Below are 288,358 nucleotides of genomic sequence, written 5' to 3'. Positions count from 1 at the left end.
TGGCTTCCATTTCTGCTGTTTTAAAGTAGAGATTTTGTGCTAATCGCTACGATGGAAAGGTTTTTCTGGGGTTGTAATCTTACCGTACCGTCTTATTTATTATTCATACATGTAACCTTTCATAGTTTAAACATTATATTTATTGTATATATAACATTTCTTTTCATACGGTGGTAGCATTTCGCCCCTGAAGAGGTCGTGGAGATGAAACTGCAGACACAAGCCGGCGCCGCATGTCGGGCGGAGTGGGTACGCCTGGTGCACCCCGCCTTCACCGGCTGCTCCACCTGAAATAGATTTCACAGTTCAGTATATTGGACATTCGTGCAATTGACTATTTACTTTATTGACTTAACTGAATACTTACCTGTGGATTGATTTTTTGCTTTGCTGCACCGTATGTATATTTATTGGATGTTACTGATTCTAGTTGAGTTTGGTTCTGATATATTCTAGAGTGATTTCATTGATTTATTACACATTGTTGATTTGTATTCTACCCGACTCGTGTGATTTCACCCTTGTATCCTATTGTATCTGAGTGGGTTCCTCTCATTTACTTGCTTAGTAGGATGAGTTGGGCCATTTATTTGGAAAACGGGTCTTTTTTTTAAAAAAAAAAAATCCCCTGCTAAATAAATAAATAAATAAAGGAGAGAGAAGCTGTCAACACTTGGCTCTTTTGAGTGGCCTTCTGAGCATCCCAGGGGAAAATGGCAGTAAACAGAGTGCAAGTACCAATTGGTGAGAGATGTCTATTTCAGAGTTACGATTCTGGATGTCAACAAGTTATTTTAGGTACAGATGAAATACAGGCGGTATGAAACATCAACTTCTACGAGAAGATGACATCTTAATTCTCTCTCTCAGATTCCTCTTGGAAAAAAAATCCCTGTCTTTCAGTCTAAAACTTAAAGCCCAAGTGAGTTGGACTTTTTTCCTTGTTCTTTTTAAACCTTGCTCTTTCTTTTGTTAGCTCAGATCACTCTTTCATCTAAAGATGTAGCTGCCATTCTGAGCTGCTCATTAACAGACTCTAGCCTTCCCTTTTCCGCATGCAGGTTAATGGAATATAATCGAATAATGGGAGTGGGGGATAGGATACACAAGTTGTACTCTTTAGAACACTTCTTTACCTAGCTCAAGTTGAAGGTGAACAGAGTTGCTCACAACCTCACCAGGTTGCATGAGGGTGGCCTATAGAGTTGCCAGGCAGTGCAACTGGCAGGAAGTAAAACCACAGAGTTTTTGGTGATTCCTAGAGTTACCCTATATCACGTTTGTTTTTAATGGAAGTGATGTGACACTGCATACTACACTGCAGATTCTTTTATTTTTCTTGGGGGTGGCAACAGGAGTGGGGGGCAAGGGATCTCCTGTCCCCACCTGAGGAATGGGACGCCAAATGGTCTGTGCTGTTACACTTTTGTGTTGCATTAGAAGGCTGCCCCACTACTACACACATGTTCTGTGAGATAGATCCAAATGGGTAGCTGTTTTAGTCTGTCTGTAGCAGTAGAAAAGAGCAAGAGTCCAGTAGCTCCTATAAGACTAACCAAATTTGTGGTACAGTATGAGCTTTCACGAGTCACAGCTAACTTCTTCAGAGTCACAGCTAACTTCTGTTCATTATAGCAGTGAGGACAGCCAAGATGAGGGAACCAAGGGATCAAATTCTGGTGGATGTGGTCACACGAGGGGGCCTTGGGGGCAAGCAAGTCCTATATGGAACCAGAATGCTGCACTTCCTCGCTAGTGCAGCACTTCCAAAAAGACAATGTAAAAAGCCAGGAAAAGCTGCCACGAAAGATGACCTGAAGAAAAAAAATTGCAGAATATTTTCAGGTTGCTGCTCATCAGAAATCTCTGGGGAATTTCAGAGCAAGAGTTTTGGGGAAGACAAATGCAGGAGGATCCCTCAAAGCCTTCATTAAACAAACAAACAAACAAACAAACAAACAAACAAACAAACAAACAAACAAACAAACAAACAAACAAACAAACAAACAAACAAACAAACAAACAAACAAACACAAGCATTTTGTTTATATACCACCCTTCTGGACAACTTAATGCCTACTCAGAGCAGTTTACAAAGTGTGTTATTATTCATTGCAATGTGCTCTGTGCCAGTTGGGTTCCATGAAACGATACACAGACACTTCCATTTGGTTGGAATGGACACAACTTTATTGATTACGGCCTTTGAAGCATTGGCAAGGCATAGCAACAGACGTCCACTGACGTTACACAGCTGCAGTCCCGAACTCCAGAGCTCAAGCGATCCGTCGGCCTCAGCCTCCCGTGCTCAGGCTGGGATTACAAGCGCGCGCCACCGTGCCCAGCTGGCAAGGCATAGGGCAGCGGATCCCTTGGCATCAAGAGGCCCATTGCTGTTCGATGCATTATTCCCCAGCCCCTTGCTGGCTGCTGCGGGATGGCAAGTGGTGGTCTGCTGCCAACACCTGCTGGGCAGCCCTTGCCTCCCTTTTACCACAGGAGTGAGCCACCCGATATGCCCTGCTCACCCCTTACTAGGGATCCGGCCCAATGCCTCAAAACCGCCTAACCCCTAAAGTTGTGACTGGCTCACTGGGCAGTGGATGGGCCAGGAAAGCATCCTCCTCCTGCCAAGATACTTTTTGGAATGGCGCCAACCATGTTGCAGCTCTTGTAAGAGGATCTCTTGGCTGGCTCCTCCACCTCAGCCTCGCCCTCAGTTGCAACCTTACCTGTGGTAAGTCTGTGAACTTCCTTTGTTGTAAAGCAGAGTGATAATAATAATAATATCATTTGATTTATATACTACCCTTCAGGACAACTTAATGCCCACTCAGAGCAGTTTACAAAGTATAACAACAACAATGTTCGATTTATATACCGCCCTTCAGGACAACTTAATGCCCACTCAGAGCAGTTTACAAAGTATGTCATTATTATCCCCACAACAAAACACCCTGGCCGTTTCCAGACGGCTTACCTTCTGCCGCTCCATGCCGCAACGTCGCAGCTTGTGCCGGAGAAAACGCGAAATAGCGTGTTTTCTTGTGTGAGTTTTGCACAACATCGCGCAAAACTCGCGCGAGAAAACGCAATATTTCACGTTCGCCACAGCATGAGTTGCGGCGTTGCGGCATGGAGCGGCAGAAGGTAAGCCATCTGGAAACGGCCCCTGTGAGGTGGGTGGGGCTGAGAGAGCTCCAGAGAACTGTGACTAGCCCAAGGTCACCCAGCTGGCTTCAAGTGGAGGAGTGGGGAATCAAACCTGGCTCTCCAGATTAGAGTCCTGCCACTCTTAACCGCTACACAAACCCGGTCCTCCAGGTTTCTGATGCACTCAACAAATTCCACGTCAATGAGACAAGAGTGTGCTTTGCAGAAGCCATGCTGAAATGTGAAGATGTTGGCCCATAATGCAAGGTTCTTTCTGCTGCGTATATGAGTGGGCAAGCAGTATTATATTTTGTAGGAAAGAAAAATCAGAGACGACAGTAAATTAAATATGTTGGCTTTGCTGATATACTTACTACTCTATAGCCCTGGAGTAAAATATAACTATGCTGGGGGGGGGGAGAGGATAAACAACCAGTGATAAGTGGCTAAGTAGTACCATAAATCACATTTTAGAAGACTGCCAATATGTTTACAGAATGGATTTCTCTGGACAAATGGAAGAAAAATGTAAAGTAAAGGAACACACTGTACTAACGGAGGCAGCCAAACAGTCTCAGCAAGTACACCTTGTAACTGAACTTTGAACAAATGACAATCTTTCGGACAGTGGCAATGTTCTATATATATGTACCATGCTACAGCATTTCTGACCATATTTCTAAAGTGGAAAATGAGTTGTTGGGCTGCATAAAGCAGAACTTGTTCATGCAATGCGCTTTACTTAATTTTTTGTTGTTCATTATCATTTTCTAGCACCATCAATGTGTCTGGCACACACCCGAGTAATTTACACCCACGGACCCATACATGCATCCACCTGTCTGTCCATCTGTCTGTCTGTCTGTCTTCTGGGGATATGGCTTGTGAATCTAGGACCCATGTGACCCCAGAGAGGTTTGTAACAACAACAACAACAACAACAACAACAACAACAACAACAACAACAACAACAACAACAACAACAACAACAACAACAACAACAACATTCAATTTATATACCACCCTTCAGGACAACTTAACACCCACTCAGAGCAGTTTACAAAGTATGTTATTATTATCCCCACAACAAGCACCCTGTGAGGTGGGTGGGGCTGAGAGAGCCCTGAGAGAGCTGTGACTGACCCAAGGTCACCCAGCTGGCTTCAAGCAGAGGAGTGGGGAATCAAACCTGCCTCTCCAGATTAGAGTCCCGCCGCTCTTAACCGCTACACCAAACTGGCTTTAGAGATTGTTTTTCCTTACTGTATAGGCAATAAGACCTGTTCACTCCATCAACATACTGGTCGGGTTTTGACAATCACTGTGAGCACAAGTGTGTGTTTGCGGGAGAACTTGACTCTCTATTCTTGAAGACAGGATGGCAAACCTGAGTCAAACCCCTTTGAATATATTGCAGGCATTTTCATAAACCCTTTCCATGCCATTGTTCTATTCTCAAGAAGAGTTTGCGGGATCGGGAAGGAAATTGTTGTGACTAAATATCTGCAAATAATGGCATTGAATCCTATTATGGACGAACTCACATGTGATGTTGCCTTATCATCAGTCACACAGTTGCTCAGTGAAGGTCAATATTGTCTCCTCTGACTCTCCAGGGGACTCAGGTCGAGGACTTTCACAACATCTTTTACCTAATTCTTTTATCTTGGGGGTGCTAGGGATTGAACCTGAGACCTTCTGCATGCAAAGCGGATGCTCTATCACTCAAGCACACCCATGTCTTAGGGCCAAGCTACATGTGACGAATGACACAGGTTGGACACTCGTCAGCTTCCCTCAAGTTTTGATGGGAAATGTAGGCCGCTTGGCGGAATGTTGGACAAGTGACAGTTGAAAAGTCCATTGGACAGCAGTCGGAGAGCCAAGCTGCAAGACCAGGATGCCTACATTTCCCATCAAAACTTGAGGGAAGCTGACAAGTGTCCAATCTGTGCCTTTTGTCACTTGGCCCTTAGAGAACATGACATTCCCGAAATCATTCTTCTTGACAGATCAGCCATGTGTTCTGGGAAACAAAGTAAGCCTTGGCCCCATTTTTAAAATGTATTTGCTTCATTCACTGCATTCACTTTTTCTGGGGCTGCCCTCGGCCATCTGCTATGCCCATATAAGGACTCCCAAATATTTATTTAAATAGCCTGCATCTGGACTATTTTAATGACTTTTAAAGATTATTATTGATTTTCTGGTTTTGATTGATTCACTGTGTTTTATGAAGGTTGTTAGCCGTCCTGAGCCCATTTGTGGGGAGGGCGGGGTATCAATCAATCAATCAATCAATCAATCAATCAATCAATCAATCAATCAATCAATCAATCAATCAATCAATCAATCAATCAATCAATCAATCAAACAAACAAACAAACAAACAAACAAACAAACAAACAAACAAACAAACAAACAAACAAACAAACAAACAAACAAACCCTTACCCATTTGTAAAATGTATTTCATAGCCCAGGGGAGCCTGATCTCGTCAAATCTTAGAAGCTAAGCAGGGTTGGCCTTGGTTAGTAATTGGATGGGAGACCTCCAATGAAGACCAAGTTTGCAGAGGCACGCAAAGGCAAACCACCTCTGTTTGTCTCTTGTCTTGAAAACCCTACCAAGGGTCGCCAGAAGTCAACTCTGACTTGAGGGTGCTGTCTACCACCACCACCACCACTTCATTTATACCCCACCTATCTCCCTTGTGTGACCCACAGCAGCTTACATCCTTCTCTTCTCATCCATTTTATCTGCACAACAGGCCTGCTAGGTAGGTCAGGTTGAAAGAGAGTGACTAGCCCAAGCTCACCCGGAAAGCTTCCATGGCAGAGCAGGGATTCGAACCTGGGTCTCCCAGATCGTACTCCGAAACTCTAACCACTGTATCACACTGGCTCTCTATTCAAAATGGATTCCGAAGGAACAATCAGGACAGCATTGTGTGGTGGTATGAAAGCCCACAATGGGTTCACAATCTACCATTCCACCGGCGTGATCTTTCTGGACTCTTTAATTGGTAGTTTTGGTCAGAAAAAATGTGGCATCTTTTCGTTAGAGCTGGCAATAAGAATCATCTGTGCGTTAGGAGCTGTGAATTGTAGGCTGTTGGATTATGGCTGACATTTTGATGATGGCAGCAATCAAACCGTGCCACTGACAACTAACAGCTTTCAATTTTTATAATCCTGAAGCTGGTTATTTTTTCTCTCTCGCCATAGATCTCCCGTAAAATTGGAACCATCCTTCTCGACTGCCCTCCGGCCTAGAACTCCCTCCCAGAACGCTTAGATGGGGCCATTTCTTTCTTTCTTTATTCAAAACCTACCTTGTCCACAAAGCTGTGAATGATTACTAACCAGAATCCTTTGCTAAAGCAAAAGGCAGTGTTTAAATTTGTGTTAACATTGTTTTTTATCATAAAGTCCTAAAGTTGGAAGGGGCATTATAGGCCCTCTTGTCCCACTCCCTGATTTGTTCACAAAATCCAAATCTATGAAATTCCTGAAAGTTCGTTGACCAGTCTTTTTTTTTATGTGTAGGGAGTTGGTTATTGCATGACCACCTGCAAGGGAGAGTTCCTGCCCCCCCATCATTGGTTCCATTAGTGGACACCCCATCTTTTATTTAGAGGGCAGTGCTGTAAGGAAATGTTTCAGAGAGATGTTTCGATAAAGGGGCAGGGACTGTAGACTGTACTACCGAGTACTGTCTGTTGATGTAGATATACTCCTACTGGGTAATTCCCGTGTCATTTAATATGTCATGTCAAAGTACATGAGCTTTGTTTCAGCAAGGACCATCTGTGTACTCCTGTATTTGAATTGATGCTTGTAATGATTCCAAGTAAATGTGTGCATGTATCTTTAAATGCTTGATGAGATAGGTGAAGAGTGGGGGGTGAAGGAGAGGGATGAGTGAGTGATATGATTGGTTGATGACTGAGAGGGTGGGCGGAGTGAATGCAGTTTGAGACTGAGAGTGGAGAGAAAAGTGGCAGTCAGAAGAAAGCAGGCTGGCTGTGCGCTGCCTGAATATGTTGAAGTGTTTATGAGAGAAATATAACCTGTGTGGAGCCTGAACTGAGCATGTTTGTGAAAGGACACTCAGTCAGGGAAAGGGAGGCCAGCTGTGTGAATGAGAGTAAATGAAGTAACTTTAAGAACCAAGAACTACTTTTATGAAACCAATACGCTTCTTGAAAAATAAACATTTGTTTTGTTATATCCCAGTGTAGCTGTCATTGCTATATCCCATTCATATCCTCAGGGCCACATAGAACCACGAAGGAGCCTGACGCTTAAACACGTTACCAAAGGGGAAATTTGAATAAAATATTTTGGAACAATATATTCCTGGTGGCAGCAAACTACCCAGAGGGTGTAAGGGGGAGATTAAAAGAAAAATCTACCCCAAAGAAAGTACAGGTCATAACAATGCTTTTCCAATTTCTGCAGTGCGTACCCTTGCATATTTTCAATGTCCAAGTTGTTAATCATATTGACTCACACTGTGTAATCCATCTTTAGTCGCAGTGAGAAAGGTGGACCATAAATACATAAATACATAAATAAATATCATTATCATATCTGCAAACCTTAAAGACTGCCTACTTCCATATGAACCTAACCTAGATGGAAGGCAACTCAAGAAAGGGCCTTCTCAGTCGTGGCACCAAAATTACGGAATTCCCTCCCATGGGAGATTCATCTGTGCCTCTCAATCATTGTCTTCATCCAGCAGGTGAAGATTTTTCTGTTTCATCTGGTGTTCCATTACTGATCCTCTTTCTTATTTGTTTTAAGTTGCTGACTATGCGCATGCACACGTGCGCATATGTGCGTGTACTTTCAGAAATAAGGTACTACTGGACTTTTTACTACTTTCAGAAAGTTGTTTTTTAATGCCTTTTTGTTATCCGCTACTTTGAGTCCCCTAAATAGGCAGAAAGATAGGATAGGAATGTTTTAAATAATAATAGTAATAAATAATAGCTCCATCTCATTTTTCTCCATGATACTTCTCTTGTCTACAACATCCTTTGTAAAACCTGAAGACTGGAACTAGACACAGTCCTGACTAGTGCATAGTAGAATGGAATTATGACATCTCACGACTTCCCTATAATGCTTCTGCCTTACTTAAGAGCATGCTTTCTTTGCCTTTAAAATAATTGAAAAGATGCCTCCCGACACCGGAATTAATTCCAACCATTTATATAGACAGGAAACTCTGTTTATTTCTCCCTATGCAGAGATGTTCTCTTTGAAATATCCCACACAGTTTTTCTGTGGCTTGTTGAAATCAGGAAGAACATTTGTGGATAGAAATATGGAAGAAGGAGAGTAAGAAACCTATTTTTCTGCAGCATTATGTATTTCCTTCCATCATCATAATCTCAAAAGCCAGGGTGCTTGTTGGCCCCTGGCTACCATTGACATGTACTTGCCTTTAATCGTTCTTACAATCAGCACCTGCGTGGAAATTAAATGCATAAATTCTGTTTATTAATTGTAGCATTCTTGGAGTCCTTGTGAAAGACCCACATATATAAGTTGCATGGCTGTATCTTTGCACGGCTGTAATCATTTCCATCAGAACCCTTCAGGAATTACAGTAACCCCTGATTCATTCATAATTCACAATGTCCATTATTTCCTCTCCACATTTAGTATGTGGTAAAATTTATAGCTTCATTTACATTGTGTTCTATGAATAATAGAAGGAATACATTGAAGACCATGGGAAACGATTGCGTCGGGGTGCAGATGTAAGCTGGGAATCTGCATGACAATATGGGATGTTTGCCTCCTTCGCGCGGCATGGGTTGACAAAGGATGCAGCTGCAAGAAAGCATTATTTCAAATCGTCTTGATGAAAGACAACGTCTTTCTTCTTGAACTTCAAAGTAGGACAAAGCAGGGACCTCAACGCCATTGATGTAGGTTAAAAAGAGACAGAGACACCGATACGATTATAGTTTATTTAGTCCACTGCGAGATGAACGATACATTCCATTAAGTGGACTCGGAGACCGGGACCCTCCCAAACAGCTTTTCTGAGTTAACGTTGGAGGCGCTCTTCATTCTTCAGATCCAAAAAGGTTTCCATAGGGATAGAAGTAGCGTCAATAGTCTACGGTGGTGCCCTTGTTTATAGAATGCTCCACCGATTGTAGCGAGCCACACCCACCATACTGTGCCATTTTTGAATTGCTGCTGGACCTTGCCCAGATCAAGATGGGTAGCTGCAGGGCTTTTTTTCAGCCGGAACGTGGGGGAACGGAGTTCCGGAACCTCTTGAAAATGGTCACATGGCTGGTGGCCCCGCCCCCTGATCTCCAGACAGAGGGGAGTTTAGATTGCCCTCCTTGGCGCAGAGGGCAATCTAAACTCCCCTCTGTCTGGAGATCAGGGGGCGGGGCCACCAGCCATATGACCATTTTCTTCGCGGGCAACCCACTGAGTTCCACCACCTCTTCCCCCCCCCAAAAAGCCCTGGGTAGCTGTGTTAGTCTGTCTGTAGCCGTAGAAAAGAGCAAGAGTCCAGTAGCACCTATAAGACTAACCAAATTTGTGGTAAGGTCTGAGCTTTCATGAGTCACAGCTGACTTCTTCAAATACAGGTAGAATGTGAGTCCATCTGTCCTTATATTCTGAGCATGTCAACCCTGCACTTACACTATCTGTAGCTAAATTTTTATCTGTTATATTGTCTTTGAAACATTCTTTTTTTGTGTATTAATGTGATAATTATGTATTGTATTAATGGAATAACTATGTATTTTATGAGATAATTATGTATTCCCTTCATTTGTTATTCTTTGCTTGTTACTGATGGATGATTTGTGATTTTATAATAAAAGAAAGGTACAAGCCAGATCTGTTGCCTCCTCCTTTGCTTCCCACACTGCTGGGAGCAAGAAAAGCCCCAGCAGTGACCTCTAAGGATACTTAAGCACTCACTAGTTTAGCTTACATTCTACTTGCTAAACGTGAGCACGGAACTGATTTATTTGAGTCAAGGAGATCAGCTTCTTTCTGAACGGTTGGAACCTCTTCCTCCTTGCCTGGAGTGATGTATTTATCTGATGACTATCCATGACCCTGAGCAAAGAATCGGTTTCACCCACTGCCCAGGTGCAAAAGTGGCAGTGAGCCAGAAAGAAACAATGCTCTACCGCCACAGATACTGTACAGACGCAAAGCTGTTTGACATGCTGGTTGAGTCAGATAGCGGTGAGCTAAAGTGATGCGAGGCTCAGCTTACAAGTGGTTGTGGCCATCAAAAATGGTATGTGTTGTATCTATCAGGGTACCCAGTAGACTCGGAGCTTGTGTTGCCCCAAGTGGGCGCATGTGCAGTGAACTGGTCCTATATAGAACAATTTGAAATGGGGAGAACGCACCAGTTTACCCGTCTGATCACAATTGGAAGACTCTTGAGGAGTCACAGTTCAACTTGGACCTTCTGGATAAAGTTACATTTTTATGAACTTGGATGAACCTATGTGAAGTATATTTCTATCAGCACTATTTTGATCTTGGTGAGAAGAGATTTATGTCAGAAATTTATTTTGTATTTTATTATTACATTTTTTATGTATAACGTGTAGTAGGACTACTTATTGCATACTCTCTTATAGTACGAATATGAGTACTCTTGAAGTACTAACAGGCGCCTACATTTTACTGAGTATTTATTAAGAACATAGAAAGACTGGATTTATTTATAATCTGTATATTTTGTGCAGAATTAGCAAGCATTTGCATTTTATGAATGAAAATTCTCTGATTGTACATTAGAACTGTAAACAAGCGGCTGGTTTTTGACTCCATTTGGAATTACTTCAGCCTGTCTTTTGTACAATATAGATATATGCATAAGATACATCATTAATATTGATTGTTAATAGCAATAAACATAGGTTTATATTTTTGAAATGAATGTTTTGTTCTATACTTAGGCTGTCTGAAGATGTATTTGAATTCTTGACATTATTAACAACTTTCGCTTAGTTTTCACGTTTTTTTTGTTTTCTCTAGTGATGCTACTGGCAGCCTCCTTAGGAATCTTCTTGATAAATAAATTGTATGTTGGCCCCAGAAACCTAATTAAAGGAATCCATGTTTGGGCTGTTAGCAGAGTTTATCGTTTAGCAGAGGAAGCGTGATTATAGGTGGCTGTGAGCTGGTTCTGCTGGCTCGTGTGTGTGCAGGGTAGAAAATAATAAAGCATACATTTGCTTATATTTAGAAAGGAAATAGGAGTACTTTATTGTAGGAACTCCATACTCTGATAGGAAAGGAGGAGGGATAGATCCTAACTACCTATCTAGTCTAAGGATGGGCATGGATGCTAGAACCAGTTCTGCATCCATGCTGTCAAGATGGAGGGAGGAGAAGGAGAGGGATGGTGCCTGGAACAAAGTCAGGAAGAGAAGAGTGAGAAGGAGGAAGTTAGGAGAAGGAAGTCCTGAGAGTAGCAATCTACATATCAAAGGATAGTCAGAGCAGTAAACAGAGAGCTCTGACCTCTCGATCTTTCTAACACTTTGGTTTGTCCCCCTCTGAAACTTGAGGAAAGGGACAGCGCTGAGTCCTCCTTTTCCGACACTTTTATTATTTAAGTCCTTTGTTTCTCATGGCCTGTGGAAATACTCAGCATTTTGGGAAATGCGAAATGCCCATTTTAAGGACCAGCAGGGCTTTTTTTCTGGGAAAAGAGGTGCTGGAACTCAGTGGTGGAACTCAGGACCGCACAATGACATTACTTTGGGGGGAGTTTTCTAAAGTTTAAATCACCCTTGGCAAAAATGGTCATATGGCTGGTGGCCCCGCCCCCTGATCTCCAGACAGAGGGGAGTTTAGATTGCCCTCCGTACCACGTGGTGGCACAGAGGGCAATCTCAACTCCCCTCTGTCTGGAGATCAGGGAGCGGGGCCACCGGCCATGTGACCATTTTAAAGAGGTGCCGGAACTCCGTTCCACCGCATTCCAGCTTTAAAAAAGTCCTGAGGACCAGACAAGATGACAGAGGCCATGTCTCAGAGGCAGGGCATTTGCTTGGCCTGGAGAAGCTCCCAGATTCAATTCCTGGCATCTCCAGTTAAAAAGGTTCAGGTAGCAGGTGATGAGAAAGACCTCCAACTAAGTTCCTGCAGAGGTGGTGCCAGTCTGAGTAGACAATACTCGCCTTGATGGACCAAGGGTCTGATTCTGTATAAAGCAGCTTCATGTGTCCCTGTCAGATGAGGAAGAATCAATAAGCATCTACCATTTATATGGAGACGTGTGATTTTGTGTGTGTGCTTTGCTGATATTTTGCAGTTAATGGCCTTGCTTTGGAGAAGTCAAGCTTTCCTTTTGTTCTGGGCTTAAAAGCATGTTTTGGAAACAAGAAATAAAAAAAAAGAAGCTGGTCCTTACGCTAAAAATCCTAACATAAAACACTCTTTTTAAACAACTTAATAGAATATTTTCTAAAAGGAATATGCAATAAAAAATACGTTAGGGAAGTTAAACTCGTCTTTGTTCTGTTTCCAAAGACTTTTTCTTTCTCTGCCTTTCCCCTCAACAAGTTCAGTTTTAAAGCCTGTTGGATATTTTCATTTGTGCTATTATTAACCTTGTACTTTTGTTAGCAAGCAGATAAAGATAAAGACTTCAGTGTCTCAGATATAAGATTCACTCATTTGTCAAAGTTCGCCTGTGGAATCACCATGCGGACTTGTTCTTTGTAATTGGAGGTGGCAGGCTTCAATCGGAGATGCAGAATCAAAATGAGTTGTTACTTTTTCCAATAGGTGTTTCAACTCATCTCCAGCCTTTCTGGTTTAAAATTGGGAAATGCTGATGTGTCAGTACCGAATAGCTTTCTTTGTGCATTCTATTTGCCTTTGGAACAGAATGTTTTTTTGGTAAGACATTCTGAGAGTCAGTATTGTATAGTGGTTAGAGCAAGGGTCTGGGTGCTTTTGGAATTTTGAAAAAAAGATAACAGGAACTTCTGCAATGGTTCCAAGCCTAGCGTCCTGCTATGATGGGGGCAGCTACTTCCAAACGGGCACTCCTTGCAGACCCCAAAGTCGGTCATCTGAACTGCCACCTGATCCAATAAAGTGGAAGATAGCCAGGACTGGATATTTGCTTAGGGGAAAAGTTGTTTTAGGGGAAGAAACAAGTGGGATCACGGAAACATGTGTGAGCATGCACAGAACAGAGTTCAGTTAGGATTGTGTTTAGACATGGGCACGAACAGAATAAAAAACGAACATGGTGTTCGTTGTTCATTGCCATCCACGAACAATGAAGAATGAACATTGACTAACATGATGCTGTTCACCAACATGTTCGTTGTTCGTTGTTCGTGGGGGCCAGCAGGCTCTCCTCCAGCCATCAAGATCCCTACTGCACCACTCCCAGAAACCCTACCTGAGCGGGCAGCAGGAAAGTTACCAATAATAAATAATAGCTTGGCCCCAGAGCCTGGCAGCAGCCCTGGAACCTGAAGGGGTAGATCCCTATCCCACCACTCACAAAGAAAATTCAAGCTCCAATGCACTCACGCTGTCTCTCTAACAGCAGCTGTCTCTCCCTGAAAGCCAGAGCTAGGAGCCCCCCTCCTCCCTGGTCTTTTCCTCTTGCAACAAATTTGGAGCTCCAGTCCACACTTGGAAGGAAGACCTGCCTATCAAGCTAAATTAGGCTTAGATTGGGGTTTCCAGGGCAACAGCAGGAGTTCAGACAGAGTTCAGACAATCCCTGCCTAAGTTGCCAAGGGAATTGATTGCAGGTGCCAGACTGTCTGGCTTGATGAACAGCAATGAACAGCAATGAACAAGGCTTGCAATGACCACCTGTTCATTTAGAATGGGGCCTCACGAACAGCTTGTTCGTGAACAGAAGATAGGGCTGTTCGTGGGTTTTTTTTAGTTCATATTGCTGTTCGTGCCTATCTCTAATTGTGTTCCACTGACGGTACATAGGATTCCAACCCAATATGTACTGTGAGAAGTCCCAGACAACTGGGAACATACTCTTCTACCAATCTTCCAACAAAGGTCATCAACCAAGGCAGTGAACCTAGCCAGGCTGAAACTAAGCCAATCTACCACAACACATCCTATCACCTTGTCCATGAATGGAACATTTGAGACTGGCTATTCCAGATAAAATTAATCCAATGCAGTTCCCCCCTCCCTCAAATAAAGACCAGAGCTTCTCTGTGTAGACAACCCGTGCATGTGTTGACTCACAACACAATGAGGGAGAACTGGCATGAGTACACTGGCCCCATCCCCCATCTCTGCACGATCACCAAATCACCCACATGGTGGAAATGTTTTGAGTGCCTGTATCCAGACCCCCTCCATGTGATCAGTGACATTGCTTTCTAAATGTTGCTGATCATGGAAGGAGCACTTCTGCTGAGCATTCTCTGAGCATTCTCACCATGCAGATGTCTCAACAATTGTGTGTAGGCAGAGGGCAGGGCTCCCTGCAAAGTGGGTCAGTACATAGAGAGGTTGTCTACACAGAGCTCACAAGCTTTCTTGCTGTAATGGTTAAGAGTGGCAGGACTGTAATCTGGAGAGCCAGGTTTGATTCCCCACTCCTCTGCTTGAAGCCAGTTGGGTGACCTTGGGGCAGTCACAGTTCCTCGGAGCTCTCTCAACCCCACCCACCTCACAAGGGGATTGTTTTGAGGATAATAATAACACACTTTGTAAACCGCTCTGAGTGGGCATTAAGTTGTCCCGAAGGGAAGTATATAAATCGAATGTTGTTATTATTAATATTATTATAAACAAAATTATAAAACTTTAAAAGATGGTCGCCTCTGTCTGATTTCTAGGGTAGATTGTTCAGGAACTAGCCGGATTATTATTGAGAATAGACATGAAGGATTCCAGGAAACAACCCAAAGAGGTTGAGGTTCCAATAACCATAAATTTTGTTGATCTTCATTTGGGTGCTTACTACATGGCTGGCTGGTACTACTGCATCAAGCACACCCATTCATTATTCCCATTACTGTCATTACAATGAGTGATAGATGCCAATGTCCCTCCTCAAGCACATGTTGAATTCCTGTTAAACTCAGCAGGGGTAAAGCACATAAATATCTGGTGGCAAGATGAATGACAAATGGTGTTGCCCATTAAAAGAAAGGGAGAGTTATGTCCCATTGTCCAGGTGTGAAGATCTATCTGGACTAGAAATTGCTCATTTTAGAACATTCAGGGTGACGGCAAACCAGTTGATTGCTTAACTTTATTTTTACCAGTTGGCTGTTGCTATGAATTGATCGGTAATGTAGATCATCCTTCTAAAAGTAATAACAATGGGATGAGTTTGAAAGTGGAAACCTTAATAGAGATGAACGGATTTTCCCAATTTAATTTTAAAAAATATCTCTTTTTTTAATCAATGGTTTTGTTGCCTTTTGCTGTTGGCTTTGCCAGTTTGCATGTATCGTGCATGCACGTTGTACAGTTTTGACACACATTCTGTGCGATATTTATACATACAGTGGATGACCTTTGAATAATTTACACGTAATACATAATGCTGATCGATGGATTCACAAATCATCTGCTTTACTACGGTGGGAAATAGGTTACTGAATGAGATGGGCCTTTGGGCTGATCCAGGAAGGCTTGTTCTTACATTCTTAGGCTCTTAAATTACATTGGAAAATTAAAATATTCGTGGGAGGAAAAGTTGGTCTGAGATGCAGAAAATGGTGTAAAACTACTCCTAGGTTCAAGTCATACAAAGGTAAAATAAAACTGAAAGGGCTGAGAAATTAGGAATCATCTGAAAAGATGATGAAACTTTTAAAAAAAGGATTGCCTTTCCATACAGGTGTATCAAACATTCTCAAAATAGTTACAATCGGGTGATCAAGCTTTAATATTCCCACTCAATTATCAAAATCGATGGATTTAAATTGATTCGATCGGATATCATTCTTTTGGGTGGATACTGATTTCTGGAGTCAATAAGACTTACTAAAAATAAGACAGGGGACAGAATATTCAGTACAGCCATGTAGCTGTTTTGTATGTGAAACTTGACATTAATTTCCACAAAGAAGCCAACCTTCTGGTGGAATGTGTAGAGACTCTCTCCACTGAAATGAAAAAAGCCCATCCCACCACAAAGATCCCAGTAGCTTCAGGTTCTGTTTACTGGCTTGCCCTCTCTGTGTCCTAGCCATGCCTGGGAGAGGACTTGATGGATAACATCTTTCCAATGGCCTCCAAAACTGTGAGGAAGGAATACTGAAACAGGAAGTTCTTGCTAGCTCACCCGTAGCGGTTACGATCATAAGGACAGTGATAGAAAATTTTGTTTACAAACAACTTCTCAGAGATTTTGTCAAAGATTAATAATTAATCCAGTAATCAAGCCTGGTGCACATTCCAACCTGTATGAGAAATGGTGCCCTTTAACAGAAAGCATGTCAAGTAAGCTCACTGGTATTGCAAGAGTCTCGAGGCTTATGAGTTTTTGGTATACTATTGAAAGTTAATCAGTTAATATTTTGTATGGTACAACTGAACATTTTGAACTATGTTAAACTGAACACCTCGTAATCATTTACAGTTTTATGAAGACTGTGAAGTTTGTCTATGTTGGCATTTGGTTATATCAGTTTTTGTATGTTTGTATGTTTTATTGGTTTAAATTTAAAAAAATTAAAAAGAAAAAAACCTACTTCTCCATTGATATATGCCTCTTTGATTGTATAATGTGTATTACATATCCCTGTTAAGTCTATCATGCTCTTGTGTGAGTTCTGAGAGGCATGGTCACTTTTTGAACAGGCACTTGGTATATTGTGGACTGAGATATATGTTGTTAGGATGTTTACAAGCATGTTGCACTTTGAAATTGATTTGTTACTTGTATAACATATGTAACATACTTTATAGTCGCCTGCTGTACTGTTAGACTTTGTTTGCGCTCAGAAAATTGCTTTTTTGTATGCCTCATGCTTATCGTATGTGCGCTGGAGTTAGCTTTATCTGTTTATGTATAAAAATTACTCAGACTGTACTTCAAAGGTTTTCTCTATTGCATAGTGATTACTTTGTTTAGTTAGTTGGTCATGACATGGTTACTTTGCTTCCGGATCTGTTACTCTGTGACTCTCTCGTTCTTTTGTTCTTAACCTCCAGATTGGACCTGGAGTTCTCCTGGAATGACAACTTGTCTTCAGATGACAGAGATCAGTTCCCCTGGAGCAAAAGGTTTGTAGGGTGGCATTATACTCCACTAAGGTCCCCCCCTCCCTAAGCCCTGGTCTCTCCAGGTTCTACCCCAGATCTCCAGGAATTTCCCAATCTAGAGTTGGCAACAGTAATATGGGCCATGGTAAGCTTAAAAGAAATGGCCCTGAGCTATGCTGCACCAGTTGTAACTATGTACATTGTAAATTCTAACATAATACTATACTAATAGTACATAATACTAGTATCATCTCCCCGCTTTGATAATTATGGAAATTCTGTACCATTAATATCAACCACATATGCTATTAAGAGCATAAACAGCATGCTGAGGGTTGGACCCAGCCCACTTTTTTCACTCCGTCTCTCCCAATTCTCTTCCTTACTACAGCTCTTGTTCCATGTTTCTTAACCTTTAAAACCCTTAGTAGACTAGGATCAGCAGATCTATGGGACTGCCTCTTGCCCTATGTTCCCCAGAGGACAATCTGTTTAACAGACAAACATCTCTTGGTGGTCTCTGGCCCCAAAGAGGTCCGCCTTGCCTCAACCAGGACCAGAGCCTTCTCAGCTGTGGCTCCCACCTGGTGGAACTCTGTCTCTGTGGAGACCTGGGCCAAGCAGGAGTTGTTCTTCTTCCGCCGGGCCTGTAAGACAGAGATGTTCTGCCAGGTATATGGTGGTTGAGGCATGTGGGCCATGACGTCAACCTCCTGCAACATGTGCGTGTGTGTGTATCTACCCCGTTCTCTTAACATCTAGTAGTTGACCATCCACCCCACAGATTACTGTTATTATGGGGTCGTCCAATATGTGTGCTGCAGTCTTTTAGAAATTGTATTGCTGTATTTATTGATGTTTTTATCTGGTTATAAACGAATATGTTCATGCTATTTATATGTGTTGTATTGCTTTTAGCCCATTCATGGGGTCAGTGGATTAGAAAGATGATGATGATGATGATGATGATGATGATGATGATGATGATGATGATGATGTGGCTTTTGCCCATGCAGCTGCCCCGATACCCAGAACACCCTTTTAGGTGGTCAAAAGAGAGCCCGTCTCCATTTTTCACCAGAAGGAAAGCTGGTTGGATCCAACCCTAAATTTAGAAGGCATTTCAATAGATCTGAAGATGTTTTAAATGTTAGCATGAGACAAATCATCTCTTTTTCTATTTTTTGGTTTAAAAATCCTGTTCTTCCCACTCCTCTATTTTTAAATAGTTCTCTTTTTTAAAAAAACAACAACAACAACCCTCAACAAGTGCTGGAAATAAAAAAAAAATCAAATCTCCCATTGTTGGTTCTCCCAATACTTTCTTTTGATCGTGGCCGTATCTCAAAGTAACACATCATCACGCTGACAGCTCGGCGGTGATTTAAAGCCCAGACAGATCATTAGAGCATTGCCAATGTAAGGATGTATTAGTGTAACACATCATCAGCATGTTAGCGCTCGGATGATATATCACTCTCAACTGGGGCGTTGGTGGAAAAGCAAGCACTGGGGGGGATCTGACTCCTTCGCGACTGAAACTCCAAAGGACTTTGAAAGAATAAATGCAATAGAATGGTGTACTTCGATGAACCTGAAAGCAACAGCCGTTTGAGCCACCAATGTTCAGAAAGCCGCTTTTAAGCATTTATTTCTAAAGTGTTGGATTCACCCTGAGCCTACAGAACAAATGGGGAGGAGGGGGGGGTCTGGGTTGCGGTTTAATTGATACGTTTCTGTACACTATAAAAAAGAGTCCAGTAGCACCTTTAAGACTAACCAATTTTATTGTAGCATGAGCTTTCGAGAATCACGTTCTCTTCGTCAGATGCATGGAGGGCAGAAGGAAACTGGTCAAATATAGAGGAGGAGAGGAGAGGGGAGTTGTTTACATCCCCCCTCTCCTCCTCCGAGAACGTGATTCTCGAAAGCTTATGCTACAATAAAATTGGTTAGTCTTAAAGGTGCTACTGGACTCTTTTTTATTTTGCTACTACAGACGAACACGGCTAACTCCTCTGGATTTCTGTACACTGCAACGGATGATGTGAGCAGGGAGAGAGCGATTGGAGAGAGTCATCAGCCACAAAAGATGGTGCTGCTATGAACGAATTCATACATTCATGAGTATCCAAGAGTTTGAAATAATGGGGTCTGGGAACAGGACACGGACTGATTACGCTACGTGCCACCGTGCTAGCTTGCCAGAGGTGAGAGAGGCTGCCCCGCGCACAGGACTGGTGTAAATATCTCAGCCAGTGCCATTCAGATGCTTTACTGACTGCAGATGTTGTGCTGTCAGGGTTTCCTCTCTGTTCTCCAGGTAAAACTGAACTGCTTCTGTGGTTCTTTGGCTTTTGAGAAATTTCTGCAATGCAGTGAAGTATGTGTTCCTGCCTCCTTTTCCTCTTGCTCAGCATTCCTTGCCACAATTTACACATTTCCTCTTTTCTTGGTCATTTTATTCAACTTCTTGTCCTCCCTCCCTCCCTCCCTCCCTCCCTCCCTCCCTCCCTCCCTCCCTCTTTCTTTCTTTCTTTCTTTCTTTCTTTCTTTCTTTCTTTCTTTCTTTCTTTCTTTCTTTCTTTCTTTCTTTCTTTCTTTCTTTCTTTCTTTCTTTCTTTCTTTCTTTCTTTCTTTGTTACCAGGGCTTTTTTTCAGCCGGAACGCAGTGGAACGGAGTTCTGGCACCTCTTAAAAATGGTCAGATGGCTGGTGGCCCTGCCCCCTGATCTCCAGACAGAGGGGCATTTAGACTGCCCTCCATGCCCAGCTGGGCATGGAGGGCAAGCTAAACTCCCCTCTGTCTGGAGGTCAGGGACAGGGCCACCGGCCATGTGACCATTTTCGCCAAAGGCAATTTAAACTTTAAAAACTCCCCCCTTGTTCCAGCTGCCCCAGAGTGATGTCATTGTGCAGGCCTGGGAGCATGCACACACTTTGCACGTGCGCATGTGGTACCAGGGGTACCACCTCCCACCAGGAGTTGCTCCCTGTGCTGGCAACCCACTGAATTCCACTACCTCTTTTCCCAGAAAAAAAGCCCTTTTTATTACTGCTGTTACTCTTCAATCTGCATGTTCTATCTACCCTTCAGATATAGTTCTAGGGGGAGTTGGCCTCTTTCAGTCTCACTGTGATATCTAGATAACTGACATACAATTTAAGAAAGGGCAGAAGTGGTGGCAAGTGTGCATAGATTTGTGTTGCAGATCTGCCATTTTTAAAACTTTTACATGTCCCCTTTCAACATAGCTTTGTCAGAGAGTGAGAACTGTGTGTCTTCAGGTTCTTGTAGCTGATCAAACTTGTCTAAAGATGCCTTGAAAGAAACACAAATGGACACAAATCTGACTTCAAAAATGGCAATATCCAGAAACCAGTAGGAGAACACTTCATTCTACCAGGACATTCCATCTAGGACTTAAAGGTCACTATAGTTCAACAGCTTTTGAGAACCACAGCTCTCTTAATCAGATGCATCTGACAAAGCGAGCTCTGGTTCTCGAAAGCTTATGCTACAATAAAGTTGGTTAGTCTTAAAGGTGTTACTGGACTCTTTACTATTTTGCAGCTACAGACTAACACGGCTAACTTCTCTGGATCTATGCCCATAATTCAACAGAAACATTTCAAAAACAAAATCCAACAGGAAGTTGAATTGGAATTCATATGTAAATTTGACTCAGTCAGACTTGGGTTGAATAGACTCTGGATGGTTATCTCATTACCAGAAGTAACTGCCTTCAGGCATTCCATTCAGAGTCAGCTATGGAGGGGAGGAGTCAAACTCAGCCTGGATTACGCACGTCACTTCTTTCATGACTTCTGCAACTGATTTGCATTTACATGGCCTTCACTCTCTGCACCCTCTTCCCCTTCTCCTCACCACCTATATATCTCTGGCCAGTTTCTTCATACCTGCCATGCATCTGATGAAGAGAGCTGTGGTTCTCGAAATGCTACAATAAAGTTGGTTAGTCTTAAAGGTGTTATTGGACTCTTTACTATTTTGCAACTACAGACTAATATGGCTAAATCCTATGGAACTATTGGAAAAAAATGATTCATTTTGGACAGTGAAAAGTGGCTTCTTCTTGTTTGGAGGAGCATGTGCAATAACATTCATGGTGTAGTAAATGCAGATGGAATGGGGCCGTTGCAATTCATAGGCATTTTCTCTCTCTTTCACTGTTTTCTCATATATATTGATAGTTACTTTGGGTTATATCTCATGACAATGCTATGACTGAAGTCAACATACCGGCCTGAAAGTGCAGGAAAGAGCAGAAAGTGGAAACTTAATATGTTTTCATTTCCGTTCTATTTCTATAAATCTAGCTCAGGATCAAGACCTTTTGGTGAGAATGAAGCTCATTTTTGCTGAATTCAACAGGACTGATGAGTCCCTGACAAAAAATTCCCTCTGGCCCCTTGTTCATGTCACCCAGATTCAACCCCAAATTGAAAGAAACCCCAGATTCTGAGGAAAGAAAGAGGTCTTGACATTTAAAATTGAAAAAAAAAACCCTAGGTGCAAGTGAGTTCTGTAATCAAGTTACAGAAGTCCTTGCATCTGCAAACTGCCCACCTTATGTGGTGAGATTTCCAGAGAAGGTTATCCCTAGATCTCTGACAAGCTCATATAGGACCAACCAGACCTTGAAGTGTCTTCAGGCACCAGTTCTTTAGATTCCATTCTTGTAAGAACAATGACCTGTTGCCTGTTTTGTAATAGATGAAAACATTTTAAACAATGACTGGAAACCAGTTAATAGACTCGGTGTCAAATTCTTGACTCTTTCATGACATGCTTGCTTCAGAGGAACATCCATATTCCAAATTTATTCTCTTCCCAACCCCTGCAGATTCTTCAAGAGGTTGACAATATCTCAGCTAGCAGACAAAGAGTGCCATAGTTCCCTTACAACAAGCCATTAATAGCATCCTCTCTTCCGAAGTGTTCCCATCTACCTGATTCTTGGATTCGGGTGTGTGCCTCTCCTTTGAAAATGGAGTCAAAGTTGGCCAGAGGCACGTGCTTCTCTCCACAAGCTTTTAGCAGCAGGCTTATCTTAGACGTGTGGCTGGCATCGGAATTAAGCTCAAGTCAATTTACTGAACATAAAACACACTTGACCTTGAATGGATTAATTTACTCTCCGGAGCCTCCTCCTGTATAACAAATAGGAAGCTCTCGAGCTACATGGCATTTCACAGATCTTCCAGCTCTATAGTGATCCCAATGCAAAGACTAGCATGTTGGGATATCATGAGTACTTGTAAAAATCCTTGGAGGGCTTTCTGGGAGGGGGAAAATTCCATTAGTGCATTAGTTTGAGTGATACTGCCTTTGTTTGTTGTAGGTACTTTAAACCTAACATATTTTCTGATTGATGCTTTGCATTGTGTTGTTTAGCTTTGGGGGAGCAGGGGGAAGAAGATTTTATTTAAACATAGACTTGGCCTTGAACAGCTCTTACTGGGCTTTCTACTGAGAGCATGCATTATGGATTTGACCTGTGGAGTAAAAGCCTAAATATTACGAAATCGCCAATGTTAAGCAATCAGTGTTTAGTATTCATCTTGGAAATCTGTTCTTGGCAAAACGGAGGGGAATGTTGTGGCTGGGTTTGTCCTTTGATCCATCAGTATAGAGGAAGTGTGCTTCGCATCGTTTCTAAATGCCAGGGTTATGCCAGAGGTATCACTAAATTTCTTGATGAAGCATAAAGGGCCTAATCCATTCTCTGCGTGCTACTTATGAGTGCTTTTCTGAGAAAGCAAAATGCTTTGCCAGGCCGCCACCGACATGGGACGTGTGCGAACAAAGACCATGAAAAGTGCTGCCCGGGTCAAAATTGAAAAGTATTTCACCTGCCTTGGGAATTACTTCCACAGCAACAAGCGAGTCTGCCAGGAGATCGCCATCATCCCTAGCAAAAAGCTTTGCAACAAGATTGGTGGGTTTGTCACCCATCTGACGAAGCACATCCAGAGAGGACCAGAGGCATCTCTATCAAACTGCAGGGAGAAGAAATAGAGAGAAGGGATAACTACGTCCTGGAGGTTTCTGCCCTGGATCAGGAGATCATTGAAGTAGATCCCAACACCAAGGAAATGTTGAAGCTACTGGACTTTGGCAGCCTGCCCAATTTGCAGGTCAAGCAGCCCACTGTAGGGATGAACTTCAAAACCCCAAGAGGTGCCATCTGAAACCATTACTTTTACAATAAATATATAGAGAAAGCAAAACACTCATAACCAGCCTGCAGCATAGTGAGCATATAGTTGGAAAATTAACCATGCACACAGAACTCACGGCCGAGTCACACCTGCATGTTTATCAACCAATGGACATAATGCTAGATAATAATATCCCCATAATGCTAGGCCTATAGGGCACCCAATGGCATGGGCAATAGGATCAGCAATAGTTCTTCCTCAACGAGTAACAAGCCGAGAAATCCTAAACAGAATTACTCTAGTCCAAGACCACTGAAATCAATGGGCTTAGACTGGAGTAACTCTGCTTAGGATTTCACTTTTAAGTTGTGGAAACCCTTCTACTTTGTTTCTATTGCATATTGATTGATTGATTGATTGATTGATTGATTGATTGCATATTTATGATTCCTAAGGTGACACTGGACTCAAATCCTGCTGTTCTACTGCAGACCAACACTTAAAACTATATTTATGATTGTATTACATTGTATTGGAAGACTCTTTGGAGCCCCATTGGAAAGATATAAATAATTCAATATAAATAAATACAATCCCCGGAGCATAATCTATGAGTGGTTCCACACAATGGTTCAGTTCAGATACCATGCAAACCTATGGGTTAATTAAACCAACTACAGTTAAGTGCGATTTTCAGAATGCTAACTATGGTTAATTAGGGTCCATCAAACCAGAATCTGAAGTTTGTTTTTAGCTTAATATGAAATACGGATGTGCATGATGTCTGAATAATAATAACATTCGATTTATATACTGCCCTTCAGGATAACTTAACACATCCTTGGAGCTTTTTATGAAGTGCGTTATTATTATTCTCATGACAATCACCCTGGGAGGTGGGTGGGGCTGAGAGAGCTCTGAGAGAGCTGTGACTGACCCAGGGTCACCCAGCTGGCTTCAAGCGGAGGAGTGGGGAATCAAACCTGGCTCTCCAGATTAGAGTCCTGCTGCTCTTAAGTGACTGACCCAAGGTCACCCAGCTGGCTTCAAGCGGAGGAGTGGGGAATCAAAACCCATTCTCCAGATTAGAGTCCTGCCACTCTTATCCACTACACCAAACTGGCTCTCTGAATAAACGTGTTCAGGCTTAATTCTGGCATAATTTTTGCTTGTTCAACAGGAATGTACTCCCACGCTACAAAAAAAAGGCAATAAAACTAGTATTTGGTGAGGCAAACAAGGTTTTTAGTGACTGAGTCCTGGTTTCACAAGCTGACCAGTTTCATGTGATGTCTGAACTCAGCCGGTATCAGAGTGCCTCAGTGCCTAACATATTCTTCCTGAACGAATCAGCCAATGGAGGAGAAGCTGTGACCCACGCAAGCTTGAATGTTTCCATGATTTCTTGATGGCAAGAAGTTGGGCTTCTAAGAGCCAAGCTACAAGTGACACCTGACACAGGTTGGACACTTGTCAGCTTCCCTCAAGTTTTGATGGGAAATGTAGGCATCCTGGTCTTGCTGCTGTAATGGAGAGCCAAGCTGTAAAACCAGGATGCCTACATTTCCCATCAAAACTTGAGGGAAGCTGACAAGTGTCCAACCTGTGTCAGGTGTCACTTGTAGCTTGGCTCTGACTTTGGAGGTGGCTGAGGAGGAGGGAGAGCAGAACAAAACAAAGCAAAAAAAAACCCTCAACACTTGCAAGCTTCGGAAGAGGGCAACATTGTGAAGCAACTGTGGATCCTCCCCAAATTTCCTTGGATGTGTTTCAGGGACTAGTAAGCAGGGAAAAGGCAACCATGCTCATAGAGGATGCTGCACCTTGATGAGAGCCGTTTTTCTACAATGGATGGATGTTTGTGTGGTATTGAGCATTTGTTTTGTTAGAGAAGATTGGCCTGAAGGCTAGGCCGGTGTTGTTCAATGTTAGACCTGTTTCTTGAGTTTGATCCTCCAAAAACTTGCAAAAGGTATGCCTCCCCTCCCAAATTGCTATTTCAACAATCCAATTACACTGTGATAAGCCTGTTTTGAACCTTTTGTGGTACTGTGCTGAGTTAAATGCCTTTTCATGAATCCTCTCAAGCGTTCCTGATTTTTCAAGTACTCCCCTGATTGTTCATTCAGAGTTATTTTCATCCACTTTTCATCTGTGGTTTGTCTCATTAAAAACGGGCACTTCAGAAATGATATAAAAGTTTAAAACACATTCAAGAAGTCCTCAAATATACCACTTTCTGAGCCTTTATTCCTCCGTTTCAAAAGACACCTCTAATTGTGGTCTTTTGTCCCTGCAAAAAAAAAAATTGGGTACAGTTTTTGCCTTCTAAAAAACCCCGAGCAATGCCCTCATGTTGCTATTATGAGGGGTTTCTATCACGCTGACATTATGTATGATCTCATGCTGGAATATGATATGTATAATGATCAATTGCAAAACCATTTTATGTCATTAAAACCCCTTTGAAAGTCCCCTCTTTCTTCTCCCCCACCCTTATGCATGACTTTTAAAATTAAAGGCAAGATGGAGTTAAAAGTAATTGGTATCCATTTATCTTTTGGGAGCATTGGAGAAACGGTTTTCAAAAATGGGTTTGATATAATACTTTCAAAAGGTCAGTCAGCATTAAAAATCTACAATAACCTATTTACACACAATTCTCCATCGAAATCCCGAGTATTCGGCCAATATTCGTATGGTTGTGAGTTGCATTAGCAGCAACTGGGGTATTCACAGACCTTGACAGATCAGACAGTTATTGAAGTTTGTTGCATATACAGCAACATGTTACAGAAATACACATGTGCTCTTAACAGCTGCAGCACCGCTCCTAATGTAAAATATCCCTTCCTTTTAGGCTTCTGCACACTTGTTTGTAACTGGTTGGCTCGCTGCATGTATAAGCAAATGTTGCACCCGTGCTTCCGAGGGCTGACCCAGCTATCAGGGCTGCATGATTGTAGCCCTTTAAAGAAAGCTAGAATCATACTGATCAGAGTTCGGGAGAAAGTGTAGTTGTGTGTCTATGGGGTTTTTTAGTCCCAAGGAAAAGGGAACTCAGTGTTGGCTGGCTTCACTGCTAGGCAAACCTAGGCGATCTCCTAGAGGGGTGTTAGAGGGGTGCTAAAATGCCTCGGCTGAATGGAGGGAGCGCTGTCATATACTGAATCAGACTATTGGCTTATCTAACCTAGGTCTGCCAACTACTTGGAGGGGAAAAACGCCCTGTCCCTTTAACTGAGGTTCTCACTTTTCTCTCTACTGAATCGGGGTGTGTGTGCCAATGGCACAGTTCATCTAGGGTACCAAAAAACCCTCAAGTTAGCACTGTCTGTATGGATATCCTGCCTTTCTTCCATCAGGAAAGAAAAGGATCTCAGAAAGTCTCCCATCTAGGCACTAACAAGACCAGAGGCAGGCGACCCCGAACATACGTGCCAACCTAGCACACCGGACCATTTTGCTTGGCCAGAGTCCTTGGCAGGATAACTTAGAGAAGGCAACAGGCACAGTTTATGGCCATTATTGCATCTTAGACTATCTTCACAGGTTGGCATTGTAGGGTATGGTATATCTTAGGAATGATCTCAAGTCTGATTAAGGAGTGAATGAAGATGGTTGTTGTGGGTTTTCCGGGCTGTATTGCTGTGGTCTTGGCATTGTAGTTCCTGACGTTTCGCCAGCAGCTGTGGCTGGCATCTTCAGAGGTGTAGCACCAAAAGACAGAGATCTCTCAGTGTCACAGTGTGGAAAAGATGTAGGTCATTTGTATCTACTCAGGAGGGGTGGGGTTGAGCTGAGTCATCCTGTAAGAGTTTCCCAGGGTGTGGAATGCTAATGGCGGGAGGCTTCACTGTATCCTGAGGAGGTTCTTTTGCATATGGATTGGTACTTGATGTGCTAATCTTCTCTGCAGGGCTATTGTCAGGGATAGAATGTTTTGTTAGCCTGGTGTTTTTCAGAACTGGAAACCATGCTCTGTTCATTCTTAAGGTTTCTTCTTTCCTGTTGAAGTTTTCCTGTTGAGTGAATGAAGAGTTTATTCAGGAATTCTGACAGAAAATTGAGAGAAACACAACAGATACTAACTACCTCACTGAACTGGGAGAGAGACTTCTGGGAAGAAGCAGGAAGCAGGAAGTAGCCTAAGAATACCAATCTGGAGACATGCAAGGAGGACAGAAGAGAGGAGGAAAGAAGGACCCCATCTTGCTATCTATCTAACTGTCAGACATGATGCCCCCTGCAAGTATTCTGTGTCTTCTGTCTTCTCTGTACACAAGACATTGTATTTCCAACAGGCATTGCATTTTTTTTTGCACTGGCACCCAAAATGTTGCCTACACGACCAGCTTAGCTTCAACACTGTTGCTACAACGCAGTCTAGGGTTACCAATCGCCAGGTGCTCCCTGGAGGTCTCCTGGGATGACACCTGATCTCCAGATTCCAGAGACTGGATCCCTGGAGAAAATGGCAGTTTCCGAGGTTAAACTGTATGGGATCGCATCCCTGCTGAGTTCTGGTCCTTCTCAAACTCTGCCTTCCCAAGACAAAGTTGGCAACCCTATCAGAGGGTCTCCTGTTCACAGACAGCAGCACCGAAGCACCTCCTTATAATTTCTTTCAGTTTTTGAACTTAAGGGATTAACATTTGGTAAAGACGCAGTTGTTGGACAGGGAACTGGAATGCAGGTGACAGATGCCAGAATGGGACTTGGTGTTATATTTTTGATAAATCCATGAAGCCTTTACACAGAGTTCACGTTCAGCTCCTGCTGCATGATGAAGGTTAACATGTAGAAAAGCCTTAATCATTCTTTTAACCCAAACTTGTTAGCCATTCTTGTACCCACACCCCAAATACAGAATAGTACCCGCAGTCCTCTTCAATACAAATACAGAATGGGATTTGATTCCCTTTCAGCTTTCTTTTGCTTGTTTCGTAAGATAAACAGGCCAGGCACCTTTGATCTCTGCTGATAAGGTGAGGTCTCTATCCATGTAGCAGGTTGCCTTTGGTAGGTTTTTGTTTTTTTGTAACTGTAAAGAGTTAACTCCAAATAGACTCTCTCATGTTTCCCCCCATTGTTCACCTTTGGGTTTTGGCAACAGCTGTACAAAGGATAAATTGAAGCAGTGATGAATAGAAGGCAGGAGATAATCAAGAACTGACAGGAGACAGTCCACTGAGCAAGCGGCCATTGTGCCTTTTGAAAAGTACTCGCTTTCTAAATTGGAGATGAAATTGAAGGCCTGGTGATAAATATAAGACAAAAGCCAATGACAGCGCAATGGAAATCTTACCTCCGTGCTCATAAAAAAAGAAGGAGAAATCCAAATCACATGGGGGGAAACAGAAGGTATAAAAATCTTGACCAAATCAACACTGCCCCCTTTCCCCCCAACACACACAGACTCAATTTCAAAATGTTTTCATGTAGAAAAACACGACATGGAAACATTTTGAAATTGAGTCTATGTGTAAGGAAACTCATTGCAAAAGCAACTTTGTGAGCGTGTAATTTCCTCTCTAGGATAGTGAATAAATTGAGTCCAAAAACACAACTATGCTGGTCGGGGGCAGGAACCATGTTTCTTGTTCTAGTACTTCTAGCGTCCATGGGTCCATGGGTCCAACCGGCAGCTGCCGACATTATTTCAAAGAAGAATCTGGACTTTTAAAAATACTGCACAAAGGGACCAGGAGATCTTGTTTCTCCTCCTGCATGCTTTTTCAAGTGCCAAAACAGCCTCCTCCCACAGCTGTTCTTGCACCTGAAAAGGTGTATGGGGAAAACGAGGGGAGCAGACATCAGAGCTATAGTTCCATCTGTGCCTACATGCAATCATCAGCTCATAAACGTGGAGTCTAAGCATGTAAAAATGGTAGGTCAATAATGAAAGGTCCTAAAATGCCATATACGCCAACTTGCTCAACCTCAGAGGCCTAAGGAAAGCAGATGGAGGCATGGAAGGCAATTAAAATGAGACATTCTGGTTTGATTCTCTCCCCATCTATCTGAGCGAGAGCTTGTGTTGTATAGCGGTTAGAGTGTCTCACTAGGATTGGAGAGACTTGAGTTCAAATTTTAATCCTACTATGCAACGCACTGGACACTGGATCCCCTTGGATTCATCACGCATTCTCGGACTAACCTGCCTCATAGGATTGTCATGAAGAAAAAATGGAGGAAGGAAGAACGGTCAGTCAGAGGAAGGAAGAACTGTGTATGCTGCCCCGAAGAAGGATAAAACTGTCATAGACTGGCTGATCTGATAGTGGTCATAGTAAGTTCACAGTCATAGTAAGGAACACAAACACACACAAATCTCTGAATAACCATTAAACTCCCTGGGAGAATATAAACACATGAAGCTGCTTTATCTTGAGTCAGATGATTCATCTGTCAGGGTCAGTATTGCCTTCTTTGATTAGGGTCCCAGGTAGAGATCTTTCATATCACCTTGTACTTGATTCCTTTTGGTTGGTGTGACAGATGGCATTTTTTTAAAGTTGAGAAGTTCTGAACAAACAGCTGGAGAAGTGTGAAGGGTTAATTGTTCACAGAAACAGAGCTTTGAGTGACAGGCTACTCCAAGGAACCTGATTGGGTAGCATGAGCTGAACAGAGAAAGACTTCTGAACTGGATGCTGGGAAAGGGGAGTCTGATTTCAGCCCTTGCTGAGAGGAGTTGAGTACTGACAGTTTCGAGATTCAGCCTGGACTGAGAGTAGCCTAATATAGACAAGAGAACTGGGGGAAAGTTGGCAAGGAAGTTTGGGAAGTAGGCACAGACTCCCATTTGGGTCAAAGAAAGGGGACAGGTCTTCTAGTGAGAGGAGAATTCCCCTACTTGGGGCCAAGCTACACATGACGAATGACACTTGAACGGCAAGTGGATTGAGTGGAGGGCAAGTGAACAGGGAGAAATACACTTGCTGTTCAAGTGTCATTCGTCATGTGTAGCTTGGCCCCCAGTCAAATAGGGAGTTAGCTCTGAAGAGCAAAGAGATCCCTGGTCTGGTGTGGTCAAAAGCTACCTTTGGAGATCTTAAGAGTCAGTTAAAAACTGAAGACAAGTACTGTGGTTTCAAGAGAAGGGGCTTGGGGACTGGAAAGAGGGTATCAGCCCTCTTAAAACCAAAAGAGAAAGAGGGCCAAGCTACAAGTGACGAATGACACTTGAACAGCAAGTGTATTTCTCCCTGTTCACTTGCCCTCCACTCAATCCACTTGCCGTTCAAGTGTCATTCGTCATGTGTAGCTTGGCCCCCAGTCAAATAGGGAGTTAGCTCTGAAGAGCAAAGAGATCCCTGGTCTGGTGTGGTCAAAAGCTACCTTTGGAGATCTTAAGAGTCAGTTAAAAACTGAAGACAAGTACTGTGGTTTCAAGAGAAGGGGCTTGGGGACTGGAAAGAGGGTATCAGCCCTCTTAAAACCAAAAGAGAAAGAGGGCCAAGCTACAAGTGACGAATGACACTTGAACAGCAAGTGTATTTCTCCCTGTTCACTTGCCCTCCACTCAATCCACTTGCCGTTCAAGTGTCATTCGTCACTTGTAGCTTGGCCCAGAGAAAACTCAGAAAAAGTGTACTAGAGTGATTGGGAAAACATTGGAACAAAAGCCTCTCAACATAAAGATTTAGGTAACTATGAAGAGCTTAAGAAACTCATTAGTCTGAAACATTAGACCTTAAGTCAGTGCATGTACTGATTTTACCTGAGGGCCAAGCTACACATGACGAATGACACTTGAACGACAAGTGGATTGAGTGGAGGGCAAGTGAACAGGGAGAAATACACTTGCTGTTCAAGTGTCATTCGTCATGTGTAGCTTGGCCCTCAGAGTCACCTATATTGAGTTACCTCCGAAATTTTCAACCCTGATTTCCCCTGACCTTTCCCCTTTATGTTAAATATCAGATTTTGTTATTTTTGAATTTAAAAACACCTCTAGTGCTGTTGTTTAAGTCCCAAAAAAGGAGGGGCATCATATTTGAATATGCTGATTGGACCTGGGACTTTCGGAAGTGCTTTGTCACTTGAGCCATGACCATTCCCAACACCTGTGACTGATCACTCTTTCTGCCTCACCCACCTTACGGAGTTGTTATGCGCAAGAAGAACTATGTACACTGCCCTGAGTTCCTTGGAGGGAGGGAGGGTGCGATACAAATGGGACAGACCAGTTGAATCGCATTTAGAGGACCGGAAAGATGCTTAGGCAGCTCTAGAGCACAGTTTAGACCCCCGTGGCCAGAACTGCTTTTCATGAAAATCAGCACAGATACATTTTCCTTCAGCTCCCCAGGCCTCGATGGCCTCTCAGTTCTGTCACCTGCACAGAATTCTCCTGAAGACACTCCCTGGGCCGACACGGCCGCTGTGCACAGAGAGTGTTTCAATCTGAAACGCCAATCTTTGAATCAGCAGACACCGCTTTCAGATTGTAAGCCCTTCTAGATTTATTAAAAAGCCTGAAGAGCGAATGCACCATTCCCCTCCCCAGTGTTTTCTTTTGTAGTTTGTGTGTTCATTATAGACACTCACCCATTTAAACCGAACACTTAAGAATGCAAATTTCCTTTTCAACATGGCACTTGAAATTCTAATGCTGAGCCAGCATATGAGTACAACCTGCCGCTCAGCTTTGTTATTAGATTGATGCATAAAAAGCAAAGGGACGGGCTTCATTCCATCTTTGTGAAATGTCTGAGGTATGCAGTCTTGGATACTGTTGTTAGGAGAAACCAACTCCTCCCTGCTCCAAAAATACACACACTCAGCCACACACACCCAGCTGCACGCACGCACGGACGCACGGAAAATTTAAGGCAACAAGGAACGATTCTGGTGCACAAGGTTTCATTCCGTTAGCCTGAATCGCACACGAGCACAGCTAAACATAGTTCCCGGAGAGCATCGATGCGTTCATTACGGGTGCGTATCCGGAAATTCCTTAACTGAAAACATACATGAAAATGGCTGCTTCATGTTGTTATCATGATTTCTAGAAAAGTAAACACAAATCTGAGATTCAGAGGCATTCGGATAATCACTCCCCCACGAGTTTTCTGTTTAGGTGCTGCATACCATTATCAATAGCAGCAGGCATCTTATTTTTCTTTGATTCTTCTGATTTCCTGAGCCACAGGATCCTTCCAACTGGATCCTTGTAAAGGATCTGGAGTGCTCCCGGCCAATCACTGTTGGAGACAAGCCCCAGAAAAGGAATTTTTAAGTCCTGCAACTGCTGCTCTGAACCGGATGATATTTTCAGAGGAATAAGTGACCCCACCCCATAAGAATAATAGTAGTAGTAAATAATTAAAGTACCTCTATAGTAGACACCCGGCTTGAAGACATGTGCCTCATAGCAATTGGAGCTGATCTACACATCAGAGCTGATCTACACATGCAACTCAATGATGTGGTAAAATGGGCTGGAGCACTTCAGAATGCAAGTGAGGGCTACCTTTTTTTTAAAAAAAAACCTTGCTGTAAATGTTTTTTAAAATCCCTGTAAGTAAAAAAAATACACCATGAGAAAGACTTGCACTCGCTGTGCTCCTTGTTGCACTAGATTTCTGCTTGCAAGGAGTTTTTAGGGCAGGGAGCATTCAAAAGAGCGGCTCTCCACTTTGATTCTGAAATGGTAAAGTCTATTCTGCCACCTGATTACCTCCCTCTCTCCTGCTGTCCTATTTCTGCTGTATATGTAACCTCTCCCTGATCAAATTTGTCTGGCACCTTTTAGTCGCAAGCTAAAATCCCTCCTGTTTACCTGAACTCTCGACCACATATAAATTATGTTTACCCTTCCTTTATCATCTGCTTTTTTCCCTGCTGCTCAGAGCTGTATACTCCAAAGGCAGCTTTCCAGGTTCTCAGGCAGAGAAATCTCTTTCCCTCTACCTGACATCATTTGCTTGTAGATGCTCACAACCGAACAGGAGACCATGGGAATGGTATGCTCCGTCACTGAGCTACATCTCTTCCCCGTATGCAAAAAACCCTGCATCAATTAGCCTAAATATATCATGACTTATATATTACAAAATGTTTCCCATCATAACTGAGGGATTTACGATCTTTCTATGAGCATGTATTAATCCGGAATGATGATTTTATGCATTACAGATTATTCTTGCTACCTTGTGGCACGCTGAGGAATTACAGAAAGCTCAGAGAGACTTTTGCTGAAGCACTAATTCAATCTATCTGCTTCTCAAACCCTCTGCCTGTGATTATACATTGTGGATACAAATCAGCCTTCCTTGTACTTTGGAATTAAATAATGGAAGGGGACAATGTTAACTAGAGAGAATGATAAGAAACTGCAGCTAGGACTCAGCACAGGTAGTTCTGTCTCATCCATGAAAAATGACCTGCTTCACTAGACAGAAGCTTTGGACAAAAAATCAATGTGTTCTTCTCACAAAGGCACATGTGCCCCCTCCCTCAATGGATGGGATTCTTTCCCCTTTTCCCCAAAAAGCCTGAAGAACAGAGTCGAGCAAAATCCATGTCGATTTTGGAAGAAGCAAGCGAGCCAATGAAAAAGAAAGGGAAGCCAGGTGAGTACAAAGACCGTAAGAAGCTTCAAAGCTCATTGCAGGAGACAGGGAACAGGGTGATGACATCATCTCTCTGCGACACCCATTCACTTGCTTTAAAGCAATCTGCCACCAAAGGAAAGTGCTTGAGAATATTGTTCCTTTGTTCTCAAACCTTGCTGAGCTGGTAACCACAATACCATCCTCTGACCATCTACTGTGGCATTGCTGCGGAGCACAGAGGATTTGAATAGCAGCTCCCTGATCTGGAAAGCTGGAAGCTGGATCTTGCAATAAGAGCAGCGGTACACAGTCTGTGGCTTGCAGAGAGCCAAATCCGCAACTATGGCTGATTCCACACGTGTTGGATAATGCATTTTCAATGCACTTTAGCAATAGTTTTGAAGTGGATTTTTTGTTTCACGCAAAATTCAGTTCCAAATGATCTCTACAGAGGGTTGGAAGTGCATTATCCAATGTGTGTGGAATCAACTATCACTAATCAAAAGAGCCACATTTACTTCCTTCCTTGGCTTGAGGCTTGCACTTCAGGGATGCTCGTAGCTTACCTGTTCCTCTGGTGGTGATTGTCTCATGGTAGAAACCGCCTGCTAACCAGAAGCTCCACTGGGGAAGAGTCTTGCCCACTTTCCTGAAACATGGGGATGGTGTCACATTGCAAAACAGTGCTCAGGAGAGCCACAGGGTGCTCCCAAGACACTGAATGAGTATCACTGTGTTAGAGTCCCTGGATCAGGAACTCTTGTGCGTTACATCTGGAGGGCAAGAAATGGGATCGAACGACCATGTATTCTCACCTTACAATTGTGTGGTTGTGATGGAGATAAACTGCACTTTGGTGGTAGAGAGAGTTCTCAAGTCAGAGTTGACTTATGGCGACCCCTGGTGGGGTTTTCATGGCAAGAGACTAACAGAGGTGGCTTGACATTGGCTGGTCTTCCTCGGAGGTCTCCCATCCAATTACTAACCAAGGCCAACCCTGCTTAGCTTCTGAGATCTGATGAGATGAGGCTCACCAGGTCAGGGCAAACTGGACTTTAGGAGGATTTAATGGATACATTTCTGTATTTTGCACTTCTAATAAGTACCTTCTGCTTTCTTATGGATCAAGGGCAAGGGGTCTTCCCTCTTTTATTCTGCTGCTACAAATTAATGCAATACTCTGGAATTATCTCCTCTAAAAGACCTTGTTTTGCAATTGGTGCTCATCTTCTCGCTTCTCAAACACTGGCTTAGTTGCCTGAACCTCAGTGGCAACCAGATCCATGGTGGGCTCTACTGAACTGCCCAACCCACTGCTACTGATAAACACTTTGACTGAGGCCAAGTGTTGCCCTCCATCTCCACTATGCAAAGGCAGTCTTAGCCAATGGGCAAAATGGGCAGGAGCTGCTCTGGGCCTTGAACGGTGGGATTGACCACACACAGCCCCACCCCCCTGCAGTGGTGGTGGAGAAGAAGAGAAGGTTCTGCTGCTGCTCCCCCCACCCCTTCTGGGACTGGGGTAGCTTCCTGTGGTGGCTCCTGTCCACCTTGCATGGGGTAAGGCGGGGGGTGGCAATTATTCTGGGGCCCCATCCTGGACTTTTGCCCAGCACACCCCAATCACTACCCTTTCCCCAATTACAACATGAGATTGCTGAAATTTCGTTCACAGATTCAGAACAACGGAGCCCCCAAGGCTGAATAAAGACATAGGATTCTTATCTCACTACAGATGCTAATTTCTGCTCCAGTCAGTCTGCTTTGTACCATTGCATTCGGACGCCCTTCTTTGCAATACCCCTCTCACCTAATTAAGCTGCATTGTACCTTCGGGTCCTGACACCCTTCTTTAAAACACCCCTCCCACCTTCTGGCTAGGATATAAAGGCTCAGGAATATCCCTTCCTGCTAGTATCTGGCGAAGGGAGCTTTTAATCTTGGAAAATTATACCCGGAAAATCTTGTGGGTCGTTAAGGTTCTCCTGGACTCGAATCTTGCGGTTCTACTGCAGACCAACATGGCTCTCCACCTGCCCCTGTGGCGATGTCTAATGCAGGCTGCTGTTTCGCTCCACATTCTTCAAGTACTTCCATGTCTATGTTATAGAATGCATGTTACGTACTCGGTTACTACCACTCCAGTTTAGATTCTTCTGATGTTTTGGGCACTCCACAAACTATTTGGATAAACAAAGCCATAGTCCATTCCCTGAATGCTATCAGGTGTGTGGGGGGTGGGTGGGTGGGTGGGAGGAGGGGAAATGACGGTCCTTTTCACTACCGTGGCTTGTAGTCTGTAAACAACACTTAATAATATTATTTAATCATTGAGGCAAACAACTCCATTGTTGATTTGCAGCTCCTTCCCCGCCTGTCATGTCAAGGTACTGTTTAGACGCCCCCACACAATGGTCTTGTGTTCTGATGTATAGAAGGATACAAAAGACCACCTCTCTGATTGCTAGGAATTGGTTTAGATTTCTACAAGACTGATCGAAGAGGTCTACCCTTATCAGCTAAACATAGCCGATGCTATAATTTGCATTTAAATATCTCTTATATGGGGTTTGAGTTTGAGTGGGAAATGTAGAGTTCTTCCACTTTGCCTTTATTCTATATGATCAGCCATGAAATGGCAATACCCCTGTAACATAAACCCACAACATCCTATCCACTATTTCTCATTTTTTTAATTGCCACAACCTAAAGAGTCCCATTATTCTCAAGAACATGCATGTATATAATAAACAACACGAATTGGGGAGAAATAGATTTCGTTTTGGCAAGGCAGTGATAGGGAGATCAAAAGAGCTAGCTGGCATTAAAATGATTTAGATACGTTTGTCATCGGCAGCTGTTATGTTAATCTCATTTATGCAACTGTCAGCTGATGAGCCAGCTTTGTGGGGGAAAAAATCATTATTAGATCCCCATTGTGATAAATGTTATTTATTACTGTCAAATGGTATTAATGTTTGATTCAAAGATGGGAAGTGGGCACGGTGGACATAGAGTTCATCCATTCACGGCCGACGGTAACAAAAGAGACTCAATGAATCCCAGCCAAACGAACTTCATTTCTGCAGTAAGAAAGAATAATGGATTTAATTTGCATATGTTTTAAAAGGGTAATGAAGTAATATGATGTTTATCTTGGTTGAAGAGTGGTAATTTTTGCTGGCAGGATTCCAGAGACATTCAAGCTATTGTGCAATGTTTACTGTTCACTTGGTTTGGAAGGGCTGCTATTTTTTTTCCCAAAGCAGCAGGTGCATAAATGGGGCCCAGATAATTTATTCATTAGGACAAAAAAAAACCCTACCAGCAAAGTAATCTGAGTATCTTCTTCTCTCTCACCCCAAATTCCTTTCTAGGAATTCTGGATATTTTTGCAACTGTATCTTTTCACATTTTTGTGTATGTTAGCTTCCCTCGCATTCCTGCTGTGGGCCTTGACAATTTAATGGCACACAAAAGCCAACCCAGCTCTTGAAAGTAACGTTAAAAAAAATACAATGTTTTTCATGTTACAATTTTGATTTTTGCTTTTACCCTTTCCTTGTTGAAATGCAGAAGTGAGCAGAGTGGTTTAACTGGCAGCCCTAGAGCTGTTTGCATATGGTTGCTAGGTGCTGAAAATAGTCATAGAATATTTTTTAGAATATTTTGGCAATTTGCCACTGGGTTTCTAAGTTATTGTGAAAAGCTCTCTGCATTAGTGAATTAGCTTTACAAGCCTCTAGATTTGGGGCTAGGTCAAGACATGGCAGTGGAATGCAGCAGAAATGAAGGAGAAATGGAATAGGCCACTGCAGAGCACAGGTGGAGCAAAGCAATTTTATATGTTCCCCCATACAGGAAGCTACAGCTGCCAAACTTAAGGAGACTGTTCCAAAACATGGTCTCCCCCTAGCTTTCTGAAGTAGTTCAGTCTATTCCACTGAATTTATAAGATGCACAACAATTTGTTGAAGCTAAGAAGGGCTGGGTCTAGTTAGCATCAGGATTGGAAACCTTTTGAGAAAGCTTCTGTGCTCCACGTTGAGTTCTGTGACACACAGCAGTCAAGATATGAATAGGGTTGCCAACCTCTAGGTGGAGTCTGGAGTTATCCCAGAATTACAAGAGATATCCAGACGCTTAAGGAGACTGTTCCAAAACATGATATCCTACTTGCATTCTAAAGTAGACCTGTCATTCTGCTGCATTTATTGACCAGGCCACATTTATGATCGGTCCAAAATTTCCTTCCTTCTTTCAATAGCCAGACAGGCCCAACCTTGTTAACCTTGAGCCAATTTGTTGGGTTGGCCGTGGGACAGTTTACGTCCTTTGTCCTCCCTCTCTTCTCCCTTGGAAGGATGAGAGAAACAGGTGCATAGTGCTTGATTTAAATCTGATATGTCTGTAATTTGTGCATACTTGGATACTAACACTCTTTCTTCTTAGGCCAAAACTTACATGAGGTTACCATTGAAAAGAGTAACATAGCATTAAGTTCCTCTCCCTATAACATTTATTCAGGCTTTTCCTGTGCCTTTTCCCTGTCTCGTACCACAGTACTAGTTGTTACTAGAGATGGGCATGAACCAAAATACGAACCAAAATTCATGACGAACCAAATTGGTTCGTGGTTTGCGAACCAGCAGTTCGTCAGATCCCATTTCTGATGAACCACCACGAACTTTAGACTGGTTAGTTTGGATCATTTTTTGGTTTGTCACTGCAGACAGCCTGGTGCCGATCAATCAGTTTCCTAGGCAACAGGGGATGGACTTCCTGCAAACCTTCTGCTGACTTGGAAATGACCTTTTGCTGGCCCAGAAGTGACCTTCTGCTGACCCAGAAGTGACAATTTTCTGACCTGGATGTGACATTTTCGCGAACCAAACAAACTGGTTCGCGAACTGGGGGCAGGTTCATGAAAGTTTGTGGTTCGTAAAATTTGATGAACCACAAACCACATGGTGTTTTTCCCCCCCGATTCGTGCTCATCTCTAGTTGTTACTGGTAGGGGAATGATGCAAATATTTCTGACTCAACATAATTGGAGGGAGGGAAGTCCTCAACTCAAGGCTACCATTTTCAATGGCAGACTTACATCATCTTCTGATTTTAAACATGTGTTTTCCCTATTCAGGCATAATTCCTGTTGAGAGAGGAAGGAAATGGAAGGAAATCAGTGCAGGGAGCTGAGCTAGATGTTCTCTTGAGCTTCCTCCCCAACCTATGCTTCAATAACTCTGACTCTGTCATGAACACTTCTTATTAGGATTCTTATTTCACTAATGGCATAGAACACAAAACCCTGAAAACAGTTTCCTTCTGCTCTCTCCATTTCTCCCTTCTGCCTCCCAGGTAGATTTGATAGGAGAATTCCCCCCCCCTTTTAAACCAACAGAAAATCATATGTATTTCCAGTCCATTTTCTTAGTTCCCCTGAGGCTAGCCTATCTTCTTCCTTATTAGAGGTAGTTTTGTCTCAATTTCTCTTTGAACTGAATTGTTCTCTGGGCTGGCTCCATTTGTTGTGATAGAAATCACTTTTGTACGTTAGATGAGATAAGAGCGGGTCTTTGAGTTTGAGGCTTGCTTGTCAAACAGTGTGATGTATTCCATGACTACTGTCTTCTGGGGAGAGTGGGATTGTTATGACATGTATAATATAGCAGACGATCCGCTTTGAAGCCTTTGAAATTTATCACTCTCAAATGTTGGCATATTGAGTCACCAGCTTATCAGAGACGATGAAGAGAGCTGAAATTGTCTCCAGCTTAGTCATAACTAGGTGACTAGTAAATTCTGATAACAAGGATTATCGCTGGAAAACGGGACTGAAAAGTCAATAACAACTATATATTCCTGTCCCTTCTCCTCAGCTGCAGAAAAACGGATCAGCTCCCTTTATGATTCTTCTTCAGAAGTTTGGTAGTCAGTGTTTCATTGTTCCGTCCAGGGTTCTCACACAAATATTCTTTGCATTTTTATTAGAGGGAAACAAATGTGTCTTTTTATATTGATTTATATTTTTCTTAACTGTTTGGGGGCTGCATTTTTCAATGTTGTTTTTTTAGATTCATTTCTGTGGTGGAGGCATACGGTACTTTTTTATACGCAATCCATAAGGTATTTCTCTGACAACTAATGCCATTTATGCCTACAATGTATGTATAATTCTGATTGATTGATGCACAAATAATATTGTACATTTTACAGGGGGCAAGAAGAAACAGAAAAGTGGGCAACAATAAATTATCATGACCTCAATTTGCCCAAGGGAGAAGTGAACTTTCATTTTGAAACAGCAAGCGGAAAAATTGGAAATCATCTCATATCCATGTGCCGTATTAATTAATTCTAGATGAACACCAGGTTAGATGGTTTACTGACCAATCCTAAGCAGGTTGACCTGAGGGTATGCTGCACTAAACTGAATCCAGAAGTGGAGTTCAACTGGTTTCGCTTCTACCACTTCCTTCTTTCTGCAGCCCCCTGTAGTGGTAGAGACTACCTTCAAGTCATAGCTGACTTATGGCTGCTCCTGGTGGGGTTTTCAAAGCAAGAGACTAACAGAGATGGTTTGCCATTGCCTGCCTCTGCAACCCTGGTCTTCACTGGAGGTCTCCCATCCAACCCTGGCTAACCCTGCTTAGCTTCTGAGATCTGATGAGATGGGTCCAAACCTGCTTCTGACATCTGATGAGATGGGTCCAAACCTGCTTAGCTTTTGACATCTGATGAAATGGGGCTTGTCTGGGCTATCTAGGTCAGGGCCTGCACCCCCCCTATGTCACTAAAAAGCTTCACCTGAAGGTCAGAGGACCCTCAAGAGTGGATGGGAATTCATGTGAACCACCCAGCTTGTATGAGCTGAAGTGTGTGGGAGAGGTTAAGTTCAACCTAACGCATTCAAGAGCTAGAACAACATAGTGGCTAAAGGACTGGCAACCCAATCCTACAAAGTCTAAACACATTAGTTTGAATGAGCTTAAACTAGAATAACTCTGCATAGCATCACATGGTAAGCTATGAATCAGAAAGTTTGTGATTCAAATGCCAATCGCAACTTCGCTAAGGGGTGTCAGGCACACCACACCTTCTTATGCCCCAACCACTTCCCCAGATATTTGGACTTAGAAGGACACCCCAATACAGACCAGGATGCCAGATGAGTCATTATAGAGATGGAGGAAAGATAAAATAAAACCGATAATGCTGTAGGAGAAAACCAGCCTTTATTCAAGTGAGCCATTGCTTGAGAGCTAAGTCCTGTTTCCTTAAATGAACTGTAGTTGAAATAAACCATAGTTTTGTTTTATGTTTGCACAGAACTCCTATGCTACTTCAAGGAATGTTTCAAGAGATAAATGTAGAAGCTGAATGCTGGGATTTGGTGTTAGGGTTCTGCAAAACTGCACATTTTCAAGTATATAAAATAGGCAGTGCAATCCTATGCTGAGTTACTCCAGTCTAAGGCCATTGATTTCTATGGGCTTCGGTTGGAATAACTCTGCATTTCTAGTATCAGTGTATTGGAATGTGGTCAAGATGGCATCCACACACAGCAAGTACCAGGGTACTCCCACTTAGGATGGATGCTGTAGGTTTCATTTTAAAAGAGATGTGGGATCTAACACGTTATAAGAAGTGAAAGGAACAGAGAATACTCAAGCAATAAGTGATAATGATGGCCAACTTTCTTGGAAAATTCCTCTTCCATTAATTTGTCTGATTTGCCTAATAAACCCATCGAAGCCAAGTGACCACCACCACCACATCTTGCGATGAACTCTACAAGTAGACGGTGCATTTTGCAAAACGAGCCAGTGCTGTTTATTTTTGCCTGATTTGGCCTCCTTTTATTATGTGTTTCTTCTAGACATGGGCACAAATCGAAACACAAATCAAATTTTGTGACGAATCAGGCCGATTCATGTATCGCGAAAACACATTTTGTGGGACCATGTTTGTCATGAAATCCACGACTTTTGAGACTGATTTGTTCGATTCGTGAATGCTTTGTGATGCCAGACAGGATGTCGCCAAACATTGATTCCCTAGGCAACATAGGCTCAGAATGTCTACTGACCTTTTGTTGCCATGGAAACCCCAATCTTAGCCCACATGACTTTGATAGGCAGCTCTCCCTGCCAACCTGAGATCTCCCATTCTGTTCTATGAGAACAACAAGGGAGGGTGGGGGGAGATGGGGCTTCTGTAGACATGAGAACACCAATCTCATCGTCCAAACCCTCTTAGGCAGGTCTGTCTGCCAACCAGAGAACTCCTGTTCTGCTCTATGTGAGCGTTTCTTATATAAGGCACAGCTCTGTGCTTCCTGCTTTCAGTTCTAGTAGACCGAGGGGGAGGGAGGAGCTGTTGCTGGGATTTGAAATGAGAGTGGATTTGGGACCTTTTGGCTGGATTTGTTGCAGCTTCAAAAGAGACTGAAAAGCCTCTTTCTTATTTTCTGCTCTTGTCCTTGCTGGGAAGATTGTTGGGTGAGGGTGCCTTTTTTCCTCCACCCCACCCCAGTCTCGGGGCATTGCCTGGCTTTGGGGCCTAGCTTGACTCCCTGTGAGTTTGGCATCTCTGGGTATGAAGGGGCACGTTGTAGGGCCCTGGGATCTGATGAATCACGAACCCAATGAATTGTTTTGCGAAACTTTCATGAGTTTGTGTTTCGTGGTTCATGGAATGCAACAAACCATGAAACTCAAGGTTCGTTTTTTCTCCATTCCGTGCCCATCTCTAGTTTCTTCACACCCCAGACATCCTCCTGGGATTTCTTCAGATTTTTTCCTAACATCCTTTCAATCTTTTCACATTTTTATAATGGTACCTCTGCATTCCTCATATCGCCAACCATCCCTTATGTAACATTACAGTGCCATATCCTGCATCTTCAATTGTTCTTTTTATCATTTCACTCCAAGCACTGAACCCAAGATCATGCTCTACTTCTAAACGCCTTTTTTTTGTAGTGTTGGCCAGGTATTTTCTTTTATTATCTCAGCTGATCTTGGTTTTTTCCATGGTTAATTTCAGATGCCAGTAAATTTTTGAGAGTATCAGCCTGGGATTGTAGTCTATTTGTCATTCACAATTTTATTGCTGCCCTCCTTTGGGTCTTCAGTGGCCCCGTTTGCCACTTTTGTTTCCTCAGCAGATTTCCTCCGCTTCATACATATTTCATGTGTCAAGCCGCTGGTACGAAGTGAATGGAAACGGGACCTGAAATCACTGCAGACAATGCCCTGTCCAAAGCTGTGATTCACTTGTAATTATGGGCCTACTCCTTCTACCTCAAAACAGAGACAGTATTTTTAGTGACAGACCTTTTTTTTGGTTTAAAAGAGTATATAAATTGAATTATTATTAATAGTAATCAGAAATGAGAAAACAACTCTTTTGGAAAAGCTGTTTTCTGAGACTTCTCTAGTGTTGCTTGTAATTTGCCCTCAGCCACCATCTCCAACCGCCCCATTAGGATATCAAATATCCTGGGGACTACATATCCCAGAGTTCATAGCACTTTGGATGTTAATGAAATTAGTTTGGTAGCTTAGGGAAGGGGATAAGGAAAGGAGACGGGATAAAGTCTCAGGCTGATTTGAACATGCAATTCAAGCTGGTGAAGACTGGGAGCTATAATGCTTGCTTTTGTACTGAAGGACATCTTGGTTTCTAGGATCTCAGGAAAAAAGCAGCATTGCTAATATATTTATTTATTCATTCACCTGATTTATATCCTGCTCTATCCCAATGGACTCAGAGCAGCTCACATCAGTCTGTCAAAATGCATTTCTGTCCCCAAAGGGCTCCCAATCTAAATAATATATGCTAATATATAATTTATAATAATTTAATATAATATAAAGCTGGGGACCAGAGATGAATCCTAGGTGTCTGGGATATGGCAAAATGGGCTGCACTGGAACCCCATTCTACAGAATTTCACCGTATAGGACATATCAACTGAAGCAGGTCCCAAGCTGCTAGGCCCAAAAGAGGAATTCACTTCTATGTCTTATTTCCAAATTCAATTTGTGTGTGTGTGTGTGTGTGTAGACAACATTTGCAGTACAATCCTAAACAGAGTTACATCCATCTAAGTCCATGGAGGTGAATGTGTTTATGAAAGTGTAACTCTTACAATGGGCTTAGGAGGGTGCTGCTGACAATGTGGCTCCTTCCCGGCAGCTGCGACATGACTTAAGCCGGGGGCTGTACTTTGCCTCCTCGGAAGGAGGAGGAGGCACTACCTTCTTTGTCATCCAGGAATTTGGCCTGGGGAGCGAAGATGGATGCCTTGTAAGGCAGTTCCGCCCCACCCAGGCAGCAGTCACTGCACACGATCCTGCCTCGTCCTGTTGCAGTGCAGGATTAGCCGGCTGCTGTTCCAGAGCCAAGTAGGAATTTTTTTCCTCTTTCCCCTAATTGGCTAAGGAGGAAGATAGGTTTTTCGCCTACCTTGTAGTGCCAGCAGAAGTTTGATGTAATTGGCTTGGGTGGTGCTGAGTATCAGGAGCAGGAGAGAGTTAGGGAATTGGGAGCGGGCCGGTGAGCACCTTCATTGGCAATCCCCCACTGGTGGGAGAAATCGGGACTGACAGGAGCAGAGAGGATGCTTTATGGATACCACCACCTGGCAGACCACCTTCAGGGAACCCCAGGTGCAAGTCCTACCCTCATGCTGTATGGCTGAGGCTTTAGGAGCTTGATAGGGGGGAACCCTTTGCCTGGATGGCTGGGTAGATGCCATTATGGAATGGCTCACAACCGGGGCAGTAGGGCTCACCCAGACAGGTCAAGGTGAGGGTCCAGGGCTGACCCCGTGGCTTGACCTGTACTGCCAGTTGGCCTTGGCCACAGTTAATAGTTCATGTTGTATTTAAGAAAGCATTCCTTAAATCCAACCCTTGTGTCTGTCTCCTTCTTCCAACTTGCGGGAGAGGGGAGCAATAGATATTATCAAGACAGAGGCTGTTTCCACACATCCTTAAAAGAATGGCTCACTCACCGAATGTTGCTGGCTTTTCTCCTTTACAAGGACCAGGGGATCAGCAGCAGTGTCCCCCAGAGGAGAGGGTCCTCCTTCAGAGAATTCACTGTGTCTCCATCCAGCTTTTCTTCTTTGGAGACTCTGATGAAATACTTACCTTGAAATACATTTTACTTGCCAGAAATGTATGGGAAAATACCTGCAAAGAGAAAACAGAAGTTTGTCTATTGTTTGATGGAACTTTTTCACTGCTTACAGAATGGCTATTGAAATTCTTTATTCATACTGTAAATATTTATGGAATGTCTAACTTATTGTCTATTGATCCAGAGGAGTTAGCCATGTTAGTCTGTAGTAGCAAAATCAAAAAGAGTCCAGTAGCACCTTTAAGACTAACCAATTTTATTGTAGCATAAGCTTTCGAGAATCACGTTCTCTTCCATGCATCTGACGAAGAGAACGTGATTCTCGAAAGCTTATGCTACAATAAAATTGGTTAGTCTTAAAGGTGCTACTGGACTCTTTTTGATTTTATTGTCTATTTATTGTATTCTATTAATGTGAACTTTCCAATGTGAAATAGGGCTTCTATTTATTTATATATGCACATAGTCACTTTACGCTTATGAGACTTCATTCTAATAGATCATATTTACTGCATTGAGTGACATCATTTTTCTTTAACCCAGGCTGTGAACTTTCCACTTTATTTCTGGCTTTTTCCAAAATTGAACAGCCACACTGTTTGTTTAACATCACAGTGGTTAAGTGGTTCGGCTGCAAATCAGCACTCTACTGGTTCAAATCCCACTACGGCCATGAGCTCAGGAGGTGGCCTTGGGTAAGGCACTCCTCTCAGCCCCAGCTCCCCAGCTGTATTGTGGGGATAATAAAAACACTATGCTCTGGGTGAGGCACTAATCTGTCTAGAAGAGCAGCATGTAAGCGCAGTTATTGTTGTTATTGTTGTCGTTGTCATTGTCATCGTCTATCCCACCCCCCAGCGTTGCAACTTAGCAACCTATTCTCAGCCATAGCTTGCAGACCGCCTTGTGAATTCTGGCTGGCTTTGAACCCTTCTGATTCCAAATACTGTTTAAACGCTCATCCCCGATTCCTTTGGCTGGTATCATCTCATCTGCCTTCGACGGCGTTCCCTTCTCCATCATCGGGGAACTGATGTCACGTCGTGGCATCTGCCTCCCATATTCCTTTGTGAACATTGATTTAAAGAATTCATTTAATATTTTCCGGCAAAGTGTATTTCTTCAGTCAATAAATTATACTTGTTATCCCTCAGAGGCCTGGCTGTCTCCTTCAGTGACCTCTTGTTTTTCACAAACTGTAATTGGAAAAATGTCCTATTCTTTATCTTCACCAGTTCCCGCAATCAGCTTTTCATTCTCCACCTCTGCTTCCCTTATATATTTTACTCTTCCTTAACTTCATTCTTGCTTTTTTGTGTGTGATATTTTTGTGTGTGTGTTTATATTTATACTACACAGATGCAACTTTCTTTTTTTCAGGCCTGCATCTTCTCCTTTACTCCTGGCTATTTTGATTCGGACTCTATTTATTGCTCGGAGAGATGCATTTTTTGGCATACATTAATCTCTCACAGAGCACTTTCCATTCTCCTTAATGCCCTTTTCCGTTGGTACTTCATTTGATTAGATTTCATCCAAACGCTGCTTGCATTCTTTCAAACTTGGCTAGGCTGAAATTCACTGCTTTGATTTCTGCCATCTCTGTCTCATTTCAGCCCAGCCTAATTCCATAGCGTAGCTCATTTGTTTTCCTAAATGTTACTGCTTGCCATCTCTTTGAATAATATTCGTCTTAAGCCACTGTGCTGTGTGGAAGCCAGGAGCTGACTTCTCCCTCGCCCCAATTATGTAATGAAGTAACTGCCTTTATATGCTCTCTAATACTGGACCGAAGCCAAAGTCATTAACCTCTGTCTGAGTTGCCTTATTGACTACAGTGATGTAGTGATTGCCCAGATTATTACCATTATCTGGTATTTCTCATCCAGAGCATGCAAGGAGTTCAAAACACGCACACACAAAGTTCCCCAATCACTTCAATGTCAGGAGATGCTATTGGTGAGTAATCCACATATGCTAACAACAATCCAGATCCATGATCGGTACTTGTCCAATGTTGCTGTGGTTTAGGGTTGCCATCTTTGACCTTGGAAATTCCTGGAGATCTGGAGGTGGTGCCTCTGGAAGGGGGAATTTGGGGAGGGATTTCTCCTAGAATCTGTAATATACTAGAATTCTAACCTCCAAAGCTGCCATTTTCTCCTGGAGAATTGATCAGCTGTAGTTCTGGGAGAATTTTAGGCTTTTGTAGCTAGTTAGGTGGGTAGTAGTGTTGGTGTGAAATAGAAGAGCAGGATTTGAGTCCAATGGCACCTTAGAGACCAGCAAGATTTTCAGGATAGTTTAGGTGGGCAGCCGTGTTGGTCTGCAGTCGAATAGCAGGACTTGAGTCCAGTGGCACCTTAGCAACCAACAAGATTTTCAGGATAGTTTAGGTGGGCAGCCGTGTTGGTCTGCAGGAGAACAGCAGGATTTTAGTCCAGAGGCACCTTAGAGACCATCAAGACTTCCAGGGTATGAACTTTAGAAAATTAGAACTCCGAAGAAAGGAGCTCTGACTCTTGAAAGCTTAAACACTGAAAATCTGGTTGGTCTGTCTCTAAGGTGCCACTGGACTCAAAACCTACTGTTCTGTTTGTAGCTACATGCCTTACATGAGGGAAGAAATCAAACCTACATCGTTGTGTCATGTGCATGGCATACATATAGATCCTTTTGGTTCAGAGAAGATGCTGCCCTAATCTACAACAACACAATGAAACAATTGAACTGGATGGATGACTTCTCACACAGTATGAGATTACACAGGATTACACAGTATGAGATTAGTACAATTAGTATCAGGTGCATTTCAATACAGTATCAAGGGCATTTCATAAACAATACCATAGGGTAAATAGATACAAGTTAAAAAGACATAGCATTAGCAAGAATCCAATACAGAGTAGAAAAAATACTGAAGCAGAGCATAATCAGTTCTAGGACTGACATTAGACAACATGAAGCACTGGTGGTACTTAGGAGTACATACTTAAAGCAGACTACAGAGATCAGTTCCCCTGGAGAAAATGGCTGCTTTGCAGGGTGGACTTTATGGCATTATAACCAGCTGAAGTATTTCTCCTCCTCAAACCCTGACCTCCACACACTCCACCCCCAAATCTCCAGGAATTTCCTAACCTGGAGTTGGCAACTCTACCAAGGACACCTTCTGAGGCTGTGGCAGAGTCAAGATTTTAAGTACATACCTTCAGAATCAAAGCTTATTCTTTTCACCTCTTTACATCTGAGGTATCCTGATGGGCTTTTGTTTTGAATAATGTCAAATTTCCTTACATACACAGTTTGAAAAGCACTGGTTTTGAAATGTTGAAGGGCTATTAAAACAGTTTTTTTAATCACATTTAAAAAAAAAATAAATTGTAATTTTAGCCCCTGAAAATGTGCCAGCAAGCCTTATTCCCTAGAAGTCGGCCCTGGGTAATGTACAACATAATTCATTTTAGGAGCAAGTGAGAGAAACAAGTTTATGTCTTGAGTTTATTAACATACAAAAACCTTCTTGTTTGTTTTCCTTCAACAAATCCTCTACAGGGAATAGTCACCTTTTGGGAAACAAACATAAACGGTGCTTTATGGGTTATTATTTAGGCTTCCGCGGTTGCAATCTGAGTGTATTTCAGGATGCTAGAGTTCATGCTGACACCAGAAAGCCATGGTTGGTTTTGTATCTTGGGGAGGGGGAAACACATCCACTTTGCATTCCACAAACTCAACGAACCTCTATCTTTTAAAGTACATGATGTATATAAAAATTTATACGATACGTCTCAGGCTGTGTAAAATAAAATCTATTCGGAGCATAAAGTGTAACCAGAACTTTTGGCTTTTCACTAGCATTCTGTACACTGAAAACATTTCCTTGCTTGCCAGTTTCTTTTAATGGGTTTCTGATGCAATTGCAAGTTAAAAAAAAAATCCTTCCTGCATTGCAAACACGCCTCCCCCCCATTGATTTGTGTATGACAAGAGAATATCGAATGTGTCAGCTGAAGGTCATGCTGAGAATTTCAGAAGCAGCGGGGATAATATCATGCTTATGGGACACTTTGCATTTATGTACCCCAGGCCTGAAATGAATGGTATCCCATTAATATTTCCTTGTTCATATCATAGGCTCCTCCCAGACTGTCCATCAATGTGATAATGGTTATGTTGGAAGAGGATTTAACACTGTCCCTTTCCTCAGGTTTCAGAGGGGGACAAACCAAAGAGTTAGAAAGACAGAGAAGTCAGGGTACTCTATTTACTGTTTACTGCTCTGTATGTCCTTTGCTATGTAGATTACTATTCTCAGTATTTCCTCCTCCTGACTTCCTCCATCTCACTGTTTCTCTTCTTGGCATTGATCCAGGCAACACCTCTCTCCTCCTCCCCACTCCATCTTGGCAGCATGGATGCAGGTCTTGTCCTGCCAACCATGTCCATCCTTAGGCTAGATAGGTAGTTAGGATCTGTCTCTCCTCCTTTCTTATCAGAGTATGGAGTTCCTGAAATAAAGAACTCTCATTTCTTTTCTAAATATAAAGCAAGTGTATGATTTATTATTTTTCTCTCCTGTACACAAACTAGCCAACAGAACCAGCTCACAACCACCTATAATCACGCTTCCTATGTAGACATGGGCACGAACAGAAAAAGAAAATGAACATGGTGTTTGTTGTTCATTGCCATCCACAAACAACAAACACTGATGAATATGATCCTGTCACGAACATGTTCGCTGTTCATGGGGGCCAGCAGGCTCTCCATCAAGATCCCTACTGCACCACTCCCAGAAACCCTACCTGAGCAGGCAGCGGGAAAGGTACCAATAATAAATAATAGCTTGGCCCCAGAGCCTGGCAGCAGCCCTGGAACCTGAAGGGGTAGATCCCTATCCCACCACACACAAAGAAAATTCAAGCTCCAATGAACTCACGCTGTCTCTCTAACAGCAGCTGTCTCTCCCTGAAAGCCAGAGCTGGGAGCCCCCCTCTCCCGGTCTTTTCCTCTTGAAACAAATTTGGAGCTCTAGTCCACACTTGGAAGGAAGACCTGCCTATCAAGCTAAATTGGGCTTAGATTGGGGTTTCCAGAGCAACAGCAGGAGTTCAGACAGAGTTCAGACAATCCCTGCCTGAGTTGCCATGGGAATTGATTGCAAGTGCCAGACTGTCTGGCTTGACGAACAGCAATGAATAGCAACGAAAGAGGCTTGCAACGACCACCTGTTCATTTAGAATGGGGCCTCACAAACAGCTTGTTCATGAACAGAAGATTGGGCTGTTCGTGGCTTTTTTTAAGTTCATATTGCTGTTCGTGCCCATCTCTGTTCCTATGCCAAACGATGGACTCTGCTAACAGCCCAAACATGGAATCTTTTAATTGGGTTTCTGGGGCCTACATAATGATTTATTTATCAGGTTAAGGCATTCTTCACAGTAGTGTCTGGCAGCCAAAGGCCCCGACCCAGTTATCAGTCAACCAACAGTCTGTCCAAGGAGTTGATTTGATATTCACTTGTAGCTGAATTATGAGACATCCAGAGGTCTAGGGTCAGTCAACGAACTTCACCATAACACAAGGAATGGTAAGGGACCCATCAGCCCAATGCTCCAAAGATCTGCAGTGGCTACGCATTAGCCAATGTTCTTCCAGTAACTCGTCCAGAATTTTCAGTCCTGAGCAGAGAACAAATATGTGGAGTTTGAAGACCACAAAATAACTTGGGGTTGGATCCAGCCTAAATTTGCCAGCAAAAGAATACTTTCTGGCTTCCTCCTGTCAGTGCAGATCATTGATCTCCACAAAATGCTCCTGGAAGGACCTGGAGGATTGGGTTTGGGGTGGGGTAGGGAGGATCCTCTGTAAGGGAAAAGGACTTGGTGGAAAATGTCAGTTTTTCTGGATCCATCCCTTGGGCCCTCAGCACTCAAAATTTGCTTAATTTTATCCAGATGTGTGCACCATCTCCACCAATGCATGTGTGAGTTAACGAAATTTCAGATTGTACCTCACTGCGTATCCTGTCCTGCCTTATTTGTGTTATGCACTCCATCACTTGATGCCACACCAAATGAACGGGGATCCTGCATACAGGACCTCTTGGATATAATCTTGCAAGAAGTGATTCATAATGATAAAATAGGGCAGTCACTTCTACACTGGAATACTAAATGTACACCATCATTATACATGTGGCAGAACAGACACGCGAGAACTCATCTCACGCATTGTCGTGAGCATTATTTTCTTGCATTGAAGTGATATCTGTGCAGAATATAATCAGGTGTGGATCCTTGTTTCTTACACTCCTATCTGTGCAGTCGAAGCCCATTGACTTCAATGGACATAGATCAGGGCCCTTGATGTAGTACCATAAGCAAAATGGTCAAGCTCCTATCCCAGATAGCACATAATGAAAATATAATGAAGGTTCATTTGGGTAAAGAATGAGAAAAAAGGAATTCAGCCAAACATATTTTTTTTTACAGTGGGTTTTGAAGTGGAATGTTAGGATGTTTTGGTAGAAAGTTCCAGGCAAAGGCGAATGGGAAGAGCTTGTTAGAGGAGCCAGAACTGAACATATCTAGCACTAAGATACCGGTTCACACTATTTTTGATTTATAGGCTGTGCACATTTATCCTGCTTGCTTACTACTTTGTTCTAGTAAAGGAGTTGATCTAACACTCGAAGGACAATTCATATTGCATACAGTTACTGTATTAAGCTGTGCTCTAGGCCCTACTGTTTTCATTTTCCATCTCTCCAAGGAGTTGCAACAGACCTAGATTCTCTAATAAACAGATCTTTTGAAATTTACTGGTGCTCTGTTTTTTTCCCCCCAATACAAGAACCTCCTATATTTTCAAGCACACAGAGGCACTCATTGTCTCACAGTTTGCTCTTCCTTGCTTTGTGATGATGCACACAATTTAGCACTTGCGAGGGGAAAACAAACAGCAATTTCGCCTGCCACCTAAAATGAGCTCAAAATAAAGTTCTATAAGGAATGCTTTTGGAGCAGGCCATGTGTGATGGAATGGGCATTCAATGGTAAGATTACCAAATGCTGCATCCAGAAAGAGGCAGGTAGTGGGTTAAAACAATGGCCTGAAGGGAGGAAGGTTGACATGCTGCTACTTCCTCTCTGTGATTGACCAGCAAGAAGGTAACAAATTGGAGCTGACAGGATTGTAGGGAGGAGAGTCCTTGAACTGACCAGGGAGGGTCAGACTAAGATTCCTCTGTGTAGGAAAAGGAAGAAAAAGTTGGTCCTAACCAGGACAGCTTATGGTTGATATAAAGCTTTGAAGAATTAAAGTGGGAAAGCCAGCACTAATTTCACTGAGGCAGGGTAGAACCGGGAGTGTGTGGTTGGCAGAGGAAGTGGGTAGTAAAAGAAGACTCCCCTTTAGCCAAAAGAACAGAGTTATGTCTTTAGCAGAAGAATCATTCCTGTCCAGTGTCTGGAAAGGGTTTTTTAGCTCTGTGGAGTACCCTGGGTCTGCAGTAAAAGGAAGAGTGCTGTGTGTAAAAGTCTGTATACCTAAGCTGTGAAGTAAAAGCACTGAAGGAAAAACAGGGTTTCTCACCTGTAACTGTTGATCGTCGAGTCTCTTCTGTGCAGACACACATTGGGACTGCGCAGGCGCAGGCCAGCCGCGGAGAAGATTCTTTTAGCTTCTAGAAATGTGACGGGGACGTTCGGGCCCACCGCGCATGCGCGCCGGTGTTCCCGCCAATTTTGAAGTACAAGTACCCGAACGTCCCCGGCATTCCCTCAGTTCACCTGAGCCGCCGGAGAAACAATGGAGTAAACCAAGCACTCACAGCGGGGCAGGCGGGAGGGAATGTGTGTCTGCACAGAAGAGACTCGACGATCAACAGTTACAGGTGAGAAACCCTGTTTATCGTCGTCGTCCTTCTGTGCAGCCCCACATTGGGAGAATAGCTAGCATCTCACCAATGGGGGCGGGTGTGAGTGTCTATGTGAACAAAGAATGCAGAACAGCCGTGCCAACAGCGGATTCACGGCGTGCATTCACGTCTACAGAATAATGTTTAATGAAAGTGTCAGCGGTAGACCACGTTGCAGCTTGGCAGACGTCCTGGAGTGGCACTCCTCGCAGGAAGGCAGCAGAGGCAGCTTGTGCTCGAGTAGAATGAGCAGTAATCAACAACGGGCACCGGACTCCAGCTTGCTGATAACAAAGTTTAATTGCAGACACAATCCAGCGAGAGATGGACTGGGCAGAAGCTGGCGAGCCCTTGCGAGGGCCAGAGTAACACAAGAACAGGGCAGGAGACTTCCTGAAACACTTGGTGCGATGTAAATAAAACAATAAAGCACGTTTCACATCCAATGTGTGTAGAGTACGTTCCTCTGGGGAAGAGGGTGTAGGAAAAAAGGAAGGAAGGACCACCTTTTGACGCAGGTGAAATTTGGAAACCACCTTGGGCAGGAACTGCATACTAGTGTGGAGCAGGACCGTACCGGGGAAGAACTGCAGGAAGGGGGGGTCACACCTTAGAGCAGACAACTCCCCAACCCGCCTGGAGGAAGTGACTGCAACCAAAAAGGCCACCTTCTGCGTGAGCAGAGGCAAGGGACAGGTAGACAGGGGCTCAAAAGGGGAGAGCATCAGACGGGAGAGCACCAGGGTCAGGCTCCACTGAGGAATAGGACGGGCCCTAGGAGGAAAGGACTTCAGTAGGCCCTTCAGGAACTGTTTGGACAGCCAATGTGCAAACACAGTCCTCCCATCAATCTGCTCATGGAAGGCAGAGATAGCAGCCATGTGCACCTTAACACTGGAGAACGCCAGGCCTTGGGAGCACAGGTCCAGGAGGTAGTCCAGAATGACAGGCAGCGGGCAAGTGAAAGGGGAAACCCCTTTGGGGGCTAACCACCTAGAGAAACGTGACCACTTCCTCTGGTAGGACAACCTGGTAGACGGTTTTCGGGCATTCAAGATCACGTTAAGCACCCTAGCAGAGAGGCCTAGTCTGGGGCGCAGAGGAGCCAGGCAGTCAGATTTAGCACTGCCACATCGTGATGCCACACCCCGTCCCTGAGTAGCAGGTCTGGGGCGTGTGGAAGCGGGAGACACCGCCCCTGTGACAGGGAGAGTAAAAGGGGGAACCAATCCTGGCGAGGCCACCGAGGGGCAATCAGGATACAATGGGTCCGGAAGGCTCTGATCCTGGACAGGACCTTGTGAAGGAGTGGGAAGGGCGGGAAGGCATAAAAGAGCCCTGGAGACCAGGGTATCTGGAAGGCATCCCCCAGAGAACGATGGCCAATCCCGGCACGGGAGCAGAACAGGGGAACCTGTGTGTTGTGGGCTGTGGCGAAGAGGTCGATGAGCGGGGTGCCCCACATGCGGAAAACCACATGGAGGTAAGCCCTGTTGAGGGACCACTCGTGTTGGGGCAAAAACACTCTGCTCAGCGCGTCTGCTGCTGTGTTGCTCTCCCCCGCAATATGAACGGCCTTGGGCAGGACGTTGTTGGTAATGGCCCAATTCCAGAGCGTAGTCGCTTCCCTGCAGAGCTTGAGCGAGACCGTTCCTCCCTGCTTGTTGAGATAGTAACAGGCTGTGGTATTGTCCGACAGGACCTGCACCCTCTTGTTCCGAATGACATCTGCAAAAGAAGCAAGGGAGTAACGGATCGCTCTAAGCTCTAAGAGGTTAATGTGCATGTTTACCTCAAGGGAGGACCAAACACCCTGAGCAGACAGGCGCCCACAACGCCCTCCCCAGCCTAGATTGGAAGCGTCCGTAAAGACGGTGACCTCCGGCAGGAAGGGACCAAAAGGACAACCCTTGGACAAATTCTCAGGGACAGTCCACCACACCAAGGACCGCTGTATCACCCTCGGGATGGAAAACCCACGTTGTTGACTCATAGCGAGAGGGTTGAAAACCCGAACAAACCAGTTTTGCAGAGGCCGCATGTGCAGGCGTGCAAAACACACCACCCCTGTGGAGGAGGCCATGAGGCCCAACAAGGTTTGAATCAGGAGGGCAGTTTGGAACCGGTTATGCACGAAGTGGCGGGCCAGGCAGGACAGCCTGCTCAAGCGGTCCGGGGGTAGATAAGCCCGGCCCAGCAGAGAGTCAAAGTGGACCCCGATGAACCTAATGCTCGTACCTGGGGACAACACAGACTTCCCCAAATTGACCACTAGCCCCAGGCCGTCTAGCACGGACAAGGTGAGGGCGATAGAGGCCCGGAGGGAATCAGAGGAGGGACCCACCAGGAGCCAATCATCCAAATATGGATAGACAAAACAGCCACTAGACCGTAAATGCGCCACCACGGTGGCCATACATTTAGTGAACACCCTGGGCGCCGAGGCCAGGCCAAAGGGCAAGGCTGTGTACTCATAGACAGCGCCTCCACAGGTAAAACGGAGATATTTTCTGTGGCCCTCAAAGATGGAAATGTGGAAGTAGGCGTCTTTGAGATCCAAAATGGCCATCCAGACGCCTGACTCCAAGAGTTCCAATACTCGTGACAGAGTAAGCATCCTAAACTTTTCCACCCTCAAGTAAGTATTAAGGGCCCGAAGGTCCAAAATGGGACGAGACCCCCCATCTTTCTTATCCACAAGAAAGTATCTTGAATAAAATCCCCAAGGGGAAGCAGAGACATCGACCACCCGGACAGCACCTTTGTTAACCAACTCCAAAACATTATTTTGTAACACAACATTACAACAAGAAGCACAACGAGGGGGGTGCGAAAGAGGGGGTGCAGTGGTAAACGATAACTTATAACCACGGGCCACAATAGAGAGGACCCAGTTATCAGTAGTAATGAGCCGCCAATGGGGCAAGAAAGGCCGTAGCCTGTCCAAGAACAAGACATTAACAGTCTCCTTGTAGGCCAACTGGGAAGCGTCCTGGTCTAGTCAGAAGACCGTGGGCTTTTGCGCCGAAGTCGAGGGCTTGGGCGAGGGAGGCTGCTGTCGTCCCTTGGACCGGCCGGAGCGTCTCGAAGAGTGGCGCTGCTGACCAGAGTAGGAACGGTGGCCATAGGATTGACCGGAGGAGAACCTTCCTTGGCGCTGTTGGAACTGCTGGTAGGGTGACTGATAGGACCGGAACCTGCCGTACCGATATCTCGGACCCGTCTGCGGAACCGAAGGCGCAACCCCGAGGGACTTGGCCGTCTGCTGGTTCTTCTTCATGAGGGAAAGGGACTCATCCGTTTTCTCTGAGAAGAGCTGGGGACCCTCAAACGGGAAATCCTCGACCTTGGCCTTCTTCTCGGGGGGCAGGCCCGTAGATCGAAGCCAGGCGTGCCGACGCAAGAGCACGGAGGATGCCATCGCACGTGCAGCAGAGTCGGCGGCGTCCTTGCCAGCTGTCATCTGTTGCTTTGACAACCGGAAAGCCTCAGCCTGGAGAGCCTTGACCAAGGCACGGCGATCGTCGGGAAGGTCAGAGAGGTAGGAGGATAGTCGCTTCCACAAGAAGAGATTGTAGGAGCCCATTATCACTTGGAAATTGGCGATACGGAACCCCAGGGAAGCCGAAGAATACACCTTCCGACCAATGCCATCTAGCTTTCTGCCCTCCCGATCCGACGGAGCCGAAGAGGAACCGCGTCGGAACCGAGCTTGACCCTCCTCGGCCACGATGGAAGAGGGTTTTGGATGGGTGAAGAGGTAAGGGCAATCTTCCTGCTTGAGCCGATAATATTTCTCAACCTTCTTGGCCGCAGGCGGAACGGAAGCAGGGGTCTGCCAGAGCGCGAGGGCATTGTCGACGAGATCCTCGACAGGGGGGAACGCCACCGAGGCAGGAGAGCCAGAGTACAGCGGCTCCAGCAGCTTGCTCTTGGGCTTTGAGGTGGAAGAGGCGACATCCAGCTCCAGTGCCGCAGCCATCCGGACCAGCTGCTCCGCGAACACTCTGTAGTCGTCATTAGGAGACGAAGAACGGAGCTCCCCCACAGCATCATCAGGGGAAGGGTCGGAAGCTGCGTCCGAGGAGTACTCAGATGGAGACGCCAGGCCCTCTTCATCCTCGGAGTCGGAGAAAACCGCCGGGGCTTGCGTCGGAACCGAAGGGCGCTCCGTCGGAGCCGAGGTACAAGGCTCGGGAGCCGAAAGATGGCGATGCGGCCGAGCAGCAGGCGGAGCAAGTGGCAGAGTCGACGGCGCCGGAACCGAGGTCAAGGGCGCCGATGGGCCAGGCAGGAAGGGGGCGGACTGCTGGATCCAAGCCACGAAATCTTGCCAGGAGGCCACGTTCCCAAAGCCCGGGACAGGCTGCCAAGGAGGTAGAGCAGCAGGCACTGGAACGGATCGGTGAAACGGCGCCGGAACCGACAAGACTGGCTGCGCCGGAACGGAGACCTCCGACGGGACCGGAGCAGATGGCAGGGAGCGTTCAAACTCCTGGAACGGTTCCGAAAAACAAGGGAACGATTCATAGTCGTCCGGAACCACCGGAGGAGGCGTACGTGGAGGTGAAGGGGTGTGCAGGAGACTCCTGACGTCCTCAGCAGGAGGGGCCGATCTGGGAGGCGAACCAGCCAACGACGTCGGGGCCGGCGATAAAGCACGGCTCTTGGCTTTCGACTTGGCCTTTGCCTTTTTTGGCGGGGGCTCCGAAGAAGCCGCAGTGGCCAAAGGCTTCGAAGAAGGCTTCGACGAAGCGCGTTTCTTCGCCTTCCGACTGGACGGAACACTCACGGAACCGGAGGCAGTCGAGCCCTCCGGAACGGGCGGCCCCGTCGGATCCGAGGGGAGCGGTTCCGGCGACTTACGCGGAGCCGGCGAGGGAGCGACAGAGCTGGGCTTGCTCCCGGACGATCCAGACGGTTTGGGCGGCAGAAGATTGGCGTCCCAAAGGAAGGCTCGGAGCCTGGCCTTGCGGTCGTTCCGCGCCTTCGGGGTGAAGGCCATGCAGAACTTACAGCGCTCCACGACGTGCCCCTCGCCCAAACAGATAAGGCACAGGTCATGACCGTCTGAGTGGGTCATCTTAGTGCCACATTGCTGGCATTTTTTAAATAGAGAGGAATGGGACATGGTGGAGGCGTGTCCCAGAAAAGAAGCGATAACTCACAAGCGACGAACAGTCCGAAGACACGAGCGACAGCTAAAGAACCTTTTCGAACGGCGGCGAAAAAGGAACTGAGGGAATGCCGGGGACGTTCGGGTACTTGTACTTCAAAATTGGCGGGAACACCGGCGCGCATGCGCGGTGGGCCCGAACGTCCCCGTCACATTTCTAGAAGCTAAAAGAATCTTCTCCGCGGCTGGCCTGCGCCTGCGCAGTCCCAATGTGGGGCTGCACAGAAGGACGACGACGATCTTTGCTTTAAGTAACTTAAGTCTGAAAATACCAACTTCTCACATCTAAGAACTGTAAATAATTGAAGTTAAGCCATAAGAAGACTATTGTGCCTCATGCTGGTGAAGTATTTTGATCAATAAACAAAATTTACCTCCGCTTTCCCTGCCTATCTTCATACCAACCCTGCCTGTTGAATAAATCTGCTGTTATCTTTTAAACTCTTCTAAGCCTCTTTTGCCATTTCATTTTAAAGGAGCATGGGCCTCTGCTTTTCCTCTACTTAACCTTAGGCTGGGTAATAATTCAACTATATATACGTACCGGAAGTATGGAATGACAGGAACTCTAATTTACACCCAAATACATGCCACCGAAAGCTTCCCAGCCTCAGTAGACAACCTCGTCGGTTTTGTAGGGAAAATCTACCTTCACTGTGGAGGAGTGAGCAAGGACAGCATACAGGCACCAGCTAGGCCTTTGTATGCTATGCCATGATATGTCACCCTTCCCCTGCAAATCAAACAGTCTTATCTGTCAAGACTGGTCGTTTAGAGAGAAGAGAAGAAAGTTTGTGTGGCCAGTAAGCTCAACATGTGCCTGAGAAACAAAATATTCAAACTGAGAAACCAGGCTGGAATCTACCAGTTTTCCATCTCTTGATACATTTGCAGTGAAATCCCAAACTCATGGGCTTAGACTGGAGTAACTGCTTAGGATTTCACTGTTGGTCCATTAGCTGCAGTACTACTCTCATCTATCTGTGGTGGCAGCACTGTAGGTCATCAGAGATTTGGGTGTCAGTTCCATCTGACCGCGCTGCCATGTTGGCACAGAGAGAATGGCCATTAGCGATGCCTCCGGTTTGAGAACCCTGGGTGGTGCCCTACAACACTCTCAGAGCCAAAATTCAGTGACTTGCTTAAGGTCATCTTCTGAGTTGGTTGCTTAGACAAGGTTTGAAACAGGGCCTTCCTAGAGCGCCGTTCAACCGCTGTAATTGTGTTAAAAGACACAGATGGCATTTGAATGCAATACCTGCGAGGCACCTTCTGCAGCTGCCAGTCTCATCAGAGGTCTATTCTTCTCTGTCTTGCTCAGAACTCTTTTGCTTCTTTTATCTTCGTTACAAACATAAGCGACGTGTTGCTTTTGTGCCACATCACAGTGCAGAGAAGGAAACAGGCCAACACCGTTTGTGGCTTAGTCTTTTCAGGAACTTGAAATACATACACACAGAGACACAAAACCTCTTGTCTCTTGACATTCAGATTCTCTCTTTCAATTTTAATTTAATCAGTTCTAACAAACACTTGAGAGAGAAAATAATGATGATGCTTACCCAAGAGATCAGAGTCCCTCTCTCTGCCCTTTTGTGCACTGGTTATTTCACACGGTCTGACTCTGTGTTAAGTTATTGGTGAATACCTGCTATCAGTATAAAAAAACTTTAAATATCCACCTTCCTTTCAAACGTAAATGTTAGAAATGAGATCTAGGTCTCGGTTCCTTATTTTAGGAATTATTCTGAATAAGCTTTATTCCTAGCAGGCAAGAGTGAAAGAGTGAGTATAAATAGACTGCGAGCTTTTTGCACTTTAAAAAAATCCATTTTTTTGCCAAGTCAGTCCTAGTTATGCACAGTGAAATACATAAATTAAGCAAATTAGTGTATCTTTTCTTTCCATTGCCAGTTCTACTTCTCATAGAAAGAACTATATAAAAGCACCTCTTGTACAAGCCATAGGGTTGCCAACTCCATACTGGGAAATTCCTGTAGATTTGGAGATGGAGGCTGAAGAGAGCAGGATTTGGGGAAGGGAGGGGATCTCAGAGTGGTACAATGTCATAAAAGTCACCCTCCAAATCAGCAGTTTTCTCCAGAGGAAATTATCTCTTATCATCTGGAGATCAGATGTAATTCAGGGTGATCTCCAGGACCTACCTGGAGATTGGCAACCCTACTCCCAGATCATAGTCTGACACTTTAACCACTACATCATGTTTTTAGACGAGCATGTTTTTAGACGAGAATGCTTTGGCCTTACTGTGCAATCCTAAGAAGAGTTAGGCCAGTCCAAGCCCATTGAAATCAATGGGCTTAGGCTGGAGTAACTCTTCTTAGGATTGAGTGTTAAGACTCTATTCTGCACCATCCCCATCGTATGAGCTGCCATCCTAATTCCTTCCAGTGTATCTGCCACACCAACTGCCTGCTTGTAGGACTAGGCCATTAGTTTAGCAATCCACTCTAGAGAGAAATGTTTTATAGTCTTTGCAGGTAGTTCAGGGGAAGGATAAATTACAATATAATAGACAGGTGGTTTAGGAATACAGAGACTGCTAGAAAAATTATAATAACATTTCATGGAGGGATAATGGTTTCCCCCATATTACTGTAATTTGAAGATACCTAGCGTAGCTTTATGGATGGTTGTACAAATTATATCACAGCTGATTAATTATTCTTTTTATAGCTCTCAAATTCAGTTTAAAGTTAAAATGTACCTTGTCAAATAGCTTCCTTTCTTTAGAAACCAGCACATACTCTGTCATCTCTTAAATATAATTTGAGCAGCTGTCGAGAGGGGAAAAGGCAGTCTATCAGATACCGACACGCTTAATGTTAAGATGGGAGGGGGGAGGAGGTGTCTCTTATTGTCTACAATAAATATTTGAGAAATCTAATTTCCCAAACTATTGGGAGATCAAAATAATACTTTAAGTCAAACTAGCTATCTTAATTTGCCGTCTCCTTGCTCTGCTTTCAGCAGAAATATGTTGGCTGTAATTTTTTTTTTACAGACCTTTCTTTTATTATGCAGATTGAATGAGGGTTACATATAAAGTCAATCCACTGTTGCGCATTTACATAATGATTTGCCTCTTTAAGATGGGCTGTTAAAGCTAAATAGTTTTTGAATTTCGCTTGTGAAATGGCCCTTTCTTTATTTAATGTTGAAAACTGAAAAGAGGTTGAGAGAGAGGAGGGAAGAGAGGTCGGGAGTGGATGTCTGTGTGTTTTTCCTTCTTTAAATAAAACATTCCCTTTCAACGCTACTGCCATAATTATCTGTCAAACGAGCCCCAATGAATTCACACTAAACATATCTTCTCACAACAAAATGAAGAGACATCTTATTAGACAACTTTAGAGATATCACAGAATATTCCCATTAATAATTACTTTTAAGACAAGCCAAGATTATTATTTTTTTTAAGTGATGGAAATTTTCCATCAATGACCTGTCTGTCTCAGACCTTGGAGTGGGGGAGAACAGAAAGCCTTGTGTGAACTTTTTCTTCTCTATGGGGAAAAATAATCCTCTCTCTGAATTTTTCTGAAGGAATTCTTTATAAAAGGATGTTTTGTACACCAAGTGACGGCAAATGCAAAACACAGAACGAACCACATAGTGGAGAAATGCGGGCAATAATATATAATGCATGATGCTTTAAATCTCATTTTAAAAGCCAGCACAGGGAACTTCCTAGCAACCATTCCTCATGAGCTTCTTTGGATAAAGGTTCTTCTTCAAAGGACTTAAATGAAGCACATAGAAGGGGGGGAAGTCTATCAGCAGGCCTGGTGTATGGGACTTCTCAGGATTCCCACTCGCCCTGTAAAAATCAATTTCCTAACTTGTATGATTAAGTTCATGTGGTGTTAATGTTGATGTTAAAATGACAATCAACAAGGACAAAATGCCAAATAAGAGAGGGAACCTCTCTTCCATCTCCAGCCCAGTATCCCAACAACTACACCACGTTGGATCTTCATAGGTTGCAGGCACACCAATAACTGTCTCTTTTTTTATCTTAATAGAGTCAGAAATGTTGTTGTTGTTGTTGTTGTTGTTGTTATCTACAAAATTTATACCCCGCCTTTCTGCCTCCAAGGCAGCTAACAAAAAAAAGCAAAATATTATGAAACACATCATAAAACCCATTAGAGCCTCAAATGAAACATGGATATAAAGAGATGAAGGGGGCATTTGTTACCTCCCTGTCTGCCGGGCATACCAGTCTCGCCTCTGATGCCAACAGCTATCCATACATTTGTATCATTCATTTTGCCACGGGTTGGTTCCACACCTACAATGGAAAGGCAAGTATTAAGCCTTGCATTCAGAGCTTATATGCCCCAAATCCAGGGCAGGTTCCTGCTACTGCCTCCCAGCCGTTGCCTCCTGCCCTTCTTCTAGGGCCAAGAAACGGAAGGCCATCACCCCATGTGAGGCGAGTTGGAGCTACTGCCTGAAATGGGCTGCTTGAGCTCTCAATGGGTTGGATCAGGGCTCATTTCAAGGGGGAATGCACAGGAACGCAGTTCTGGTAGTTCCCCAAAAAGGTCACATGACAGGTGGCCCCGCCCACCTGACTTTTGGCCATTTGGGGCCCGTTTCAGCCTGGATTGGGGCCGAAATGGCCCGGATCAGGTTTCTGACGGGTGGTGGATCACTCTCCTGCTCAGCAGCGGCCTGATCCTGACCATTTTGTGCCCCTTTTCGTCCATTTTCAGCCCCTTTTTGCCATTTTGGGCCCAATTTCAGCCAGGATCGGGTCCAAAACAGCCAGGATAGGTGATGTCAGGGGGTGTGGCATATGCAAATAGCTATGCTAATGACACATTTCCAGTGATGTCAAGGAGTGTGGTATATGCAAATGAGTTATGCTAATGAGTTCCTCCAGCTCTTTTTCTACGAAATGACCCCTGGGTTGGATAACAACAACAACAACAACAACAACAACAACAGTGCCATTATTGGAGCAGTGAACAAAATCTGTGTTGTTATTATCCCCCCCAATACAGATGGGGCCAAGAGGAGTGGCTTACCCATGGCCACCTACAGAGTGGGAGTCAAACAATAACTGTACTTATATGACACTCTTCTAGATAGATCAGCGTCCCACTCAAAGTGGTGAACAAAGTCAATGTTGTTATTATCCCCACAATTAGCTGGGGAGCCGGGGCTGAGAGGGGTGGCTTACCTGAGGCCACCTGCAGAGCTCACGGCAGTAGCGGGAGTTGAACCAGCAGAGTGCTGATTCGCAGCCGAGCCTCTTAATGACTACGCTACAGCTGCGATTGGCTGTAACTGCAAGCAAGCAGCCCACGTCATGGATAGGATGGGGGGAAATGGCAATAGTGGGAGCCTGCTCTCTTTCTTCTCTCCCGCCAGTCTGCTGGGGTTGGGGGCTGGGCTCTGGATAGTTGAGGACACCCCAGCACAAGACCCGGGGCAGCTGCCCCTATTACTCCTTGGCTAAGATTGTCCCTGCACAAACCTGACAATACTGGCATGGATCTATGCTAGCACTGGAGGTGGGGCTCATGGAATAGTTTGAACGAGGAGGTCAGAAATGCTCCCTTCTCCCTCCACAGCATGCATAAGGCAGTCATATTTTCCAAATCTGCCTCTAGAGACCCTGTTAATTTTGTCTGCTCCTTCTAGTGGCTGAAGGAGGCTGCGTCATGATCCAGAACACAGCTTCTTCACCACCCCACCTCAATATTTGCCTTTCTTCTCCAAGGAACATGTTTGTCACATTGAGCAGGATGTACGAGTGAAATGGTACAAATTGAATGTCTGTGAGGATGAAAAAATGGAAGAGGCAAATCTATAATTCTGGGAGGAGGAGGGCATGAAGAGCGTGGGAGCTTTGATGTTTGGACAGCATTAGGCCGGAGGCAATGAAATGCAGTACACAGACCTGGACACACCCAAAGAGAGCAGTCAAGCAAACTCTGCTGTTTCAACAAGGCTTGCATGGACTCCCCTCCCAGTCCTTGCAAATGAGACATTGACGTGAATGGAGAGTATGTGACTCGGTAAGGATCACTCCTTGTCCATCGAGCTTGCCTCTGTAGACCTTCAACCTGTTCATTTGAGCTGATGGCAAATGTGCCCATCTATAATTCACTTTGGCACAAATTAAAGCCATCGTTGCAGAAGCTCCGAAAATGTAAGCCAGGCAGATATTTACAAAATGAATCTCCCTTTGCCGCCGCACGACTCAACTCCCAGCCGCCACTCCTGTAAAATTGTAACATGGTTGTTTTGTCATAACTCTTTGAGACTGAATACAGGAGCTATTTCCTCAACAATGTGTACTTCGACGGTTATTTACAGGATATTAAAATGCCCTAATCAGCATTGGCAATGATTTCCCCCCATTTTCCAAGCTCCCATCTTGATCAGAGATTTTGGCAGGTCTTCATAAGCCTTCCCGTCACTCTTCCCAGATCCCTCTTTTAAATTTAGATGCGACTTCTAAATATTTTGCCATATAAGTGTTTGCACCGTGGCTTGTAATTGATCAAATTATACTACGCTCCTTTCTCTCTCTCTTTTTGCAGCTTTAACTAATAACTTAAAATAAATAAGATTGTAATTATCAGTATCCATTTACCCATTCATTAAATAACAAGCTTTGCACGGAGCAGTTGGGTTTGGTGTTATAATAAGGCAATCTCTCTGTGATGACAGATGGTGTTTCATTTTGCCGACGCTGAGCTAAAGCACTGTGAGTTGTGATGTGTTTGATTTTATTAGAGATCAGCTTTAACACATGCATGCTACATAACTGCGATAGCATTCCCATTTCTCATCTGTGGGAGAAAATGAAACTGTGATGAAATGTAATATACTCACCCTCAGGCAGAACTAGTTGGATTGGGAATTGCAACATAATAAATCTAATGGATATTGCACTACAGGACTCCAGAAATTTACTGTTATTATGTTCAGGGAAGGAACTTACTTTTGTAAAAGTCTTTCTATTTCTCTGGCATTGCTGCAATTTCACATTATTTAACTACCGGGTTCCAACTGTTGGCTGCTTTGAAAAGTAACCTAAACTCCAAGGAACACATCAGTCAAAAAACTCGGGAGAGAAATAATCATAAATGTCTGAACAATAAAGTAAGTGCAATTATAGTCATCTCCGACTAAAAGACCAAGGAGTTCCAAGGAATGTTCACTTATGCAGTGTGTTCTCTTAACTGGGACAACGAAGAATGACTCAGTGGCGATGGCTGATGCAAAATGTCCATGTAAGCCTATATTCAAGGAACGAAATTCAAGGCAAAATATTTGTGCCACCTGAATTTTTCTGAGAATTTGGCTGATTCTGCACCCGTTGGATAATGCACTTTCAATGCACTTTAGCTATCGTTTGGAAATGGATTTTTTGTTTCACACTCAAAAAATTCAGTTCCAAATGATCTCTAAAGAGGATTGGAAGTGCATTATCCAACGTGTTTGGAATCAGCCTTTGTCTTTCTCAGAGTGGGGGCTAGAAACAAGGAAATGGTTTGGGCAACAAGAGTTTTGACTCTTGAAAGTTTACACCCTGAAAATCTTGTTGGTCTCTAAGATGCCACTGGACTCAAATCCTGCAGTGCAGCCACTTAGCATATCTCAACAAGGAGTCAGTCTGACTAAGGAGCCACGCTAGCATCAGCAGTCTTACAAGGCCCGATAAGATTCTATTGACCGTTTGTACTTGTTGTATTATATATTGCAATGCCACCCTACCGCCATTTACAGTGGAGGCGCTATAGTGCAACAAAGACTGAGACAGCTGTTCCCTGCAAATTGTCACAGGGGAAAAGACGCCTAGTCTTCCGGGAGTCCCTAGTATGAGACCTCCCAATAATTTATGGACTACCTAATGCGTCGGGCATTGATAATCTTGCCGAACTTGAAACGAGTAACACTGTTGATTGAAGTTCCTGTTTTATGCACTTTGTTTCCTTTTAGGTTTTCTACTGCAATGCATTGTGGAGAGTTCAATGTCAAAGTGAATGATGGATATTCAGTATTCAGTAGAAGATTAGCTTTTGAGGTGGAGATCAATACATGATTGGTTGGTTATATTTTTGTCTTCAAAAGCTGCAAGTCGACTTCTGCCACCCCTTTATATTTTAAATATGTGTGCATGTGTGTGTATGCTAACCTATATATATATAAATATATAAACCAACCTCTCTCTCTCTCTATATATATATAAGCCAACCTATTCAGCATGGCTATGGATTGTTCTTTTTATTTAATTAAATTGTATTGTTGCATTCCACCCCCTCGTGTCATCCAATATTCTTCCCATTGAAAGGACTCCCTCCTTCTTCTGTTGGAAACTGTTCTGACTCGTCTTCAAATGCAAGAAAATAAAGGAATCCCCCCCCTCTCCTGTAATTTTCAATGTTTTTCTTTGCAAGACTCGGTGAATTGAGATTCACAGCAGTGACTGAAAACTAAGAAACCCAATAGGGCTTATTACCGCCTACACAGCACTGCGCTTTCTGGGGATTCTAGGGGACTGCCCTAACAATACAAAAGCATTGACACGTTACGTCTTTTGTGGGGTTTGTTCCGATTTAATCCACATAAAGGGGGAGACTTTGAATAGGTGTCCTATTTAGGGCAAAATGTACAGTTCAATTACAGAGATCTTACTCCTGCCCCTTCCCTTTATACTTTTTTTAAATTGAATATGAAGCAGATACATGGTAATTGACATCTGGTTATAGGGCAAGCTCGTTTATTGGACCAACCGCTGGAGACAAGTCAATGGACCGTTATCACCTTAACCGCTTTGTACATCTAAGATTGGATAGTCTTGCATTCATTTTTGATGCAGTAAAGAAAAAAAATCACTACATTGTGATGGTTTGATTAAAAAAAAATACTCAGGTTTTTGGAAGGTGGGGGAATCTAGCTTCTGAACAAACCCTTGTGAGGCAACAGCCAAGATTTACAGTGTGGTGCAGAACTTAGAAGTCTTAATAGATGCAAGGGTTATCTCACCATGCTGGTTCTCATGAAGAAGAAATATTCGCTCGCATGGACATAAAGATCACATTGATATATGGTTTTTGAATCATACAGTGAGGCGGGAGGGGAATGCTTTACCTTGCTGCCCTGATTCACGGCCCCACATTCTATGGCAACGGGCATCCCCATTACGGTATAACATCTACTCTAACCAAATCAAGTGCATGCAGGGTCCATAGCTGTAGCTGGAATCCTAGATCTGCAACGGAATCCTATAGAGTTACTCCAGAGGTACTCCACTTAAGGCTTAGAATAGAGTAACTCTGCATAGGATATCTGAGGAACTGAGCTGCGAGCCTGCGACTCACGAAAGTTCGTACCCTACCACAAATTTTGTTAGTCTTATAGGTGCTACTGGACTCTTGCTCCTTTTTACTGCTTCAGACAGACTAACATGGCTACCCATCTTAATCAGCATAGGATAGGACAATAAGTGTAGAATATCAGCCGTGGTATATGGAGTATATGCACCTTTGACCTCACTTTATTTATATAGGATATTTATATACCCTGTCTTTCTCCCAATATAGTTAGGACCCCTAGTGAGCAACTAGGGATACTTTGCACCCACCCTGCCGTCACCACCTACTCCTGATACAAAATTGCAGAGAAAAAGTGCCATTGCGGCAATGCCACAACATCACATCCAGTTTCATAACCAGAAGTAATGCCGCATGCTGATGCAGTTCACTAGTAATTTCCCCAAATCTCTATGGGTTTCCCTCCCACCCCCAGCTCCAACTCTAAAGGCTCCTGGTAGTTGTCAGCACTTGGCTGACAACTCTACAAGTAACAACAAAAATATCCATCTGTTAAAATAACACAACATTAAAATGTATAAGCGAGAGCCTGTGATACAATCTTCAGGCTTCCTCATAAACTTTCTTAAATAGCTGTTTTACAACCATGATTGAAGGCCCCCAAGGGCTTGACTTTTTCTGGGAGGCTGTTTCATAACTAGAAAAAGCCAGGCCAGGCCCATAACGGATTGTATTCTCCAGACTGAGAGCCGAACCACAAGAGTCGCATCACATGCGATGAGTAGGCGCAAGTTTACCTGGGAAGTGTAGGAGACTCCTTCCCCTCTCCGCCGCTGCTCGCCGCCTGCTGTCCTCTCTGAACGTGTGTATTTGTGTGTGTGGTGTGGGGGAGCCCCGAAGCATTTCCTTGCCTTTCTCCTGCCTGTCGCCTCACAAACTGGAAAGGAGCTAAGGAAAAGTGATAAGTTTCTTTTTGGGGACTAGAGTGGGAGTGGGACGGGATAATGACAGAAGAAAGCAAAGGGGAAGGGAAAGGAGAAAGCGGGAAGGACCTGGAGAAACAGCTGCGCCTCAGGGTGTGCGCTTTGAAGGAGCTGCTGAAGACGCAAATCCTTCACGTCGGCGACGCTCCAACTGCAGTGGCAGCAAAAGGATCTGGTGCTGCTGCTCTGATGTGCCCTCACTGTGGTTTTTGGCTCTGAGGCGCGGCACAAACACACACGTTCAGCAAGGACAGCGGGCGGCGAGCTGGGGCAGAGAGGGGAAGGAGACTCCTACATTTCCCAGGTAAACTTGCACAGCCCCACCATGTGTAATGCATCTCTTGTGGTTCGGCTCTGAGTGGACTGCTAGGAGACCCTGTTGTTAGGTGTGCAATTGCTTTGCAGATTCACAGCAGGAGAGGCATTATTTTACTACCATGTGTTGGCATGCTGACACCTGAGATGTGACCAGTGTGTGACAGATGAAAAGATAAGGCCCACTTCCGTACCTTTCTAGGGTTGCTATCTCTGGCTTGGGAAATTCCTAGGGACTTGCAAGTGGCACCAGGGAGGGTGGAGTTTGGGGAAGGGAGGGAGTTGAGCAAGGATATGATGCCATGGATTCTGCCCTTTGAAGCTGCCATTTCTTCCATGAGAACTGAAAACTGTAGTATGGATATCTGTTGCTATTCTGGGAAGCTTCCTGGTCCTACCTTGGAGTTGGTAATCCTACTCCTCCCTTCTGGGTAGCACTGTGTGTGGACAAGATCTTGGGATGCGAGTGGATGGGAAGCTAAATATGAGAGGGGTGTGTGTTGCTGCAGCAAAAAAGGCAAATGTAATCTTGAGGTGTATCAACAAAGGAGTAACATCCAAATCACAGGAAGTCATTGTCCCAGTATATACTGTGTTGGTCAGACCCCACCTGGAGTATTGAGCGCAGTTCTGGAGGCCTCATTCAAAAAGGATGTGGACAAATTGGAACGGGTACAGAGGAGAGCAACCAGGATGATCAGGGGCCTCTTTACCACACGTAGCACCAGCATATCATCTGAACAGGTTTGCTTTAAGTAGGGTCGCCAACCCATGGCTGGCAATCCTTGGGAGCATTGTGGTGGCTGTTGGAAGTTACTTCCTGTTTCAAAACAGGAATTGACAACATGACACTCCAGGAATGTCAAAATCTCCATGGTTAAACCATAGTAATTTTGAAATTCCTACAGCATCATGATATCACTTCCTGTTCTGAAGCAGGAAATGACTTCCATGTGTTCTTTTCCCCACCTTCCACCACCTGCTGCTCCACTGAGCAGGGGCAGGGGACAGAGAACATCTCTAGCAGGTCTCCCACCATTACTAGGTAAATGTCAACCCTATCTGTTTCTGACTTAAACAGTGAGTGTGGAGTTGGGCTCACTAAGACCAAAATTATAGTTTCCCTAAGAGGAAACATTTGTCCTTGGTTCAAACCCCAGCTCACCCATGCAGACCACAGGGTGATGTTGAGTCAGTCACTGGCCGTTTTTGCATGTCTTACCGGCTCCAGTACATCATGCAAAGCTCCCACAAGGACAGCATCTTCCTGGCGTGATTTCGTGTGAGAACCAGGAAATCGCGCCAGGAAGATGCTGTCCTTGCGGGAGCTTTACGCGATGTACCAGAGCTGGTAAGACGTGTGAAAACAGCCACTCTCTCTCTCTCAGCCTAACCTGTGTCACAAAACAAAATTGTGAGATGCCATTTGGAGCTCCTTGGAGAAAGGGAAGGCTGAAAATGTATATATGGATTAAGCAATTCAGGAACTGGTGGAAACCAAAAGTACCCTTTTTATAAAACAGACGTCAGTTATTTACTGAGGTTTTAATGCAGGAGAGATTAAAAGAACACTTCTACAAGTTACAGATGCTGTGGAGTTTAGCAGATGAACTTGATAACGGTTAGACAGTTTGCATCTTGTCTCTGCTGTTTCACATGCCATTATTGACTGTCTAATTGTTATCTTGTCTGTTTGTTTTCTTCATCAGCTGTCTCTAATAATAGCATTGAGTTGTTGTGGAAAAGGACTTCTCTCTTTCTGGAGAACTGCAGAGCTCTCCAGATAAGAGGCTGTTGTTCCTAAACTAGACGAACGTCCTATTTGTTTTCCCTTTCCCTAAATGATTGGTTTAAATTTTGAACTACCAAATGTTTCGGCTTTCTGTACAGGAGCTATATGGTATCCGTGGGTGTTTTGCAATTTTGGACAATTGAAAATATTGGCCAAATAATACGGGTAGGTTATATTTTATAAAAAGCTGTTAGGCAGAATATGAGATTTTTGCTGAAGCAGAAGGCTGTAGTAATTAATTTCTGCAAACAATATCTGATACAGCATTCTTACTTTTCGCCCAATTGACTTTTGGGAAATCCCTAGAGCATTATGATATCAGTCCACATCCCTTCCCCCCATAGCCCCTGGTAGTCATTTGAGCACTGGTGGGCACGGGGCACCATGGGTGAGAACCTGCCCAACAGAACTGGGCAAAGAGCAAGCCTAATTTTGTGTGAAATTGTACAAAATGTACCTTCAAAAAATCTGGGTTTCTGATTGTGCATGCTGAAATTAGAAACTAGGCATGTATTCACACAACATGGTGACTCTGGTTGGGTTGCCAAAATTGCGACGACTGAACGGGGCTGCTTTAGTTTACAAATGAGGGCCTGAGTGCCCCTCCATCGTACCCTTCGGATCCCTGCATACAGAAAATGGTCAAGTCAGGGAGAAGGGTGTTACGCTAGTCTTTCTCCTGTCATGTTCGTCTTCTACGTGCAGGGATTTTATTTATGTGTGGATTGGCTTTCGTTCATGTGAGTACTTCCTCCAATAACCTAAATTACACAATCCATTATAGTTTTACCATTAGACCCAGGAAATAACTAATACACCCAGTTCAGACACAGACATTGATACAGAACCATAAAATCTTCAGTCTTACAAAATTCGGAAGACAGTTTGCCTATAAATAAGCTTTCTAGGCTTAAGGTGAAATCAACACACATGAAGCCACCACTACATTGAACTTATGGGAACTCATGAGTATCAGCAATGCCTGTATTAACGCCTGTTAATCCTTCCTCTGGGTGGCTTTATTGTTTCCCTAACAAAAAAAAGAAAAGAAAAACTGCTGGCTCTTCCACAGAAGGGCTTCAATATTAGCATCTATTGAGCCCCAGAGGACCCTTCGTTCATGTAATAAACATCTATTAAAAGTCCCAGGCCCTAGGGAGGCCCGCCTGGTGTCGACCAGGGCCGGTGCCTTTTCGGTCCTGGCCCCAACCTGGTGGAACGCTCTGTCTCATGAGACCAGGGCCTGGAAAGACTTGTTAACATTTTGCTGAGCCTGTAAGATGGAGTTGTTCCGCCAGGCATATGGGTTGATGCTAGGTGGTGCCCCCCCCCAGGTGCGGGGGGTGGGGGTTAAACCATATGCCCTCCCATGCAATGTTGTTGTCCATCTTTTTATATTTTTGTTCTGGGAAGAACTGCTGTATGGAACGTCCAAATCAAATTATGTGCTGCCTTGTTTCTTTGCTCTCTCTCTCTCTCTCTCTCTCTCTCTCTCTCATATTTATATAAATGTAATTTTAATGATAAGATGTAGTATTTTTTATAATTTTAATGATACTTAAATATGTTTTAAATTGTGTTGTTATCCGCCCTGAGCCCGCTGATGTGGGGAGGGCAGAGTATAAATCCAATAAATTAAATTAAATTATTGCTGGCTAGGGTTCCTCTATTAGAGGGCGAGAAATGGCTGTTCATTCTGTTATACCTCTCTGTGCTCAACCTGGAGCGAAAGGGATTATATTTAGTTGCTGAGACTCATTTCCTTCTCCTAAAGGTCTATGTAGAACAACGGAGCTAGATTTAATAAATCAGATTCGAGTACAGTAGTTAAGAAGCTGTCTTACTGGCACACATTTCACTGCAGTGTTTGCCAATGACATGGTCAAAAATTGAATGGTGACATCAGCTTCATCAGTGTCATGCACTGCCATGTCCTGGTGGTGCATCTGCATTTTTATTTATTTATATGTACTTATTCAAACATCACACAACTCCTGACTAGAGATGGACACGAACTGGGAAAATTCCAAACTGTGCGGTTCGTGGTTCACGAACCATGAACCACGAACTTTCGTGAACTTGCCCTGGTTCATGAACTGGTTTGTTTGGTTCATGAAAGCATCACTTCTGGGTCAGCAGAAGGTCTGCAGAGAGCCCCCCCCCCATTGTGTAGGAAACTGATTGATTGGTGGCAGGTTGTTTGCAGTGATGAACCAAATAATGAACCAAATGAATCAGGCTAAAACAAGTCATAGTTCATGAGAAATGAGCTCCCACGAACTGCTGGTTCGCGAACCATGAACCGGCTTGGTTCGTGATGAACTTTGGCTTGTATTTTGGTTTGTGCCTGCCTCTACTCCTGACTGACATACAAGAACACAATCTTATGAAATAACACGCTCAAAAGTTGAACAATCACTTGTAGCCACATTGAGCACTGGTATCTACTAGTAGTTCCTGAGAATCATTTCCATGGGCTAAAGTTTCATGAACAACAATGGTACTAGATTTAATACATCAGATGAGAGACTGCTATTTAAGAAGATCTTTCAGATGGATGTTCACAAATAATATATTTGAAAATTGAATGCTGACATCACCGGCACCCGTGTCATGTGCTACTATCCACTAGTGGGCACTGGTACATCGGTATGAGTCAACCCATGCTAAACAAGTCCTGAAAGATGCAGAAAAACATGGTATGGGTTGTAGAATTAGAATATCAGGATCAGAGGAATTTAGACAAAGGATTTATGCTACTTTATATAGTTCTGCAGGAAAGTATCTTCTGTGCTGGTATTTAACATTCTTCTTACTTATGTGCCTCTAGATTTATACACTGGATAACCAGAAGAATGGAGCGTGCAGATATATCACGCTAAAATACCATCAACCTATAACTGTATCCAGGAGATCTCCTGACGGGTACTGTTAGCTTCAGTTCAGCTGAAAAATGCCCGGGAGACCGTCAAACAGAGATGAATCTTGCCTTTCCCAGAGGCATGTGAAGAAATGGAACTTAATAATCTTGCTAGGCAAATTTGTCATGGAAGTCACTTTAAAGAACAGTGAGAGATGTTTTTCCATCCCTGTTCTATATAAACTAAACTGGGTGTTATTCTGTGGCTTATGAAGCAGCTGCCAACATCAAAACGAGATCCATTCTATATGAAGATGCATCGTATGGGCTGCACACCGTGAATTCTGATCAGATCCATCTTGTTCTTTCTTGCTTTCCCGTTCTGGCTTACATTTTGCATGTTCCTGACAAAGTATCCAAGCAGATAGCAAGTCTGGGAGGGGGAGACTGAAATACCATCCCTTCAGGCTCATTTTGTAGACAATACCCTCAGCGTTGCAGTGTATCAAATGCAATGTTATATTATAGCCAGTTGCTCAGAGGATATTGTAGTATTAATTCAGCACGGATGAAACCAGTAACTTACTACTGTTGTCATGGCCCACATTGCCTCTGTTTGCTTGGTCTTTTGTACCTAATATTCTTAACATTAAGGTCAATTCAATTCATGTTGAGTCCTCTTTTCCCATTGCTATTTTACTAGACGCATACTGGGGAGAGAGAGAGGGAGAGAAGGAGAAGAGTAACTCATCTTAATATCTTGTGTTCACAATTCTATTTAGCATGAAATCAGTAACTGACATATTAATTATAATAATCTGTTAAATACACTTTACCTACATGTTAATTACGGTAGGCCATTCTCATCTATTTCTCTGGGTAGCCTATTAATTCCACCCAGATGGTTCAGCTTTGGAAGATTGTAACGTTGAGTGTTAACAGAATGAATCAGGTTGCCAAGATACAGCAGCACAAAAAAAAAATGATATCACATCTGAATAAGCTACAGGATGATACATCCAAGGAGGAAGCCTAGTTATTACTTGTACAAGCTGCTTAGTTAGTACCGAGATCAGTAAACCAGGTTTAGGGGTTTTTTTTAAAAAAAGAATTGTTATTGTTGGGTGACCCCTGAACAAATGTTGGGGGCATCTATGGTAGTGGCATTAATAATAAACGTATCATCATCGTGCATGGCATTATACAGAATGCAAGAAAGGAGGTCTTTGCCCCCAAAGAGCTTGCATACTAAAATATGAGGGGACCAATGGAGGGGAAAGGGGTGGAGATGCTGAGCTAAATGGGGTAGTAGTGGTTCTCGGTTCACATCTCCATTCCACCATGGATGAAGCTCTCTAGAAGACTGTCTGGATCAACCACACACACTCACACCCATCCTGCCGCACAGGAATTTTGAGTTTCTTGCAGGATCTGCAGAATGTGCACTAGACAGACAAAACTGGTTTAATTTTTGTGTGCACCCTTTTTAGGGAATCTTGGAAGCTATAGTTCTATGACATCTTTGGAAAAAGAGTATCTACTGAACAATACTCAACAACACCCTTTGCAAACTACAATTCCCAGGATACACAAGGGGGGTGATGGAATAGGTGACTCAGCATGCCTTGGATATTAGGGGGCGCTGCATGTCTCTCTGTGTGTATGTGTTACTCTCTTGATAAGTAAGCTGCTTCTCTTTGTCTATGACGGGAATGCCTCCTGACTCTCTCTATTTCCTTTAGGAAAATCTTCCTTCTTGCCTCATAACCTTCCAAGGGAAAGGATGTACTTTCCAGAGCTCTTGTCACAAAGACCTCATCCACATACTTGCCTGCAAATGTGACGTCGGTTTAGTTGTCCATGCCCAATAGGGAAAGTTGACTTTTAGACTAGGACTCTTTCTTTCTACTCCAAGATATTGCCATGAATGGAATCTACCTCAATAAACTATTAAGTTCTATCTTTTTCTACAATTTGATTGCCTGAGGATCAATTACTGCATGTTGAGGAAAACATTTCTGACTGAGTAACTCTACTACCACTCTGCTACCAAACAAAATATAACTATTTCTAATAGCAGAGAGCCATCACTGTCAAACCACTGTAAAAGTTGGTTTTGACCTATAAAGCCCTAAACGGACTGGGACTAGCATACCTAAGGGACCGCCTCTCCCAGTATGTGCCCCAGAGAGCACTTCATTCATCAGGAAAACATCTACTGGTGGTCCCTGGCCCTAGGGAGGCTCAGCTGGCCTCTACCAGGGCCAGGGCCTTTTCGGTCCTGGCCCCAACCGGTGTCCCTCTACAAGGGGTATGGAGAGTCCACACCCTCTGGTTGTCCTGAAAGGGGCACAGTATTTTATCTGTATTTTATCTGTTTTAATAATTGATTTTAAGCTGTATTTTAATCAATGTTGTACCTCGCCCTGAGCCCACTTGCGGGGAGGGCGGGTTAAAAATAAAATAAATAAGTAAATAAAATAAAGTTAGATTCATTCGGCAGGAACTCAATAGATCAATTTTAAAATAACGGCTTCCTTTCTGTTGATTTCTAGGCTCTTGCTGAACTGTCCTTTTTACCATTAGGTGATAGTAGGAGACCTTTAAGAAAGGAAAGCTATTGTGTAAGGGAGAAGATTACTGTTGGTACCAAAGCTTGCTTTTGGACTTAACACAAGTGGGATTGGGGTTGGACGATGGTGTTCCTTCATTACCAAAAACTCTAGTAACCATTTCAAACCCACAATGTTTTTTGGGCAATCTGCTTATGAGTTTTGTGTACCTCTGTATCCATGTGTCAGCTACATTCTCTTGATATTTCAACATTTTGCACCAAACCTCCTATATTCTTATGCTATTATTGGTGAATTACACCTGTATATTACCCTTCATCTACAGGATTCAATTGGTTCTTACATAGAGCTTCCCAGTTCTCCCTAAGCTTGCCATTTGCTTCCCTGAAGCAAGTAAACTCTTGCCCTTAACACCAATCTCCTGCCCTCAAGAAACTGAGGAGTCAGAGGAAAAAGTGGCTGGAAAACAGTCTCCCAAGTGACACTCTAGGAATTTCTCCATGTTTCTATGGCCTTTACCACAGAGATCAGGGGAAATTCTTCCAGTGTCACCCCAGAAGTGACCTCACATCCTCCCCAACTTCACCAACTTCTAAAAATCTCCTGAAATTTGCCAAGGCAGTGCTGGTGGCACCCTTAAGTTGTCTCTCATGATAAAACTAGCCTAGGAAAGTGGGCTGTGATAATCCAGTGAACATCTTGGCTCAGCAAAATGCTCCCTATACTGCAGTTCATGATAAATGCTAAGCAACACTGGATCTTTGAACGTTTCACAGGAGAAGAATAATGGACAGACTTAGTGGGGCAACAAGGAAAGGAGCCAGACATCCTTTTTCTTCAGCTCTCAAAGATAATATCAATGTTGTTCTTTCTTAGATTCTCATTCTTACATAGTAGGATTGAATGTTACACATACACAGGATTGGAGCCATACATCATCATATATTACTCTATTCACTTGGTGGTGGAGAGTTGCCCACACGTCATAGTTGACTTACGGCGACCCCTGGTGGAGTTTTCATGGCAAGAGACTAAAAAAGAGACTAGCAACCCCGGTCTTCATTGGAGGTCTTCCATTCAATTATTAACCAAGGCTTACCTTGCTTAGCTTCTGAGATCTGATGAGATCAGGCTCACCTGGGCTATTCTACTTACTTACCTCCTGGATTTTCCTATGCATACAGGAAGATCTACAAGCTGAACATGATTCAAATTCATTCTTATCCCCCCCTTCCCCCAAGAAACGCAGACCACCAAATATCATTCCCCTCTTTTTCACTGTATCCTCATAACAGCCTTGTGAATTAGGTTAGGCTGAGAGGCAGTAAGTGGCCCGTAATTACCCAGCAAGCTTCATGGTCTATCAAGCTTAGTTTTGTCTACTCTGACTGGCAGCAACTCTCCAGGGTCTCGGAGATAATTCTCGTCACCTACTACAAGGTCCTCTTAGTGGGAGATGCGAGGGATTGAACCTGGGACCCTCTGCACGCAAAGCCAACGCTGTATCACTGAGCCACAATCCCAGTCTACATTGGAACGTGATTACAGTAATGCAAGAAATAGGTAGGGCCAGGCGAGTGGGTGCAACCTAGCTTCTTTTTGTACCCTTGTACCTCGTTGCACGGGCAGGGCTGTGCTTTCTCAGCTTCAGAGAATAGTACTGGAGCATTATCCAGGAGGCAAACAAGCTGAAAAGGGTTACAGAGAATATTACTGCTAATAAATTTGCATCATGGAGCGTTTGAATTGCAACTCAGAAATGTTTCTCTACCAACTCCTAAGTAAGTGCTAGACAAACACTACATGGTTAAGAAGAGCCGTTGGCAGGGGAATATAAAAACTTAAATGGCACGAAGAGCGCCAGCCTGAGTTACCGTTTTCGGAATGACACAGATGTTAGGATAAGGAAGCATAAATGGAAATTAAAGAGAAACAAATTCAGAACAGATGTCAGCCAGTGCTGTTTCTTTTTTTTTTTAATCCGAGCCGAGAATCAGAAACGTGGGGAATGGCCTACCAGGCAAGATTGTTAAGTCGAAAGCACAGGGGATGCTGACGGAATGATCAGATGGCATCATAAGGGAATTGAGCAGTAAAAAAGGAAATGAGCGCACATGAGGCAAATGGCTTTAATTTAATCCCAAACCATGTCCGTCTCTGTACGTTATTACTGCTTACACACATACCTTGGGTAAACACACAGAATTCCACTCATTTTATATCGTCTTTGGTAAGGTTTACTTCTTCAAAATGTTGTCAACATTTTTTTTTGGAATGGGGGATAACAAAAGAAATAACCAGTCTGAAAGGAAAACCAAATTTTATTACATGCTGCTTAATTTTCCAGAATGCCCAATGCACACATTAAAATACATGCAACGAATAATGAGAAACACCAAACCAACCAGTTGTGTTGGTATTTGTTGGTCCTTTTAAACAATCTTTTAATGATGTGCAGTCTTTATGCCACAAACGGCTACCCTTTAAAGAATTTAGTTTCTCTGTGGTGATATTTTTAGTGACAAAGTGGGCTTTGGAGCTACATTTCTCAAACGTGGAGTTTCTCAAACGGTAGCCATTCCTTGATTTCGCAATTCTCATCCTTACAATTGTGATTTGAAAACCGTGCTTTGATTTCATTTCTCCCTTGTGCAAATTGAATCTCTGTTTTTAAAATTTTGCACTATTTTCTGTTCCCTTGCATCCAGTCTACACATTTTTTAATATTAACAGTGCATTGGTAAACCAGTATTATACATTATATGTATAATATACATCTAAGTGATGTATGTTGCATATACAGCATTCTCTATGAATTGCACATAAAAACCACAAATCATTTGTAAGCAGAAAAGTATCTTAAAAACCAATTGCAAAAAGGTGATGCCTGAAATTGTTGACAAAAATATTAGGGATTGTAAAAAGAAATGAAAATGGGTATCAATCACTGATTCCTATTTCTGATCCTATGAGATGTTGCTTTAGAAACTCGTAGGAATTTTGATAACAGCTTGTGATAGAGTGGAGGTGGATATAGTGTTCAAAAACTCGAAAATTCCACCATATAGGCACACACCATTTGAGTGCAGGGATGCTGTGAATATTGCCGCAAAAACATTCAGTTGTCGAACTTACCATGTTTAAAGGTGGTGATCAGATGTTAGCTGATCCCTCGGTCTGTTCGGGTCATGCCAAACAGTTGCAAATGCCTGCCAAACTGGTTTACATCAGGTTTCACTAAAGTGGCACATATGCAAAGATGCTGCTGATTGAACCTGATTGGTGTTCATTAGCATCACTTGGGACTTCATAGAAGAACACCAATGTGTAGGATTTTATTGCAACTGAGCACTTATTGATGATTGATATATATGGTTTAAGGGTGAACTAATCGTCTATTTAAACAATTGCCTTCTAAGGTGAACAGTTATGGAGGCAAGGATGGAGGGGGTGGTAGAACTCAATCGTGCTGTGTGTGAGCACGCATGTGTGAAAAGCCAATTGGGTGGTTAGCAAGGTCAGTGAAAAAACTCGAACACCCACAAGAAGATTAACAAACTATTGAACTGATGGTTGAAAAATCAAGTCACACATGAGGCTGCCTCATACTGAATTACATCATTGGTCCATCAGGGTCAGGATTGTCTACTCAGATCGGCAGCGGCTCTCCATGGTGTTAAGACTTTCCCATCATCTACTGCCTGGTACATTTAACTGGAGATGCCAGGAATTGAACCTGGAACCTTCTACATGCAAAGAAGAAGCTCTTCCACTGAGTCATGGCCCTTTCCCTAACCAGGTATCCAGGGCTCATTTTGAGGGGGAACATGCAGGAGTGCAGTTCCGGCAGTTTCCCAAAGAGGTCACATGTCAGGTGGCCCCGCCCACCTGACTCTCATCAATTTTGTCCCCTTTCGTCCTGGAATGGGGTCGAAACGGCCTGGATCAGGCCTCTGATGGGTGGTGGATCACTCTCCTATTCAGCAGTGGCCTGATCCTGACCATTTTGGGCCCAATTTCAGCCCTCAATGGGCAGGATTGGGTCCAAAGCAGCCAGGGTAGGTGATGCCAGGGGGTGTGGCATATGCAAATCAGTTATGCTAATGACACATTTCCAGTGATGTCAAGGGGCGTGGCATATGCTAATGAGTTATGCTCATGAGTTATGCTAATGAGTTCCTCCAGCTCTTTTTCTGCGAAATGACCCCTGCAGGTATCTATCTGCAACTGGTGAACAGGTCGGCAGCTGACCTGTAGATTTCCAGCTGCTAACTGCAGTCATTTGGTTGGACCTAGACAACCTTTTCACTTGATCTCACGAAATTCCCCTACAGTGCCCATCCCACAAGGCTTTTCTCCATGCAGATCCAATGATTGTCCTCATACCCTTCTTGCCTTTTTCATTAGCAGAAAAACTAGTTGGCTTCAATCCATGCTGTATCATTATACAACACATTTCTGCAAGTACGGGATCGAGATTCTTGATGACTCTAAATAGGAGATGCACTGCAGCATTCAGTTACCAAAAATCTGTGTTGAGAACTCTGTTCAGAAGATTCCATCTAGCTTCTACCATGAACTTGGCCCTGATTCCACCTATTGGCCAATTGTGTCATTGGCTGCATTTTAACTTACATTGTAGATTGATAGATATGCATACATGGTTTCTGTTGGATGGAGAATTTATCCTTCCTGTTCATGCTGTCACTGAACTTGCTTCCATAAATGAATTAATTTGACATTTTTTTATATGCAATTTTCACCTTAAGCTGTTCTTAAGTGTTGTTTGATCAGCATGAACTTAAGAAAAATCTGATGGTTTGAATAAATCATCTCCGCCACCAAGTAAAAAAACTGGACAATGTAGTGTAACATATCCGTTGTAGGCAGAAAAAAAATGCTGCTTGTCTTATCAACTTAAATATTCTTTTTGACACATAAAAACCAGTTCACTAAATCACATCGTGAGAAATTCAATAGCAGAATGGGTTTAGAGATTTGGTAAAATCATATGTAAATCTCATAGGCATGCATTGAGCATAGATTAGCAACTCTAGAAGGAAAAAGTGTGTGTGTGTTTGTGAGAAAGAGATAGAGATAGAGAGAGAATGGGGAAAAACGGAGTGTTCATTCCAAGAGTTACTTTTGTGGGTCTGAGATTTTTAATCATTACATTATATGCACACTTTCATTGCTAAATAGCAGAGCTGATGCTTAATTTTGGGTTCTCGTTATGAGAAAATGAACCTTTCCACAATTCCCTTTTTTTTAAAAAAATGGCAGCATATGCAGTAGAGGTAGATTAGTCCCTAATGGAACCATATGCTTAATTTACACTGAAAAATCGGAGGGAAATAGCTACCAGACTCCGAAGATTTTTGTGGGAATTGAAACCCTTCAAATCTTACTGCATCCCTTCATGTATGGGATTGAGATCCAGGAAGCCCAGAAATAATGATCTTTAACCTGAAAGGCACCTTAAATTCCAGATATGCAGAAGTGGTAGTGAACATATGCCTTATCCAGATACATGGATCAAGGTACAGCTAGTGAACAGGGAGGAATACACGTGAGTCTGTTCACTTGCCGTTCAAGTGTCAGTCATCACTTGTAGCTTGGCCCTGTGCCCCTGAGTCTGCCATAGGGATGCAGTGTCATTTTAGAGCTTGTTTGCATTTATAATTGCCGAATGTGCCCAATCAGCACAAGGTATGTGTGTGGGGGGAGGAATGATCCAAAATGGCTGCATAACAGAGCTCCTCATTCTCCCCTCATGGCAGTCCCTGGCAGAATTGGGGCCCCCTACAGCAATTTTAAAAGTAAAAAGGCCCTAAAAAGGCATATGTCTCTATGGCAGACTCGGGGATGAGGTATCGTCTAGTTTAGCTCTCGGTGATTCTTCCCCAAGTGATTCGGAAAGGTAGATATTACTCTGGGTTGTTTCCACTTGTGAGGTGAACGGGTTTGTGTTTGATATTAGTTCAGTGTAAAAAAAATGACCCAGCTCCTAAGGACTGGGTATATCATGAGTTATTTCCCTGAGAAGTTCTTCTCCAAATCGCAATGAGAAATGAAAATTCATAAATGAGCATTCAGCAGATGAGGCACTCAAGGCAAGATACCTCGTTTTCACATGCATAAAACTTAGAAGCTAGATCCCCTGTTCTAGAAGCCAGATGCCTGTAAAACGGCAGGTGAGTTTTGAATCATGATCTGACATTCAAGGGCTGTGGCTCAGTGGAGATACCTCTGGTTTGCATGCAGTAGGTCCCAGGTTCAATCCCCAGCAACTCCAGTTAAAAAGGACTTTGTGGTTGGCAATGTAAAAGACCTCTCTACCTGAGAGCTGGGAGAACTACTGCCGGTCTGATTAGAAAACACTGACCTTGATGGGCTGAGATGCTGATTCAGTAGAGGGCAGCTTCAGGTGTATCCGTGAAGCCCATAGAAGTGCCTGGTCAGCCATAAAGCTCTCTGGTGATCTTGGGAAGTAACAATGGGGAAAAAATGTTTAAAGACCTGTTCCCCCTCAAATCACTGTGCTCAAATCACTATTAAGTCACAGAGACTTTGCACCATTCACTTCACCACATTTCCCATAAAATGCTAAGCCACTGAGAGTTTGCCCCACTTGCTTTCCTTAACTAAACTTTATCAGATGTAGAGTGGAGAAGCAGGACTGTAAAGGCCGTGCAAGACTGTAAAGGCCATGCATTTCAAGTGATGTGCCCTTTGATTTTCAGCCTGCCCTACCTTGCAGGGCTGTTGTGAGGATAAAATGGAACCGCTCCCATCTGCTTGGGGGAAAAAAGAGGGGATAATCTATAATGACATGTCAAACAAATAGTATAGCTTTACACGACTCCTTCAGACTGCTTTTGCACTATGTTCCAAAACGGACCTAGCTGCTGTGAATGCTGAATACTGCATTCTAAAAAAATTAGAAGTAATGTACCAAAGCTCTTATTTTTTTTAGTCAAAAATGGCAGGCTTGTTGTTGAGAGCCAGTTTCCCTGTCCAAATAGTGACCCCAACAAAAATACGGCCCTGGATCCAGACGTCCTTGTTTTGAAGTTTTTGCACCTGGGCTGTTTAGTTTCCAACCTGACCTCCTCTCCTGCCACAACGGCTGCCTCCCCCTTCCCTGCCAAAAGAGGAAGAGGCTTAAGTGGATCCATATGGCTCCCAACAATTGGCAGCAAAGCCCCCCCCCCACCGCCAGCTTGGTATTGCAACACCAGTTGTATTTCAATGTGCCGCGGAATTGGTTTGCTATTCGCAGAAGTGCAAAGTCCTGCCAAGTGCAGCTTAATCTATGAATTTATCTAATTATGTCCTGAAAGCATTGGAGGACTGCAGTGTAATTTCAGATGTTGGGGAGACCAAGCCAAAATCAATTTCACCCAAACTGGGGCACACGGTGACAAGCATCCAGCAGGAATCGAACATTGCCTGCCTTTTGGTGCACCAAACATGTCATTGATAGAGGATGAAATAGATCTTATGTTTTCTTAGATGGCAGAAATCTTATATAAAAGTGAGACCTTGAACAGTTTTTTAAAACTGTCCCTGATTTTTTAATATAGTTTATTTTGAAGCCATGGTCAACCGCAAAAAGGAGCTCAAGGCCCTTTGCAATAATTGCCGTGATGCTTGAAAACCAGATGATGTCACTGTAAAATCCATGTAACGGTCCAGGCAATAACTTGGCACTTATTGGAGTTCTACAGCTCAGTTTGTTCTGCAGTTGTTTCATTATGTATTTTTATTGGCTATTTTCCCCTCCTTTTATCCCCTGTTGATAGAGGGTACTTAGCTATTTATGAGTCTCTCGGAGGGTGAGGTGTCCTATTTCCTGCTTGGAATTCTAAGTGAAGGGCTGTTAATGATGGGGCTGTAGCTAGGTATCTGGTGTAAATGTGATATCTGCAGCTAAACCTTGCAAGAGGAAAGCATGCGTGCTCGCTTGATTGGTTTTCTCTGAAAAAACATGGCTCACAGTTTGTGCAAAGGGGCACACCCAATGTGGCATACCCTTCCTGACTGGGTGGAAATGGGTCTTTAAGTAATTATGTAGTTCATCCCAATAGAGGACTTCCTGTCATGTGACCTCAGTAGCAGAGCTTCCACATGGTAAGGTGAAGGATGGTTTCATATTTCTCATTCCTCACACTTTGAACTGAAAATGCCCACTTCAATTTTGTTTCCCCATTCTGCCAATCAATAACAACAACAATATTCGATTTATATACTGCCCTTCAGGATAACTTAATGCCCACTCAGAGCAGTTTACAAAGTATGCCATTATTATCCCCACAACAAAACACCCTGTGAGGTGGGTGGGGCTGAGAGAGCTCCAGAGAACTGTGACTAGCCCAAGGTCACCCAGCTGGCTTCAAGTGGAGGAGTGGGGAATCTAACCCGGTTCTCCAGATAAGAGTCCCACGCTCTTAACCACTACACCAATCAAACCTCTGATTCTTTCCCGTTATGCCACATTTTGTTGTTTTCACCAAATTTTCTCCATAAAATATTCATCTTTATCAACATTATTTGATGGGTCAAAAAATCAGCATTAAACATTGTAAGCATATGATGCGTATTAATGACCTATGTGGTATGTGCCAATGCAGCATCAACCGCGTAGAAAAAACATACAATGTGCATACACAAAGAAGCTAATGTAGAAAACCAAAAGCAGAGAATGGAAACTCTGTGTGTGTGTGTGTGGGGGGGAATTAATGGATAGAAAAATTAATAAAACAGGAGACGTGTGGTCTACCTTAGGTGAGATCACTAACGGGTGTATACCGTATGCTGAAATCATGTATGTAAGCCTGGAATCTGTCCTACCCGGTCCCTGCTCTTAGCTCAGTCAGAAAGGGGGGATGTGAGTATACCGATTGTTGTGGGATGTGATCATTAAGAAGAAACCTAGGAAGAACCTGTAAGTACACTTCTCCATGGTTGCATGAATGTACTGGATGGAAAAACAGAGATAAAACTAGTCAGTGCAAATGGAATTGAGTCTGTGCCACACATTCATTGCTTGTATGCAATACATCATGCTTAAAAATCCACCAGGTTCTTCCTGAAGGGTAATGTGAAAACTTATACTTAAAATTAGTATCTTCTTCCCTAATCCTCTCTTTGGACTCCAAAGTAAATGACAGCAGGAATCAAGTAGCACCACATGAAACAATTGCAACACTTAAAGCTCTACAGAAATTATATATAGATATAGATATAGATATAGATATAGATATAGATATAGATATAGATATAGATATAGATATAGATATAGATATAGATATAGATATAGGACTTAAGGAAGCCTGTCTTGGGAGAGTTCCAAAGCTGAAAATAGGGTAGTAGAAGATCAAAACTTGGCTCTTTTTAGATTTAATCTCCAGGCCAGCTGATTTATGGTGCAAGGCAATGCTACCTGGTCTTAAAATGTCTGGAGTAGGGTTCTCAGGCTGCGGGAGCATTGGGGGCAGGGATATAGTGGGGCCGGCGGGGGCGGGGGGGCAGCAGCATATCACTTTCAGGGAAAACCCAGAAGCAAAGGTGGTAGATCTAAGAATTGTCTGGTAATTCCATAGAATTTATAGTGATTCCTAGAACTATCACCAGAGCTTTCTTTTCTGGGAAAAGAGGTGGTGGAACCCAGTGATGGAACTCAGGACTGCACAATGATGTCACTTTGGGTCAGCTGGAACAAGGGGGAAGTTTTTTTAAAGTTTAAATCGCCCTTGAGGAAAATGGTCACATGGCTGGTGGCCCCGCCCCCTGATCTCCCGCTGCGTGGAGGGCAATCTAAACTCCCCTCTGTCTGGAGATCAGGGGGCAGGGCCACCAGCCATGTGACCATTTTCAAGAGGTGCCGGAACGCCGTTCCACCATGTTCCTGCTGAAAAAAAGCCCTGGCTACCACTATTGCTTCCAGGCTTGCCCCAGAAGTGACATCATCATGCATTGGATGCTGGAGAGGGAGCTTGGAAGTTCTAGTCTGGAGGGTCATAAAGGTCAATCACTTGTCCATGGGAGAGGGAGGGAGATAACCATATTGGGAAGGAAGAGCCTAATTTTCATATATGGCTAGCCGTTTACCTTGGATTTCTTTTGGACTCCAAATGATGTGGTGACCAAACAGGATCTTATCCAAATATTTTCACTGTGTTCAGTAGCATTGACCGTAGCAATGGTTTGGAAGTGGCAGACACACGAAACCCTCACATCAAGAAAATGAAGTTAGTGCAAAAAGATAGATCTGGGTCCAAACAAATTAAAATGTAATTGCACTCTCAAAATTAGGTGGGGAAAAAGACTCTAATCATGTCAAGCTGGATTTGCTGCTAATTAGCATCTCTTCAAAAGTAAGATTAAAATGCGCCCATGAATAAAGATGTACCATATATAAATAAAACATTCAAAGCATGTAAAAGATATGTATGCTCTCATGTGACATAGACAACCCCTCAACAAGTTAGATTCTTAAGCAATAAGTCAAGTGACAAGATGCTTGAAATAAGGCCCTCTGCCGAAAGTCAAGTTCTGATCTGAAAAGGAAGCATAAATATCCATTTGATAACAATGGGTCTTTCAGTTTGATGGTTACTTTTGATTGGATTTTATTGCTTGTATTTCAGGGTTTCATAATTGCATCTGTTGGTGACCTTGAGAGGGTCCCTCTCCATTTCCCTTTCAATTAGGGGGAAATTAGGGGCAGGTGAGGGAGGAGGCAAGGACAGTGAGAACAATGTCATGCCAGTGGTGTGATGTCACTTCCTACATATACCCAGAAGTGACATCACCAGACTGTGTATGGTTTTAATACAGCAACTTTGAATTGGGTCTGGAAAGAGATGGGGCACAATGCAGGTCAGTAAAGTTTGGGTGTGGAGACTTTTTGTACATGAGGTGAACCCAATAGCCATAAAATGATAGCAAAAAGAATCGGCATGTCGGTGTTTTCTTTCATCTCTTGGTATAGTAACTATAGTAACTATATTTTGTCTGTAGGTTTGTTTACCAACTGCTCGTAAATAATTGCTAGAAGGAGGAAACTTTCATGCAAACAGGAGAGAAAATGGAAAAAGCTAGACGAGATCATGCTCTATATCTCAACATTATTAGGGTTCGCATTATACATTTGCCTCTGTTCTTCCCACCGAGTCACGATGCACAGCCTCCCTTTTGTAAAGTGGTTATAATCTATTGTTCGTTATCCCAAAACAAGCATTGTGATGGCTTAGTAGAGGAGGAGGTGAAAAGGAGGAGTGAGCCAAACGGACAATAGGAGCATTCATTTTGTAGCAGCTCTTCACCGAGGTGTAAATACTTAGATATATGTCTACCAATTGAGAGGCGAGTTACAATCCAAAATCAGACCAGTCTTAGATCTTTGCTTTGGTTCTCCTGGGAAGAATTTCGTCAGAATAACCAGCTCCATCTTGATGCAAACCTAGGCTTGATGCAATAATTTGGAGTCATGTCAAGTTGCTGTTTATTTCTATTTAATATTGCACTGAATCAAGCCTTCCTTCCACGTAACTCTTAGTAGCCACTATTTTAACATAGAGTAGGGTGGCAGGAAACTAGAATTGACAGACCTTCACTATAGCAGAAAGTCTCCTGCCAATCACTGCTATTACCAGTCTCTACTACGAATGGCAGTGGGAGAAAAATAAAAATGCGGTTGGTCTCTGTGTAGGTATGTCACCTCTGACAATGGGTAGCTCTTCTACAAGCTCTTGTGCTACTCCTAGCACTTTCCTCTTTTTATATTATTAGCAGCCAGAAATGTAGGTGCACGAGATCTTGCACAAGCGGAAAAATGAGTGAGGATACAAGCAAACAGCTATTGGGATCGTCTTCTTGGGTTTCTGCTTGCACAAGGGCTCTAGTGCAAGTGGAAATTTTGCACTGGATCCAACCCATTATTGTAGTAATGGTAATTAAAGATGGGCACAAACTGAAATATGAACCAAAATTAAGCACAAACCAGGCCAGTTCGTGGTTTGTGAACCGTGGTTCAGCAGATCCCATTTCTGATGAACTGCCACAAACTTTAGGCTGGTTCGTTTGGTTCATTTTTTTGGTTCGTGACTGCAGACAGCCTGGTGCCAATCAATCAGTTTCCTTGGCAACAGGGGATGGACTTCCTGCAGACCTTCTGCTGACCCGGAAGTGATCTTCTGCTGACCCAAAAGTGATGATTTTCTGACCCGGAGGTGATGTTTTCACGAACCAAATGAACTGGAACCAGGGGCAGGGTCGTGAAAGTTCATGGTTCGTGAAATTTGCTGAACCACGAACTGCATGGTTCAAGTTTTTTCCGGTTCGTGCCCATCTCTAATCGTAATGACATCCCTGTAAGGTAGGCTGGTATTCATTTTGTATTTGGGGGCCACAGTTCTGGTTGGGGGGAAAGGCAGGCTTTAAATATTTGAAGAAAAGAAATAATGAGCCTGAGCCCAGGACATGATTCTAGGGACCACCCATGCCACTGATTGCTGGGATCCACTGGACCCTTGCAGTGTACTAGCGGAACCATCACAGCACCCTTGTGCTGCTTGAAACAGATACTTGGGTGGCTTAGCTTAAGAACCGGCCCTGCACTGCAAGTTCTGGGGACTCTGCACTCATAGCTACTTTGTTTGGTAAAACTCATGGTTTATCATTTGCCTTTCAGACAAACTTTTTCCATCCATTTCCCACCATATGGAAAGTGCCAAATTTAATATCCTTCAGGGAAAAAAAAGTCGCTCTGATTCCATCCACTGTTGATCTTGTGGCCACCAAGATCTGGCAGAGAAGCATCCATCTACCTGGTTTTGGCTTCTGGGCTGGTTTGCAATGTGATTGACCCCGATGTAGAACTGGCAGCATTGCCATTATGTCTCTCACAACAATGGGCCATAAATAAATTTTAAAATCAAGACTCTGGTTAACATAACTAGGGTTGCCAGCTCAGTGCTGACAACTGGCTGCAGGGGTGGAGATGTACTCATACCTTGGGAGGGATGCCAGGAAGTCATTTCTGTTGGGGAAAATTGGGTTAAAAATAATTAAATTCAGAGTTGCAATGGATCTTGAACAATAGAGAGTCAGGTGCTTGTTTGTTTGCAAGAAACATTTACTTTAAAGGAAAAAGGTACAAAGGATTCCTAGAAAACAAACTCTATTCCCTACATCTTGACTCTACAAATAACACAAGAGCAATATGGAGAATCTTCTTCTTCTTGACCCTTAGAGAGGAAGTCACCTGACCTATTAACCAATAGGTCAGGTGACTTTCAAATAGATAAGGCTATTGGCTTTCTGCCAGGTTTCCTTCCAGGTCAATACAAACAGGGAGTAAGCTGGGTAAACACATTAAACCCTATAATGACTGATGACAGACCTCACAACCTATATTCCAACAATTTCTAGCTGCGTAACCAGGGCCGTTTCCACACGGCTTACCTTGTTCTTGAAAACAGCGAAATCTCGCACAAAATGGCACGAGAAGATGCTGTTATTGCACAGAATCGCGTGAGAAGATGCTGTTATTGAACAAGAAGATGCGATAACGGCGTCTTCTCGCGAGATTTTGCATGAGATTTCGCTGTTTTCTGGAACAAGGTAAGCCGTGTGGAAATGGCCCAGGACTGATGTCACCTTGCCATACGATGTTCTAAGACTTCCCTAAAACTCTATGATGAAAACCACAGAGATTGGGAAAATTCTCAGTGTTGAGTGACACAGTGACATTACTGCTGGATTCCTAGCCAGAAGTGATGCCACAACATCGCACTATGCCATTTTCCATGCCATTTGTGCCCCTGCCTCTTTTATGGAGCACCAGTGGGAGATCCATCTCTCTAAGAGCCAAGCTACAAGTGACGCCTGACACAGGTTGGACACTTGTCAGCTTCCCCCAAGTTTTGATGGGAAATGTAGGCATCCTGGTCTTGCAGCTTGGCTCTCCGACTGCTGTCCAATGGACTTTTCAAGTGTCACTTGTCCAACATTCCGCCAAGCTGCCTACATTTCCCATCAAAACTTGAGGGAAGCTGGCAAGTGTTCAACTAGTGTCAGGCATCACTTGTAGCTTGGCTCTTAGTTGCCTCTTGTAGCCCTAAAAACAACTCAAAGAGTTGCAGCAGCCTCGATGTTGAGCAACACAGCTGTCTTTATCAAGGAATACTTCTCTTAACGCTGTGAATGTAGCATCTGAATTTGCAGATTCCTACCATGTTTTATTCAACATGCAAAAATAAAAAAGAACTTGATCAATACTACGCATGTGTATATTGTGTTGAACACAAAGCATGTAATGAGCCCCCCCCCCCTCAAACAAACCAACACTAGACAAGAAATTTCTGATTTGGGGAATTTCCTTTTTTTGTTGTTGTTGTTTAGCTTCATAGCAGAATCTTTTGGCGCAACTATTACTTTCCATCGCCATGGCTACCAAGATTCATTTACTGTTGTTATATAACTGAGCAGATGTGCTCATTTTTTAATATGAAAACCAGCACTCTTTCATCTTTGTTTCATAGTTACTGAACTAATAACATGTCCCTTAAAAAAAACACCCTCAAAATTGATTCTGTTCTGTGCCTGTTCATGAAAGTATTATTGATTAGAATTTGACTACAGCATTCATAATAAAAGTCTACATTAAATCTTCCTTGTTCCGGAACGGGAAAAATAGGAAGATGATCATTACTGTATGCTGATGTATATGCATATATATATATATATATATAATATATAGGTATGTATGTGCTTGCAAACCTATATTCAGATTGCATTTATTCACATGCAAGCAAGAGTTCGGCTTATGTATAATTGAAATTACACCATTGCTCCATGAGCAGAGAGCTTTTCTTACGATGCATCTTTGCTGAGAAGACGGAAATATATAGAATATATGATCATAAAAATGAATCAGTTGCAGAGCTTATACCTATCATGCTAAGTATGTTAAAATGCATTTAGAGATATCTGTCAGAGAATTGCTAGACAGGCGCAATTATGAGTTCTCGAATCTGAAAGCGAGTTGGATCCAACTCTGTCTTTATATATGTCTTCTACCTGGTATCCATTTCCTCCCACAGCATTGCACCTAGGTCTATAGGAAACACAGCTCCATTCTCAACTCACCTTTTAGCTTGAGTGCAGGGAAAACCTGACTTGGTTCCTCCCCTGCAACTGACGCGCAAGATGATGGCGTGACCATTATACTTCACGCAGAAACATCTGCTGTTCATTAAAACAATGGGCAGAATGGTATTCTATAAAATGTAAACTGGGACATCAAGAGTCTTTTCTTTCAGTGGACTTCAACATTTCCAGACCCAGGATCAACCAAGCATATGACAGAGAGCCAAGCTACAAGTGACGCCTGACACAGGTTGGACACTTGTCGGCTTCCCTCAAGTTTTGATGGGAAATGTAGGCATCCTGGTCTTGCAGCTGTAATGGAGAGCCAAGCTGTAAAATCAGGGCGCCTACATTTCCCAGCTGGGTGACTTTGGGTCAGTCACTTAAGAGCGGCAGGACTCTAGTCTGGAGAGCCAGGTTTGATTCCCCACTCCTCCGCTTGAAGCCGGCTGGGTGACCTTGGGTTAGTCACAGATTCTCGGAGCTCTCTCATCCCCACCCACTGCACAGGGTGATTGTTGTGAGGATAATAATAACACACTTTGTAAACCTCTCTGAGTGGGTGTTAAATTGTCCTGAGGGGCGGTATATAAATCTAATGTTATTGTTGTTATTATATTGCCAAATGGGCCTGGAAACTGTTGTATATCCAGCCAAAGTGTCATTTGTAATGAGTTTGTAACATTTTTGTATACCTTTCCTCAGACTGCTCAGACACAGGCAAGATAAAAAAAGATATGATCATGAATCTCAACATTCAGATATTTTCTGTTTTACCCGAATGTATAAGAAGTGAAAGGAATTCAAAGACTCAACATATAATTGAAACTATATTTACACTTAAATAAACTGATTGCTTTGCAATTGCCTGAGAAAAAGGTCACCTCAAAATACACAAACATGCAAATATATTCAGTCATTAATAACACACAATTATATATAGATTACAAATTATGCACTTGCTATGGCAACAAGACAGTTATCTGCACAACAAGTAAAAATTGCCCTCAGCCCCGTCACTGGTCTTTTCTTTCACTTGAATTTAAGGTGTGGAATAAAATTTCCAAAAATTAAGCAAACAAAGTTTGTTGCAATGAAATAATAATTTTGCACAATACCTGATGGCCATTAAGAACATCTGGCTTTGTTGTGCAAAGACTCCTTTAAAGCATGGAGAGAGTTAGTGGCTCTGTGGTAGAACATATGTTTTGTACGGAGGAGGTCCCTCCTAGATTCAAATCATCTTGAATCTCCCGGGATGGCCCGGGCTAGTGTGATTTTATCAGATCTTGGAAGCTAAGCAGGATCAGGTCTAGTTAGTATGTGGAGGTCAGACTACTAAGGAAGTGCAGAGTTGCCATGCAGAGGCAGGCAATGGCAAACCACCTCTGTTCATCTCTTGCCTTGAAAATCCTTTCCTTTCCTTTCCGTTCCTTTCCTTTCCTGGTACAGTTCTTTTGGCCATAGCCTTGAGCAGGGCTTTTTTTTCTGGGAAAAGAAGTGGTGGAACTCAGTGGGTTGCCCTTGGAGAAAATGGTCACATGGCTGGTGGCCCCGCCCCCTGGTCTCCAGACAGAGGGGAGTTTAGTTAGGCCCCTCTGTCTGGAGATCAGGGGGCGGGGCCACCAGCCATGTGACCATTTTCAAGAGGTTCCGGAACTCCATCCCACCGCATTCCAGCTGAAAAAAAGCCCTGGCCTTGAGCCTGATCCCACATTAACAGACAAAAACCAAAATACTACTACTACTATTACCAATAATAAAAGAAGAATCTCATTCCAATCAATATTTTAATTTTAGACTGGATTGCGAAAAGGTAGGATGCCAGTGACATTTCCACACTATTCACCTTCATCCGGAATGGGGCACAATGCTGCGAAAAAATCGTGGAAGATAGCGTCTTCACGTGCGAGTTTTGTGCGACATCGCACAAAACTCACATGAGAAGATGCGATCTTCCGCATTTTTTTCGCAACATTGCGCCCTGTTCCAGGTGAAGGTGAGTAGTGTGGAAACGGCCCTGGTAATGTATCTCGTAAAAGAAAAGAAAGCTCTGATTAGTATTGGTGAGCTCATTCTTCTCAAGTATCGGAGTCATCCATCTTTGTCTCTCCTCACTGAAATTTGGACATTCAATAACTAGATGAACCTTGAAAACCCTACGGGTTGCCATATGTCGATTGCAACTGGATGGCACTTGCCACCCCCACTAGGTGCTGAGGAAGGCCTTCTCTACCTGAGAGTCTGAAGACCCACTGCCAGCCAGAATACTGAGCTAGATGGACCAATGGTCTGACTCAATGTAAAGCAACTGGATATTTAATATGGCAGGGATGGCCCTAGGAAAACTATGACTTTAGGGCTCCTCAACAATGGAGTGAAATGTAAGAAAGCTAGGATGAATGTTTTACTCACTGGGCCTTCAAAAGAAACAATGTAAAGTTCTTCAGAAACACTCTGTTGTCCATCATGATAGTGATAGAAGACCAGAGGATCATGGAAGCCAGTTAACACCAAGCTTTCTTTCAAGTCAGTAGATAAGACTCCTCTATCAGTGCTTAGTTCTTGTGGCTCCTTCTTACATGCCCAGGGTAATGCCGATTGCCACTTTGGGGTCAGGAAGCAATGTTTTGCCATCTTCTGGGCATGGAGGAGGGGTCACTGGGGCTGGGGGGGGGAGGTAGTTGTGAATTTCCTGCATTGTGCAGGGGGTTGGACTAGATGACCCTGGAGGTCCCTTCCAACACTATGATTCTTTGACTCCACTCTATTACTCTATTCTCCTAGCAGTTTGCCTGATGGTTTTCCTAGTGGTTGAGCTGCCCTGGCATCTGTTTTGGCTTGGTTACTAATCATAATTTCTAGCTAATTGGAAAATAGACTCTTACACCTGCTGGATATAGAGGTGGTGTGGTGGAACCAATGAAGCTACATCTGGTGACTAAGAGGAAACCTAAAACATCTTCTGAAGGCAGAAGACACTAACAGTGCAATCTTAAGTAGAGCCTCACCTTTCTAAGTTCATTGGGTTTGGGGCTGCACTCTCTGTCATCACACCATACAGGCACATCGCTGCAGAACAGTTAACCACACCGGACACGTGGCAAAGTCAGCATCACCCATGCCAGGTGCTCAATCCCATTCAGATACTGGGGTTGCAGCTCACTGGTAAAGCATCTGATTTTTGTGAAGGAGGTACCAGGTTCAATGTCCGGCACCTCCAGTTAAAAAGTGAGAGCGGCTGACAGCCAGAGACTAAATGTGATAGACAAAAGGTCTGATTTGGTAAAAGGCAGCTTTGTATGTTGATGTGGTTCAAAAGAGAGGGGCCAAAGCTTGCTTTTCATGAGCAAGATGCCAGGTTCAGTCCCCAGCATCTAAAACCTAAATCTGAGACCGCTGCCTGTCAGAGCAGGCAATACAGAACATGATAGACCCATGATCTGATTGGGTAAAATGCAGCTTCCGATGCTCATGTGGCTCAAAGAGGAAGGGCCAAGGCTCAGTGACAGAGTGCCTGCTTTCCATGTACGAGGCCTCATGTTCAATCCCCAGCATCTAAAAATCAGGTTGTGGACTACGTCAAAGTATATAATATGGACCTGGATAGCTCAGGTGAGCCCGCTCTCATCAGCTCTCAGAAGCTAAGCAGGGTCGGCCTTGGTTAGTAATTGGATGGGAGACCTCCAGCAAAGACCATGGTTGCAGAGGCAGGCAATGGCAAACCACCTCTGTTAGTCTCTTGTCAAGAAAACCCCACCAGGGGTCGCCATAGGTCAGCTATGACTTGAGAGTACTCTCCAGTCTCCACCTGACCAGGGGTCTGGCTCAATAGAAGGCAACTTTGTGTTTTAAGCAGCATGTCTGTATGGTGTTCCTTCAACCCTTCAGGACAGAAGCAACTATTGGTGGTCCCTGGCTCCAAGGAGGCCCACCTGTCCTCAACCAGAGCCAGGGCCTTCTCGGTCCTGGCTCCAGCCCGGTGGAACTCTCTGTCTTTTGAGACCAGGGCCTGGCAGGATTTGTTATTGTTCCATCGGGCCTGTAAGACAGAGATGTTCTTCCAGGCATATGGTTGAGGTGGGGGTTGCCCTCCTCTGGCTGATAAGAGGGGAATAAATGGAAGATCTGAACCCTCCCTATTAGGATTGTCCATCATCCTTCTTCTAATTAGTGTTTATCAAGTTGCTAAATAGAAAAAAGTCCAGTAGCACCTTTAAGACTAACCAACTTTACTGTAGCATAAGCTTTCGAGAACCACAGCTCTCTTCGTCAGATGCATCTGCTGTCATGCATCTGACAAAGAGAACTGTGGTTTTCCAAAACTTATGCTACAGTAAAGTTGGTTAGTCTTAAAGGTGCTACTGGACTTTTTACTATTTTGCTACTACAGACTAACACGGCTAATTCCTCTGGATCTATCAAGTTGCTGCCATCTAGTTATTATATATTGTTGTATGTTATATTATGTAAATGTTTTAAAATGCTTTTTTACTGTTTTATATTATATATAAATTATATGATGGATTTTAGTTTGTCTGTAATCCACCCCGAGCCTGCTCTTGGGGAGGGCGGAATAAAATTCTAAAGTAGGTAAATAAATAAATAAATAGCCTTACCTCCACTGATAGGATGGGCACACCAACAGGGTATATGAGTGAACTAGCTCTCTCTTTAGCCTCAGCAAGTACCCTCAGTGAGGGGGAAAAAAAGATATATAATCCTTTATAGCCTTATACTTTCTCCCTCTTTGGAAGTTTGGTGGGCTCTCCTTCTTTGGAGGTTTTTAAGCAGAGGCTAGATGGCTATCTGACAGCAATGATGATTCCGTGAACCTGGACAGATCATGAGAAGGAGGGCAGGAAGGGTTACATCAGTGCTTAGTTCTTGTGGCCCCTCCTTACATGCCCAGGGTAAGGCCAATCGCCACCTTGAGTAGCAATTTTTCCCAGGTCAGTTTGGCTAGGGATCCTGACAGTGTTTTGCCATCTTCTGGGCATGGAGCATTGGTCACTGGGTGTGTGTGTGTTTGCATGGGGGGGAGGCATTTGTGAGTTTTCTGTGTTGTGCAGGTGGTTGGACTAGATGACCCTAGAGGTTGCTTCCAGCCCTAAGATTCTATGATTCTATGACTCTAGCCTCCTCTATTGCCTCCTCTATTGCCTCCTCTATAGCCTTCTAGCAAGTATTACTAAAAGCAATCCCCTCTAAAGTGGAAGCCATGTTTGATACACTTGCACTGACGTACAAATGAGATTCTCTCAGCACCTATCATTTTGTTACAATTAGAGGCATGCATAATCACTTTTAATTAGCCCAAGGCATAATCTTCATAATCTTTCCTCTCAAATTTGGGTCGAATGCTCACTGTCTCCCACTTGTGCTTGCAAGGACTCAACGTGCTTCCCTTTCTCTCTTGCTGCTTAATATCTCCATCTCTCGTTCCCCGCTCATCATGATAAGCAGTAGAGAACGTGTTCCTTTTCCGACACCCGTATTATTATTCACATATTAATTGTGCGTTAATCCCTCCTCTCCTGCTAATCTTAAATACAAGACTGCGTATTATTGGTTCCCAGTTTTGTTACACACAAAGCTTGTTGTTAACGGTAACAGTGCCATTAAAAATGATGGGCTGTCAAGAATGCCTTCTAATGATGTTGTTGAGTTTGTTTTTTCCAAAGATGCTTAATGAGTGTAAAGTTTTAAGATGGCAATGGAGCACTTTTAATGAACGCCCGTGTAATAAATCTATCGTAGTTCGCTTGGCTAATGTTGGATTCCCTGAGCTTTCAGAGGACAAAGAAACTCCACTTAACTTGGTGTGACTCTCTCATGGTAAGTACTTGGAGGATTAATAACTCTCAAGACATTAAACTCATAAGAGAGGCATTTAAGGTTTTCTTTAAAAAGAAAACATGCATTATTGATGCTTGTAGGTTTTTCCCCCCATTACATGTTTATTTTGAACATGATCAATATTGGTGTTAGAACACTTGGTGTTGTGCCAAGGAGCTATACAAGAACTGTGCTGCAGCCATACGTGGTTGGATACTGCACTATTGTTGTGTTACAGCAATCATTCCAAACTGGGTTGTCTAGCCAATTTAGTTGTAAATTATTGCTATAGCACAACAATAGCGAGATATCTGAGCATTCGTTGGTCCAGTGTCGTTGCTACTACCAGATTTCCTAGCATGTCGAGGCTTTCCCAAGCCAATCTGCTGGACATACTTGGGAAGGAGCCAGCCCCCAGACTGAAAAGGAAAATCCATGCTTTTAAGTTCTTCTTTGAACACCCTGCTCACAGTCACAACAGAGCTAAAGAGGTACTTTTTAAAACCAGCGGTGTTCCTGTTCTAACAATGAACCTTGATTCTCTGTCTTGTTAGAGTACCACTGAAATGTTCTTCCATGTGATGCACAGGGCTGCCAGCTTGCCAGAAAAAGATCCCACCCTACTCCTGAGCTTTTAACAGAACTGGTGCACAAGAACTTACTGGGGAAGTTTTTAATGGCACAGGGATTATCTGCTCATATTCACACACCAACCAGCTATTAAAGGCACAGGACAGAGACTGGTAGAAGGAGTTGGCAGCGTTATCATCTCAAGTCCCATTGGCACAATTTCCAATAGAGAACATGATGGGTGAGACTGGCGTCCATCCTACGTAGGGCCTCGGCGACTCAGAATTAATTCCTGTGATTGTAGCATGTGCTTTTGCCTTGGATGGCACAGACTCAGTACAGTGAACATAACACTCATTGTGCTTTCTGCAGGTGACACCTTGACATGGGCAAAATCAACAGCTGCCTGTGCACGTGCATTCTTTTTGGTGGTCCCCACTTTATGGAATGGTCTACCAGAGGTGGTTAGGAAAGCTCCTACTCTCCTGGCCTTCCATGTGAAACTGAGTTATTCAAGAGGCCTTTGCCTGGCACAGCCAGACTCAGTTCGGAGCCACCCTCCTGGCCCAGGAGCCCACCCTGGAGGAGCCCCAGCCCGACTGCCTCACCCACTTGGAAAGAAGCCAGCTCGTCGGCAGCAGGAGAGGCCCAATGACAGCGGGGGTTTACAGCCCGGAGAGGAGAGAGCTGGGCAAAGCTGCCCCAAAGGGAACTCCCCACCACCGCTGCTCAGCTGACGCTGGGGTGGCTGATGCACTGGGGGCAGGCGGAGGCCCTGGCACTGACGTCCTCTGCCCAGCCTGGCAAAGTGGTGCTCAGCCCAGCGGGGAAGGGCCAGCAAGGCTGGGCCTTGGCCCCTGAGTCAGACATGCTGCCTGGCGAGAAAGGGCCATGCTCAGCAGGAATGGAGCAGGCATGCCTCAGGTGCAGAGAAGGGTGGGGGAGGGATTCAGAGGGAGGGCTCCAGAAGGCGAAGGTGAGCCAGGAGTGGCAGGGAGAGCCAGAGGGGGGGGGCTGGGGAGAGGGTATGGCCAATTAGGGGGGCAAGGAGCAGGGGAGCCAGGAAGGGATAGGGAATTAGGGAGATTCAGGGATTGGCTAGGGTGGTGGAGGAAAGGGAATATAAAGGGAGCTCCTGGTGATGCCAGGGAGGAGATGGCTGAGGCTGCTGGAGGAGGCACAGAGAGAGGGAGGAAGAGCCAGAGCCCAGTAGGGTAGGAGGAGAAGATGGGAACGCCCCCACGGAGGAGACCTTGGCAGAAGGCAGTGCAGGAGGCGTGGGCAGGGCAGGGCAGGGGCTCACACCTTTTTATTCAAATAGGAAGGCTGTACTGTAAGGAAGTGGTCTCAAGAGATCCATCAGTAAAGGGACAGAGAGGGATCATGGACTTTACTACTGTTGCTGTAAACTTTGAGGGACCATAGACTTCACTACTATTGCTATAAGTACGATCCTACTTCCCTGTGTTGTGCGTCAGCCATATAATTGCTCTGTTTCAACATTTCTTCAGCTCCCTACTGGATTTCTGGTGGTTTTTAAATCTTTGCAAATTTGCATGAAGGTACCAATCACATGTTTATTGAAATGTCTTTGATACGGACTGTACTGACTCACACAGTGTAATCCGCCTTGAGTCTCAGTGAGAAAGACTATAAATACCATTAAACAAGTAATGATAAATATATGGCTACTACTAAGGGCCAAACCTCATCTGACCCCAGAAATCAGTAATTACGATCCTGGAGATGTATTACAGCTGCAAAAAGCAGACAAGTCAGGAAGATCGTCCATCCCCATCCTTTTTAATGCTTAGTCATAGTGACTAAAAGAGGCTTGTTTCAGACTCACCGAAGCATTAGAGATATATATCAGAGAACAAAATGTTCCTGGCTTTGAAATCAAAGAGAAACAGGGCAGTTCATCATACAGCCAGGCCCATCTTTACAATGAAGCAAGATAAGAGATGGTGGACTTGGATGGCAGACTTCGGGGGGGCAGCAGCTTCCATCTCTGCCGTGTTGCCTTGGCTCATATCTCTGTTCCCATCTGTAATGATTGTAAGTGTGTGTGTGTGTCTTTAAATGCTTGGTGTGGTAAAGATGAAGAAGGGGGGTGAAAGAGTGGGAGGAGTGAGTTGATTGGTTGATGGCTGAGTGTGGGTAGAGTGAACTGCAGCTTTTAGTTACTGAGTGGAGAGGGAACATTCAGTCTGTTTTTTTGGTTTAAACAGAGGGGATTTGCATTCTAGTTCAGTTGGGCAACCTGTGTGGAAGCCTGAGGGGATTCTCATTCTAGTTCAGTTGGGCAACCTGTGTGGAAGCCTGAGGGGATTTGCTTTCTGTTTCAGTTGGGCAACCTGCGTGGAAGCCTGAGGGGATTCTCATTCTAGTTCAGTTGGGCAACCTGTGTGGAAGCCTGAGGGGATTTGCATTCTCGTTCAGTTAGGCAACCTGTGTGGAAGCCTAAGGGGATTCTCATTCTAGTTCAGTTAGGCAACCTGTGTGGAAGCCTGAGGGGATTCTCATTCTAGTTCAGTTGGGCAACCTGCGTGGAAGCCTGAGGGGATTCTCATTCTAGTTCAGTTGGGCAACTTGTGTGGAAGCCTGAGGGGATTTGCTTTCTGTTTCAGTTGGGCAACCTGCGTGGAAGCCTGAGGGGATTCTCATTCTAGTTCAGTTGGGCAACCTGTGTGGAAGCCTGAGGGGATTTGCATTCTAGTTCAGTTAGGCAACCTGTGTGGAAGCCTGAGGGGATTCTCATTCTAGTTCAGTTGGGCAACCTGTGTGGAAACCTGAGGGGATTTGCATTCTCGTTCAGTTAGGCAACCTGTGTGGAAGCCTGAGGGGATTTGCACTCTCGTTCAGTTGGGCAACCTGTGTGGAAGTCTGAACTGTGTTTATCTGTGACAGAATGTTCATTCTATCTGAAGCAGGCAAACTCTGTGTGCACCTGATCAAGCTGCATTGTACCTTTATATCTTGATGCCCTCCGGTTGGGATTTTTACAAGTGTCTTTCTCTTCAGTCATGAAGAGTTAATTTGTTTGTGTTTAGTTAGAGACAACTAGTTTGTATATGTCTGTGTGACTGAGCCTATGTAAGGCAACTTTAAGACCTGAGAACTATCTTTGAAATCATTAAGCTTAAGTACTAGTGTGAAACCAAATAAAAGTGTATTTCGGATTATTTTGTTAATCCCAGAATATATGTTATTCCTATATTCCATTCCTTTCCTCAGAGCCACATAGTCCCACGAAGGAGCCTGAAGCTTGGGCATGTTATTAAAGGGGAAATTTAAATTAACTATTTTGAAATATTATTCCTGGTAGGAGCCATCTACCCAGAGGGTGTAAGAAGAGGGTTAAAGGCAAAATCTGAGAAAGAAAGGGGGGTGTTACACCATCATTATCAAGTCTTTAAAGACGTCAAGAGCATGAGGAGGAAAAGATCATTCGCTGCTCTGGCTCCTTGGCAAGGGCACAGACAGTGTGAAATGGTGGCTAATGTGGGCTTTGGAAAGTGGTGGAGTGGTAGAGAGGAGTTGGGAGCAATGGCAAGGCAGGGCAGCAGGACGGGCAACCATATAGTGCATGCAGCATATGAAGAGGAGAGCCTTCAATAGCATGGAGTGGAGGTGAGGTGGAAAAAGCAGTGGTCCTTGGTATAAGAATAGAGGTGAATTCCTATTGCCCTCTGTGAAAAAGAGGATGCACCCCACTGTCTTCCAGGCCTGCACCCACATCAGTTCCAATCAGAGAGACAGAGACAATAAAGATCGTTTACGTGGGTTGCCGTGTTGGTCTGCTGTAGAACAACAGGATATGCGTCCAGTAGCACCTTAGAGACCAACTAGATCTTCAGAGTGTAAACTTTCGTGAGTCAGAGTTCCCTTCTTCAGACACGACTAGGAATGGAGATCCCTGAGCCTTCATACCCCAGCCAAAGGTGGGTGGGATGTTAGAAGGGAGGTGTTGGATAAGTATTGTTGCAGAGTAGAAAATTTGCACAGCAGATAAAGAATCACAGACACGTGTGTTCAGCTTCTAAAATAAATGTTTACTACATATAGGGAAAATAATAAAGGGTACCTTGGAGATAAAATAAAGAAGAGCTAACTTAGTTCCTACATCCTTATATTCTGGAGATAATGGTCTAACTAACTGGAGAGCAATGGTGTCCTGAGTAAAGAGAAGAATGTCAACTGCTCCCCAATAAACCTGGTCAGCCAATAATCAATCCTAGATCTGTTCATTAAGCGTGCAACTCCCCTTTTATCCTGGCGGGAAGAACAACACGACATCTAACTGGTCTTATACAAACTAGTTGTCTCTAACTAAACACAAACAAATTAACTCTTTCATGACTGAAGAGAATGACACTTGTAAAAATCCCAACTGGAGGGCATCAAGATATAAAGGTACAATGCAGCTTGATTAGATGGGAGGGGTGTAACAAAGGAAGACATCGGGATATAAAGGTACAACACAACTGATTAGAGCAGGAATTAGCATCTGTAGTGAGATAAGAATCCTCTTTTCAGCACCCCCCCCCCGCCAGGAGGGGGTTTCCATTGTTCTGAATTCTGAATGAAAAGTAAGGAACATCTATCAAAGGCCACCCATCCAGAACCGAGAGGTCGTTTTCATTACTCAACCAGAGAGGGACAAGAGCAAAAAAGAACAGCCTTGAAGAGACAGAAATCTGAATTTCTCTCTCCTCAGTGTGTTCTTGGAATAAAAGCAAGTGGCCATTTTCATAGAATGCTAGAGATGGAAAAGGTCTTACAGACCATCTAATCCAACTCCCTGCCCAATGCAGGCACTGCCTAACACATCCCCAGCCACTTTGCTCTTAAAGGAGGCCAGACAGAACTCCACTAACTCGGTGTAGAAGGCAGATCGAGGACCCCCTTTGAACTTTTGACCCGATAGCATCACAGGTGTGGCCCTTATACTGCCTTCTCTTGTCCATGACGGGAGAGCTGGCAACAGCACCTAGCAGTAAGGATCGTGTACCCTTTGGGATAGAATCCAGCTAGGTACTATGGTTCATAGTGATAACTTCTAAGCTTAACTGTTACATAAAAGTCAAAGAGACAGTTTGTGTAGTACTTAAGAGAGCCAAGTAATCTGGAGAGCCGGGTTTGATGCCCCACTCCTCCGCTTGAAGCCAGCTGGGCAACCTTGGGTCAGTCACAGCTTCTTGGAGCTCTCTCAGCCCCACCCACCTCTCAGGGTGATTGTCGTGGGGATAATAATAACACACTTTGTAAACCACTCTGAGTGGGCATTAAGTTGTTCTGAAGGGCGATATATAAATCAAATGTTGTTATTATTTTTTGTTAAGACCATCACCACCCATCCAATCCATGATGGAATTAAGGATATTTAACTTAGGAAGATCAGGTGAGAAACCTCTTGCCCCCCGGCCCACTTCTAGTTCCTTGATGCTGCAACAGTGGGAGAAAAGGGGAATAAAAAGTGCAACTGTGTTGGTACAAAGACATCGCTCCTGAAAATGTCATCATCACACACCACTGGGATGCTCTAATTCCAAAACCATTGTGGGGATGCATTATGTCATTTCCAGTTACCCAACCAGAAGTGATGTTGCAATGGCATGTGATGCTGAGTGACAGATGGCCCCGCCCCCAAAGTTTCCAGAGGTTACCAGCCATTGGCAACCCTAATTTAACTCTTTGCTGGATTGCATCCAATGGGATAAAAAAGTATCCAGTGTTGGCACAATCAGGTCCAAGTACAGCTACCAATCTTGAAGAATAAAGTTAAATTAGATGGCCTCTCTAGTCTCACTAAACTTAGATTCAGATCTGGGGTAGCCCCATCCTCCCAGGATGTACTAAATAACTGTTTAATCATAGACATGTTTTATTTATATACTTTTTTGCTTTCTTTAAAAATACCCATCTAATTACCCAAAGTACATAAAATATCATACACAGTAATAGATCAAAATTAACAGAAGGTTATTAAACTAATTGAAGTCAATGAGACCATTCCAGAGTAAATGATATTGAGGTTTGAAGCCTACAGCAGTAAAGGGAACAAAAGAAAGATTTAATAGTCTTTTCACCGCCTGACTTATGGATCTTTTACATTTTAATTTACATTAAACACATTATTAAACAAAGCATTAATCCTGTGATTAATTCTGATTAATAATAGGAAATATTGCACAATGAACAAGCAGGGAGGGGGAGCAACGGCTTTCGTTCCTGCCTACCGTTTATTCTGACATGTCAGCTTCACGTTTACCTGCCATCTCCTAATCACCTTTTAAAACACATATCGTTTCTGTTCGTTAGAGATTTCTAACGAAGCTCAGAGATTTCTGAGCTTAAAGTCCCGTTCAGAGATTTTGAACCCTTATTCCTGGGCAGCGAAGGAGTTCGTCCAGTTTGCAGCCACGGAAACGAAAATCGGGACATCACGAAGTTTCTGGAGAGGTATTCTAGGTGGTGGCTGATCCAGAGAATCAGATCTGTCTTGCCTTGAGAGATGCTCATGGTAAGCTGCCTTCTGCTGAGTCATAGTCTATCTAGATCAGCCTTTTATACTCTGACTGGTCGTAGCTGTACAGGGTCTCATGTGGATGTCTTTTTCATCACCTACTACTGATTTTTTTTTAAACTGGAGGTGCTGGGGATCAAACCTGAGACCTTTTGCATGAAAATCAGGTGCTCTGCCACTGATCCAGGTCCTTCCTCTTCATATTAAGTCAAACCATTGGTCTCTCAAGATCAGTCATGCCTACTCTAATTGTCAGTAACGCTCAGGAGCCCCATGGCGCAGAGTGGTAAGCTGTAGTACTGCAGCCCAAGCTCTGCTCACTACCTGAGCTCGATCCTGGCGGAAGCCGGATTCAAGTAGCCAGCTCAAGGTTGACTCAGAGCAGAACCACAAGTGACAAAAGGCACAGATTGGACACTTGTCAGCTTCCCTCAAGTTTTGATGGGAAATGTAGGCATCCTGGTCTCGCAGCTTCACTCTCTGACTGCTGTCCAATGGACTTTTCAACTGTCACTTGTCCAACATTCCGCCAAGCTGCCTACATTTCCCATCAAAACTTGAGGGAAGCAGACAAGTGTCCAATCTGTGCCTTTTGTCACTTGTGGTTCTGCTCTCAGTCTTCCATCCTTCCGAGGTCGGTAAAATGAGTATCCAATTTCCTGGGGGTGAAGTGTAGATGACTGGGGAAGGCAAGGGCAAACCACCCCGTAATCAAAAGTCTGCCAAGAAAAAGTCATGATGCGACGTCCCCCCCATGGGTCAGTAATGACTCGGTGCTTGCACAGGGGACTACCTTTACCTTACCTCAGGGACCTCAGGAGATTTTCCACATCCTATAACTGGAGGTGCCAAAGACTGAACCAGGGTCCTTTTGCGTACAAAGGAGATAATTGACCATTGAACCATAGCTCCATCTCAAGGAATCTTCTACTTGCTCACAGGACGAATTTGGCTTTTTGCACATCCAGATTCCCAATATCCCTTTACAAGCAGCATCAAAGTAATGTGCAATGATCGCATTCAACAATATGGCTGGCCAGGTAGACTGTTGTGGCACATGCTAACGATTTTTTCACTTGCTGAGCATTCTTATGCCCCAGGCTGATGACAGGTAGGTCTTGCATTATTTAAACTTGGCTTCATTTTGAATGTATGTCTTGCTATTGTATCTGCGCAGTTCACAGCATTCATCGGTTGGGGACATTCAACTTTTCGCTGTGTGCTCAGAACTTACTAGGTCAAAGTACAGTTCCTAGGAGGCTGTGCAAGAACAAGCACAGTTTAGAGCACTTGATTAACATGAACACCCTCAGGGCCAAGCTACACATGACGAATGACACTTGAACGGCAAGTGTATTTCTCCCTGTTCACTTGCCCTCCACTCAATCCACTTGCCGTTCAAGTGTCATTCGTCATGTGTAGCTTGGCCCTCAGTTTGGGAGCAAGGCAGGCAAAATGGACAATGTTGAAATACTTTATGGGGACATGGCAGTGCCAAACCCTAGGCTTGGGCTACAAGCCTAGTAGTAGAAATGTACATTTTCAGAAAACTGACCCATGATACTGTAGGGGATGGTAGTGGAGGGAGAGAGCATGTAACAAATTTGTTCCGTAAACAAGAAATTATGCTTGAGTTGCTAGATTGTCTATTCTCAGGCTGAAATCCATACTTCACAAAGCTTACTGAACAACTTGGGCCAGTTAATTTCTCTCTCAACCTAACCTAACCTACCTCACAAGGTTGTTGTGAGGTCAAAATGGGAGGAGGAGTTTTAGGCGAGTCGCTGTGGTCTGCAGTAGAACCACAGGATTTGAGTCCAGTGATGCTGAAGAGAGCAACAAGATTTTCAGGGTCTGCTTTCGAGAGAAAGAGATCCCTTTTTCCAACACCAAAATAGGATTGGGAAAACCATGTCTGCCTCCCTGAGCTTGTTGGTGGAAAGGTGGGATTAACAATTTATTTATTTATTTTATTTATATCATTTATAGTCCGCCTTTCTTACTGAGACTCAAAGTGGATTACACAGTATGAAATTAGTACAATCCGTATCAAGTACATTTCCATACAGTATCAAGGATATTTCATAAACAATACCATAGGGTAAATAGATACAAGTTTAAAAGACATAGTATTAGCAAGAATCCAATATACAAGGTAGATGATTCCTCTTAGCTTTCTAAAGCTGCAGCCCTAATTTCCTGGGAGTAAGCCCCACTGAATAAAATGCGGTTTTCTTCCAAGTAGACTGATTGTTCCCATAGTCTAGTTTTCCATTCAGACACTGAACCTCCTGATATCTATAATTAGTTTGGAGCACTCTATCTCTTGTTGGTCTTTAATGGGCTACTGCAGATCAGCACGGCTACCCACCTGAATCTACCCCTCTATCTATTGCAGCACTGTTGGTACTTATCTGTCAGTTACAACAAAAACTGACCAATAAATGGTTGAACTTTCCTTCGTGAATACAACAGTGAATAAAATCAGCCTCCGCGGCAGTCTTAGAGAATCTGTGCATTAAAGATTAATTTTCATATTCTGAAAAAAATACACTATCTACATTGTCGCTGGAAAATGAATTAGATCAACTTCACTTGCGGCTTAGAGGCAATCTGTTTGAAATACTGGAATCTAATTCAAGAACGCTGTGCTCTGGTATTGTAATGATTTATATTCACCTCAGTAAGCTCTTCTTTTCACATAGCATTAAATTCTCGAGCCATCTTGCGGATTAAAACAATATCATGAGGACTAGGCCGTCCTGATACCTTAATTGCTATTACAACCTTAAATATCAAGTAACAATTTTGCGAATGTTCAACTGACATTTTTGGAAAAAAGATGCATCTGGAGAACTTGGGGTGGGCTGTGTTTTTTTAATTTTAAAATGACTCCCCCGCCTCCCCAAATATTCTGCTGTGGATTAAAACCCAAATAGAAAGAACTGCCTGGGTGAAAACAAAAGAATTTATCTCCACTGATGTAGCTTGACATATGAACAAGAGACTGAAGTGTTGCCATGGCAATAAATGTGTTGGACTTATGCATGCATTTTCTGCTATAGGATTTTGATTAATGGCATTGACTAAGTAGCCAAAGGAAGAAGGGGGAAAGGACAGAGAATTGAGATGGCCTGGAATGAATGGACTTGTTCCACTTGGTACTACAACAAACACTCCAACAGGGGCAATCTCTGTTTCCTGGTACCTGTACCTCATACATCACAGCCTCTATTCAGTCTCTGCTTTTGACTTGGGGAATTGCCTTGTTAAAATTTTCTTAGTGCAAGTTGTTGGTATTGTCTAGCTCCTTCCCCAGGGCATCTGGAAGCTAACTGTGAAAGCCTAAACAAAATTACACTCTTCAAAAATCCATTGAAGTAAATAAGATGAGAAGGGTATAACTCCGCCTCAGAATGCACAGTAAATCTTGGGGTGGAATGGATGCCTCAGCTTCATGTGTGTTGTCTCTAACACACATGAAGCAGAGACTAGGCTATGATATGTCTCCCTCTGTGATATGCATCAGCTTCCCAACTGCCAAGGCCTGACAAGGAATTCCCTGATCCAATTTCCCACTCTCAAGAAATTGAGAAGCGGGGGGAAAATAGTCTCTCCGGTGACGGTCTAGGAATTCCACCAGTCTCTATGGTTTTTACCATAGAGATTAACGAAAATTCCTAGACTGTCACTCGAAAGTGACATTACACACACCCCAAACTCCATCCTACCCGGGCACCTCACTCCCAAATCTCCTGGCATTTGTCTAGGCAGTGCTGGGAACTCTTGATTGGCATGGTGCCTTCAAGGCATTGCTTGTACCTTCAGGAAGCCAAGCAGGTTGGTGCAAAGCAATCCAGGGGCAGCGCAGCAAGACCCAAATAAAAAGTCTAACCTCATCTGAACACAGAGAGGAAAAGTAAATGGGCCAGAGTATTCTAGTTTATTTTAAAATGTTCTACATAAGCTCCCTCTTGGAAAAGAATGTCACATGTCCATGTAGTCAAAGTCCTTCCATGCTACTATACAAGGGAGAAATGTTTATTTGACTGTATAATGGGCACATATTCTCCTATCTGCTTGAAATATTTTAAGAAGGTTCCTGTGGGTGAGAGAAACAATCTGTGAGACCTTTAATAATTCGGGATGAGGGGAAAAAACTCCACCTAGAACTGAGTTTCTTATTGAATTTCATGGCAATGAAAACCAAGTGTAACAACTAAATGATTTTCCTTCTCACCAATCACAAAACATCCAAATCACGTTTTTTGACATTAAAATGAATCAAAACTGAATTTTCAAAAATCTGTACATATTCCTAGTCTAAAGTACAAACTGTGATCACTCCATTCCGTTTTATGCAGAATTACAAACTCTGAAATAATTCTTTATTTTAAATGTTTCATCAGCAGTGTACAAACCAGGGCCGTTTTCACACATCTTTAAAGTAGCATGACACTCATGGGAAGGCTGCCTGCCGGCTTCCTCACGTGATTTTTGGCGCCATCCATTTACAAATCGGAGGCAGGCAGCCACAAAAGCGCCATCGTCACAGTTGGCATCAAAAATTGTGTGAGGAAGGGACTTCCGGTTTGGGATTCATGGAGGTCTAACGCAGCTCCATTTGCGGAGCTGACCGGACTGCCGTTTTAACCGGCCGGAGGGGTGAAAATAACCCGCGGCCGACTGCTCTCAGGCGGGGAGCAGGCAAAGAACGCTCAAGACCCTAGGGTGAGCTAGATCTCGGACGAGGGGGGGCTCTACTCAATGAGTCTCCCCCCCGATCCTTGAGGTCCCACCTTGCGACGGGTCGGCTATAATCTCTGCGGCAGTTTTGGGGCCAATTCGGCTGGCATAAGACCTACATACCCAAGCTTCGATCGGGGAGGGAAGTTGAGAGGAGAATTCAAGATCGAAACAGCGATTACAACCCGAGAAAGTTGAAGAGAAGGTAAAGATCGCTATCTCTTGAAACGGGACAGATTGACAAAAACAGAGAGGAAAGAAAGTAGATTTTTAAACTGCAACAGACTAGTGAAAAGGAGGTGAAGACTCGGCAGGAGTTGTATTTTAAAAGAGACTAAGTTTAAAGAAGTTATTACAAAAATCGGACTATTGTTTTGAATACCTGTGGTTTTGGAGCTGTGGGAAAAAGACACCATCGCGAGACCTGCTGTGGGAAGACGGGAGACAGGAAGTGCGTAACAACAATAGAGTGGCTGGAGAGAAGCGGCCCTTGCCGAAGGACAGGAAGTAGGGAATCGCCATTTTTGAAAGGGGAAGGGTCGCGGCTTCAGCGGAAGAGGAAGTAGGCCATTTTGAATTACAACAACATAGAGAAACCATAGAGAAAAGACGCCCGACATTTTGGATATTTAAAAATTTAATTTTGGCAAAGATTGGGACATTTGAAAAAAAGGAAAACGTTTAATTATACGCCACGGAGCTAAGGAAGAGAGCAGATTCGTGGGAGCGAGCTAAAGCAAGCCCCACGATGTCGAAAAAAGAGTGGCAATCGGCAATAGAAAATCTAGACAAAAAACTTGTAGACATGATGAAAGAACTTAAGGACACGAAATTGGAGCTTATTAAGGAGATTAAAGAAGTTACACAGACAGTAAAGTCGGAGCTGTCAGAAGTGAAAAAAGGCGTGGAAACGATTAGTAGTGAATTACAAGGAACGCAGCAGAGAGTCAAAACAGTAGAAGACGCGATGGAGAATTTAATAGACACGCAACAAACAGAGATGAGACTGGTGAAGGGGAGGATGTCAGTTGCAGAAACTAAACACATGGAGAAGCAGCTTCGTTTTCGTGGTCTGCCAGAAGTGGAAGGGAAGTCAGCGCAAGAACAGATGACTGAGGTGTTGGCTGAATACCTGGGGAAGGAGGAGGAGGAAATTGTGGCTATCCTAGATGTGGCGTATCGTGTGAACTCGAGAATTGCAACCCAGAGGAAATTACCAAGGGATGTGATTGTGCAGTTTACAACCAGAAACATGAAAGAGAGGATTGTGACAAAACAATTTCAAGACCCATTGGAGATTGATGGCAAGACGATTATCATAATGAATGAACTGCCCAGATCAGTGTTATTGGACAGGAAAAAATATAAAGTGCTAATTCAGACTTTGAAGGACATGAATATCAGGTACAGATGGGAGTTACCGGAAGGAGTGTCCTTTGAGTTTGGAGGGGCAAAAAAACGCATCAGATCTGAGCGGGAGATGGAGAGATTTATTAAGGACAATGAAAAAGACTTACCAACAAAACCATGAATATGGAGTGTAAAGTATTATCTTGGAATGTAAATGGACTAAACTCACCGAATAAGAGGAAAAATATTTTTCATTGGCTACTAAAACAAAAATGTGATATTGTTTGTTTGCAGGAGACCCATATCAGAAAACAGGATGTAAAATACTTAAAATCTGGAAAATTGGGCAAAGAATTTGTAGCGGCCTCCAACAAGAAAAAAAGAGGAGTGGTGTTGTACATAAAAGAGGAGCTGCAGCCAAAATTTGTTATGAGAGATGTGGAAGCTAGATTTGTAGCAGTGGAATGCAATTGGAATTTAAAGAGAGTGTTGGTAGTCGGACTTTATGCACCTAACGGTGCAAAGGAAAGCTTCTTTGAGGATTTAAGGAAGCACTTAGACGATCTTGTATATGACCAGATAATTCTTGCTGGAGATTTCAATGGAGTGACAGATTTGGAACTAGACAAAAAGACTACAACAGCACAAAAGAAAAGAGGACTATTGCCAAAGCTTTTTTTTGAGTTGATTCAACAAGAGACTCTCGAAGACGTATGGAGGAGAGAATATCCTAAAACCAGACAGTTTACTTTTTATTCTGCAAGGCATCTTACACTATCAAGAATTGATATGATCTGGGCCTCAAAAGACTTAGCGTTATGGACTAAGGAGGTAGAAATAATGCCGATGGTAGGCTCAGATCACAACCCAATTATGTGGAAATTTGGAAAAAGGAGAAAAAGGAAAGCCTGGAGAATAAATGAGGACTTGTTACAGGAAAGTGAGAATATGGAAATATTGAGAAGAGAGACAAAGTTTTTCATACAATACAACGTGAATAAAGAAGTACCAACCAGCAAAGTTTGGGACGCGTACAAGGCGGTTGTAAGGGGCATACTAATGGACTTAAATGGCAGAGCAAGGAAAAAGAAAGAGGAGAAAAGACAAGAGATTGAGGAGAAAATAAAAGCCAAAGAAGCACAGTTAAAAAAGAGACCAGGAAAAAAGAAAATATACCAGGAAATCAAAATTCTTCAAGAACAGCTAACAGCAATGAGTAATAAAGAATTGGAGTGGAACCTTAAAAGACTGAATCAAAAAGCGTTTGAGGGCGCTAATAAACCTGGGAAATATTTGGCATGGCAATTGAAGAAGAAAAGGGAAAAGAAAATAATAAATAAAATCTGTGAAGAAAATAAAACGTACCTGGAGCAGACTACCATTAGTAGAGCCTTTTATAAATTCTATGCTAAGCTGTATAATAAAAAAGAAGTAAACAAAGAATCAATAGCATCATATTTGGAGAAAACCAAACTTCCAGAAATCTCGGAAGCTTGGAGAAATAAGTTGAACAGTGAAGTAACTGATGAGGAAATAAGTAAGGCAATACAATCCGCAAATCTAGGAAAGGCGCCAGGGCCAGATGGACTTACGGCTAAATTTTATAAGACAATGGCCAATGAACTGGCACCATTCCTAAAAGAGGTGATGAATGGAGTTTTTAGGGATCAAAGGATTCCAGACACTTGGAGTGAAGCGAATATATCATTGATCCCAAAAGAGGGCCAAGATCTGACTAACGTGAAAAATTACAGACCTATATCATTACTTAACAACGATTACAAAATTTTTGCGAAGATATTGGCGGAGAGACTGAAGGGGTGGCTCTCGGAAGCTATAGAGGAGGAACAAGCAGGCTTTTTGCCAGACAGACAAATAAGAGACAATTTAAGGACAGTGATCAATGCTATTGAATACTATGACAAGCGTTGTGATAAAGAGGTTGGTTTCTTCTTTGTGGACGCTGAAAAAGCGTTTGACAATTTAAACTGGGACTTTATGTTTGCCACTATGGAAAAGCTACAACTGGGAGAAAGATTCATCAGAGCAATTAAAGAAATTTACAGAGACCAGACTGCAGCAATTGTAGTGAATGATGAACTGACCAAGAAATTGACGATTAGTAAAGGAACAAGACAAGGTTGCCCGTTATCTCCATTGTTGTTCATTTTAGTATTGGAGATTCTGATGATACAAATACGACAAGACGAGGAAATACGAGGAATAAAAATAAAGGACTATTCATATAAGGTCAGAGCATTTGCAGATGACATAATGTTAATTGTAGAAGATCCATTGGAGAACATGCCAAAAGTGATAGACAAGATCAAGGAGTTTGGAGACTTGGCAGGTTTTTTTATTAACAAAAAGAAGTCAAAGATATTATGCAAAAACATGACTAAGCAGAAACAACAATTGTTAATGGAAACAACGGATTGTGAAGTAACTAGTAAGGTGAAATACTTGGGAGTTGAGCTGACTGCAAAAAACATAGATTTGTTCAAGAATAATTATGAAAAATTATGGACTCAGATAGAGAGAGACTTGATCAAATGGAATAGATTGAACTTGTCATGGTTGGGTAGGATTGCAGCAGTTAAGATGAATGTGTTACCAAGAGTAATGTTTTTGCTACAGACAATACCAATCATCAGAGACTCTAAACAATTTGAAAAATGGCAGAGGAAAATATCAGATTTTGTTTGGGCAGGCAAGAAGCCTCGAGTGAAAGTGAAAGTTTTACAAGATGCAAAGGAAAGAGGCGGAATGCAACTGCCCAACCTGAGACTTTATCATGATGCAATCTGCATAGTTTGGTTAAAAGAGTGGATGACACTAAAGAATAAGAAACTATTAGCCCTAGAGGGATATAAAAATTTTTTTGGATGGCACGCATACCTATGGCATGACAAAGTAAAGGTCAACTCGATGTTCCTGCATCATTTTGTAAGGAGAAGTTTATATACAATCTGGAAGAAGTATAGAACTTACCTACAAGAAGGAACTCCCTTGTGGGTGGTTCCGTATGAGGTGATAGACCCGAGAGCTGTTGATAATGAACAACAATGTTTAACATACAAAGATATAACTAAAATTGAAGTATCTAAACTCAGAATAAAGACGCAAGAGGAACTATCACCTAACTATGATTGGTTCCAGTATAGACAGATTAGAGACTTATACAACTCGGACTCTGCAAAAGGGGGCATACGAACAGAGAACTCGGAACTAGAGCAGACCCTTTTTAAAGAAGACAAGAAAAGAATATCCAAGGTATACCAAGTACTGTTGAAATGGTATACTGAGGATGAGATAGTTAAAACACAGATGGTGAAATGGGCTATAAATTTCAATAAAGAAATAACAATGGAGGCATGGGAATACTTGTGGAAAACTACAATGAAGATAACAACATGTACTAATATTAAAGAGAACATCTACAAAATGATTTATCGTTGGTACATGACACCAAAGAAGATTGCGCTAGGGAACTTGAACACTTCTAATAAATGCTGGAAATGTAGGAAGCATGAGGGCTCCCTCTATCACATGTGGTGGTCGTGTGAGGTAGCCAGGCAGTTCTGGGGGGAAATAATAAGAGAAATGAGTGAAATTTTACAGTTTCAAATAAATAAGAACCCAGAACTCCTGCTGCTAAACTTGGGAATGGAGGGAATTCCAGCCCATCATAGGACGTTGATATTTTATATGACTGCAGCAGCTAGACTTTTGTATGCGCAGAAATGGAAAGTACAAGAAGTGCCAACTATTGAAGATTGGATCTACAAATTGCTGTACATGGCTGAAATGGACAAGATGACAAGAAAACTGAGAGATCTGGACTCAGGGCAGTTTAACACAGACTGGGAGAAGCTGAAACAATATCTGGAGAAGAAATGGGAGGTGGGAGGAAAACTGTGGCAGTTTGAGAACTACTGAAGTATAATAAAAGTATAAAAGAGAGGGGTGACTTTACCGGGGGAGGAAGAGAAATGTGAATTTATAAGCAGTTAGATTAATTGATTGAGATATATATAGAGATGTAAAGATTAATTGATAGAATATTGATAGAGAATAATTAATGATAAGGTCTAAACATGAGGATTGAGTAATTAACAATATTTTCTTTCTTTGATAAGATTTATATGCACCAAACTGAATGCATAGAAGAGTTAAATTGATTGATTATGTGATGAGTTATATAGAATTACCACAAAAAGATGAAATGAGTAATATATAGAGAACAAATCAAATTGTTTGATTTAAATGTGGGAAATTTTTATGGTTTATGATATATAGGTTTATGATATATAGAAATATTCAAAACTGGAAAATGGGATAAATTGTTTATCTAAAGACGTACAGTTTGGGTGTATAATAAGTAAAGGAGTTAAAGATGTACTGCTTAATATAATGGAGAATGTATATTTGTTTTAGACAGAGGAAATTAATAGAAGTAAGGGAAAAGGGACAGAGGGTGGGAAAGCTGTTGGAAGTCAACAAAAGGGGGGGAAAGGGAGGGGGTTAGAAACGAAAAATTAGGGGAAAATTGAATGTAATGTAAAAATAATAATGCTCTAACCCAATAAAAAATTTTTCAAAAAAAAAAAAAAATTGCGTGAGGAAGCCGGGCAGCCTTCCATGAGTATCGCGATATTTTAAAGATGTGTGAAAACGGCCCATAAACTATAATGAATAACAATTCTGTAAATTCTACAGTGGGGGCACCTTCTTGTTTAATCCTGGTTGGAGGGTTCTCGTTTGGAGGGAAGAGAACAACGTTAGCGCTGTTTATTGTATTTTTATGAAAACCACCTGGGACACATACAAACATATAAATATTTTAAACAAAATATATTGACGTTTAGATGTAACAACCAACTATGGTTTGCTGCAGCAGTCTTTGACTGTCAAGCCACATTTGAAGGAGGGAGGGAAATGAATAAGTCTAAGGAACCTTTGTGCTCTTTCTCATTATGACAAATGTTGGTGTGTCATTCTATGTGAAGTATGTCAAATTTTTCTGAGTATAACACGCACACAAAAAGAGAATGTGGTATTCAGGGAAGACAGATATTGAGCTCGTTTGTTGTTGTTTAGAATTAAAATTTAAAGTACACCAGCCTGGGGGGTCCATTTGAAAACAACCACTGGTATTAAGACTACATTATTGTCTATAAGAAAACATCCTTTGTTCTGGTCTCTCTAAACAAAATGGTATGCCTTTCTCCTTTTCTTTCCCTTTTTCTGTTTAAAAAAACTCCCTGTTTCATCTTATATTGGAAAAATACAATGTGACATCTGGAGAATAAATTGTTCAGTCAGCCAGAAATACGCCTTGTAAAAATTGCTTAGGTTTCTGTAACAAGATTATTTACTGCAACTGTTCGCCTAGAATGCAGCACACTTCTGAAACAGACCTTTTATGAAACACATCAAGCTCTGTGGAAATGTATTCAGTGCATTAATCTACAACACTGCACACTTTACAACACTTTTGGAATGGATTTTGAAACTCAAAGCCATCTAATGAGACTCGGAGATTACACAAACACACACACACAGCAGTCACGTTTTATGTTAAATCTTTAAAATATTTAGCATAACGCAAAAGAATTGTGGAAATATTAACGAAAAGGTACAGATCCTCTGTTGAGCATTGCACACTGACTTTCATGGGCTACAATATTCTTTCTGCACGTGGAATGCTACAGTAGAAGTTATCAAAGTTTCTACATTCAAGGAGACCTTTCACTGTTTATTTCAGTTGCCAAAGAACATGTCAGTGTCTGCCTTGGAAAACTTCTGGCAGAGGATTCTTGGGAATGATCTATAGATTATCTTCTGGTTATTACATGGCCCTTCATGGCCTTGGTCCAGCATACTTATGGGACCACCTCACTCCCTATGTCCCTCCACTGCAGCTTTGCTCATCTGAACAGGGTCTCTTGCAGGTGCCAGCTTGCACATGGGCGAAATCACAACAGCCTGTACATGGGCTTTCTCTGTGGTGGCCCCCACCTTATGGAATGGCCTGCCTGAGGCGGTCAGGAGAGCCCCCACCCTCCTGCCTTTCTGCAAACAATGCAAAACTGAATTATTCAAAAAGGCCTTTTTTCTCAGCTAAGAGGGTAGTATTGTAGGAAAGGGATCCCAGATGTTTCGCTAATGAGTAAGAAACTGTAAATTTCACAATTACGTTGCCTTATCTGTTGCTTTAAATATGTACTCCTATATCCTACCTGTGCTTTATCTTGTTCAATGTAAGTCCTAGAATTATGTTCTGTTTCAGCAATTCCTCAACTCCACACCAGATCCTTGCTAATACTATATCTTTGTAAACTTATATTCTTTTACCCCATGACATTGTTTATGGAAATGTTCTTGACACTGTATGGAAATGCCTGCTCTTGTCCTTGCCACTGATTGTACTAATCTCACACTATGTAATCTGCCTTGAGTCTCAGTGAGAAAGGTGGAAGACAGACAGACAGACAGACAGACAGACAGACAGACAGACAGACAGACAGACAGACAGACAGACAGACAGACAGACAGATAGATAGATAGATAGATAGATAGATAGATAGATAGATAGATAGATAGATAGATAGATAGATAGATAGATAGATAGATAGATAGATTAGCCTGGCCTGCTCAGCTGCATTATTGACCCAAATGAACCAGGGACAAAACTATATACTATGATACAGTCTCCCAACATTCCCCCCCATTCACTTTGACAACCATAGTGCTAGAATAATTTTATATCCATTGAATGTTGCTGGAATACCTTAGATCTCTTGTGGGATATAAATGAGTGTTTTAAATTGGATACTATAACAACTAAAATACTAGCATTAAGATTTAGGTTCAAAAGAACTGGGTTTGAAAAAAAAATATGTTTATTTGGGCTTGTGAAAAATAGCATGCCATCATTGGGGAGAGGGGGAAGAGAGAGAAAAATGTTTTTTTTTTTGGGACTATTTTATGTTAAGAAGATGAAACAAAAAAGATAAGAAATAGAGTTGATTTAGCTACTATTTATTATTTGATTTATTGATATCCCACTTTTCTAGCTTATATTGTTCTCCTCTTTTCCAGTTTATCCTCATATCAGCCCTCTGAGGTCAGTGATGCTTACGGTGAGAGATGGTCCAAGGTTACCCAACAAGCTTCCATGGCAAAAATCCTCCGGACTCTCAGATTCTAGAATGACACTCTAACTACTATGCAACACTGGCTAGGGGAAACAAAAGTATATAGGCCCTAAGAGCTGTAGATTGATTAAAAACAGGTTTTTGTCCCCCCCTCCAATAGTATTAGAAATAATTGTATTTTGTTTGATACCAGAGATACCCACTCAGAAGTAGTAATTAATCCTCACACAGGCTGTTTTCACACGTCTTTAAAATAGCCCGATACTCACAGAAGGCTGCTGGCTTCCTCCTGCGATTTTTGACGCCATCCGTTTGCAGGCGGTGACGATGGCGCTTTCGTGGCATTTTGTAAATGGATGGTGTCAAAAATTGCACAAGGAGGCTGGCAGCCTTCCGCATCTTGCTATTTTAAAGACATGTGAAAACGGCCACAATCAAACTGTAGAAAAGATAAAACTTACAGTTTATTGAGGTAGATTCCATTCGTGGCAACATCTTGGAGTAGAAAGAAAGAGTCCTGTTCTAAAGAATCACTCTTCTTATTACCGTGGCCACCTTGTGCTGCATCGAGGCTGGATGTGAGTGAGTGGATGAGGCCTTTAGGGCAGGACCTCTGAAAAACACATCCTTCCCCTTTGGAAAGCCATAAGGCAAGAAAGGAAGAATCTCCCAAAGGAAATGGAGAGAGGGGAGGAATCAGAAAGCTTCCCTGCCTTAGACAAAGAGAAGCAGCTTACTTATCAAGAGAGTAACATACACAGTGGGGAAATGGCATCCCTAGTGGAGGGTGCTGCATATATCTCTGTGTCCTTACGATTGCAGCCTATATCTAACTCTTTCATTGGAAATGTCTTAAGAATTTGACCCATCAAACTGAAAACAAAATATATTGTCTAGCTCAGATCCCTAGTTTTGCCAAAGGCCTTCCACCTCTATCCAAATCCTAGCTTGCTGGCAGTGAGTAGAAGAGAAAATGACAGTCCATCTGCAAAGTTCTAGTGGAGAGAATGGGAGAGAGTAGCATTTTTGAATATTTCCCTGCATTAAAAACTTTCTGCAAATTGAAAGCTGAGTTGACCAACATAGAACTGAGGGTTGGATCTCCGTGCTATATTTTCTTGAGAAATGCAGAGATACCAAGTAATCCGCAGCTGTTAGGTTTCTCAGATTTTTAAAACAGATCTCTTGCTCTGTAACCTGATATCCCATCTTGTGTCATATTTTGGACTATGTAAATTCAGGGAAGAATGGCTCAGGATAAACATCGCTCATACAGAAAGCTTGCCAGCTTCTACATTCTTAAATTCCTATGAAGTCGGTTCTCTAGAGACTTCTGAAAGTATTTTGTAAGCAACTGCTGCCTCGCAAGAGAGAGTCAGCTTCTTAATTACCTGTGAAAATCCAGGTTTGGATTCCACTATCTAAACTGTGTGTCTTGTGAAGTTTGTTTATGTCTGACTCGTCACCCACAAGTGGCCTCCAGGCGTTTTGCGCTGCCACTGCGAAATGCCCTTGATATGAAGGAAATCATGTCAGGGAAGAATAAAATAAAGAATTCAACTGAGCTCATGCATTGGAGATACCTGATTCAGAACGACAAACTCTTATCCAACAACGTGTAAAGGTATTCGCAGATCAGGAGGGGGTTCAATGACCTTTCTCTTAAACCAAGGGAGAAGTGTGTTGTCTTGAATGAGAGCCATAGTTCAAAGAAATGATCTCTGTGAAGTTCACAATGATGGAAAATGAAGAATTGGGGAAGGAGTGCAAAATCAGATTAAAAGGTGGCACATTTTCTGGCATGGAGATGTAAAGGGAAGTGTATCAGTTTTGGAGAGAGGCTGTGGCTGAGTGGTTTGGCATGCGGGTAGCCTTGGGTTCGCCGCTCATCTCAGCCCCAGCTCCCCAACCACATTGTAGGGATAATAACTGACTTTTTCCCACCACTCTGAGTAGAGTAGTAATCTGTCTAGAAGAGTGGTAGTTAAGTGCAGTTATAATTATGAAAGCTGCTGTAGTGCAGTGGTTAAGTGGTTGGGCTGTGAATCAGCACTCTGCTGGTTCAAAGCCCACTGCTGCCATGAGCTCAGCAGGCAATCTTGGGGCAGTCACTCCTCTCAGCCCAGCTCCTCAGATGCATTGTGAAGATAATAACAACAGTGACTTTATTCACCACCTAAGTGGGGCACTAATCTGTCTAGAAGAGCGGTAGACAAGCACAGATGTTTTTATTATGACTTCATACTGAGACAATCAATAAAGTTGTCTTCTGTTCTGATCATTAGTGTTGATGTTCATGAAATGAGTGAACCCCCAAGTGCCTTTCATATTCGACGGCTGACCTCCTGGTTCTTGGGGGCCATTCCTGTTCATGGAAGTGCTTTTTCCTTAACTCTTGTCCCCGAGGCTGTCCTATGCTGGGGAAGGATGCACAGCAGAAAGCTAGAAAAGTCAGAGCTGCCCAAATAAAACAGCACACAGTGACTGTGTTTACTTTTCGTGTGTGTGTTTAAAAAAAAAAAAAATCTGGCTCCTGGGGTTGTCAGTTTATTTCAGATTCAGCGCTTAATAGAGCTAAACCAGCTGGTCAATTTTGACAAGAGAAGGACCTACTAGATACTACTGTATTCCAAAATGGTACTAATAAACTTTAATAGATTCCATCTAACAATTGGGTATAAATTAGACACGGTGCTAGTGCAGAGGTAATAACTCCTGGCACTGAATGATGGCGGGATCAGACTCTACTGTGTTTCAAAAGCACTTTCATCAAGGTACTGAGATTCAAGCAGATATTACTATTGATTACCACTTACTCTTCCCTGAGTATTAAAGAAAGCAGAAAACCGCTCCAGCATGAAGCAAAAAAAAAAGGGGGGGGGAGGGAAAAAAAGGAACACTGATTTTCTTCCTGGGTCCTTTAACTGGGAACAGAGCCTTCTGTCTGAGTTTCTGTTGCAACTCGCACAAAGGGAAAAGGAGCTGGCAAGCAAAAGGCAAGGATATCGGGGAAAACGGCAACTGTGTTTCTTCAGAGAACGAATGTGGTGTAGCTGTTGCAACGACAGATCAAGAAAAAGAAGACCGGGGACTCATCTGCCACCTGGGACTCGCGATGACTAGATGTGGGTTGCGTTATAGTGCAGCTGGAGAAGGCCGCTGTATTGCTATCAGTTCTAAATGATGTTCTTATATTTTATATGCTGTTATTTTAACTGAGGGTATATTTTTATTGTATTGACTCTATGCATGTTAGCCGCTCTGAGAGCCAAGCTTCAAGAGATGAATTACACGAGGAGGAACACATGAAGGGAGTTGTCATGTTAGCCAGGAAGTTGAGTTTTAAAAGCAATTGGAAGGCTTTGTCAGTTTCCCCTCTCTACAGAGCCAAGGAGATCTCTGCTCAGAGGGTTTGTTAATGTCCTCTTTGCCTCCCAAAGGCTATGTCAGTTTCACCTCCCCTTCTAGGAGGCAAAGAGGAAATAAAGAAACCCTCTGAGGAGCAATCTTTGCAGGTTCTGTAGAGAGGGGAAATTGACAAAGCCTTCTGATCTCTTTTAAAACTCAGCTTCCCAGCTAACATTGCGACTCCCTTCACATGTTCCTCCTCGTGTAATTCGTCTCTTGTAGCTTAGCTCTCAGACCACTTGGCAGGAAGAGTGGATTACAAATCAATCAATCAATCAATCAATCAATCAATCAATCAATCAATCAATCAATCAATCAATCAATCAATCAATCAATCAAACAAACAAACAAACAAACAAACAAACAAACAAAGGTCAGCCCTCTCCATTCTGAAGTTAACTGGGTGACCTTAGGCCAGTCAATGGGTTGGGTTCAACCAGCTGTTTTGCAGGTGAAAATGGAAAGAAAGTTGACTTTGACCACCAAAGTTTTGCTGGGGGGCTGCAGGAACAAAAGCCACGTGGGATGAAGATTATGGTTAGGAAGGGAAATGTGGACGATTTGGTGAAAAAGCTGGTGGATCTAACCCACAAGGTTGCTCATCAGAGCAGATCGTATATCCTCGTAACTTACCAATGGAAGATGGAATAAAGATTGCTGGGATACAAGGCCAGCTGAATATAGTGGGAACCGTGCAATTTGTATTCTAGGCTTCTTGGTGGCTTAGGGTTGCTGAGCTGCAATTTAGAGAACTTTAGCAATGCTAGGGGAGCAGGAGAAATTCCCCAATGCACATCCCACCTATATGGACATGCTCAAAGCTGCCTTATACTGAATCAAACCCTTGGTCCATCAGCATCAGTATTGTCTACTCAGACAGGCAGAAGCTCTCCAGGGTCTCAGGCAGATACCTTTCACATCGCCTCCTACCTGGTCTGTTTAACTGGAGATGGTGGGTATTGAACCTGGGACCTTCTTCATGTAAAGCAGGCAAAGCTCTTCCACTGAGTCACAGCCCTTCCCAGTGCTACAGCCACAGCCCTACCCCATTATTTCCCGGTTCTTTCTGTTCCTCTTTCTCCCTTTATCATTTTTTCCCTCTACACTCGGAAGGAAGGAAGGAAGGAAGGAAGGAAGGAAGGAAGGATTATGTGTGAGGGAACTGGGAAGGACCAGGTCAGGAGTTACAGCAGAGACAACATCTCCTACTTCATCAAAACTCTGATTTTTGGTTTGCTACCTGACAATGCTGTCTGATCTCCTGCTCTGAAGTGTGGTGGTTCAGCTCTCATTTCAAACTTGTCTTGATCACTGTGTAGTGAACGAAGCCAAAGTTGGTTCCCAGTTCCCAGTTCCTTATTCACAGTTCCTAGTTCCTTATTCGCAGAGCAAAACACAAATATTGGGGGAAACTGAAAAGCTCTGTACCCCAGAATAAGACAGTCTAGCGAGTGCAGGGCTGTGTGATCTGGGGTCATCCAAAGATTGTTTGGGGGCACAGAGGGCTTGTATCTCTTAGCTGTTCCCAACACCAGCTTCTGGGAGGCAGCCCAAACAGGAGATCCTAGCTCCAGAACCAGAGTTTGGATTGGCATAAGCACATGCCTTGTTGTAGGGAACAATCTAGTGAGTGCAGGACTGTGTGATGTGGGGTCAGAGGGCTTGTATCTCTTACCCTACTTTGAAGCTGTTAACTCAAGAACTGGGCTTTGTAAGAGGACCCAGTATATGACTCCACTTGGAGGGCAGAGTCCACTGGATATGGAGGTGTATGGTACGTGCTCCTACAGTGTTTATTCTGGGGTACAGAGCTTTTCCATTTCCCCCAATATTTGTGTTTTGCTCTGTGAATAAGGAACTAGGAACTGCGAATAAGGAACTGGGAACCTACTTCAGCTTCATGTGTAGTGATTACGTTCTTGAAACATATAAGTCTTCCCTGGCTCAAATCTCGCCATGAAATCGCTAGGTGGCCTGAGGGTCAAACGGGAAGATCCGTGATTAGGATCTCTGGCTGTTTTGTTTAAACTAATTAGCAGACCCATGCAGCTGCTTTGAAGAGTGGGGAAGCTGGGGAGGGGGGGAGCAATGTTTAACTATTTCCTCCTACGACTTTCCTTCCACTTAAATACCTCTTTCCCAGCCAAAAATTCCAATTAACTCCATGGGGGTGCAGAAGGAAAGCGCAGTGTTTGCTGTATCAGTAACAGAGCTGATAACCAGTTTTTAAAAAAAAAAACAGTGGGAAATCTTAATCATGGATCTTCTATAACATTTTCAGTTTTTCTCTCCTTCATAAATGACTCCTCATTTATAACTTGAAGGTCGCAGTTGCCTGCTGTGCAGGGTGAGTTGTAGAGGATGGCTGAGAGAATGCAATCCTCCAGAAATTTAGGAAAGTGCCAGAAGGACAATATTATCCTGAAGAATTAGTTGTGTCTTGCAGCATTTGCTGCAGGTTCCAGGAGCTGGGATAGCATCATAATTATATTTCATGTTCAGCCCCAGCTTCTCAGTATCCCATCCCAGAAAACATGTGCACTTGATATTTGGAAGCACAAAGAGACATTGCCCATCCGAATCTGGATTGCCAGCGCCGTTCTGTCACATGTAAAGGACGCGCACCGAACTGCCAACCACAAATAATTAGCATCCGTTATCAAATATTTATCATGTCAGGGACTTGGCGTCTTGTTCGACAGTATAGCAAGCAAACCGTTCTCCGCCGGTTTAAGTGTGTGGCGTCCTTACACGGAGCAATGTTTCTTACCCTGCTTGTAACTACCAGACTAAACTGCAAGGATGTGCAAGAACCACAGGAAGATCCAATCCTTCATAATCCATTCTCCGTAAACCGACACTGAGCAATGGCTGATTCCACACACGCTGGATAATGCACTTCCAATCCTCTTTAGAGATCATTTGGAACTGAGTTTTTCATGTGTGAAACAAAAAAATCCACTTCCAAACGATTGCTAAAGTGCATTGAAAGTGCATTATCCAACGTGTGCGGAATCAGCCAATGTCTAATTCAACAAAATCAACATAGGCAAGAGAACTTCCTTATCTGCTGTCACCTGTCACAGCTCTTTAATTATAGGTATAGAGAGTATAGACTGAATTACCATTAAAAAATTTGGATGTTCCTCTCTGGGAAGCTTGCCTTCAGACAAGCGTCTCGCCAATCTTTTTTGGCCAAGCTTATGCCAGCTTTGGAAGCAGTTGATTTCTTTTCTTTTTTAGTATATTCTGCTGTCTTCTTTTCATAACCCTTTTTATTTGAGCTGGAAGCTTGGGGTTGTTTTTATGCTGTTTTGTTATTTTATATCTTGTAAATGACTTTGAAAACCTTATAATGGAGAAAGAGGAACAGGAATTGAGATTTTTTTTTGTTTTTTAAAAAGCACCTAAGGCACACACACGTGGTCGGTCCGCTCAGATCATTATTTTTTGGCTTCCAGTCCATGAGCCATCTGCTGCAATAGCACCAGGCCTGCATACAAGATTGCACACTAGTGTGTGTGTGTGTGTGTGTGTAGGGGGGTGGAATGGTGACACTCAAAGGAGATGTTTAAGAGCATCTCCTCCACTGCAAGTTGTCTTTTGAGTGTGGGAAAGTAAGAGCATAACTTGCCCCAGTCAACTGACCCCCCTACCTACTAAATCTTTCAGAAAGATGGTGGCAATAAAAGAATAAAGGCACCCCACGTGTAATCGCCTTACCAAACGCTGAACCTTTACTGCATCAGACTGAGCCAGTGATGTAGAAGGGAGAGAAGCCACGCCTTAGAGGAAGGAATCAACGGTAGAGCATCTCACAAGGTCTCAGGTTCAATCCTCAGCTATTTTATGTTTTTATTTTATCAAATGTATACCCCGTCCTCCCTGTGAAGGGGCTCAGGGCGGCTAAGAACATATATCATACAATTAAAACCATATACGTATCACAAAGCCATAAAAACCAATATAAAACAACTACTGCCATGATCAACTCAGGCTATAATAAATATCTTTTTTAAAAACCCATGTACATAGCTGCAGCATAGCCCAGGGTGGCTGCCAGCGGAGCACGGGATGTGGCAAACAGGAAGGGGACAATTTGCCAGCTCTTAACCAAAGGCCCAGCAGAACATCTCTGTTTTGCAAGACCTGTGGAACTGTAACAGGTCCCGCAGGGCCCATATCTCAATTGGGAGCATGTTCCACCAGGCTGGAGCCAGGGCCGAAAAGGCGCTGGCCCTGGTTGAGGCCAGATGAATGTTCCATGGGCTGCGCACCACCAGGAGCTGCTTATATGCAGGGCGCAAGGCCCTGCAGGGGACATAGTGGGAGGTAGCAGGTGAGGTGAAAGACCTGAGATCTTGGAGAGCCACTGCCAGTCTGAGTAGGCCTTGAGGAATGGGCCAATGGCAGTATAAGGCATGTGATGTAGTTGTTAGAAAGTCCACATACCTGGCCAATGGCTGTTCAGCCTCTCTTTAAAATCCAGCAGCAAAGGAGAGCTGTCTTCTCCGCCTCCCAGGGAAATTTCTTCCACTGTCAAACTCATTCAATTTTTTTTCAGAATAACCAAACAAAACTTGCTTTCCCTTAATCTGAGCCCATTATTCCTAGCCCTTAGCTCTCAAGCAATAGACACTGAGTTTCTACCATCTTTTGAGTGACAGACCTGTTGATATCTGAGGATGGCTATTATATCTGCCCTTAATCATCTGAGCATACCAAGTACTTTCAACCCTCCCTCATAAGACTCCATTTTCTCCTTGTTGCCCTCCCATTCCCATTTAGAGTTGCCAGGTCCCTTTAGTCCCCCAGTGGGGGACTGGGAACCTGGCACTCACCCTCTGTGGTGATTGGTATCTGTTATGCGCACACACTCCTGGTTTGCGTGATGATGGCACTTCCTGGAAGTGACATCATCATGCAGGTCAAAGGGTGGCCCAGCGTGTGCTCCTGTGCTTGCTGAAGGGCTGAATTGCCCCCACGGGCCTAATTCGGCCTGAAGTGGGCCCGTTGTGGGGCACGGGGGCGTGGTGCATTGTCTGGAGATGCGCTGCACCACCTGTGGGGGTGCCCTGGGGGCACACCTCCCACTGGCCAAGTAAGTGGGGTCAGGGGGGAGGTGGTGGGAACAGGGGATCCCCTGCCCTGGGAGGGGGATTGGCAGCCCTATTCCCATTTGTCTTCTTCAAATGTGGTGCCCAAAACAGAATAAATTGTCTCTAGCTGGCAGAGAAATAAGTTGCTTCTCTTGACGCTGAAACTACACTTCTGAAGAAACGTTCTCAAATTGTGTTAGCATTTTCCACAGCTGCATCTCACAGGGAACTCATGGTATGTCTGTGGTCTATAGCCTTTTCCTGTATACTGCTACCCAACCAGGAATGAACACATGAAGACATGAAACTGCCTTATACTCAATCAGACGGTTGGTCCTTCAAGATCAGTATTGTCTACTTAGACTGGCAGCTGCTCTCCAGTGTCTTGGGAGTGATCATTCACATCACCTACTGCCTGGTCCTTTTAGCTGGAGAGGTTGGAGATTGAACCTGGGACCTTCTGCATGCAAAGCAGAATCTCTTCCTCTGAGCCACAGCTTACATTTATGCAGTTGATTTTGTTTTCTGCAGAAATGCAAAGCCTTAATACTGATCACTGAAAGTCTTAAGATGAAGAAAGATTAACTATATTCTATTCATTGTATTCTGGTTATTTGATTTAATCATGGCTAAGTTAATTAGTCTATAAAGGTCTGTGTCATCTGTGTGTGTGTGGTGCCTTCAAGTCATTGTTGACTTATGGCGACCCCTGATGGGGTTTTTATGGCAAGAGACTATCAGAGGTGGTTTGCCATTGCCTGTCTCTGCAACTCTGGTCTTCATTGGAGGTCTCCCATCCAATGATTAACCAAGGCCGACCCTGCTTAGCTTCTGAGATCTGATGAGATCAGGTGGCTGCAAACTTAATATCTTGACGGACCTTGAGCCCATGAAAAGCAATATTGTTTGACTGTTAGCAGCTCTCTAAACACAAAGGCAGAGAAAGGTGTTGTCCCAGCCTCCTTTTTTGAGATACTTAAACCGATATCCTTCAACAGGAGATCACTTTGCATTCAGTCTTCTTCCATTGATTCCTCCCTCTTAGAATCGCAATAGCAGTGGATCACACGACAAAAACGGGAGAGGTATTTAGAGGGTTAATGCAGTTCTAAAGTTCTCCAATATAGAGACTGTGTATGTTACTTAGCAACTAATGGGACCTAGAAGGTTCTCTTCTCGTTTCTGTTCTGTTTACTCACCTTGCTGCATCTGTTGCCGGCTGGAAGAGAACTCTTCAGGGTTCCTTCTCCAAATGTGGACCTGTAAGAGTGGCTGAAACATAGTGGTTAAGTGGTGGGGCTCCGACTCTGAGCCAGCAGTCTGTCGGTTATTTTATCTTTTCAACAGTCCCAATTTTTTGTCAACATTTTTTCATGGCTAGAGTAAATGCTTTACCACTTGTAGAATTGTTGGGCTGCTGCAAGGATATTAGTTGTCCCCAAAGACTCTGCCCTTGTGGTAGAGATATAATTGAATCTTTACCACATTTTGTATTTAGTTGCACACAGCATTCATCTATAAGAGCCAAATCTATACTCCCCGTACTGAGCAACCCTCCTTGGTCATATGATTTTTATTTGTTGTATCTTTTGGCTGGTCAAGATAGGTGTATTACCTTGTCTCTGGCAAAGTTTATGTTTTGTGCCCTTAGAATTAGGAAGATACATTAAAATATATCTAGGATTAAGTCTTAGTGAGCTGCTACATATTAATGAGCTTATATTTTATTTTTTCTTTTGCCAAAGTGCCTTCAAGAACAGAGGTGTTCTGTTTTTGGAACAGTCACAGCCACCTCCACCATGCACAAGAAGCTGTTTGATATGCAAGAGGTGAAAGAAAGCTGGCATGGGATGATATAAAATACAAGTAAGAAAGCGACTAAAGTGATACTTCCTGTCTTCTGCTCCAAGCCCCCCAACAGACACAGTATTAATAAGGTATTTAAGTGACTTTTGCACCTGTTGACACCTGCTGAAAGCATTTCTCGATATCAAGAAGCACGACTGAATTAAGAAATAGGAGAAAATGCCGGAAATGTTACAAAATTAGTTCTCTCACAGAAAGAGCTACAGATGTCCTACTTGATCCCATATCAATATATAACCTCCACCATCACCTACCAAATATCTATTCAATGTCCAAATTGTCGTGATGGCCGGTTCTTTTTAAGGTTGGTAGACTCTATGACCTAATTAAAAATCTATATTTCAGGTCAGATTGTAATGTTGCTGCAAGAACATTTTGCCCACTGAACCTAGAGGCCACCATCCTTTTTGTTTATATAATCCAAAATGTCTGAGCGAGTGCCAATGAATAGCAGGAATAGCGTTGCCAGGTTCCCTTACCCTCCTGGTGGAAGGGAGGGGGAACTGGCACTTATCTCAGTCAAACTCCTCATGTGTGTGCTCCCAGTAAACGAAATGACGTCACTTCCGGAAGTGACATAATTCACCCGCTGGTTTAAGGAAGTGACATCATTGTGGCCGGTGGGAGCATGCCAACTGAGTGCTGGCCCTGGGAAGATTTTTGCCTCCTGGGCCCGTTCCCTGGGCTTCCCCCCCCCCACCAGCCAGGGAAGTTGCGGTAGGGGGGCAGAGGCTGGGAGCAGAGGATCCCCACCTGGCAGTCCTAAGCAGGAGACTTAGTAAATGTAGATGTTCCTCAACCACAATCAACCCCACCAGTTAAGTCCATAAACATCCTAACCTACCCAAATTAGACGACAGGTTGTAGCTGCTTCACTGAGGGACTCTCTCTCTCCCATGATAAGTTTTAAGCACTGATATTTAAGATTATTGTTCATCCATTTGGTGGGTCATATGGTACTTCAGGGGTCATGAGTACTGGCTAGATCTTTACCACTTAGCCCCCCACCCATTTTTCTGGAATACTTCTTGGGTGGCTGATATCTTTGTGACTGTTCTCAATATATCCAGCTCTGAGTTTTACTGCGTATAACTGCGTATAACTGTGGACTGCTCTTCTTTGGAAACATGTCCTTCCAGCTGCTGCAAACAGGGCCGGTGCCACCATTGAGGTGGTGAGGCGGGTGCTGTGGGCGCTGCGGGGCTGGAGGGGGTGCCAGAGGCAGAGGCAGGTGCCAAGGAGCTGGTGTTCCTGGCCCGCAGCTGCTCCTGCAGCTGGCCAGCCCCGTTCTACCACCACCACACGCCTCCGGCCGGGTGCAGCAGCCCGTGGGCCAGGCACAGCAGGCGGCCGGGGCGGCATGCGGTCTGCGGGCAGCCTCCTTGTACCACCCCAGCCACCCGCCAGCCAATGGCCCTGGCTTTGCTGCGTGATGACATCATCACGTGATTACATCATCACACAGTCCGGGGGCGCATGCGTGCACTGCACATGCACGCATGGGAGGGTGGCTGCAGGCGCCAGAAACCCTGGCGCCAGTGGTGACTGCAAATGAAGTCGAATAAGACTCCCATCAGAGTTTGAATTGGAGGAACAGTTGAGTTATTCCAGTATTCTGTTGTCTTTCTTCTTTTTTACACAAGGAAGGTTTCTTTCTTCCGAGTTAGAACTCATTCCATTTCATACAAACTCTGTTTGGGGCATGCTTTATAAACAAGAATTGTCTTATCAGAACCATACAAGAGAAGTGCTTTGCGTTACAGTAAATTGTCATGGCATAGTCTCCTTCAGTCATCTAACATTAGCAGGCATTAGGTTTCTTCCAGATCCTTTGAGTCATGGCTGGAGATTATTCGAGTTTTGAGAAAAATGCAATGTTTGGAATTGTCAAGAATGATATTGTTTGCCTGTGCTGAAAGCAAAGCGCACTACTTCACTCGACTCTTTCCTAAGTGTTAGCTGAACACAATATCACATCAAGAGGTGTAGAGCTTCGAAGCAGGCTTTATATCAGTCCTTTTGGTCTCATCATGGATGGAGTACCAAAAGAAAATAGACTTTTGAGAACCTCAAGCAGGAACAACACCGAAGCATTCAATCAACACAATCAAAATTGCATTCCAATTTCTCCCTTTTAGCAAATATTTATAACATTGGTTTCACCTTTATATCTACCTACCTCATTGGCAAAATAGCTGGGTCCTTTCATGTACTGATGTTAGCGTTGTGTGACGTAGCAAAGCTAGTATCATAATTTATGAGGCGAACAAGCTCATTCTAAACGGCTGCCTGGCTGAGTCCTATTTTTATCATGTAAGCAAAAGGGGCGGGGCTTACATATTTTTAGGAAGTGGCAGCCAGCAGTAGGTGGAGCCTAAGCCTTGCAAAATGCCACAATGCTTGGCGGAGCAAGATTTGATTCCAGTTGAACTGTAAAGAACAACTAGATTTCAAGGACGGTCTTTTAGGTGCTACTGGACCTGAATCTTGCTCTTCTACTACAGACCAACACAACTACCCACCGGCTTGGGAAGAATTTTTAGCTGAAAAGAAAATGTACATTTCCCTCTAACATTATTACGGAGACACAAAAATCTGATTAGAAGGGTGTATTATAATTTGAAGCTTTGCTGGGGCTCCTTAGAGTCCCCTTTCTCAAATGGAGGAACCATTTACTCCAGAGCCAGAGCATGTCTCCTCCACAGCATAACTGATAAGCTAAGCATGGCTTTGAGGTCATGGTTGTCTGGGTGGCAGGGGTGGATGGCAGCCCAAGTCCAGATCCTCTAGGTTTGAAGTATGGATGCCAACCAAGTCAGACCTGGAGAGTTACCATAATTGCAATCTCCAGACAACAGAGATCAGTTCCCCTGGACAAAATGGCTGCTTTGGAGGGTGGATGTTATGGCATTCTATACCACGGAGGTCTCATCCCTCCCCAATCCTCATCTCCAGGGGAGTTTCTCCAGGAGTTTCCCAACCCAGAGTTGGCAACTCTAATTCACGGCAGTTGGGGCTGCCCAGCAGGTGGATGCCAAAGGGACTGAGGCAACTTCATCACGCCACACTCCATGGGAGGAGTCTGACTGGGTGGAGGCAGGGCTTCCTGAGAATGAGACTGACTGACTGACTGGGATAAAAGGCCAACAATAACAACAACAACATTTGATTTATATACTGCCCTTCAGGATGACTTAATGCCCAATCAAAGCAGTTTACAAAGATATTATTATCCTCATGACAATCACCCTGTGAGGTGGGTGGGGCTGAGAGAGCTCTGGAAGAGCTGTCACTGACACAAGGTCACCCAAATGGCTTCAAGCAGAGGAGTGGGGAATCAAACCCAGCTCTCCAGATTAGAGTCCTCTTTCTCTTAACCACTACATCAAACTGGCTCTCAAGTAAACATGTTGAGGATTGTACAGCAGGTTCTATGTATAGGAATGGGACTCGTGGAATCTCAGCTTCAGAAGGGTGGCCTAACTAAGAATAAGAGTCCAGTAGCACCTATAAACTAACAAAATTTGTGGTGAGGTATGGGCTTTCATGAATCACAGCTCACTTCTTTGTATCTGAAGAAGTGAGCTGTGACTCATGAAAGCTAAGACCCTACCACAAATGTTGTTTGTCTTATAGGTGCAACCTGACTCTTGCTCTTTTGTACTGCTCCAGACAGACTAAGATGGAGACCCATCTTGATCTAACTAAGAATATGTAATTGAGCGTGAAGGAGAACCACTCTACTATACTTTAGAGGTTTCCTTTGCAATGTCCTTTGCTCATGCTGCAGTTGGTCTATTGCAGTACTGAAACAGAATCCATGGAAGACAGCAGTCTTTGCTACACATGCTTCAAAGTCAAATCAATGGGGCTTCCTTCCAAATAAACGTCTTTAGGATATGTGAACATAAGTGTAATTCATTCGGTCATGCTAATTTTGTAACTCGTAAACGATTGAACAGCAGCTCTCCAAATATATCCTAGGCTACCATGGCATACAACCGAGCCATTTTCATAGCATTAAATGTTTGACAAGATGTGCTGTGCGGAAAGTGGTACCCGTCTCAGTATTCTGAAGGCAGCCAGGTTCCAGAGAGCCCCATGCCAATGCCATATGGTGTGAAGCAAGCCATTGGAGGCGCAAATAGCTGTGGACTTGGATTAAAGTCAGGAAGAAGAAAAGGCCTCCTTGGGTGGCTCCGGAAGCCAAGATTTCAGATGTCTTTTTTTTGGCCTTCCCGTAGTGGAATCCAACCCTTCATTGGTTCTTTGGTGTCTGAGACGCTGCCAGCCCAGTAGCTGTATGTCATTCTGATCAGTTTGGGACAGCATGTACCCATCACTGGATATTGCAGTATAGTTGCACTATAACAATCTTTTGCAACAAGCCAGTCCAGTTGTGAACAGTTGCTATAGTGGAACAATTGCTCTAGCACCAGGGCTCATTTCAAGGGGGAACGCGCCGGAACACAGTTCCGGCAGTTGCCCAAAGAGGTCACATGTCAGGTGGCCCCACCCACTTGACTCTCAGCCATTTTGGGCCCATTTCAGCCTGGACTTGAAATGAAACGGCCCGGATCGGGCCTCTGATGGATGGTGGATCACTCTCCCACTCAGCAGCGGCCCAGTCCTGACCATTTTGGGCCCCTTTTCATCCATTTTCAGCTCCTTTTTGCCATTTTGGGCCCAATTTCGGCCCTGAATGGCCAGGATTCGGTCCAAAACAGCCAGGATAGGTGATGTCAGGGGGTGTGGCATATGCAAATCAGTTATGCTAACTGCACACTTCCAGTGATGGCAAGGGGCACGGCATATGCTAATGAGTTATGCTAATGAGTTCTTCCAGCTCTTTTTCTACGAAATGACCCCTGTCTAGCACCATGGTTCAACATAGATCAAGCTTGGTGATAACAACAACAATGACATTCGATTAATATACCGCCCTTCAGGACAATTTAATGCCCACTCAGAGCGGTTTACAAAGTATGTCATTATTATCCCCACAACAAAACACCCTGTGAGGTGGGTGGGGCTGAGAGAGCTCCAGAGAACTGTGACTAGCCCAAGGTCACCCAGCTGGCTTCAAGCGGAGGAGTGGGGAATCAAACCCGGCTTTCCAGATTAGAGTCCCGTGCTTTTAACCACTGCACCAAACTTGGCTGAAGTCAAGTACATATTGCGCATTCCAGACAGGGATTCTCAACATAATCCTTTGTTTGTCCATTCCAAAAGAAATGCATGGCTTTTTTAGTAGCATTGCCTAACAAAGCATTTGGGAAAATGGAGTTTTGGTGGAACTAGATTTTCTAAAAACTCTGCAAAAATCGTTGGTTAGGTATATATAACTGTTCTTGGAGATAATCATTTGTCTGTTTTTAGCACTTCAGTCCTGTGAATTCTTAAATATGCAGGCTTCCAATGTGGCTTTCAACAAGAGAATGAAACAACATAATTTATCAATAAAACACTGACTAAGTAACAACACAATAAATAACATCCTAAATTAAACACCATTGTTTTCCTCATCCTTTTTTTAATGGCAACATTTTCACCAGAATGAACTTCCACACGGTAAAATCAATGATTATAATGTGCTAGGAAAATGATGGACTATGTATAATTTGTTGGATATATTAATTACTGATCTCGACCACATGAGGGTGTATTTCAAAGACAGTCTTGTCAGTGACAAATTGCCACTGGAAAATGATGAAGTTGTCTCTGGATGTTGTTTCTACATGAACAGTAGTGATGTGAATTGGCTATCAGTTTTTACATAGAAACATAGAGCTGGAAGGGACCCTGAAGGGTCATCTAGTCTAACCCTCTATACAATGCAGGAAATTCACAGCTACCTCCCCCCCCCCAACCCTCCCAGGGGGAGGCAAAAAACCTCCACGATCCCTGTCCAATCTGGCCTGGAGGAAAATTACTTCCTTGCCCCAAAGTAACAACAGGAATTGGCTTGCTTGATCAGAGAAAATGTCTACATAGCCCAGCATTGGTCTTCCAACACTGAGTCAGATACAAACTATTGATTAAATCTGGAGGTACCCTTTGCAGAAAGAGTCTTTTGCTCATAGAAAGAGCCTTTCCATAAGAGGAATGGCAACTTCACAATGAAGACAGGGAAGCGAGGAGCATTCTCTGACGTCCCAAAGCGTTCGCCTTCACTATTTGGAGGTACCGTTTAGTTAGTCCGGATAATAGTAATGGATACATCTATCTCCGATGATATTTTTGCCATTTCCTTTGTTAAAGCCATCTAATTGAGTTGGACAACATGGTATCTTCTTGGAATAGAAACTTAGGTTAATCTGCAAGGCCCTTTGTCGTATGATGAGAAGTGCAGGAGAAAAAGCAGTAATAAGATGGCAATGATTGGCAAATAACAGGGAACCAGTGAGCAAAACAAACGAGCATCTGGCACTTCAGGATGTCCATCACCGAGCAGAGCTACGTGCTAGTCAGGCCCCAGAAAGAGCATAAACATAAGCAAGGCAATATAAATCCTTGTTTTGTCAATCTGCCTTCTGTTACTTTAATTCTGCAAAGGACCCATCCCTGTCCCCCCCCCCCCCCCCGCCCCGATTGATGCTCCTAATTGCATGACCTGATTCAGCAGTGCTGGAGGAAGAATGCATAGTATTGCAAACCCAGCTTTTTGCTGGGTGGAGACAAAAGTTGTCCAAAATGAAGGAGTCAGAGCAACGGCATCGGCACGAGTCTTGAGTCTCAGCAACAATGGTGGGCTTTAAATGCACTCAATACATATTTTTAAAAAATAGAAAATAAAAAAACCCATAAAAAATAAATAAACACATGAAGCTGCTTTATAGCGTCAGCATTGTCATATGATAAAATTGAAACCATTGAACATATGGTTATAGATTGTCCCATATTTAATGAGTTGAGGGCTAGCTTAATCACCTCTCTACTTAAAAAGTATGGAACTACCTAATATGAGAGTGCAGGAGACATAGTTATTATCGCATACAAATGATTTCGTTACTCTTTCTGTGGCAAAATATATAGAGGCGATAATTAAACACCAGAGAAATGACATTCTCCCCATTTTAATTTCTGCTTAAGGCAATAGCCATATGAGCAGTACGAGACAGAGAGACAGAGAGACAGAGAGACAGAGAGACAGAGAGACAGACAGACAGACAGACAGACAGACAGACAGATAGATAGATAGATAGATAGATAGATAGAGTCAGTATTATCTTCTCTGACAGGCAGCAGCAGTGCTGGGGGTCTTTACTATATGTTCCTTTTAACTTTTTATTTTATTTATTATTAGATTTATAGCCAGCTCTCCCTGCAAGTGAGCAAGTGGGCTCAACATTTAAAAGTTACAGTAAAAGATAAAAACAACAATAATATAAGATAAAAACATCAATCTTTCAGTTTCAGTAATAACACTCTTGATGCAGCGCTCACATTGCACAACTCAGAGCCAAGCTACAAGTGATGCCTGACACAGGTTGGACACTTGCCAGCTTCCCTCAAGTTTTGATGGGAAATGTAGGCATCCTGGTCTTGCAGCTGTAATGGAGAGACAAGCTGTAAGACCAGGACACCTACATTTCCCATCAAAACTTGAGGGAAGCTGGCAAGTGTCCAACCTGTGTAAGGCGTCGTAGCTCGGCTCTCAGCTTCAGAACATGTGGGATGGAGAGGGGTGTCAAGCTGCTAAGTGGACCACAGAAATCAAAGTGGGGGGAACACAGACCCCTCTCCTCAACAAGAGGCCGGCAGGGTTTTTCGTCTGCCTTAACTACCATAGGTCTGGCAGAACATCTCGGTCTTGCAGGCCCGGTGGAAAGATGACAAATCCTGCTGAGCCTGGGTCTCCACAGACAGAGTTCCACCAGGATGGAGCCACGGCCAAAAAGTCCCTGGCTCTGGTTGAGGCAAGGTGAACATCCTTAGGGCCAAGGATCACTCGTAGACAGGGCTTTATTTCTGGGAAAAGAGGTGGTGGAACTCAGTGGGTTGCCCTCGGGGAAAATGGTCACATGGCTGGTGGCCCCGCCCCCTGATCTCCAGACAGAGGGGAGTTTAGATTGGAGTGGCATAGAGGGCAATCTAAACTCCCCTCTGTCTGGAGATCAGGGGGCGGGGCCACCAGCCATGTGACCATTTTCAAGAGGTTCTGGAACTCCGTTCCCCCACGTTCCTGCTGAAAAAAAGCCCTGCTCATAGATATTTATCAGCTGAGCAAAGCCTCTCACTCTGCCATCCCTTGTCGCTCAGAGAACTGAGCCCAATGGACCTGAAACGTTTTATAGGGATTGATATTGCCATAGGAAAGGACCATGCTCCGGGGGGAGAATACAAGCTTTTCATGCAGAGAGTCCCGGGGTCTATCGACGGGTTAAAGACTCTCAGCTAGGAAAGAACTGCATCTGAGATCTGGAATAGTTGCCGCCAGTCTGACCCTAATGGATTAGTGGGACTTACAGTTTGGCACACGATAAGGCAGCCTCACATGTACAGCAACATCATCCATCTACTTAAAATATATAGAGACAGCCAGTGTGCCATAATGGTTAGAGTGTCGGACGAGCTAGATGGACCACTATAACACACTATAAAGTAAGGTAAAGGTAGTCCCCTGGGCAAGCACCGAGTCATTGCTGACCCATGGGGGGACATCGCATCACGACGTTTTCTTGGCAGACTTTTTACTGGGTGGTTCTTCCCCAGTCATCTACACTTTACCGCCAGGAAACTGGGTACTCATTTTATCGACCTTGGAAGGATGGAAGGCTGAGTCAGCCTTGAGCCAGCTACCTGAACCCAGCTTCCGCCAGGATCGAACTCAGGTCGTGAGCAGAACTTGGGCTGCAGTACTGACACTTACCACTCTGCGTCACGGGGCTCTTCAACTCACTATGTCAATAGAAAAGAGCAAGAGTCCAGTAGCCCCTATAAGACTAACAAATTTTGTAGTAGGAAATGAGCTTTCATGAGTCACAATTCACTTCTTCAAATGTATCTAAGCTGTGAGCTGTGACTCACGAAAGTTCATACTCTACCATAATTTTTAGTAGAGTCCAGTAGCACCTTTAAGCATATTGTAGCATAAGCTTTCGAGACCCACAGCTCTCTTCATCAGATGCATCTGACGAAGAGAGCTGTGGCTCTCAAAAGGTTATGCTACAATAAAGTTGGTTAGTCTTAAAGATGCCCCTGGACTCTTTACTATTTTGCTACTACAGACTAACATGGCTAACTCCTCTGGATCTACTGCAAATTTTGTTAATCTTATAGGTGCTACTGGACTCTTGCTCTTTTCCACTGCCACAGAAAGACTAACACAGCCACCCATCTTGATCTATAAGTCAGTTTGAAATGTCCTGCTCTGAGTCATTCTTGCTTGTTGACTTCTCTGGCTATAGCTTGTAACCGGGCTGCTTCCTTGCCTGATATCTCCTAAGTTTATGCATTTTTGCATTATGAATGGATGGAGGGTTTTTCCTCCATTCTTTTGATTGTCTTCTGCTTTAGCTTCCAGGGAAGCAATGCTATCAGTTCTGAAAAAGCTAGGTCAAAACTGTGTCATGATGCAAAAATAAATGGATGGAGTGGGAATTCGTCTGCAATTAGACTGATAGAAAGCCCAAAATCTGTTGTTTCATTATAAGCAGATGTCATGTTGGAAAGGGTTGTTCCGCTGCCCCCCTTCCTCGATGTTGTCTTTGCTGGTTGTGTGTCTTCTGATCTGATGCCAAATAAGAAATCTGCTTGTTATTTTGGATTTGGGAATTTTCTTTAAATAAACATATTAGTTAAGTATGTAAATCTGCTTATCGTTGCTTAAGGAATACTGCCAGGGTGCGAAACATCTGGGACTCACGATCAACTGATGAACTAATTTACAAATTTAGTACATCGAGCCCTGGCTCTTGTAGAGTTAGTGTGTTTGCTTAATTCAGCTGTTATCTACATGGCAATTTGTTACAAGTTTTGCTTTTCTAAAAAGTTCCAAGCCGTGCAAAATCCATAGCCTCTGTTCTTCTCAGGTCAATACAGTAACCTCCCAATTTCCTGAGAGGATTGATTTCGAACATTAATTGTTAATGCTTCGGATAAAGACGGGCATCGTTCTGGTTAATTTCTCTGACCTAGTCACTATGTAATTCTAAGGAGGGATTACATGACCTGTAACAGATAAAGAACATATCTTTCCCTTGCAAGATTATAGATGATTTTCTGTTTGCTTCACATTTAAAATCTGTGGATAGCCATTTACATAGTGCTTTCTGAATGGACTACACCAAGCCATGGAAGTACATCTTGCTCCCTATTTGCTTGTCTAAGCTAGAGTTGCCAACCTCCTGGTGGGGCCCGGAGATCTCCTGGAATTACAACTGATCTCCAGATGACAGAGGATAGTTCCCCTGGAGAAAATGGCTGATTTGGACTGTATGGCATTATACTCCACTGAGAGCCCTTTCCCAACCACCCTCCCCAGGCTCTACCCCTAGATCTCCAACCTGGAGTTGGCAACCCTACTCTTTTATGAACTTTACGAACCACTACAACCATCTTCAGAGGCCCTGCTTAGGATGTTGTCATCATCTGAAACTAGATTGACTGCAACCTGAGAAAAGGCCTTCTGGGTTGTAGCACCAAAACTAAGGAACTCCCACACTAGGGAGATTCATCTGTTCCTCCAATCATTGTGTTCTGTCGGTGGGTGGATTCAGTTCTGTTTTGTTTGGTGTTGCCTCAATGACAATCCTTCCTGTTTTTGTGTTTTGTTGCTTCCATTTGTTTCAGATGTAAGTATTTTTGAAGGTGTTTACTGTCATGTATGAAAGGGCACACACATTTTCCATCCTAAAGAGAATAGTAAAAAGTCCAGTAGCATCTTTAAGACTAACCAACTTTATTGAGGTATAAGCTTTCAAGAGCCACAGCTCTCTTCGTCAGATGCATTGTCAGCTTTCGCGAACCACAGTTCTCTTCGTCAGATGCATTGCCAGTTGCATCTGACGAAGAGAGCTGTGGTTCTTGAAAGCTTATGCCTCAATAAAGTTGGTTAGTCTTAAAGGTGCTACTGGACTTTTTACTATTTTGCAACTACAGCATAACATGGCTAACTCCTCTGGATCTATGACCATCCTAAACAGAGTTACCCCAGTCTAAATCCATTGATTTCTATGGGCTTAAACTGGAGCAGCTCTTCTTAGGATTGAGACGACAGTGTCAGACTTCTGTTCTGATCACATCAGCAGCTGAATTGCGCTTCCAGAGAAAGTGTTTGGGGAGGTCTGTCAGAAAATCGATTAATAAGTCTTTAAAAGGCTACAGAATTCCTTTCGTAACCGTGTTTCATTCTGTATTTTCAAGTAACATTTTCACCTAATCGGCAACATCATCTTTAATATCTAAACAGAGTCTAAACAGCGTTTTACGCCCATACAAACCCATGTTGACACATTCCTTCTATTCTGTTTTACAAGACAAAATGAATGAAAGTATCAGATCATCGCTGCTGATCTTTCCTTCGGGTTTTAAATGAAAGGAGGGAGTGGTGTGACATTTGTTTTGTAGCTCTGAATCCAATATGCAAGTTGATTACTGTCGTTTTGTAAACCGAAGATGGATTTTACTTTGTACAAAAAAGAAGTGATCTTCTGAAATTGTTTGCATCTGAATTTCTTCCTGGATTGCAGACAGTGCTATCCTAAGCTGAGATATGAGTGTCATAGGGCCAAGCTACACATGACGAATGACACTTGAACAGCAAGTGTATTTCTCCCTGTTCACTTGCCCTCCACTCAATCCACTTGCCGTTCAAGTGTCATTCGTCATGTGTAGCTTGGCCCTAAGTCCATGAGAGTCAATGGGTTTAGAAGGGTGTAACTCTGTCTGCTCAGAATTGTACTAAAAGTTCCAAATTATCTACTATTTGTTCTGAAGCTGAAGCAATTCGTTAGAAGTCTCCATTATTTCATTTGCTATTTCCAGGTTTTGCTAAAGTTTTTAGATCCATTGAGTCTTTCCTTCTATGAGTAATGCCAGTTTGGTGAAGAGGTTAAGAGCGGCAGGCTTCTAATTTGGAACGCCGGGTTTGATTCCCCACTCTTCCACTTAAAGCCAGCTGGGTGACCTTGGGTCAGTCACAACTCTTCCAGAGCTCTCTCAGCTTCATCCTCCTCACAGGGTGATTGTCGTGAGGATAATAATAACACACTTGGTAAACTGCTCTGAGCGGGCGTTAAGTTGTCCTGAAGGGCGGTATATAAATCAAATGTTGTGTTGTTGTTGTTATAACAGCATTTTTTTTTGAGAGGGCACTGTTTTCCCCAAGAAACACACAGCAAACAAACAAACAAAAATGCCGATGCTATTGTATATATGATAACACCACAGTTTCTTTTTTTTGCATTATTTTGCCACATAAACAATGGAAATACGCCACAGGGTGGGGAGGTGCAAACGAAGTGAAGGAATGGATAACAGTAGCAAACCGTGCATTGTCTAATTCCAGAAATTAATTTTAGAACTTCTCTTAATTAAACTGGAATTAAGGAGAATTGAAATGCAACTTAGAATGAAATTTCAGAGCAATCAACGAATGGAACAGAGGAAATCCTCTCACAGGCAATGAAAAACACTCTTATGCACTTTATCTTACAGTACAACAGGTGGCCCTTGCTAATTTCCCCGCCTTTCCATCCAGATAGATCGTTTAAGTGCCTTATAAAATTCATACAAATTGTAACTACGATAAAAACGCTAGATCAATGTCAACAGGCATGATGCTGAATTAGTTCTTTGGCATGCCGCCTGTGGTTTTCTGAGCACCGTGCCCCAGTATGGCAACCAGTTAATGTTTCAGGAAGGTGGGCAAGGCCGGAGCCTGGCAGATACGGTTTCCAGGAGCCTGCTGAGGGTGGGGAACAACCGGCTTCCCCCTCCATTGCCCACCTTCGCTCTGGTGAGCAATGAGAGGGAAATGGACAGGATGCTACTGATGCTTTGATGTCATTTCCAGGTGAAGATCTAGAAATGATATTTCTCCTCCCCTGAGACATTCTAGGAACTGGCCAAGTGTCTATGGTATTTACCAAAGAGTTTGGGGGATTCCTAGAGCATCATGCGGGGTGGGTTGACTATTCTTCAAACTAGATTATTTGATGTCATTTGCTAGAATCCAGACATATAGCAGAATAGTTCTGACTCGGGAAGGCCAGAAAACCGGCAATGCTTTCCCCTACCAGGCCCCTCTCCCAAGCAGCTCCCAGAAAGTACAGGCGCCCACACCAGCTGGCCATATGGTTAGATGGTGGGTTGGTCAGGCCAGTTATAAATAAAAGAAACAGAGTCTGGGGCCTATGGAATGGATGACTCTGGTATAACTAAAGATACTTTTGGATTGGTCTGGCCAGGTCTGCTATAAATGAAGAGGCCTTAGGTAGGGTTACCATCCTCCAGGTTGGGCCTGGAGTTCTCCTGGAATACAACTGATCTCCAGACTACAAAGTTCAGTTCCCCATAGGGTCATCAGGTCCTCTAACCCTCCCACCAGGAAGGGGGAGCCAGCACTCAGCTTTTTGTTGCTCCTTCCAAGATGGCATGATGATGTCACTTCCTGGTAGTGATGTCATCATGCAAGCATGTGTATTCTTCTCAGCCGGCCTATTTGAGCCCCCAAAAGGCCTGATTTAGGCCCCAAACAGGCCCAATTTGGCCTCTTTGGGAACCACATTGGCCTACTGTGAAGCGCAGCAATGCTCTTGGGGCAGATTGATGACATCACTTCCTTGAGTGACATCATTGCGCCACCCTGGGAATGTGCCCAAGAGGCCTGTTTCCCCACGTTTCCCCCCCACTGTCCAGGTCAATGGTGGCAGGGAGCGGAGGGAGGGAGAAGGGATTCCCTGCCCCCACTGGGCAACCTGGGATCAATAGTTCCCCTGGAGGAAATGGAGGCTTCAGAGGGTGATTTCTTTGGAATCATATCCCCTCTGAGCTGCCTCCCTCCCCCAAACTCCACCCTCCCCAGGCTCCACATCAAAATCTCCAGGAATGTCCCAAACCAAAGTTGGCAACTGTAGCCTCAGGCCTCTTAATTAGCTGAGTCAGGTAAACATAAAGGTCCCTGGGTTGTGGAGCCTTAAAACTTGCCAGGCCAGGTACATGAGCCAAGTTTTCTAGCCCTGCCTATTCCTCATTCTGTAGAAAAGAGCCAGCAGCACCTATAAGACTAACAAAATTTGTGGTAGGGTAGGAGCTTTCCTGAGTCACACCTCACTTCTTCAGGTACCAGATATCTGAAGAAGTGAGCTGTGACTCATGAAAGCTCATACCCTACCACAAATTTTGTTAGTCTTCTAGGTGCTTCTGGACTCTTGCTCTTTTCTACTGCTACAGGCAAACTAACATGGCTACCCATTTTGATCTATTTCTTATTCTGTCACATGTCTGGACTGAGTTCTTTGTTCTCGCAAATGACTTCAAGGAATGTTGTTTGTGGGATAGCCCTCCAGTGCTGTTCCATTACTCCCCTAGCCTAACCCTGGGGTAACCCTGAATCACTCAGTGCTTATAAAAATACACATAAATGCATTAAAAAAGACTTTAAAATCACTCTACTTTTCCCTTCACAAATTAAAACCGGAGCGTTTCTTTTCTTCCCCCCCAGCCCAGAGAAATCGAGACATTCTAAGGACCTCGCTCAGTGAATCTTAAACAGCCTACTTGGGAAAGATGGTGTTTTGTTGTCAGCCCCCTTCAGTTTAGAAAGATTAGAAAGTGATAGCTGTGTCAAGTCCTCTTAAAAATAATATGCTTTCATCCTATGTCTTAATGTAACACTATCTTACATAGCAGATGTTCGGGGAGTGCTTTTCCCCTTATGCAACGATGAAGGCATACCAATGTTCCAAGAGCGATTTACCTTTTAGAACTGACAAGTGTCAGGAAGAGACGGACGGCAGAAAAGGGGGCAAGAGAACAGGTTTCTAATCTACATCACAGAGATACGTCGGAAATGAGCTGAAAATGAACTCTGTAAAGGGAGAAGGTAAAAAAAAATCAAGGCATTAAATCAAATATATATAAATAGCTACTGTGGAAGTTACACAACGATCTTTAGTGCAGTAAGACCCCGTGAGCTGCAGGAAAAACCTACTATTTCTTATGGGATGCGGTGATAAAGAAATTACATACTTATTTGAGAGGAACATAAATAAAGATTAATAGGTTAATGAGTTATTTTCCTTTCATTACTACACCATTGTACTTTATTATAATTGCTTTGCACTCATTTAATTAAATTTGAACCGAGGCCAACACAAGATAATTTGTTTTCCCTGTACTAAACAATGAGTATGCAGATTGGAAGTAGTGAAGCAGTAATCAGCCCAGTGTTTTGCAACACTGTTCTACTCGGAGTAGACATTATAATTGATAATTTGATTGTTGCAGCACTCTGCACAATATATTTTAAAGCAACATTAACATAATGGAAATTATGTTGTGTGTCTAATCTGGGTTGTTCATTGTGTTGGCGTGTGAATGAATCCCCTGCTGGGATGACAGAGGAGTAAAACAGATTGCAGGTATGCCCAAAGTCCTACCTACTTCCGTTGGGTTTATGTGGGTTTATTTTTGTATGTCTTTAAAGTCTTTTAAAGTCTTCTAAGCAAAGGGATTTTTAAGGCTACTCATCTAAAGGCTGGAGGTCATGAATATAGTGGAGATTAAAAGGAATTACCTGTCAGATTCCCAGTTCAATTTTTGCCTCCTCTCTGCAATGGGGGGGGGGAGGGATCATAGCTGGCCGAAGCCCAGGGAAGCTCTCTATAGGCTGCCCTCATGCTGGAACAGGTTTCCTTGGAAGGGCCCACAGTACCCAACCGACCCCTTCGGAATTACGCTTTCCCAGTAGGTTTGATTTATTATGTGACCGAATGAGGCGTGAGGACCCAGGCAGAATAATAAAGAACTTTATTTAAAAGGTTTCTTAATAACTGGTGTTGAAAAATAAAGAGATTAGTAAGGATTGGTGAATAAACAAACACACTCTAACATGTCTAACTAGGGGTGACCCCCGGCTCCCACCCTTCTCCCCGTGCCCACTTACTTGGTGGGCAGGGTTTTTTTGCACTGCCCAGGGCGCCCCCAGGGCAGCGTGGAGCACCCCCGGGTGGCACAGTGTGCTCCCTTGCCTACATCAGCATGCTCCCACGCCCACAGCGGCCTAAATGGTGCCCTGCAGCGGGCTCGTTTCGGGCACCACAGTGGGCCGTTCAGGCTCCCAGGGAACACGGGGAATGCTTGTTGACTCGCAGGGCCGTCCTTTGACCTCCGTGATGACATCATTTCCCAGAAGTGACACAAGCCAGGAGCACGCATGCACTGCACTCATGAAAGAACAACCCAAGAAACCCAGCAAGATATATGCCCGGCTCCCTATCTCCCACCAGGGGACTCAAGGGACCTGGCAACCCTGTGTCTAACTTGACTGTCTTAACTGTCTCCTGGCAACTGGCTTCCAACTGTCTCACCCCTTCTGGATGAGGCATCACTCCGTCTGCAGCAACCTCTCCTCAGCTCTGCTCCCTAGGAGTGAACATCCGCCCCCTGTGGTGAGGCCTTTTATCCCTTCTCTCACCAGCTCCCCACTTTCCTATTGGTGCAATTTTTGCCTCAGAATCCCCTCTTACCCAATCAAAGGGGCCAAAGGGAACCTGGGAAATGTAGGCCCTGCCGTCACTTTAGTGCAGGCTTCCCCAGAGACACTAGGCCGAGGCTCATAACATGGGGTGTTAAGGTGGTCACTCGTACACCCTGTATCTGATCTCAGAGGCTAAGCAGGGTCAGCCTTGGTTAGTAATTGGATGAGAGACCTCCAAGTTACACCAGGGATGTAGAGGCAGGCAATGGCAAACCAGTGTTAGTCTCTTGCCATGAAAACTACTCCAGGGGTTGCTATAAGCCAACTATGACTTGAGGTCCAGGTTTCATTTCTGTCTGCTAAAAAATCTATACTGGAAACCATGGGACCAGCGTGGGCAAAAGCCACGTGGAAGAAGGGCTATAAACTAAGAGGAGGATTGGGACTGAGTGGAAAAGCTGGCTGGCTGGATCCAACCCATTGTATATGAAGTGCTTTGAATCTTGAGTGTGTTATACAAATGCTAACAGTTCTTCAGAAACAGAACGTGGACCATACCAGCGAGATCTTCCTGAAATTTCAAGGCAAATCGAGTCAAGGAACAGGGGAAGAGGCAATAATCTTACCCCTTCTGCTAAGTCTTGCTTAGATGGAGAAAGATTTCCTTTGGTGGAGACAGGGTTTTTTTTCCCCAACAGAGGACCAATGAAAACCATCAGTGGGGTAGATCCCAAAGACCATCCTGCTAGCAGATTCCTTTCAAATGCCAATAACAGCACAGTGAGCCCAATTTCAGTCAGCAAAACAAAGCTCAATCTGAAGGATTCAGTGCCTTCTCTACTTCTCATGTGATTCAGATCCGAATTGCATCTGATCATGTGGGCAATTTGCCTTTTACGGACTGATGGATACCCACCTATTCTTTCTTCCGGGTTCATATTCATTTCTTTCACATTCATAGTCTTTCTCGTCCATTTTGGCCCTCAGCCTTCACAGATATGACTATGAGGAAGGCCTAGGGTTGCCAGCCTCCAGGTAGTGGCTGGAGATCTCCCAGAATTACAACTGGTCTCCAGGCCACAGAGATCAGTTCACCTGGAGAAAATGGCTACTTTGGTGGGTGGACTCTATGGAATTATGCTATGCCAAGGTCCTTTCCCTCCCCAAACCCCACTTTCTCCAGGTTTCTCCAGGTTTCACTCCCCAGATCTCCAGGAATTTCCCAACTCGGAGCTGGCAGCCCTAGGAAGGCCCCTCATTTGGATTTTCAAAAGTGGACTTTTTAAAAAAACAACAACACAGTGAGTGTCTTCTGGAAAGTGCCTTGTGTATCCAGCTCGCTCTGTATTCCTGTCTGAGAGCAGCTCTCCAGGCCAAGCCCTTAAGCGGAGAAGTGGGTTAAAGCCACGTAAAACAGGATAGTTTTTGAGCTAAACAAATGTTCAATTGGTGTTTGTCCTTTGACAAGGAACAAGTGGCTCTGCTTGCGCAGGCGTCTGACTCATCCCGTTATTTACCTACTCATATGTACAGAGTCAAGTGTTTTTGCTTTGGCTGAAAATGAAGATTGATCATACATTGCAACAATTGCTTTAACCTGTCTACCAGAAGGCCTTTGCTTCATTTGGGGCACATGACACTCCTTCCCTCACTCCAAAGACCATGAAGAACCACCACATTTGGATCTCAGCACATCAGGGTCTTCTTGTTTCCAAAACCCGAATTAAGAGATTGGGCTACCAAGACAGTGGGAACTGATACAGTGATGCTAACAGGACAAAATCCCAATTGCCCACGTCAGTTTAGGACTTAATGGCATATTTATGCTTTTAAAGACCTGGGCCTAGGTTCCCAGGACCCAATTTGAGTTCCCCACTGATAAATAAATCATATGTTGGCCCCAGAAACCTAAATGAAGGATTCAGTGTTTGGGCCGTTAGCAGAGTCTTTCATGTGGCATAGGAAGCGTGATTATAGGTGGTTGTGAGCTGGTTCTGCTGGCTGATGTGTGTGCAGGAGAGAAAATAACAAAGGATAAACTTGCTTATATTTAGAAAGGGAATAAGAGTCCTTTATTGTAGGAACTCCATACTCTGATAGGAAAGAAGGAAATTAGTAAAGAGTCAAAGGTGCTACTGGACTTTACTGTAATTAGTAGCATAAGCTTTCAAGAACCACGAACTTTGATATGTAGCAATCTACATATCAAAGGACAGTCAGAGCAGTAAACAGAGTGCCCTGACCTTTCTATCTTTCTAACTCTTAGGTTTGTCCCCCTCTGAAACCTGAGGAAAGGGACAGCGCTGAATCCAACTCTTTCAACACCCACAACCAGACTGCAGCTGTAGAGAATGTTTTTTTTTTTTAAAGGAATGCCCCAAAAGGCTTAGAATGCTGCTGTGGTGGGAGAAGGGCCCTTGCTCCTCCCCAAAGCCTTTTTCCCATGTGGAAATCATGTTGTAGGAGAATTATTTCCCTATTTTTGCTGCACCATGTGGCATATTCTGTGCATATGCAGCACCAATAATGGGCAAATACTACCTCCTCTAGCACTGCTTCAACACGAGAAAATGTCTTGGGTGGGAAAGCAGGAACTCATACAACTGAAAAGTCCAATAAAATGTGCATGTGTTTCTTGTACATGTCTCTTCTGGAAAACACTATACACTCTTTTATAGCTAAGTCCAACAATCTCTTCTTTCCAAAGTTCTATATGTGACAGGGACAGGGCTCATTTTGAGGGGGAACACACAGGAATGTAGTTCCAGCAGTTCCCCAAAGAGGTCACATGACAGGTGGCCCCGCCCACCTGACTCTGCCATTTTAGGCCTGTTTCAGCCTGGATTGGGGCCGAAACGGACCGGATCGGGCCTCTGACAGGTGGCGGATCACTCTCCCACTGAGCAGTGGCCCGACTCTGACCATTTTGGGCCCTTTTTGGCCCTTTTCAGTCCCTTTTTGCCATTTTGGGTCCAATTTGGGCCCTGTATGGTCAGGATTGGGTCCAAAACAGCCAGGATAGATGATGTCAGGGGGTGTCGCATATGCAAATCAGTTATGCTAATGGAACACTTCAAGGGATGGCAAGGGGTGTGGCATATTCTAATGAGTTATGCTAATTGAGTTATGCTAATGAGTTGCTTCAGCTCTTTTTCTACAAAATGACGCCTGGACATAGAAATGAATGTCTGCCCATGCAGGATTACTCTTTTGGGTACTGCAATTGCCTGCAAGATCCATAATCAGTTCTCCTTTCTAAGCCAGCTGGATTTGAGTCCAGTGGCACCTTAGAGACCAACAAGATTTTTCAAGCTTTCGTGAATCGAAGCTCCCTTCTTCAGATCTTCTTGGTATCTGAAGAAGGGAGCTTTGCCTCTTGAAAGCTTACACCCTGAAAGTCTTGTTGGGTTCTAAACTGTCTCTGGACTCCAGTCCTGTTGTTCTACTGCAGACCAACATGGCTACTCACCTGAAACCTTCTAAGCCAACCGCCAGATGAGAAGAGACCCAGCGCTAAATGCGGGGCTGACCGATCTAAAGTCATACCTTTTGCTTCGTGCCACAACAGGGCTGTGAATGGACAGGCCTACGCCAGATGAAGTAGGTTCCTTTCTTCCTTACTGTAGTTGAATCAGCATCTTGCCAAAGACTATCCAGTGAACGGGACCGTCTCTCCCCATATATTCCCCAGAGGACTCTCCGATCAGGGGACAAACAGCTGTTGGTGGTCCCTGGCCCCAAGGAGGCCTGCCTAGCCTCGATTAGAGCCAGGGCCTTTTCGGTCCTGGCTCCCACCTGATGGAACGCTCTCTCTGCTGAAATCAGGACCCGGTAGGACCTACTATCATTCCACCGGGCCTGCAAGACAGAGTTGTTCCGCCAGGCCTATGGCTGAGGCTGGGCCTCCGCTGGCCTGGAAAAAGGGGTGTATAAATCTTAACACTCCCTGTGAAGGCTGTCCACCATCCTGTTTTAAATGTACTGTTTTAATGTATAAGAATTTTTAACTGTATTTTTAATATGTTGTTATCCACCCTGAGCCCGCTTGCGGGGAGGGCAGAATACAAATCTGAAAAATAAATAAAAAAAATAAATTGATGACTTCATTTATGGGTAAGCAGTACTCTTAATCAAGGATCTTGGGCTGTGGACCTTGGATCCTCCATTCAACTGAGCCCTTTGGCTAAAAGACAGGTCCGGTCATATCTCCAGAAGGAGAGAAACCAGGTGTTTTTCTGCTCACACTTCAATGTATCCCTCTCTAGGGAACAGGGAGTTGGTTTCAGTGGAGAAGGAGCTACGTTAAGATAGAAGAGGTCTCCTTAGGCTGGAAGAGAACTTCAAACTTTGCCCTGTAGAGTGATAGGATAAGGGCAACTTTCTTTAAAGAATGAAATGAAACAAAACCCTGGTGCGTTTTTTCTTACCCAGGTGATGAATGTCAACTGGACAAACATGTAGCGGCATTCTCTGGTGGACTACGAAGCCAGACTGCTTCAAAACCTCTTACTTTAATAACTTTTTAGCATTCCGTGTGCGTTCCAGTGCAATGGTTGTGCTGAACCCCTTTGGAAAGCACAACAGTAAAGATAGACCGACAATAACCTCTATTTAAGAATAGACAGGAGGCATATTTGAAACACTGTAGCCCTGTAATCTTGGCTTCAGTACTGGAAAAAACGACTGTAAACATTAATCAGGAAGAAAATTGTGCAACCCGCAGGAATGTCCTGCTTAGCACACATACACACAAAGTAAAATGAAACAGGCCCTTCAGAGGTATACAACCAATGTGGCTTCAAAAAAAGGAATGGGTGGGATTTGGGGGAGAGTTGATGGTACAACATAAAAGCTATTCGTGTTGCTCTGAATGGCACCAAACCAAATGGTTCTGGGCACAGAACTGCAATATATTCGCACAACACAGTATTATTCAGTCAATACACACAAGGGCATTGTGGGTTTTTCTTACCTTATTACGGAGAAGATCCAGAACCAACAAAAAAGATGCAATAGATGGGTGTGTGTGCGCGCACACACACAGTGAGAAGTGGATGGGGCAGGAAGACCTTGGTTATTTACCAAAGGTTATAGAAACGGAATCTGCACTCTTCTGAAAAGAGGAAATTAAGAGGGTGCATCTCAGGGTTACAGAGAACACCAAAGGGAATTGGGAAGATAAATGCTACAAGGCTAGTTGAAGTTACTCTGCAATAAAGAACAAAGGATCGTGACCCAAAGAGTCCTGGAAAATATAAGGAAGGAAAGAGATATATATGGTACAAGTCAGGGAAAGTAGTTACAACTACTGGTTCATAAATTGTAAAGGATTCAGTTTAATGGGGATTTAGGAAAGGGAACTTTTTGCTCATATTAATAATTAGATTTATTCCTTCCTTGCCTGTTTCCTAAGAACTCGAGATGGTACTGCAAACTGTTTATATATAATAAATAAAATCCTTTTAAAAACTGATTTCCCTGCTCAAAAAAGTTCATAAGGAAAATCAATTAATCGCAAGAGATTAAAGAAGAAATTGAAGAAAATGGGACACATAGGAGAGACAGAGGTCAAAAAGAAGTGCAGCCGATAAGGAACTCAGGTAGGACATGCTGTTGGTGCTCAAGGGCAGAGAAATGACACATCATTAGCCTAACCTCATCTTTAGAGGAATATATTGTATCTGTTGGTACTAATTAAAGTGACCGTGGGTTGTATGCTTCCAATGAAGAGCAAGATTCCGGTACGGTAGTACATTAAAGACCAAGTAGATTTGCTACTGGACCTATAGTTCCCAGTTCCCTAGTGGGGGCAGGGGATCCCCCCACTCTCAGCTTCTGTCTACTGCCGCTTCTTACCTGGCCATTCGGGGGGAAGTTGCAAGGAATGGGCTTGGGAGCTCTGCACTCCAGAGCCTTCGTTGTTGTGCCCGGAATGACATCATTTCCGGTGTGACAACGAGCGGAAGACCTCTGTGCAGGGGTATTTTGCTTTAAGTTGACTGAAATGTAATCCCTCCTGTTTCCCCCGCACAACTCCCCGATCCCTGAGTTTGGACCCCGTGGGATCTGGCACCCATAACTGGACCCGAATCTTGCTCTTCTATTACAGACCAACATGGCTACCCACCTGAAACTCTCTTCTGACTGAAGATGCTCTTCCACTGGAAGAACTTATTCTATTGGAACTATACAATATAGAGTTGGTTAGAGATTTAAGCTGGTTTGGAGACTGGGGCCATAAAAAAAGTGTAACTGGCACAAGCTGTTTTCTGTTGCATTCTGTTGTCAACAATAACAAGCACTAATACATGTGTACAATGAGTGTTTTAATGCAGCGGAGTTTCTGTACTATTCTCTCTCTCATCCTACAATTTTCTCTATCAAACCAGTTTGGTGGCAGTACTAAAAACCCCAAATCCACTTCACCATGAAGACAGCGGGATTGGAATGCCCACCGTAGGCAATAATGGGTCCACCAGACTGTCCTTTTACTAGGGTTGCCTGATTCCCTGGTGAGGGCAGAGGATCCCCCACTCCTGCCCTCCACCTCCTGCCACCTCTCAACTGGCTGGCAAGGTAGAAAGGTGGGGGAACAGCCCTCCTGGATGTGCTTCCAGGACAGCACAACAACATCACTCCTGGTAGTGATTAGACATGGGCACGAACAGAAAAAAAAATGAACATGGTGTTCGTTGTTTGTTGCCATCCATGAACAATGAACAATGAACAATGAACACTGACGAACATGATCCTGTCACGAACATGTTCGTTGTTTGTTGTTCATGGGGGCCAGCAGGCTCTCCTCCAGCCATCAAGATCCCTACCACACCACTCTCAGAAACCCTATCTGAGCAGGCAGCAGGAAATGTACCAATAATAAATAACAGCTTGACTCGAGAGCCTGGCAGCAGCCCTGAAACCTGAAGGGGTAGATCCCTACCGCACCACTCCCAGAAACCTTACCTGAGCAGGCAGCAGGAAAGGTACCAGTAATAAATAATAGCTTGGCCCAGAGCCTGGTAGCAGCCCTGGAACTTGAAGAGGTAGATCCCTATCCCACCACACACAGAGAAAATTCAAGCTCCAATGCACTCTCCCTGTCTCTCTCTCAAAATGCCAACAGAAACTGTCTCTCCCTCACTATCTGCAAAACTAGAGCTGGGAGCCCCCCTGCTCTTTGCGTCCTTGTAAAAAATTTGGAGCTCCACACTTGAATGGAAGACCTGCCTATCAAGCTAAATTGGGCTTAGATTGGGGTTTCCAGGGCAACAGCAGGAGTTCAGACAGAGTTGAGGCAGTCCCTGCCTCTGGTTGCCAAGGGAATTGATTGCAGGTGCCAGATTGTCTGGCTTGATGAACAGCAACAAACAGGCTTGCAACGACCACCTGTTCGTTTAGAATGGGGCCTCACGAACAGTTTGTTCACGAACAGCAGATTGGACTGTTCGTAGGTTTTTTTAGTTCGTATTGCTGTTCGTGCCCATCTCTAGTAGTGAAGTTGTCATGCCACCCCTGAGAGCGCTCCCATGCTTCACAGCAGGCCAATTTGGGTTCCAAACAGGTCCCAGGTCCTTCCCTCTCGCTGGTCGGTTAAGGGGATCTGGCAATCTCACCTTTTACACTGTGAAAAAAACAACAACTATGTGCCTGTCTCCAAATAATCTGGTGATTTTAATCACTTCTAAATGAATTCTTCTGCCATCAATGGCCTTAGTTTTTAAAGTGCAACAGGACTGGATTTATTTTTAGAGCTTCTTCTAGGCCTGACTATGGTTTTTCCTAGCATGTAAACAGTAATAAAGTTAATAAACAGAATCAAACGTCCAAACAGGCGTTCATTTCCTAGGCCTCGAAATTTTCTTCATTGCAGTTTGCTTGACTTTGCCTGGACAGACCTTTTTCATGCAAATCCCCTAATCTGACTCGTAAAGCATTTAATATTTTGCATATACTCCTTAAATGTCCATCATAAGAACTGCTCAACAATGGTTTTTGCCTCTGGAGTATTGTGAAGCTGCTACAAAAGAACAAGGGATTTTTTTCCTCTCTTTTTTCAGGTCACAAGGTCGAGCTTTGGTGGATTAATTTCGCAGACTCCCTTTGTTATAAATAACAAACAAGGTCATTTATTTTCATTTCCTTGTTTCTAATTGCATGCGTCTCCTTTGGAGTATGAACTCACTAAACAGGTGGCTGAAATGCTGAAAAGGGAGGGGGCTTGAAACAATTCCAGAAAAGCAGGCGTGCCCCCCCCCCCAAAGCAGCAAAATGAGCTGCTTTAGCTGTAAAGCAGAATATAAACCAGCCTGGAAGCAAAGAGACTTCACATCAGCATACGTGGATCCATGCAAACACAGAACAGAGAGAAAGAATTTTTCATTACTGGATGATGCGCTGACTTTTCAACAAATTTAGCGTTGTGCATTTTGAAGAGCAACATGGGCACAATCTATCTCTTCAATGTTTCTGGTATTATTTTACAGCCGGGATTGTTACTGGGGAATAAGATAATTTATTTTTGCCGCATTGTGTTAGGATTTTTAAAAAATAAAGCTGGGATTCTTAGGTGCCCGAACCAACAGCCATGTTTCTCTTTCTCCTTTCTGCTCTGAGACATCCAGTAGTCTAAAAAGTGTTTCGTTGCTACCGTGGCCAATTGAGGATGCCGTGACAAGCGATGATGCTTTGGCATTAGGAAGCCAATGAAACACATGTTCGTAATAGGCTTGCCAGCTCTGGGTTGGGAAATACCTGGGGATTTGGGGGGTGAAACTTGGAGAGGGTGAGGTTTGGAGAAGGTAGGGGCCTCCATAGAGTCCACCTTCCAAAGCTTCCATTTTCTCCAGGGGAACTGATTTTGGTCGGCTGGAGATCAGTTGTAATTTCAGATCTCCAGCTGCTACTTAGAGGATGACAGCCCTAGTTCATAATGATATCACAGAATAAGAACAATGCATTCTAAATCCATGCTGCCTTCACTTTTCAAGGGCAAATTTTTAAACTATTATCCCAGAAAAGTCTACATAGCACATTGGCTTTTAGACAAAAATAAGAAGTTAAAATACAAAGGAAGAGAGTATTATTCCTGAATTATTATTACTCCATTCAGATGATTATCACATACTTAATCTCCTGTCTGGGAATGAAATTCACACCACTCTGGCTGCGGCCAAATATATTTCAGCTGCTCTTAAAATTCGAACCATTGCCATTAATTCAGCATTAGGATAATTGAAAAACAAGCTTGTTGATTTTTCAGTGTGTTTTTAAGTTATGCTATTTTAAAATGTGTACATTTTGCTTCTTTAAAATTCAGTGATGGTATTGTGTTCCTTTGTATTCTAAATTTTTATTATTTTTGTCTAAATTCCTTGGTTCTATTTAAGAAAAGGCTAGACGGTCACCTGACAGCTATGATAATTCTATGACTTTATATATATAAATCTCTCTCTATATATATATAACGACAAGTGTCCTGACTCATCAACACTCAGCCCAAACCCCTGGACCTAGAAACATGAAATTTGGAGAGAACATTCCTTTCATGATGTAAACATCCACTGAGAAGGGATTTTAAGAAATTTGACCCTAAAGGGGTAAAAAGGGGTAAAATGTGTTTTCCAAAAGGGATACAGCTTCCGTGTGTGGTTGGCAGGCTGCTGCCCGCTTGTGCCCCGCCCACTGCTAGCTTGGCCACTCTTCCCTCATTGGGCCAGCCTTTCAAGCTCATTTGCATATGTAGGCTGATTGGGGTTCTCAACATTCCACACCTTCACTTTATTCAAACATCTTTGTGAAGCTCGGGTACTATGCTACAAAACCAACTTTAAAAAAACCCACAAAGCAAAAAATGTTACATACCCATAAGTATTTCAGGGCTTTTTTTCTGGGAAAAGAGGTGGTGGAACTCAGAGGGTTGCCCTCAGAGTAAATGGTCACATGGCTGGTGCCCCCTTCCCCTGATCTCCAGACAGAGGGGAGTTTAGATTGCCCTCCACGCCCCCACCGAGTGACGCAGAGGGCAATTTAAACTCCCCTCTGTCTGGAGATCAGGGGGCAGGGCCACCAGCCATGTGACCATTTTCAAGAGGTTCCGGAACTCCGTTCCACCGCGTTCCCACTGAAAAAAAGCCCTGAGTATTATAATTGGATTTAAAGTATTAAATACCGTAGCAAAGCACAGGTATCAAGCTAGTATGAACATATGCAGATCAAGAGGGAGGGCAGGTGCTTGGCTCTTGCAGATCTTTTTTATATGCCAGGGTAATGCTGATCACCACTTGGGGGCCAGGAAGGCATTTTCCTCCAGGCCAGACTGGCCAGGGATGCTGGACATTTTCTGCCTTCCTCTGGCCACAGAGCAGGGATCAATGGGGGGTTGAGGGGATAGCTGTGGATTTCCTGCATTGTGCAGGGAGTTGGACTAGATGACTGTTTTGGAGCCATTCGAACTCTAAGTTTTCATGTTTCTATGGAGCTATATAGACTTTTCTGGAATAAAAGTTACCTGAGAATAATAAGTGGAGGAGTTCATTCTTCCACCACAACACTCTGCTACCCCATCACCACATTATTCTTCTCCAAGGCCTTTGTTTTGAATGAGAATGAGACCACGTTCGTTCTACTTTGCACAAGAAAAATGGCAGAACCAAAGGGAAAATGTCTTTTCCCCTGGGTCGTATGTATGTATCACAAAAGTATATTGAATAACAATCCTCAGTAGGTTTTCTGTTCCTGCATTCCTGTGTCAGAAAACTGTTATACTCTGCAAAGAAAATTAGCATAGCTGAAGCCTTTGGAAGATCAAATATTTGCCTGGTGTATGAGAAGGCGCCCTGATTGCCCCCATTGTTCTACAGAAAATATGAACTGTTGATTAAAATTCCATGAGATGTTAACTACATTTGGAAGAGTGGACATATCTAAAAGTGATCCTCCTCCTCCTCCTCCTTCCTCCTCCTTGAGACTCCAGAAAAACCTGCTGCACATTTATGAACTAGTCTACCTTCTCTTGAAATGAATATGGCTGGGGAGTCACCGGACCACAAAAGGTACTATTTCTGATCAGCTTTGATCCAATGGCACAGTCAATTGCATCCTGACAATTTTGACAATGCACAAGTATGTTTTTTCACTTCCTGGATAAATATATTGGCTCAGATTATTTTATTTTTATTTTATTTTATTTACGTCCTCTATACTCCACCTTTCTTACTGAGACTCAAGGCGGATTACACAGTATGAGGTTAATACAATCAGTATCAAGTAAGTGCATTTCAATACAATACCATAAGGTAAACATATACAAGTTTAAAGGCATAGCATTAGCAAGGATCCAAGACATAGTAGAGATACTGAAGCAAAACATAATCAATTCCAGGACTAACATTAGACAGCATGGAGCGCTGGTTGTACATAGGAGTACACATTTAAAGCAGCAGATAATATATGAGGCAAAAATGGTGATGAAGTCTATGATCCCCAACTTGTTAGTGAAACACCACATTGCATCCCTACAATGCAGCCCTCCCAGTTGAGTAAAAAGCCTTTTTGAATAGTTCAGTTTTGCATTGTTTACGGAAAGCCAGGAGAGTGGGGGCTTTTCTGACTTTCTGACATTTTAGATAGGTTTCATTATCTAAAATGTCATAAAGGAGTACTGAAATCTGGGTCACATGGACATCTGCCCTTGTGTTCTTAATGAGGTTCACAAATCTACCCAGTCCACAACCATTTTCACTTTTAGCACTAATTCGCACAAACAGTTTCCAATCACCACTTCCATTCCATCTGTGATCAGGAGGGAAAAAAACCCACATTGTCTTGACCTACACCCAGTTTGCCTGCCTATTATGGAAAAGACCATGTACCTTCCTAACACTTTCTCAAAAGCCAACAGTAATTCAGATGAGAAAGGTTTTTTCCCCCCGATTGTAAACAAAATCTCTGTTTATAACGCCAACTATTGATTGATTCTAGAGGTTTATATACAACTGCCTAAAGGGTGCTTTGCATTTTTTTTAAAAAAAAATAATTCTACAAGGTTACCTATTATAAAAGAAATCCTTGGCTGAAGTGTTCCACTCACTGTACAAAACCAGGCTGCTTTAATTATACTCTTTGCAAAGAGTAGTCTACTCGCATGGAAAACACATCGTAAATGCTAGTGTTCTGAAGGATCTGTCTGGGTATAAATGGGATTCTAGAAGCTTTGATTAATTTCAAGATGTGAAAGGGTGAACACTTTATGACCCTCCTATGTATAAATATAGGAAACATATAGTCTGTGCCAAATATTCTGCGCTTTTACTGCTTTGGATAAAAACTAGGGTTTTTATCCAGTAGAAATGTATATGAAAAAGACTTGGACAGTGCATTGGTCCCCTCTCATAAAAGCAAAATAATTTCTTTGGGAGGGAGATACTGTATTAAAAAAAAAAACAAGAGTGGCAGAAAATTATTCGCATGGACAATTTTGCAAAATTAGGAAGAGATTTGAAAGGTATGATTATATCCAGTGCCTTTGAAAGGAAATTAATGAATCAATGGTGGAATAGCCAGTTGCGTAGGAAAAAATGTAACTCAAGGAGACTAAATAAAACATTTAAAAATCCTTTGAGAACCATCAACGAGGTTGGCTTTTTGGTCTGCATAGGCTCACAGCTTGGGGTGTGTATCTTGAAAAGTTTCAGTTTCAGTTTCAGTTCCGGGGGTTATGGAATGATCGCGGCTCATCACTGGTCTATTCTGGCTGGGGCGGTGCCAACTTGGAACTGATCTGTTTGGTTTTTTTTCATTTCATGAATTTCGGCCCCTTGCATGCTTGTTGGCTGTGCAGGCACAAATGTATGCTCTTCTTTTCAAGGGGACAAGGCTCTGGGGCAGCTGTTTATGCATGCAACAGCAGCAAAAGCACAGAAAACACAGTCCTCCCTCTAAACCATCAACCCACCGAGTTTGAGAACATGCAACAATAGGGCTCTGTGTTTATGGATCCCAAGGAATGGGGAAGGTGGATGTCAAGGCGAGTGTTGGGCAGCTGCGCATGCATGCACGCAGTGTTCTTTTTTCATGGTCCAAAAACTCATCAATCCAACAAATTTCTCAAGCACATGAAAACTCACATAACAATGGGACCCCAAAGAAAGTGAGTATTGGCAGTGGCCTGGCACACACAATAGCAGAAAACAGGTGGCACTGGCATAGTGTGCAAGCAGGAGAGTGCTCCATTGCCAACTGATCTGGCACAGCACGGCAAAGACAAAGCCAGTAATTTTGACCTTTGAGCCTTGATGTTATACCATGTTTCTCTGTGCCTTCTAGTTTCATTTCCATGATGAGGAGGCATTTCAGTGAATTGTCCTCCGTCATCTGCTGCAAGAGCCCAGACCAGGACGCCCAGCCACTGGACTGTCCTTGCACTGTGTGTAAAAGTGCACAGAAAGGGATGGCAAGGGCGACGCTAGTACTGACGACACCATGCTGTCTGCTACTCTCCTCCGCGGTGCAAAGCAAACCTTTGACCCTTAAGAGCCACTCAATGTGAATGCCATAACCCCATTGTCCAGGAAGTGCTGGAAAAAACACACTCGTGCGCCATGCACATACTCTTCCCACCAATGGAGTTAATGCTAAGGGCCCAGTTTCTCTCCTTTGGAGCCAATTGGTTGCTTGTACAGACAGACTTGTCGTTGAGGAAAACAAGATGCTGCCAGATGCCCCCCCCCAACTGCCTGGCCTGCCTGCACAGCCTCTGCATGGTAAGAACTGAAATGAAACAAACTTTTTGGTGGTGCCAAACTCAGGGCCTGAGTTGTCTCAGGGCCAAGCTACACATGACGAATGACACTTGAACGGCAAGTGAATTTCTCCCTGTTCACTTGCCCTCCACTCAATCCACTTGCCGTTCAAGTGTCATTCGTCATGTGTAGCTTGGCCCTCAGACAGAGAGTTCCACCAGGTTGGGGCCAGGGCCGAGAAGGCCCGGGCCCTGGTTGAGGCAAGACAGATCTCCTTGGGGCCGTGGATCTCCAGAAGATGTTTCCCTTCTGAGCGAAGTGCCCTCCAGACTATATTGAGTAAGAGGTGGTCCTGAAGGTATGCTGGTCCCATCCTGCTAAGGGCTTTAAAGGTCAAGACCAGCACCTTGAACCTGATCCAGAACTCCACTGGGAGCCAGTGCAGCTGGCGCCAGAGAGGTGTCATATGGGCCCAGAGTGGCGTCCCGGTCAAGAGCCACACCGCTGCATTCTGGATCAGCTGTAAGCTCCAGGCAAGGTCCAAGGGCAGCCCAGGGTAGAGCGAGTTACAGTAGTCCATCCTGGAGGTGACCGTTGCAAGGTCACGGGGTGAGAGGTAGGGGGAAAGCTGCCTGATCTGGCGAAGACAGTAAAATGCCAACCTGGCCTCCATAGACAAGGAGGCATCCAAGACCACACCCAGGCTCCTCACCATTGAAGTGGACGTGAGCAGTGCCCCATCAAGAGGTCCTTCCCCAATCTAGCTACAAGCTATGTTCCTTTGTTAAAGTGAATGCATGTACATCTTGCATGTATGCAAGTACATCTGTTTGTATGGAAAAACCAACGTGAGCAAAACTGGAGACTAGTAACTAGATAAATGTGGGGTTTAAATTATACATTAAGCTGTAGATGCATTGGATTTAATGTGGGAATTACTCTATGCACCTATAAAGAAAAAAACACACAAGCATACAGTGTACTTGGAATGTTTGTGCATTCAACAGGGCTCAAGTCTCGGGCAACCGAGTGACAAATCTGTAAGCGACAACCAAATGATAGCCTTTGAGGGAAGACGACATGAAAGGTGTGTCAGTGACATTTCACCAAGAATGGCACATTTGCATGTGCAACAAGTGATGAAGGAACAGTCGGGTGCAATCCGGTTCTTTCTGCATCCACAGGGTTCGTTCACACAACCGCATGCATTGTTCAGTTTCACTTACCTCACAGGGTGATGGTTAAGACTAAATGGAACAGGGCAGGACAGTCTTGTAAGCCCCTTTGGGTCCTCATTGAAAAGTGGGGTATAAATGTAAAACCCCTGCAACTCCCCGTTTTTCACACTTTGCAGTTTGAATGTCTGATATGCCCTAGTTTATGGCCAACACTCTCCAGACAAATCAAGGAGCTCCAAGAATGTCCACACACAGCCACACCTTGTGGGTAGAGGACACACCTCCCATCTAATAAGGGTCGCCCATCTCCAGGTGGGTCTTAGAGATCTCCCGGAATTTACAACTGATCTCCAGATTAAAGTGATCAGTTGCCCTGGAGAAAACGGCAGCACTGGAGGACGGACTCTGTGGCATTATACCCGGCTGAGCTTCCTCCCCTCACAAAACCCGGCTCTCTCCAGGCTCCCCTCCCAAATCTCTCCAAATTTCCCAACCCAGAGTCGGAAACTCAGGTTGCCAGCTGCAGCTTGAGAAATTCCTGGAGATTCGGGGGGGGGGGAGGGTTGCCAGCTCCACAGTGGGAAATTCCTGGAGATCTGGGGGGTGAAACCTGGAGAAAGAGGGGTTTGGGGAGGGAAAGGACCTTGGCATGGCATAATTCCATAGAGTCCACCCCCCAAAGTAGCCATTTTCTCCAGGTGAACTGATCTCTGTGGCCTGGAGACCAGTTGTAATTCCGGGAGATCTCCAGCCCCCACCTGGAGGCTGGCAACCCTAGTGGAAAGACAGGAGGGCTGGTGCTACATAGTCCACAATCCGGCTCCAGCAGCGCCTCAAAGACTAACTAGATTTCCAGGGAGAGCCAGAGCCTGGCGGTCCGTTGCGATTCCGGGAGCTCTCCAGCCACCCCCGGGAGGTTGGCAACGCGTGCCCCCAACCTTTCCTCCTCCGCTTTCCACTCCCCCTTCCATCCAGGCTCCGGTTCCGATCCAGCCCCGCGCAGCCCGGCTCGCCCCGCTCCCCGAGGATCGGCGCAGCGCCCCGCGCAAGCAGCCCGCCGGGCCGAGAGGCGCCGCGCTCTCGCCTCCTCCCGCTCCGGCCGGTCCCGCGGGCGCGTGTGGCCGAGCGAGCGCGCGCGCCGTCCCGCCCGCCCGCCGTCCCCTCTCTCTCTCCCGGGGCGGGCGAAGGCGGGGGAGCCGCTCGGCTGGGCTCGGCTCCGCGCGTGGCTCCTTTGTGTGGCTGCAGGCGGGAGCCCGGCGCTGGGCACGGCCGCCCTCTCCAAGCGCGCCGCGCTCCTGCGCTCCCGGCCCCGCAGCAGGGCTCTCCCCCTGCCGGCCGCCTTCACCTGCGCCGCCCTCACCTGCCGCTCGGCCTCGGCCCTCCCCGCCTCTCCCCTCCCTCCCTTCCTCCCCGGCGCTGCCCCCCCCTCCTGGAACCTCCCCTCCTCTCGCGCGCTCCCTCGCCACTTTGCAGAGCCCGGCAACTTGAGCCGCGCCGGTCCCTCCAACTTGGGAAGGTGGATCTATTTGGACGGCCTCTCCGAACTTCCATCGCGGCCCCCCCGCCCCAGTTCGGACCCCTTCCTCCCCCTCCACTCTCCGTGCGCTCTCGTCTCCCCCGACCCAAGACTCCCTTCGACATGGATGTAAGATTTTATCCCGCTGCATCTGGAAGCTCTTTACCCGGAGATCCATCCAATCTGGACTTTGCCCAGTGCTTGGGGTACTACAGCTACAATAAGGTGACTTACAGGGGTTGTTTTCTGGAAAATGCGTTTGTTGGGGTGGGCGTCGGGTTCAGGTTTTAGGAATGTGCCTGGAGGGAAAGTGGGTTTGGAATGCCTGGAAATCTAGTTGGTCTTTAAGGTGCTTCTGGACCCGGATCTTGCTCTTCTTCCAAACTTTGTTGTTCAATGGGACTGCATTTAAAGGGGTGTGTGTGTGTGTGTGCTTTCACAAGCCTTATCTCTCCTCCAGTTTCTTTCTCCCCGGTAGGTAACAAACCACATCTGATTCCATCCCCTCCCTTCTTTGGAGGGTTCATCTTTTCTTCTGTGTTCCGGGCCCTTTGGAACCAGAGCAGAATTTGCTAGTGTAGCTTTATTGGGGAAAAAAAGGGGGGGGGGGACCCATGCTTACGCATAAAATGTGCTACTTGCAGAAATGGCTAATATTTCATTGGTCATGAGTGAATTGCTGAGAAAGGCAAAGTGTGTTATGTTGTATCTGGGCAAAATGGGCTTGTGCAGTTTTTTTTTTAAAAGATGCAGTTTTCTTTCTTTCTTTCTCCGAAGCCTGGAACAATGGACAGTTTTGCTGAGCCCACTAGAAGTAAATTGGGAATTGGAGCCAGCGACCAGCTGCTGCCCGGCTCCCTCTCTGGCTTTTTGTTGGGTGGAGTGTGACTTAAACTCTTTCTTTGGCTTTTCCTGTTAGATTCTGATGAAATTAACGCTGGCCAGAGATTGCCCATCCTTGCCAGGGACCATCCATCCTTACAGATCTCTCACCTCCCCTTCTCTTCCCCCTCGTTCCTTTTCACGTTCCTCCAGTTATGCTAAGACATTAGTTAAAGCCTTGGTTCCAGCCGAGTTTGCTTGCATGGAAGTTTTATGGAAATCCATTGTATTTACATCCCCTAAATGTGTTCAGGATGCCGGTTCCTGCAGGCAGTTCCGAAATGGGATGAGAGAGCAAGTGCTAGCAGTAACCATCATAAAAGTCACAAACCTTTTTGTCTGACTTCCCCTCTGTTGGAGAAGTTCTAGGGCAGCTTAGCCTGTGCCTTATTTACATCTTTTCATGCAGGCGGTTATAGATGACAGGGTAGATGTAGCAGCCAGAAGGGGAAGGGCATTCCCTGCGGCTAAATGCATTTGTGAAAATATGTTTCAACCATAGCTGGTCTGTTTTCTCCAACAGCCTGGCGAGAACAGGGAAATGCAAACGGAACCGTGACAGGGTGACTCATGCTATTCAGAAAGGGACTTCGCTGTTTGCACTGTGCTATGTCAATAGCAGGCGAAGTTAATAGCAAGGAGCCTTCATATGTGCATATAAAGATCCCTTTCACAGCTAGCCCCTCCCCTCCAGACCATGTTGTGTTTGCCCAGCCCCTGGGGCCTCTTGTGAGATACTGCCTCGGAGTCTGAGAAATAAAGGATGCTATACAAACTGTTAACTGTTGGCAGAGATTTGTTTTTACAAACACCAATCTCTGGATAAAAGTTTGGGATGGTGGAAACACTCTTCTAAAGGAGAAGCGTGTTTGTCAGGGGGCAGAGATGTCATTTCCAAAACAGTTGTCTGAGGATGAAACCAGAGGCTTGTTGTTAAAAAAACCACAGGGCAAAAGACATTACCGAAGCAAACTTTACTTTTAAGACGGCTGTATTTTCAAATAATGTTGGATGTGTCTGGTGTTAACGAAAGCTGATTTGGTGTTTGGCTTGTCCTGTCCAGCCAAAATGTCTTTTCAAGGAGTAGTATTGAACCAGTCTTGGAGTATGTACGTATGCGCACACTCTTGGAAATACAGCCCTGGGACAAGCATGCCGCTATGTTGATAGTATTTAAAAAAACAGAAGGTGGGGTTGTAAGACAAATTTAGGGGGTGGAGCATCAACCTGGAATCTGGTCTTTTTATAAGCTCTACAAATGCCTGAAAACTCTGCTTGCTCCTCAGAGAGGAGTGCAGCCGAATGTAAAAAAAAAAAAAAATTAAAAAGTTACTGTCGTTTTAAGCATTGGCTATAACACTTACTGCAGCTTGCATTAACATATAGAACTTTGGCATTGTACGGTACGCACCGTGTGCCTTTTGGTGTGAGCGCTTATAATTGTGGGACTGCAAGTCTTTGGTTTGCTGTTGTGCCTGCTTCTGTGGAAATGCAAATCGGTTCAAAATTAGAAGTTTGCGAAGGCAGATCAATTGTAGTACGGTTTGAATGCATTCCTAATCTGTCTTTGTGGTGATAAAGAAGGAAAACGGGGAAGATCTGTCAGTTCATAATGTTCAGATCGCGTTTGAATGCCGTTCTGCACCTGTGGTGGAAATCAAATGCCTTCGGTTTTGACCCAAAGCCTGGCTGGAAATGAAAACTGAGGGCATCAATAAGATGCGTTAGAAAATGAGTTCAGATTCATGATGTTAAAGACTGTGATCTTTGTAGCCCTTTGAGGAGTATGCCGGCTGTCGCATGTTAGAATTTTACAGTACGTAGTTTGAAAACCATGGTTGTGTTCATTTATGCCATTTGAATCTTGGTTGACTAACTGGTGGCTGAGCTGAGAATGGCTTTTTTCTTTTGCTGATCTCATCTGACCTATAAATTGCTGTCTGTAAATGTATTGCGGTACAATAACATAACTTGTTAGCTGTGAATGGTGGCAAGAATCGGGCTGTCCGTTCAGTGCCGTAACTTTGTTAATCACAATCTTAGTACTTGCATATTTTGGGTTGGGTCCTTGTTTCACGCTACAGCGGGGTACACATTGCATAGCGTTAGAAGAGGCCACTAACTTGGAAATTAGTGTCCTAGTAGGAAAAATCCATAACTTTATAAGATTGGATAGGATAACCCCAAAATACACAATCCATGTGTTTTTGCTGTTGATTGTAGGCTCAAACCCTTAAGCATTTCCTTGGAATGAACGGGGATCTCTTGAGAGCATATAGACTGAGAATATATAGCCAGTCATAGAGTTTTGTACAGTATCATGAGATCATAACGTGCCAATTCAATGTTCTTTGAGGAGACCTGTGAGATTGCTTTGAGAAGTTCACTCTTCACAGGTCTATTTGCAAAACAAGATTAGCAGCAATATCCAAGAAGATATACTCTCCGCAATCCAGCAGTCACAGAGTTTTTGCTTCTTCTTTTCCTGGATCGAGGATCCCACAAGACAAAAACCATACCATATCCAACATCAGAGGGGATGTGCACTTGCAAAGGTCTCCTGTGATGTGTTCCCTGCCAAGCAGATGATGATAGGGGAGACGCAAGACTTGGCACTACATTCCCAGGGCCTGTTTTCCCCACCCCGCGCAGGCCAGCCGCGTAGTCGAAATTGTCTGGCTGATCCATTCCGCAATCAAAGGAGGGATGGTGAAGTACAGGGCCAGCATTGCTACTCTGCTGAGTCACAGCATTGCAGACCATGTTGCGATTCTCTTTGGCACGTGACAGATCTTTGTTGCTGCACCCAACTGGACTGATATGGAAAAAGACTGTGTGTGTATGTGTGATATAATAAGCTCCATTATTCTATGCCGGAGCCTGTGGCTTCCATAAATAGATCTGTTTCGGAGAGGGAGAAATGAGTCTAGATGATGTTTCACAAGACGAGGCGCCGTAGATACAAGTGAAGTATCTGAAACATTCAGTGTAAACACTACAGTTGGGTAAATAGGTGGGTGAGATAATAGGAGGAGCAGGTGGCTGGCAGGTTCTTGTGTGTCTTCAGCTGTATTTCTCCACCACGGTGACTCTTCACCTGCAAGTTTGCTTTAACCAGGAAGAGGAATTTAATTTCTTCCACTGTTCCTGCCTGTGTGATTTAGTTACAATTAAGGTGGAGAGCAACAGTTGTTATCTTGGTGCAATATTGTTCCTTGGGTGATGGAGCTTTTGCATTGCAATATGGCCTCCAATCTCAGGCCAGCTCGGTTGTGTGGTTCAACATTCCTTGCATTAACAATTAGGGCTAGGGTTGCCAGCTTTGGGTAGGCAAATTCCTGGGGATCCTAGGGTTTGGGAAGGGAATCTCAGCTGGGTATATTGCCGTAGAGTCCACCTTCCAAGGCAACCATTTTCTCCTGGGGAACTGATCTCTGTCACCTGGAGATCAGTTGCACTTTTGAGAAATCTCCAGCCACAACCTGGAGGTTTGCAACCATACCTATGGCTGCGCCAGCATGCGTGGTGGAAGAATGTCACCTCCAGCAGGTGGGAGGAGAAGCAGTGAAGAGCTAGGTTATACTTTTGAGTGCCACATTTTGCATCTTTGCCTGGGCAGAGCCTGCTACTGTTATACAAATTTCTCCTGGAGAGCAGCAATAGATTTTTTTCTTTTGAAGAGGGCATACATTCATATAAATATAAGCAACATGCATGCATGGTGAATGTCAGTCTTTTGGATAATACAGAAGAGTAGCATATGGGAGAAGTTTGCATGCCACAGTGGACTTTGCAGTACAAAGAGCTGTAATAATCTGGCGCAATTATACAGAAGTGAGTTTGGGCCATATTGTATTAGGTCCTTCCTTTCAGTTTGTTTGTACAGCTTCATGTACATAAAAAAGTGCAAAGTCTTTGCCCTCGTGCGCTTACACTCCAGCAGTTAAGATGGGGATAAACGGGGGGAGCAAGTTTGATTACAGGTGATCTAACATCCAAGAATATGCATTCAGTCCAGTTACAGTTACGTTTATGTTTCAAAAGGAATCGTACCTGTAAATTCACACGGCTGCAAGACAGCATTAAATGGCTGGCTTCTCGACTTTCTATGAGGATAGCATCAGGTGTGTTAGTCTGTGGTGGTAGAACCAAATTCAAGTCCAGCAGCACCTTAAAGACCAACTTAATTTTCCAGGGTATATGTTTTTCTGAGTAAAACCTCACTTCATTAGATACAAATAAGAATGGATATTCTCCAGGGCAGCAGCCCCAGATAGGAGGACAGATGCACCTTCATTCTTACTTGTGTCTGGCAAAGAGAGCTTTGACTCATGAAAGTTTATACCCTGGAAAATTTGGTTGGTCTCTAAGGTGCTACTGGACTTGAATTTTGTTCTGGCTTTTAAACTTTGTTTTGGGTATCCTGGTGGATAATTAGGCAGTTTATAAGTGTTTTTTCCCAGCGACTATTAAGAGACATGCTTCTCTATAAAAAAAACGAAACCAGCTTGCCTGCTGCCACTGATCTGCTCCTGTGCTGTTTGAATTTCAGGGCAAGAACAGGGTGATTTCTGGTCCGGTCTGGGCTGACCTGTGAGGTCTAACAGGCCTGGCTATCTTGCGTGCATGTCCTGTTGCTGAAATAACCAAGGAGGTAGCCCCAGCGTTCCTTAGCAAATAAGCAAAGAATCAGCCACTATTCTTGGTTAAGCTAATTTACTCCCGGGGAAATTGTCAGAAATACTTACGATGTAAACAAGCCATTGGGGACCATAACAAACTGCTGTGCATTTGGTAACTAGGTGTTGGTTACTAGGGATTGCTAATGTCTCTGAACATTGAAAGCATTGGCTGCTGGTGGTTGACTTTGTTAAATCAATGGAAAGCGACATGAATGCAGAGAGAGAGCAAGAAAGCGAGAGAGCAGCGTTGTAACTTGGTACCGTATGGGCTTTTAAAGATTAGCATGGAGGGATTAGATATTCAGTCAAGCACCACCACTGGGCAAATGGCAGTTATGAATTGGTAAGGATGCAACCGTATATTACGGCTGCATTACGTAACAACAGTCTAGCTCTCGTTGCATCTGTTCGGTTGTATAGCCACACATCGTCGGCTGGGATATTTGCAGTGGGATTATGTTGGCTAGGCTTTGGGAGCGAAACCGCAAAGTTTTGGACCAAGCTCCCAAACAAGTTTTCACACAACAACAACAACAAAAACAACAACAACAACAACATTTACATTTACGAAACAGTTCTGTACTAATTTCATGCAGCTTGTTTTGACAAAGAGCTAATTTGATGAAGACAACATTTTCATCAAATTAGCAAGAGAGATATTGTGATGCTACACTTGTGGCTTCTTTTTATAGCCATTTGCTCCTGAAAAAGTTATCTTGAACTTACTGTTTTTTTAAAATTATGTAGGCTTTCCCCTTCCATTTTCAGATATATTTTCTTTATGAACTTTTGTAATGTTGTCATTCTTGACCTACCCAAATGATGGCGTTTGGTCATTGTGAAGCCGATACAAATTGTATTTTCTTTTTTGGCTTGCTATCTAGCAGTGCCGTTCTAAGCTGAGTTACACCTTTCTAAGCCCATTGAAGATGGAAGGTTGTTACCAGGTTGGGGAATTTCTTTTTCTGAAATTCACTTGTTAAGATATAGCCATGGATTCCTCTAACTCTCTTTTTCTCTCTTTTAAGAACATGATTTCTCTTTCATTTCTCTTCAAAGAGAAATCAAGGAACCTTTTTGTAACTTCAGCCCTTAATAATAATAATAACATTCGATTTATATTCTGCTCTTCAGTACAACTTAACACCCACTCAAAGCGGTTTACAAAGTTGTTATTATCCTCACAACAATCACCCTGGGAGGTGGGGGAAGGGGCTGAGAGAGCTGTGACTGACCCAAGGTCCCCCAGCTGGCTTCAAGCGGAGGAGTGGGGAATCAAACCTGGCTCTCCAGATTAGAGTCCTGCTGCTCTTAAGTGATTGACCCAAGGTCACCCAGCTGGCTTCAAGGGGAGGAGTGGGGAATCAAACCCAGTTCTCCAGATTAGAGTCCTGCTGCTCTGGCAGTTGTTTAATGTTACACACCCCAGGGCAGTGCTCTAAGCAGGAAGATACGAAGATTTGAGAAGGCAGTGCCTGTCTCTGAGCATTTACTCTATTTTGGCTAGAAAGGTGGCATATGCATGATTTAAATAAAATAAATAAATATGGAATCAGATCACTAGTCCTATAAGTGCATTATTGTCTACTCAGACTGGATGCAACTCTCCAGGGTCTCAGGTTTCACATCACCCACCACTTAACTTTTCTTACTAAAGATGCCGGGAATTGAACCTAGGACCTTCTGCATGCCAAGCAGAATTTCTGCTGCTGAGCCACAGCCCCATCTCATGAGAAAGCAGTGATGAAATGGAATGGAATCGTTTGCATGCTGTCAAGAAGAAAGGTGGGATGAAAACGTATAGAATTGCATAGAATTGCTTAGATGGATAGTAGGGATGTAGAATAATTCTAAATTAGGCCAAAAACAGGGAAGTAAAGTACAGAGATCTTGTATCTAGGATGGCTCTTGTGGCAAAAGTAAAATTTACTTGGGCCCTTACTGCAGACAGATTCTAATACCTCTGAGCAATTGGGGCATAGATTTAATTTTCTAAATGATATAGAAAGCTGGAACCAAGGAACGTTTCTGTCTTATGGGCCTTTAATTTTAAAGACCTTTTTGGAAGGGGGACTATTACCACATGAAAACGTTGCAAAAATAAAGTATGCTGCACTGAAAGATGCCAGCCGTTCCACATTCTGCTTCTATCTTGGGCCCTTTTATGGTTCTGCTGATAGAGAAGTAATTTGGGGCACTGCCTTTACTTTAGTAGCTTTTAAAATAAACCTTCCTCTTCCCTCCTAGTAACCGAGTCAGTTTCATGCCTTCGCTGAAAACATTTAGCAAGCTGCCCCTGGTCAAAGTCCTAAACAGTCCATTGAAGACTCTCCTTTCTTATGCTGCTGTTACAAAAAGGGAAAAGAAAATATCCCAAAAGAAGTTTGTTGCTTGAATGGCACAGCTTTTTCTTACAACTGCCGTTAAAATCCTTGACCCCCACCAGGAGTCCATATTAGGCATAAAAATAAATCCAGAAATAGACGCTTTGCCTCTATTAGATGAGGGCAATTCAGGCCAACGCTTGGATCCAGTGACTCTCTAGGTGGGTAGATTCCTTGAGTACTGACTTCCGTGGAGTCACTGGAAACAGCTCAGTTTTAATCTACTGTGTTTTATAGAGGTTTTTTTTAATAAGAAGGGTGTCTGTTAAGGTGTTTTGCAAATAAAGCTAGTTAGTTAGGATTGCCAGATCCAGGCTGAGAAATTCCTGGAGATTTGGGAGGTGGAGCCTGGAGAGGGCAGGGTTTGGGAAAGGCAGGACCCACAACAGGGTATAGTGCCATGTAGACATGGGCATGAACAGAAAAAAAAGAACATGGTGTTCGTTGTTCATTGCCATCCACGAACAACAAACAACAAACATTGACGAACATGACCTGTTCATGAACATGTTCGTTGTTTGTTGTTTGTGGGGGCCAGTAGGCTCTCCTCCAGCCATCAAGATCCCCACCGCACCACTCCCAGAAACTCTACCTGAGCAGGCAGCAGGGAATGTACCAATAATAAATAATAGCTTGGCCCCAGAGCCTGGCAGCAGCCCTGGAACCTGAAGGGGTAGATCCCTACCGCACCACTCCCAGAAACCTTACCTGAGCAGGCAGCAGGAGAGGTACCAGTAATAAATAATAGCTTGGCCCAGAGCCTGGCAGCAGCTCTGGAACTTGAAGAGGTAGATCCCTATCCCACCACACACACAGAAAATTCAAGCTCCAATGCACTCTCCCTGTCTCTCTCTCAAAATGCCAACAGCAACTGTCTCTCCCTCACTATCTGCAAAACCAGAGCTGGGAGCTCCCCTTCCTCCCTGCTCTTTGCTTCTTTGTAACAAATTTGGAGCTCCACACTTGAAAGGAAGACCTGCCTAGCAAGCTAAATTGGGCTTAGATTGGGGTTTCCCGGGCAACAGCAGGAGTTCAGACAGAGTTGAGGCAGTCCCTGCCTCCGGTTGCCAAGGGAATTGATTGCAGGTGCCAGTCTGGCTTGACCAACAGCAACGAACGAGGCTTGCAACGACCACCTGTTCATTTAGAATGGGGCCTCATGAACAGCTTGTTTGCGAACAGCAGATTGGGCTGTTTGTGTTTTTTTTTTAGTTCGTATTGCTGTTCGTGCCCATCTCTAGTGCCATGTTGTTCACCCTCCAAAGCAGCCATTTTCTCCAGGGGAACTGATCTCTATGGCCTGGAGATCATTTGTAATTCCAGGAAATCTCCAGCCATCCTCTGGAGCAGAGGTGGCCAAACTTGCTTAATGTAAGAGCCACATAGAATAAACATCTGATGTTTGAGAGCTGCAAAACATAATGCATTGAAGTGACTTCAGATGAGGAAATGGGTTTGGGGGAGTGTCCTGAAAGTGACATCACAAGAAGGGGTGGGGTTTTGCAGTGGTATGCTGGAAGTAACATCATTGGAAGGGGTGGCGCTTGGGAAGAGCCATCACCTGACCTTTGACTTGGAAGTGACATCACAAAAGTGATGTCACATCCTTACTAGGCTTCACCCCCAAAGTCCCCAGGTATTTTCTGAGTCAGACCTAGCAACCCCAACATTTTGATTGAAAATATGAAAGGCGTGGAAAGAAAGAAGGAAGGAAAAAAGGAAAAGAGAGGGAAAGACATGGAAGGAAAGAAGGAAAGGGAGGGAAATGAACTAAACTAAACTAAAATGTATGGCCAAGGTGATAGTCGGAGACCCCTGGGAGCTGCACAATATGTCTAGAAGAACCACATGTGGCTCCCGAGCTGCAGTTTGGCCACCCCTGCTCTGGAGGCTCGTAACCCTACAATGGTTCACACATTGCTTAGAAATGGAACCTGTTACTGATCACAGGGAGTAAGTCAGAGCTTAGTGAGAAAACATTTACTTAGCCTGCAAAGTGCCCCAGAGTTTGGGTAGTGGTTAAGAGCGGGAGGACTCTAATCTGGGGTGCCGGGTTTGATTCCCCACTCCTCCACTTGAAGCCAGCTGGGTGACCTTGGGTCAGTCACAGCTCTTTCAGAGCTCTCTCAGCTCCACCCACCTCACAAGGTGATTGTTGTGGGGATAATAATAACACACTTTGTAAACTGTTCTGAGTGGGCGTTAAGTTGTCCTGAAGGACGTATATAAATCAAATGTTGTTGCTGCTGCTGTTGTTGTTGTTACTACTACTACTACTACTACTGCTGCTGCTACTACTACTACTACTACTACTACTACTACTACTACTACCCTTCATATAAGCATTATCATTTTGTTTTGGGAGAATTTCTATGGTTGCTCTCTCTCTCTCTCTCAAAGGAGGTTGATAGCCTTTCAATACCTTCAGGCATGCACACGTGCCTACGGCATCTACAATATGCTTGTCTGCTCTCTTTTTGCCCAAGGGGGTGTGTGTCTCCTCTTGATTTCCTGCCAGTGCTGTTGATCTCATGCATTTGATAATTTTGATTGACTCCCCACCAGAAGTAACCAGAGGGCTGGTTTGCATATTACTGCCGCCACATGCAGGCCTCTTTCAAGTGCTTCATGCGGCAGCTGCTCAGCCATTTGTCTGTACTTGGAATGATTTTTCTCCAGCTCAGCTATAATCTTCCTTTTGCGCTGGGTATACTGTTAGGGAAAAATTCAGCCCCAGTGCATTGGTCGCGCATGAATAGCCTAGGAGCATGTGACAACAACTCTCCTGTGGAAGGATTTACAAGCTGCCTCCCAGCGGGCAGGCCCAAATGAGACAATTTGGTGTAGTGGTTAAGAGCGGCAGGACTCGGAGAGCCAGGTTTGATTCCCCACTCCTCTTGCTTGAAGCCAGCTGGGTGACCTTGGGTCAGTCAGTTAAGAGCGGCAGGACTCTTAATATGGAGAGCCGGGTTTGATTCCTCACTCTTCCGCTTGAAGCCAGCTGGGTTATCTTGGGTCAGTCACTTGAGAGCGGCAGGACTCTAATCTGGAGAGCCAGGTTTGATTCCCCACTCCTCTGCTTGAAGCCAGCTAGGTGACCTTGGGTCAGTCACAGCTCTTCCAGGGCTCTCTCAGCTCCACCCACCTCACAGGGTGATTGTCGTGAGAATAATAATAACACACTTTGTAAACCGCTCTGAGATGGCGTTAAGTTGTCCTGAAGGGTGGCATATAAATCAAATGTTATTATAATGTTAAACTAGCTTGAGGACTGTTGAGAACAAAGTTTAGAGTTTGGAGCTGTTGGGAGACTGGAATAAATATCTTCCCTGGCTAGGAGTAGTACCACAAGCCCATCCTAACTTTAGTGAAAGCAATGCGCTGTGGTGAAGGTGATTGTGAGAATCAAGGGAAAGACCTTTGAGAGGATTAAGGAGAAGCATATTGTGGACTGGAGTGGAGAGTGCCCTCAAGTCATAGCTGGCATATGGCGACCCCTGCTGGGGTTTTCAAGGCAAGAGACTAACAGAGGTGGTTTGCCGTTTCCTGCCTCTGCAACACTTGTCTTCGTAGGAGGTCTCCCATACAATTACTAACAAAGGCCGACCCTGCTTAACTTCTGAAATCTGACAAGATCAGGCTCACCTGGGCTATCCAGGTCAGGGCATATTGTGGATTAGTTTGTGTTAAATAATTTTAAATCAGATTTTAAATAACTAAGAACTGACCAAAGAACTCTCAGTGTAATTCAGATAATAATGGAAGCTGCTTTGTATTGAGTCAGACCATTGGACTATTAATGTTGATATTGTCTCCTGTGACTTCAGTCGGTGGCTCTCCAAGGTATTGCATATCATTTCCTACCTACTGCTGCTAAGGACTGAACTGGGGACATTCTGTCTGCAAAAAAGGTGCTGCACCAGTGAGGTAGAAAGTCCCACAAAAATGCCCTCCTCCCAACCAGGGTGGATAAAAATCAATGATTAAAAAAAAAAAAATCCGATTTTTTAATTTAATTTGAATTTTTTTTTTAAATCGGCTTTTTTAAATAAAATGTTTTTTGAGGAAAAAAATCTATCTAAAGATAGTTCTCTATTTAAGATACATTATAGACCAAAGGCTACCATCATGAAATAAGGATTCGTTTTTAATTATGTAGCACGAGGCTGTATATTCAAGCAATGGTTTCATTGATCTCAAAGAACACAGTTGTCAGACTTTACAAGTATGCTTCCTCATGTCAGTTACCAATTCATTGAGAAAGAACCTTGGAAACGGACTTGATGGGAATCTGGACCGTCCGTTAGAAAAATCATGGTCACAGAATCTTCTATGTATACCAAAAGAATATAACCAAGGTCTACGTATGATCTGTGACCTTCACAGTGTCTGGGATACTTTTGGACCGTACCCATATTGAACTGAGATATAAGGCGAAATTGACTCCATATATGAAATTTTGTGTCAAACGATGCTTAAAACAATTGCACTTTAAGTAGTATGAACCATAGGATTTGGAGCACAGGACACTTTAATTGATTAATCTGGAGTATATATAATGCCTATGAAATTGTAGCTATTTTGCACTGTAATATGTGGTATGAGTCGTGATATTAATTTGCCAATAATTAATAAATAGATTGTTTATAATATTATTGGAAGGAGACATTGATTGTACACGGGAAATTTCTTTTGTGATTCTGTGAACTGGGCAGATCATGAGAGGGAGGACAGGAAGGGTTACATCAGTGCTTAGTTCTTGTGGCCCTTTCTTACATGCCCAGGGAAAGGCCAATCACCACCTTGGGGTCAGGTAGCAATTTTCCCCAGGTCAATTTGGCTAGGGATCCTGATGGTGTTTTGCCATCTTCTGGGTATGGAGCAGGGGGCACTGTGTGGTGGGGAGGTATTTGTGAATTTCCTGCATTGTGCAGGGGGTTGGACTAGATGACCCTGTAGGTCCCTTCCAACCCTATGAATCTATGATTCTGTGATTCTAAGAAACCTCATCCCAGGTATGAAAAATGTGACACCTGAGCATGGCCTTGGTGTGTGTGTGTGTGTGTTTTAGCTTTGGAACTGTAAGACTTCTTTTTAAAGAACTACAGTGAAATGAACAGGGCAGTGTATGCCAGGAGCAGCAACGGGCATCATTTTCAGGAGCGCTTGTGCTGCATAATGGTGTGACGCTAATTAAATTGTGCTGTGTGCAAGACTTCCCCCCACCCCTCCTCGGTCAAGTTAAGCAACTCCTCCTGTATTGAATAAACACACAGAGAAGCTGTTTTAAGAAAGCAATTAATGTTGCAGAAACCGATACGTCCCGCTGCTTGAAAATGATTTCCCTGCAATTTTCTTTAAGCCCAAAACATCATCGACGAAGGAATGAAAAGGTTCACCAACTGAATCCAACATTGCTTTTCCTGTCAAAATTAACCTATAGCCCCTGTGATTTTCCATACCATAAGATGTGTCTTTGATTCAAATGTCGGCCTTCTGTCCACCTGTTGGAAACCTGCCTTCGGTTTACACCATTGGGCTGTCTGTGGAACTCTTTGGGGCCTACATGATGCAGTAGTGCTACTCAGGAGTCGTTTGGGTGTGCCAGACTTCCTTCATGCCCTGACCTTTTATCATGTGCTCAGTCCCTGATGTTGCTAAGTCCTAAGGCTTCCTTCTTTCATACTGCAATAAGTGCATTTTCAGTGATACATTTTAGGGCTGACAGGCCTGCCTTAGCAACCAGCAGGAGTATGGTTGCCAACTGTGAGTTATGAAATTCTTGGAGATTTGGGGTAAAATGTGGTTTGGAGTGGGCAGGGCCTTAGAGGTTATATAATGCCATGGGGTCCACCCCCAAAGCAGTGATTTTCTCCAGGGGAACTGATCTCTGTCGTTTGGAGATCCGTTGTGATTCCGGGAGATCTCCAGGCCCCTCCAGGAAACTGGCAACCCTAAGCAGGAGACTGATGGGGGCTGGGGATACGGGGGGCATTCGTTGCAGACAGCCTGATATTATTGCTCGGAAAACTGGTTGTGACTTCAGTCCTCTCTAGGAATCACTAAAAACTCTTTGGTGACATCATATCTTTGGTGGACGACCATTTTTCAATTTTATTTTACAGGAAACTAGGGTCAGAGACTGGTAACTGGGGGTAACTGGTAACAAGGCTGTCAGGAAGCCACTGGCTGTAAAAGAAGCATGGGGCAGCTCTGTCTCCCCCAGTGATTATGTTGTCCTTTGGTCCTTTTCCTAAGGATCTCATTTTAGCAAACATTTTATTAACAACAGCAACAACAATAACAACAACAATAATATTCAATTATGCCATTAATAATAATGGCATGCTTTGTAAACCACTCTGAGTGGGCATTAAGTTGTCCTGAAGGGCAGTATATAAATCGAATGTTGTTGTTTTTATTATTATTATTATATACTGCCCTTCAGGACAACTTAATGCCCACTCAGAGCAGTTTACAAAGTATGTTATTATTATCATCCCCACAACCATATGAGGTGGGTGGGGCTGAGAGAGCTCCTAGAAGCTGTGATTGACTCGAGGTCACCCAGCTGGCTTCAAGTGGAGGAGTGGGGAATCAAACCTGGCTCTCCAGATTAGAGTCCTCCCGCTCTTAACCACTACACCAAACTGGCTCTCTTTTATCATTACAACAGTGCTTGGGAATGGCAGTGGAGGCGAAGAGGTGGACCTGATACAACTCGCTGGTCTTTCATTGAGGTATAGGGTCTCAAGACAGCCATTGTGTTGTTGTGGGCAGATGCCAGGCTAAGAATGAGGAAAAAATGAAATCCTGCCCTCAAGTCATAGTTGACTTATGGAGACTCATGGTGGGGTTTTCATGGCAAGAGACTAACAAAAGTGGTTTGCCATTGCCTGCCTCTGCAACCCTGGTCTTCTTTGGAGGTCTCCCATCCAATCACTAACCAAGGCTGACCCTGCTTAGCTTCTGAGATCTGGCTCACCTGGGCTATCCAGGTCAGGCTCGTTGTGGTTTTGCCAGACAGAATATTTGAATACTTGTGTAGAACTGCAATTCAGTACCAAATTTTTCTTTAAGCCACTGGTTTCTGATGTGCATGTGACATTATGAACCAAAAATTATATACATTTTTACTATCAAGGTGGCTCCTGCCTCCGATAGTTCCTGTCACAGCAGCTTCCCATTCATAAAGCCCGCACCACTCCCATTTTTGCGGGGGATAATCCTTCATTAGCCTGTCAGTGTGAGGTAGTGGTTAGTATGTGGGACCCGAGTTCAAATTCTGACACGAAGCTCACTGCCTAACCTTGGGGCAGTCATCATGGTCTCTCAGCCCAACCTACCTTACAAAGCTGCTGTGCTCATCTCCATGGAAAAAAGGCAGCATTAAAAATACATAGTAGACCAAAAACAAACAAACAAAAAACCACCGCACATTTGGTCAGCAATAAGGCAGCGAGAGTTATCCATCAGTCTTTCTCTTTTGCTGTGTTGGCTGTTAGGGTGCAAGTTAATTTTTATTAGCTCAAATGTTGCTGGCTGTCACAAAAAAGTCTTGCCTGGAACCGAGTCTGCTTCTGTTACTCGGGTACTGTTGGCAATCTGTTCTGTGCTGTTTGTATCTTTTGATGTTAGGGCCTACGGCATACCCAATTAACAGATCCGTTCATCCAGCATGGCAGTTGCAGGCAAGGGTTGACTATTTGCAAACATGGTTTGGGTTACAGATGGAGAGAAATGTTGCCCGGGGCACAGGAATCAACCACATTTTTCGTTATCTCTTCGGATAGCTGCACCCTCTAATATTTGAGATATGATTCTCAAGGTTGTAGCAACGCTCTTTAGGTCTCTTCACTCCCACAGTGTATATGGTAATCTAGGTTTCGGTTGCTTTTTTCTCTCTGTTGTTAGCCTTTTTAATTCACTAGGTGCAGGTATAAAACTAACACTTGGGCAGTTCCCGTTGCTCATTTTCGGCTACTCAAGGCCCATTAGGCTCAAATGTTTAGTCACCCTCTTGGTATGGCTAACAAGGTATTGCCGTGTCTGTATTCCATAGACTATGGAGCAACTGAAAATTGAAACAGGGGTGTGTGGGGAGATGTTTTAGTGGTAGAGCATCTGCTTTGCACGCAGCAGGTCCCAGGTTCTATGCCCAGCATCTCCAGTTAAAAGGATTGGGTAGTAGGTGATATGGATAGCCCAGGTGAGCCTGATCTCATCAGATCTCAGAGGCTAAGCAGGGTTGGCCTGGGTTAGTAACTGGATGGGAGACTTCCAACAAAGACCAGGGTTGCAGAGGCAGGCAATGGCAAACCACTTCTGTTAGTATCTGGCCTAGAAAATCCAACCGGGGATTGTTGTAAGTCAGCTATGACTTGAGAACACTCTCTACTACTACTACTACTACTACTACTACTACTACTACTACTACTACTACTACTACTAGTAGTAGTAGTAGTAGTAGTAGTAGTAGTAGTAGTAGTAGAGAGTGTTCTCAAGTCATAGCTGACTTACAACAATCCCCGGTTGGATTTTCTAGGTCAGATACTAACAGAAGTGGTTTGCCATTGCCTGCCTCTGCAACCCTGGTCTTTGTTGGAAGTCTCCCATTAGTAGTATTACTACATTAGTACTACTACTACTACTACTACTACTACTACTACTACTACTACTACTAGTAGTAGTAGTAGTAGTAGTAGTAGTAGTAGTAGTAGAGAGATATGAAAGACTTCCATCTGAGACCTTGGAGCGCTCCTGCCAGAGTAGGCAGTGCTAACCTTGATGGGCCAGTGGTCTAACTCAATAGAGGGCTGCTTCATGTATTCAACCTAAGAAGGGACTATTTTAAATAATCTCCATCTGTGGCTCACATATGTGTATACGTTACTCTTTGTCATTGCTCTGGTGCATAGATGGCATCAGTTGAAACCCATTGTTTTTGCAGGATGCCTATGGGGTGACATGAAAGTTTCGCCTTGGTAGTTAACCTGTTGTCATTGTTCATCGCAAGCCAGTTGTAAAATTGGGCCTTTCCAGCTCGCTTGTGTGAATGTGCCCTGAATCAGTCCAGAGCCACCCATTAACTGCATACAAAGATCTCATTCAAATATACTCATTATGGATAGTTGTTGGCAAGCACCATCTTTTACCTTCCATTACAGGAGAAATCCTAAAGGTGAAATGTCTGTGAGTTTTTTTTTAGCATTTTAATTTTATTAAGGCCTCACATTTCACTTTGCAGAGTCTTCAGGGCAGTTTACGATCCAGAGTAAAACAATTTATATCACAAATCATAGAAATTAAGCAGCAGCAACAACAAGAAATAGCTTAAAACAGTGGACACAATAATCAATATGAGAGGCAATGTTAAAATAGCAATCAGTAGGAACTGTACTACAGAGCTTGAAGAAACAGAACACACAATTTCTGGGGAAGGTATTTTCTAGTTGTAGAGTAACCAACCCCCACCCCACCCACCCACACACAAGCCCTGTCCCATTTGTCTCCTAAGTTGCAAAGGATAGGGCACTTAGAGCAGAGCCTCAGTCTGTTGCTTTGAATGGGAATGTCCTTCACTTGTCTACACCATAAATATAAACTGGCTTCACTGAAGGAGGGAGCTTTGACTCTTGAAATCACACATCACCATGGAAACCTAGTTGGCCTTTAGGTTGCTACTGGACCTGAATCTTACTCGTCTACTACAGACCAACATGACCACCCACCGGAAACTGATTTCACTGCGGCTTATGGTTGCCAGGTCCCCTTACCCTCCCGGTGGGGTGGGGGGGACCAGCACTTACCTGCGGTTTCTTCTCACGCATGCACAAAGCACGTGGACTCCTGGTGCAGTGCAATTACATCACTTCTGGAAGTGATGTCATCACACAGGCCGTGGAAGTGCTCCTGGGCTTTGCACCAGGCCAATTTGGGCCCTCAAATTGGCCCAGCATGAATCCCAGGAGCATACCCAGGGCTTGCACAATTATGTCTCTCCTGGAAGTGACATCATTGCACCATGCTGGGAGCATGCCCCGGGAGGCCCGTTCCCATGCCTTTCCCCTCGCTGGCCAGGTGAGTGGTGGCAAAAAGGAGGCAGCTCGGAGCGGGAGAGCCCCCATCCCCACCAAGCGGATGGCAACCCTACTGCGGTTCAGTGGTTGAACATAAGCTTTGTGTATAGGTCTGTGATTCAGTCCTTGCCACCCCTAGTTAAAGCACGTTAGGTAGTAGATGTTGGAAAAACTTGTTTAATTTCTGTGACCTGGGGAGCTGCTGCCACTGATGCCAGAAAACACTGGGCTAGGTAAACCAACGTTGGCAGTTTGGTGTAGTGGTCAAGAGTGCAGAACTCTAATCTGGAGAGCCAGGTTTGATTCCCCACTCCTCCACTTGAAGCCAGCTGGGTGACCTTGGGTCAGTCATTTAAGAGCAGCAGGACTGTAATCTGGAGAGCCAGGTTTGATTCCCCACTCCTCTGCTTGAAGCCAGCTGTGTGACCTTGGGTCAGTCACAGCTCTCTCAGACCTCTCTCAACTCCACCCACCTCACAGGGTGGTTGTTGTTGTGGGGATAACAATAACATACTTTGTAAACCATTCTGAGTGGATGTTAAGTCATCCTAAAGGACGGTATATCCACTGAATGTTATTATTACTGTATGTTCATCTCATGAGATGAAGAATATATGCTGAGGAGTGGGCAGTGTGGCTAACCAGCAGGGCATATGCTTTGATACTTGAATACTGATGGCGTCCAGATTCTGTCCCTGGAATCTCCAGGTGGAGAATCTCAGGTAGCAGTATCGGGAAAGACTTTTACCTGTAACCCTGGACAACAGTTGCCGATCGCACTGGACAGGGAACTAGATGAACTAACGATCTAATTTAAGGGAGCTTTTCTGGTGAGAGAAATTGCACTGGGTTTTTGACTAAATAGGAACACTTTTGAACCGCTGTATGTTTTGTTCTTTGGCTGTTTGTCCATTATCTCTCTTGTATGCTACAGTTAAAACGAAGTGTGTGCAAAATAATGTTTTAAAATAACCTGCTGGCAGCACTGCTTGTTTTGAGAACTTTAACTATTTCGTGGCAATGCTTTTTTTAAAAAAAATTGCTTTCTTTTACAGTAATCATGAAACATCCCTTCCTGTGGAATGGCTTTAGAAAATTTGCTTGTTGGATGAAAATAACTTGCAGGGTTACATTTGCTAAATGTTAATTTATTGGCCTTTGACTGGAATGGTTTTCATAGCAAAGTGTTAATTTCTTTAAGGCTTTAAGTACAGGGCTATACAACATGCCACCCCCCTACAAAAACAATGCCCGAAAATTAATTGCAACTGTATAACATGATCAAGGTCCTGATGTTTTCAAAGCTGGAGTTTTTGTGTTTTATGTGAGAGTGTGTGTCACGATACTTTGTGGTTATAGTTTCTTATTGCAATATAAGAGTTGGGTTTTTTTTTTTTGCATTGCTGCATGCATGTAATTAGAATCTATATATAACCTGGCAGCTGTAACCTCAGATCACGTTTTCCGGCCAAACCCCTGTTCCTTTAAGGAGGACTTTGTGAGCAGAATGCTTTGGGACTAAACTGTGAACTTTGAAAATTGGCTTGCAGATATCACGATTTAATAAATAGCTACTAGGAGAATGACTTACAAGTATATCTCCTTTTAAAATATGAAAAGTCTGATGTGCATTGTAGAAATAAAAAATGTACATTGTAGCAATAAAAAAAACATTTTTTTTAACAAAGTAGTGGTTTGCTTTCTCTGATTTGCCAGTAATTCACAAGCCCTCACTTGGGTAGTCTAGGCTAGTCCAGTCTCATGACCTCTTGGAAGCTAAACAAGGTCAACCTTGGTTAGTACTTAGATGGAAGACTACCAAGGAAGTCCATGGTTGCTACAACAACAACAACAACAACAACAACAACGGATGCCAGAGTCAAAGAAAAAGAACAAGAAAAAATGATTAAATATAGAGATCTAGCAATAGAAACCACTCGACTATGGAAGAAGAATGCAACAGTAGTCCCCATTGTCATCGGGGCACTTGGAACCATCTCAAAAAACTTTTGCAATTGATATGGAAAAACTGCAGCTTTCTGACGTAACACCTAGAGAACTGCAAAAGACGGCATTACTTGGAAGAGCGTACATATTACGCTGATATCTGGTTGATACTTTGGTCTCCGGTGGAAACTTGTATCAGCTTAGCAAGGCCAATCAATAATAACATGTGACCTCTGCTTATTGTTGATTGTGTTTTGGATAATTCAAACAACAACAACAACAACAACAACAACAACAACAACAACAACAACTGCGTTTATATACCGCACAGATTAGTGCTCACCCAGAGCGGTGAACAAGTTAGTATTATTATCTCCACAATGCAGCTGGGGAGCTGGGGCTGAGAGGAGTGGCCTACCCAAGACCATCTACTGAGCCCGTGGCCGTAGTGGGATTCAAACCAGTAGAGTGCTGATTCACAGCCGAACCACTTAACCACTGTGCCGAGGCAGGCAACAGCGAACCACTTCTGCTCTTCACTTGCCTTGAAAATCCTATGAGATCATCATAAGTTGGCTGCGATTTGATGGCAAGAGAGAGAGAGCAAATTCAAGGCGATGTGTATGTTAGGATTGTTTCAGTTGGGGAATTAGGGTCAAGCAGTTAAACTGAAATGCTCTCAAGAGGAAGTTCTCTTTCCGAGCTGTAGTTTGGAGTAACAGCACCATATAAATATTCTGGAATGGAACCTTTATCTGCCAAAGAAGCTCACAAGCCACTGCTACTGAGAGTACCGAATTAGGAGGACAAATGGTCTGGCACGTATGTGTATGTGAAGGTGAACATAAGAGCAGACCATGACTCCATCTAATATTTAGTCTAGCAGCCTCTTTCCAACAGTGCCCAACCAGATGTTTTCAGGAAGCTTTCAAGGAAAGGACATCCCAGATGTTTGCCCCATCACCTGGAATTCTTTGGCTCTTATGATAGCTCACATGTTGCATGCAGTATATGCTGGCTAGGGTCATTGGGTTACGATAAATCTTGAGATGCTTCTTAATATCAGAATTGTAGGCAAGTGCAAACATGGTGACCTCTCTACTTCCCAAGCAGTTGTCTTACCACTGCTGATCTGCCATTTTCTTGGAAGAGTTATACTTTAACTTGGGAGGCATACACGTTCTAGTGTTTCTTAACTTCTGAGGACAGCTTTGCACAGTCCTACACAGATATAAATGTATAGACAAGGAAATGCATTTTTGCTCAAATATGTGAAATAATGCGATGATCACCTTCTGCACTTGATTGGCTAGGTAGCCAGAACAGAATTATTTTTGTGAGCTGCACTCACAAGTTTATTCTTTTGCTTCTGTTATCCTGGCCGGTCATGGCACTCAGCTTTAAAACAATAACATGCTAGACTACTGTATTGTATTCTGGGTGGGGGCTGCCCCTGAAGACTGTTCAGAAACTTCAGTGGGTCCAAGATGCAGCAGTAATGAAATAAAGCAGTCTTACATGATGTGTGTGTATCATATCAGTGCTATACTCTGTTTCATAAATCTTACAGAATAACACCAATGCCGTGTGTGTTCTTCAGAATGGATCCCCTAGGGTGACTCTGAACTAAAATTGTGGTGATTTATTATTTGAGTTGACTGTTGCTGCCACTAGTTCACTGGTTCTGTCCATTGCAGACTTTGTTGGTGAAATGTGTGTCCCTGAGTGCTTGTTGAAACATTACGAAGTTGAAAATCAATATGAATTTCCTGTATCTCTGAAAATAAGCATTGGAGCCTCTTTCTTTTAGCAGAGGAATGTTTATATTATGTTGCTATTAAAAAGTGACCAGCATTTATAGACATAGATCCAGAGGAGTTAGCCGTGTTAGTCTATAGTTGCAAAATAGTAGAGTCCAGTAGCACCTTTAAGACTAACCAACTTTATTTTAGCATAAGCTTTCGAGAATCACAGCTCTCTTCGTCAGATGCATCGTTAGCTTTCGAGAACCACATCTCTCTTCGTCAGATGCATCATATGTTTCATAAGATGCATCTGACGAAGAGAGCTGTGTTTCTCGAAAGCTGACGATGCATCTGACGAAGAGAGCTGTGGTTCTTGAAAACTTATACTACAATAAATTTGGTTAGTCTTAAAGGTGCTACTGGACTCTTTACCATTTGTACACAGTAATTCTAGAAGATAGACGTTTGGGAGCCAGTTAACACATGCACAAGATTTTATGGTGCAGAGCTCTTGGGAGTTTATTTCCTTCCTTCATTTATAGCCCGCCTTTCTCCCTAGCGGGGAGACCCAAAGCCACTTACATCATTCTTCTCTCCTCCATTTTATCCCCACAACAAACCTGTGAGGTGAGGTAGGTTAGGCTGAGATGATGTGACTGACCCGTGGTCACCTAGCAAGCTTCCATGGTAGAACAGAGATTTGAACCTGTGTCTCCCAGATTCGAATCTGACACTGTAACCACTGTAGCATGCTGTCTAGGGGGATCGAAATCATATAGGCAATGACAGTAAGTTGTGAGCAGTTGCAGATTGACCAAAAGGAGGCTTTCTGGACCTGCCTCTCTAACTGCTACGCCACACTGTCTTCAGGTTGTCATTCTTTAGTTGGAGCCTGGAGATACCGTTGAATAACACTTGATCTCCAGACAACAGAAATCAGTTTCCTTGGAGTAAATGGCTGCTTTGGAAGGTGGTCTCTATGGCATTATGCCCCACTGAGGTCCCTCCCTCTCCAAAACATGCTCTATCCATGATCCACCCACAAATCTCGAGGAATTTCCCAACCTAGAACTCCAGAGGAGTTAGCCATGCATCTGACAAAGAGAGCTGTGGTTCTCGAAAGCTTATGCTACAATAAAGTTGATTAGTCTTATAGGTGCTACTGGACCCTTTACTATTTTCCAACCTAGAGCTGGCAGTCTTACTACATGCGGCAATTATTTATTGTGAAAGACAATGCCTTCTGTAAGGCAAACTTGATCAGTCACTCCTTTGACAGTTTACCTGTTTTGGGTACAGAGCAACAGATGGTTACTTTTCATTTGACTCTGTCTTCTGGCAATCTCCTTTCTATAGACTTTAGTATTGAAGAAGCCTATCTGAGAATAATAGGTTGGCCGCCCTGCTCATGGAAGATATTTACACAACAAATATCTTGAGCTTGTTTGTACAGTCATAGATAATTGCTACTCTACGGGTTTTCCTCTTCATTGTTCTGCAGTCTCAATGTGTCATTCTGCATCTCTGAATGCCGTGCGGCAGCGTTTTCGAACTGCTGTGCCAACAGAAGTCTTTGAATGGGACTCGAGTCGTTGAGTGCATTTTAATGCCTGCCATATTTCTGGGGCATTGATGTTCATAGACCAAACTTGTACAGAGCGCTATCCAAATACAGCCCAGCCGGCATGTATCGAGTTCTGTCAAACAAGGGTCTCTGTGCCCACACTCAGATTTTATTTATTTAGAACATTTCTGTCCGTCCTCGCTCGGTATTCAAGGCAGCTAACAGGTCTTTAAACAGTTTTTGAAAGAATGTTGGAAGATCGGTCAGCATTGGGCAAGGCTACCCTTAAGATGCAAGCCCGTTTGATAATCCTAGCTCCCCTCTGCAAGAATCACAGTTCTTAGAGAAAGATAAAATTTATGGGTGCGCAGGCAGTATTTAGAGGGAAGCCACGGGCATTAAAATGTGAGACTTCATTATGTGCACGTGGTCTCATGCAGGTGCATGTACACAGGTGAACTGACATCAGGAGAGTCTCAACATTTTAGAAGCGGCTGACTTCTTGAGGTAGTGGGAGGAGCCACGGCCTTTCTGCCCTCTTCTCTCCATCCTCTCCATCCATCATTCTTCTCTCCTCCGTTTTACCCCCACAACAAACCTGCGAGGTGAGGTAGGTTAGGCTGAGATGATGTGACTGGCTCAAGGTCACCTAGTAAGCTTCCATGGCAGAACTGAGATTTGAATCTGGGTCTCTCAGAGTCTAATCTGACACTGTAACCACTATACCACGCTGTCTAGGGGAATCGAAATCATATAGGCAATGACAGTAGGTCGTTCCAATTCATCCCATTTCAATCAGACCCCTTGCTTATGTGATCTGTATATGGAGGTAGAGCCAGTTGGCAAGTCTTCCATGCCACTGACCTGTACTGATTGGTCAAAGGAGCTTCTTCGAATGGGGAAAAGGCGTAAGACTGAAATGTGTGTCATCACAGATGAACATACAAGAAGCTGCCTTATAGGGAACCAGTGTATAAAGGGCCTTTTATGCACAGCCCGCAAGCATTCCCGCAAGGATTGCCAGTCTCCAGGTGGTAGCTGGAGATCTCCCAGAATCCCAGCTGATCTCCAGGACACAAAGACCAGTTCCCCTGGAGAAAATGGCTTCTCTGAAGGATGAGCTCTATGGCATTATACCCCACCGAGGCCCCTCCTCTCCTCAAATTATGTCCTCTGTAGGCTCCAGCCCCCAAATCTCCAGGAATTTCCCCATCTGGACCTGGCAACCCTAGTTTCTGCCTTTCCCCTCACTTTATGTATGTGTTTTGCTATGTTGCCCTGACATAGGGTTGCCAGCCTCCAGGTAGTGGCTGGAGAACTCCCAGAATTACAACTGGTTTCCAGGCCACAGAGATCAGTTCACCTGGAGAAAATGGCTACTTTTGGGGGTGGACTCTATGGGATTATGCCATGCCAAGGTCCTTCCCCTCCCCAAACCCCACTTTCTCCAGGTTTCACCCCCCCAGATCTGCAGGAATTTCCCAACTTGGAGCTGGCAACCTTACCCTAACAACTTGTCCTTCACATGCAGTTCCCACAAGCGCTTATCTTTGGTTGTGAGGACACAGGAAAACCTCCAAACAGGAAAAATACTCTCCCCCCCCCCCAAAATGCTGCTCCTGGGGGATAGAGGATCCGTGGAAGTGACATAGGAGGTGAATCAGAAGTCTGCAGCACCGGTGGAAGAATTGGTGGAAATTAGTCCTCGGTGGAAATTAGGCCTTCCCTTCCATTGGTGGAAAGTTTAGCCTGGATCTACCCCCTGGTGTAGGTTGCCAGGTTTCCTTTCCCTCCCAGCGGGAGGGGGAGACTTGGCACTGCCCTTTTTTTGGTGTTTTTGGCACCCAAATTGGCCCACTGCAAAGTATGGGAGTGCTCCTGGGATGTCATTGCATCGACCTGTTCCCCCGCCTTTCTCCCCACTGGTCAGGTGAGCGGTGGTGGTGGTGGTGGTGGGTGGAGGGTGGGAACGAAGGATCCTCCACCCCCACCAGAGGACCTGGGATCTCTACCTCGGTATAATGTAGTCGTTAAAGGGATCAAGAGCAGGATGTTTGGATTAAGATCTCCAGTCTGACATGGTCTTCGGAGTGACCTTAGGGCAGTCACTTCCTTTTATCTTGGGATAAAATGGGGAATGGGGGAACCAAGTATGGGCCTCTAAGCTCCTTGGGGAAAGGGTGAGATAAAATGTATTGGACTAATCTGTTATTGTATTTGTATAGCACCATCAGTGTTCCTGGCAGTTTATAAGACTTAGGGGCCCAATCCCATGGTTGTTTACTTCGGGCATTGAATTATCACCAAGGACAGCGTCTGTATTCTGTTTTAGTTTGGATGTTTGCTTTGGACTAGATAGAACCGAGTCAGCGTGTAACAGTTCTCTGCACTGTGACTTGCTAAACCAGCGCTCGTTGATAAAATGTAGAGATATACCAATACCAATAGCATCGCAGTGATAGGAAACGCAACATTAGGCCAACAATAACTACTCCTGGTTCAGTCTGAAAGAAGGTATTTCACTGGTGCCAAGTGTATGGCAATGTGATCTAAGTGTGTTTGCCCAGAAATGTTCCACTGAATTAAATGGGAGTTGCTCCCATAATAAGCATTGTGAGAAGAGAGATTTGAGGGTGTTTCTAGTGGGAAGTTTTGCTTATCAAAGGGAGAAGGCTGTTTTAGTCCAGTTTGGCTGGGTTATGTAATGGACATTTTTAGTTTAGCTTTCCTGTAGGGATCCTTATCTGGTTAGGTAGGTTTTAGTCCAAGGCAGCCTATGCTGTAGCTCTTTGATTTGAAATGGCCCCAAACCCTCACGGTAACATATTCCCCAACCTACATTTTTTTAAAGAATCTCCACTTAATCACTGATAGGACCTGAAGTGAAAAAGAAGCAAGTCAAAGACTAATAGTACAATCCTAAGCGGCGTTACTCCAGTCTAAGCCCATTGATTTCAGTGGGCTTAGACTGGGGTAACTCGTCTTAGGATTTCACTGTAAATGTTGAGGCTAATTTCTGATTGAAAGACAGATAAATCCCCCCATGGCAAGAGTTTAATATATCACAATTAAACCATGGGCTTAATTCAGACAGATATTAAAGATCTCTAGTATATGTACATTTCTATACTTACTGGGATATAATGCTGTTTGGTCTCAAGCATACTTAATAAATGAACCCCAGGTCCCAAGGGTAGAAACAGCTGTCCTTCATAGGAATGGTGATCATTCTCTTCGCTTTTCCTTTGCAACCAATAGGAAGACTTTCTCGATTGCATCAGAAATATTTAAGCATTTGTGGATTTGCTCCTTGCTGTTCTCTGGTTTGGACATCATATCATTTGCACAGTTCATTTTCATTTCCTCCATGTTTACACTTATTTGTCCTGCTATTGGCCAAATACTTTTGTCTCTGCTGATAAAGTTCTGTATTTTCTTCACTGCCCCTTTGGGGATGAAAATACCGTCACCGCCGTGTGTGTGTATCTTTTTTTCTGCAAGGAGCAGAAGAGGTACTCGAGACCATGAGTGATTCCGCACACGTTGGATAATGCACTTTCAATGCACTTTATCAATTGTTTGAGGTGGATTTTTTGTTCCGCACACGAAAAAAATCCGTTCCAAATGATCTATAAAGAGGATTGGAAGTTAGGGGTGTGCAAGCCAAAAATTTTCGGCTATAGCCGAAAGTAGAAAGCCGAAAGAAGATTCTCTATCGTTAAAGCCGAAAGCCGAAACAAGAATCTCTTTCGGCTTTCGGCTTTCGGGATTCTTTCGGCATTATTTCGGCATTCTTTCAGCTTTTTTCTAAGGGAAAATGCCTCCGTCTTCCAGGACGCCTGGAAGCGGCATTTTCCCACCGAATAAGCCCAAAATTGGTGGGGACCTTCCTCTAACCCTTCTCTAACAACCACCCAAGTTTCAGACGGATTGGACTTTGGGGGGCCATGTTATGGCCCCCCAAAGCAGGTCCCCCCATCCTCCCATAAGAAAGCGAAGGAGCAGCATATTGTTAGCATGCTGCTGCTAATCTTTCTTCATTATTTCCTATGGGGAAAAAATGAAGAAGCAGGCTTCCTTTGCCAGGGGTGGCATTTTGCATGCAAAATGCCCCCTCACCCTCAGGGGCCCTTCTCCCACCCCTCCTCCCACCCCCCACCAAGGCTCAGCCTGCTCCCACTTGGGGGGGCCATTTCATGGCCTCCCCAAGTAGGTGCTCTAATCTCTACCGCTGACAGCTGGGGGAGGTTTGTTTTGCCAGGGGTGGCATTTTGCATGCAAAATGCCCCCCAACCCTCTGGGGCCCTTCTCCCACCCCTCCTCCCACCCCCCACCAAGGCTCAGCCTGCTCCCACTTGGGGGGGGTATTTCATGGCCTCCCCAAGTAGGTGCTCTGCTCTCATCTCTACCACTGACAGCTGGGAGAGGCTTGTCTTGCCAGGGGTGGCATTTTGCATGCAAAATGCCCCCCAGCCCTCTAGGGCCCTTCTCCCACCCTTCCTCCCACCCCCCACCAAGGCTCAGACTGCTCCCACTTGGGGGGGCCATTTCATGGCCTCCCCAAGTAGGTCCTCTCAGCCCCTAAAGTCCACCCCTTACAGCCCCACACAAACCCAATTCCCCCCCAGCTGCCACACACAGACCCAAATCCCCACATTAGCCCCTCACAGACCCAAATCCACCCCCACCTGCCCCACACCCATAACCCCAGGAACAGGCTGGCAAAGGCCAGCCCTCTCCCTTTGTTCCCTATGCTGGGAACTTCTAAACTCTCTTTCCCTGGGCAATTCTGCACAGCCCAGGGGTGCCACAATGGTGGGCACACTTCTGAGTGCCAGCTGGTCCCTGTGAAAGAGCACCTGAACCACAGACACCCTCCCTCAAATTCCCCCACCACCTACAGAGATGGCTGGCCAGCCAGCCCCATTGTTCCCTATGATGGGAACCAACTGCACAACAAAGAATAAAACAAGAACAACACAAAATAAAGTTTTAAATTTTTTTTCTCCCTTCCAAAGTACAAGTAGGCAAAGCATTATGACACATTACACCAACAGTCCCCCACACAGAAAAATAACACAACTCACTTAACATCAGAGAATCACATTAAAGAATCACCCCAAAAATTGCTGTCAAAAGCACTTTATTTCTGTAACTGCTTTAGGTTACACAGTAGGAAGGCACCACAGAGCAGGAAAGCAGTGTACTACACAAAAATAACACAACTCACTTCACATCAGAGAATCACACAAACACAATTGCTGTCAAAAACAGTGAAGTGGGTTGTATCATTTTTTGTAGTACATTGCTATCATGCCCTGTTGTGCCCTCCTACTGTGTAACCTAAAGCTGTTCAAGAAATAAAGTGTTTTTGCCAGGAATTGTGTTTTTGTGATTCTCTGATGTTAAGTGAGTTGTGTTATTTTTGTGTAAGATAGTGCTGCCATGCCCTTTGGTGTTCCCCCCTGCTGTGTAACCTAAAGCTGTTCAAGAAATAAAGTGTTTTTGCCAGGAATTGTGTTTTTGTGATTCTCTGATGTTAAGTGAGTTGTGTTATTTTTGTGTAAGATAGTGCTGCCATGCCCTTTGGTGTTCCCCCCTGCTGTGTAACCTAAAGCTGTTCAAGAAATAAAGTGTTTTTGACAGGAATCATGCTTTGTGATTCTCTGATGTTAAGTGAGTTGTGTTATTTTTCTGTGTGGGGGACTGTTGGTGTAATGTGTCATAATGCTTTGCCTACTTGTACTTTGGAAGGGAGAAAAAAAATTTAAAACTTTATTTTGTGTTGTTCTTGTTTTATTCTTTGTTGTGCAGTTGGTTCCCATCATAGGGAACAATGGGGCTGGCTGGCCAGCCATCTCTGTAGGTGGTGGGGGAATTTGAGGGAGGGTGTCTGTGGTTCAGGTGCTCTTTCACAGGGACCAGCTGGCACTCAGAAGTGTGCCCACCATTGTGGCACCCCTGGGCTGTGCAGAATTGCCCAGAGAAAGAGAGTTTAGAAGTTCCCAGCATAGGGAACAAAGGGAGAGGGCTGGCCTTTGCCAGCCTGTTCCTGGGGTTATGGGTGTGGGGCAGGTGGGGGTGGATTTGGGTCTGTGAGGGGCTAATGTGGGGATTTGGGTCTGTGTGTGGCAGCTGGGGGGAATTGGGTTTGTGTGGGGCTGTAAGGGGTGGACTTTAGGGGCTGAGAGGACCTACTTGGGGAGGCCATGAAATGCCCCCCCCAAGTAGGAGCAGTCTGAGCCTTGGTGGGGGGTGGGAGGAAGGGTGAGAGAAGGGCCCCAGAGGGCTGGGGGGCATTTTGTATGCAAAATGCCACCCCTGGCAAGACAAGCCTTCCCCAGCTGTCAGTGGTAGAGAAAAGAGCACCTACTTGGGGAGGCCATGAAATGGCCCCCCCAAGTGGGAGCAGGCTGAGCCTTGGTGGGGGGTGGGAGGAGGGGTGGGAGAAGGGCCCCTGAGGGTGAGGGGGCATTTTGCATGCAAAATGCCACCCCTGGCAAAGGAAGCCTGCCTCTTCATTTTTTCCCCATAGGAAATAATGAAGAAAGATTAGCAGCAGCATGCTAACAATATGCTGCTCCTTCGCTTTCTTATGGGAGGATGGGGGGACCTGCTTTGGGGGGCCATAACATGGCCCCCCAAAGTCCAATCTGTCTGAAACTTGGGTGGTTGTTAGAGAAGGGTTAGAGGAAGGTCCCCACCACTTTTGGGCTTATTCGGTGGGAAAATGCCTCCCCCAGACGTCCGGGAAGACGGAGGCATTTTCCCATTGAAAAGCCGAAAGAAAGCCGAAAGAATCCCGAAACGTTTCGGCTTTTTTCTTTCGGCTACCCGAAACGTTTCGGCATTCCCCGAAACGTTTCGGCATTCCCCGAAAGAAGCCGAAACACTTTTATTTCGGCATTCTTTCGGCATTCTGAATGCCGAAACGCACATCCCTATTGGAAGTGCATTATCCAACGTGTGCGGAATCACTCCATGTTTCTCCTTGCATTGAGGATGCTGCCTTAGAACAAAAAGCCCCTTTGCCCAGTTATTTTTCCCTAGGAGGACAGAAGTAAAGACACCCTACCTAAGGACTGTCCTTCCCGCAGGAAATAGCAATGAATCTCTTCTGAAGTTTCCTGCAGTAATTGAACCCAAGTGCCCGCTAGTAAGGCCAGTCGTCAGTCTTACTCATTACTGTCTATTCAGCCTGCAAGTGACTTTCCAAGACCTCAGGAAGAGCGAGGATTTTTTTTACCAACACCTGCTTTCCGAGATCCTTTAACAAGCAATGCCAGGAACTGAACTTTGTGCATGCAAAGCGGGTGCTGTATTCCTGAGGCACTCCTCCCCTGTTTATACTTAAACAAGTACAATAGGAAAAGTTAAACCATGGCTATAGGAAAAGTACTGATTGCACAACACACAGTTATAGCAAACAGGTTACTTTCTAAGTGGAAAGTGTGTTGTCTGTTTGGAATTTTTCTTCGTTGGGAAGGCCAGTTCGAGCCAGATTTAAACTCGGAGATTGTGTAGATTTTAAACTCAGAGGAATAGTATTTCAAGAAGGTTGTGTGAGTCTCTTATCTGTCTCATAAACATTTCCTTGGCAGATTTTCCTAAACGGATCCTAGTATTGTACCACAACACAATGCAGTTGAGGGTTTGTTTTAGGCTGTTACTGGGTTCGGTTGTTCTGAGATAATTCTCACCCCTCCACCTACTTAAATGAAACAGGAAGATACTTAATTATTAAGTGTGGCTGTGTCTCAGAGTGTCTCTACATGAGACATCTTACACAAGTTCACTCAAGTATAGGGGAACACAATGTTAGCTGAGAAGTGTAGTTTAAAACGACTGAACTAAAGGCTCTGTCAATTTCACCTTTCTACAGGAGGGTAGTTTAAAAAGATGGAGTCTGTGGAGATTGCTCCTCAGAGTGTTTGTTAATTTCATCTTTGCCTTCCCAAAGAGGAGGTGAAATTGACAGAGCCTTCGGGGAGGTGAAGGGAGTGAAGTGATTCATAAATCTAATAGATCCAGAGGAGCTAGCCATGTTAGTTTGTAGTTGAAAAATAGGAAAGAGTCCAGTAGCACCTTTAAAACTAACTAACTTTATTGTAGTATAAGCTTTTGAGAACCACAGCTCTCTTCATCAAAAAGTGTGGAGTGTATGAAGGACATTCCATCAAGGACTTAAAGGTCACCATAGTTCAACAGAAACATTTCAAAAACAAAATCCAACAGGCTGAATTGCTGAATTAGAATTCATATGTAAATTTGACTCAGTCAGACTTGGATTCAATGGAGACTATGAATGATTATCTCATTACCAGAAGTAGTTGCCCTCAGGTATTCCATTCAGATTCAGCAATGGAGGAAAGGGGTCACACCCAGCCTGGATTGCACCCTCCACCTCTTTCTTGACTTTTGCAACTGATTTGCATTTACATGGCCCTCACTCCCAGCACCCTCTCCCCCTTCCCCTTACCACCTATATATCTCTGTCCAGTTTCTTTATACCTTCCATGTGTCTGATGAAGAGAGCCGTGATTCTCGAAAGCTTATTCTGCAATAAAGTTGATTAGTCTTAAAGGCACTACTGGACTCTACTATTTTATAAATCTAATAGTAACGCTTCAGGATTTCAGGCAGATGCTCTGATGAACAGGGAGCTTTTTAAAATGAACATATTTTTGAAAAATAATTTCTTGCATACACACAGTTTACCTTTAGTCAAAGTGAAAACCCTTGTGTTGTGGTGGCAGCTGCTGCTGAAGCAATGTTTTTAAAGATCTGCACACCAAATTAGAAGTCCTGCTAGGCAAAAGCTCTCTGGACATGCCCACTTTCTAAAAACACCTTGAGGGTGCCAGGGAAGTTATTGGTGGGCGCCATCACACCCATGGGCACCGTTTTGAGAACCCCTAGGAAACCCAAGATTATAATCTGAAAACACTTATTCTGAATTGAAAGATAAAGAAATATTGCTCAATATTCGTCTTCAAGGAACCTGTTTTTTGAAATGTGCAATTATTTTTTAGTATTAAAAACCTGAGTTAGAAAATGGTTGAAAGGTTTAACTTGATTTCCTTATTTCCCTAAATTTGTCCAGCAGCTCCTAATATTATTTCAACACGGTACTTTGTGTTTATTAAGGTAACACTCTGCTATAATATTGCACTTATATTTTCTCACTTCATGAAATTTTCAATAGGAGGGGAAGAGTTCTTAGATCGCTATTTTGTAAACCACAGTGCCATTTATATTCGAGCCTGTATTTTAATATAGCATCAATATTTAACTACTTCATGAAATGAAGTGTGACTTTTATAGTAGAAATGTCACTCTTTGCAGTTCATTAAATTCATTTAAAGTATAGCTGTCTAAATTCTTTTTCTTCCTTCCTGGAGAAATGGAGAACTGTTAATGGAGACACACATTTAAAATTTAGCATGTGGGTTTTTTCATCCTCAGATTTAATATTCACGATTTGCAAATCCGTACAAATGCAAACTATTGTGCATTTCCCCCTATTGCCCTTAAGCTTAATAGGTGTCACTTAACATAACATATGCAACTGTTTATCACAGTTGGATGTGACCACTAGGACGCTACAAAGGATATTAAGATGTCATATGCTATTATGAATCTGTGGAATTCTGCATGTCGTATTAAAAATGCATTATTTGAAACTCTGGCATCAGGAGAAATAAACCATATATGAGTTTACATTTAATAACTTGCAGATTCCAGCAAAAGGGGGGGGCGTTGAGTGGCATACTTCTGTTTCATAAATCCTATATCCTTTTGCAAAGCGGAGGAGTTACAGGCTTGGATCTTGAAATGCAGGAGCGGAAAGGAAAATGCACCTAATGCAGTTCTCTGCGTGCGAGTGGTGGTGCATAATTTGGACACATAGCACATGGATGTCATTTTTAACCAAATAATGAGGTTGTATGGAACAATGGGAGTGACCACCAATGGGGTTGTGTGTGTGTCTGTGTTTTAGTGTTTCATTTTCTCTTAGAGCTAAAACAGATGAGACACCTGACCGGTGGAGGACACTTGTCACTTTCCTGCAAGTTTCCACGGGAAATATAGTGAGAAAGAACCCCTTCCCAGGGAGAAGAGGGGGAGAATCCTTCTTCTCCCTTGCAGAGAATCTTTCACTAGGCATCTCGTCTAGTCTGCTCGGCTGCCTCTCACTGCTGCCAGCTCCCCTTGCTCCCCTAAAAGCACTCGGCAGCCAGGGGAAGCAGAGTGTGTGGGTGGCAGTGGAAAGCGGGAACTGATTGTGCCAGCGGTGCTCAGAGGGAGCTGGCAGCACTGATAGGTTCCTTGTTCCTCTCACCCCCACCAGTGCGCTTAGCTCCCCTTGGATGCTGAGTACATTTAGGGGAGTAAGGAGAGCGTGTTGGTGGGGGCGAGAGGGACAAAGAGCCTATCGCCGCTGCCGGCTCCCTCTGACCGTTGCCGGTGAAATCGACTCCCTCTCTCTGCTGCCTGCACGCTCAGCTTCCTCTGGCTGTGGAGTGCTTTTCGGGGAGCAAGGGGAGCTGGCCGCGGCGAGAGGGAGCCAAGCAGACTAGACAAGATGCCTAGAGAAAGAATCTCTGCCAGGGAGAAGAGGGATTCTCTCCCTCTTCTCCCTGGCAGGGGTTCTTTCTCACTACACTTCCTGCGGAACCTTGCGGGAAACCGACAAGTGTCCTCCACGCATCAGGCCTCTTGTCTGTTTTGGCTCTTAGCTCAAGCAGACAGCAAGAAGTGTAACACGACCACATGTGCAGGGACCTGCTTACGGTTGCAGACTCCAGGCTGGGGAATTCTCAGAGATTTGTGGGCAGAGCCTGTTGTGGGTGGAGTTTGGGGAGGAGAGAGCGCTCAGCAGGGATGCAATGCCACCGAGTTCACTTTCTGAAGTTACCATAGTCTCCAAAGGAACTGATCCGTGTAATCTGAAGATCAGTTGTAATTCTGGGCAATCTCCAGGGCCCGCTTGGAGGCTGACAATGCTAGACGTGCTGCACTAATGGAAAATCTTTCGTGGGATACAACTTGTAGTTTCTAAGTTCAGAGAAGATAGTTATGAGCTTCTCCAGCAAGAATGTGGAGATGCTGCATAAACATTTCCTGATTTTCTAAAGAAAAATCCACTGTACCTGCTAGATGTGGCTTCTGTAGCTTCTGGGATTTTTACAGCCAAGCAGGAGGATCACAAGTAGGGGTGCCTACTCCAGGTTGGGAAATTCTGGGAGATTTGGGGGTGGGGATCTGGGCAGGGCGGAGTTTGGGGAAGGGAGCATGGACGTGATATCATAGACTCCACCCTTCAAAGCTGCCATTTTCTCCGAGGGAACTGATCTCTGTTGACTGGAGGTCATTTGTAATTCTGGGAGAACTGCAGGGCTTGCCTAGAGGATAGGAGCCCTAATCGCTGCATGTGTTTCATTACCAAGCCCTGTAGCAAGAATTAAAGACGCTTAAGAATTTTTTTTTTTAATTAAGGGCAAGTCTACACTTAATCTTGCTACTCCCATTAATAGCAATTAGAATGTGCTGTAATTATGCTACCATTTAAAACTGATGCTATTTTGTATACCGCTCCGAGGTCTTTGGAGACCAAAACAGAAAGGTATATAAATATGCTAATGAATGAAAAAAGAAATAGGTGGCAACACAAACAGGAAACATGATTTAAATCTTCCAGAGGACAAAATGCTTTGGGGAGTGCTCCAGCTTCATTGGAGTTTAACTCAACTGGCCAGCACCTAACCCAAAGCAAACCCATTTATTGGGAGAGCAGATAAAAAAATACAATAAATAAATAAATTGATTTGTAGATTTCAACCCCCCAAATCATAAGGTCCCAAAGATGTGTTATTCAACACAGACACAAAATCCAAAAGAAGGTGAAATTACCAAGATGCATCTGAAGTGACATAAGCAGGGCTATGTCTGAGAGTGAGCCAGTCCACGTAGAGAACAGTCTTGGATATTGGATATCGGATTTCCTCTCTTTGGTTTGATGGAAGTGGGAATTGGTGGCCATTGAGATTGCAAGTCTGAAGACAAAACAGTCCACACATGCAATAGAATGTGGTGGTATAGAAGTTTTCTTTTTGTTGTTGAAAACTTTGTTTAATTCTAGGCATGCCATTATACATCTAAGTCACTTTGTAAGGTATATTTTCGTATCTGAAATGTCTTTTTGCAATCTAAGGAAGTATAAGGGTTGTATGTTATTTTCTGGCAACTGCATGTTCTTTTATAGGATGCTTAGATAATGTATATCATTTTGAGAGTTCAGAGCACTTCAGGATATTGCAATAAATTGTACACCAGTCCTGTAAGGCAGGTCACTATTATTCACCCCATAATGCAGATGTAAAACTGAGGCAGAAAATGGCTAGCCTTCAGCTCAGCCTCTTAATAAGTTCATGGCAGTGGCATGATTTGAACCCATTACTTCTTAGATCACAGCTCAAGGTGAGAAAATCCTTTCCAAAGGAACACCAGTCTTACCCAAATACAAGTTCTAATAGCTGGGTTAGCATCTGCATAAGTTAGAACTGTTAATGAAAATAGGTAGATGTTTGGCTGCTCACCTTATGAACTGCTGTGTTCATACCTTAAACTGCCAGTACAATGAAAAAATATTTTATTAAGTACTAATTTCAGTGGTGATTTAAGATGTAGCTAGCTTTGGAAGCATTAATCTTTCCCCCTCCCCTTCTTTTTAATTCATGGCTGATAGTCTGGGTTTTACACAATCAGTCTCTGAATAGAACACTCAATAACTATGCAAAATATCTATTTCTCCCATGGGTATTTGTGCTTTGATATATGCTGATCCTTATTAAATTTTAAAAAGACCACATTTTTACAGTTTTGGCAGGGAATTATTAAAACACACTGAGTGGACAGCTTGTGAAAATGCAGCGCTCTTCAATAATGTGGGTCTTTTACCAGAAGAACAGCAATTATTGGGAATCAAGTAAATATGTGGGAGCTTAAGTATAAAGGGAAACCAAAAGATACTGACTGCAGGTGGGTAACAGTAGGTGAAACTAGGGTAGATATTACTGTATTGAGTTCTGAATGTCTTACTAACCTAACTGCAAACATCCTGTTTTTTAGAATGTCAATTTCTTACTTTAAAACATAGTTTTTGCAGAGGGCCAAAGCAATCCTCCACTGGGAAGATTCAGATGTAAAGTGATTCCGCACACGTTGGATAATGCACTTCCAATCCTCTTTATAGATCATTTGGAACAGATTTTTTCGTGTGCGGAACAAAAAATCCACCTCAAACGATTGATGAAGTGCATTGAAAGTGCATTACCCAACGTGCGGAATCAGCCGTAGTGACATATTGTGGCTGGATGCTGCGTGAATGAGCTCTGGCAGAGCTTTCAGCACAGATGTGCAAACGACATGCAGTGAGATTATCAGTTATTTCCGTGTTTTGAATATTATAGTTATAGTTTACTGCCGTTGTATTTGAACTACCGTAATTACCTAACTACTAGAAAGTTCTATCCAGAATGCAATCCAGGTGGTCTTGATGAGAAATCTGTGTATGGATGAATCGTGATGAAAGAATACACCTTCAGGAGATTGGAAGTAATTTGCTGCATATTCTTGAAAAAGGGACTCAGAAGGGAGGAAACAAGCCATGCTCCTCGTCGGGTGGCACCACAGGACAATGTTCTTTTTCCAGCAAGAAAAAGAAGAATAAGAAACAAATCCCAACAATATAAAGCATGGAAATAATTAATAGACTTGCCTGTTGACAGCTTAATTGGCGACATGACCGTACAGAGAATTGGTTATAGATGGATTTGACTGGTATTTATTTATCTATTTATTAATGTATTTATTAACACTCTGCACCTCATATTGGACACCTTAAAGCATTTGTGGAAATCTACAACTTTTAGCTGTGACTAAACTGTAACCTGTTTCAGATTATTGCATTCTGGATTTAACTTTCTAGTAGTTAGGTAATTACGGGTTTTTTTGTTTGCAATTCTTGTATATTTCCACGATTCTCCTTTTTTTGTTGTTATTGTATCTGAACTGGCAAATTGGGTTCCCAACACTGCATGAGGAATTCTGGGAGATTTGAGGGGATGTCTGGGGAGGGTGGAGTTTGGGGAATATGTGAGGCCATTGGTGGAAAGAGACTCAGGGAAGTTCCGAGAGCTTCACTGTGGAGGCCATTTTTTCTTCCACTCCTCAATTTCCCGAGAATGGGAAATTGGAGCTGGTGGTGAGAAATTCCCCACCAGGCCTGTGCTATTGGGAAAACTACTGGCAAATCATGAATCATAATCTGTGTATGGAAGAATCGTGATGAAAGAATACACCTTCAGGAGACTGGAAGTAATTTGCTGCATATTCTTGAAAAAGAGACTCAGAAGGGAGGAAACAAGCCAGGCTCCTCGTCGGGTGGCACCACAGGGCGGCATTACCCATCCATACACATCATAAAAAAAAAGCTTTTTCATTTTAAACATCACTACCATGTTTTACCAGTATAAGGGGCATGTGGGTAGCTTACAACACACAATCACGGCATATTAGTAAGTAACAAACAAAACAAACAAACAAACAACAGTCACCTTCCAAAAAGCCATAACTACTTCCCCCAAAGCATTAACAATCCCTCAATATAATGCATGCCCATATGTGATCTAGTCAGCAAAAACTCTTGAAGGAACAAAACATCTTACTAGACAAGATTCGTTTTCGTTTTCTCCGCCATGTCGGACGCTCCTCTTCGCTGGCTCGAGAGGAAGCGGCCGAGCACCCTGTCCGGGCGGCTGATCTGCGAAGATTAGCCCCCAAAACTCCCAGTGAGGGAGGCTGGGTCCGGGACGCTGCGGGAAGAGCCCCCTGGAATCAATGTGGGGGGTTAATTGCCCGTTTGTCCCTACGGAGGCCGGCGGACGTGCGCGGCGCCTCGAGTGCTGCCGGGCCATGAGAAACGGCAAAGAGCAGAACTAGGCGAGAGCCTACAAGTAAGCGAATTCCTTCTGTTATTACAAGCGTACGTGAAGGAGAGGTGAGATCTGAAGCTAAGAAGGCTCACTCTTCCCCTTTGCTGAGTCTCAAAATTTGGTTGGCGCCTCCCCCCCCAAAATGGCAACAAAAAAACAAAGTCCTGCCCTTGGCAAGTCAGTTTCGGCTGCCTTAAAGGGAGAATCGCTGGAGGAAATTGTACGGAGGGCGGTTGGTGAAGCTATAAAACCCTTTCTTGACAAGCTGAATGAAACAGATCAAAGGGTGGGCTTAATTGAGAGCGAAGTGAAAACCATCAAGGAAGCAGCGGGGGGGCCAGAGAAGTCTGCTCGGGAAAGTGCGTCACTCGTGAAGGCTACGAATAAAGAGCTTAAACTGGTGGAGAATCAGTTGATCGGGCTACAAGTGGAACGAACACAGACAATTTTGCGCCTCCAGAATGTGAAAGAGGAGGAAAACGAGGACTTACGGAGTCTTGTCTTGGAACTATTGGCGACACCCGCGAGGGCAACTAAAGAAGAAGTTAAAAGCGCCATTTTGGAAGCCCGTCGGGCTACTTCAAAGTATGCAATGAAGCGTCAGTTGCCGCGCGAGATCATCATCGATTTTTCATCTAAGAGGATCCGGGACACTATCCTATACAATTCATACAATGCGGATTTGGACTTCTTGGGCAACAAAATTAAGATATTGAAAGACGTCCCATTTCTAGTCTGGAAAAGACGTTTTAAGTATAAAAAGTTCGCAGCTCTTCTGAGAGAACGTGGAATAAAGTACAAATGGTTATTTCCGGAAGGAATCTGGTTCACCCATAAAGATCAAGCCTTTAAGATATTATCAGAAGATCAACTAAGGGATTTTGAGGGCAGGAACCCAGAATTCCAGTGCACCAAGCAAGACGAAAAGGAGAAGTCTGAGGGGGAGGGGGAGGAAACGAGCACTGCGGCTGCAGTTGCGCAGAGAGAACTCCGTCCGGGACCCAGGAGGGGAAGAAAAATTTAACTTGAAATTAAATTGTAATTTGCATTTAGTAAGGTCAACCACTCCATCAATATAATATAAAGCTTTAACTTTTGAATAATGGCAGTATGAAGGGAAAACAGAAATGTAGTGTTTAGTGTTTAGTGTTTGTAGGGTACCTTCCCCTTTTTTCCACCCCTCCCTCCCTCTCTCTTTTTTCTCTCCTCTTTCCTATCCCTTGTGTTATTGTAGTCTTTTGTAGTTACTGTTCTGTAGGGTATGTATGTATGTAGTAGTTGTATGTTAGATATTGAAAATAAAAAATTATATATATATATAAAAAAAACATCTTACTAGACAAGAAGATGCCTATGTTGTTGCCTCTTGGAGGCCGTTCAAAAGGGACAGAGCCTCAACTGAGAGCCAAACTGCAAGTGATGCCTGACACAGGTTGGACCCAGGCATCTTCTAATGTGAGTGGAACTTCCTCCAATGAAAGAGCCACTTAAGTTGGAGGAAGATTCCTGAGACTGGAGGAAAACCTCAAAATGGAGCCGGGCAGGGTAGAAATATTATAATGAATGAATAACCACCTATGGCCTGCCCCACTGCATGAAAGTGGAAATAACAGGGAGAGGCTGCCTTAGGGGGGGGGGGCTGGCTGAGCCCAATCCCAGCATCTGGCTTGAGGGTGGCCACCTGAGCCCACCCACCCTCTAGTAAGAGGCTCAGCAGTTCCTCGAGAGCCAAAAGCCCCCCACAGCTATCTCAAGGGCTGCCCTTTACCTGGGCCTGAGGTGGCTGGAGTGGCAGGGAGGCAAAGAGGTGATGATGCGTGAATCTGGGCCACATCTTTGACTTTTGCCCATGGTTCCTGAATCACTAAGGCTGCCCTTGTTTCCTCACAAATCTGTTTCATTAGATCTGGCCAGCTGTGGTGCTAGTAATAGCCATGTCTGTGTGAAGGTTTCTCTTCCCAAGGCGCTGCTCAAGTAGCACAAAGTTAAGGAAAGCTAATTTGCCTCAATCTCCAAGTGATGTTATCATCTGGATACCATTTGTGAAGATCAACCCAAAGGCATCTCAGATTACAAATCGCATTTCGCATGGTGCCTTGCTTGTGTCTGAATAAATCCCCGGGACCTTGGAAAGTTGTCGTTCACAAGAGGAGATGCCTATCAAAAAAGTTTAAAACAATATCTTTTGCCTTTAAAAAAAAATCCCTGAAAATTACAGTACAATCCTGCTAGGTGTAATAACTTTTCCACTGGAAGCGCTGTACCAAGAATAATGTACAGATATCTTTGCTGAGGTATCTTGGGAGTGTCTTTCTTTTTTTGTATAGCCAATGTACCTCCTACAGCCTTTTTTGACAGTCTCTTTTCAGTTTGAAATACTTTTATAGCCCTACTGTTTGAGTAGGTGAGGCAAGCCACGTTTTCCTTCGGTACCTCTGGCGTCTGTGCTTGAGGAAAATGGATTACTTTCAGACATACTCCTCAGCAGTACTTTTATTTGTTAAAGCTTTCTGAATGCTTTGGCAATCTCAGCTGAGATGGGAAGAAAGGAGCAGGTTTGTTGCCGCAACCTCTCATAAGCAAATATTAGGAAAGTGTTATGTAAATGCTAAGAATTACTATAACGAATAATAAATGGGATGGTTTGTACCAGTCATATGCAGTAGAACCAGACTAGACACATACAAGGGAGGGGATTTTACGTACTTGGCAGGACCCCCCCCCCCTCCAAGTATGCAGAAAAACATAGTTTTGTAAATGGGTTACAAAGGAGGAAAAATCCTGTGTGGAATTTTGCTTTATTTAACTATAAACAATAACATAAAAGCTATAGACAACAAACATAGAAGATAAAAAAGTCTAAAAAGAAGACACTAATAATACATAAACAAGTGAAAAAAGAAAAAAATAAGAAAAAAAACACCTTAAACTAAACGACAGATTGAGTTCTGATTTTCTCCGCCATAAATATGGTTCATTTTCAGAGTCTTGCTTATTCTAAGTTAAACATAAGAGCCCTCACAAAGGAGGAAAAATCAAATTAAATTTGATTTAAAGTTTGGGTTAAAGGAGGGAAAATCAAATTAGGGCCGTTTCCACATACTCTTAAAGGGAAGGCCCACTCACCGAATGCTGGCGGCTTCCCCCAGGAATCCAGATGGCTCCATTTGCAAAATAGTTGCGGGTCATTTGGCGTCCCTTTTTAAGCACCTTTTCTGGGAACTCATTTTCTGTGGTCACAGAAAAGGCGCCAAAAAACCAGAAGCCAAACGGCCCACAAACATTTTGCAAACGGAGACGTCACCAGCATTCCGTGAGTGGGCCGTTCTTTTAAGGGCGCGTGGAAACGGCCTAGATTGGGGACTGAGCACTCTCTATAAGGCACAGAGTGCAATGCTTAAGAGTAGGGTTGCCAACTGTGGCTTGGGAAATTACTGGAGATTTGGCGGCAGAGCTTGGGGGGGGCAGAGATTGGGAGGAGGAGGCAACTCAGTGGGGGAATTGGTGCCATAAAGTCCAAAGCTACCATTTCTTCCAAGGGAACTGATAACTGTAGTCTGGAGATCAATTCTAGTTGTGGAAGAACTGCAGCCCGCACCCTAGTTGAGAGTAGAGGTGGGCACGAACAGAAAAAAACCCGAACATGATGTTTGTTGTTTGTTGCCATCCACGAACAGGGACTCATGAACAACCACAAAACATGGCCCTGTTCACGAACATGTTCGTGGTTGGCTGTTTGTGAGGGCCAGCAGGCTCTCCTCCAGCCATCATCCAAGTCAAGATCTCTACTGCACCACTCCCAGAAACCTGTCCTGAGCAGGCAGCAGGAAATGTACCAATAATAAATAATAGCTTGGCCCAGAGCATGGCAGCAGCCCTGGAACTGTTTGCAAAGTCAGAACTGGGAGCCCCCCTCCCCCCTGCTCTTTGCTTCTTTGGAGCTCCACACTTGAAAGGAAGACCTGCCTATCACGCTAAATTGGGCTTAGATTGGGGTTTCCAGGGCAACAGCAGGAGTTCAGGCAGAGTTCAGACAATCCCTGCCTAAGTTTTCAAGGGAATTGATTGCAGGTGCCAGACTGTCCGGCTTGATGAACAGCAACGAACAGCAACGAACGAGTTCATTTAGAACAGGTCCTCACGAACAGCTTGTTCACTAACAGCAGATTGGGCTGTTTGTGGCTTTTGTTCGTATTGCTGTTCGTACCCATCTCTAGTTGAGAGTCAATCAAAGGTATGTGTTGGGGCAGGGGATAGGGAGCTATATGGACTATCCTGTTCAGATTTGTGAGAACTTAAAGATTCTTTAAGGAGTGATGGGTTTGGAGTCGCGTGTGTGTGGGTTTATCAAATAATTCACCCACACACATGATTTCTGCATGTCTCCAGGTTATTGCTGAAGTTGCTGTTTTGGACTAGATGGATGGAAAAAATTAAGCCAATGCTCAGGAAACAAATCTACAGGTAGTTGTTTAGACAAGAGTTTACAAAGGACCATGTGATGCTGACATTCTCCCCACCTGCCTGTGAGCAAGGAGGCAGGGAAGAGAACCCAAGTTGGCACACGTTTCCGTTGAAAACCCCATCAAAAAAACCTTGATTAGGACCAACCCAATGATGCGTAACAGTGTTCCCCAGAACTCATCAGGCCAGCTACCTCTCTTGATCAGCTGAATTCTGGTATGGTACTTGTCTACTGGTATGCTTATCTATAAGTAAAATACAAAAATCAGAAAGCACTGCCCATGTAATACTGTTACTAGGACCAATGGCATATAACTGTGTGAGAGGCAGAATAGTTATGGGGAAATTGAAAGCTTACATACTGTGTCATTGCTGGTGGTGGAAAGTGCCATGAAGCCATTGCTGACTTATGGCAACTCCTGCTGTGGTGTTCAAGGCAAGAGACTAACAGAGGTAGTCTGTCATTGTCTGCTTCTGCAACCCTGGCCTTCTTTGGAGGTCTCCCATCCAATTACTAACCAAGGCCAACAATGCTTAATCAGGTTGGTCCTAATAAAGGTATTAGATGGATTTCCATGTACTTGTAAAAATGATTCTGTGCTGCATCAGACGTAAATGCAAGCTAGTAGAAATGCAAGTGGTTTGATATTAACTTGGTGTGCGTAGGTTTAAGTAATTCGCCAAACAGAATACATACAAAACAGCAACAGTGAGTATTTCGCTGTTGCTTTGACAACCGTAAGCATAACATGTAATTGCACATGGTTGCTGTTTGGGGCCTATAATCATCACACGGCTATCATAAATGAGCTCAGGGAGTAATTTAAATGATGATACTGGTGACAAGACTTTAAAGTGTTTACTGAACCGAACCGAAGGGTTTGTAGAATCCATTCTACCACAGAAAGAGGCGTAAGGTTTGGGCCTTACCACTTGAGACAGCAGGGGGTTCACATGATTGGATGTTCCTCCATACAAAAATATCTATACAGACAGAAAGTTGGTGTGGTGGGGAGAAACTTTAAAAAATAACCTCCTTTTCAATGTGCTTCATTTCCATGTGTTGGATCTGAGATGTATGTGTGCTTGAGAGCACTCAGTAATTTTGAGCAAACCCTCAATAACTAGTTTCTGGCTTTCCCTCAAGGCCAGAGTGGGAGGGGTCTTGCTTAGTTCTCATTATTGGCGATGGTGGCAGGATTTCAGAATATGCATGTGTCATGCACAAACTAGAAACCCAGATTTCTTTGCATGTATCAAAACTAGAAAATACCACATGCTGCCCTGTTCACAATAGTGGGAGGATCACGGGTAGTACAATTTCCCCTTAACTCATGGTTTGAGCACCAACATTTTAACAACTGAAGAGAGGTGAAGTGGCCTTGAGATTCAACACAGAGAAACTCAGAATCTGGCAGACTTAGGGTTGCCAGCCTCCAGGTGGCAGCTGGGGATGTCCTGGAATAACAACTGATCTCCAAGCAGCAGAGACCAGTTCTCTGGGAGAAAATGGCTGCTTTGAAGGGTGAACTCTATGGCATTATACCTCACTGAGGCCCCTCCTCTTCCCAAACCACACCTTCTCCAGGCTCCACCACCAAAATCTCTAGGAATTTCTCAACCTGGATCTGGCAGCCTCAGACTCAGATTTAGCAGACTATTTTGTTCAAGTATGATGCAAGCATGTTATGTTGTACAGTAGAGATAGGCACAAACCAGAAAAAAAACCCAGTTCATCGTTTGTCACATTTCACGAACCATGAACTTTTACGTACCTACCCCGGTTCACAAACCGGTTTGTTTGCTTCGTGAAAACGGCACATCCAGGTCAGCAAATTGTCACTTCCGGGTCAGCATAAGGTCATTTCTGGGCCAGCAGAAGGCCACTTCCGGGTCTAGGAAACTGATTATCTGCAGTGACAAACTAAAAATGAACCAAACAAACCAGCCTAAAGTTCATGGTGCTTCATCAGAAATAGGCTCTGACGAACCGTTGGTTTGCGAACTATGAACCGGCCCGGTTCATCATGAACGTTGGTTCGTATTTCGGTTCGTGTCCATCTCTATTGTACAGTGTTCAGGTTGTATGCTTGGTTTGCATCTTTGGGCCTGCCTATCTTTTACCCTACTCTCTCAGGGATCTGTACATAGCCCCCTTGTCCCCATTTTATCCTTCCACCATACCTACGGATTGGTTGAGCGAATAAATGGTCCAAGATTGACTGAGGAACTCGGTGGCAGCGTAGAGATTTAAGCTCAAGTCTTCTGTGGTACAGTTCAGTGCTTCACTGGCTCTATGTTACTGGTGTTCTGATGGCTTCCCTTTGGCCTGGATTTCCCCATCACCTCAATAATGATTTTTATGGCAGAGGGACATAGTGTAGGCTGACTTTATGCAAACTTCTTATATTAGTGGTGCCTGACAATAAGGGGTCCAGTCACAAGGAAACAATGACCCACCCTGGCAAAACATGAAACACTGATTGATCAAAAGTGCTGATTTGTGACACCAATACAAATGGGGGGAAAAGAATAACTAAAGTGGTTGAACTAACCAGCCCCAATGCAGAGCACCATTCATTGTGATCCAGCCCCTGTTTGGAGCTGCTTTGAGGTTGCTTCAGCGCGGCAGCTGCTTCTCTTGGTGACAGGGTTCCAGGCTCTCCATAGCGGCCTTTTTCTTTCCACCAAGTGGTTTGTTGATATTTCGTTGTAATACTGTCATCAGGAATATTTGGCTGTGCTTTGGAAACAAACCACACGGGGGAGGGCCAGCAAGATCCAGCATGTCGAAATAACTTGTCAAGTAGAACTGCCACAAAACAGTGAGTTGGATCTAGAGTTGCCAGCTCTGAGTTGAAAATTTCCTGGAGATTTTGTGGGAAGAGCCTAGAGAGGATGAAGTTTGCGGAGAAGAAGGACCTCAGCTGTGTATGATGTCATGGAGTCTACCCTCTGTAGCGGCCATTTTGTCCCGGGGAACTGATGTCTGTTGCCTGGAGACCAGTTGTAATTCCGGGAGATCTCCAGTCCCCACCTGGAGGCTGGAAACTCCAGTTGGATTCTTTATTACAATCGTTGTCCCACATGACTTTTGTCCATGCATGACCTGTTATCCCCACCATAGCCTTTTTGTTGATCGAAGGAGATTGCCCCTTCTTCCTTTTTCACCAGTGGGAATGGTGGCTGGATCCAAAGTTATAACCTTCAAGTAGCCCAAACGAAAAAGTTAAAAAAAAAATGATTTTTGTGGTGGTTTTAAGAGAAATCATTTTTAGTGTTGGGTAATGTTTGTTTTTCAGATCAGCTTTTTATTTTAAAAGAAGTGCTCGGAGATTGTCAGTAGATTTCTACTTGTTCAGTATGGCATAAATTAGCAATTGCCATATATCATTTTAGATTTCAGCATGGCACTTGGAATACTATTGGTGGGGCAAGAGGCATTTATAACTTTGTTTTCTGATCCAAATGTGGCACTCTGGCTTTGTTGACCTGAACTGCTGTACCGTAGCGGTTACTGCTGGTTTGAATCCCACTCCTGCCATGAGCTCAGCAGGTACCTTTGTGTAAGCTGTTCCTCTCGGCCTTAGCTCTCCAGCTGTATTGTGGGGATAATAACAACACTGACTTTGTTTACTGCTCTTAGTGGGACATTAATCTGTCTAGAAGAGTGATACGTAAGTATACTGTTGTCGTCGTCGTCATCATCTGGCATTTTTGAAAATTTCATATGTGAAATATTACAATCTAAGTAAATCTTTAATTTGAAAGGATGGTACTTCAAACTTTGAGATAGCTGAGGTTATTAAGATACCTTGGTTTGTATGTGTCAAAGAATGAAAGGATCATGTAAATAATTTGGAGAGAAAAAATTGGAAATAATCCAGAAATTTTTGTAATCAAAAGTGTTTTGCCATTAGAGGAATTCCATTTTCCTTTATAGTCAGATTGCTCGTCTGTCTTACTGTTCATTAAGAGTGTTATGTTCAATGCTGCCTTCTATTCTTTCTCTAAGGTTCTGAAGGCCAGAATTACTGACAGCACATTATAATATTTTTTTTTAATATCCATATTACTCTCTTTTTTAAAGTGAGGCTTTCTATCTAGGCTTTTGAATATTTTCTGTTGCTTTATGTTACTTTGCTAGTTGCTAAGGTCTAAAATGTCTGTGAAACATTTTACCTTTTTTAGCTTTAATGACTTTTGCCAAAGGCTTTTGCTACATGATCTGTCCTCTTGGCAAATAGAGCTGACTGAAGAGCTTATACAAGATAATTTGTTATATTGCTTCCTGCTGGCTCTTTGTATTGAATCTTACCTTTGGTTTGAAGTTAGTCGAATCCTTTCTTTATGTTTTATTTTCTTGCAAGGTTTCCGTTTAGTACACAGGAAACTGTCTTATATTGAATCAGAGACAAATTTGATGCAGTGAAAGAAGATTATCTATGCCGTGGATCCTGTGCGGGTTTTTTGGATTTTAAGTTGTTGCTACTTGGGGCCTTGTTTCTGCTGGGCACTACACCATAAAGTGTGGTGGAGTATGCCCTCAAGTCATAGCTGACTTATGGCGACTCCTGGTGGGGTTTTCAAGGCAAGAGACTAACAGAAGTGGTTTGCCATTGCCTGCCTCTGCAACCCTTGGTCTTCATAGGAGATCTCCCATCCAATTACTGACCAAGGCCAACCCTGCTTAGCTTCTGAGATCTGACAAGATCAGGCTCACCTGGGCTATCCAGATCAGGGCATACCATAAAGTAAAGTGGGTTTAACCCTTCCCCTGCATATTTTTTCCTCTAAATTCTCCTAGCTGTGGTTTGCCCCATGGGGCAAGGTGGAGGAATGCAAGGCACCTATATGGTTTTGGGGTTTTTTTTTTTTTGCTTCTCCAGAATGAATAACAGATCTGGAGAACAACAATTAAAAGCATAAAAACAGTGTGGAAAGAGGTGGTTTTATTTATTTATTTATTTACATCATTTATAGTCTGCCTTCCTCACTGAGACTCAAGGTGGATTACACAGTATGAGGTTAATACAATCAGTATCAAGTTTTCAATACAATACCATAAGGTAAAGAGATGCAAGTTTAAAAGACATAGCATTAGCAAGAATCCAAGACAGAGTAGAAAAAAATACTGGAGCAAAACATAATCAATTCTAGGACTAACATTAGACAACATGGAGCGCTGGTTGTACATAGGAGTACGTTTTTAAAGCAGCAGATAATATATAAGGCAAAAATAGTGATGAAGTCTATGATCCCCAACTCGTTAGTGAAGTATCTGAGACCCCGTCCCTACAATACAGCCCTCCCATTTGAGTAAATCTCCTCAAATCTCCTACCTCTGGTGATGTAGCCCTGACTGGAATTAGGGCCTCATACAGCAGCTGCCATTAACAACAAACAAACATGAGAGTTGTGAACTTTGAATCTCCTGTTGTGGTGTCAAGTTCAGGCTGCTAACCCTATTTAGTATCCTCTGACCAACCGAGCCACTCCCAAGTTCTCATCCGGAGCCTCTTCCAGTCTTGCTGTACTAAACCCTTTAACTGTCAATGCCAGGGGATTGAACTCTCCTCCCAAAATAACTGGAAGAACTATTCATTGTAGTTTCCTACTTCAGATCTTCTGCCCTAAATTTTCTGAGTGTCTTAAGGCAAGCCGTTGCCTTCTGTCTTTACTGTAGATCTGTAAATCAAGGTGGTTTGCAGAATTGTAAATTTGGTACAAATTGAAGTAAGTCCAAAAGCTTTAAAAAGGAATGCCCTACATGTAGTACCAAATCCTGAATTTTAGAGTCTGAGTCGAGGAACCGGGGAAAAGGCTGCATTTGTGCCAACCTAGCTAAATCTGGCTTTCCTGCTTCTCATTGAAGAAACCCAGATCTGATCTCAACACTCAGACTCTTTTGGGCTGCATTATTCAGCCATGATAGGCAACTACAGGCAGCAAGCAGCAGGGTAGCAGTGTAAATAGAGCCCAGTTCTCCTCGTCACAGCAGGAGAACTGCACGAGTCAGGCGGGATGGGGAAGAGGCAGCAGTCAGGGTGGATTTCCATCCAATTTTGCCTTTCCCCTCTCCTGAGCTCCAAAAGAGCACCTCCAGGCCACCACTACCGCCAGTGGCTGCCTTCTAAACTCTGCGGCTTAACTTAGTTCCCCCTCTTGAATTACTAAAGGGATTCTTAGGAAGATTCTCCGGTTTGACATTGGGATCCTCCCGTTTTGAAATTCAGACTCTCTGGTTTGACAACAATAAATTTGCAAGGAAGTTATGTCAAACCAGAGAATTCCTAGCAAGTAAGGGGCATGGAGTTTAAAAAGCTTGGAAATGTTTCCTCCATAGGAAAAAAAGGGAAATGGCTGGGGCAGCTTGTTCAGGGGCCTGTACAAGTGGACTCCGGGGTATAATCTTCCTGAAATTTGGGGAGTCCTTAGGGGACAGTTAGGAGTAGGTTTCCACCAAATTTGGTGGAGTTAGCTTTAAAAATGCCCCACCAGCCCCATCGTTATTTTCCCACATTGGGAATAATTGTCAGTTAAATCCAAAACTTTCTAACCTGCACCAGAGAATCTTACCCAGATTTCAGGAATCCTGGAGTTTTTTTGTATGAAACCTGAATCTGGATCACCCAGGGGTTTTTTTTTGGCTCATATTCCTACTGGATTTTATAGATTACACGTTTAAGAAAGAAAAGAACAGTGACTGCTTCTCTTGAATTCTGTCAATTGCTCTTTTAGAGCTTGTTGGCTAATTAATGCAGCTTAGATAGTAAAACTTTTTAATTTGAAGATAACATATGAGCGACAAGGTATTAATTGCACCAAAGATAACATGCTAATTAAAAGGTTTAGGCACAGTTGTCTAAGGTTAACTATGCCTTGAAATTCTTGAAATGGTACCCTAATTATATTTTGCTCTCTGAATGCTGGTTCATCTCCCCCCACCCCCACCAGTGAAAGAGAAGTTGTATCCCTTGTTGTAGTTTCCTATATTCTATCACCAGGAAAGAAATCCTTTGTGCCTCTTGCTCCTTTTTGTAGTGAAACTGTGCAGATAAGAAATAAGCGCGAATACAAACCAGGGAAACGGGTGGTATAAAAGAGTCCCACCTTTCATTCTCATACAAAACTGATCCATGCTTATGCATGTATTATAGGAGGGCAGATAGAATGCAAACCTATTACTATATTATAATTCATACAGCAACGACCGCATGAATGGTAATTTATAGAGCAAATCCAAGCCTCTGCCTCAAAGAGTTTGCAGTGTTTATTTATTTAGAAAATGTATATGCCATCTCTCCAGAGACCTGCTTAATATGGTAAATTGAGATGGGCACAAACCGAAATACAAACCAAAGTTCATCACAAACTGGTTTGTGGTTTGCAGACTGGCGGTTCGTCAGCCCATTTCTGATGAACCACCACGAACTTTAGGCCCATTCATTTGGTTAGTTTTTCGGTTTGTCATTGCAGACAGCCTGGTGCCGATCAATCAGTTTCCTAGGCAATAGTGGGAAATGGGCTTTCTGTAGACCTTCTCCTGCTCTGGAAGTGACGTTTTCATGAACCAAATGAACTGGTTCGCAAACCGGGGCAAGTTTGTGGAAGTTCGTGGTTCCTGAAACACGATGAGCTACGAACCATACGGTTCGGCATTTTCCTCCTTTGTGCCCATCTCTAGTGGTAAACAATAAAATAATATAATGAAAAAACCCAACATAAGAACTATCAATATTAAAGTGAGCCATAAAAATCATGCTGGGGCACAAAAATTGCATAAAGCAGCATTTAGCAGCCTAAAAGAACAGTAGCGGCAGACTGTAAAAACAATTTAAAAGATGGAATCCCTTAGTTACACTCCTAAATACAAACAATTACTTTGGCCTGGCACCTACAGACCGTAATGTAGATGTCAGGCAAGCTTCAAACTAGGTGGCATTCCTAATGCAAGGTGCCACCGCTGGAAAAACTCATTCTCTGGTCAGTACACACTGCAGGCAGGGGATGTTAACTGTGAGTTTACAAGGCATAGTGGTTAGTGCGTCAGACTTAGAGGCCGAGGTTTGAATCTCTGCTCTGCCGTGGAAGCTTGCTGGATGACTCTGGGCCACTCTATCAGCATAACCTACCTCACAGGGTTGTTGTGAGGGTAAAATGGAGGAGAAGAGAATGATGTGAGCCACTGTGGACCCTCATTGGGGGGAAAGTTGGGGCAGAAATAAAAAAAAATAAAAGAGTACAGTAAGTTAACTGGTGGGCTGGAAAATACAGGAGGGAAGTGGTCCTTCTCTTTCTATCACATTTTCAGCTTCTTTCCCCAAGGTTCTGAAGGGATATGTGGTTACCCCCTATTCCATTTTATCTTCAGATAAAAACAACAAAAATAGGCATTAATGTGAGCACTAGTGCAAGCTTTGTTTTTAGGTGCAGGCTGAACCAAAGATTCACAGAAGTAGTAGGTTTTGACGTGGAGTTTGTTTATTGTTGTTGTTTGTCTGTTGTTAACCTGGGAGATCTTCAGGCCCCACCAGGAGGTCGTCAACCTTAACGTCAAAGCAGCACAACTAATAATTAAAACAACTTTTTATGGAGGGGTGGGAAATTATGGTCTGTAAACTTGGGCTGCATTCATCTAGGGTTCCCCTAAAAATCACCGTGGAGTGAAAATGTCCCCTAAAAAGGTTCTGTGGCAGATGGAGTGGGAGGGGAGGACAGTTTTGTAAGTAGGGTTGGCAGCTCTCCTGGCAACTGGCAGAGGGTCAGGGATAGGATTGCCAGGTTCCCTTACCCTCCGGGCAGGAGGGAGGACCCAGCACTCACCTTTTCGTTGTTCCTTTTACACACGCTCTCCTGGGGCGATGTGATGTTATCACTTCTGGGAAGTCACATCATTGTGTGGTTCTGGGAGCGTGCATGTGCTTTGCAGCAGGCTGATTTGGGCTCCAAACATGCCCAATTCAGCTCATGTGAGGTCCAAATTGCTCTGCTGCAAAGTGTGGGAGCATTCTTTGGGGTGATGCAATGATGTCACTCCCTGGAGTTACATTGTCATGCCACCCTGAGAATGCATCCGGGAGGCTTGTTCCCTCGTCTTTCTCCCCACAGGCCAGGTGAGTTATGAGACTTACTGGGTCAGGAAGAGCTCTCTGGCAATGTCATTATGTCTCTGGCAATGTGCTGATGTCACTTCTGGGCACACAGGAAATGATGTCAGCAGGCTGGGATGCTGCCGATGTTCCTCCCTGCTTCCTGCCATTCCCTTCCCCTGCTGGCCTGCTAAGCAGTGTCAGGAAGTGCCCACTGTGGCAAAATTCCATTGGGGGAGCTCTGGTTGTAAGCCACTTTGGGTCTTCATTGAAGAAAAAAGCGAGATACAAAGATCTAAATAAATGAAAGAGAAAGATATTGTTGGAGGTGTTGAATATTAACTGCTTCTTTGACCAAGCTTGACTTTTTGTGTCAAAGGTGATGTTTGCACAAATTTTTGCCTGTGAATTACAGACACGCTTGAATGGTGTGTGTTTACTATACTGTCTCTGTGTTTCACGTCTGAAGTAGGTGAACTGAGTATACTCATTTCCTACTGATAGCTGATAACAATCAGCCTGTTATGTTTTTCACTGTATAATGTGGAGTACATACAGGTCACGGTGGGTAATCCTATTCTAATCATGTCTTCTCCCAACATAAACCCATTAACCTGTTGTGATAACCTCACCTCAAAGTTCTGAGATAAACAGTACAGCATTATCAATGAAGGTGTCTCCACAACCAAGCTGCTTTTGGGAAAATGATGTAAATGAAGCAAACAACATTGGAGAAGGGAGAAGAATTCTAGGGGAACTTAATCTTAGGCTGCTGTGTTTTACAGAACCCACGCATTTCCCCATTTCCTCACAACAGATACAGTTAATCAAAAGTACTTTCTTGACTGAATCGTGGTTAAATTTGAACAAAAAGGGGTATGAACGGTGGTGGACTGCCTGGTTGTCTTACAATTATGGAATTTCCTTTCCTCTTTGGTCCATCAAAAACTGAGCCTGGGTATTTTCTTGAAGAGGGTCTTCAGTTCTTTGGGTTGACATTCAAGAGGCATGAAAAAAAATTCATTCAAAGAAAATGAACAGCCAAATTAAGAAACGTTCTGTTACCTCTTCTTGGGAATGATCCTTTGTATGCGGAATAATAATCTTGGTTATGACATCATGCATGGATTGTGTCTTGTGGTTTTCTGTTTCAAATACACTTTCTTGTTTGTGTAAAAGAGAGCAGTACATTACTTAACTTCTATCTCAAACCCAGTAAACACCCATCAAGCAATAAATAAGCTCGATTTTTATTTGTTTTGGAAACGGTTGACACATTCTTAGGCTCATTGAGAAGTACAGAGTCTTGGATGGCTGTGTGAGGGATTTCATGCCACTCCAGTGGCATCTGTCAAGGATAACCATGTGGGATGGGAGAGAGAAAGAGAGAGGAACATTTTCTTTTGTCTGCCAGAGCTGTCTGTTCCCTTCAGAACTCTTATGGAACCATGTAATTCACCTAACTCAGATATTATCGAAATAGCATAGAGTCCAGCAGCAGGAACTGGTAATTGAGTTGTAATTGGACCTTGAGGTTCAAAAGGAACAGAGAGTGGTCAGGTTTTTTAAAAAAACATTTCGACAGGAGTTGATTCTCGTAGTGTTGTGATAGGCAAGCTAAACAAACGGGGCATAGCCAACTTTCGTGCACCGAACTATGAAATAGTTTATATTTATTGTTTTCTTCCCCATATGTGATCTGGGACTTATTTCTCCTAGAGATGGGCACGAACTGAATTACGACCCAAAATTCATTATGAATCAGGTCGGTTTGTGGTTCACGAACTGGCGGTTCGTGGGAGCTCATTTCTCACGAACCATGATGAATTTTAGTCCAGTTTGTTTAGTTCTTATTTCGGTTTGTCACTGCAGCCATTTGGCACCGATCAATTAGTTTCCTAGGCAATGGGAGGAGGGTGGACTCTCGAAATGTCACCTCCCAGAAGTGACATTTTCACGAACCGAATGAACCAGTTCGAGAACCAGGGCAAGTTTGTGAAATTTCGTAGTTCGTGAAACACGACGAACCATGAACCACACAGTTTGGAATTTTCTCAGTTCGTGCCCATCTCTAATTTCCCCAGTAGAAAATATTAATGCAAGAGAAATCTTAACTTTAGGTTTGGAAAATCTTGGTAAGATTTTCTAAGGAAGAAGCTCCTAATTGTGATAACCCGATTCATGCCATCTTCTGTTCCTAGGTCTTTCTTGCATTGTAAATGACCTAACCATTTCCAAGAGAATAATTCCTAACATGAATTCAAGTTATTTTTTGAAATAATTTTTTTTAAGATGGTACCTTGTCAGGGCCTGGAGTGTGTACAGTGGTTTGGGATGGGTAGACAATGCAAACGTTTGGAAATAAAATTAAAACCATCAGTCTTGTATTAAAGAAAGGACTCAGGTGAGTTTTTTGAATCCAAAACAGTTTCCTTTTGATACAGTAAGCTTCATCTTGAAACTGCACAAATCTTGTAGCACCGGTTTATCAAAGGTGGCAAGGGCTTTGACTACACCATAAGTAATTATCCTTTTTTCAGGCTAGTGTCTGCCTCCAGACTACTCACAGTCAGTTTCGGAAACATCAATATCTACTGATTCTGAACTTTCCTTTGTAAAAAAAATCTCAGTGGAATTCAGAGAAATGGAGATTTGCTTGGATTGAACTCCCCCACTCTGTTTCTTGATTGGACGTGCATAGTTCCGAACACAGATTGGTGCCTGTCCTGTGCTGTACAGGATAGAAGCACTGGCTGCAGAAAAGGATTTGAGAGCTTCATAAATAGGAACTGGAATGATCTAATACTGTAAATTGTCTTATGATCTCATCAGATCTCAGAAGCTAAGCAGGGTCAGCCTTGGTTAGTAATTGGATGGGAGACCTCCAACGAAGGCCAGGGTTGCAGAGGCAGGCAACGGAAACACCACCTCTGTTAGTCTCTTGCCGTGAACACCCCAGTAGGGGTCTGTATCAGTCAGCTATGGTTTGAGGTCAGGATTTCATTTTGCCCTGACCTGGATAGCCCAGGAGAGCCTGATCTCGTCAGATCTCAGAAGCTAAGCAGGGTTGGCCTTAGTAATTGGATGGGAGACCTCCAGCAAAGACCAGGGTTGTGAAGGCAGGCAATGGCAAACCACCTCTGTTAGTCTCTTGCCATGAAAACCCCGCCAGGGGTTGCTATAAGTCAACTATGACTCGAGGGCAGGATTTCATTTTGCCCTTACTTGGATAGCCCAGGAGAGCCTGATCTCATCAGATCTCAAAAGCTAAGCAGGGTCAACCTTGATTACTAATTAGATGGGAGACCTCCAACGAAGACCAGGGTGGCAGAGGGCAACGAAGACCAGAGTTGCAATGGAATACCACCTTTGTTCGTCTCTTGCCATGGAACTCCACCAGGGGTTGCCATAAATCAGCTATGACTTGAAGGCAGGATTTCATTCATTTCAAGGGTAGGTAAAGCAGTGCTTTAACAATCTTGTCATAAAAAGTTCTGAAAGAGAAAATATTCCATGAGAGGGGTTCCCCCACCAATGTGTTTTTCACATTTTCTAGTTGTGTTCATCTTAAGATCCTGGATTGGAGGACACTGTCATTGTTTTCCGCCAGTTTTTTCTTCTTCTTTTTTTCTTGCCTTTTCTTGGCCTTCACATCCTTCGGCAACTCCATTCCATAGAATTTAAAATCGAGCATATTGTGACTCAGATATGCACGTGCTATCTTTAAGCGAAAAACATGTAGATAAGCCCTAACTCAGCATGGGATGATGTCACATATTGGTAACATGGAATCAGGTGAATAACGGCTTAAAGAACTGATTTTGGAAAGAGGGACTTGTCTGCTACCTACATGAAATTATCTGCATGTTTAATCAATTCATTATTAGGGCTATATAATTTGAAAGATAAACGGGGGTGGGAGGGCGAGAATGAGACCCAGCAAGGTGAGATCTGGTTAAAAAATTATATTTGGGCTGTTTCCTTTGCTTGATGACTGTCCGTGGAAACCCAGGGTGCTTCCATGTCGAATATAAAGTAGAGTTGTCTTCCATTCTTTTTTGGTGAGTTTTTGTTGTGATTAGAGACGATTCACTCTTGGAGTCCCTTGTGAATTCGCTTAGCAATTCCTTCTCCCCTCCTCCTCCTCAAACATAATAGCTGTTTTATATCGAATTGGTATTCATTTTAGTTAAAACAGAATAATCAAATCACCCACCGTTATTACGGGGGCATTGAAAAAAGAAAATAATGGGGACGTAACATAAATCTCCGAATGTAATGAAACTTGTATTGTATTCGATTAAGACTGCTAAACCCGCTGGTTCCAGCTCACTAGAAACAGTGATTGAATAAGGAAAATAGAAGGCATTTCCATTGTGCCCTGGATGTACTAATTGAATGCACAGTTGCCCTTTTCCGAGCCAGAAAGGGAATGGATGCATCTGCTTGCTGCATTAGCTTGAGCAGCAGTTTTAAACAAGGGCAGCCTTACCATTAAGCGAGGTGAGCTGCCCGTCTCAAGTGGCAGATTTAGGGGTAATATTAAAAGGTAACGACTCATCAGTTATTTTCAGTGCAGTCCTAGGAAGAGTTACTCCAGATTAAGCCCATTGATTGCAATGGGCTTAGACTGGAGTAACTCTTTTTGGATCACACTGTTAGTTTATTATTTTATGCCCTCCTCTCCCAGATGCTATTTTGAATTTGCTGCCAGACACACCAACATGCGTCTACTCTGAACGGCAAGTTTGGTGGTGTAATTTATTTTTTTAATACCTCACTCCCCCCTCCCATTGGGACCCAAAGCAGCTTACGTCATTCTCCTCTCTTACATTCTATCTGCACAACAACCCTGAGAGGTAGGCTAGGCTGAGGGTGACTGGCCCATGACCACCAAACAAGCTTTCATGGCAGAGTGACGATTCACACTGGGTTCTCCCAGATCCTAGTCTGACACTCTAACCACTGCACAATACTTTCCTGTTCCAGAGGGATAGTTGTATTAATCTGCTGCGGCCAAAATAACAAAGATTGTGGGGGCATCTTAAAGGTGAATGAATTTATTGTGGCATCAGCTTTCCTGAGCCAGAGGTCTCACGAGCTTATGCCTCCCTCCCCTACTGATTAATTGTTAACGTGCCACACAACTTAGTATGTGTGTTTGCATACAGGACAGTGTGTCTCTGTGTGATGTCAATTGTTTCTCCATAGATGTCCAAACCATTCTTTTTTGTTAAATAGTAAAGAGTCCAGTAGCACCTTTAAGACTAACCGACTTTATTGTAGTATAAGCCTACGAGAGCCACAGCTCTCTTCGTCAGATGCATGCGTGCATTCATCTGATGAAGAGAACTGTGGCTCTCGAAAGCTTATGCTACAATCAAGTCGGTTAGTCTTAAAGGTACTACTGGACTCTTTACTGTTTTGCTACTACAGACTAACACTGCTAACTCCTCTGGATCTATTCTTTTTTGTTTACGTTGTCCTCCCCCCCCCCCGAAAAACCAAGATTTTGGGAGTTCTTATTAAGTAAGTACAGACCTGCTCCCCCCCTTCACAAAAATGGTCTGAGTTTGACAGCGATGTTCAGAAGTGGGTGAAGCGGCTGACTAATGAAGATGAATGAAGAAAATTGCCCGTATAAGAATCACACGTTGGGCGCTCAGCCCGGGTTGCCGAAAGTGCGTGATGGAACCTCATGATTCCATTTATCAGTGTCATATTTGGGGTAAAAGTGAGAGGCACTGTTCTCATTCTTCATAGATGGATAGGTCAACCTTAATATATATGGCTCTTGTAGAACATTTGTTTGATGTATTTCCATTAGCTAAGCAATAATAGAAAAGCAGTGGAGAGAAACAGGGAATACCTCCTCCCTCTCAGTTTTTGAAAAGTTGAAATACAGCATCTACTAATAGCTGATACTGCTAGGCTTACCACAGACTCTTCTTTTGGTAATGTCTCATGACATGATCATATATATATTACATTCCTGTAAAAATAATAGGGAGGCGGCATGAAAGAAGTGTAAAATATACGACTGCCAGTGTGTAAATTTTTATCCCTGAATATTTTCCCTGAGTCTCTTTCATATTTCATGTTTCTGTGCTGAAAGAGTTGACAGAAAGAGAACTTTTAAAAAAATATTTCAGAAAAAAGCAAGTCCAAAAACTCGGGTTGGAATCCCAGCGAACTCATTTAAAATGCACACACAATTTGGGATTTGTCTGTTGAAGCATAAAGCATTTTTTCCTTTTATTTTTCCCAGATCCCAATTATGCAAATTAAGCATTTTCATCTTATTTTGTGGAAAGAAACCAAAGTAATCATGAATTATTTGATTTCCTTTCCCCATTACTTTTTTTAAAAGCCATTCCATTCTTATCTTTCCAAAATGGCAGCTTTTGGTATAACGTTTAACTTGTTAAGTACCAAGCTAGTAACCTGTTAGCTGATTTTATTTTCTTGCAGGTAAATTCAGCCATGAACTGAAAGTTTTCATGCATCTTATCCAGCTAAGACAACTTTGCTTGGGTTTTAAAAAACAACAACACACAGGTGTTTTTAAGTGCAATGCAAACATTCTAGCCATATGTTTCTATAATTTAAATTAATTTGGTACAGTCATACCGTTAATCTTTGGTGACTCGTTGATTGACATTTTGCAGACATATTTCTGGAGGGCACCCAATACCATTTTCTGCAGGCTTTCTGGCAGTAGCAGAGAGCAACATTTCCACAAATTGGAGCCTTGTACTGCACTGGGAAGCAAGCCAAAATTTAAATTAGACAATAACCTCTGCACTGTATATAGCTTGTATTCCTCAACAGTAGGGAGAGTGATTTGTTTAATACAGTCAGTCCTGTAGCAAATAATAGACTGATAGATGAGTCATTCTTTGGCAGTGCGGGTTTTTTTTTAATTGTATAGGTTGAACAACTGGTTGCTAATGTACTTGCTTACAGTTGTCTAAACAGTAACTATTAGCAGAGCAGGAAAAGATTTGCAAAAAGGCTCCATTCGCTTGGGTATTAAAGATTCTGTAGAAAGTGGTGTTTCTGTCCCCCCCACCTTTTTCTTTGTACATGGAAGAGTTTTTTTTTTAATAAACATGACTCCTGATTTTACACACAGGAATGGAGAGATGGTGGTAAACGAGTTATATGGTAGTTGGTGGGTTTCTCATGCTTTGTGTCTATAAATATTGACTTTGGCACATTCTGTTTCTATGTAATTAAATTTGGTATCCGTCTGTATTTGCGGCTCTGTAATTAGGGCTCAGGGTCTTCCTTTTGGTTGCGTTGCCTTTGCCTTGCGCATTGTTTCCTTTTTTCTCCTTTGCATGTTAAAAATGTGTCACTGACAATTGATATCCATGGAAGCAAGGAGATCTTTTCTTTTCAAGCAAGAAGGGTCTTTTCTTGAAAGGAGAGGGGGAGGGGGGGACCTCTTCATACCAGTCCCGTTCATGTTTATTTAAAAGCTTAAAATCATTAGACCAAATCTCACTTTTTGTCCCACAGAAAATTGATTTTGCTCACAAAAATGTAGGGGTCTGAAAGAGAATATTCAGAAATATGCAAATCTAGCACAGATAGAAATCTGTTTGAGCAGCTGCAAAAAAGCAGTTGCAGGGGTCTCTCCCCCCTCCTAACCCCAAGAGCTTATTTAGCTGTGGTGTGAACATTGCTGAACAAAATTGTCACCTGCCTCTATTAAAACATTTGTGGGGGGAGGGGGTATGTGTGTCGGGAATGATGGTGGAAACCTTTCTAAGCCAAACAGCTTCGAAGGCATTTCCATTTTCCCCGTCTCTCACTTTTATAAAATAAAACCCACATTGTGTAAATATTGAACAATACAAAGACATCTTTCATAACAGTTTATAGCACACCCCACACTTTGGAGTCCTGCCAAACAGTAGTTAGGAGAAATGAGATGCCAATCAAAAATTATTATTATTGCAAGTATAACCTGTTATAAGGCACTATCTTATCGGGAAGTGTCAACTTGATATAAGCCAGATGCTTTTCTTTAAAACTTAAACTCTTGCGGATTTAATTCTGCTTGTTACACGCTAATCCTACCTCTGACAGTATCACTTGAAGTACTCCATATTAAGATCTGTCTGGTAGCGTTTAAAAAAAAAATTCTAGCAAACAGTGATGTTGAATGTGTGACACACTGTCATGGGGCCCCTTACGGTTCTCTGCCTGGAAGCCGCAAGAAATCAGTCTCTCTAATACTCTTTGTTGTGACCTTTGTAGCTAAGGATGTGGAAGTCATTTCCATCTTGACGTGGATTTTTGTCATCTTGCCTACTGGACTCCCTTAACTCCAGGGTTGGTCTTACTGTACTCCTCTCTCCAGCCATATTCCACACTCCACTGTCAGTAGCATTGATTCTGGTTTTAGAATGAAGACCATCTCCCTCCTTATGTCCCTCCATGGCAGCTTCGCTCAGCTGAACAGGGTCTCCTGTAGGTGCCACCCTGCACATGGGCAAAATCAACTGCAGCCCGTACACAGGCTTTCTCTGTGGTGGCCCCTACCCTGTGAAACGGCCTGGTTGAGGAGGTCAGGAGACCCTCCACTCTCCTGGCTTTCCACAAACGTTGCAAAACAAATTATTCAAAAAGGCTTTTTTACTCAGATAGGAGGGCTGTATTGTAGGGAGGGAGTCTCAGATGCTCCGCTAATGAATTAGAGACCTTAGACTTCACCACTATGTTGCCTTACATATTATCTGTTGCTTTAACTATGTACTCCTATGAGCTGCCTGTACTTCATGTGGTCTAATGTCAGCTCTAGAATTGCTTATGCTCTGTTTCAGCATTTCTTCCACTCTGTATTGGATTCTTGCTAATGGACAAGTTGTCTTTTCTGCATGGGCGTTTTTATCAGTTCTGGCCCCATACTGCCCTCCAAAGCTGCCATGTTCTCCAGGTGAACTGATCTAAAACGTACAAGAAGCACAGAAGGAATGTGTAGGACTGGTGTGGGGTGCCGAGGAGAGTTTGGCTATCTGTCTGGTGTACCGACCGCCTAGAGCACCAGAAGATACTCTGTCGCGCCTGCTAGAGGTGGTAGCAGAGTGGGCCTTGGAGTACTTCAGACTGATGGTGCTGGGGGACTTCAAAATCCATGTCAATGATGCCTCCTGTGTGTAGGATGCAGACCTGGTGTCTTCCATGGCAGCACTGGGGCTCTCCCAATTTGTATCAACCCCTACACATCAAGCAGGTTTGATCTTCGGGATGGGGTTGAATGTGGATCTGGAAGTAGTAGAACTGATGCCATGGTCAGACCACTCAGTCCTGAAGGCTCGGCTGGGGATACCACCCCCCCTCGCAAGGGCAGTGAGCTGATTTATGCTTGCCCGTGGAGTCTTATGGACCCGATTGGGTTCCAGAACGCTTTGCGGGATCCAGTGCTCCACAGCGGTTTGTTAGATGAGCTGGTGGAGGACTGGCAGTGCCGACTCTCTGAAGCCATTGACGAAATTGCCCCCCATCGCCCTCTTTGCCCCCCGTGCAAGATGGGCTCACTGGTATACTGAGGAGCTCCGATGGAAGAAGTGAGAGCTAAGGCGGCTTGAGCGAGTGTGGCGATGATCTCGGGACGAAGAGGCAAGATCATCTTATAGGACGTTTATGAAAGCCTATGAGGTGGTGGCGAAGGCTGTGAAGAAAGAGTTTTATGCAGCCTCAATCGGATCAGCTAGCTCATGCCCGGCAAAATTGTTTAATGTGGTTCACTCATTGGTCTCCTTAGCAGAGGGAGGCCGTCAAATTTTGAATTCGGATATTAGCTGTGAGGCTTTTGGGAGTTTTTTGCTGATAAAATCTTGTCTCTCCGTCGTGACTTGCCAGGCACAGTTGATTCAGTGAATGAGCTAGAGACCCCTTGCCTATCTTCAGGGCCAATATTTGATCATTTCAGTCCACTCTTTGGGGAGGAGATTGACAGGAACCTGCAATCAGTTAGGCCCACCACATGTCCATTGGACCCATGCCCATCGTGGCTGGTAAAGGCCAGTGCTGAAGGTCCTCGCTGGCGGCCATTATTAACCTATCCTTAGGCTCTGGGGGTTTTCCTGGGCCATTAAAGGAAGCTGTGGTGAAGCCTCTTTTGAAGAAACCATTGCTGGACCTCACTGACCTGATCAATTACCGCCCGGTTTCGAACCTCCCGTTTTTGGGAAAGGTGATTGAGCAGGCGGTGGTGGAACAGCTGCAGGGCTTCCTGAAGGACGTCTCAGCCCTAGACCCCTTCCAGTCCGGGTTCCGTTTGGGACATGGGACGGAGACGTTGCTGGTCGCTCTCACAGACGATCTTCGTAGACATCTGGATCAAGGTGACTCAGCGCCGCTGATATTATTGGATCTGTTGGCAGCATTTGATAGTCAATTATGATCTTTTGACTCACCACCTCACCAATGTGGGGATACGAGGGACTGCCTTGGAGTGGCTTGTCTCTTATCTCCATGATCGGGGACAGAAGGTGGCACTTGGGGAGAAATTGTCATCCCGCCACCCTTTGGTGTGTGGGGTCCCACAGGGAGCAATACTCTCCCCATTATTGTTTAACATCTATTTGCACCCCCTTGCCCAGTTGTTGCAAAGTTTCAGGCTTGGGTGTCATCAATATGCAGATGACACCCAGTTGTATCTGATGATGGATGGCCGGCCCGACTCAGTCCCAGATGTCCTGGAACATGCTTTTGCAGCTGTGACTGGTTGGTTGAAGCAGAGTCGGCTGAAACTGAACCTGATGAAGACAGAGGTCCTGTACTTGAGCCACGGGGGATTAGGTTCGGGACTCCAGCTCCCGGCCCTCAATGGGGCACCGTTAGTGCCAGTTTCAAGGGTTAAGAGCCTGGGGGTGATCTTGGATGCCTCCCTGAAAATGGAGGCACAGGTCACAGCGGTTGTCAGGTCCTCTTTTTTCCATCTGCGGCAGACCAGGCAACTTGTCCCTTACCTGTCAACCTGTGACTTAACTACAGTGATCCAAGCAATGGTCATCTCTAGGCTAGATTACTGTAACTTGCTCTACGCAGGGCTGCCTTTGAGCCTGACTTGGAGATTACAGCTGGTACAAAATGCAGCGGCATGTGTTATTACGAGAGTGCCAAATAAGGTGCATATAAGACTGATCTTACGTGAACTGCATTGGTTGCCAGTGGAGTACTGAATCAGATTCAAGGTTCTGGTATTGACCTATAAGGCCTTGTGCTGACTAGGACCAGCATATCTATGGGGCTGTCTCTCCCCATATATTCCCTGGAGGACACTCCGATCAGGGGACAAACAGCTGTTGGTGGTCCTTGGCCCCAAGGAGGCCTGCCCAGCCTCAACTAGAGCCAGGGCCTTTTCGGTCCTGTCTCCCACTTGGTGGAACACACTGTCTGCTGAGATCAGGGCCTGGCAGGACCCATTATCCTTCCACCGGGCCTGCAAGACAGAGTTGTTCCGCCAGGCATATGGCTGAGGCTGAAAAAAGGGGTGTATAAAATCTTAACCCTCCCTGGGAAGGCTGTCCACCATCCTGTTTGAAATGTGTATCAATAGAAATACGCTGCTGTTTTAATGATGTTTTAATGTAGATGAATTTTTATTGTATTTTAATATGTTGTTATCTGCCCTGATCCCGCTCGTAGGGAGGGTGGAATAGAAATTTGAAATAAATAAAATAATAAAATAAAAATAAACTTTAAAATATCAAATGGGATCCAGGGCTCTCTGCAGAGATTTTAGCCATTTTACAGCCTTTTCCCTATCAGCTGCAACATTATATTTTAAGGCATCAGCTTTGCAATCTTGCTGTTTATATGGCATTACATCCCCACTGAGCTCTGTCCCCTTCCTCAGCTCTGCCTTCTCCAGGCACTGCTCCCAGTTCCCAAGTTGGAGTTGGCAACCATATATCCCAAGCCACTGAGTGGTTATTTGTAACTGACTTTGCTAAGCACTGGGGCTGCCAGGATGAGAAGACTGTTGGATTGGAGGGACACGTAACTGATTTATTTATGTTATTTATTTATTCAGTTTTAATACCACTTGTCTTCAGAAGAAAGCCAGTTTGATGTTAAGATGGCAGGACTCCAGAGAGCTGGGTTTTATTCCCCGCTCCTCTGCTTGAAGCCAGCTGGGTGACCTTGGGCCAGTCACAGCTCTCTCAGAGCTCTCTCAGCCCCACCTACCTCACAGTGTGTCTGCTGTGGGGATAATAATAACATACTTTGTAAACCACTCTTAAGTTGTCCTGAAGGGCAGTATATAAATTGAGTGTTGTTGTTGTTGAATTTAGTTAAGATCTCAAAACAGTTCACAACCATTACAAGAATTAAAAACAGTACCAAAGTATAATATTCAGTAAAATCACAATAAAACAGCCTAATACAAATAGCTAAAAAATACTCTAGTCTCTCAACCTCAGCCTGTAAAATCTTGCGAATAACATAAAAATTGCAGGTAGATAAAAATACACAGCAATTTGTTCTGCCTCACAAAAGAATATTAGATCGCAAAGGCACACTGGAATAACTTGGAGTTTAAGAGTTGGACTTGTCATTAGTATTCCAAAGAGGTATAATGGTGGTCTTGATTTTAATTCCCCATGAAAAGCTGCAGAGTTTGAGAGTGTCCTGAGAGTGTCATATTGCTCGATTAGGAGGTCGTCTCTTTTGCCGGCAGGGGAAGCATGGCTTCTGAGATTGTTCTCATATTAGAGTTTCTGGGGCTCGTTATCCTCCCAGTGGGAGGGGGGACCCAGCACTCACTTTCAGTTTGCTCTTCATGCTCCTGGGCCTGTGCAATGACATCACTTACAGGAAGTGATGTCATTGCGTAGACCCGGGAGTATTCATGCACTTTACACCAGGCCGATTTGGAGCCCAAATCATCCCAGTATGAAGTACAGGAGCATTCCTGATGTGGTGTGATAACATTAGTCCTGGGAGTGATGTCGTCATGCTGTCCTGGGAGTGCACCCTGGACGCCTATTCCCCTGCCTTTCTCCCCAGGTGAGTGGTGGCGGGGGTGGAGGGTAGGAGCAGGGGATCCTCTGTCCCCACTGAGGGAACGGCAGTCCTATGTCATACTGGTCTGAATTAAACCTCCCATTTACCTGCCTGTGGTGGGGAATTTCCAGCACCCAGACCCAGTTTTCCACCCCTGAGTAACTGAGGAGCAAGATTAAACATGGCCTCCGCCTAATAATGCTCTAGGAATTTCCTAGTGCAGAGAGAGGCAGCCTACAGCATTGCAAGGAAGTGACATCAGATTGTCCCCAACTCTGCCCTCTTCAGGCACTCCCCCCTCCAAATCTCCTACAATTTTCCGAGGCAGTGTTGGGAACTCTAGTTTCGATATATGTAATGTCTTTTGGTGGCACACTTCAGCCATAATCTACATTTCCCTAAGGGCTGAATGTTGCCTTTGTGCTGTTGTAAATATAATATGAGGTTGAACCATTTGAATGGAAGCCTGTATACTTTCTGGGTCCACTTACGGGCATGAAAGCCATACCAGTAATCATACCTTTTAGACTCTGTTGGTGGTGGATGGGGGAAAGACTGGTGCTGAAGAGGTACTAGAAGACCTCTTTCCCGTTACTTTGCCTCAGTTATGTTGGTAATTTCACATTCCTTCTGTTAATCGTGGAAGTCTTATGCTTATGACCGGTATCTTCAGATGCTGGTGGGGTTTTTGTTTTGTTATTTATACAAAATTAGATTTCAAACAATGTCAGTTTCTCTTGCATCTTTGGAATTTTCCAGGTATCCAAAATTCTGCTTATAAAATACTGATACTGAGAACCTGACAGAAAGAAGTCTGTTACAGAATCTGAATTACAGTTTTTGTCGCTACAAGCTGGGCTCGGAAGGAAAGTGTTCACAGTGGGACACTAAGGAGAACGGGAACTGTGTGGAGAAATGGCTGTTAATGTTATTGATATGGCTCTGATTTCCAAGGTTCATGACTGCAGAGAGCCCACCTCCCCCCAAGCCAGACGTTAGTAGGAAGGAGATATGCGGCAGATAAAATAAAAGACAGTTAGTAGTTAATAAATACTGAAAGTTGTCTTCTCAAACAAACATAAAAGTTGGAATGCAGGGGACACTTAAATTGTCCTTCTAGTTGTGTATTGTATCTTGTGTTTCCTGATTAGTTGGTAAACACATGAAGCAGTTTTATACTGAATCAGTCCATAGGTCCGTCAAGGTCAATATTGTCTACTTAGATTAGCACCAGCTCTCCAAAGTCTCAGGTGAGTATCCTTCGTATCATCTACCACCTACCCTTTGTTTAGCTGAAGATGCCAGGGATTGAACCTGGGACCTTCTGCGTGCCAAGCAGATGTTCTGCCACTGAGCCACAATCCATCCACTTTTATTGGTGATTATGATCAATAAATAGTCCATGATGCCATGTCAAAAGTAGCCGAAGTTACCAAAGAATTTTGGAAGAAGGTTTTGGAACATACCAAACAAATAACTGGCTATGATATTCCATTGAAACCTAAAATCCTTTTTCTAGATCAATGGCATCCTTATTCTCTTCCTCAAATCAGGCAAGAATTAATACACTTTTAGTGGTGGTGACTAAATGGAAATCCCAGAAGCCCTCAGATTTGACCACTTGGTACACCAAAATATGGGATCAGTTTATAATGGAGAAAATAATGGACAGACTTCAAACTGCAGACATTTACCCCAAAACAACTAAATTTAATGAAAAATGGTTCCCGTTTCTCGACTTTCTCTCAAATAGTGATATACTCCCAATGAAACCATCCTTCTTGTCAACTCTCATGGTGGAAATCTAGGTCAGTTCACCAAAAACAGATCACCGTTCTTGTCCTCCGATTCACAATGCCAAATAATTATCAGACTGTAGCATGCATACAATTATTTGTTTAAAGATGTAACCTTTTCAGCACAAGTAAACTATAAGCTTTATATTTTGTTAAATAATCAATTTCTCATTATAAATGTTTATATGTAATAACATTTATTTGGTTTTTGTAGACTAATTCTTTGAAATGATAGTGATGATGATGATGATGATGATAGATGCAGAGGAGTTAGCCGTGTTAGTCTGTGGTAGCAAAATCAAAAAGAGTCCAGTAGCACCTTTAAGACTAACCGATTTTATTGTAGCATAAGCTTTCGAGAATCAAGTTCTCTTCGTCAGATGCATGATACAGAGACTGGTCAAATATATTTGACCAGTCTCTGTATCATGCATCTGACGAAGAGAACTTGATTCTCGAAAGCTTATGCTACAATAAAATTGGTTAGTCTTAAAGGTGCTGCTGGACTCTTTTTGATGATGATGATGATGATGATGAAGAAGAAGAAGAAGAAGTAGCCAAAGTTATGAGTTAGTTTTTGCATAAGTTGAAATGATATTATCAGATCTCTCGTATCTGTGCAACCATGGATGTGAGAGCAATCTGGATGTGACATCTGTCACCTCATTGATCACCAGGGTTGATTTGGCTGACCTGGCTGGCTAGACAGGTGTCCCCTTCTTCCCTCTCTGCTCCATGTGCGTCCCTCCTGAAGCTGCACACTTGGTAGAAGAGGACAACCATCCCAGATAGAAGGAGTGTACTGTTCTTTGGTCAAGGGTATATCTGTTCAAACACCTTTCTGCCTATGTACTACCACAACAGCTTTGCTCATCTGAACAGGGCCTTCTGCAGATACTATCATGCAGTTGGGCAAAATCAATGGTTGCCCGCACTCGTGCTTTCTCTTACGGAATGATCTGCCTGAGGAGGACAGGAAAGCTCCCGCTCTCCTTGCTTTCTGCAAACTATGCAAAAGTGGATTATTCAGGATAGCTTTCTACCCAGACTATAGAGCTGTGTCCTAAGAAATAGGTCAGAGAGATGCCATGGTAGAGACAGGGACTATGTGCTACTGGGCACTGTAGATATGCTCCTACTAGAGTGCTTCTACGTTGCTAAACTTGCCATGTTAATTAGTTATGCTTTGTTTCAGAATGATTTTATCTCTGTGCTAGGCTGTCAAATGATCTGTGACCATACCTTATTGTATCTGCTCACTGAATATCCTACGTTATTCCTTATTGTACTTTGTTCAATGACTGTCCTAGTTGTTGATTGTGTTGTATTCCACTGTGTAATCCACCTTGGATCTCAGTGAGAAAGGTGTACTATAAATGAATGAATGAATGAATGAATGAATGAATGAATGAATGAATGAATGAATGAATGAATGAATGAATGAATGAATTTGCGGTCCAACCCTTGTATATCGATGCTGATGCTCACATGCCCTACTTGGACATGAACTTGAAAGAAACTTTAGAATAGCTTATCAGCACCTACTGTCCACTCTATTGTGGTACATCACTGACTGTTTTGCTGGGCTGGAATGGAGGAAAAAAGACCTGCACAAGTCACTGTGGAACACAGGAGTGATGCTGTGCTCTGCAGAAGTCCCAATCTGATTCAGCCCCGATTTGGTCAGGATCAGGCCACTGCAGAGCGCGGGAGTGCTGCTGCGCTCTGCAGCTGGCCAATCTGAGCTGATTTGGGCCTGATTCGGGCTGATTTGGCCTCGATTCGGTCCTGAGAGTGTACTCTGGGAGGTATGTTGCCCCCCAGCCAGTTGAGTGGGGATGGGGGGTGAAGGGTGGGTGCAGGGATCCCCCACCCTCAGTGGGATACTGGAAACCCCACTCAGAAGCTAAGCAGGATAGGCCTTGGTTAGTACTTAGATGGAAGATCACCAAGGAAGTCCAGAGTTGCTATGTAAAGGCATGCAATGGCAAACCACCTCTGAATGTCTCTTACCTTGAAAACCCTACAGGGTCACTGTAAGTTGGCTGTGACTTGATGGCAAAGAGAAGGGAGGGTGAGAAAAATGAAGCTCAATCATATAATCCCAAATTGAGGATTTAGTATTGCATCTGAAGAGATCCAGTGACCATTCTGTATATGCAAAGCAAGGAAATTTGGGAATATCTTCCTGTGACTTTGATTAACCTGTGAAATGAAAATCCATAAGCTTTTGTCACCTACCACAGCAGGTGCTGTTTTGTGCAAGAGAAAGCTAGCAAGGCTTTGCAAAGAAGGAATTAATGATCAGAACTTAACCTTGGTGAAGTTAAAAAAATCAAAGCTTACAATGTAATAGAATATTTAGAGACTTCATACTGGTTTTATTGTTGATGTACAGGAACGAAATGCTTCAAAACATCTGCAAAATCATATAGGTCATTTAATACATTTTAATACATTTAAAAATGCTTATCAGCCTATCCGAATTGTTTTGTGAGGGGTCTCAAAACGGTAATGCTATTTAGAAAGTGGATAGCTTGTCATACTTGTTAGCTAAATTTTCCAAAAAGAACATTTGAAGCAGCTTAGGATAAGGTTGCAATAAAGTATAATAGTACGTTAAACATCCACTAAAAATAAACAACAATAATAAAATATCAGTAAAAGCAGACAAAATTCAGTACTGAAATTGTTTTCTGAGCAAGTAGTCAATAAAATCAGCTAAATCTCCAAAAGAGGGCACCAGTAAAACCACAGTTAACTGAATGTTTGGGTGGAAAATCCCAGCAACTAATTTTTACCTGGCACCTGAAATGTAAAAGATTATATGCTCTGTGAACTGCTGTGGGGAATATTGTGGTGACACAATAGATGAAGGCCTTGTCCCTTATTATTACCCATTTAAATTCAAAAGGTGATGGTACACACAGTAGGGTCCCAGGTGCCTGCCTTAATTGGGAAGCAGGTTCATAGAAATGATATGGGAGGATATACAGCAAATTTGGGAGTCAGGAATTTTTAACATGACTTCAATTGTAAACAGAGAAATAAACGGAAGAAATATTCTTAAACCAATGCTTGGCAGGAAGCCTATGCTAAAGTTGCTGGTGACCAGTGGCGTAGCATGGGGGGGCAAGAGGGGTGGTCACCCTGGGTGCATAATTTTGGGGGGGGGCTGCCACAGGGTGCTGCGCCAAGGACAGCCTGCACTCCGCGGGAGGCCACTTGTGGTGCCCTGGCCGCCTGCTGCACCAATAGGGTGGCCATCCTGCAGCTGAGGAGCATGCCGAGCTGCCAGCGGCAGCAGCTCCTGTGGAGGGCAGCCTAATGGGGGCGGGGAGGTGAGCGGCCCGAATTGCAGGAGTGCTCCTGCACCCTGCACGATGACGTCACTGGAAGTGACATCATCATGCAGTCCAAGCGCACGCGCATGTGGTGCTTGGGAATTGCCCCAGGCACTCTAAACCCATGCTACACTACTGCTGGTGACTCACACTTGAAAGTTGTATCCCTTAGAGGAAGTTTTATCTGATAAATGCTAAGGAATTTTGAGTCTTCTCTAGGAACACTAGCGCTGGTTAGGAAAATTCCTGGAGATTTGGGGGAAGTGCCTGTGGAAGGTAGAGTTTGTGGAGGGGAGGAAGGTGTTCAGCATGGACGTGATGCCATAGAGTCCACTGTCCGAAACTGCCATTTTCTCCAGGGGAACTCATTTCTGTAGTCTGGAGATCAGTTTAGGTGGGTAGCCGTTTTGGTCTGCAGTAGAACAGCAGGATTTTAGTCCAGTGGCACCTTAGAGACCAGCAAGATTTTCAGAGTGTAAGCTTTTGAGAGTCAGTGATGGTGTCTGAAGAAGAGTGCTCTGACTCTCTCAAGCTTACTCTCTGAAAATTTTGTGGGTCTCTAAGTTGCCACTGAACTAATATCCTGCTGAGATCAGTTGTAATTCTAGGAGAACTCTCACGCACCCACCCCCACCCCCGGAGTTTGTAACCCTAGTCTCTTTCCTCTTCCTTTTCTAGTTTGCAGGAAATCATGCACATTGAATACCAGGGAAAATCCTCTTATGCTGAGTGCAGGAGAAACCAAATAATGAGCCGTTCTCATATATGAAGGTTCTGCTACTTACTTAAAGGCCCATTTTGCAAAAAAGACATTCTCCATTCTTGCTATCTGTTCAGGGAATACCTTGGCCAGGAAGCTCCAGGAAATACGAGATCTTTCTGATATGTTCATTATATAGCTAGCAGTTATGCTTGCAAAGTCCTCTGCAGATGCTATCCTCTTCAAGAGGAGTGGAATGGTATGGAGAAATATATCGGAGAATCCAGGCACTTGTAAGTACATTCATCTACTGTGTTTAGCCTGAAAATGTCTTGACTAATCTTTCATTATGATTATTATAAATACCTACATGAGCTTCACCCTTTCTATATTAATTTTTTTTTTACATTTATAACTGGGAATAATTTGATACTGTGTAATTGAGCCAAATAATGTTCCAGATTGAAATTCACAATTTTCGTTTAAGTGAGCGAAATTTGATATGAGAGTCTAAGAAAAGCTACTTATAGACCAATTGCAGTATAATCATATTGCTTGAAATTCATGGGAGAAAATATTACAGTAATCTCAAGATAGAGTGGTATAAAACCATTCCTTGCAATTGCAAGAATATGCTGTCGTATGCGCTAAGAAACTTAAATTCAACTCTTTGGCTGTCTATCTATATCTAATAATGTGTGCGCTCTTTATATATCTGTGTAATCTGAGATCTGATTAATATCCTTACTGGAAGAAGGTTTTGAAGATAATGGAAAAGAATATAAATGTCAATGTTAAAAGGAAACTATTCCCAATCTTTATAACAGTAGTAACAGTAGACTTTGCAGAAACGTGTGTGTATGAGAGACAAATGAAGAAATTCAAAAGATAATCCTCAACGGGAGCTAGGTGATGTGTCTTCATGAAGGGTCGGCAGCTGGAGCTCCTGGAGAAAAAAACAGCCCCTTGAGGTATACCACCTGACTTCCAGTTCTTATCTGCGGTAGAGAACTTGCTGTGTGAGTGTGTGTGTGGTGCCCTCAAGTCAGAGTTGACTTATGGTAACCCCTGGTGGGGTTTTCATGGAAAGAAACTATCAGAGATGGTTTGCCATTGAACCTGGCCTTCTACCGTTTATGTAGCTAGTATAACCAACCCTGTGTTAAGCTACTGGCAACAATCCAGTTTGAGAAATGACCAAATCATACCGATTTCATCTTTTTTTTTAAAAAAAGTATACATGTTAAGTGTTCGGTACAACTTACGTTAGGGTTCATAGTCTTGCATTGTACATCTGAGGGGCGCTTTGGTTTTATATATTCACCTTGCAGCTGTGGTGGGGGTGCAGGAGTCTTGAGTCTCCTTAAAGACACACAAATGTTATTCTAGTTTAAGCTTCTGTGGACTATCTCATGAATTGAGTTCTGTTCCTCAGAAGCTTCTGCTAGAATAGAATTTGTTGATCTTTTATGCGCCGCAAGAGTCCACCTCCTTAATATGTTTGCTGTAACAGACTAACAAGTCTAGTCCAGAAGAATTTGTTATCATGCAACAGATCTGGTTACTTGTAGTTTAATAAATAAATACATTTCTTCACTGTTTCCTTTCAAGGGAGGCTAAGAAACCTAGGACAGCTACACAATGTGAATGGTTGTATAGTGTGGTTTAATAGCAATAGCAGAGATTATCTACTTTACTCTGGATGCTTTTGTTTGTGGGAAGCTGTGCCATCCATGAAAGTTCTCAGTTTACAAGCTCTCTTAGTTTACAAGCGCAAATTGCATACACGTATATTTGTCTCCTGTGAGATGGACATGGAACACGAACATTTTGCATAAAACACAAACTTGAGTCTTATTTATAGACACGCATGCTTAGATTGGGGATAATAAGGAAGGCCTGGTGTATTCTTGCCCTGTTAGTGGGCTCACTTGGGCTGCTGTGATAAAGATGAAGCTGAACTAGATAAGGGGGCCCAACCTTTTTCAGCCTGCAGGCACCTTTGGAATTCTGACACAGAGTGGGGGATACAACCACAAAATGGCTGCTTCGGGAGGAGTTAGGTTGGGCATAACTCTGATGGCACCTCTTCAGCAGGCAGCAGTTCTATGAAACAGAATGCTTTTTAAAAATGAACATATTTTAAAGAAATATTGCAGATGCAACATAAGTATACATATTGAGCTAGCTAAGGAACACTTACCTGTCAGTATCTGACAGATTTCCAATAGCCAATCAGAAGCTCGTCTAGGCAGAAGTCCCACTTGGCTGTACTGATTTTCTGAAAGTGTGTGGTGGGCACCAGTAAAGATTCTGGCAGGTACCATGGTGGGGACCCCTGGACTAGATGAAACTAGTCTGGTCCTGTGAGGCTGCTCTTACATTGGATAGTTGTAAATACAACATGTAAGTGACATAAATTTGATAAATAAATAATGCCACAATAGTAATTGAACTGCTAACAAAGCTTGTTGATAACCAGTGTAATTCTAAACAGTGTTACATCTTTCTAGATTGATTGCAGTTGGTGGGTTGAGAAGGGTGTAACTCTGTTTGGGTTATACTGGTAAGCCCCCGGCCCCAACTTACCGGGGCCCAGCATTTGCGGGACTCGCGAGGGAACGGACGAGCAGGAACATCTTCCCCTTTCCGGCCCCGGCTTTAGCTTCACGCAGCTCTAAATTGAGCTGTGCGGTTTACATCACCCACCCAGCCAATCAGAGTAGCTGGCTGGGTGTTTGAAAGTGGGAGCCGTTGCTGGACCTGAGGGAGGAAGTTTTCCCTCAAGTCCTCCCACTTTCTACTTAGCTGGGGCTGGCGCCTGAGCCTTCCAGTTGGCTCTGGAGCAGTGATCCCCGCCCACCCTCTACTCTTGTTCAGTTTTTTCATGTCTCAGCAGTTATAATGTTCTATTTAAGGATTGGTTTTGTATTGGCATAGGGTTAGTTGACATTGTTAGTTTCAAACATATTGGTATATACCTTTCATGGCAAAATGAGACTCCTTGGAACAGTCTCTTTATCTAGGGTTTGTCACAACTTGGGGTTGGCGGTTTGGATGTTGGGCACCGATCCCATGGGGGAAAACAGGGCCTACAGGCACTGTTTCCCCATAGATGGGGATCCCCATAAGGGGTCTTGGACCAGGCATGACAGCGGCAAGCCCAGCTCGGGGGGCTGCCAGGGCATGCCTGCTTCCAGGTGACGGGGAACCCACACAGAGGCTTCCCCCAGTGTGGATCCCTCAACCGTCATCCCATGGTGTCCCCCCTTCAGCAGGCAGGCTGAGGGGATGAGTGGGTCATCGGCTGGCAGGCGGGTCACCCAATGTTGGGATCCATGCCCTACGTAGCCAACACTCCTTTTCTTCTGTAACCAATAAAGTTGTGGCCTGTTTTTTCTCCAACAAAGTTGTTTGTGTATTTTTCTCCTGCACTGGAGCCCTTGCCTTTAAGCTGACCCCGCAAACTAGTATTCAATACATAAACAAGGTAAATGTGGTTTTTGGTAGTGATATCCTTTTCATGAAATAGGTTGATTTTGAAATTGCCTTCATTCTTCAATCACTTTTAAATCTGTTTTGTAGTTGTCAGTGCTGAAATATAACTTTGTCGAAATACAGTTGAGTTTGTGATCTTAAAATTATTCTTGAAGCATATCCTGCTGTATAACATACCACACATGAATCCTACCCTCCACCCCAAACCTCTCAATATGTTGATATCTCTTGATTTCTCCCCTCTTACCCTTGTAGCAATTGTGAGGAAAAAATTCTGAGGAAATATGTAGACAGTAGTGGAAAAATTAGGCCTTCTTATTTTGGGTGGTGGTTCAGTATTTTTCAAAGTTCAAACATATTGGAATAAACTTAGAAAAGATGTAGATCCTAAACTAGGTGATGTAAGTTATGACAAAGTCCCATTGAAACTTTTGGAACATGTTAGTTGTAACAGAGTCTTTCTACATGAGACATGTTACACAGGGACGCTCAAGTGTAGGAAGACGCAATGTTCGCTGAGATGTGTAGTTTAAAAAGATTGAGCCGGCAGAGATTGCTCCTCAGAGGGTTTGTTAATTTCATCTTTGCCTCAGGGAATGTGGGGTGAAATTGACAGAGCCTTTGGAGAAGTGAAGATGAAATTAACAAACCCTCTGAGCAGTGATCTCTGCTGGCTCTGTCTTTTTAAACTATGCTTCCCGGCTAACATTGCCTCTCCCTACACTTGAGCCTCCTCGTGTAAGATGTCTCGTGTAGAGAGACTCTTAGTCTGGTTGTTTTCAGTGGATCATGTGCTCATTTTAGACTGACCAAGCCCTTTTTGTAGGATAGTTTACTTCAGATACAGAATTAGTAAGCTGACTCCCTGAGCTCATCAACTAAAAACTGTGTTTTATCTGGAAAATGTTGTCCTTGAATTCTAAGGCCGGTATGGATTTGCAGTTGGCTTTTGTCATTAACAGTCGAATCTTGTACAAAGCTATTTGAATCTAAACCCATTGCAACCATTGCGTCGTAAATCTCACTATTTTTACTATTTCAATAGAACCTTGAAGAAATGTATTGCGCATATTTCACCCACTGCTATTTTCCTTCTCTTGGACATCATATTGAGCGAAGTGATCCCAGTTTCTTTTGAAAACGGGCCACTGCATTTGGAAAAGACACTCTGGTCAAAGATTTGTAATCAGGAGGCCGAAAGCAGTTCTTCCAGACCCTAGAGCTCATAGATCAGTGGAGGGACTGATTAGGAACACCATCTGCAGTGTTTTGTTAGAATGGCCGTAACAATTGGTAAATGACTATATTACAAAGAAATGCATGAAAGAAATTATCGTTTTATAAAGAGAGCGTATTAATTTTTTTTTTTTTTTGGCAAGCCCACTGCATGTAGTAGGGTCCTCAGTTGAAACACAACTCCCATTTCTTATGTTTCTTTTCATGTTGTGGTGCCAGGGAAAATGTTAGTGTATGATGTGGCTGTTTTGGAATAATCTTGTTGAAGTAGCATTAGTCCAGCTTCTCGTTTCTAATTACAGACCATTTATTGTCTGAGCTGTCCCACTTTCTACGCAGCTCCCCACCAACAAGCTAGACTTAGCATTCTCCATTAATTTAATTTGGCATTTCATTCAGTCAGAGAGGCTGTGAACTTGATGGATTTTAAAACAAAACAAAACACAAATAGTTAATTCAGGCCCTTATCAGACATTATATTTGCCAGAGAATTGTGTCAGTCTACATAGTCAAACCTTCACAAATATAGTGGAGATATTTTCTGGTGGAATTATTAAGATACAATAGCTAAACCTGTGAAGCAATTTAATTCTAGTCTGTAATTACACCTTTTGGGATTGTTATGTCTCCTTTGCGCTAGGGGTGTGTGATTTGGTATTCCCGAGACGAATGTATAACCAAAAAATACCTTTTCAGTACTATTCAGGTATATCTAGATATATCCATCTTATTTGGGTATATTTGGGTAAACCTGTATTTACATTCCCGAATAATCTGGATATAATGGGTAATATCTGGGAATCTCATTTTAAATGTTGCAGCAGCTTGTCCCCCCACACTTGCAGGCTTCCCATGCAACAGGGGTAGGGGAGAAGGAGACAGCATTACTGTGTAAATGTCTGTGCCGTATTCCATAGATATATCTGGCTGCTGCCAAGGTGTTACCATCTTGCCAGGTTGGATGCTGCAATTCTCTGGTTTGATGGTTGATGTTGATATTTTGGGGGATTGCATCGGTCCTGGGTTCTGCCTGACATCTGTGAGTGACACTGGTTCTGTTGGGCTTGTAACAGTGTCCCTGGCTTCTGCTTTGTTCTGCTGAGATTCACTGGTTTGACATTGGTTTTATTATGCTTTGTGGGTTCTCTTTGCATTGGGAGGATTTTGGACATTGGTTGCTGTTGTGTGTTTGGCTAAGGCTTCCTGATTCTTGGAGAAAGTCTTGGATTCCCCCTCCCCAAATATGGAACAAGGGAGAATGGAGGGGGGCAGCTTGTTCAGGGGCATGTAGAATTGGATCCTCTGGTCCAATTTGTTTAAAACTGGGGGGGGGGGGTCATTAGTGGACAGGCAGGGCTAGGTTCCCTGAATCTGCATTGTACTGAGGGCCAAGCTACAAGTGACGAATGACACTTGAATAGCAAGCGTATTCCTCCCTGTTCACTTGCCCTCCACTTGCGCTCCACTCGATCCACTTGCCGTTCAAGTATCATTTGTCACTTGTAGCTTGGCCCTCAGTCAGAATGTTGGTCCATCTGGCTCAACATTGCCTGCTTATGCTACAATAAAGTTGGTTAGTCTTAAAGGTGCTACTGGACTCTATTTGATCATCCTCCAATGTGATATATGCCCTCATGTGCCAACAATGTCCATCTGCTCTGTACATTGGACAAACCAGCCAACCTCTGCACAAAAGAATAACTGGACACAAATCTGACATTAAAAATGGCAACATCCAGAAACCAGTGGGAGAACACTTCAATCTACCAGGACATTCCATCAAGGACTTAAAGGTCACTGTAGTTCAACAGAAACCTTTCAAAAACAAAATCCAACGGGAAGCTGCTGAATTGGAATTCATATGTAAATTTGACTCAGTCAAGCTGGGATTGAATAGAGACTATGAATGGTTATCTCATTATCAGAAGTAACTGACTTCCTTAACAGAAGCAAACTGATCTCTATATCAGAAGCTACTGTTTGCATCTACTCCACCCTCCCCTCTCCACCTATATATCTGACCAATTTGTTCTTGCCCTCCATGCATCTGACAAAGAGAACTGTGATTCTCGAAAGCTTATGCTACAATAAAGTTGGTTAGTCTTAAAGGTGCTACTGGACTCTTTTTGATTTTGCTTTGACTGGAAGCAGCTCTCCAGGTCTCAGCCAAAGAAAGGTCTTTCCCGTTCCCTGCTGTTTAAGATCCTTTAACAGGAGATGCCGGGAACTGAACCTGGGAACTTCAGCATGCAAAGGAAGTTCTCCACCGCTTGAGGTGTGGGCCCTCCCCAGTTAACTTAATTATCAAGCAGACAGATTATTATCATTTCCCTGCCAGGAAACTTGATACGTAGTTATGTTTGGGCAATAGCTCTCCAAGGGCTCAGGGAGAGAAACGTCTTTTCCAACATCTGCTCGTGAGGTCTATTATTGTTGTTTTTTAGTCCACCTTTCTCGCTGGGCTTCAGTCAATCAGTAAGCAGATTACAAAATATGATAACATTTGAATCTAACAACGAAGACTCCTAGGAAGAGAAAATAATCCAATTGGCTGCGATTGCAGAATGGTGTTAAAAAAAACAGAATAACATGTCCGAAACCTGTCTGTTTAAGGTAACGAGACAATCAGTTTAGCATACAAATCTGTTTCAGAAAACAAAACAGTCAGTTTAGGAAAGACATTATCCCTAATAAAAGTCACCTCCTGAACTGAAACATTACACCACAGCTTTGCTTGTTCTACAAGAACGCCTTCCGGAACAAGTCCGTTTTGTATATTTTGCAAAACGATAAAGGCACGGGGACCTAATAGGCTCAAGTAGACTTTTCCACAATGTTGGTGCCACCATGGAGAATGTGTGTGAACTGGCAATTGCCAATTTTACTTGTTTGCAGGGGGCACCTTCAAAAATTGTACCCCTCATTGATGATTCTTGCACCCAGATTTACTTAGGTTAATAAAATCTACCCCCTTGCAACCTGTTGTCCTTTTCAATGAAGGCTATATTCTTTTTATGTAATATCTGAACCAGTTGTTTTATTCTTCCTTTTCAGTGTGGTAAGCAGGCAGGAGCTGAAAGGTAATCTAGCAAACAGCAAAAATACATATATACGATGCGTAGTGAGACTCCATTTGTCTGGCACAGAGTTCCGTGTCCGCTTTAATGCACACAGGGGGAGTCATTCCCTCATTCCTTAGAGCAGCTATGCATTTGAACAGGTGACACTGCTTTATTTGGAGGCCAGAGTGGTGGTGTTTCTCGTACAGTATTGTCTTTGATTGGCAGTAGCTCTCTGGGGCCTCAAACAGGGAAAGGTATTCCTCAACACCTGCCACCTGGCGAAACAAAGCAGGTGCACTTGAGCCACAGCCCCTCTCTTTGCAAACAGAAGATGTGTAGATCTGTCGATCCGATGCATGTGTGGATCTTCACTCCTTTGCTGAAGTGAGTGAAGATGCTCATGGCTTTATGCGGTGAGCTTCCTGCGTGTGATGATTGAAGTATACATATAAGCTGGTCTACTCATGTAGGTGAGTGAAGCGGTAGAATCGTAAGGGGGTAAGTTTGGCTACTTTAAACAATTTGAAGGCCTATGCAAAAACAAAGTGCAAAGGTATTTAGCACTTTCTTTTATGTGGATAATAATGAATCATTTGACTCTTTTGGATCATAGCATCCGTTGTTCACTGTGACATCAGTATCACCTTCCTTCCAAAGCTGCCCACAATTCTTAAATAACTTGAGTGATTTGATGTTAGGGTTGCCACCTTTGGGTTGGGACATTCCTGGAAATTTTGGGGGTGGGGCCTGGAAAGGGTGGGATTTGAGAAGGAGTGGGGTCTCAGCAGGATATAAAGCAATAGAGTCCACCCTCCAAAGCAGTCATTTTCTCCAGGGGAACTGAACTCCATTGCCTGGAGATCAGTTGCAATTCCAGGAGTTCTCCAGCCACCACCTTGAGGCTGGCAATCCTAGTTTTGTCTCCCATGTGAAACCCCCCCCCCAAGGAAATGGGTGTTGTAGAAATAGGAACAGCAAATGGGGGATTGAGGCAAAAGAGGTGGTGTGTCCCAGAACTTTCGGAACTGTCCCAAATTAAATATTTTACTTGATTGGGGTGGGTGCATGGGTGGAAGAACTCTTCGTTCTACTTAAATGATTTATTAAAGTTCCCAATTGATCATCAGTAATTCACCAAATTAAAAGCCATTAATAATAAGCCTTGATATAGATACTAAAGATATGCAAGAAGTGCTTTGTAATTCCTGATCCCTCCTTCCGGTGAGAGGTTTTAAGTTCCTTGGGCCATCGGAGCCACCTGCTAGACTTCCGATGCCGAGAGACTCCCCTTTCAGCAGGCGTTCACGTATTTCAGTGTTAACTTTGTTACTGATTTTTCCTCATTTCTCTAGGGCCGATGCTAATTAATGGATACAATTCGCAGCTGATTAGCTGCAGATTCTGCAGTAATTACATTCACAGACTAGCCATTCTGAGAACAATTCCGAAGCCCAGTTCTTATTTCAATCAATGGCCGGAAGTTAAAATGGCCCCGGAGCAAGCCAGTCTGGCCCCTGCAGTATTACTGGGGCTTGGATCCGTTTGTTTCTAGTTGCCAACAGCTTTCCAGGGCAGTGGCCCCCTGTGAACTTCAGGTGGCCAGTCCATCCCTGATCGAAGGTCATTTTTAAATCCTTTTTTAAGTTAACTGGCTTATTTTCTTTAGCTGTGACTGGGAGTCTAAGGATTCTTATAACAGTCTCATCGTCTGAACTTCTCCTATATTGGGGTTTGGAATCGCCCAATTTTCTTTCCATTGCAACAATAAGAGTCTCATCGTTTGAATTTCCTCTATATTAGTGCTGCAGTGGAAAGAAAATTGGGTGATTCCAAACCCTAATATAGGGGAAATTCAGACGATGAGATGCTTATAAGAAACTAGGGTTGCAAACTGTCTGGAGAATATGTCTTGTCCCTTTAATAGACACTTATGGAGATGTTTTTACCAGGTGATGTTATTTACCTCCATGCCACGAAAAGCTTCAGTTGTCCATTTCCTCATATTAAGCCACTATTAAAGGGACAGGATTTTTTTCTCCAGGCCTCTTGGCAATCCTAGCACTAACGTATTGGCAATCTGATATAGTTCCTTTGTTTAATTTCTGGAGAGCTCTGGTTCAAGAAGAACGTGGTGTTGGATCCTATGACTTCCTTCTAGAGATGGGCACGAACCAAAATACAAACCAAAGTTTGTCATAAACGAGGCCGGTTTGTGGTTCACAAACCAGCAGTTCATTAGAGACGGTTTCTGATGAGCCGCCATGAACTTTAGGACAGTTCATTTGGTTCGTTTTTTGGTTCGTCTCTGCAGACAGTCTAGTGCCAATCAATCAGTTTCCTAGGCAACGGGGGTTGGGCTTTCTGCAGACCTTATGCTGACCGAAAAGTGACCTTCTGCTGACTCGGAAGTGGTGATTTGCTGGCCTGGAAGTGACATTTTTGCAAACCAAAACAAACTGGTTCGTGAACCGGGGCAGCTTCATGAAAGTTCGTGGTTCGTGGCATTAAGGGCTAGCATCTTGCTATTTTTTAAGAAAAAAAGCGAAGTTTCTTAGAGAAATAAGTTACGTTGCTAGAGTTACTTTTTCTGCATGTCTGTTGATGTGCCCTCAAAGGTGTTAGAAGTCCATGCTGATAGTTGCTCAATTTCAGCTGTCTTTTCTCCCTTAAAGTAACTTTTTTTTTTGCTAGTGTATGATAGAATAGCTCTTTTAAGACCCATTAGTGTTCCTCATGTAAATCTGACTTTATTCTCAGTTCGGTGACACGAAAAAGTCTCTCGTGTCAGTCTCGCATCTCAGGAATGAGGAATAAGATTGTGTGTTAAAAGTCACCATGAAGTCTAGATTGGGGGGAGGGAATACATTACCTCAGATGGTGGCGTGTAGGTGCTTTGAAAAATGGAATGCATCAGTGACATTTTATACCTTTTATCATATTTACTTGTGAAAATATAAATCTCCTCAGACATTGCCTGAGACAGGCTGGCTGTTTGCAGCGAGTACTGGCTAGCGTTGCCAGCCTCCAGGTGGTGGCTGGGGTCTCCCGGAATTACAACTGGTCTCCAGGCCACAGAGTTCAGTTCACCTGGAGAAAATGGCTACTTTGAGGGGAGGGGCTCTATGAAATTATGCCATACCAAGGTCCTTTCCCTCCCCAAACCCCACTTTCTCCAGGTTTCACCCCCCAGATCTCCAGGAATTTCCCAAGTTGGAGATCAGTTCCCCTGGAGAAAATGGCTGCTGTGGATGACTCTGTGGCATTATCCTGCACTGTTTCCAGTTTCCACCCCAAAAATCTCCAGAAATGTCCTAACCTAAAACTGGCAGCTTAACCTTGCCCTGGTCCAGGCATTCAGCAGGCACCATAAAATTAAGATTTGACCGAATGGATGTATAAACTATATATGAATATGTGCCAATGGCAAAATTAACATCTTATATACATAGTAGGCTAACCCTGGGATTTCAGGGAAAATGGAAAGCTTTTTTGGATTATGTATCTGAAAATTAAGAAAAACTAAGAACAATTATCAGTAAAATGGGTTAGTCACCAAATTTGTAATTTAAAATGTTGACTATAAAATGTTGAATATAAATGTAATTTAATATAAGAAAGTAAGAGGATGGTGGGGAGAAATACTTTGTGGTTTATATATTCTGTCGTATATTGCTATCTCTGATTTATACAACTATGTTATATAATCCCTCTTTTCTTTCTATATCCTCATTTATTATTATATATATAGTGAGCTATTATTATAGCTCACTAGATATATATAGTGAGCTGTGACTCATGAAAGCTCATACCCTACCACAAATCTTGTTAGTCCTATAGGTGCTACTGAACTCTCACTCTTTTTTACTGCTAAGATGAAAGAGCCCTGACCTGGATAGCCCAGGTGAGCCTGATCTCATTAGATATCAGAAACTAAACCGGGTCAGCCTTGGTTAATAATTGGATGGGAGACCTCCAGCAAAGAGCAGGGTTGCAGAGGCAGGCAATGGCAAACCACCTCTGTGAGTCTCTTGCCTCGCCAGGGGTTAACTGTGACTTGAGGGCTCCACACACACACACAAGATGAAAGAACAGCAAAAATTTGCCCCCTTCAGTAATGCTGATTGCATGATCTGGCCGCTGTAACTTAACAACTTGTTGCTGCAGTGGCAGGATTAACCCCCTCAAAATAACATGAGAGATTGCTAGTCAATCTTCATGCTATGACAGCTAAATATTTGAACCAGGAGTTGGTTCTCCATCACAACAACATCCTCTTCTTAGCAACAACATTAATAACAATAGTCGATTTATATACCGCCGTTCAGGCCAACTCAACACCCACTCGGAGCAGTTTACAAAGTATGTCATTATTATCCCCATAACAACAATCACCTTGTGAGGTGGGTGGGGCTGAGAGAGCTCCTAGAAGCTGTGACTGACCCAAGGTCACCCAACTGGCTTCAAGCAGAGGAGTGGGAAATCAAACCCAGCTTTCCAGGTTAGTGTCCTGCCACTCTTAACCACTATACCAAACTGGCTCTTACTGGAATTTTTATGAAGACTGAATTCCGTCATGTAGGCCATAGCTTCATGGTGAGTTGCGTGTTTCACATGCATGCAAAAGATCCCAAGTATAAATAATCAACATCTCCCTTTAAAGGAATTCGCACAGCAAGTGCTGATGAGATCTCTGATCAAGTGCATGGAGGGCCATTGTGGTAGGTATGGGCTGTTCTGGGATAGACAGGTGTTCCAGCTAGCAACATCACAGTTGTAGATTCCATGTTTGCATCAAAAATAAATAGAATTTGAATACTACTGGTCCAATAATAGATTCAAATCCAGCAGCACCTTAATGACCAACAAGATTTCCACGGTATAAGTTTCAAGAGTCGAAGCTCCTTTTGTCAGACAAAGGGCACATTGACTCTTCAAAGCTTATACCCTGAAACTCATCATGGCCTGTAAGATGCCACTGGACTCGAATCTTGTTCTGTTGCAGACCAGCTACCCACCTGTCTTTAGCATTAATCATTATTTTTAAATTTATAGTTATTATTGAAATATTTATACTTGACCTGTTACTCAAAGTGACTTACTGTAAATTAGATGATTACGATGATAGCATTCAATTTATATACTGGTCTTCAGGACAACTTAATGCCCACTCAGAGTGGTTTACAAAGTATGTCATTATTATCCCCACATTCAGGGCTTTTTTCAGCGGGAACGCGGTGGAATGGAGTTCTGGAACCTTTTGAAAATGGTCACATGGCTGGTGGCCCCACCCCCTGATCTCCAGACAGAGGGGAGTTTAGATTGCCCTCCATGCCACCGAGCAGTACAGAGGGCAATCTAAACTCCCCTCTGTCTGGAGATCGGGGGCCGGGGCCACCAGCCATGTGACCATTTTCTCCGAGGTCAATCTACTGAGTTCCACCACCTCTTTTCCCAGAAAAAAAGCCCTGCCCACAATAATAATCACCCTATGAGGTGGGTGGGGCTGAGAGAGCTCCAGAGAACTGTGACTAGCCCAAGGTCACCCAGGTGGCTTCAAGTGGAGGCGTGGGGAATCAAACCTGGCTCTCCAGATTAGAGTCCCGCGCTCTTAACCACTACACCAAACTGGCTCTGCTGAAATGTTCTTGGTATGGTTTAACTCCATAGCATTGTAGCCTTGTTATTCTTCCTTTTCAGGCATCCGGAAGATGGAGATTCTCTTTGTTCACCTACATGCTTCCTTGGTTTGAGGTCTCTGTCTTCTTATCCTGATCAGGGATTAAGCAATGTATATTTGGCTATATGTTAAGAGTTCTACCTGTCAGTTAACTCAGGTTTTTCGATATGAGGTCGTAAGATGTGGGTGGCTACCCTTGACTCTTGATACTCTTGGGTAGAAGCAGAAAGTTCACCTATCTATGGCATCTCATCAGTCCTGTGTGCCCTCCTCCTTCTCCAGCGCTCTGGAATCTTTGACTCATTAATCCTGGGTCAAAGAGCACTCCAAGGAATGACTTGGAAGGGATTCACATTTGGGAACTACTTTGAAATTAATTTGCTGCTGCCCCTATGATCATCCAGTCCTTGCAGGCTTCTTTGTTAAGTAAAAACTGCAGGCTGTCATCTTCCCATGAACTCCAACTTTTGTTTCCAGAATCTAAATTCTCTTGTTTTTCCCCTTGGGCATCAAGATAGAAGGCATTTGGGGTGGATTCATGCAGTTGTTTTCCCCATTACTCCGTTGTGTCATCATGGTATGGCTATCTAGTCTAAGGGGTTGGAGCCCATCTTTCTGTTTCACTATTGTTGTTGCTTTCCTTGTTGTTGCTCAAGAAGGCTTCTGCCAGCACAAGAGATGCTTGCATCAGTAGAAAGGTACTGGAGGGAAGCACCAACAACAATAACAACATAATAATAACATTCGATTTATATACCACCCTTCAGGACAACTTAATGCCCACTCAGAACGGTTTACAAAGTTTGTTATTATTATCCTCACGACAATCACCCTGTGAGGTGGGTGAAGCTGAAAGAGCTCTGAGAGAGCTGTGACTGACCCAAGGTCACCCAGCTGGCTTCAAGCGGAGGAGTGGGGAATCAAACCTGGCTCTCCAGATTAGAGTCCTGCTGTTTTTAACCATTACATCAAACAATAGTGGAACAGATTTCTGTAATGTTAGTTCAATGAGTCTGAAATTTGCCCAGGTTGTATCTCGTCCTCTCAACAATGAAGATCTTTACCTTGGGCAACTTTGAGTATAGGATGAGGTCCTTCTAGGGATCACGGGGAACTTGGCTTCTGTACAGCAAGGGTAAGATCCAGTCACTGAATATGAATCTGTGTAGAGTGAGTGAATGTCGAGGAAAGTAGTCCTCTATTCTTCAAGAAAGGACTGCTGAAGTTTGGTTTACCCATCCGTTTTTATTCCTTGAAAATGGCAGCATCTGGGGGTGGGGGTGGGTGGGAGGGTAGCTGGCAAGGGTGAGTGTATCTTGGCAGATCGAATGCCATCGAAAGAATTTCAAATTCGTTGGTATTTCTAAGAAGCCATTTCTTGTATCAGGAGCTAACGAGTGAAAGACACACAGGAGGAGATGCACTTTACCTTGAATTTTGGCTGTATGGGAGCTTCATAATTTGTACTGTGAAGTACATAAGTACGTGAATTCCTTCAGCTCCTGCCAAATGATAAGACACCAACCCACTCTTTGTGAAAGACATTCCAATTAAAGAATCACACTGTAAGGATGTATATCAGTCTGTTATTCAGGCCCCCTTTCCTTGTTGGTGTGATCCAACAAGGCAGTTGTGATCTTCCTGTACAACATCCGCTGAATTTTTGGAATTCTTTTTGTTTTAAAAAAAGGCACAGCGTTTCTAGAAAGTGACCCACTGCCCTGTCCGGGGTGTTCATTGGTGGCCATCTTTCTAGGTCTGCAAGTTGGTGAGTTGGTGAAAAGCCCCTGGTTGCCTTCTCCATCACCCATATTCAAGTATTATTTATTAAAATTCTGATAGCACATGGTCTGTCTTAAATGTAAGCGTAGCCAAGACCCTGGCAATATAATATTATGAACAATGTTATTATACTAGCATTAGAGACTGTTGATGGAATTTGGGGATTTATTTGTCCTTCCACTACTAAGGCCAGACTGTCGCTGTTCAAAACCTTCTGTGCATTCATAACATGCTGTTCCTATGTTAAAACTTTGGTTCCTATTTTTCCTTTCAGTTTGGCAACAACAACAGCTACATGAACATGGCAGAAGCAAATAATGCATTTCTTACTGCAAACGAGGTAGGTGTTGTGTGGGTGGGTGTGATACCCTTCTGCGCTCAAATTCTGCTGTTTGCTTTGAGGTTTTTTTCAATAGATGATGGTTGAACCACTGAATTTGTGTGTGTGTGTTTTATGGAGCACAAAATAAAGACTTTAATGAGAGAGAAAATAACCTGACAGCTCTCCATTATCAGTCAATTTAGCTGTCCGTAAGACTGTTACTTACCCAGCATGTCAGTAGAAAGAAATCTGTTATAGATATGTGTGTGTGTCTCTCTGTGTGTATATACATAATATGTAAACATATAATGTCTGTATGGGAGAGCTTTTTATAACCAGAAGGAAACAACTGAAAGGCACAGTAGGTGTACATCTTTAAAGCAAACAGTGTAGCAGTCATTAGGAGCTAATGTGCTAATTATGGACATGGATACAAACATTTTATTTTTAATTTGGGTTCTTAACACTATTAGGAAGACAAAGGGAAAGCGGCGCAGTTGGTGGTATCGTTTGTTTTCTGGGGGAAAACAAGGAAGAGATTTTTCAGCCATGAGTGCTCAATAGCAGGCTTAACTATGAAGAAGCTCTAGACCTGAATTGTGACCAGGCCATAGAGGTGATGAATTTGGCCTCCACCTTCAAAAGATTGAGGACAGGATTACAGGAAGAAGGGTGTGCCCACTTCTGTCTAAGCACTCCCTTCCCACCAGCCAGTTAAAGAACATTGTGCAATGATAATGACATCAGTTCTTGATGAAGCTGCCTTTTGGCCTAAGAAAAAGTTTGTTTCGATCATTCTGTCTGTGTGCGCATGCCTTAGCTACAGATATGCTTGCTTTTCCATTTCTTTCCATTGCACTCACATTTATGTTTTGAGAGAGGATGGTAGGTTAGGTTTACAGTGAGTACTAGGCAGTATCTTAGTTGTGCATCAGGTGAACGTGATAGACAATTTCTAAGATTAATAAAAATATGGACGGCATTGACTTTTTCGCATCAGGTTTCCAGAGGAGTAGCCATGCCAGTCTATCACAGCAAAACCAAACAAGACGTCCAGTGGTACCATAAGGACTAACACCCTTTATTCCAACACGAATAAATATATAAATGTTCGTCTTTAAGGTACCACTGGTCTTCTGTGCTTTTTCACATCAAAGCAAAACACATACTGTGTTTTCTCCAAGCAATGTTCCTTATTGGTGGTAGAAAAACTGTCAGATAAAAATTCAGTGGTGGGGGGGGGGGGGCGGAAATAGTTCCAGGAAAGTGTGGCTAGGTTGTATGTACTGTTCTTATGAATAGATTTTTTTTAACACAATGGCTGCCATCTCTCTCTCTCTCTCTCTCTCTCTCTCTCCCCCTTTCTCCCTCCAACAAGACTGCTTAGATAAGGGAAGATTGCTTGGCACTAGCTTCGGTGTTAGTTGTGATAATGAACACAAACCCCCATCTGTAATGACAACATGATGTTTCATTCTGTAGAATTTCATTCCTCCATTTGAATCAAACATTGATGAAAGCTCTACTGCCAGCAGCTGTTCAAAGACAATTTAATTCCAGCTGTGATAATTCACCGTGTCAGACATTGGCTGTTATATGTTGATACAACAGCTCTCCAGATTTGCATTTTTATCAAAAGGAACAAATGTTTGGAACATTTCAGTGCAGATGGCATTTAACCACACACACACACACACACACAGAGAGAGGGTTTTTTTGTTGCTGTTGTTGTTGAGGGCTGTTGTCGCCTCCCTCCTGCCTCCAAAGAAATCAAAGATACATATATATGTATATATATCTTAACATTGTGATTGATAAACTCTTAGAAATGTTAAAACTGCCATGGACATCACGGTACATTTCTCCACCGTTAAATTACATATCATTTAGATTCTTCTCACAATTTGAATAGTCCAATGATTTGGAATAAGATTCTGCTAGGAGGCACCCCACCCCTCCTCGACTACATTCATTTTATCCACAGCCGTGCATTACTTTAAGCAATCATGACACAAGGCACAGTTTGATGTGTTTTTTTTGTTTTTTAAAGAACACCCATCGGCATACATGATACGCCACTCTCCGCATGCTTGTAAAAAGATATTAGAAACCTGATAAATATCACTTCTGTAGAAGATGTAGCAATATCAGCTCACTTGTACATATCTTGGGGGCCTGGTGGGTTTATTCTTTTTTACATCCTCTTTGAAATATTGCTTCCTCCTCAACCCTCATGCATATAGCCTATGCTGTTGTTTTACTTTCACGGAGAGGATAGAGTAAGATTTGACCATTCATATATGCACTGTGATGCAAGTGGAACTTTGCAATTACTAGCTTTCAAGGGAATTCAGTTCTTCAACTGTTTCCATTAGACGGACAAAGATACTTTGGCATAGGGGCATTTCCAACCTAAACTTGATTTTTCTCCTTCAAATAAATAAATTTAAAGCGCCGTATAGTGGTAATGGTGGCATTAACATCACCAGACCATCTAAGATAAAGAATTGGCCAGCTGTTTTTGTAGTCGTTGTAACTTGTTTCTGTGTCATGATGAGAGTGACCCAGTTTTTTTTTTCAATTTCCTGAAGCACCTTAAATATTTATTGAAATAATATTTCAAGTGTTAATTACTGTGGTAATGAAAACAGCCAAATGCCACATATCAGGAACGAGTGTTTATCCATATTGTTAATGTGATATGTTAGATTTCATTAAGCAGTAATGGGATAGCAAATGAGTCACAAATTACCATTGCATCTGTTACAAGGCCGCGTTAGTGCCAGACTTAACTGCAAACGTAGCTATAGGGTTATGTTCATTAGGCATCCGCCTTCCGTGGCCAACCCATCCTTTGGTGTTGGGGAACTGGCACGTCTCTCCAGTAAGAAAATGCCCCACTTTTTAAAAATAAGTCTTCAATAAATGCATTCCAACTGTACAGCTTGCAGCTTTCGGAACTGGAACCTAGTTGCAGTGTAGTGTGCGTTGTGTTGAAGGAAACTGGAGTCTCCAAAGACCCCCTTTCCTGTTACTCCTGCAGACTGTTACTGTCTGGTACCTCATCATCTCTGGTGTGCACCCAACAATGACAGTTGACAGGTTCTATAAGTAAGCAAAAGGACTCTTCCCCCTCCCTCCATCTCTTTCTTCTGTTTTTCAGTTTCCATTTTCTCTCAAGTGGTTATTAATTTATATCATCATTAACAGCTTGAAGAATGACAATTTCCAGCATTTAATGAGATCTTCCACCGAACATATCATTTTAAAATTAACTGGCGTTAAGTTATTCTTGCAGACAATGTGAATAAGGCATAAATGAAATCTCCCTCCTCCCCAAATATTGCATCCTTAAATAATGCAAACAAGGACATTAATTAATTCACTAATTTATTAAAGCAGGTTATCTCCTGCCTTTCCCCAAAGCTAAAGGTAGCTATCCCAGGGTGCCCCAAATCAAGATAATGTGTAACATCCACAGCACCATATTTCTCCCCCAAACAGCTCTTTTTCTTCTGTCCTACCTTGTTTCCAGTTTGGTGTCGTGGTTAAGAGAGGCAGGACTCTAATCTGGAGAACCGGGTTTGATTCCCCACTCCTCTGCTTGAAGCCAGCTCAATTACCTGGGGTCAGTCACAGCTTCTCGGAGCTCTCTCAGCCCCACTCACCTCACAGGGTGATTGTCGTGAGGATAATAATAACACACTTTGTAAACTACTCTGAGTGTGGCATTAAGTTGTCCTGAAGGGCAGTATATAAACTGAATGTTGTTATTACTATCCTGAAATTTCCAAGGCAGTCTGTGTGGCTATATAAGTTTGCAGCTTCTGGGCTGAGGAGGGTTGAAAAGGCTGTGGGTCTTCCAAAGGAAGGAATTCTTTTGATGAGGGGAAAATCAATTTTAGGATCCAACATATTGTTTCCTTCGTAATTGAGGTCATTGTTGCTACATTTTCTGTGCAATCTTAAAATGAGTTATTCTGGTCTAAGCTCATTAATTTCATTGGTATAACAACAACAACAACAACAACAACAACAACAACAACTCTTAGGATTGCAGTGTTAGGACAGTTAACTGTTGAGCCTCATAAAGAAGCCCAAGTTCTTGCACTTTTAAAATGGGATGGCGCATTAGATTTCCATTCATAATTAGCATCAGGCCTGAAGCTAGGAGAAGAGGTTGTGGCTCAATGGAAGAGCATCTGCTTGGCATGCAGAAGGTCCCAGGTTCAATCCCCTGCAACTCCAGTTAAAAAGATCAGGTAGTAGGTTGACCTACACTTGAGACCCAGGAGAGCTGTTGCCAGTCTGAGTAGGCAATATTGACTTGGATGGATCAACGATCTGACTTCATAGAAGGCAGCTTCATGTGTATTCTCTATGTCCTAAATGCCCTCATGTGCCCAAAACATTGCCTAAACCAATCATTTCCAAAGAGTGCTGGGTGCCAACTGCTGTTCTTGAGACAACTTCAAAGGTGCCTTCCAGAATTAACAGCAAGATTTGAGTCCAGTCGCACCTCAGAGACCAATAAAATTTTCAGGGATCTCTAAGTGGGGCCTGGAGATCTTGCAGAATTACAGCTGATCTCCAGTTGTCTTCAATTGTCTGAAGAAGGGAGCTCTGACCCACGAAAGCTTACACCATGAAAATCTTGTTGGTATCTAAGGTGCCACGGGACTCAAATCCTGCTGTTCTTCTGCACACCAACATGGCTACCCTTCTGGGAATAAGCCATTGTCTTGGATGTATCCACTGTACTGTGCTGCTCAGAGTAGAGAAGCATTGTGGACCATTGATCCTTACCCTCGTAGCATTAACATTTCCCCAAGGGATTCTCAACAAGGATTCACAAAGATCCTTTAACATTTCCCCAAGGATTCACAAAGATCCTGACACAGCCCAGAAAGGATGTTCCCATCCATGAATCTTGACTGACTGACAGGCCAATAGGGAAGGTTGGATATTACAAGGCATTATGAATTACTTTGTCCTCGTATCACAAGGGGGATGCCTACCAGCTGTTGGTATATATGCTAAGAGGCTGTCCCCAGTTTAAATTACATCATTGCCATGACTTCTTAAGGTGACCTCTGGCTAGACACTACCTCTTAGACTCAGCCTCCAATTATAATATGTGAATGGTTAGTGTGCCCTATCTTAGTCTTATTGTTCTGGGAGAAAATCAAGCATGATAGATAGACACAGGCCTTTTTTTCAGCTGGAACGCAGTGGAACGGAGTTCCAGCACCTCTTGAAAATGGTCACATGGCCGGTGGCCCCGCCCCCTGATCTCCAGACAGAGGGGAGTTTAGATTGCCCTCCACCCCACTGGCCACTGGCATGGAGGGCAATCTAAACTCCCCTCTTTCTGGAGATCAGGGGGCGGAGCCACTGGCCACATTACCATTTTCACTGAGGGCGATTTAAACTTTAAAAAATTCCTCCCTTGTTCCAGCTGACCCAAAGTGACGTCATTGTGTGGTCCTGAGTTCCACCACCCCTTTTCCCAGAAAAAAAGCCCTGGATAGATAGATAGATAGATAGATAGATAGATAGATAGATAGATAGATAGATAGATAGATAGATAGATAGATAGATAGATAGATAGATAGATAGATAGATAGATAGATAGATAGATAGATAGATAGATAGATAGATAGATAGAAAACCGTTTATATGTAGAAAACCGTTTATATATTTAGAAATAAGGGTCTCTTGGGATAAAGAATTTTAATGGATTTTGTTTCTCAACAAATCTACTGATCACACACCTACTCCTTGTTGTTCAACCAATAAACCTTCCATAATAAACCATTGCTATAGAAATAACAACAACCATGCTTACATACCGCTCTTCTAGACAGATTAGTGCTCCACCCAGAGCAGTGAACAAGTTAGTATTATTATTATCTCTACAATACAGCTGGGGAGCTGGGACTGAGAGGAGTGGGTTTCCCAAGACCACCTATTGAGCTCGTGGCAGTAGTGGGATTCGAACCAGTAGAGTGCTGATCCGCAGCCAAAACACTTAACTACTAATAACAGAAGCTAATAACAACATTAGATTTATATACTGCCCTTCAGGACAACTTAACACCCACTCAGAGCAGTTTACAAAAGTGTGTTATTATTATCTTCACAACAGTCACCCTGTGAGGTGGGTGGGGCTGAGAGAGCTCTGAAAGAGCTGTGACTGACCCAAGGTCACCCAACTGGCTTCAAATGGAGGAGAGGGGAATCAAATCCGGCTCTCCAGATTAGGGTCTTGCCACTCTTAACCACTACACCAAACAGGCTCCCTAATCACCTGGGTCCCTAACAACCACCTTCATATCAAATGTCCATTATGCTCCCAAGGAGGAGTAAGAGAGGACTTAGAAACTGGATACTAATATTTCACATTTATGAGTTGTAAAAAAGTTTGGAAGTACTCACTGCCAGATTAATGTTGTGTGTGTACTACCGAAATTGTCAGCATTTTATTGAAGCATCCGAATAATGTGTAGTCTCTTTGTGCTCTTTTTACTAACATATCAATAAACTGGCAATTTGTTATACAGCCAAAAAAAGGAAAAAACCCTCCAAACTCCAAATGTAGCTGATGTTCAGTCTAACAACAAAGACAGATGTTACTAATTAAGAGTGCATTAAAAAACAGTTAATACTGATACACCATTAAAGCCATATGATAATGAGACTTAAATCTTTAATCTGAAGGATCCATAAAGCTGGGCATATGTGAATCTTGCTACACTTGTGGTGTACAAAAATAAAATTGTTTGTTAGCGAAATTGTACAGGATATTAAGAGTCCCTTTTATTATGCATACTGGAATATTTAGTAGTGCTTCAGTGCCGTGGAGTTGCTTTTATTTATTTCTCTCTTCTTTTCTTTAGCAAACATTCCATACCCCAAGTCTTGGAGACGAAGAGTTTGAGATCCCACCCATAACACCACCTCCAGAGCTGGATTCTACCAACCTAGGAATGGCTGACCTACTCTTACCTTTTCAAGGTCTCAGTGATCAGTTGGCCATGCAAGGGAATGAATTTACACCCCAGTTTCCACCGCAGAGTTTGGATCTTCCTTCCATTACAATATCTCGAAACCTTATAGAACAAGATGGAGTCATCCAAAGCAATGGGTTACATATGGTAGGAATTGTTCTTTCTGTTTTAACAGCTACCCAGCAGTGTCTTATTACAATGTAGACATTTATTTCTCTACTTACTTACTTACTTACTACTCACTTACTTACGTACTTACTTACTGTATTTATAGTCTGCCTTTCTCGCTGAAATTTAAAGAGGATTACACAGTGTAAATTGAGAACATTCCAAACAAAGAGATACCGGATAAATACAACGTAGGTTGATACAATCAATAAGAGGAGACGTGGAAGGAGCAATATACTAAGACTCGGACTACTGAAATCTGAATTAGCATAGGATATTAGGCATCATACAGAGCGTAGATATAATGATGACAAATTGTTACTGACTTGGATCAGTAGAGAAAACAACCAAGTAATATGTACAGCAAACTGATAGTATACAGTTCCCTCTATAAAACACCTTCCAGAACTACTGTAAATAGAGCGAATCCCATTGAATTAAGGACTGCAGTGGTAGTATTGATCACTGGGCCTGCTTCGATGCTACATTTATTCCAATTCTCTTTCAGAAAATATAGCACAATAACAATTAAGAGATGTAATCCATCCAAAACCACATATTTATTTGTTTTCCTGTGATCTTGCAACATCAAGCCATTTTGATGTACTGAATCCTCTTGATGTTCTTAAATTTCAACACGATGAGGGCACTTCACTTCTACACATTTTGAATGGGAACCTTAATATAAAGATTGTTTCATTGTGTCTCTTTATACTGGAAAACAGCAGGTGTTGGGGAGAAGGGGAAAAGTTGCTGACTAGATTTGGGGAAGGTAGGGAGAAGAAAAATTCTCAATGTTCAGGTCACCAAAACCAAACTCATTCACTGAGGCTATAGTTGATAATGATGTCTGTGGTGATGGAGTGCCCTCAAGTCATAGCAGACTTATGGCCACCCCTGGCGGGATTTTCTAGGCAAGAGACTAACAGAGGTGGTTTGCCATTGCCTGCCTCTGCAACCCTGGTCTTCGTTGGAGGTCTCCCATCCAATTGCTAACCAAGGCCGACCCCGCTTAACTTTTGAGATCTGATGAGATCAGGCTCTCCTGGGCTATCCAGGTCACCCAATATATTGTGATGGATATTGAAATCTGTAATATTGTGACATCTCATTTTGCCTAATTACTCTGATGTGCCTTGTAAATGTTTTGGAGCCCACAACAACCCCAAAGAACACAGGTTCCATTGTTGTTGGTACAAGAAGTTTCTGAATCTCAACAGATGCCGAAGTATCCTGAAAATATAGTAATAGCTATGGACAATTTGAGCAAAATATTAGGCAGGCCGCTACTATTTAGGAATGCAGGGAATGATGAGCGTTTATGGGATGTCTGTCAACAAGCTAACCCAGCTTCAAGCCTGCCTGGAAAACATTGAAAAGTGTGATGGAAAATGAAATGAAGATTGGAGAGGTTTTCTTGAGGTGCTAGGAAAGGAGAGTTTGGGGCCAGGGTACCTGAAGGACTGTCTCCTCTCGGATTATCCAGCCTGCCAGTTATAATGTCTCTCTCTAGTCCTGTTTTCTGTGCCTCCACCTTCAGAGGCTCGGAAAGTAGTGTGACTAGAGACAGGGCATTTTTTGTGGAGGCACCTCACCTATGGTGTCCCTACCCCCTGGCTGTTCCTTTGCTATCTTTGAGGCATGAGGCCAAGACAGATCTTTTAACCTTAGCTTTTAATGAGGGTTTTTAGGTTTCTAGCTTTTTTACCAATCTGCTTTGAATGAGGTCTGTTTCATGCTGTTTATGTCGCTGGGCTTGTTTTTAATGATTTATTGTTTTCATACTGCTAAAGTTGGGAAGAGTACAATATTTTTGTTGCCCTGCAACTGGTCAATGGTTTTCAGGCCATATGATTCAAATTTTCGATGTCAACCTTTCTTGATGATTTAATGTAGAATACCTGCACTGCTTTAGTGAAGCTTCAGTAAGGCAATTTCACGTTTGCCTTTTTTGCACCTCAAGAATGGTTGTGGTAGCATGGTGGAGGGAAATACATGTGGGCTCTGCTCTCTGAATTCCTGCAATTGTGATCCTCAAGGTAGCATCTCACATAGATAATTAATATGTTCTTCCAATAGAAAGTTAACTGTGTGGGTCAGTTGTATGAAACCATCTTTGTTGGCACAGCAGGTGCCTCCTTCATAGCCCAATAAGGTAGCATTATTGAAAAGGCATTCCTAGGGATTTTTTTCTCATACAGAGTACAAGAGTTTCTCTCACTCTCTTTTGTTTCCCTGTGTGCACCCTGGTAAGCTTTAAGTAGATTTGGGGCTTGGTGTCATGAGGGATGCCAGTGGGTAATAGTGTGACATCACTTCCTGGAAAAACTTGGGAGTGGTGTCAGGCTTCTCCAGCAACCATTGTAAACTCTATGGTAAAACCATGGAGTTTCTGGTGATTTCTAGAGCAGGCTGATGTCATTTCTGGGTTTTCTCCCATAACGATGTCATACCATCAAACAACAACTTGTTAAATGTTATTTTTTCTCCCAGTCACTGCAGGAATGGCTGCAGCAAACTGGGAGTTCTAGCTTTAAGCAAACTGTAAATGCGAAAGCAATGCAAGTCCAGATAATTTGTTACAGGTTGGAGTTAGGGGGACACTGGATGGATAGCAACATGAAAAGGTCTCCCAAATTCTCTCTCTGGTTTCTATTGGCTTTCCCATATTGTCCCATTATGAATGTCTAATTTTAGTTCCAAAGATGGGGTATAGGAAATATCTGGCATTATTTATTGAAAATGCGCACTTTAATGAAGTGGTAAATATTTATTAATAATAGAATCCATCTTTACATTGTATCTTTTGTGAATTATTGTTCCTTAAAGCAATAAACTTTTTTATTGCAGCAATAAAAGAAAATGTAAAAGAGGCATTTTAAGTATGAAATTTCATTTCATGGTCAATTGGACTTAATATATCCGATAGAACTAAATACAAGGCCGTAAAATAATTATGATATTCATCTACACTTGTAGAACAATGTCTTCATGAAGTAGCCTTTCACTTGTCTGCATTTATTATACCTGTGTTGGCCACTTGCTGATCAGCGTTAATAGACAAACTGCTAGATATTTAAAGAGGCTAGGAATACTTTCCCCAAAGAAAACCATTATATAGACGATAGCTTTGAAAAAAAGATAAGTATACAATCCTTTGGAATTATACTACTTTTGGAAATAGTTCTGTAGTTGGAGTCCGTTGAAACGTCCAGTAGAATTTCACCTTGAAGAAATGTCATGAAATTTTCAAACACAAATACAGAAGAAATGAAATGTACCAGGGCAGAGCTATGATTAATACAGCAGTGTATCTTTGGCTTTGTTCTGAACAGTACCTGACATGTTCACCTATAAACTTGAATGCAAAATCGCCAGAGGCATGGGTAAAAATAGGTTGTGTCAAGGTTTCCCTACGTTTCCCTCGGGATGCAGAGCTGGCCAGCTACATAATAGTACTTTTGCAGGCTTCTCTTAGATTTGCTGTAGGAAGACCACTGGAATAATAAAAAAGACTTTGCATTGCATTTCTGACTTCAGAGTGCTCCGTTTTTCAGTTCATTCTAAGTACAAGCAAAGTAAATGTGGCTGAGCTGTTATTAAAAACGACTGCGCTGATGGATTAACAGTTCTCCCCAAAATAAGGGAGCTGATGATATATGGACTGGTTTCTGTATCCCAGCCTCTGTATTGCTTTTGTTTATAGAAAGAGTGACAATTTGTCACATTGTTAATTAGCTTCATTATTATTGATGGGGAGACAAAATAGATTTATCTTAGTTTTAAGTAGATGGTATTTACATTGGTGCTTCCTCTTTCCGCTCCAGTAGAAAATGACAACAGTAAGAAAGAGGTAAAAAGAAAGAGTGCAGTAGGTTTAGCATTTTAATAATACGTTGATTTGGATTTTTTTTAAAAAAAATTAACGTTTGTGAATGAGTTGCGAGAAGAAAAATGGAAGGTGTTTGAGTTTGAATGCGGAAACCCCCTGGGATTTAAGGTACCGGGAGGATATGTGTGTGTGTGTATGCGTGCGCACACATGCACAAATAGATGGAAATCAATTGCCACATGCCATCCAAAATCATTATAGACTAAAGCACCGTTGTGACTGTTTAGATGATCACCTGAGAAATTATTTTAATCTAGAAAAGATGGCAATTCTATAGAGCTGCAACTTGTGCTCTATAGGGTTCCATCTTTTATTCTTTTCTCCCCCCCCACCCTCTCTTTAAACATCTCTCTATAATCTGCCCAGCTTGCTGAGTACCGCTGACATCAGTAGTACATCAATTTCAGAAAGTGGATTATTTTTACTAGACAGCTATTGTGACATATTGGGTCAGTCATAAATGAAAGATATTCATGCAAGCATGCAATACTTGTAATGAAGTCTCGCTCTGACCTTCTGTATGATTGATTCTGTAATTTAGTTTTCTCAGGCACTGCCTGAAATGAAATGAAATCATGTTGAACAAGTTTTGAATACCCACAGTGCACCAGGAGAAGAAAAATCTGTAGCCCTAGAGGCTTGAGAAGGGAACAGCTGAACGATTTATCTCCATGCTATTATAGCCTTTGCCAGCATTCAACATTTTCTCTCTTTTTTTTTCTTATTTGGCTTAAGTACTTAATTCTGCAGGTAGCTGTAAATGGGAAAATAAAATGCTGTTCAGATTTAAAATGACAGGACAGGAGTATGTGCAAGGGACTGATAAAATATCTTGAATAGAACTGACCTTTCATGTAGCTGAAAGTTACTGGGGAATTCATCCTAATAATTACCATATAGATTATTTTTATTTCTTTCCTGCAATGAAACATTTCAGAGAGCACTGGGGCTGATTGAATGAAAATTGAACTTGTTAACATTCTTTTCAGCTTAGCCTGTTGTACATAACAGAAGGTTAGCTTTGATGAATTTCGAAATTCCCTTTCTGATATCTAAGAAACAGACGGTAAAATAATTGCCTCTTTTCAGCCTGCATTTACTCCCCCCTTTTCTTTTATTATTTTTTTAAAAAATTATCTCTGGGTCTTTACAAAAATACACTCGGGTTAATTCCCCGCCCCATATTCATACAAGCTAGTTTTGGGGGGGGGGTATCTTTTTTGAAAATATTGTGGAATTGTTTCAGTGTTCAAAATCATAGATGAGATTTGATCACTGAGGAGACAGAAGGGAATGGGAGCCAAAAACCTTCTTCACTGATAGAAGGGGCTTTCGTTAACCTAGGAGGATATTTGATGCTTGAAAACACACACACACACACAAACACGAGCTGTGTTCCAGGCACTATCACAAAGTAATCTTGAAATTCTCCCCAGTTTCAAAACCACATTACCATGTGGTTTGTGGAAAGAGCCACTGTTCATGAAAAACAGTTCCTTCTGAGTTCATGAAACTGTTTTAATAGATCTTTAGCTGATGCATTTACAGAAATATAGTATGGAATTGAGGGTTCTAAAACTGTTATTTAATATTATTTGTGTTCTGCTTTATGGGATTCCCCAAAGCATTTGTAAAGAGCAACACATTCCAGTTTAAAAAACTGTTAAAAAAAAAAAGACACCTATTTCAGCTTTCAAATTTCAGCCATCAGATAAATAGACCCACAAAAAGACATGCAGGTAGGAGAGAGAGAAAATTGCAGAAGAGAATTTTACAATACAGAACTCAAAACAAAAATAAAAAACAAGATCTAAAAAATAATCCCTCTCTTTGGATAATATTTAAAGATTGTGTTTTTTCGTAAAGATACGGGCAAATGAATTTAAGACTTGTAAATATTTAAAACAAGTGGTTTAAATGTTGACATTTACCGCTCCCTCTTATTTTAAACTTTGGATAAAGTGACAAATGGGAAATATCCAATGGGCTGTTGTAAAAATGAAAGTGAATAGGCTCTTTTTCTTTTTAGAAACGATGCATCTCTAATTTATACCTTTAATTTTAATTTGCGAAACTTCTGTGCTTTATTTTTAACATGCGCTTTACAGTCTTGATATGGAAGCAGGGAGGGGAGTGAGAAGGATTGTGTGATTACAACAATGTTACTGTGTTGCTTAATGTATCACAAATAAAAACAGTTATTTCATGGTTCATTAATGTGTTTAGTGTCTGGAACTCTTTATTAAAAGAGGCCTTTGTTGTTATGAAAATGTTGATGGTGATCATTAAAAGCGGGGGGGAGAATGAACCTAATTACTGAATGCTATCACGTGTTTGCTTCTAAGGGCACGCAGTGCTTTCTCACCTGAGGAAGGGCTTATCAAGTCAATTTATATCCATCGAACACTGGTTGATTACATTGTAACAGGATATAAAGAAGAATATTATTTGGCCTGATCCATTTGAGGAATAAGTCCTCCCTGACTCAGCAGCCCAGACCTCCAAACAATCTTGGCTTCTTTGCTGTACCTTCACTTGGGAGGAGGGAGGTGCATGGCTAGAAGCACAGGCCCTCCACATTTCAGAAGTGGAATCTAATTTTTATTCATTTCCAGTCTTTGTTTTCCATCTTCCAACCATTTGAGGTTGGGTGTGTGATCTGTCTGTTCTCTTATAGCCTTGTTATTCCCACCTAGGGTTGCTGTTCCCCTGGCGTGGCGGAGATCCCCCCACTCCCAGCCACCTCCCCCCATCACCTCTCACCTGGCCAGCTGGGGAAAGGGCACAGGAAGGGGCCTGCCAGAGGGCTCTCCTGGCACTGCACGCCAGTGTCGTTCCTGAGAGTAACGCCATTGCTCAGGCCCCAAGAGAGGTCCCAGGCTTCGTGCCAGACCAATCCAGCCCATTTGGGGGCCAAAATGTGCCCAGCACAAAGCCAGGGAGTACATCCAGGGTCTGCAGAATGACATCACTCCTAGAAGTGACATCATAACACCAGGGCTTTTTCTCTGGGAAAAGAGGTGGTGGAACTTAGGACTGCACCATGACATCACTTTGGGTCAGCTGGAACAAGGGGGGAGTTTTTAAAAGTTTAAATCGCCCTTGGTGAAAATGGTCACATGGCCGGTGGCCCTCTGCCTGGAGATCAGGGGGCACGGCCACTGGCCATGTGACCATTTTCAAGAGGTGCCGGAACTCCACTCCACCACATTCCCGCTGAAAAAAAGCCCTGCATGACACCATGCCAAGAGCGTGTGCAAGAGAGAAGAAAGTAATGGTAAATGCGAGGTCCCCTTTTCCCACCAGGAGGGTAAGGGGATTTAACAACCCTATTCCCACCCTCATACCCAACCACCATAGAAGAAGAACATAAGACCAGTGGACCAGTGCTAGCTCAACGTCGTCTGTAGTCAATTAGATACTCTGGGAAAATCACAAGGAGGCCAAAAGATAGCCTCAGCCATCATGATTCAGAGGTATACCACTTCTGAAAATAGAATTTCGAGTTTCGATACAACAAAAATATTAAGAATAATCAATAAAAGGGAAGTGTATATGCACAATTTATAGAACAATGCAAATTAAATAAGCATATCCAAAAAAGGTTTCAGTAACAACTCTGACCAAAAAAAAATTATTTGAACATTGCAAGCATGCAAATGGACACCTGGCATAGTAGAAATGACTTGGAGAAACAAATATCAATACATCTCAAATATCTAAACAAACTGCCTGCACAATAACATGGGCAAAAAACCAGATGCGTTTGGGTACAGTTGCCTTCCCTGGTGGTCATTAACGCTGGTTATCGTAGCCAACGATAACTGAACAGTTAAAGGCAATACACTGCCTATATATCATACAGCTTTGATCAGGCCACCGTAGCCAAGAGACATTGATGGAATTATCCTCCATAAATGTGTGTAATCCTCTTTTAAAATTATCTAAGCTAGTGACCCTTTCCACTTGCTGTGGCCATGGATTGTCTGAAAAGTAGGTGCTGCGTGAAGAAGTGTTTTCTTTTGTCTAGCCTGAATTCTTGCCCATAAGCTTCATTAGGTGCTGATAAGTTCTGTTACTGGCTTTTCCACATGCAGCTCTGCTTTTTCACCACACTGTGTTTCCACCTCCATAACAGATGGTAACGTTTGCTTGTGGTAGCTCTCTCATGTTTTTCATGTTTTTTTTCTTCCAAACAACATTTAAGACGGTCTGCAAACATAAAAGGTCAGTGACCAGCAAACAATACAAACTGTAAGGGAGGGGAAAACCTGGTTCGGTAAAGAAGCTGAGCTGCGTTAAAAACTTGGTGTGGAAAAAACTCATGTGAGAGGGTGCTTTGGGTTAACGGCCTTGGCCCTCCTATAATCTGAGGAGAAAAATGCCTTCTTAATTTGCCGCACCTCTTCCATTAACTTCTTCCTTATCATTACATATGTGCTGAGGTAGTGTGGCTTGAGATTCCTAAAGGTGGCATGTTAATTACTTACGCTTTAATTCAGGAAGGTAAAGGCCATTTTCACACGCACACATAACCCTCCAGAAAATTGCGCAAAACTCACGGCACGAAGCGTCTTCTTAGTGCGATTTCCTGGCACAATCACCTTTAATGGCATGATGACGTCAGAAAATGCGCCATTAAACGGGATTGTTCTGGGAAATCATGCTAGGAAGACGCTTCATGCCGTGAGTTTTGTTGATGAAGCTGTGACTGACCCAGAGTCACCCAGCAGGCTTCAAGCGGAGGAGTTGAGAATCAAACCCGATTCTCCATATTAGAGTCCTGCTGTTCTTAATAACCATGCTAAACTGGCTCCCACCATCCAAGTTTGAAGACTTAATGGCTATTAATTCTTCAGAAGAAGGGGCTTCAATTTCCACCCTTTAAAACCCTCTTCTACCGTGATCTAGATAGCCTAGGCAAGCCCAGTCTCATCCCATCTCGGAAAATAAACAGGGCTGGCCTGGGTTAGTAATTGGACGGGAGGCCCCCAACAAAGACCAGGGTTGTTGTAGCAGGCAATGGCAAACCACCTCTGTTAGTCTCTTACTGTGAAAACTTCAGCAGGGGTCACCATAAATCAGCTATGACTTGATGGCACTCTCCACCACCACACTTCCTTTCCTATAGCACACACCCCCGCCCCTGATAATGTCCTTGAGGGTCTGCTGACCCCACCCCCAAGGTTAAATTTGGAATTTGGGATTTGGGACTCAGTGCATTGCAACAAGAGAAGAAAGTGGGAAATTCCCATGCCACAATGCCCATGAATACTTGACTATGCCCCAATAAACCTGTGTGTTTTTCTTCTCTTCTCTGACCGTGTCATTAATATGTTGCATGTTGTTGGTTTAGAAGAAGCTGTGAATTGGTATGCCTTGTTTTGAAAAGCTATGAAGTATAAATGTCCAATTCAAATCCCAGCTCTGTCACAAACTAGCTAGAGAACTTTCTCCAGGTTAAATAAAAAGTGAAGTGGCCTCATTGACAGTTGTACAGCGAGTCTTTCGAAACTCATGGGTCGAATCAAAAAGTGGAACCCACCAATACATTTTGGAAGTGACCTTGGTTACAGGGAGTTGCCAGATAACTGTTTATATCCTGTACAGCTATCCTGTATTGCCCTGTTTTGGAAGAAATAGCTTGTTATTCAGATTTTGCTTGTCAACTGCCACATTCTAAGTGAATAGTTGATTGGACTGGAATATTTCCAAAGGGGGGAAGCAAATCACGAATACGAGTTGGAAAGCCACTGAGCACTTCTGTTATCTTATGGTCTTTGAGCTGACTCTTATTTTGTTTCCCATGCATTATGCAGCAAATTCAGTCTTCAGTTCCGTAAAGGAAGGGTTTTTTAAAATGTTTTTTAAAAGGCATTGACCCTTAGATATGTACAGAAAGAGAGCCATTCCCAAAATATCATGCTGACATTTGGAGAGGTAGGACCCTTGTAGGCAGTTTTATTCAGGGCCAAATATTGGTTTGCCCCACCGTAGGCGCAGTGGAAGGGGTCAAGGCTGATGTGTTCCACAACTGCAGAACCATGTGAGAGTCAAGTGTTCTGAGAACATGGAAAATATGCCGAGATGTGTTCATTGAGGTCAAAGAGGGTTCCCCTTTTTGGTTTCCAATCCGCATGTGTTTTTATTCTGTGCTTTTTAAAGAGATGGTTCAGTTGAACTGAGTAGCATTCTACGATTAGATTTAGTCTGGTATTGGGTTTGGGAAGGGGAGATAAACATTGCTGTGGAATATAAAAACAGGTTCATTCAAAACCAGCACAAAATCCTCTAAACGTCTCTGCACCAAAACAATTGATGCTAGCTCCTATACATTTTGATGCTGGTACCTGAGGTTTTTTTTGTTTTTTTTTTAACCTTACATTTTTAGTGAGAACTTGTCAGGTTGTCGCACAATTGCGCTGAAAATATATTCTCCAATTATTATGGCAGCACTAATAATTTTAGAATCATAAGTTCAGGAAAATCACAGTCTTTGCTGAAGCAAAAATGTTGGAATCATCATAGCTAGCCCCAAAATATTTCAGATTGGTAGAAACCATGGTCAGAGCTCAGGTTACCAGCTATGGGTTGGGAAATTCCTGGTGATTTTGGGGTGGAGCTTGGGGAAGGCATAGTTTGGGACAGGGCGTTTTTTCTGGGAAAAGAGGTGGTGGAACTCAGTGGGTTGCAGCAGAGGAGGCAATTCCTGGCGGGAGGTGGTGCCCCTGGTACCACATGTGTGCGCGCGAAGTGCGTGCATGCTTCCGGAACTGCGCAATCACATCACTTTGGGTCAGCTGGAACAAAGGGGGATTTTAAAAAAAGTTTAAATCACCCTTAGCAAAAATGGTCACATGGCCGGTAGCCCCGCCCCCTGATCTCCAGACAGAGGGGAGTTGAGATCGCCCTCCATGCCGCAGCATGGAGGGTGATCTAAACTCCCCTCCGTCTGGAGATCAGGGGGCGGGGCCACCAGCCATGTGACCATTTTCAAGAGGTGCTGGAACACTATTCCATCACGTTCTGGCTGAAAAAAAGCCCTGGTTTGGGAAGGGGAGAGAGCTCAGCAGAGATGTGATGAAACATTCTCCAGAATCCTCTCTCTGGAGTCTACTTTCCGAAGTTGCCATTTTCTTCTGGGTACAGATCTCTGCAGTCTGCAGATCCCTTGTGAGTTCCAGAAGAACTCCAGGCCCAACCTGAAGGTTCAAACCAAAAAAGAGGCTGCCCCAGTAATCAGAGTACTGACCCAAGGAGTGGACAAGCCACACCGGAGACTTTATAATAACTAATTCCCCAATGGTATGAATCAATATATTTTGTATTGCACTTTAAATATATGTGAATAAACTGCAAAGTGATAAATATAAATGACAATATAAATATATACATAAAATTCACATGACAGTGAGTTCATTCCATAAATACATTTGATTCCAACAAACGTGATTTCTATATCAAAAGCATTGGCCATCCATAGAAAGGTAAAAGTTCATAAAGGCATAAAGAGTTATTTTTCTTTTTCCACCATCCATACATCCCCTGTATGACAGGAGACCGGTTATTCAACCCACGCGTTTCATATAAAACTTTCTCAGGGTCATCAATATATAGGTCCAGTCCTTCCTCGTATCACACAGTAAATGCCAACTCTGTATATCTCAAATCGTGACTCACTTAAACAAAACAGCTGCTATATGAGTCAGTATTTAAGAAAGTTTTATATGAAACGTGTGGGTTGAATAACCAATCCCCCTTTGGGCAGGGGGTATCTGCCCCCCAGACATGGGGACCAACCTGTAGAGAGAAGAAATACATTTGTTAATACAGATTCATTCCTTGGATATAGCCTTTCACTTACCTGGACCTGTAGGATGGATACTTTCAGGTTCCTCCACAGTGTACTAAAAAGAAAAATAACTTTTTATGCCTTATTGAACTACAAACATATGGAGCCAAGAGGAAATGATACAAATTTATTCCAAAGAAAGATCAAGATTGGTAGCCATGTTAGTGGGTCTGTAGCAGTAGAAAAGAGCAAGAGTTCAGTAGCACCTATAAGACTAACACCATTTGTGGTAGGGTATGAGCTTTTGTGAGCCACAGTTTACTTCTTCAGTATCTGAAGAAGTGAGCTGTGACTCACGAAAGCTCATACCCTACCAAAATTTTGTTAGTCTTATTGGTGCTAATGGAGTATTACAAAGAAGACTTACACCTTTTGTAAGCCCAGTTAATAGTCTGAGGGCCAAGCTACACATGACGAATGACACTTGAACGGCAAGTGGATTGAGTGGAGGGCAAGTGAACAGGGAGAAATACACTTGCTGTTCAAGTGTCATTCGTCATGTGTAGCTTGGCCCTGAGAAAGGTGCAACTCTTACTTAGGATCCCACTGCCAAAGAGGTACCTGTTGACGTCAGTAATCCATACGTACTATGGATTCATGCCTTCAACTTCCTTTTCTAAAAAAAACGTAGAGAAAGGAAAGAATGAACAGGACAGCATGGGAAGAAATGGTTAAGAATTCATAGGCTTGCGCACCAAATTGGATTTGGGGTTTGTGTAAGTTGAGAGAATTTACCTTCAATAAACCTCATATTGAACCAAAATGACAAGCTTTAAAGTAAACCATTTGTTAATCTATGTCATTCTATTCTGCTTTATTGGGATAAGAGCTATGGAAAAACTGTACAAAACAGACTTTTAGTGAAAAGGAACAACCACGAAAGAGCTCTCTGTGTCTTGTGCACATATGCACGCACACAAAAAATCAAATTACATTCCTCTTCATTGGTCTCCTAATTCTTTTAACATCTCAAAATTCTTCCTTAGGCAGTAAATCCATGTCTGTAAAGCAAAGGAGGTCTGACTTAATATGCAGAAAGTGATATTCTTTAAAAAGTCTTTGAATGACTTCCAGATGTCGATGTCAATATCAGAGTTCTCTTATAGTGAACAGTAGTAAAATTTGCAGGGAAAGAGCCCTGAAGGAAATGGGCAACTTCAAGCAATAAACATGCTTCGGACATTTATGTAACTTGAGTTCTACTTGTCCACATTTGTGTCGTTCATTAACAAAATTAGGTAAAAAATTGCTCTGAGAATTTGCAAGCCTGGGGACTGGATGTTTGAACTCCCCTTCGCATTGCATTCTGCACCATATTTCGGTGTCAGTTTTCATCCTTCATTTAGAATGAAAAAGAATAATCTGTTTTAAAAAACCCTATATTTGACATCAGAATTGAATGCCTCGGTATGTTAATAATAATAACAACAACAACAACAACAACAACAACAACAACATTCGATTTATATACCGCCCTTCAGGACAACTTAATGCCCACTCAGAGCGGTTTACAAAGTATGTCATTATTACCCCACAACAATCACCCTGTGAGGTGAGTGGGGCTGAGAGAGCTCCAGAGAACTGTGACTCGCCCAAGGTCACCCAGCTGGCTTTGTGGAGGAGTGGGGAATCAAACCTGGCTCTCCAGATTAGAGTCCCGTGCTCTTAACCACTACACCAAACTGGCTCTGTATATCTGTATGCTTTATATTATTGTTAAATATTTTATGTACATTTTAAATACTGTTTTAGTGTTTTCTAAGTTGTTTGCTGCGTTGGAGACCCTGTTTGGGTGAAAAGGTGGTGTATAAATGTTTTTAAATAAACACATAAAATAATATTCAAGATCTCAAAAATAGAGCAAAGAAAATCACCATTGTATTTACTTGCACTCTTTTGTAAATGAGATTTGCCTTTTGATTAGTGGCTTCTGGTCCACAGTTTAGTAGGACTTGGGGTGGGGGTGGAATGGAATGCTATCTATCAGAACTTGGGCACAGCCGGTCAGTATTTCTTACTGCTATGGGTGGGAGTGATGGCTTTATTGTCTGTCCTCCACCCAAACTATCAGCCAAACTATTGGTCTACTGTGGGGTAGGGGAAAGAAGGAGCCAAAAAAGGAGAGGCAGCATTATGTCGTGGTTAGCATGTTGTGTTAGGATCTGGGAGATCCAGGTTCATATCCCCATTCTACCATGGAAGCTTGCTGGATGACCTTGAGCCATTCCCCATCTCTTAGCCTAACCTACGTCATCAGGTTGCTGTGAGGACAAAATGGAGAATGTTGTAAGTCACCTTCAGTGCAATCCTAAGCAGATCCAGAGGAGTTCGCCGTGTTAGTCTGTAGTTGCAAAATAGTAAAAAGCCTTTAAGACTAACCAACTTTATTGTAACATAAACTTTCAAGAACCACATCTCTCTTCATCAGGTGCACCTGATGAAGAGAGCTGTTGTTCTCAAAAGCTTATCCTAAGCAGAGTTACTCCAGTCTAAGCCAGTTGAAATTGATGAGATTAGATTGGAGTAAATCTTTTTAGGATCGCACTGTTTGGGTCCCCATTGTGGAGAAAAATGGGGTATCTGTGAAGTAAATAAATAAACAAACAATGCATCTTGATTGAAATTGCTGGAGAAAATTCTTCCACTGAACCCAGTAGCTCAGTCATTAATTTGTGACGCAAACCCGGAGTACTCTTGGTTCAGCAATTACATTTTCACCAAGCCGTAGAAAAGAGCAAGAGTCCAGTAGCACCTAGAAGACTAACAAAATTTGTGGTAGGGTATGACCTTTCGTGAGCCGCAGCTCACTTCTTCAGATTTCGTGTGACTTACGAAAGCTCATACCCTACCACAAATTTTGTTAGTCTTATAAGTGCTACTGGACTCTTGCTCTTTTCTGCTGCTACAGAAAGGCTAACATGGCTACCCATCTTGCTCTTTCACCAAGCAGTTGGACTGAAATTAAAGGAAACGGATATGGTTATTTCAAACACTGAAGCACAAGGCCATTTGTTATTGCTAATGTGATCCTCACCATGAGAGAATAGCAGGACAGTTTCTTCTTCTTGATTTTTCAGTTCTCTGGTAGAGAAAGAAGACATGTTCTATTTCATACATTTACTGTAACCAAATACTTCAGCATTTTTAAGTGCTCCCTCAGTTTTTAAAAGAAAAAACTTTCCTGTATGTAGAAAGAATGTGAATTTCTGCCTAGAAGTGTTAAAATATTCAGGTTCTTATTCCATGCATCTCCCCACATCCCCAAGTGAATTCTGAGGGTTTATCAATTTTTGTGATTTTCATTTTGTTTATTTTTAATTTATTTCATTTGTATCCAACCTTTGTCTCCAGCGGGGATCCAAAGTGACTTTACATAGTTCTTCTCTCCTCCAATTAATCATCACAACAATCCTATGAGGCTGGTTAAACCCAAGGACACCCAATGAGTTTCCATGGTCGACTGGGGATTTGAACCTGGGTCTCATAGTCTAGTCTAGAGGTGAGCATGAACCGAAATATGAGCCAAAGTTCATCATGAACTGGGCCATTTTTTGGTTGATGAACCAGCAGTTTGTTGAAGGACCTTTCTGACAAACCGCAACAAACCGTAATGATTTTTAGGCCGGTTTGTTTGGTTCGTTTTTTGGTTATTCGCTGCAGACAGCCTGGTGCTGAGTGATCAGTTTCCTAGGCAACTGGGGGGATGGGTTTTCTGCAGAACTTCTACTGCCCTGGAAGTGACATATTCATGAACCAAATGAACCGGTTCACGAACCGGGCAATTTCATGCCGGTTTGTGGTTCATGGTCTGTGAAACACAATGAACCATGAACCACAACGAACCACCATTTTCCTAGTTCATTCCCATCTCTAGTCTAGTCCAATGTTCTAGCCACTATGCCCTTCTGAATGTTATGAGTTTTCAGGTCCTGATAGTGGACCTTTAAAAATTTTGGCAATTTTTGCAATTTCTGAATTTTTTGCGTTTTGGGGTTCTGGCCACAGATCTGTGAACATTTGGCTGTTTTTTGTGATTTTTTTAATTTGGGGAACATTTTGCTAATTGATTCTATTGAATGTATAACTTTCAGCCCAAGTCATAAGTTCCTGTGAAGAAAGAATCCCTGGATGTCCAGAAATAGAGAAATAAAGGAAATACCTATAGCAACTCTCTGTGCCTCTGCCGTTGGACTACTTTCAGAAGTCTGCAGTGTTTTCTGCTTTCATAAGCCTCCTCTGTTAACTAGTCCTTTCCTTTGTTCCTTTCATTTCCAGGATCATAGTCACCCAGATGGGGCACAGTATCGTCAGGACCACTCCTTGATTATGAGATCTATCGTCCATATGACAGATGCTGCTCGTTCGGGAATTATGCCTCCTAACCAGCTGACCACCATCAACCAATCCCAGCTCAGTGCTCAACTGGGGCTGAATTTAGGCAGTGCCAACTTACCACACACTTCTCCTTCCCCTCCTGCTAGCAAGTCGGCAACGCCTTCCCCATCTAGTTCGATAAACGAAGAAGATGCTGATGACTCAAACAGGGTAAGTTGCAACCATGCACTGGAAGAAGAAGGTATAATATAGTGATTGAGTCACAAATGAGTTAATCTCTGGTTTGAATGTTGACTCTGTGATAAATAATACCTGCGCTTACATACTGCTCATCTAGACAGATTAGTGCCTCACCCAGAGCGGTTAGCAAGTTATTGGTCGATTCCACACTACCTTACCTCCCGCTTGTTTTCCGATATCATTGCATCATGTCTGAGGTCGCAACAATCACGCGCGTGTTCACATCACCTTCCGACTTCCGTTTTTTTCGCGCAACACCTTGATCACATCCCCTCAATAAAACCCGCAATGAACGGGTGGGGGCGTGGTTCTGCTCTGAAAAGTCGGGGTTTTTTTAAAAAAAAATTTTTTGTTAGGCGGTCGGTATACCGACACGATACTATCATGTCCTGTCGAAACCACACCCCAGTACTTGGCGCTGATTGGCTCTTTCTCCTCCCGCCATCGATAGTCTGCAGTGATTGGTCCCCTGTTTGGGCGGGCAATTTTGAAATGTCACGAAGCGGTCCGTTCTAATTCCGGGTAGGTGCATGGAGGTTGACTGAGTCAAGGTGTCGGCATACCGATGAATTGCCCTTCTTTTTTTTCCCCCCTTTGAGTGCATGGGCGGAGCCGCGGAGATGAGGGGTGCGTACTGATTGGGTGATGCTTTGGGGGGTGGAAGATTTAATGAGCTCATAGCGCGATGAAATCGCGGTGGTCTGCTGCGACGCCGTAGCGATACCATAACGATTTTTTTAAAAAAACGTGTGAACAGAGGAATGAGTAGCGCGGCGGCAGCGAAAAACTAGCGCTAAAACAAGGTAGTGTGGAATCGACCATTGTTATTATAATCCTCAACAATACAGCTGGGGAGCTGGGGCTGAGATGAGTGGCTTACCCAAGGCCACCTACTGAGCTCATGGCAGTAGTGGGATTTGAACCAGTAGAGTGCTGATTCGCAGCCAAACCACTTAACCACTGTGCTATGGCAGCATTAGTTAGCTTCTGTGTCTGCACCCCATTAATATAGGTATAAGATCTTAAAGGGATTACTGAATTTTTAAAGTCCCCTTGCATGGATTTTCATCTGAGGGTCCTCCAGTATCCAACAATACTTTTTCACGAGCCACCGCAGGCCTCTGAAGGAAGAGGCAGGTATGGAAAACTTCAGTGGACCATCCGGGATACAAACTAATGACTTTCACTAAGAGATGGGGCCGTGGCTCAGTGGTAGAGTGATGGGAAAGACCCTGAGACCCTGGAGAGTTTCTGCCAGTCAGAGCAAACAATAGTGACCTCAATAGACCAAGGGTCTGAATCAGTAGAAGGCAGTGTCATGTGATCCAGTGACTCTATCTTGATAGGTGTTTCTCTGACCGACCTCGTTCAGTGGAGAAATAAGTCAATGGAGAAGCAACTCCTTCCAAACACAGAGGAATCTTGGGGCCAAACAATACGAGAATGTCAGTTCTGTGTCTAGAGCTCTCAGTGTTATGAGCTCGTCAGGCTAGTTCAGGGACCATAACAACACAGGGCCAAGCTACACATGACGAATGACACTTGAACAGCAAGTGGATTGAGTGGAGGGCAAGTGAACAGGGAGAAATACACTTGCTGTTCAAGTGTCATTCGTCATGTGTAGCTTGGCCCACAGTTCTACTTCCCACATTTAATATGGTTTCAGGGAACTGCTGCTTACCCTATTAGGGTAAATGTGGTGGAGAGTGTCCTAAAGTCATAACTGTCTTGTGTCACCCTTGGTCTGGGCAAACGTACAGATACCCAAATATGTACTCATATGTTTCCTCAACAGGATAAGTAATGGAAGCTCTGGAACATTTTAGGTCAGGAAAATGGTACTGAATGAAGGCTTCATGCCACCCACCCCTAAGCAGTAGTCTCAATTCAAATTGGGCTCCTGTGTCCCTAACAATTCAGGTTTTTTTTTAAAAAAATGCAGGGAACTGCAGACATGCAACTTCCAATGTCTTGTCTGGTCTGACCCACACCGAGAGGGGGCCTTTGTGTCCAATCATTGGATAACTCATTTGCTTTAAGGATCTATGAGCCAGTCTGACCATTTGCCTAAGAGCTTCAACATTGTGAAGTGAAAGAGCAAAATCTAAGTAAATGTAAGGATTTCAGATTACATCTGAAGTGCTTTGAAAACTTGGAAAGGGCTGCACAAGCCCTACGTATTGTTATTTAGCATTGCTTTAGTACTGCCATAGTCAGTTTATTTTTTAATAGGTCAGTATTAGAACACTTTTATCCAATTGTACAATATTTGCTTATCATAAAAATGTGCGGTTGCTCTTCTGTGGCTTTTTAAAAGGAAAACATTGCTGTTGCAAGATGCTTTATGACAGCTTTCATAGATGCAATAATTCTTTTTTTTTTTGCCATATCTTCTTGCAACCCCCTCTGACATTTTAGCATTCCTTGCTGATGTATATGTATACAAGTATTTTTTTTTTAAAAAAAAACCTATACATTTGGCTGGATATAAAAAGCGACCTTTACCTCCTCATGAAAGTCTCTCAGATTCGTTTTCATCGGAGATTAAATGGGCATGACAAGAAAAGCTATCTGCCTGAGAAACGTCTCTCTGAACAATGATGATTTTTTTTTTAATGGATGTGAACAAATAAAAGGTGTTTAGCAGCCGGATTTATACCGATCACAGTTTGCCATTTTTTTTACCTTCCTCTTGTTAGCATAGAGCCTGAGGGTTAGAGAAGATCATAGATAATCTAAAGAACAAGATTGGTTGTACAGGTCAACAAATCTCATGGAAGATCATGGCAGGCAGGGCGTTTTTTCTGGGAAAAGAGGTGGTGGAACTCAGTGGGTTGCCCTCAGAAAAAATGGTCACATGGCTGGTGGCCCCGCCCCCTGATCTCCAGACAGAGGGGAGTTTAGATTGCAGGGCAATCTAAACTCCCCTCTGTCTGGAGATCAGGGGGCGGGGCCACCAGCCATGTGACCTTTTCCAAGAGGTTCCGGAACTCCGTTCCCCCGCGTTCCCCTTGAAAAAAAGCCCTGATGGCAGGCCCAAAATTAGTAACATGGATCCATCGAATGCCTTTTTCATCAGATTATGTCTACAGGTGATAGAAGGCATCCAAGGGATACTTGGAAGCTCGCCAGTGACTGAATAATATTTCTATTAATTTTTCAGTTACTTGGAAAAGGACCATAGTAAGGAGCCTTAATAAAACATTGGGAGGCTGAGGAGTCCTTTGCGCTTCCTTTTAATAAAGAGGATCTTATGAATATAAATCATCTTATAGACTAATGGTTCTGCGATGGAGACGGTGAGAACCCTAAAGTAGGCTCTGCTGTCTGTGGGGTACGGAAAAGTGCATAATGGGGACCAAAAGGATAAAATAGATTTGGTAGCCAGGCCCAGTAATGAGATGTGGTAGCCACAGGCTGAAATGAAAAAGTAGTTGAATAGATTTATGGAGGATAAGTCTATTGAACAGACAAGACTCGCTGTAAAAGACAGTAATGCTAGGAAAAGTGGAAGGCAGTAGGAAAAGAGGAAGACCCAGCATGAGATGGATTGTCTCAGTAAAGGAATCCACAGCCATCAGTTTGCAAGACCTGAGCAAGCTGTTAATGATAGGACATTTTGGCTGCCATTGAATCATAGAGTTATCATAAGTTAGAAGCCACTTGATAGCACATAACAAACCCAAGTCTATTGTTGGTTGTTAGCTGAAGGGAATCTCTGAGAGTCTCTCTACACAATACCTTTGACATGTGTTCTTCACATGTTGGGAGATGCAATGTTGGCCAAGAAGCATAGTTTTAAATGAATGAGTTGGCAGAGATCACTCCGGAGGGGATGGATTCTCTCACAGCCCTCCGCTGCCTCTGGTGAGCCAGACTGTCTCCCCTTCCAGAGCCTTTGCCCTGCCAAGGCTCAGTTAATTTGATGTTTTAAGCAGCAAGGGCAGCAGAGCAAAAGCTCTGGAGGGGGAGACAGTCCAATATGACAGAGACCGCAAAGGACTGTCGGAGAATCCATACCCTCCGGAGCAATCTCAGCTGGCTCTGTCTTTCAAAACCACACTTCCCAGCTGACATTGGGTCTCCCTACACTTGACGAACACGTGCCCAGGCATCTCGTGTAGAACGACTCTTGAGTTCTGAGGCAAACTTCCATAGCACATGCTGGGGAGCCATCAGGAGGAGAGAACTGTAGATAGTGGACCCTTGAAACATTGAAGGCCTTCTCTTTTCGTGGGACCATTCTTTGAGAATGGTTTGTGTTTGCATCCTTGGTACCCAGCTGGCAAATAGGATTTGGATCTACTGCTGCATTAAGTTCTACTTGGTAGCAAGATGGCTAACACAAGAGCACAAGTTTTTTCGCCTTCCTCTGGGCATAGAGTAGAGGTCACTGGTGGAAGTGAGGAAGAGGGAGATAGCTGTGAATTTCCTGCATTGTACAGGGTGCTGGACTAGATAACCCTTGGGGTCACTTCTAGCTCTGTGTTTCTATTTCAATGTAAGTGATACCGTACACTAAATGTTATTTATTTACTAATTTTCAAGAGGGTATAAACCAGATACTCTCTGTTTTGTCATTCCACTTGTAAAGACTTTTAAACCTGATTCTCGTATCCCGTACAAAGATCATGATGCTTATAATTATCCTTTTAAAATTATTTAAATATGAATATATATTCATATCATGAATATGAATATATATATTCACATCATAAATATGAATATATATATATTCATATTATGAACATGAATATATATATTCATATCTATCTATCTATCTATCTATCTATCTATCTATCTATCTATCTATCTATACTACTGTATTTACCGAAAACGAAGACTAGGTTTTTCCCTAGAAGCAGTCATCTTACATGTTCACCAAAGTTAAAAGTTTGCATAGTAATAAAAGCCCTTTCTGTGTATAACATTTTTAGGGGAGTAAAAGCCCTTTCTGTGTATAACATTTTTAGGGGAGTCGTTTTACATTTAAGGTCATCTTTTGGGGTAAATACAATATGATTTTGTTGTTACAAATTATTTGCATAAATAATTCTTGACACAGAATGTAGACTTTGTGTGTACGTATTAGCAGTCTACAAAAAATCTAGACCTAGCATTTCATGATAAAAATGAACATTGGTTTTATTTATTGTTCATTCTTTATTAGACTACTGGAGAGAAGAGAGCTGCCCCAGATTCTGGCAAGAAGCCCAAGACTCCGAAGAAGAAGAAAAAGAAAGACCCCAATGAACCACAAAAGCCGGTTTCAGCATATGCCCTGTTCTTCAGGGACACGCAAGCAGCAATTAAAGGGCAGAACCCCAATGCTACCTTTGGAGAAGTTTCAAAAATTGTTGCCTCTATGTGGGACAGCTTAGGAGAAGAGCAGAAGCAGGTAATCAACGGACCTTTGGGAAGATGGGGTGGAGGGAATGAAGACAATGAAGTAATGAATGGAAAGATGGCATCTAATTAAACACCAGTGACACGATCCTTTCGACTTCATTAATTAGGAATGCAACACGGATTTGGGGATCAGCTATGTGCTCTTTCTGTTTAGCTGAGAACCAAGCTGTGGATCAGCCCATGGTTATCCTCAAATTTATTATATTTATTATGATAATTTACATAAGTAAAAACAAAAAATGACAGCCAAACAGACATTGGTCTTATTCAGCTGCCATATCAGAAGCTCAAAAATATCTGCTTCTTTATTTGGATACTAGGTTTATAGTCTGAAATGTACAGAATAAGAGTGGATGAAAGAAAATAGAAACAAAAAACATCCAAGGAGCCAAGCTACAAGTGACGAATTACACTTGAATGACAAGTGAAGCGACTCAGGGCCAAGCTACACATGACGAATGACACTTGAACGGCAAGTGGATTGATTGGAGGGCAAGTGAACAGGGAGAAATACACTTGCTGTTCAAGTGTCATTCGTCATGTGTAGCTTGGCCCTCACATTAATTCCTAACTGTTCACTTGCCATTCACTTGCACTCCACTTGATCACTACATGATTGAGTGGAGTGCAAGTGGAGTGCAAGTGAACAGGGAGGAATACATGAGAGGGCCAAGTTACAAGTGACGAATGACACTTGAACGGCAAGTGTATTTCTCTCTGTTCACTTGCCCTCCACTCGCGCTCCACTCAATCCACTTGCCGTTCAAGTGTCATTCGTCACTTGTAGCTTGGCCCTGAGTCTATTCACTTGCCAGGCAAGTGTAATTTGTCACTTGTAGCTTGTCTCATGGTCTTAGGAGGGAGGAGCTCACACCTTGGTCTTCTAATGTCATCTAGGATTGGCTTCCAGTTGCGTGTTTTTAGTTTCCCATTCTTAAAAATAATTAAGATCCCAGCTTCTATATTAGGAAAATAGAGAACATGCTGTGACTCAGTGGTAGAGAACATACAAGAAGCTGCCTTATACAGAATCAAACCATCACTCCATCAAGGCCAGTATTGTCTACTCGGACTGGCAGCAGCTCTCCAAAGTCTCAGGCAGAGGTCTTCACATCACCTACTGCCCGTTATTTTAACTGAAAATGCCAGCGATTTAATCATGACCCTCTTGCATACAAAGCAGAGCCTCTTCCACTGAGTCTCAAATACGGTTCAATGTGAGCATTTTAAAGAAGGGGGGAAATCATGTGACGCTGGATATGTTCTTTGTGGAATCCAAGTTGACATTGTCTCTTTTGACTTTCGTTTTTTTATGAGCCTATAACATCCGTCTTCAGGCAAGAGCTATTTTATAGCCTGAAGTTTATACACTGAAGGTGGTGTTAATTGTCGTGTCTTTAACAGGTATATAAAAGGAAAACCGAAGCTGCCAAGAAAGAATACCTTAAGGCGCTCGCTGCCTACAGAGCAAGTCTGGTTTCCAAGGTAAGCCCACCGCAGACTTCAGTCAAATGCACAGAAGCCGTTGTTTAAATGTAGATCCTGCCACCTAATTAAAAATAAATAAGCATTGGGTCTTGACTGTTTTTATTTTGTTTCATCCACTATCAAAAACGGTCTCAGCTTCACCTGTTTGTGTGTTTGAAGGTCTGCATCGAATATCAATATCAAACAGAACCTCACTGCATTCACTTCATTAATTTTTAAACAACACTGTCATAATAGAATAAATAAGAACTGATAATTAGAAAAATGAAATACACCATTATTTGTAGTGACTGCTGCCAGAAGGATGAACACAAAGGGAAAAGCAATAAGAATGAATTTTAGGCGGAACCAGCATTTAGTTTTTAAGCCAGGCTAGGATAGAAGTAGAATGTTCAGAAAACCACAAACATACACTGCATTGGTGGTGGAGAATGCCCTCAAGTCATGGTGACCCCCTGGTGGGATTTTCATGGCAAGAGACTAACAGAGGTGGTTTGCCATTGCCTGCCTCTGCAACCCTGGTCTTCGTTGGAGGCCTCCCATCCAATTGCTAACCAAGGCCGACCCTTCTTAGTTTCTGAGATCTAGTGAGATCAGGCTCACCTGGGCTATCCAAGTCAGGGCATTCGTTGCATTAGAGGAATGCAATACATAACATTGCACATAACTGAGATTCAGAGAGTGTCTCCCTCTCACACATCTCACACACACCTATGTTGTTTCAGCACTTGGGATATCCCAGATTGCTGTGATTGATTTGTCATGAGCAGAATTTGTCAGATTTGAATGCTGCAGCAACCATCTGGGTTCTGGCCCATATGCAACAACCTCTGCTTCTTATAAATGAATCTAATTTCACATTCTCAAAGAACAAGGAAAATCCATAAGCTGAAGAATAGAGTGGTCACCACAAAGCCAGAGGACACACAAAATTCCTTAGAGATAATTTCTTAATTGTTCTCCTTGTTTGGAAGTCAGAGATCCGAGTAGAAAGGCTAGAGGGATGAGGTCCCACATGTAGGCAGCATGACAGTTTTGAGAATGTGATTCTTGGTCTTGAGAAATTTAGCTGGCTCTTGTAAGAGCAGAAGAGTATATTTCATGGTGAAACCCAAGAAAATTTTGCTGCTGAAAGAAACATCACAGCGGGGAGCAGTACCTATAAATGGGTAAGATGGCAAGAAGCCCTATTAATGTTTTAGCAGGTCACTGATTTGTTTTGTTTTAAAGTCAGAGTTACGTAAAAAGAGCTTATCCTGGACAGAGTTGATCTTTTGAAGTCTGATCGTTCTGTTACGAAGAATCTGAAATCACTCAGATAAAATGTCTGTACTAGAGGCGGGCACGACCCAGGAAAATGGCAGTTCATTAAGGTTCATGGTTCATCGCATTTCACAAACCACAAACTGCCATGAACTTGCCCGGTTCATGAACCAGTTCATTTGGCTCATTGGTTTAACGCTTCCGGGGCCGCAGAAGGTCTGCAGAAAGCCCATTCCCCCTGTTGCCTAGGTAACAGATTGATTGGCACCAGGCTGTCTGCAATGACGAACTGAAAAACGAACCATACGAACTGCTCTAAAAATCATAGCAGTTTGTCGCGGCTTGTCAGAAATGAGCTCCGATGAACCACCGGTTCGTGAAACAAAAAACAGCTCATGACAAACTTTGGTTCATATTTTGGTTCATGCCCATCTCTAATCTGTACACAAGTTACTGGATTTGTTGAGTATTCTTGAGCCCCATGACATAAAAAAACACTTATTAGAAGTATCCCTAATGTAAAACACAAGGAAATGATAAGGAAGGGATGAAAAACAGCTGGGAAATGAACTTCCATAAAAGTTATTAAGGAAGACATCTTAGGGCCAAGCTACACATGACGAATGACACTTGAACAGCAAGTGTATTTCTCCCTGTTCACTTGCCCTCCACTCAATCCACTTGCCGTTCAAGTGTCATTCGTCATGTGTAGCTTGGCCCTCAGTTGAGAGATTGTTGGAGATTGCGCTGGAAGAGGCACATATATTTCATGGAGTCTGTAAACATGGACGTGGTGGTCCCAGTTCAAATCTTTGCATATCTGTAGATGATGATGATGATGATGATGATGATGTATGTAATTTATAGTCTGCCTTTCTCACTGAGACTCAAGGTGGATTACACAGTGTGAAATAAGTACAGTCAATTTCAAGGACATTTCCATAAATAATGCCATAGGGAAAATAAACGCAATTTTACAAAGATATCGCATTAGCAAGAATCAGATACAGAGTTGAAGAAATGCTGAAACAGAACATAAGCAATTCTGGGCTGACATTAGACCACATGAAGCACAAGTAGCTCATAGGAGCACATATTTAAGTCAACAGGTAGTACGTAAGGCAACATAGTGGTGAAATCTGTGGTTCTTACTAGCGAAGCATCTGTGAGACCATCCCTACAGTACAAAAGCCTTTTTGAATAATTCGGTTTTGTGTTGTTTGCGGAAAGCCAGGAGAGTGGGGGCTCTCCTGACCTCCTCGGGCAGACCGTCCCACAGGGCAGGGGCCACCACAGAGGAAGCCTGTATATGGACTGCTGTTGATGTCACCCGTGTGCAGGGTGCAGGAGACCCTGTTCAGATGAGTGAAGCTGCCATGGAGGAACATAGTGAGGGAGGCAGTCCCGTAGATATCCTGGGCCAAGGCCATGAAGAGCTTTGTATGTGATGCTGAGTGTCTTTTGATGATGTTATGACCTTTTAGATGTTGGCATTAAAGCTTTTTTACACACTGTCTCAGTTCAGACATCGTACAAAGCAAACTATGGAATTAGGGCCAAGCTACACATGACGAATGACACTTGAACGGCAAGTGGATTGAGTGGAGGGCAAGTGAACAGGGAGAAATACACTTGCTGTTCAAGTGTCATTCGTCACTTGTAGCTTGGCCCTCAGTCTGTGAAACCAGAATTCATCTTGCAGACGACCATTCAAATCCTGGTTGCCTCAAACAATTGGCTTCATTACCTCTGGCCTTTTCTCCAGAAGTGAAGCTGGTATCCAGACAGAGAAGTTGAATGATGGCGGTAGTAATAAAATGGAGCTTATTCTATATATGCCAAGCTGAGACCCTTGGAGGAGCAGTGGTTTTCACATTTGGGATAGATTAGCATTTGTCTTGTCAGAAACTATTTAGGGGCTTGATTCAAATCCAGTGGCACCTTAGATTCCAACAGGATTTTCAGGGAATAAACTTCTGAAAGTCAAGCTGTGACTTTCCAAAGCTTACACTCTGAAAATCTTGCTGGTCTCTAAGTTGCTACTGGACTCAAATCTTGATGTTCTACTGCAGACCAACACAGCTACTTACCTGAAATTACTTATGGGCTTGTGTGCCTTGAGAAAACGGCAATAAGAAGGCCAGGATAGGGAGCTCATAACAGCTTTTCCTGATGAGTTCACCACAGGCCAGAGGAGGTTCTACCACTAAAAAGGCCCAATCTCCCAGTGCAATCCTATGATAAGTTGCTCCAGGCTAAGCCCATTAAAGTCAGTGGGCTTAGACTGGAGTAACTCTCCATAGGACTGCACTGCAATTGTGCCACCTCTCTCACCTCTGCAGGTGGGGGATACAGAGAGTATACCGTGAGATCAAAACTGGTGGTGACACAGAATGGAGGAGCCAATCTTTCATGTCTGTTTTATACAAATGCACATGTGTGCATGTAAAACAATAGCAGAAAATTCATGAAAAAAGAATATTTAAAATGTTTATGCATCTGTTTGCTGTTGTATGGTTAAAGCTAAGTAAAACTTAAGGACTTAAGTAAAACTTAAACTCTTCGATGTTTGTCTCTTCAATGCAGGCTGCTGCCGAGTCAGCTGAAGCCCAGACCATCCGCTCCGTTCAACAGACGCTGGCCTCCACCAATTTGTCCTCCTCTCTCCTCCTGAATACCCCGCTTTCCCAGCATGCCACAGTGGCGACCTCGCCCCAGACACTGCAGCAGCCACTCCCCCGGGCGATTGCTCCCAAGCCTTTAGCCATGAGGCTCCCCATGAACCAGATTGTCGCTTCCGTCACCATCGCCCCCAACATACCGACAAACATTTCTGCCCCCTTGATCAGCTCTATGGGCTCCAACATGGCGGGCACATCAGCTTCGGCCTCCGCCCAGGCAAGTCCTTCCTTGCAAAGCCAGCAGCAGCAGCTCCAGCAGCTCCAGCAGCTGCAGCAGCAGCAGATGCAGCAGCAGCAGTTGCAGCAGCAGCAGCTGCACCAGCAAATCCAACAGCAGATGCAGCAGCAACATTTCCACCACCACATGCAGCAGCATTTGCAGCAGCAGCAGCAACAACACCTCCAGCAGCTCCAGCAGATGCAGCTCCAACAGATGCAGCAGCAGCAGCTGCAGCACATGCAACACCAGTCGCAGCCTTCCCCGCAGCAGCATTCCCCCGCAGCCTCGCAGATAACGTCTCCGATCCCAGCTATCGGCAGCCCTCCACCAGCTGCCCAACCGCACCAGACCCAAATACAAACCCAGACACAGACCCAGCTCTTATCGCAGGCCAGCATTTTCTGAAGCTGCGTGTTTCCTCTGCAGAGCTGCTCTGCCTTTCTGAATTGGGCCCGGGGTCAACCGTGTACAGAAGAAGTCTGTACGTCACTGATGGTAGTTATGCACGGACGCATAACAGAACGAGTGAACCTCCTCAGCTGTCTATTAGATAGGCAATAAAGAACTACAATGTAGCTGTGTATAATCCTTTAGGTGATTATAAATAATTTTTTTTCTTTTGGTTTGGTCTTTTTTAAAAGAAAAAGCTGTGCTCTCTTCTTTTTTCTTTTTCTCCATGCAATGCCTTTTTAATTTATTGCAAGCTTTACCTACAATATGTGAATCAGAAAGTCATGGTTCTACCAGGGCATTAAGAGTTGGGGGAAGCGCTCGCCTTTTCCCCATTTCAAATTAATAGCTTTTCTTTCTTGCAAAATTAGTTAATGCACTTCAAAATAAGTTGGGTTCTTTTTTTTTAATGTTAAAAATTGAACTCATGAAGCCCTTAAAAGCACAGTTGTAACTACCTGTAAAATGTCCATTGGATTTCATGCAATCATGCTCATATGACATGAGTAGTTGACGCTGTTTTTCTCGGTCATAAAGAAAACACTAATGTAAAAAAAAAAATCACAGACTTTTTTTGCCAAAGCTCGTTTCTTTTTAAAATGTCTTCTGATGGGGGGGAAAAACTGCTGCAAGTGAAAGTTTTTAAATGTCAAAGCCTATCTTCTCATCTTCGCTATAACGTCTCCAAATACTGCGGTACACTTTGTAATAAAAGATATTCTTACCTTGTTCTGCTCATTCCACTTTAAAAATGTGAATATTCTATTGTGTTTGGGTGACAACTTTCAGATTTAATACACTGTATTTTTTAAAAAGGAAATGCACTTAAATTAAAAAAAACCCTTGTTATTACAAAAAAAGGAGAGAAGGAAGAAAATGTGAGGTTTTTTTTTAAAAAAAATATGCTGTAATACCAGTAGACTATTTAAAAGGATGCCACATCTGAATAATCAGTGTAAATATTTTCTTTAAAAGTTGTAAGTTTTTCATATCATGTGTTGTAAAGTTTTCATAAATGAGGCTTTAATGTAAACACTGGTAACATGAACGATTTAATTGCTACATTGCTTAATTGTGTTTTTATGCTGTTTTATACTTTTTTATGAGTTCTAAGAGCAGCAATTAAGTTTGTATTTTGCTTATCTAAAACAAATGCTTTTATCTTGCTATAGAATAAACACGTTTCAGTAAAAAAAAAAAGTACCCCAAATATACCCCCAGTCATTTGCAAGACTAAGTTCTACAGCGAGTACATTACACCAAAGTTCATGGCTGCATGTACCATTAGTGTATCTATGCCTAAACACAAGTAGGGCCAAGGGGATATTTTGTGGAGGTCATTATCTTGCCCTAGGTTCAAAGTATAATTTGATTGCATTGGTCATCTCCCATCAGTGACTGGATGGAAGTTGTGGGTATCACCTATAGAGAACAGCAGTTGGGTGTGCTCTTCAAATTTGGATGGCGCACTGGGTCTCCTGGTTACCTATATACTGTACTAGCTTGATACCCATGTTTCGCTATGGTATTTAAGTACTTTAAATCCAGTCCGCATCAAGGTTTGCATCGAAATGGCCCCTAGAAAGGTCATGCACCGTCTCCCCATGAACATTTAAAAACTCAGTTGCCATTCTTGACTTTTATATAAAATTCCAATTCAGGAATCTTGTACTGTCTTTCATCAACTGTCTGCAGTTTCCTTTACCTGATTTTTACCTCAGAACACAGAGTTCCACAGCTGACCAATCAGGGAAGGGATGAGTGCAAGCAGGCAGGAGCCTGCCAGCCACACAGGAAAGCCAGACCCCACAGGGAGATTGGTAACCCTAGAGGGGAAGACTGGGAGGTGTATTTTTACCTCGGGACACATTCAATGACTCCCAACAGCAACTGCATACTGTTTAGAATGTTGAAGTCATGCCCAATCAGGCCGCATATGCAAATTACCTCAAAGAAGAGTGGCCGAGTTGGCCGTGGGGGGGGGGAGCTGCCTGCCAGCCACACAGGGAAGCTGTATCCCTATGGGAAAACACATTTTACCCCTTTTTACCCCCTTAGGGGGCAAATTTCTTAAAATCCCTTCTTAGTGAGTCTTTACATCACGAAAGGAATGTTCTCCCCAAATTTCACGTTTCTAGGTCCAGGGGTTTGGGCTGGGCATTGATGAGTCAGTCAGGACACTTGTCTTTAGATTAGCAATTTGGGGGAGGTAGTTGTCACCAGCACATTCCCCCTTCCACCAGCTCGAGTGCACATGCAACTGTTGTTCAGGAGGGGTCCAAAATGAATGGGTATTCTGAGGCTGAACTGAAAACTAAGGGAAGATAGACTTTTGGAAAGGGGTACCATTTTAATTCGGCTTTGGCACCTGCATGCTGACGTTTCCTGTATCCAATTTGCAGGGATGTCACACAAGCATTGCAAGATGACATAATAATAACAGTGTGCTTATATACCACCCTTCTAGACAGATGAGTGCCACACTCAGAGCAGTGAACGAAGTCAGTGTATTATTATCCCCACAATACAGCTGGGGAGCTGGGGCTGAGAGGAGCGGCTTACCCAAGGCCACCTGCTGAACTCATGGCCGTGGTGGGATTCGAACCAGCAGAGTCGTGATTTGCATCCCAACCATTTCACCACTATGCTACAGAGGCTCAAAACTGGGGTCAAGAGGAGTGGCTTATCCGAGGCCATCAGTTGAGATTGTGGCAGTAGTTGGATTCGAACCAGAGTGCTGGTTAGCAGCCCAACCACTTAACCATTATGCCCCGACCACTGTCTGACAGAAATGCTAAAAATTGGAAGCTACAGCATGCAGGAGGCAGAACAGGTCTTTTATTTAAAAAAATTAGAAGGCTGCTTTCCTGGTTTGTTGTTATTTACAGCAAGCACACGAGGAAAATACATATCGATCTATCTTAAGTTTCACACTGAGTAAACTACTGAATATACTGAACTGGAGCAGGGATCCCCAACTTTGTTCCCCTGGCCGCCATGGTGCCCCCAACACCTTTTCCAGTGTCTGCCAAGTGTTTTTAGAAAGTAGGTGAGAGCAGGCAGCTGACTTGTCTTTGGCGATCCAATTGACTGCAGATTTTTAAAAATGGCAGCAGCTGCCACCATAGTACAAGGATATTTACCACATGAAGGAAGGTAGGCTGCGTGTATGCAAGAAAATATTTTAAAATCTTTGTTTTTAAAAGCATCCTGCTGAGCAGAACTTTTTCCCGAAATGTTGAAGAGATACTGGCCGTTTTCACATGTCTCGACATCGCTCTAAACTCACGGAGCAAGGATGTCTTCATGACACAATTTCTCATGTCATCACGCCACGATTCCGTTTTTGTGGCGCAATGATGTCAGAAATCATGCCATGAAGACACCCTTGTTCTGTGAGTTTAGCACTATGCCGAGACGTGAAAATGACCACTATTAGAATTATGCATAACCAGTTCCTGACCTATGCTGTTGGCTCCACCTCTTGTGGCAGTTTTTTTGTGGTTGCACCCACCACACTGTGTCAGAATTTCAAACGTGCCCACAGGCTCAATAAATGTTGGGGGTGCCTGGTCCAGAGTCTCAAGAGAGAATTCCCTCTTGCCTTTCTCCCTGAGCTCCTTTTACCTGATAATGCAAAGGATAATACCTGTGGCACTCGGCATTCAAAGGATGTGTTCTATGACATGGCCCTTTCTTCAAGCACAGCTGATTGCAAAGGGACAGCGTCAGCTTGGTCCAGCGATAAAGCTAGTGGGGTCAGTGTCAGTGAAGTAATAATAATAATAACAACATTTGATTTATGTACCACCCTTCAGGACAACTTAATGCCCACTCAGAGCAGTTTACAAAGTATATCATTATTATCCCCACAACAATCACCCTGTGAGGTGGGTGGGGCTGAGAGAGTTCCAGAGAACTGTGACTAGCCCAAGGCCACCCAACTGTCTTCAAGTGGAGGAGTGGGGAATCAAACCCGGCTCTCTAGATTAGAGTCCTGCCACTCTTAAGTGACTGGCCCAAGGTCACTCAGCTGGCTTCAAGTGGAGGAGTGGGGAATCAAACCTGGCTCTCCAGATTAGAGTCCTGCCGCTCTTAAGTGACTGACCCAATGTCACCCAGCTGGCTTCAAGTGGAGGAGTGGGGAATCAAACCTGGCTCTCCAGATTAGAGTCCTGCTGCTCTTAAGTGACTGACCCAAGGTCACCCAGCTGGATTCAAGCGGAGGAGTGGGGAATCAAACCTGGCTCTCTAGATTAGAGTCCTGCCACTCTTAAGTGACTGGCCCAAGGTCACTCAGCTGGCTTCAAGTGGAGGAGTGGGGAATCAAACCTGGCTCTCCAGATTAGAGTCCTGCCGCTCTTAAGTGACTGACCCAAGGTCACCCAGCTGGATTCAAGCGGAGGAGAGGGGAATCAAACCTGGCTCTCCAGATTAGAGTCCTGCCGCTCTTAAGTGACTGACCCAAGGTCACCCAGCTGGATTCAAGCGGAGGAGTGGGGAATCAAACCCGGCTCTCTAGATTAGAGTCCTGCCGCTCTTAAGTGACTGGCCCAAGGTCACTCAGCTGGCTTCAAGCGGAGGAGTGGGGAATCAAACCCGGCTCTCTAGATTAGAGTCCTGCCGCTCTTAAGTGACTGGCCCAAGGTCACCCAGCTGGATTCAAGCGGAGGAGTGGGGAATCAAACCCGGCTCTCCAGGTTAGAGTCCTGCCGCTCTTAACCACTACACCAAACTGGTGTGCTTGCTAGGCTGCTGCATTTCTGGCGGGGGGATACTCATGTCTATGGCTTCCACTTAATATCATTATAAAGAGGAAGATGACTGGACACAACCCAGCATTTTGTGTCCCTGCGATTTAAACAAACTAGTCTAAGCAGAAAGCATGTTTTGTGCATCTTGGCAAAACAACAACAAAATAATCCTGGCCAAAAAGTGAGAACTAGCCAAAAAGAAAAAAGACCACTTTAAAATGTCTTCCTGCTCTATCAGCAAAGATGTAGTGGAGGGCAATGCATTTAAAGCATATGTTCAGATGAAAAATGGTACTGGGGAGGAGAGAGAAATGTAGATTGTTCTGATTGAATTGGAGTGATGGTGAGAATTTTGGCTGCTTCCACACATTCAGGATGTAGCATGTTTCTTTCATCGCCGCTGCAAATGCAGAGGCATACCCGTTGGTGATGGAGATTCAGCATGTAGAAGTTTCTTCTTCCTTGTTTTGGATTTCCCCCCCTTCCACTGTTCTCTACAGCAGCTCCTCATTGGCTCCTATGAATGCGGTTTTCATGGCTGCCATGGCAACTTGCCATCCCGCACTGGACATGAGCAGATATACTCCTTGGCCTCTACCACAAAGGGAGGGAAATTCCTTACTCGATCTTCTACAGGACAAATGAAAGCACCTGTAGCTTTCTCTTCCCACCTTTTTCCTTCCCCTTGAGACATTTTGTCACTTTCCAAACTCTCTCTACCTGTTTTTGGTGAGTACCCAAGTTAGTCAGTAGTAGTAGAACAAAACAGGAGCCCAGTAGTACCTTAAAGATCAACAATAATATTCTACAATATAAGCTTTCATGATGAGTTAAAGCTCCAAGTGAATTTTTACACAAAAACTTCAAATCAGGGAAATTTTGTTTGTCTTTAATGTGCTTCCGGATTCCAATTTTGTTCTTCCTTACCTGGCATCTCGTTCTGTCTTTGGCATGTAGAATCTTCCTTTCTGCAACTTAATGGGATCATCTCTTGTTGAAAACAGAGATTTTTGACAAGAAAGGGTGGGGGGCAGAAGAAGACATCCCAACACCCCAGCAGAAGTCAGAATCGTGAATATACTCGCCAGTTCCCTATACGGTGGGGTGGAGGGTGTGCATGCACAGTGTTTTTTTCTGGGGGGGGGAAGGTACCAGTACTCAGTATCCCCTCTCAAGTTCCAAATGCTGAAGAGGTGCTGGAACTCCATAAAGAAGTGCTGAAACTCTCTTCCAGTGTGTTCTCTCTGTAAAAAAGCCCTGTGTATGTGTGT

General features: G+C 43.4%; 1 protein-coding gene and 1 pseudogene across 1 annotated transcript; both read left to right on the top strand.

The window, feature by feature from the left end:
* Positions 1-23,211: 23,211 nt before the first annotated feature.
* LOC129344199 (40S ribosomal protein S17-like) lies at positions 23,212-23,619 on the top strand (annotated as a pseudogene).
* Positions 23,620-161,148: 137,529 nt separating this feature from the next.
* TOX3 (TOX high mobility group box family member 3) lies at positions 161,149-283,395 on the top strand. Its single transcript, XM_055000598.1, has 7 exons — positions 161,149-161,272; positions 247,278-247,343; positions 254,225-254,482; positions 270,523-270,792; positions 275,993-276,220; positions 277,636-277,716; positions 281,569-283,395. The coding sequence occupies exons 1-7, from the start codon at positions 161,171-161,173 to the stop codon at positions 282,286-282,288; spliced, it is 1,725 nt and encodes a 574-aa protein (XP_054856573.1). The 5' UTR covers positions 161,149-161,170; the 3' UTR covers positions 282,289-283,395.
* The last annotated feature ends 4,963 nt before the right edge of the window (positions 283,396-288,358 follow it).

The sequence above is a fragment of the Eublepharis macularius genome, chromosome 16 (genome assembly GCF_028583425.1).
Source record: "Eublepharis macularius isolate TG4126 chromosome 16, MPM_Emac_v1.0, whole genome shotgun sequence".
In the NCBI taxonomy this organism is placed as follows: Eukaryota; Metazoa; Chordata; class Lepidosauria; order Squamata; family Eublepharidae; genus Eublepharis; species Eublepharis macularius.
Note: the sequence above shows the minus strand (reverse complement) of the source record. Positions and strands in the feature narration are given on the sequence as shown.

What these genes read in the sequence shown, in the direction of transcription:
- TOX3 (XM_055000598.1), top strand. Translation starts at nt 161,171, where the DNA reads ATGGATGTAAGATTTTATCCCGCTGCATCTGGAAGCTCTTTACCCGGA. An exon ending in TAGGAGAAGAGCAGAAGCAG is followed by an intron (nt 276,221 to 277,635) that starts GTAATCAACGGA and finishes TGTCTTTAACAG; the next exon opens with GTATATAAAAGGAAAACCGA. An exon ending in GAGCAAGTCTGGTTTCCAAG is followed by an intron (nt 277,717 to 281,568) that starts GTAAGCCCACCG and finishes TCTTCAATGCAG; the next exon opens with GCTGCTGCCGAGTCAGCTGA.